Source organism: Paroedura picta, chromosome 2, assembly GCF_049243985.1.
Source record: "Paroedura picta isolate Pp20150507F chromosome 2, Ppicta_v3.0, whole genome shotgun sequence".
Taxonomy (NCBI): Eukaryota; Metazoa; Chordata; class Lepidosauria; order Squamata; family Gekkonidae; genus Paroedura; species Paroedura picta.
The window spans coordinates 24538786-24827143 of record NC_135370.1 but is presented as its reverse complement, the minus strand read 5'-3'; the positions used below and the strand labels follow the sequence as shown (position 1 = coordinate 24827143).

The 288358-nt window shown below is 47.7% G+C and overlaps 5 protein-coding genes across 12 annotated transcripts in view; 3 read left to right on the top strand and 2 right to left on the bottom strand.

Moving 5' to 3' along the window:
- The window catches only part of NABP1 (nucleic acid binding protein 1), a 13321-nt gene extending 11992 nt beyond the window's left edge, over positions 1-1329 (bottom strand). Inside the window, exons 1-2 of one of the 2 annotated variants that reach the window (XM_077319489.1) lie at positions 829-1329; positions 1-4 (exon numbers count right to left, since the gene is read on the bottom strand). The exon at positions 1-4 is cut by the window's left edge and continues 138 nt beyond it. In XM_077319489.1, the coding sequence (XP_077175604.1) occupies positions 1-4; positions 829-855 (31 nt within the window). In that variant the 5' untranslated portion in view covers positions 856-1329. The remainder of the gene's footprint in view (positions 5-828) is intronic. The other variant, XM_077319490.1, reaches the window with a different exon arrangement.
- An 8144-nt stretch (positions 1330-9473) lies between these two features.
- Positions 9474-10670, top strand: LOC143828617 (testis-specific serine/threonine-protein kinase 6-like). The gene has a single exon (XM_077318906.1). It carries the CDS (start codon positions 9592-9594, stop codon positions 10423-10425), a length of 834 nt encoding a protein of 277 aa, XP_077175021.1. The 5' UTR covers positions 9474-9591; the 3' UTR covers positions 10426-10670.
- Positions 10671-46496: 35826 nt separating this feature from the next.
- LOC143829119 (testis-specific serine/threonine-protein kinase 6-like) lies at positions 46497-47995 on the top strand. The gene has a single exon (XM_077319488.1). The coding sequence runs from the start codon at positions 46640-46642 to the stop codon at positions 47498-47500; it is 861 nt and encodes a 286-aa protein (XP_077175603.1). The 5' UTR covers positions 46497-46639; the 3' UTR covers positions 47501-47995.
- A 12335-nt stretch (positions 47996-60330) lies between these two features.
- On the bottom strand, positions 60331-257924 carry MYO1B (myosin IB). Of its 4 annotated transcripts, XM_077319495.1 has the most exons (31): positions 257790-257924; positions 220244-220387; positions 201610-201725; positions 165494-165588; positions 160738-160842; positions 154160-154206; positions 147171-147234; positions 118164-118262; positions 117880-117983; positions 116635-116782; positions 116164-116282; positions 114849-114935; positions 114561-114626; positions 106891-106995; positions 100426-100488; positions 98548-98748; positions 96522-96748; positions 94482-94682; positions 90895-90988; positions 88090-88239; positions 86392-86460; positions 84589-84675; positions 84162-84248; positions 77896-77982; positions 72708-72782; positions 70716-70850; positions 69801-69907; positions 66289-66421; positions 64368-64520; positions 64154-64281; positions 60331-62089 (listed from the first exon to the last, which is right to left on the bottom strand). In XM_077319495.1, the coding sequence occupies exons 2-31, from the start codon at positions 220376-220378 to the stop codon at positions 61966-61968; spliced, it is 3411 nt and encodes a 1136-aa protein (XP_077175610.1). In that variant the 5' UTR covers positions 220379-220387; positions 257790-257924; the 3' UTR covers positions 60331-61965. The 4 variants fall into 4 exon arrangements, with proteins under 4 accessions (XP_077175610.1, XP_077175611.1, XP_077175612.1 ...); XM_077319496.1 differs by lacking the exon at positions 84162-84248; XM_077319497.1 differs by lacking the exons at positions 77896-77982; positions 84162-84248.
- Positions 257925-281214: 23290 nt separating this feature from the next.
- STAT4 (signal transducer and activator of transcription 4) overlaps positions 281215-288358 on the top strand; it is a 54902-nt gene continuing 47758 nt past the window's right edge. For 2 of the 4 annotated variants that reach the window (XM_077319486.1, XM_077319484.1), the window contains exons 1-3: positions 281215-281340; positions 285877-286005; positions 288163-288307. In XM_077319486.1, coding sequence (XP_077175601.1) covers positions 285878-286005; positions 288163-288307 — 273 coding nt within the window. In that variant the 5' untranslated portion in view covers positions 281215-281340; position 285877. Of the gene's footprint in view, positions 281341-285876; positions 286006-288162; positions 288308-288358 lie in introns of those variants that run through there. The other 2 variants (XM_077319485.1, XM_077319487.1) reach the window with 2 other exon arrangements.

The window sequence follows — 288358 nt, the reverse complement described above, 5'->3', positions numbered from 1 at the left end:
GCATCTGTTGTGGGGAGAGGAAGGGAAAGGCATTTGGAAGCCGCTCTGGAATTCCTTTGAGCAGTGAAAAGAGGGGGAATAAAAAAAAAAAAAACAGCTCCTTTCTTCTTTTAATTGAAAATTCTTTTGCCGTTATTTAAGTGGGAACGTTTGCTTAATGCGAGAGCTCAGGTGCAAAACTTTTAGAGAAATAAAGTGAAATGCAAATATAAACACATATATGGATAATGCAATAATGCAAATATATACACAAATAAACACAGATGCATAAAGATACGTAACAAAAATGTGAGTCCAAAGGCACAGTTCTCCAGGGGTAGTCAAACTGCGGCCCTCCAGATATCCATGGACTACAATTCCCATGAGCCCCTGCCAGCAAAGACTGGCTGGGGCTCATGGGAATTGTAGTCCATGGACATCTGGAGGGCCGCAGTTCGACTATCCCTGTTTTATTCCTATGCTGCACACAAAGACTCACACCTTGCATAAATCTTTGGTCTCAGAGGTCCCTTTGGCCTCACATTTTGTTCTGCTGCTTCAGACCCACACGGCTCCCCACCTGAATCGATCCATAGACACCCACATGTACACGTGTGGATGCACCTATGTAGACGTGTACGTATGCAAACGTCTCACTGCTCTCTGCTGCCTCCTGCAGGCCAGGAAAGCAACGCAGCCTAGCAGGAAGGGGGATCTCCTCCCCACCCAACCCACCCAGCCCGGAGACCACGTGTCCCCACCCACCCGCTCCCCCCCCCGCAGCTCCCGAGGAGCCCTGGCCGGGGAGGGGGGGGATGCGCGGCGTCCCTTCCTCCGGGGCTCACTTACCGATCTCCAGCACAATAAAGACGACATTGAGATTTTTCAGTCCGGGCTTTATGTCTTTTATGAAGTGGTACATTTCGCTGGCCATGGCACGGCGGGTTTACTCGCGAGGAGGGACCAAAAAAAAATAATAAAGAGGCAGGGCGGTGGGGTCGAGCTGTGGATCGGGACCGGCCCGGAGTCTCAGCGGGGAGGAGAGGCACGTTAGGCCGGCGGGCTTCTACTCGCGAGTAAGCCGGAGCGGGAGGGTGGGGGCAGCGCTTGGGAAGGGTCAGGGGCTGGTGAGCCGGGGAAGGAACCGGATCCTTCCGAGTCTCCTTTCTCCCCCTTATTCTTTTGACTGCAGGCAGCCCTGGGGAAGCCTTCTCGGCTCGCTTGCAGGGCCCCGCCTGGCTTGAGCGCAGCAGTAGCAGCGCCGCCGCCTTCACACGTGCTCCGGGGCACACACGTGTTAACTACCTTCCGCTCGCCAGGCTCGTCCCCCGTTCTCTGAAGGAAGCATGTGGCGGCGCTCGGCTTTTAAACCAGGCGGCCCGCACCATTTCCGCGGGGGGAGGGGGGAACGGGTGGACACGGGAAAAGGGGGAAATGAACGGCCGAGGAAAGGGCCGGAAAGGACGGTCCGTCCGGCCACGCGGAACGTTGGTCTCCCCCGGATCCGATCCCGGGACTCCTCATTCCCCAAGCGGTGCCCGTTTTAGGGATGGAACGGTCCAGGGCGGCGCGGTCTCCCCCCAGCCGACATGGACGCGCCCTTTTGGAACGCGGAGACACCAGAATGGAACTGAATGTGACAAAGTGCCCCGTGAGAGGCGCTGATTGGCTGGCGGGGCTCCTTTTGTCCCCTGACCTAGAATATTTACACTCCCCCCACCGAGCCCACTCCCGGAGCCAGGCTGGCGGGCAGGGGCGAGGCTGCGGACTCGTCTGGACGCTCCGCGCGAGGGATCCGAGGATTAGTTGCTCCGAATTCCCATCGAGAAAATGCTTTTTGCAGTTCCTCTTGGCCCCCCTCCCCCGGTTTCGCTGCCCTCCGGAATTCAGCCATCCAAGAGGGTCCGCTTTCGCCCACTCCCAATTTCATGGAGATCCTGGATAGCGGCTTCTCCGCACGACATTGCTTTTGTCCAAGCGGGAGATCAAAAAGGAAATGTCCCAAGGGCTGAGCTTTGAAATGAGGGGGGGAAAGCTTGTTTGGGCTGAGATGCTTGGTTGCCATCCTCCAGGCGGCGGCTGGAGATCTCCCGGTGTCCAGATGGGTTAGCTGGGGGAGGGGGATGTACTAAAAGGAACCGTGTTGGTCTGTCTGTAGCAAGAGGGGTTACCTGAAGCTCACGCCCAGCCACACATTTCGATAGTCCTTATGGTTCGGCTGGTTTACTAGGTTTCCAGATGACAGACCGGTTGGCATAGGTTTAGCAGACAGTCTCCCAGTGGTAATGAAGAAAAAATGGCCAAACAGTGCAGGCTGGGCTGATGGGAAACGATTGGCGGCAGGAAAGGGACAAAAGTTATAATGTGCTCTTCAAAACGAGCAATAATTTATCCCACGACAAAGCGTTTTTGTGAAGTTGTCTGTTTTGTACATTCTCAGAAAAATTAAAGTCTCAACGACTGCTGTTAAAGTTGATTTCAATCTAACTGAAGCTGCCTTCAGGACTGAGATCCACATCGCCCCCCCCCCCCCCCCCCGTAGAGAGCATCGCTTAGTGGGAGCTTCCAATCTTGAAATTGACTTTATTGGAGGTTGTTAATTTCCATTTTTGCTAGAATATATACGAAATTGACGGTGTCCAGGTTTTGGCTGGAGATCTGTTATAATAGGCCTCCATACGTCACAGATCAGTTCCCTTGGGGAAAAAATCGCTGCTTTTGAAGGCAGACATTCTAGGAGGGCTGGCCAAGCCATAGCTCTCCTACTGGGGCTCATGGGAACTGTAGTCCATGGATATCTGGAAAGCCACAGTCTGGCCACCGCTGCTGTTTGGCATCACATCCCTGCTGGCCTCCCTCCCCAGAATCTGCTCCCCCAAATCTCCCGGAATTTCCCAATCCATCAGGGGCTTCTTTGAGTATAGAACTGGGTGGGCAGGGTGTCCCCATGGGTTTATTTTTGAACATACCTTAACCCAAACGAACACACTGCATTTTGAATAGACCAAAACAGTTTGCCTAAAGCCATTCAGAAATATTTTGCCCAAATCGCCTCTGGGCTCAAAACTATTTGTTTGTTTGTTTGTTTGTTTGTTTGTTTATTTAGATTTATATACCGTATCCTCCTGGACTGAATCAAGACCTAGGTTTCCCGTAACATTACCAATGGTGATTTCTCCATGCCTCTATCATGCCTAATCCAATTGCCTCCTATTGTCATTTGCCTCCAGATGTTTCAGCATCTGAAATAGCTCAATTTTTAAGAGATAAGGACAGATCAACTCATATTCAAGCTGTATCTGAAGAAGTGAGCAGTGACTCCTGAAAGCTCCCACTCTGCCACAAATTTCTCCCACAAATTTCATTAGACTTTAAGGTATTCCTGATCTCTTGCTCTTTTCTGTCTGATGAAGTGGTTAGTGACTCACCAAAGCTCCTCCCCTCCCACAAATCTTGTTGCCCCTGGACTCTGGCTTTTCTACAGCCTCTGAGCATGTGTAAAGTGCTCAGATGCCAGCTGGGACTGAGTCTGCTTTTTGCAGAGTTTACTGAGAGGAAGCCATTGGGTAGATGTTAGAAGTCCCTTCCCCAACCTGAACAGGAGATGCAGAAAGTAAGACAGAATGTAAATTTATTTGGTCCAAAAACAAACATTTGTCAGGAAGACAGGCCGGGCAGAATGGAAAGAACCATGCGTCATCTGGCTCAGCGTGCTCAGATGTTGACCTCAGCTACACAGCTCTCCTCCATGCATTGTCCCTAAGGAGGTGCCTCCAGATTTTAACTGTTCTAAGTGAAGCCAAGCATCAAAGAATTAAGGCTTTTGAACTCTGGTGCTGGAGAAGACTCTTGCGAGTCCCTTGGACTGCAAGGCGAACAAACCAGTCAGTCCTAGAGGAGATCAGCCCTGACTGCTCCTTAGAAGGCCAGATCCTGAAGATGAAACTCAAACACTTTGGCCACCTCATGAGAAGGAAGGACTCCCTGGAGAAGAGCCTAATGCTGGGAGTGATTGAGGGCAAAAGAAGAAGGGGACGACAGAGAATGAGGTGGCTGGATGGAGTCACTGAAGCAGTAGGTGCAAACTTAAATGGACTCTGCGGAATGGTAGAGGACAGGAAGGCCTGGAGGATCATTGTCCATGGGGTCGCGATGGGTCGGACACGACTTCGCAACTAGCAACAACAAGCGAATCTGAGTTATAGTCTATAGAAGTCTATAGAAGTCAAGGGATCTATAGAAGTCTATAGAAGTCTATAGTCTATAGAAGTCAAGGGATGTAACTCTGCTTCTTACCACAGCTCCAAAAATGGTTGTGAATTGGGATTTCATGCTCAGTCCCGGCCCTTTTTTCTTATTTTGGAACAATTTTGAAGCGAAATACAGCAGAGGCTGTAGGAAAGTGCCAACCTCCAGGGAGCACCTGGAGATCTCTCACTGTTACAGGTGATCTCCAGGCAACCAGGACCAGTTCCCCTGGAGAAAATGTCTCATTGGAGGATGAGGAGCCCAAGTATGTATAAACCACAGACCGGGAGGGTTGCGACGCAGAGGTAGGCGGCAGCGAACCACCTCTGAACGTCTCCTGCTTGGATAGCTCAGGCCAGTCTGATCTCATCGGCTCTAGGAAGCTGAACAGAGATGGCCCTGGTTTGTGCTTGGATGGGAGACCGCCAAGGTAAAGTTCAGGTGGCTACGCAGAGGCAGGAAATGGCAAGTCCCCTGTGAGTTGCTGGACCTGAAAAGCCCTAGAGGTCCTCAGGAATATAGCCTGGTCACATCAGATCTCAGAAGCTACACAGGGTCGATCCTTGGCTGGGAGACCACCGAGGGAGACTCTGCAGAGGGAAGCAAGGGCAAACCACCTCTGCTTCTCACTGGCCTCGAAAGCCCCTGGACGGGGTCACCGCAATTCATCAGTGACTCTCTCAGAGGTCCTCATCATTTGTTCTCCTCGCCACCGACAGGATGAGGAACCTGTGGTGCCCGAGAACTTCCAACAGATGTCATACTGTATGAGTTCTTGGAGTAGTCAAACTGCGGCCCTCCAGATGTCCATGGACTACAATTCCCATGAGCCCCTGCCAGCGAATGCTGGCAGGGGCTCATGGGAATTGTAGTCTATGGACATCTGGAGGGCCGCAGTTTGACTACTCCTTTTTATACTATGAGGCACTGGTTCACGGGGTCCCCAGCATAGTGCCCAAGGGCAACATAGCCCCTCCCAATACCTTTCCTGCCACCCATCATGATTTTTAAAACATGGGTGGGGCCAAATGGGGCTTTTGCCCAGCAGGGCCTTCTCACGGTCCATTGGAGATCGGATGGATGTTCGTCTTTTGTACACTTGTACACTTTTGTTAAAATATTTTGTCTTTATCCCAGCAAATACATTTGATTTGATTAGCAGTGTGGATTTTTAAAAGCATGGCTGCTACGAGAGCAAAAACGTCATCGCCATGTGACTGAAGGTAAGCTGCATGGAAGGAAGAACATGTATTTTAAAATAATACGTTTGTTTTTAAAGGCATTCTGTTAAGCATCGTCTCTGCCTGAAATGATAAACAGTTCCTATTACCAGTAAGCATCTCCCTGACATTTGGGGGTTGGCTCCGCCTCCTGAAGCAGCCATTTTGTGGTTGATCCCGCCTCCTGCAGCAGCCATTTTGTGCTTGGTTCCGCCTCCTGTGGCAACCCTTTGGTGCTTGCACCTTACGTCAGAATTCTGAAGAGTCCACTAGGCAGCCCCACTCTCGTTCAATTATTCTCACACTTTTCAGAGCAGGGTCCATTTCTAAACTCCTTATACGTAGCAGCCCCTGCTTGCAAAGTGTCGTTTGCACTCCTTTGCTCCTCCTGGCATCAAACACAGGACTCATTACATGGCATCCTCCACGCATCACTGAGGAACAGGCTGTACTTCACAGCCATCGCAGAGGTAATCACAAAGTTGCCCTCAAGCTGCCCAAGAGCTCCTCTCCCAAGTCCTCCCTGTTCCTCTTCCTCCCTCCTGGCACTGTGACCCACCTGCGAGAGAGTCACAGCACAGGTTCGAGTCCAACTCCCATGACTCACAGCCTTCTACTGACTCAGACCGCTGGTCTATCAAAGTCATGATTGTCTACTACAGCCTTTTTCAACTTTTTGCCCATGGAACATTTTTCAGGCTTCAAGGAACCCTGGAAGTGCCGCAGGCTGGCCACGCCTCCCAGAAGTGATGTCACCCCAGCATTCCCACTGGCTGTGACCAGGCCACTCCCACTGCCACACCACAGGAAGTGATGTCGCCAGGCCTGAACAGTGCCTCTGCCCAAACATGCCATGGCTGGTGGCTACCTGAACTTCTGGGAAAGGCTTTAGAACCCTTGGGGATCTCTCACGGAACCCCGGGGTTTCCCAGAACCCCTGTTGGGAATCTCCAGTCTACTCAGACTAGAGGCAGGCTTTCACATCACCTCATCTTCCCACTGGATATATTGGGGATTGAACCTGGGACCTTCTGCGTGTCGAGCAGATGCTCTACCTCTGAGCCACAGCCCCTACCCTAATCTTTTTTAATACATAGTTTTATTTATTTTACACATGAGAAACAAAGGTCACAACACAAAAACACAACAAAACCATCTGATAACCTCTTATCCAATACAGATACTACGCCAACTGCATTGTAGTGTTGTTGCAACCAATAAGAAAACACAAGAAAACATGAAAATATGTAAATCAAAAACAAACCAATAAAGGGAAAGAACAGCAAAATGGGGGGGGGGGGAGCAACAACACTAGCTTTTGGGGGGGAAATTCAAACATTTGCTTCAAGCCATAGGGATTAAGGCAAATTGGGGGGGGGGGGGGTGAGAGGGCTAGTTGAGTTCAGAAAGCAGGAGATCCTTGTCCAGACCAGTAAACCCAGCAACTCTATAGAATGCACTTCTTCCCTGCTTGCCTCCGGAACCGACTGCAAGAATGCAGAACAACAGTTAGACAGACTACTAGTTCTCTCTCCTCTCTTTCTTTACAAAGTTGTTTATCTTCCTAATAAAACTTTTAAATTCTTTTAAGCAGCCTAGTGCTGTGCACGCCTGTATATTTGAACTCTGCCGACACCCAAACCTTGATCTCCTCTAGCTCCACCCCAAAAATCCCCAGGTATTTCCGAACACGGAGCTGGCAGCCTTAACTCTGTGTCTGCTAGCACTAGAATTCAGCTCAGAAAGTTGGGCGGGGGAAAAAGATGTTTAATCCCACCACCAAAAGAAAAAAGCATACATCATGAGGTCATGGCATGACCTCGTGACTTCTCAGAATTGAATCCTGTTCTCCACATGAAATACAATTTGAATGAATGAATGAATGAATGAATGAATGAAAAGAAATACAATTAGAATAAAGTTTGTTTCAGAAGGAACATGACTGGAAACATCTTTGGGGAAATATCTACTATTCCTTTTGAAAATACCTAGGTTTTTAAAAAATTAATTTTGAATTGTTATAATTTTAGAGACAAGTCTTTACAGAGCAAAGCTAGGAGCCACTCTGCATCCAAGCTAGCTTTCTTTCACCGTACAGGATTAGACCCATTCGACCCTTTTAAAAGATGAAAGGAGTCGTCTAATTAAGGGATCCTTCAACAGACGACAAAAACTTCCATTTGCAAAATTTCCTCCGGAACTAATTATTTTCTCCTTTTACTTGTGAGACGTTTGACCTTGAAGCTCCACAGAGATGTTTTAGGATTCCCCCCTCCCCATGTTGTCAGAATGATTATTTGGCTGCAATAAAGCCTTTATAAATAGTATGCGTTAGAATAAATTGTGTTGCTTGATATATAACATAAGAGATTTCAAATCCTCCATCTTCCCTTCAAATCAAGGGCCTCATTACATAATCCAGATTCTCTAAACATAGACTGTGACGTTCCTCCTACAATTTTGGATCTGTTGTTGCAAATCTCCAGCCACCACCCTAATTCTTACATTGACAACTAGCAAGAAGACAACTAAAATCCTTGACCCAAATTCCCATATGAACGGAATGTTCTTGTTCGCAAGACAAATGATTTCCAATCTCCAGGTGTGGCTTATCACTGATTTCCAGATGACAGAGGTCAGCTCCCTCGAAGAAAATGGCAGCTCGGGGAGGTGGATATAGTGCCAGGTCTCATGGTCCCATCCCCACATGGAAGCGTAAACCAGCTTGGTGTAGTGGTTAGGAGTACAGACTTCTAATCTGGCAAGCCGGGTTTGATTCCCTGCTCCCCCACATACAGCCAGCTGGGTGGCCTTGGGCTTGTCACAGAACTGAGAAATCTGATCTGACCAAGCAGGAATATCAGGGCTCTCTCAGCCTCACCCACCCCACAGGGTGTCTGTTGTGGGGAGAGGAAAGGGAAGGTGATTGTAAGCCTCTTTGAGACTCCTTTGGGTAGAGAAAAGAGGCATATAAGAACCAACTCTTCTTCTTCTTCTTCAGTAATATCAGGCCTCTCTCAGCCTCATCCACCTCACTGGGTCTCTCTTGTGGGGAGAGGAAAGGGAAGGCAAATGTAAGCCATCAATCAATTTTTAATCAATATTTATTTACGGTCATGCAGACCAAAATTAAAATACAAGTAAAAACAGTAATTGTACTATAAAAATTGTAAAAGATCTGACAACGTAAAAACTTTAAGATGTTACATTCAATATTTAAAACATAGTTTAACTTGCCAGTGAGAAATGGCTCTTTGTAATTTTGAAATTGGATCAGAGAGAAATTTTCTGATCCACATACATAGTATGCAATTTCATGGCGGCAGTGCAAAATTTAGCTGTGCAGAACAAATGTAAGCCACTTTGAGCCTCCTTCAGGTAGAGAAAAGTGGCATATAAGAACCAACTCTTCTTCTTCTTCTTCAATAATATCAGAGCTCTCTCAGCCTCACCCACCTCACAGGTTGTCTGTTGTGGGAAGAGGAAAGGGAAGGTGACTGTAAGCCGCTTTGAGATTCCTTCAGGTAGAGAAAAGTGGCATATAAGAACCAACTCTTCTTCTTCAGTAATATCAGGGCTCTCTCAGCCTCACCTCCCTCACAGGGTGTCTGTTGTGGGGATAGTAAGGGAAGGTGACTGTAAGCCGCTTTGAGACTCCTTCGGGTAGAGAAAAGCAGCATATAAGAACCAGCTCTTCCTCTTCTTCTAATAGAAAACCCTTAAATCAAGATAGGTATAAGAGGATTCAAGATGGGTAGCCATGTCAGTCAGTCTGTAGCAATAGAAAAGAGCCGGAGTCCAGTAGCCTCTCAAAGACTAACAAGATCTGTGGCCAGCTAGGAGCTTTCAGGAGCCACAGCTCACGTCTCCCGATACCCAGGGGGCAGCTCAACCTGAAAGCACTACCTCCTTGCCCAGGGAGGTGAGCTGCCTGACACCCCTAATTATGCGCAGGGACACCTAGCGCGTGACACTCCGAGCACTTCACAATCCCTGTGGGAGTGGCGATGAGGTCGAAGGCAGGCCTTCAGAGGGCGCGTGGGGAGCGGAGGTCTGGAGAGGCCGATCACAATGGGGTGAACCCTGCGTCCCAGGAAGACGGGAAGAAAGAAACTGAAGACCGTTTCAGCCTTTCCGGGTCACCATGTCCAAGGGCTCCAGGGGAGACAAGCTTCTCTGTGACCTGGGTTACAAACTGGGCCAAACCCTCGGGGAAGGCAGCTACTCCAAGGTCAGGGTGGCCACCTCGGCCAAGTACAAGGGCCCTCTCGCCATCAAAATGGTGGACCGCCGCCGAGCGCCTCGGGACTTCGTCGAGAAGTTCCTGCCGCGGGAGCTGTCCATCCTGCGAGGGATCCGGCACCCGCACATCGTGAGGGTCTACGAGTTCATCGAGGTCTGCAACGGGACCCTCTACATCGTCATGGAAGCCGCGTCCACGGACTTGTTGCAGCTGGTACAGCGACAAGGGAAGCTCCCTTGCGCCCCGGAAGCGCGAGACATCTTTGCCCAGGTGGTGGGCGCCGTGCGCTATCTCCACGACAGGCATCTGGTGCACCGCGACCTCAAGTGCGAGAACGTCTTGCTCACGTCCGACGGCCGCCGGGCCAAGCTGACCGATTTTGGCTTCGGCAAGGAGTCGCGGGGGTATCCGGAACTGAGCACCACCTACTGCGGTTCAGCGGCTTACGCCTCCCCCGAGGTGCTCCTGGGCATCCCCTACGATCCCAAAAAGTATGACGTGTGGAGCCTGGGAGTCATGCTCTACGTGATGATTACTGGGTGCATGCCCTTCGACGACACCCATATCCATACCCTGCCCTGCCGCCAGAAGAGAGGGCCCGTGTTCCCCGACGATCTCCCCGACTTATCGGATCCTTGCAAAGGGCTCGTGAATCAGCTGCTCCAGTTCAGTCCCGAATCCCGACCCTGTGCGGGGCAAGTAGCCAAGAACGGCTGGCTCAAGGGAGACACCTAAGCGGGGCGGCCTCCCCTGCCCCTGTGCCGTCGGAACGGCTACAATTCCCACCAGAGGCGGTCCGTCGGACAGGGAACGTGGTAGCAGGACAGTGAACTTGTAGCGTTGCTAGAAAGAGGTTTCTGAGCTGTTGGGCACCGGGAATGAGGAAGTAGGTGAAATGAGGACACTGAAATGAAGGGACTTGCCCCTTAGCAAATGTATTTAAGGTTGGGGTGCCAATGAGATCTTTTTTAAAACCCCTTGTTCTTGTGTTGGCTGTGGTTCTGTTTATTATTTCTCACTTGTTTTGGAAGAGAAGAGAACTTATACCCCACTTCTCACTGCCTGAAAGAGTCCCGAAGCAGCTTACCTCCACCTTTCCCTTCCTCTCCCCACAACAGGCACTCTGTGAGGTAGGTGGGGATAAGTGAGCTCGGAGAGAACTGTGACCGGCCCAAGCTGGCTGCTTGCGGAGGAGTGGGGAATCAAACCCATTTCTCAGAATTATAGTTTGCCGCTCTTAACCAACGTACCACGCTGGAGCAAAAGCCGTATTTCTTTTTAAGGACTGGTATAGTGTGTGGTTGGTTTGTTTGTGAACAGGGGGTTGGATTAGATGGCCTGTGTGGCCCCTTCCCACTCTACGATTCTATGACCAGCAAAAGGAACGCAGTTCAATCGTTAGTATTTCGGCATTCCAGCCTTGCTTATGCCGAGGCACTTATCTTGCAATGCTAGAGTTTCCGGACCCCCAGTGGAGACAGCTGAGGGAGGGGTGGGAGTGAAAGGAGAAAGGACAAGGCCTGGACCTCCTGGCAGAGTTTCTGCTTGGCATGTGGACAGTCCCATGTTTGATCTTCACCCTCTCTAGTTAAAAGGAGACCCTGGATGGCAGCTCAGACCCTGCCTGAGACCCTGGATGGCAGCTGCCAGCCTGAGTAGACAATTCTGACACTGATGAATAGGTAGAGGGCACTTTCATGTATCGCTCGAGTTTCTAGGTCCCTCTTGGCAGCTGGCGGAAAATGAGGAGGGGGCTTTGCAGGCAAAGGGAGTTTCATCGGGCGTTTCAGTGCCGTGCCCACGTGGCTTCCAACATGACCCAGTTTTACCATAGAGTTGCTCAAAAAGTGGAGCATCGACATCCACACACTTCTGGGTCATCTTGAAGTCACAGGGGGCACATTGCTAAAACATTGGGTGTTCCTCCTCCCCCCTATTTTTTGCAATACCCCCCCACACACCACTAGCCTGTGATTGGCGGGAGGAGACCTACACCGGTGTGTGTGTGTGTGTGTGTCTTGCATCTTGATGGCATTTCAAGCTTCAATGGCAGAGTGGGGATTCGAACCCTGGACACCCAAATGACAGTCTGACCCTCTAAACCAGGGGTAGTCAAACTGCGGCCCTCCAGGTGTCCATGGACTACAATTCCCAGGAGCCCGTGCCAGCATTCGCTGGCGAATGCTGGCAAGGGCTCCTGGGAATTGTAGTCCATGGACATCTGGAGGGCCGCAGTTTGACTACCCCTGCTCTAAACATTACACTCCACCCGTTGTGTGATCATGGAAATTATAACAAGTGATCAGAACTTAAGAGAGGAAAATGTGAGAGAGTGGCCACAAATGGCCCACAAAACTCCCACGGATTCTACAGGTCGGACTCCGTTTATATACTGGAACAAACATTGTGGGTGTTATCCCCTGCATTCTGCACAAGCCTGGTCCATTTGCACGTCAAGAGAGTCAGAGCAGTATCTTGAAGACCCGGGTTCAAATCCCCACGTGCCATGAAAGCCCGTCAGGTAACTTTCAGACCGGTCCCGCTCTCTCAGCCTTAACCTACCTCACAGGGTTGTTGTGAGGATAAAAGGAGAGGATGGAAGTCGCTCTGGGGCTCCATTGGGGAGAAAGGCAGAGGAGAAACAAACAAAGTGAATGAATAAATGCAGAGGGAAGCTCCCATTTTGAGCTTCGTGACAGTGCAGCAAGTGAAAGGAAAATAGAAAAGATCTGCATCAGGAAATTGTCCACGGGCCTTAGATGCTCAGATCCAAATGTTCACAAAGCAAACGGGTTTATTTAAAATGCACTTGGTTTCCACACAGCTGTGCTTTCCTGCAGTGTGGCTTCAGGTCAGGCATCCTTAGCGCATAGCTGGCAGACGGCTAAGCCACTAATAATGGGCGTTGGTCAGTCTTCTGAAATGCTTTCGGCTGCCGTCATCGTACCATTTACCCGGAGGAATCCCACTGGCTGCCATGGGATTGTTCCCTTAATGATGAGTTTGAGGACTGTGACCTTTGTTAATACCTGGTGACTTTCAAATGCTGCATGTGCACAAACAGCCAGTGTCCTTCCAAAAAAGGAAGTGGTATAATCTGAAGGTACAGGTAGATCAGGTGGCTAAGTTATATTGGGTGCTGTCCTATATACTCCAGTGTGGGAGTAAGTTTTCATTGAACAAAACAGCGTCTTTCTTTCTTTCTTTCTTTCTTTCTTTCTTTCTTTCTTTCTTTCTTCCTTCCTTCCTTCCTTCCTTCCTTCCTTCCTTCCTTCCTTCCTTCCTTCCTTCCTTCCTTCCTTCCTTCCTTCCTTCCTTCCTCCTCTGACCTATAAGTTTATCAAATGGGGCTATGAAGAAGAGTTCAGACCAGACAGAGCTAGTATATGCTGCTGATAATCGCCTACCCCCCCCTCTCCCCACAACACACACCCTGTAAGGTAGTTGGGGCTGAGAGAGCTCTGAGAGAACTGGGAATAGCCTGAGTTCATACATGTGGAGGAACGGGGGAATCAAACCCGGTTCTCCGGAATAGAGGTTGTGTCTCATAACCGCTGCAGCCGGGAGCAACACCTGAACTTAGTGGCAATGCAACATTTTGGACTCAGGACCTGACAAACCAGTCCAGCTGCTCAGGCCAGAGTGCTGGGCATGTTCTGCCACAACGTGTGTTTCCTGTCCAAAGGCGTTTCTGCTCCTTGCTCTTCATCTCAAAGGAAGATTTCAAAGCTGCCGACCTGTGTAACACAATGAACCGCAACCTGTGGGAAACAAGGCCGAAACGGGCAACAACCAAAACATGGCCGCATTCCTCAAGCTTCAAGGAGAGCATTGTGAAGAGCTGACGAACTTCTAATTGTGGGGAGAGGGTTTGGCAGAGACGGCATAATTCTGTCTCAGGCAAGACTTGACATCCAGTTTTACCAGTTCCACCGGTACCATTACCTGGGCATTTCTGCAGAAAGCAAATCATAGGGTAAGAGAGAAGAAGTGGTTTGCCCGGTTAGACATTTCCAACCGCAGATCGCCTCGATTTAGTCAGACTCCAATCTTGGAGGATATCCTTCTCCCGTCTCTTTTTGACGTGGCAGAGCTCGGTGATTGTCCCTCTAGGGCCTCTTCTGATGGATAAGCTGGTGAAAACTCACTAAATACATTGTTGTTTTTCTGATCTCTGCACAGGAGAGTGAATTTACTCTGCAAAACTTATTTTGCTCTGCATGGTGAACTGCCTCTTCGGTGCTTTAAGCGTCTTTTAAGCATTGTTTCTGAAAGATACTTTTCACCAATTCATTTATCTCCTTCCTGCCTGCCTGGCCATGCAGAGAAGCTCCTTGGTTATGCAGATTAGTGGCTGCATTAGAGAACAAAGCGGAGTTGGCAAAACCACAGGGGGCAGGGCTATGAATTGTTTCATGCAGAGAGCATTGCAACGTAGTTTTGCAACAAGCAATATTCAATGCAGAACGGTTGTAATATAATAAAGCAGTCTAAACTGGTTGTTTTTTAAACTGTTTTATTTGGCTCCATGCAGAATACCTCTAGGAGGTATTTTGCACGGAGCCAAATAAAACAGTTTAAAAAACGAGTTAAGACTGCTTTATTATACTACCATTGTTGTTCTGCATTGAATATAGTCTGTTGAAAAACCACACTGCAATGCTTTCTGCATGGAATTATTCATAGCCCTGCCCCCTGTGGTTTTGCCAACTCCACTTGCTAGACTCTATTAGAAACTCAGTGACATGCTTTGTTCTCTGATGCAGTCCCTAATCTGCATAACCAAGAAGGCTCTGCATGCCTAATAGAGTGCACAAGCAAGAAGGAGAGGCTTTTAGCCTCTTTCAGAAATGATGAAGAAACACTGCAAAAAGACACGGTTGACCATGCAGAGCAAAATCAGTTTTGTGGAGTAGATTCACTCTCCTGTGCAGAGATCAGAAAAACCACAATGTTATAAGTGAGTTTCCATCGTGGCCTAGGTTTCCAGCGTTGTATTACATGTGGACGGGTCTCTGAGACCAGGGATGGCCTACTACTACAAAATGTCTGCCACAGGATACAGGACTCAACCACAACAATATCAGGAGTTGATGTGATGACAGTTTTCCACCTCTGACCACTAACAGTTGGCCCCTATTTGGCCAGGGCCACAGGCAGCCTCCAGATGGGGCCTGGGGATCCCCCAGAATTACAGCTTGTCTCCACACTTCAGAGATCAGTTTTCCTGGAGAAAATGCTGCTTTGGAGGGGGGAGCCTATGGCATTGGACCCCACTGAGGACCCCGTCTTCCCCAGGCTCCATCCACAAACCTTCAGAAGTTTCCCAGCCTGGATCTGGTAACCATAGCCCCCATCTGGCAACATCTACCTGTCTGTCTGTCTGTCGGTCTGTATCTGTCTGTCTTTCTTATTCAAATGGATAGCCCTGTTGGTATGAAGTAGCACAACAAAATTTAAGTCCAATGGCACCTTTAAGACCAACACGAAAACTCACGCCTTGAAGAAATCTTTGTTGGTCTTAAAGCTGCCATGGGACTCAAATATTGTTGTTTTGTTTGTTTGTCTATGACAACCTCCAGGTGGGACTTGTGGATCCCCAAGATCAACAGCTCATCTCCAGACTGCAAAGATCAGTCCTTCTGGAGAAAATTAATGCTTTGGAGGGTGGGCTTTATGGTGTTGGACCCCACTGAAGTCCCTGTTCTCCGCAGGCTCTACCCCCAAACTTTCAGGAGTTTCCAAACCTGGATCTGTCAACCTGACACCCACCTGACAACATCCCTTAACTGGCATCCATCCATCCATCCATCTTAGGGATGCCAGCCTCCAGGTAGGTCCTGGGGGTCCTCAGGAGTACCAGCTCATCACCAGACTGCAGAGATCAGTCCCCCTGGGAGAAAATGGATGCTTTGGAGGGGGGACTGTCTGGCATTGGGTGCCCTTGAGGTTCCTCTCCTCCCCAGTCTCCATCCCTAAACCTTCAGGAGTATCCTAACCTGGATCTGGCAGCCCTAGCCCCCTCTGGCAACATCCTTCCATCCTGCAATCAATCCCTCTATCCATCCATCTATTTGTTTAGGACAGGGGCAGTCAACCTGTGGTCCTCCAGATGTCCATGGACTACAATTCCCATGAGCCCCTGCCAGCATTTGCTGGCAGGGGCTCATGGGTGTTGTAGTCCATGGACATCTGGAGGACCACAGGTTGACTACCCCTGCTCTAGGGCACTGGGCCCGATTGAGGTCTCTCTGCTCCCCGGGCTGCACCCCCAAATCTCCCGGACTTTCCCAACCTGGGTCTTTCTGCCACCCCCCCCCCCAATTAGGGGTACCAGGCCCATCCTGGGCATTGGGTGGGGTACAAATGTTCACATCTACATTATCATATTTAGGCCAAGCAAAAACCCAGGGAGGACATGTTAGTGCATGGCTCAAGGCCCATCCAATAAATCCCTTCCTTCCTCCTCAGCCATGGCGTTCTAAGGTGACTCTTTCCTGCTTCTCGAAACAGGCCGCCTGCTCGTTTCCAGAACTGGCCATTAAATCCGCTTTGGCCAACCGAGGGCTGTTTGCTTTGATAACAGGGAGGCCGGCGAAGGTACCCAGAGCGCCTGAGCAGGCCTGCCTTCTTGCCGGTGATCAACAGAGGTTGCCATGGCAGCGAGAACACTGCCGAACACGGCTCCTAAGAGCTCCCAAGGCGCTCAGAGCAATTTCCCAGCGGAGCCAAATGGCACAGCGAGCAGCCGGAATCGCCACAGCGTCCCTGGCTCCCGGACAAGAAACCAGGGCAGAGTCTGCACTTACTTTGTTTATTCCATTGTCAATCCTGTTGAATTCAGATTGCTTCAGGTCTCCCCCCCCCCTATTGAAACAGGAAAGTCTTCTGCACGTGGTTAGGGTAGTTCAGAAGGTGGGGGGGGGGAGCCAAGCCTCTTTTTTCTTGAAGGGGGGGGGGAGGAGAGGAGCCAAGCAGGGAGCCTCTTTCTTTTCTTGGAGGGGAGGGGGAGAGGATCGAAAAAGGCAGAGGAGGGAGGAAAAATCCAGGACCGACAGAAGTTGAGAGAAATTAGGGGCTTCTCCTTTAAGGCAAGCGTGTCACATGTCCAGGTGTAGCCCATCAGAGGTTCTCTACCACGGAGCTTGCTTTCTCAAGCTGGATATTCAGGATTAAAAGCAGTCTGAGATATCGCACAATACAGGTAGGGTCACTCCGGATCAGTCCTTCTTGCTGCAGAAGGAAAATTTAAATCGCCCCAAATCCAAATGGAAATCGCATTCTGTGTAGAGGGCAGGGACTGAATCGATCTGGGGTTGGAATAAAAGCTCCGTGCAGTTTACACCTAGGACTTCTGCCAAACAATACAGCGATTGCCTCCAGCACGAGATGTCATTTGCTGCAAGCCCACGTACTTTAGAACTGGCTCCTCAGGATGCCAACTTTGAGCACGGAAAGTCCGGGAGATTGGGGGCGGGGGGGTGGCTCCTGAGATGCCTGGGAAGTAGGCATCAGTTGAGTGATTAGCTGTTTTAGCAAAGAATTATCATATGGCATGATTTGGAGACTATGACACAGTTTACTAAGTTGCCACGGGTTGACCTGTTCTATCTATCTGTCCTCTCGTGAACCTTGTTTCATTTTGTCTGAGGATGTCTGCCTGCACATAAAAGCTCACGCCTTGAATCAATCTTTGTTGGGCTTAAAGGTGCTGTTGGACTCATTCTCTGAGTTTGGAAATTCCTGGAGGTTAGGGGATAGAGGTGGGCAGGGCAGGAACCTCTAATTACCCAGAATCCACCCTTCAAAGCATCCCTTTTCTCCAGGGGAACTGATCTCTGCAGTCTGGAGATGAGCTGTCATTCCGGGGGATCCCTGGCATTCTTACAGAAGTGCTTTTGCTTCTTGGCAGCATATTTACCAACAAGTTCTGTGGACAGCCCAGTTTCTGAAATACCAAAGTGCCTGCTTGGCAACATATTTTATATTATTATATGCTTTCTGCGTTCAGCACTGCCGTATGATGAATAAATAATAAACCTGAAAGTCATCATGCATCTTTATTCATTATCAGATTTTTATCATGCAAGAACGTTGAAAGTCAAAACACAAGAAACAGAATTTAATCTTTTTTTTTTTTTAAAGGGGAGATGCTTAAAGCCTACCTTCTCAGCAGTGCGTCTTCATTTGGCCAATTACGCAACCTCACAGTAGGGCAAAAGGCCATGGAATGTGAGAGGGTTGCCAGATCCAGGCTGGCAAATTCCTGGAGATCTGGGGTTTGAGCCTGGTGAGGACAAGGACCTCAGCAAGGTTGAATGCCATAGAGTCTATCATCCAAAGCAGCCTTTTTCTCCAGGGGAAGCGACCCCTGTAACCTGGACTGAATCTGCACTGGGCTTTTTATCCCCATTGACGCTGAATTTTAAAAACTAATCTACACATTATTCCATTTCCCTTCTGATATTTAGTACTTTAAATTTTCCCTTTGCAACATCTATGATTGATCCACAGTGATATCCAGGAGCGGATATAACTCACTACATTTGCAGAATCTGCTCTGAAAGCCCCAGTATTAAGTGTAGATCTCTGCATTTTGCCGGATTAACTTCCTCCCCTGCGCCTCTAATGCTGATGTAGCAAAGCAGTCTGGTCAGGGCATCAGTTCAAAGACTGCCTGGTTGCCAGTGGTCATTCCCTCACAAGACTTATTTTTGCCCTGGTTTCTAAAGTGACTGTGCTCCATTTCTAAGTGCCAAGATTTGCCTTTCGGATTGTCTTTCCCTCTCTCATTCTCCCCCTTGCCCCCATTCACTCAGGAAAAGAAAAATTAACTAACAGCCTTATGCTCCACCCCCCCCAAAAAAAAAACTTGCTTTGGCTGTAGAATGGCAGGAAATAAACCCATCTACAGCCTTGTGCTTCTTAAATGCCAGATGGGGCTTCACGACTACTGATCCCCTCCCCCCTCTGAGCTTCCCCAATCAAGCAGGAAGGAGAGAGCAGCCACACAATTAAGTGTAGAAGGCAATGTCTGTTTCAGTTTGGGGAAAAGGAAGGAGGAAGACCCGGGTTCAAGCCGATCTGAATTTAGCAGGATCAATAATGGGGGGGGGGGGTGGAGTAAGTGCAGAACTAGCCATGGGGACCAATTGTAATTTCAGGAGCTCTCCAGCCACTATCTGGAGGTTGGAAACCCTGGCCTTAACAGGTTCTGTGTTTTTCACATTGGGCATTATAGAGAAATTTACTCATTTGTGTTTCCAAGATGTGGACTGGCAATGCTAGTTATAAACCAAATCCCAAAACAAAGCCCATGTGCCCTTTATTGACCAATGACAGCAAAAAGATGCTGTGTTTTTGTTTTGTTTTTTTACAGTCAGGCAAAGCGCATGACAGGAGATTTAATCCACGTCGAAGAAATTCAAAGGCTGTTTATTTTTAAATAACAGCAACATTTTCAGAGCTGATCTAATACCTTGCAACCCTACCAAAGAAACAGATGGATAAACCAGAAAGCCTAAGACAGGAGTCGCCAACTTTTTTGGATCCTATGGGCACCTTTGGAATTCGGACACAGGGTGATGGGTACAACAAAAAGATGACCTGGAAGTTACATCACCAGGGAGTCTGGCAACCCTAGTGCTGCAGGAGATGGAGCCAACCACAAAATGGCTGCCAGGAGCAGCGAAGCCAACCATAAAATGTCAGGGCTTGAGTCTCTTAGACTGCAAGGCGAACAAATCAGTCAGTCCTAGAGATCAGCCCTGACTGCTCTTTAGAAGGCCGGATCCTGAAGATTAAACTCAAATACTTTGGCCACCTCATGAGAAGGAAGGACTCCCTGGAGAAGAGCCTAATGCTGGGAGTGATCGAGGGCAAAAGAAGAAGGGGATGACAGAGAATGAGGTGGCTGGATGAAGTCACTGAAGCAGTCGGTGCAAACTTAAATGGACTTTGAGAAATGGTAGAGGACAGGAAGGCCTGGAGGATCATTGTCCATGGGGTTGCGATGGGTCAGACTCGACTTCACACATAACAACAACTTTTCTTGCATACACACAGCATCCCTTCAGTTGCATAATGAAGATCCTTGCACTGTGCTGGCAACGTCTGCGGAAACGACTTAAAAAAAATCTGTATAATCAGACCTCCAATGGCCAATCAAAAGCCCTGCTGAACAAAAGCTCCACCCACTATGTAAATACACTTGGTGGGTGCCAGAAAAGGTGCTGGTAGGCGCCATGGCGCCCATGGGCACTTTGTTGGGGACCCCCAGCTTGATATGTTCCACCACTGTGTTTCAGAAGGTGGAGAAGTTCTCCCAGAGTCCGCTTTTTTTCTTCACGTAGGACCCTTCTAAGCCTCCTCCACTCAGCAAGCCTCCCAAAACAGGGGGTGGAAGCAGGACAATTTAGTGGAAGGTGGGCAAAAGAGAGAGATGTACAAATAAACCAACAGGGTTTCAAGTGCTTTTATGGGCTATTCATGGGTTGTGTGCAAAAGAAGCTGCAAAACGGTTTGATCTTTATTGTTTGGGAAGGTAGCGGGGAGGTAGTTGATTGATCTTCATAGGACTATTTTGAAAGAGCCTCTTGTGGTGCAGGGTGGCAAAGCAGCCGACATGCTGTCTGAAGCTCTGCCCATGAGGCTGGGCGTTTGAACCCAGAAGCCGGCTCAAGGTTGACTCAGCCTTCCATCTTTCCGAGGTCGGTAAAATGAGTACCCAGCTTGCTGGGGGTAAACAGTAATGACTGGGGAAGGCCCTGGCAAACCACCCCGTATTGAGTCTGCCAAGGAAATGCTAAAGGGGGGCATCCCAAGGGTCAGAAATGACTCAGTGCTTGCACAGGGGATACCTTTACCTTTACCTTAGGACTATTTATCCCCCAACTGATCATGCCAAGATCTTAACGTGGCTAGAGAAGACCAGCTAATAACCCAACCAACCAACCCAGCCTAACCACAGCACCCAAACGGATAGAACCGAGGCTGTAATCCAGTGTGTACATATCAGAGAAACAAAAAGTACTTATTTCTGAATAAACAGAAGTAGTGTACAAACCAACGGCTGTCTGAGAAGGAAGAGGCAATGAATGTAACCCTTTCGTCACCTTCCCCTTCTGTGCTCTAGACCACTCCCTCCCTCCAGCTATTGTTATTAGTATTATAAACTTAGTATTATTAGCATTTATAGCCTGTCTTTCTCACTGTTACAAAGTATGAAAAGCAATTCAGTTCTATCGGTTGGTGTGCAGATGGTTATAGATGGCTGAAGGGGGTGATTTGGGATCCAGCTGGTTTGCTGAACGTTCTGCTAAGCCGTCAGTCTTGCTTTCCAATACCCGGTGCAATGCTGGGTTTTCTAAGCACTTAGTTTTCTAATCCGGTACAGCTTTTCAGCTCCCAGGGCAGCAGGACACCGATGGGAAAAGGCATCTAGCAACATGCTCCCAGTTGAGTGTAAAGAGAGATACTCACAATTAAAGTCTGTTGCCAAATGACGGGGAGAGCTTAAGAGAGCTGGCCTCCAATCTCCAGATCGCTGTTGATTCCTCCTCCAACACGTGAGGCCTTCTGGGTGACCTTGGGCGTCTCACTTCTCTCAGAGCTCCCTCCGCCCCACCTGCCTCCCAAGGTGCCTGTTGTGGAGAGAGGAAGGGAACATGATTGCCAGACACTTGGAGACACAGGCCTGCAGGGTGACCTTGGCCCGGTCCCCGTTCTCCCAGGGCTCTCCCAGTCCCACCAGCCTCCCAAGGTGCTCCCCCCCCCCACAGTTTAACTTATAATGGGCCAGTGTGGCATAGTCATGAGAATGTCTGACTAGAATCAGGAAGACCCAGGTTTGAATCCTAGCACTGCAAGGGAAACTTGCTGGGTAACCTTGGGTCAATTGGGCTCTCTCAGCCTGACCCACCTCATAGGGCTGCTGGGAGGATAAAATGGAGGAGAAGAAAATATTTTGGAACCCCCTCCCCCACGGGGGAGAGCCACAGGGTACAAAGGGGCACAATGTCGTAAAATAAGTCAAACCACTGATGATTTCTCAGGAAGAGACCTCACGGCCTCGCCTTAATTCCGCAGATTTGTCTGGATGGTTCGGCTGGCTTTTCCAGCCACAACGTGTTCCCTGCTGTTTCCCCATCAGCTGAGTCATATTCTGAGGAAGCTGCTATTGAGGGAGTCCTCTAGGTCTGTTACCCAACAAAACTTCTGATTCCCAAACCATGTGACCCCGCATAACACGCTCCAGAAATCAAACTTGTGCTTGAAAAGTCATAAATCATATAAGACCTCTGGGGTTTATGAGTTTTATATGTATTATCGCTGTATTGTACACTGACCTGGCTGGCCCAGGGTAGCCCAGTCTCATCCGATCTTGGAAGAAGAAGAAGAAGAAGAAGAAGAAGAAGAAGAAGAAGAAGAAGAAGAAGAAGAAGAAGAGTTGGTTCGCATATGCTGCTTTTCTCTACCCAAAGGAGGCTCAAAGCGGCTTACATTTGCCTTCCCTTTCCTGTCCCCACAACAGACAGCCTGTGAGGGTAAGTGAGGCTGAGAGAGCCCAGATATTACTGAAGAAGAAGAGCTGGTTCTTATATGCTCCTTTTCTTTACCCAAAGGAATCTCAAAGTGGCTTAAAATCGCCTTCCTCTCTCCACCGCAGACACCCTGTGAGGGAGGGGAGGCTGAGAGAGCCCTGATATTACTGAAGGAGAAGAGTTGGTTCTTATATGCTGTTTTTCTCTACCTGAAGGAGTCTCAGAGCAGCTTACAATCATCTTCCCTTTCCTCTCCTCACCACAGACACCCTGTGTGGTGGGTGAGGCTGAGAGAGCCCTGATATTCCTGCTTGGTCTGAACAGTTTTATCAGTGCTGTGGGGAGCCCAAGGTCACCCAGCTGGCTGCATGTGGGGGAGTGCAGAATCGAACCGGCTCACCAGATTAGAAGTCTGCGCTCCTAACCACTACACCAAGCTGGCTCTCCAGCTAAGCAGTGTCAGCTGTGGCCAGTACTTGGATAGGAGATCTCCAAGGAAGTCCAGGGTTGCTATGCAGAGGTAGGCCACTGACAACCACTTCTGAATGTTTCTTGCCTTGAAAACCCTATGGAGGTCCCATTAGTTAACTGAGACTCAACAGTGAAAAACCCTCCTCTACTGCAAGCTGATATGAGCTCCGACAGCGAATAAACGCTTTACATGAATGAATTAAATATATGTTAAGTACTCCTGATGCTGCTATAGATGATTGGTCCATGGATTTACTTGAACAGCTTTGGAGCACATGTGCTACACTGGGGTTGGAGCTCTGGGTGACCCTCCTGACTACACTAGAGAGTAGGGTTACCAACTCCAGGATGGAGCGGAACCTGAAAAAGGTGGGGGTTAGGGAGGGGCTTCAAAAAGGGATAATGCCGGAGAATCCATCTTTCAAAATAGCCATTTTTCTCAGGTTAACTGATGTATATAACTTATAACTCCAGTTGGAGATGCCAGCCTTCTGGTTGGACCCAGGGATCCCCCAGCGTTGCAGCTCATCTCCAGACTAAAGAGGTCAGTTCCCTTGGAGAAAATGGATGCTTGGGAGGGTGATTGATGTCCCTCTCCAAGCTCTACCCCTGAACCTCAGGTCAGCAGCTGGTGGGACCTGGCACCCCTCTTTCATTCATTCATTCATTCATTCATTCATTCATTCATTCATTCATTCATTCATTCATTCATTCATTCATATGCCGCCCCTTTTTTCTGTGCGCTTCTGTCTAGCTCTGGTCTTTGAAACACTGGAACTCTTTGTCCATCGCATGCAATCCGGTCCTTCCTTGGCATTACAAACTGAAAAGATGCTTATCACCAATGCAATTAAGTCCTGGCAGGAAACCTCTAATCTAAAGCAGTTCGGGAATTAACGCTGGGCTTTGTTGACGCGGCCCTCGCATTCTACGTACCCGGTAGAAGTTCGCTGTTAGAGCAAAGGCGTGTCAGCTTGCTTGAAGTAAATTCTACTCCCTTGAGCTTTCCATGGGGAACCCCATAACCCCAGGCCTAGAGAAATGACCTAACACCTCTGGTAGAGTTGCCAGTTCTGTATGGGGAAAGACCTGGAGATTTGGGGAGGAGGAACCCAGGAAGGGTGGAGTTGGGGGGAGGGGAAGGGTCTTCAACAGGGTACAGTGCTTTAAAATCTACCCTCCAAAACAGGCATGTTCTCTAGAGGAACTGGTCTTTCTCATCTGGAGATTAATTTTAATAAGGGGAGATCTCCAGACCCTGCCTGGAGGTTGGCAGCTGTAACCTCTGGACTCTCATTCTACCCCTCTACTTGTACCCAGGTTTATGATGTTGGGGGGGGGGGGAGAAGCAGGCAGCTGGCATTTCCCCTTTCACATTTCACAGGGTGTCTGTTGTGGGGAGAGGAAAGGGAAGGCGACTGTAAGACGCTTTGAGACTCCTTCGGGTAGAGAAAAGCAGCATATAAGAACCAACTCCTCCTCCTCCTCCTCCTCCTCCTCCTCCTTCTTCTTCTTCTTCTTCTTCTTCTTCTTCTTCTAAGATCGGATGAGACTGGGCTACCCTGGGCCAGCCAGGTCAATGTACAATACAGCGATAATACATATAAAACTCATAAACCCCAGAGGTCTTATATGATTTATTTCTCTACCTTCGGGTAGAGAAAAGCGGCATATAAGAACCAACTCTTCTTCTTCAGTAATCTCAGGGCTCTCTCAGCCTCACCTCCCTCACAGGGTGTCTGTTGTGGGGAGAGGAAAGGGAAGGCGACTGTAAGCCACTTTGAGACTGCTTCGGGTAGAGAAAAGCAGCATATAAGAACCAACTCCTTCTTCTTCTTCTTCTTCTTCTTCTTCTTCTTCTTCTTCTTCTTCTTCTTCTTCTTCTTCTTCTTCTTCTTCTTCTTCTTCTTATGACCGTTTGTGCTTTCATTTCACAGCCAGCATGATATTAATACTGTGTTCCCCAGAATGGGTATCATCACACCCAGCAGTCTCTTGCTTGGCACAATTGGCTTCTTTCCCAAAGTGAAGAACTGATCCTGGTTTCCTTCTACATCACTGTGCTTCAGAAGAGGACAAAAGGCATCTTTTTTGTGTCTGCAGAAATCAGCTATTTGGAAACATTTTGGGATCAGCCCTCCCTCCCCCAGCCCAGGTGGCAGCCAATTCATGATGGCCCCTGACTCCACATGGTCAACATTTGAAAAGGGTCCACAGGCTCAACAAGTTTGGGGACCCAAGTGTAGTGGTTAAGTGTCCTGGACAAGACCAGGGGTGACCAAACTGTGTCTCTCCAAATGTCAGCTTGTGCTGATGGGAATTTATAGCCCATGGACATCTGGAGAGACACAGTTTGGCCATCCCAGGTCTAGACAGACCGGGATTCAAATCCACATTCAGAGATGAAACAAATTAACCCCCACCCCCCGTGCAAATCTTACTTTCATCATTTATGCTTAATCTGAGATAGATGAAATATCAAAGTGACCACTAGAGGGGGCAAAACACACAGAAAAGGAAAACATGACACAACTACAGCACACAGGCAAGGGAACAACAAGGGTGGGAAAGCCCTGGGAGAACTTGTGCCTAGCCTTACTCACAGGGGTATTGACTTTACTCACTGTACCTAGGCTTATGCTTTTCACATCTCTGATTTCTCCTTTGGCGGCAAGCTGAGGTTACCTGGCATTCACCACCCCAATGATTTATTTTCTCCAGGAAGAAAAGCACTATGCATCTATGATTCTATGCATAGGCGTTTCAACTGAGAAATATGATTTAAAAGAAATTAGCGGCCATTGTGGGACCTTTAAAACATGAAGAAAAGAGATTGGTTGCCTGGATTGATTGACAGGCGGAAGTGAGTCACGCATAAAGCGTGTTGCTCTCTTCCGCCATTTCTAGCAGCAGACGTGGAGGATGAGAAGTGCGAAAAAGCAGCAGACAAGAGCAAGAAGAAGGTGAGGAGGGGCTGGGAGGCGCGATAATGCCACAGTGCTTCACTGGCCGGCCAGCGTCGTATCCACAGCTGCTTTGGCTCTCAATAGCTGCGGGACAGTTCCTCACCCACCAGTACCTGGCTCAAACATGGATCTGAGAGTGACCATGCTTTTCTCCTCCCATCCTCATTCTAGAATGTTTCCGCCCCTGGGTGGGTTGGCCTTTACTGCTATGACAACCTGTCCAGTCTGTGGCTCCCTTTGAATAAAGTAGTGGGGGAAAGAATGCTGACGTCAGCGGTTCCAGCTGTCAAAAACCACTAGCGAGGCGGGTAACATCGAGACACAAAGGGGGAACAATAGGGGGAAACTGATGATGTTGCTGTTCCTGGAAGGAGTGAGGAATTAGGCCAGTGGGACACCCGCTTTCTGTTTCTCTTCCATCAGGGCCTCAGCAGCATGAGGGGAGCCCAAGACTGGGGGAGCTCCGTAAAAAAGCTGTTGCCATGAAGCGTAAAGCTTGTTCAAAGACATGGAGGGTTTTAATATAAATGCATCAGAAGAGCCCTGATGGATCAGAACAGTGGCCTATCTAGTCCAGCATCCCGTCTCACTCAGTGGCCAAACAGTTCCACTGGAGAGCCACCAACAGGGCAGAGAGGCCAAGGCCTTCCCCTGATGTTGCCTCCTGGCTTTGGGATTCAGAGGTTTGTGCCTTTGAATGTGGAGGTTCCCATTAGTCACCATGGCTAGTAGCCACTGACAAACTTATCCAAGAATCAATCTTATCCTCTTTTAAAGCTGTTTATTCCTGTATCCTCTGGCAGTGAATTTGACATTTTAATCACATTTTGTTTGGTGACATGAGCATGGAGACCTGGGACCTCGTAGCCACCCAAGAGAAGTGCCCCAGACCTGCCCCATAATTCAATGCCTTCCCCCAGTCAATCCAGAGGGAAAGCTGTGGGTGGGCCCTCAGGCAGCACGTGGCTGCAGGATAGCACTGCACTCTGCCTCAGCTCCACAGTATTCTGACAGGCCACCTCCACATGCTTCCCTATGCTTCACCCACAGGAACAGGCACCAGGAGTGGAGTCAGTGTGCAAGCATCCTGCTCACTCAGCAGCGCCCCCCCCCCAGTGGCAGCCAGACAATGGATCATCTGGCAATCAGTAGTAATACCAGATCTCCAGGTGCTACCTGGAGGTTGGCAACACTAAAATCTTGTCCCCTTGGCTCAGATGTGGACTGTGGTGATGGTCAGTGAGCCTACTGTCACCCTGGACTGGACCATGCAGCCTGGACAGCCCTGACACAGGGACATTTGCATAATCCGATTGCTCTAGGGCTGCTTTAACATCTCTATCCACCCCTGGAATTCATACATGCTGAATAATGCACTCTCAATTCACTTTAGATGCACTTTGCAACTGAATTATGGGGTTGGGTCCTAGGGAGGGCATGGCTGGAGGAGAGGAGTGATCTCAGGGAGGTACTAGGCCCTAGAGCAGCCATTTTCTATGGGGGGAGATGATCTATGTCGTCTGTGGGTTAGGGGTAGGGGTAGGGGTAGGGAGACTGGCAACCCTAATTAAGGCCCAGCTTCCAAATACTGCCTTGATAAACAGCTATTTCACGCACCAAAAACCCTCTTTTTGGTCACTTCAACAGACACAAAGAGCTCAGATTAGATGAAGATTATGCATCTTGTCTCAAACTGCCTTTAAAATGCAAAGCTGGTCAAACACAGCCTCAGTTTGCCTCGGGGAAGGCAGGAACCTTTCTGCTTCCACTCAGTTTCACTGTTCAAAATGCTGGAATAATGCAAGAACAATGTAGGATGGTCTATATTGCCCAACCAAGAAGAAAAAGAAAGACCTATCCCAATGGCTGTATAGTATACCTGGGACATTTCTGTGAGTATAAATTGAGGTCAGAATTAAGAAGGGTTGGGAATGCGTCATCATAGACCAGTATCATACTATTGTGAGCCTGAGGCCGAAATTATACTATTACCTTTTGGAGGTCGAGTATTATTATGATAAGATTAATATTTTGGCTTTCTGTAATAGAAACCAACTAATGTATCATTTCTATTATATTTACAGGTTTAAGTGATATTTTTAAACATCGATGCAAATGATGAAGCACTAGAGCAGGGGTAGTCGAACTGTAGCCTTCCAGATGTCCATGGACTACAATTCCCAGAAGCCCCTGCCAGCATTTGCTGGCAGGGGCTTCTGGGAATTGTGGTCCATGGACATCTGGAGGGCCGCAGTTTGACTACCCCTGCACTAGCGGTAGGGTGATTTAGCTTGTTTTATTTATTGCAATATGTTTAGCAATATTGTAATAATAATTTTTATCCAGGACTTGTTACTGGGGAAGGAATTTTCACTGAAAATGGATATTACCTAGATGCTGTTTTGGCAGAGGTCCTGCTGAATAAAAGACAAAGAGAAGAACACAGAAAGGACATTCTTTATTTCTGAACAATATTTTATCAAAATGGCAGAACATGCACGATCTGTTGTGTGCTTGATTCAACAACACATGAGAAGAATATTCTGCACGGGTCATCGGGAATGTGTCGTTAGCATATTTAAATGAGGAACTTCTTAGTATTTTTCAAATAATCGCCTTCTGATTGGCTCAGTTGAAGACAAAGAACAGTTAGTTACACTGCTAGAACTCTCTCTCTCTTTTTACAAAGTTGTTTCAATTTTCCATGAAGCTATTTATTATTTAAGCAGTCGACACTCCTTTGTATTTAAAATCTGCCAACACAAAACCAGAATTCCCACTTTGTTATTAGCCTTTTTGGGTAAAGAAAATGCACGTTTTAAAGTAGTTTGTCCTTTTTAATGCTCCCTCCCTCCTTCCCCTGTCTGGCTCCCAGGCAAACTGAGGCCCCAGGGCTCTGCAACCAGCATTTTACGGACAAGAGCCATGATCCTACCTGTTTGAGATCTAAGGTTGCAATGCTACATACATTCAGAGCAGGCTCCATTCAGTGTGTTGCACAACTTAATTACAACATTGTGCTCCAGGAGAAATTGTAACACCATTATTTAAAAAAAGGCCCTGGGGGCTCATGGTAATTGTAGTCCAAGGACATCTGGAGAGCCACAGTCTGGCCACCCTTGCTTTGTAGGTTTTGGCTCCCCGCAGAAGGATGGAATTGCTGAACAGGTGAGCAGCGCCACCTACAGCATACAGTGAGACTACATTTAGCAAACCAGCCAGATTGGCTTGGAGCTTGGCAAGAACCCATTTACACTTATTTGCCTTGTTCCAGGGAACTCTGGGAAATGTAGTTCTGTGAAGGGAGCTGCCTAGGGATTCTCTGCCTGCACTTTCATCTATGGCCAAGTTGCCTGGGAAAAGGCCATTAAATGGATGTACAATCCCGTTTTCATTTTTAAAAAATCATAAAATGGATTTTTTGAAATTTGCAGAAAGAAATAAAAGTATAAATAAAGATATTAAAGGGATACAGAAAACCATTAATGTAATCAATCAGCATTTAATTTGTGCCTTAGGGGAGGGCGATAAGCAAATGTAATAAATAAATAAACAAACAAACCAGAAAAGGGTTTTGTTCTCCCCAACATCCTCTTCCACCTCATGATCTTTACAGCTATTCTTCCTTAAGTTACTATAAGCAACCTACAAACACCCCCACCGGACCCATACCTAACCCTACGTGAGAATTTACACTAATATAAATCCCTATATTTTAAAATATACAATAATGCTTTTAAAAAAAATACTTATACAGCCTGTAGGCTTTCCTAACCATGTCACAAAGCCTTCCCACCCCTAAAACTAGCAGGGTATAAATGAAATTATAACTAAATATTCAGTGTTAGTTCATTGAATGAAAAGGAACAGAAAGGAATGCAGGCAAGGGGGGGGGAGGAAATTTGATACTGAAATTGACAAACCTTTATTTGAAACTGACAAGCCTCTGCAAAGCTCCATTTTCCACATTGTGGAGCGCAAGAAGATTCTCTGCTGTGTCATCAGCCATTGTGGAAAAAGGGGAAATCACATGATCACAGAATATGCTGCATACACGGAATGCCCGCTGGAACCCACGGACACTGGCATGGCCCCCCATGCATTGGTGGTTGCAGCACCACCACAGTTTGAGCAGGGCTGCCGCTTGTATGGGAGAGGAGTCCTCCGGAAGAAACTCTGGATAATTTTTTTCATCTTATGCTGCTAAGCTGAAAAAAAAAGGAGGGGCATTTTTACCGATGCCCTAACGCAGCTGCATAATAACACACATTTCCTGCTCTTGGCCTTGCTTCAGAACTGGATAGGGTTGCCAGCTCTGGGTTGGGGAAAAACTTGGAGTTTGAGGGTGGAGACCGCAGAGGGTGGAGTCTGGGGAGGGGATGGACTTTTGGTGGTGGTTTAACGCCATACATTCTACCTTCCCAGTGGCCATTTTGTCCAGAGAACTGATTTCCATTGCCTGGATATGAGCTGTAATTCCGGGAGATCCCCAGGTCCCATCTGGAAGCTGGCATCCCCAGAACTGCACCTTGTGAGTTTTGACAGGTGATTGGAAGTTGACTTCAGGAAGAACTCAAAGGTTTTTTTTTGCTATTTTGAAAAGTCTTATGCACATCACCGGAAGCCGGTACACTCACAGCAATGTAATCAGTCAGTCTTTTCCTTAATGAATTCTTATGCCACTGGCAGATGCACCTTTCAATTGAGAATAATAATTGAGCACTTAACCTTGAACTGTTGATACTCTATATTATTATGAAAGGCAGCCTTTAACACCCTTTTAGTAAATGAAGTTTGCAGGGGGGGGGGGGAGGGATGCTTGGGAGTTACAAGAAATCTATTTCCAGAACAAGCCATAGGTAGAAAAAGCTGGTTATCTTTTATACAGTCAAGCAGAAAAGAGAATGCAGCGGTGGAAAAAATTCTATTAAAGTTAAATAAGAAGGCAAATATTTGAGGTATCAGTAAATTAAATAGATAAGGGTTGCATAAATAGGGTTCACTAGTCTATTCTTTTTGTGATAGGTTAGGGAAGCAAAGGAGAAAAAAATGCTACCCAGCTATATTTGATGATGCATGAAATAATCCAGATTAAGAACAGAACCGTGGCTCTTTTTTAAAAAGAAAAACTGAGATAAATGAGAAAGGATGGTAGTTCCATTATGAGTTACAAAAAAAAAGAAGAAGAAGAAGAGCGAACTGTTTTGCATATGCACAAAAATATCGTCTCCTTTCTCCTGCAGGCAGTGATTTTCTCGTGGCACGTAAGGTTCCTTGAGAGATAAGAGAACATAAAAGCGGGCCTTGCCAAGAGCCAGGGGGAAAGAAGACAAATCTCTGGGGTGGTTTCCAAGGCATATGGTTGTAAAATGGGAAGACTGCCCCAGAATAAAATTAGAAGTCGCACATGTATCTAAATATTCCTCAGTGGGGACCTACACAGTCCTGCAATATTGTTCCCCATTTGACCCCCATTTGCAAGTGAGTGATTGGCTGACGGTCACCTGGTAAGCCCCCATGACAGGGTGAGGACTCAAACCTGGTGTGGAGTTCCCACATCTGGGATGGGAAATTCCTGGAGATTTTGCGAATGGAGCCTGCTTAAAAGGGCTGTCGTGGACCAACTGCCAGGATTCTTGGAAAAAGCTTCACTCTTAAACTCATCTTAGTCAGGGTTGCTCCAGAGTCTAAATATGCAAACAGAGGTGAGATGCCAAGAGGCTGGAAAGAATAAACCACTTTTAATGAGAAGAGAAACAAACTTGGTATGGAAAGGGAGGAGAGAGAGAGAGAGTCCTAACTGTCTAACTGTTCCATCTTGTGTTCGTTCAGTTTATTCAGGAATCAAGCAGGGAGGAAGTATACACAAACGATAGCCAAATGATAACCAAATTAGGGTTCTTTTGCCCATCCCCAATGAATCACACAGAGAGAAAACCATTTTATATTTTTACTGCAGAAGAAATATACAGAGGAGTTTCTAAATCTGTGTGGAGAACAATACAATTATATGAGATTAAATAATTTCCCATTGGAGGTGGGGAAAGGTGACGCCCTTATGGGTCAAGACAAATAACTTGAGGTCTCCACCCACCTTGGACATCCCACGGGACCACCCTGCAGCCACCAATCCAGCCCCCCGAAAAGTTGCTGACAGGTTCTGAAAAGCTGCTTCCATTATCTCTCCCTCCCGCCCAATGGTTTACACCAACAGTAGTGACACTGTTGTCAAAGAATTGAGGCTTTTGAACTCTGGTGCTGGAGAAGACTCTTCTTGTGGGTCCCTTGGACTGCAAGGTGAACAAATTGGCCAGTCCTAGAGGAGATCAGCCCTGACTGCTCCTTAGAAGGCCAGATCCTGAAGATGAAACTCAAATACTTTGGCCACCTCATGAGAAGGAAGGACTCCCTGGAGAAGAGCCTAATGCTGGGAGTGATCGAGGGCAAAAGAAGAAGGGGACGACAGAGAATGAGGTTGAGTGGAGGGAGGGAGGAACTAGGGATGCCAACCTCTTGATGGGGAACTCCGGATCCCCCAGAATTACAGGTCATCTCCAGGCAATGTAGGGACCAGTTCCCCTGGAGAAAACAGCCACCTAGAAGGGGGTCGGTGTGCCCTGGAAACCTCACTGAAGTCCCGCCCCTCCCCAAATCCTGCCCCTAGATCTGACAACCCTAGCGGGAACAAGAAAAAGGATGGAAATGGCGGAAAGTAAGAAGAGAGCAGAATGAGAGGGAAAGAGTGGGTGGAGATCAGCAGGAGTCTCAAAGCGTCTTATAAACATCTTTCCCTTCCTCTCCCCTCAGCAACACCCTGTGCGGTGAAGGGGGCTGAGAGAGCTCAGGTAGAACCACTCCGTGTGAACAGCTCAGACTGAACTGTGACTGGCTGCATGTGGAACAAAGGGAAATGAAATCTGGTTCTCCAGATTAGAGTTTGCTGCTCTTTGACTACCACACCGTGCTGGTTCTCTTTACTTTAACAGCAGGTTAGGATATTCCTTAATACTGGAGGGGGGGGGGGTGACTGGGAAGGGTGACATTCTGGAGAGGGGGGGAGACCAGAAGCCATTTTCTCCCGGGGAACTGATTTCTGTGGCACAAGCCCAGCATGGGGGAAGAAACCCACAGAAGCCCTGGAGGACTCTATATTCCTTCCAGGTACCGGCCGGGGCCAGGAGGTGCCAGCTAGTGTCGTGTTGTCTCAGGGCAGTGGCGTGCTTTGACAGAGATTGCCGAGACCCAGCGTGGTGGCGTAGTCAAGAGCAGCGGCCTCCAATCTGGAGAAGCGGGTTTGATCCCCTCCGCTCCTCCTCCACATGCAGCCAGCTGGGTGATCTGGGCTAGTCACAGTCCTGATAGTGCAGTTCTCCTAGAGCAATAGCTGCAGATAAACCTCTGGAGACTAATTTGAGTCTCTAAGATTCCAGGTGGGAGGGGGGCCTGAAAGCTCTGCTCCTGAATCGGCCCTTCCCCTCTCTGTGTGTGTCCAGTTGAACTGTCTTCTTCCTCTCTGCCTCCTCCCGGGGTGAGGACTGTTATTGTGGTAAAGTCAAGTTACAGAAATCGACATGAAAATAGTTATTAAACTCAGCTTCAGCTTCCTTAATATAACTATATAACTTCAGACTCTGCTACTTTAAAGGAAGAAGGTGGGATATCCTGCACCTGGTGAGAGCTGGGAAATAGAGGTGGTTTGCCATCGCCTGCCTCTCGTAGCAACCCTGGATTTCCTCAGAGGTCTCCCATCCATGCACTAACCAGGGTTGACCCGCTTTAGCTTCCGGTCCTGGACAGATCTTGACTAGTTCCCCCTCCCCTGCTGAGCTATGAGACCAGTGAGCCATTCTTCCACTGTAGGGTTGTAAAATCATCTTTGCATACTCCCCCCCCCCCGACCATTTGCCCCTTCTGAGCGGCTGTAGGTCAGTGGTTCTCAACCTTCCTAATGCTGCGACCCTTTAATACAGTTTCTCATGTTGTGGTGACCCCCAACCATAAAACTAGGCAAGTGTTCTTTCACAGAAATTAAGCCGAAACTGACCAATGGCGTGAAGATCCATTGTTCATGATTGTATATAAATTGGTTTTTTCCCGGGGTTTCTCAGTTCAGTTCTGCCTCTTGTCCCACCATGCCGATCTTGCTCCTTTCCGTGGCTCCAGACAAACGCTTTATCTCGATCTACCCTGCAAGGCTGTTGTGTGGATGATACACCCCCCGCCGGCCAAGCTGCCTGCCCTGCCACGACCCCTCTGAAAGGGCTGTTCGACCCCCAAAGAGGTCCTGGCCCCCAGGTTGAGAACCTCGTCTGTAGGTCTCAAAGGAGGTCCTCTCCATCTGTACCACATTTATGAAATTGACAGATGTCCCTGCAATTGAGAACCTCTGCAAGTATCTTATGAGTAAAACCAACGAGACCCTCAGTCCATCGACATACGACTTATCGACTGAGACTTGGCAGCAGTTCTCAGGTGGAGAAGAGCTTGGGGGTGCCCCAGAGAATTTGGAACAGGGATCATCTCAGTGGTGATGCAAAAGGTCCTGAGTTCCATCCTTGCCATCTCCAGTCTAAAAGGAACAGGCAGGAGGAGAAGAAACATTTAAGGCCTCCCGCACAGGTTGTTGTCGAGTCGAAAGACTTGAGGCCTACTGCACAGGGTTGTCGTGCCAATGAGACAAAAGCACCTCCGCAACAGCATCCAGTTCCATCTGCACAACAACCTTGCCCGGTAGGCCTCAAATATGCAGAGAGTCGCACAGAAGAAAAAAAAAACATGGCTTGGCTGTTTCTTCCCTCCAGCAGAAGGCCGGCTAGAGCCGTATTTAAAGTGAGAAGGGGCTTTTCTGTCAGCCAACTGTTTGGCAGAAGAGAAAAAAAAGGAAAGCACAAAAAAAAGGAAAGCACAGGTGCCCCCAAGACACCCCCGAGTTGCTCTCAGAAGGAAGCGCCTCCCTCAACTCAATTACTGTTAATTGTTATTCTATTATAATTGTGGTTTTGTAATCTTTTGATGTTTTTTTAAAGTTGTTTTGATGTTATGTCACGTTCCATGTAAGTTATAATGTTCTGTGTAAACCGCCCAGGGCTGCAAAGAAATGGGCGGTATAGAAATCTAAATAAATACATTAAATAAATAATAAAATAAACTCAGTCAGGGGCTGCCAGAGGCTCCCTTCGCAGCAGGCCTGAAGACAGGGGGAAATGGAGCGCCTTCCCCAGCCTCCTACCAGCTCTGTCAGGGGTCTGAGGCAGGGGGAGTCAAACTGCGGCCCTCCAGATGTCCTTGGACTACAATTCCCATGAGCCCCTGCCAGCGAATGCTGGCAGGGGCTCATGGGAGTTGTAGTCCATGGACCTCTGGCAGGGGCTCATGGGAATTGTAGTCCACGGACATCTGGAGGGCCGCAGTTTGACTCCCCCTGGAGGCAAAGGGAAGGAGGTGGTTGGAAGTGGCAGTTGGGCCTTGCAGCCCTTCCTGCCTGGGGAGCTGCTCTTGACACTCTGCAGAGGAGGGAAGTGACAGTTGGAAGTGACAGTTGGGCCAGCCCTGGGGCAAAATGGCCTCCTTTCTCTCCCCCCCCCCCCTCGGCAGCCCTACTGACCTCCTGTCCCTGCGGTGGTTAGGGGCAGACTCTTAGGATATTCCTTAATATATATATAAATATATGGTTTTTGGGGGGTGCTGGGAAGGGTGGCATTTTGGGGTGGAGGTGGGGGGAGACCAGAAGCCATTTTTTCCTGTGAAATTGATTTCTGTGGCCTGGTCATGTGCAATGCTCAGAGGAAGCCAAGCTCCGTCTCTGGGGCTGTCAACGCTGTTGAAGCGTCTCCTGTCCGTTCTGGATCTTTCTCCCGTGAACGCACGAAGCTGCCTTGGGCTGAGTCAGACCCTGAGTCAGACCCTTCCGGTTTGGTTTTCTCTCCTCAGACTGGCTCTCCGGGTTCTCAGACAGCGGCCTTTCCCATCCCTACGGCCAGATCACGCTTCCTGCCCACGCTGTGGGTGTTGTGTCTGTAGGCCTGCCAGGGACCGGACTTGAGGTGCGAGGCAGGATCATATTCCTGCACCCGCCTGCCGGATCCGATCCGTTTGAACTGAAAGTGATCCATGGCACATACTGGCTGGAAGGAGGGGTTGTTGGAGGGATCCTCCCGTTCAGTTTGAGTTCTCTGTAGGATCAGGAGGGGTCCCAATAAAGAGCTGAAGGGAACTCTCAGGGCCTGGTCTTTGAGCCCACAGATTTCACAGCGGGGCTTGCAAGGGGGGAGGGGGAGGTGCCCCTGAGCCACAGCCCCTCCCCTCCCTCCTGACATCACCTCCACCTGATGATGCCCCAAATAATGCTGTCATCCCATGAGGCTTTGCCACAGCCGGTGACAACGGGACTGCATTGGCGAAAGCACTTTTCATGAGCGTGGAAACTCTTGTGAGCCTTAACTGCATCGGAAGACGACTGGGAGGTAAGGCCGCCCCCATGGACAGGAACTGTAGCCCTATGGATTTGCGACATGGACTAGGTCTGCAGAGTGCTTATTGGGTTTGCAATTTGGGCTGCCAACCTCCAGGTGTGGAATCAAAAACGGGATGGTCTTGTGTTAACAACAAAGGAGAAAGAAGAGAGACCTGTTCCAGTAGTGTAAAATGTCGATAAATAGATGAGCAAACAAACAATGTCCTTCCTTTCCTTGTTTTTTATTTGTCTGCCGGAAAGGTTTCCAGATCTCACCCATTTTCAATTGCCAGTGTTTCTTCAGTGGCAAGTCCTGAATTAGGAATAATTAAGATATCACAACTTTAACCTATTGGAAAACGGTCAGCGTATTTAGTACAAAGACCATTAAAGCTTCCATGCCTCTTTTTTTTTCATTAATTTTTGCAGGAATTGCTAAGCAGCTTCAAGCTTTGAAAACCTAAAAGTATAAACTATGAGTTAATCAGCATAGGTTCATACGTTACATTATAATAGAATTAAGCCTACATTCTATTATAAACTAAACCAATATCAAAATACATTACCTCAATCCAAGTCAAAGTATATCATGGCCAGCCGGCTCCTATCTGTATGGGCATCCGACAGAAATGAGGTCCCAATTTTACCCAATACATCCTTAATTTATACAGGCAGTAATACACCAGGTGCATTCAGTTTCTACAATCCCCAAAATCTGCCTTCCCCAGGCTCTACCCTAGAAAACTTTAGGAATTCCCCAAGCCAGAGTTGGCAACCCTATTTTGGGCACATGTTCAGACTTTTACCTGTATGTTGGCTTGTAATCCAGAGATGTACATGTATGAGTTGGCCAGATATGAGGATGTCTGTCTAACCCCCCTTGAGCCCCATCGTGGGAGTGGTAGTATAAAAATCAGATACATTTTTAAACGGGTTTTTCTCCAGTTTCTTTTCCCACCTTTGTGTTTTGGAAAATTTGTGTTTTTTTCCTGTTCTGCAAATCCGTTGCTTCCCCTAGTACAGGGGTAGTCAACCTGTGCTCCTCCAGATGTTCATGGGCTACAATTCCCATGAGCCCTGCTGGCAAGGGCTCATGGGAATTGTAGTCCATGAACATCTGGAGGACCACAGGTTGACTACCCCTGCCCTAGTGGTTGACCTGATATTACATTCCTGTATGTCCAGCATAAAAATCTGAAAGGCAGTATTCTCGTTGTTGTAGTTGTAGTTGTAGTTGTTGTTGTTGTTGTTGTTAAGAGCCAGCTTGGTGTAGTGATTCAGAGCCGTGGCTTCTAATCTGGAGAGCCAGGTTTGATTCTCTGCTCCTCCGCATGTAGCTAGCTGGATGACCTTGAGCTAGTCACAGTCCTGATAGTTCCGTTCTCACAAAGCAGTTCTCAGATCTCTCTCACCCTCAGGAGGGTGTCTGAAAACCAACTCTACTTCTATTATCATCATAATCATCATCAATAATAACAACAACAATAATAACAACAACAACAATAATAATATAATTTATACGCTGGCCCTCCCTACAACTCAGGGTGACTCACAATATGCCAGATGAAAACTGATGTAATATTGAATCAACCACTAGGGGGACCAAATATGCAGAACAGGGAGGAAAACCCAAAAGCAACAGGGCCAAACAAGAGAGGGGAAACGAGAATGGAGTACATTTCCATATCTCCTTGCCTGTGTTTGGTTACTCTCTTAGTTTGGGAATAAGTCCCTAAATTTCTCCATTGTAGGATGAGTTCATTCCTGAGGAGACGTGGTTCAGAGGAGGAAACGGATCAATGGGAAGGCCCCAGCCTTGCCCACCAACCCTCGATTTCTAATGACATGACCGTCCGGAGGACATCCAAGCTCCTGCCCCCTCTGAACAAGACAGTGCCTTCCGCTACCTCATAGGCCCAGATGAAGCCGCTGCCCCCACCCCTTGTTCTGCCTGATTTGGCCCGCACCAGCCCACCAAGGTGAACAAAGCAACAAGCAGGAAAAATAAGAGGAGTCTGCAGCTACCTGAGACAGCAAGGGAGGCGACTACATCGTCCTGGCTTCCCGTTAGGACAATTAAAATTAACACCGCCCCCACAGCAGGAAAGAAACCCCCCAAAAATGTGGGAGACTCTGTACCTCTTCCAGGTACCGGCTGGGGCCAGGAGTTGCCAGCTGTTTTTGTGTTGTCTGAGGACAGTTGTGTGCTTTCACAGAGGTTGCTGAAAGCCAGCATGGTGGTGTGGTCAAGAGCATCAGCCTCTAATCTGGAGAAGTGGGTTTGATTCCCCCGCTCCTCCACATCAGCTGGGTGACCTTGGGCTTGTCACAGTTCTTACAGAGCTCTCTCACAGGGTGTCTGTTGAGGGGAGAGGAAGGAAAGCCGCTTTGAGACTCCTTCAGGTAGTGAAAAGTGGGATACAAAAACCATCTCTTCTTCTTCTGGTACTCAATTAGACCCTTGGCCCTTAGAAGTCAATGTGGTCTACTCCAGGGGTAGTCCACCTGTGGTCCTCCAGATGTCCATGGACTACAATTCCCATGAGCCCCTGCCAGCTCATGGGAATTGTAGTCCATGAACATTTGGAGGACCACAGGTTGACTACCCCTGGTCTACTCCATGGACAGCTGATCTCCAGGGATTTATGTTGTGGTCTTTCCCCTTACCCACTACCTGGTCCTTAACTGGAGATGCTGGGGACTGAACCTGGGACCTTCTGCATGCCAAACAGATGCTCTGCCACTGAGCCACATCCCCTCCCCTTCCATTCACATACCTTGCTTTTGGGGATGTGCTTGAAGCATCAGAGAGAAGCCCCTGAAAAGATGGTGGGTGAATCAGTCATCATTCTGGGCTGGCTGCTGGCCCTGCCTGGTGACTGCAGGACTGCTGAGTCAAATGAAATATCTGACATGAAAAACAGATGGTCCAGCCTCCTCTGAGCTTTGATTCCAGATCTCAACAAGTCAAACAAATACTAAATGAGTTTCCCAAGCCAATTTAGACCCTACAGGTCCGTTGTGTGTGAGGCGTGATGGCTTCCTCCCATGCAAGACCCTTTCCTGATGTAAGGGATCTTCTGTCAGGGAAGGCACTTTACACCTGAGGAAAACAGTGCATCTCCCAGCATGGATCTCGAGGAACCCAACCCATCCCCTCACCCATCCCCTCACCCACCTGTGAATATTTTCTCTCCCCCATCCATTCCTAGAACATGCCGACACAAAACAGAAGGGGATTGTCACAGAGTATCTGCAAACGCTCCTGGATTTTTCAATGCATGATGAAGACGATCAAGTGGTGAGGGAATTCCTGCAGTTTCCACAGAATTCTGAGGAAATCTTCCGCATTGCTGGGCCTGCAGCTTAGTTTGTCCTCTCTAAAACATAAGAAGCTTCCATCATAAGAACATCAGATAGACCCGTGCTGAATGGAGAGACGAGTGGGTATGTATTTTATTGTCCGCCATCTTGATGTTATGTTATGGTTCTAATTTGTTTAATGGGTGATCTTAGGGATTTTTTTACTGGTTTATGGATTTTGTAAACCGCAGCAAGACTTTTGAGAACGGCAGAATAAATAAATAAATAATAAATAAGAGCCCGCTGGATCAATCCTGGTTGCTTAAATTGGTTGACCAGCGGATAGGAGGCCCCTTGAGGGAGATTATCAACCTCTCCTTAACATCAGGAGAGTTCCCTGGGGAGCTTAAAGAGGCAGTGGTATGCCCTTTACTGAAAAAAACATCACTGGACCTGCGGGACCCTGCCGACTACTGCCCAGTTTTGCACCTTGTATTTCTGGGCAAGGTGGTAGAATGGGCCACGGTGGACCAGCTCTTAGCATTCTTGGAGGAAACTTTGGCCCTTGACCCATACCAGTCTGGCTTTCATCCTGGCAATGGGGTGGAGACCACGCTGGTCACCCTGATGGATGATATCTGGCACCAGCTGGACTGAGGCAGCTCTGCCATCCTTGAGCTTTTAGATCTGTTGGCTGCATTTGATGTGGTCGATCACGAGACATTGGTACACCACCTTGCTGGGACCGGAGTTAGGGGGACTGTGCTTCAGTGGCTGGTCTCCTTTCTCCAGAGCGGGACACAGAGGGTTGCAGTGGGGGAGGAACTGTTGGACCCTTGCAAACTCCCTTGTGGAGTGCTGCAGGGGGCGATACTCTCTCCTATGCTTTTTGACAATTACATCTGATTGGCACAGCAAGGTCTGATGCTTTTCTGCTTTCCCTTTCCTCTGCAGTGTCAGTAATGGAAGCTGAATGGCTGGCAGCAGACAAGGCATCAGCGCCCCTTTCCCGGGAAGTCCGTGCCGTGCGTCACCAAGTGGAACGCATGCGGGAGCCAAGAATTGAATATAAACTTGTACACAATTCGATGAAAATCCTTTTTGTAAATACTAGTGTAAATATATGTAACATAGTTTTTCATTCATGTTAAAATAACTGTAACAGTGTGAATTTTAGTTCTTGTTTGTTAATATATTTGTTTTAATGGCTTGACTTTTGGTGTTCTGGTTGTGGTTGGCGTCCGAGTGGCCCCTGGCATTTCCCAGCAGCTGATGGGAGCCCTCCTGAAGGGCATCCTGGGGGCAGAGCTCTCCCTGGATGAGGTCCTGGTGATGGAGGAAGAGAAGCACACCTGGTGGAAAGGTGGAAGGAAGTTTAGGGGTGGTTCGAAAGACAGGGTTCCAGGTGAAGATGTGCATTTGGGGTGCCCAGGGTGGAATTCTTGGGACTCCTGAGAGATGCAGGTGGAATATAACCCACCTTGGACAAGTTGCGAGCCATCCCAGAGGCACCCACACTGTGGTCCAAGCAAGAGCTCCCGGCTTTCCTGGGGCTCCTTAATTTTTACCACTTGTTCCTGCCTCACACGGCAGGGGAGGAAGAGCCCTTGTGCCCATTCTTCGACAAGCATGCATCATGGCCCTGTTGTGTTCAGACAGCGTCTTGACGCATTATCATGAAAGCTTACCCCTGATAATGGCCTGTGATGCGTCCCCACGTGGTGTGGTGGCGGTGTTAAGTCACCAATTGGCAGTCAGCCGTGAGGCCCCCATTGTCAATTACTCACACACGGTATCAGTGGCCGACAGGATCTATGCACAGATAGATAAGGAGGCCCTGGTGATAGTGGCAGGGGTATGCAAATCCGATGATTTTTGTTATGGCTCCCGCTCAACTGAATGCCTCCTGCCTTGGGCCAGGCACAGTACTGTCAGAGCTCTCTCGGCCTCACCTACCTCACATGGTGTCTGTCAGGGGGAGAGGAAGGGGAAGGCTTCTGTAAATTGCTCCGAGACTCCTTCAGATAGTCAAAAGCAGGGTACAAAACCCAGCTCTGCTTCTTCTGAGCCCTTCCCTTGTCTGCTCATGAGCTTCCCCACCACCCGTGATCACAGAGTCCCACAGCCTTTTCTCCAGTGGAGGGTGAACCACTCACAACTGAGTGGGTTGGGTCCTGCCATAATCCCTGAGCCCTGCCATCTGCCCCATGTCAGGTCCCCCAGAACAGGGGTAGTCAACCTGTGGTCCTCCAGATGTTCATGGACTACAATTCCCAGGAGCCACTGCCAGCATTTGCTGGCAGGGGCTCCTGGGAATTGTAGTCCATGAACATCTGGAGGACCACAGATTGACTACCCCTGTCCCAGAAGACATTTCAAACTACAGAATTATCTCGTACTCTAGGATTGTGTTTCCATTACTTTTGGGTAAGCCTCTCTTTAAACAAGTTACACTGTTTGACTCTTGACAGAAATTCTCATGCATGATGTGTTTTCCCCAATGAAATTCTGGTTTTGTAGCTCTTTAAATTTGGCTATGCTACCTCCAAATGTCACATCAGAATGTCATTTGTTTGCCTTTTTTGCTTTGAGATTTTGTATACATTTGGCATATTCTACATGTTATAAATGTAATACAGATATTGGCTGCTGAGGAAGTCCATAGAAAAAAAACAGTTCAACCTGTGTGGTTTGCAACCGTTATTTTGACTTAACAGTTCCATCTTTCACAGCTTATTTAAGGAGCCTCAACTTAGTGTTTTGTTTATTAACCTCCTGGTAGGTGCTGGAGATGAGCCTCTTGTGGCGCAGAGTGGTAAGGCAGCAGACATGCAGTCTGAAAGCTCTGCCCATGAGGCTGGGAGTTCAATCCCAGCAGCCGGCTCAAGGTCGACTCAGCCTTCCATCCTTCCAAGGTCGGTAATGGCAACCACCCCGTATTGAGTCTGCCATGAAAACGCTGGAGGGCGTCACCCCCAGGGTCAGACATGACCCGGTGCTTGCACAGGGGATACCTTTACCTTTACCTTTAGGCACTGGAGACCTCTTGTGATTACACCCTATTATTAGATATATTAAAGCAGGGGTGGGCAAACGGTGGCCCTCCAGATGTCCAAGGACTACAGTTCCCATGAGCCCCTGCCAGCATTTGCTGGCAGGGATTCATGAGAATTGTAGTCCATGGACATCTAGAGGGCCACAGTTTGCCCACCCCTGTATTAAAGCATTAGAAATCAAAATCAGGGTCCATTAGCACCTTTAAGACCAACCAAGATTTATTCGTGAGCTTTCGAGTGCAAGCACTCTTCGTCAGACTATCAACTATCATCATGACAGTGGGAATATAAAGCTAAAGTTAATTCTGTTAAATTAGTAAACTGTGTCACAACATCCAAATTCAGCCGTATGATAAACGGCCATGTTGGAAGGTGGATTCTATGGCATTAGACCCCCTTGAAGTCCCTCCCCTCCCTGCCCACCCCCGCCCTCCTGGCTGCACCAGCCAAACTCCAGATATTTCCCAACCTGAAGCTGGCCCTCCTAAAACTGGGACTAAGGAATGGGTAGGGTTTCCAACCCGGAAATTTGCAGGTGGAGACTTGGAACTTGAGATTTAGGGCGTGGAGGAACATTGGAAGCGTGTAACGCAATAGCAGTCAGTTTCTCCAGGAGAAGTGCAACAAATGCTTTACTTATAAGAGTTGGTTCTTATATGCCACTTTTCTCTACCTGAAGGAGTCTCAAAGCAGCTTACAGTCGCCTTCCCTTTCCTCTCCCCACAAAAGACACCCTGTGAGGTGGGTGAGGCTGAGAGAGCCCTGATATTACTGATGAAGAAGAAGAGTTGGTTCTTCTATGTCACTTTTCTCTACCTGAAGGAGGCTCAAAGCGGCTTACAGTTGCCTTCCCTTTCCTCTCCCCACAACAAACACCCTGTGAGGGAGGTGAGGCTGAGAGAGCCCTATTACTGAAGAAGAAGAGTTGGTTCTTATATGCTGCTTTTCTTTACCCAAAGGAGTTATGGCTGGGGAAGAAACAGTGACATGTTTGGAAAGGGCCATAGGACATGTCAATATTTTTTCAAATTATTTTACTTGTCAAAAGTAGGTAAAGGGATAAGGATTTTCATACGGTTCAGTTCTCTTCTTTTGTTTAGTGTTGCCTTATTGATGGTTCAGGGTGGGTAGTTTTTGGATTTAGTAGAAGCTTTATAGCTGGGGAAGAAACATTTTGGAAAGGGCCACTGGATATGTAAATAGTTTTTCAGAGTGTTTTACTTTTTAAAAGTAGGCAAAGAAATAGGGATTTTCATACGGTTCAGTACTCATCTTAGGGTGTTTCCTTATTGATGGTTCAGGGTGGGTAGTTTTTTGGTTCAGTAGAAGCATTATGAGCCCCTTGTGGCGCAGAGTGGTAAGGCAGCCGTCTGAAAGCTTTGCCCATGAGGCTGGGAGTTCAATCCCAGCAGCCGGCTCAAGGTTGACTCAGCCTTCCATCCTCCGAGGTCGGTAAAATGAGTACCCAGCTTGCTGGGGGGTAAACGGTAATGACTGGGGAAGGCACTGGCAAACCACCCCGTACTGAGTCTGCCATGAAAACGCTGGAGGGCGTCACCCCAAGGGTCAGACATGACTCGGTGCTTGCACAGGGGATACCTTTACCTTTAGAAGCATTAGGGCTGGGAAAGAAACAGTTTCATGTTTGGAAAGGGCCATGGGACATGTCAATATTTTTTTTTGGATTATTTTACTTGTAAAAAGTAGGCAAAGGAATAGGGATTTTTATCTGATTATATTTTCAATACTGGGTTAGTGTTGTCTTAAGTATCGTTCAGGGTTTAGTAGAAGCGTTCACCCTGGGGAAGAAGGAGTCATGCTAGGAAAGGCCAGGCGATGTAGAAATATTTTTAAACATTATTTTACTCAAAAAACTTGTGTAAAGGAATAGGGATTTTTATCCCATTATTTTGTCAATTTAGGGTTAGTGTTGCCTTTTGTATGCTTCCGGGTGGGTATTTTTTTTGGTTTAGTAGAAGTGTTAGGCCTGGGGAAGGACTTACATGTTTGGGAAAGGCCATGGAAGGTATAAATATTTTTTTAACATTATTTTACTTGGTAAAACGTTTGTAAAGGAAGATGGATTTTTATCCTGTTATGTTGTCAATTCAGGGTTAGTGCTGCCTTAAGTATGCTTTAAGGTGGGCAGTTTTTTGGCTTAGTAGAAGCGTTAGGCCTTGGGAAGAAGGAGTGACATGTTTGGGAAAGGCCATGGGATGTATAAATATTTATTAAACATTATTTTCTAAAACGTGTGTAAAGGAATAGGGATTTTTATCTGGTTATGTTGTCAATATAGGGTTAGTGTTTTCTGGATGGGTAGTTTTTGCTTTAGAACTTTGGGAGAGGAAGGGAAGGCCATTGTCACCCACTTTGAGACGCAGAAGGCCTACTGAGTGACCTTGGGCCAGTCCCAATTCTTGCAGAGCTCTCCCAGCCCTACCTGCTTCACAAGGTATCTGTTGTGGGGAGAGGAAGGGAAGGCAACTGTCGGCCGCTTTGAAACACAAAAAGCCTACTGAATGATCTTGGGTCAGTCCTGGTTCTCCCAGAGCTCTCTCAGGCCCACCGGCCTCACAAAGGGCCTGTTACAGGGAGAGGAAGGGAAGGACATTGTTATCCTCTTAGTAACACCTTGGGTCAGTCACAGTTCTCCCAGAACTCACTCAGGCCCACTTGCCTTACAAGGGACCTGTTGTGCGGAAAGGAAGGGAAGACCATTGGTATCTTCTTGAAGACACATAAGGCCTGCTGGGTGACCTTGGGCCAGTTACAGTTCTCCCAGAGCTCTCTCAGGCCCAACTGCCTCATAAGGGGCCTGTTGTGGGGAAAGGAAGGAAAGGCCAATGACAGCCTCTTTGAGACACAGGAGGCCTGCTTGGGCCAGTTACTGTTCTGGCGGGACTTCCCAAATAACAAAACAGACAGAAAACCCCTACCATCTATCCCTTCCCTCTACCTTGTGCCTCAGAGCCACTCCCGGACCTCTGCTCCATCTTGAAGATGTCTGTGTTTGTCGCTGCCTGCATCTTATTACCATCTGGGGCCAGTTCTGATATTCCCCAGAATTCAACCGTCTGCACTTCTCCTATCAGACACTGAGCTTGAGGAGGCAGCATTTGAGAAGAAGAGGGCCTTCTGTGGGGTATAATGCCATGTAGGCCACCCTCTGTAGCAGCCATGTTCTCCAGGGGAACTGTCTCTATCATCTGGAAAACATTGTAACTGTGAGGTTGCACCTGGAGCTGGCAACCCGACCGACTGCATTTCCTCTCAAGGACTGCCTTCAGGGATTTACATTCAGCATGAAGGATATCTACACTGCATAACTTCACTGCCCTTAGCCCCAAGTTTTTAAAAGGTATACCAGTAAATGTCAGGACGTAACCGCTGGGTGTCCCTTGTGACTTGCAGGGAGAGCCAGTTTGGTATAGCGGTTAGGAGTGCAGACTTCTAATCTGGTGAGCCGGGTTTGATTCCTCAGTCCCCCACATGCAGCCAGGTCGGTGACCTTGGGCTCTCCACGGCACTGATAAAGCTGTTCTGGCCCAGCAGGAATATCAGGGCTCTCTCAGCCTCACCCACCTCACAGGGTGTCTGTTGTGGGGAAAGGAAAGGGAAGGCGACTGTAAGCCACTTTGAGACTCCTTCAGGTAGAGAAAAGCAGCATATAAGAACCAGCTCTTCTTCTTCAGTAATATCAGGGCTCTCTCAGCTCCACCTACCTCACAGGGTGTCCGTTGTGGGGAGAGGAAAGGGAAGGTGACTGTAAGCTACTTTGAGCCTCCTTCTGGTAGAGAAAAGTGGCATATAAGCACTAACTCTTCTTCTTCTTCTTCTTCTTCTTCTTCTTCTTCTTCTTCTTCTTCTTCTTCTTCTTCTTCTTCTTCTTCTTCTTCTTCTGCGCCTGTCCTAGTGTCAGGGGAAATGAAGACAGCCAGGCTGTCCTTGGCAACCAAAGGAGGGATTGAGCCGTGACACTCCTTGGACATCACAATACCTGGCTGGCCTGTATGATGCTCCTGCCTCAGCCCAGTAGTGGGGAGAATGGGGGGGTGAAGACCAACACCTACCGTGCACGATGGGTTAAAGCCTTTGAGTCTAGCTCTGAAATCCAGGCCCCTGTCGTTCCGGTCAGAACTCCCCGAGGCACCCTGCATGATGTCGAAGGGTTCTGGTGGGGACAGATGGCTCAGTGAACTCGGCTACAAGCTAGGCCAGACGCTGGGCGAGGGGAGCTATTCCAAGGTGCGGGTGGCCACTTCGGCCAAGTACAAAGGACCCCTGGCCATCAAGGTGGTCGACCGTCGCCGGGCGCCCCCGGACTTCGTGCACAAGTTCCTCCCGCGAGAGCTCTCGATCTTACGGGCCATCCGGCACCCCAACATCGTGCGAGTCTTCGAGTTCATCGAGGTATGCAATGGCAAGCTGTACATCGTGATGGAGGCTGCTTCCACTGACCTGCTCCAGCTGGTGCAACAGCTGGGGAAGCTGCCCTGCACCCCGGAGGCGCGCGACATCTTTTCCCAGGTGGTGGGAGCCGTCCGCTACCTGCACGACCGTAACCTGGTGCACCGCGACCTCAAGTGCGAGAACGTGCTGCTCACCGCGGACACCCGCCGGGCCAAGCTGACCGACTTTGGCTTCGGCAGGGAATCCCGTGGCTATCCGGACCTGAGCACCACCTACTGCGGATCCGCGGCCTACGCCTCCCCCGAGGTGCTGCTCGGCATCCCCTACGACCCCAAGAAGTACGACATCTGGAGCTTGGGCGTGGTGCTGTACGTGATGGTGACGGGCTGCATGCCCTTTGACGACACCCACATCCACAGTATGCCTCGGCGCCAAAAGAAGGGGGTCTTCTACCCGGACGGGGTCCCCGCCTTGCCCGAGCCCTGCAAAGCCTTGATTGCCCAGCTGCTGCAGTTCAGTCCCGCCTCCCGACCCGGAGTGGGGCAAGTGGCCAAGAACACCTGGCTGAAAAGCGGACTCGTCAACAAAGACACCTCGCCCAGGTAGTTCGGGGCGGAGATCGGCTCCCTCAACTCCAGCCTGGGCCTGACAACGCATTTCATGGGAGAGTAAAGGATGTGAAAGTGATTTCGACCAACCGGACTAACGGAGCAGACGGAAGCCACGAGAGGGGAGAGTGGCCATGCTGTGGCGCTCACAGAGGGAGCATTATTTAGGTGTGGTGGGAGAGAGAGAGAGAGCCTCGGGCCGGACTATAGGAGCCGCCTTCCGAGGGTTTCCATGACCTGGTAGATCAGCAGTTGTGCAGGTGAGAGGGGGCCGCTAAAAATTGACCAAAGGATACACAAAGCACTGCACTACCCAGAGCTGAGCACATGCGGACAGCAGCGCAAGCTGTGGCCGCAGAAAAGGACTGTGCCCCTGACCAGAAGACTCGGACTTCATGCTGGATCCCCCACTTGCCGACAGGCAGGCATGCAACGAGACGTCACCACTGCAGAGTGTTCTCTGAAGTCTAATAGAAATAAACCCTGAAGCTCCCGTTTGGTGACCTCTCTGCAGTTCTCGTCCTTTCTGCACCTCGTTCCTTCTGCTTTATCACACCTCGAGTGCAGGTTTGTCACGAGATGCGCACCCAAGGGGGCGTTTATTTGAGAAGGCATCGTCTAGGGTTGATGGGGGGTTCGTTGGGGGGGCCAGGCTGGCCTGCTCCTGTCAGATTTCGGAAGCAAAGCAGGGTCATTCCTGGTTGGTATTGGGATGGGGGACCACCAAGGAAGTCCAGGGTCACTTTGTAGAGACAGGTAGCAGCAAAGGACCTCCCAACATCTCGGTTGTATCCTGGATGGCTCAGTCTAGCCCAGGGGTATTCAAACTGCGGCCCTCCAGATGTCCATGGACTACAATTCCCATGAGCCCCTGCCAGCATTTGCTGGCAGGGGCTCATGGGAATTGTAGTCCATGGACATCTGGAGGGCCGCAGTTTGAATACCCCTGGGCTAGACTGATCTCATCAGGTCCCAGGAAGTAAGCAAGCAGGGTCAGCCTCGGTTAGTCCTCGGATGAGAGACCACCAGGGAAGTTGCTATGCAGAGATAGGCAAGGGCGAACCATTGCTAGACATTTTTTGCTTGAATAGCTCAGGGCATCCTGATTTCATCATATATTGGAAGTGAAGCAGGGTTAGAACTTGGAGGGGAGACCAGGAGGAGGAAGGCAATGGGGAAACACTCCTGTGTGTCTTTTGCCCTTAACTGGATGACCCAGGCTAGCTTGCTCTCATCAGATCTAAACAGCTGAGCAGGGACGGCCCTTGTTTAGGCTGACCCTCTTGAAGGAGACAGTGCCCATTCGCCCACATTTCCCAGCCATCGCCTTGTTTTAATAAAAATTAGTGACAGCCTGACTCTCACAAGAATTGTGGAAAACATACCTGCTCTGGGCTCCTTAGTCCCTCCCCCTCCCCCCTCTCTCTCACACACACTTCTCCCCATTCCACCCTGCTCTCGGCCCCCTTTTAGCTTCTCTGCCCTCCTTCCCCTCTTTCAGACACACACACACAAACACACACAGACAAACTCTTTCCCCCCATTCCCCATGCCCTCACCCCCCCTTACCCTTACTGATTCTCTGACCACCTCCCTGGTCCCTCCCCCCTCTTTCAAAGACACACACAAAAAAATCCTCCCCATTCCCCCCTGCCCTTGTCTCCCTTTACCACTAACTTTTCTGACCACCTCCCTGGTCTCTCCCCCCCCTCTCAGCGACACACACAAACACACACAAACACACACAGACCCAAACTCCTTTACCCTCATTCCCCCCTGCACTCACCCCCTTACCACTCACTTCCCTGACCTACTCCGTGGTCCCTCCCCCTCCCGCAGACCCAGACTCCCTCCACTCCACTCAGCCACTTGTGGGGGCACTGGCCAGGCCTGGTGCCACGCCGTCTCATGAATTCCCCAGCTGCACTGCCCTGGGGAGGCTGCATGGCCACCACCTTGACCCTTGGAGGCTTTGCAGCTGCTGCCTTGGCCACAACCTTGGCCACGGCAACCCCCCCCCCCCCGCCTCTCCTGGCGTGCTCCCTGGGGCAGGATTATAGACGTCACATCCGTAGTTATATCCGTTTCAGGGAGTGTGCTAGAAGATGTGTTCCACATCAAACATGTCCATATGTTTCCCTTTTAAATAAAAGGTATATACTTGCTGTCGCCTTAGTTTTTGTTTGGCCCGTATGCAAGTGTAGCCCATGCCGTTCTCATTTATGCTTGATTTCTATTCAACTGGCCCTAGGGTGCAAAAGGTCACGGAGCATGGCCATTTGGTCAGTTTGCTCCACCCCCTCAGGGGGAAAGATGTCCAGGACTCTTTTAAGCTGTTGCTATATCTGCAGGCGTGTCATGGGCCCAGTAACAAAGGAAGACATTCGATTTTGGAATTTCCTTTCAGGGGCTTCTATAAGAAAGGGTTTTTTTGTAAGTAACAATATGGTTAAAAAGCTCTTTCCCCTCGCTGAGCATTTCTGGCCTGCCTCTACCTAAGTTTTTGTATGGCTTCTGTCACTGAAGAAGAATGGTGAGCTCAACATGTTTAAAAACCATCATCTTGCTTTCATGAATGCAGAATATCCCCCTGTTCCATTTGTGCCATCCCAATGTCCCCTTTTTGCATCACGGGAGTCTGGTCAGCCTGTCCAGGGTTGCCGCACAGAGGTAGGTCATGGCAAGCCACCTCTGCCTTGACAGTTGCACAGCAGGGCCAGAGGGAGGCATTCCACGGACGCCCTCAGCCCCGCCCAACGATGGTGGCCCACAGCACTGAAGCTTCCCTCGTTGCTGTGAAAAATCAGCAAAATTAAGAATAAACTAAGGGACGTAAGGGTTCGAGGCACACCTCAGCTGCTGACTTCAATGCTTGTCCCCCCCCCAGCCAGCTGAGCTTACGTCTGATGGGAACAAAGCTCTCCTGAGAAGGGAACAAATGTGATATCTGACAACACCTTTTTCCAACCAAACCCCTAAACCTCTGCGGAGTAGGAAGCCAGAGAACCCACCCTTCGAAGCCACTGCTTTCTCCAGAAGAAGAAAAGCTGGTTCTTATATGCCACTTTTCTCTACCCGAAGGAGCCTCAAAGCGGCTTACATTTGCCTTCCCTTTCCTCTCCCCACAACAGACACCCTGTGAGGGAGGTGAGGCTGAGAGAGCCCTGATATTCCTGCTCGGTCAGAGCAGTTTTATCAGTGCCATGGCAAGCCCAAGGTCACCCAGCTGGTTGCATATGGGAGAGTGCAGAATTGAACTTGGCTCGCCAGATTAGAAGTCCCCTCTTCTAACCACTACACCAAACTGGCTCACTCCAGGGGAGCTGATCATGGTCATCTGGAGATAAATTCTACTAGCAGGAAATTTCCAGGTGTCACCTGGAGGTTGGCAGCACCATCCATGCCTAAAGTGCTCTCTTTAGCATGTAGGAAATGATTTGCGGGTTGTCGCGGTAGGTAACCTTGCTCAAGCTGCACAAATCAGGGGAGCCTCATTTGCATAGAGCGCAGATTGTTTTCTCCAAATGCCGAGGAGGGCCAGCGTGGGAGATGGGATAAAATGTCTGGTTAGAGGACATGGGAGAAGGAGGCTCGAGTGGGTGCTCCACCAGGGAAGCTAGCTTGAGCGATCTGGGACTGTTCACACACTCCCAGCCTAATCGAGGAGTTGGAGAGGATGTAAAGTTCTTTTAGTCCCCACTGGGGAGAAAAGGGAGGTATAAAAGAAATCAATCTACTGATAAACAGTGCCCTTTCATATCGGAAGAAACCTAGTTTTTATGACATACGCTGGACAGTAATAATTTGGAACTTCACAAAAACGCCATGTGTCCTTTTCACTTAAATGTATTTTCTTTTCTGTGGCCTCTGGGTTTTAGCCACTGTGTTGGACTGGATGGGCCATCGGCTTGATCCAGCATGGCTTCTCTTATGTTCACATATATGAGGCAGTAATTCTCTTCTGTGTTCTTGGTGCTTGGGGGACAAGAGTAAAAGGGTTTCTGTAGTTCTGGCCCTCCTGGTGCATCTCCTGAAGGCCGCTGGGTTTGGGCCACTGTGTGACACAGAGTACAGGACTGGGTGGACCACTGACCTGATCTCTTATGTTCTTAAGTCAGGAGTAGTGAGGCTGTATTCTTCGTGCTCAGGGGGCAACAGTGGGTGGGTGTTGGTGGATGGCACCTGGGTTCGAGCCACTGTGTGTCACAGGGTCCAATACTCTATGTCACATAGTGACCAAGCAGCATGAATACAGAGTCTCACTGCCCCAGACAGAATGTTCATACCTTTTGGCTAATAGCTCTGTATGTTTCTCTAGTCCAGGGGTGGCCAAACTGTGGCTCTCCAGATCTTCATGGACTACAATTCCCATGAGTCCCTGCCAGCACAGGGGCTCATGGGAATTGTAGTCCACGAACGTCTGAAAAACCAAGTTTGGCCACCCCTGCTCTAGTCCCTTCTCAAAGCTTCATGTGCTTGTATCCGTCACTATTTCCTGCAGCAGGGAATTCCACATATTCTTTTGGGGAAGGAGTATCTCCTTTGCTCTGTTCTATAAGCCCACTGCTCCTTAATTTCCCCGCGGGACCACAAGTTATTCTACTGTCTATGCTTGGAAGCTACCCCTCCCTCCAGGGGAACTGGTTATTGTAGTCTGGAGATCAGTTTTTGACCCCCCTCCCCTCTCAAAAAAAAATATTGCCAACCTGCCTGTATTCTTAGAAGTGTTACCATCGGCAGTCTGGACTGGAGGAAACTAAGGCATATCAAGCTTATGATTTATTGACGCAAAGACTGGAAATCCAAGATGGGTAGGTGTGTTCCTCTGTCTGTGGTAGCAGAAAAGCACAAGAGTCCTGGAACACCTTAAAGATGAACACAATTTGTGGCAGGGGAGGAGTGTTTGATTTTGGGCGCTTTACATTTTCCCTCTGCAACATGCATGATTGATTCGTGGTGACCATACCTTTCCCCTGTGATATCCTGTGGTGGATATAAGCCTCGATATTTGAAAAATCGCCATCAGTAAGTGTGTAGCTTCCTAATTTTTGCGAATTGACTCACTTTGCTGTGCCTCTTAGCAGAGCAGTCTTCCCTGATGGGCCAGAGCGTCAGTTCAAAGACTTCCTGGTTCCCGGTTGGAAGGCTTCCCTTAAAGTGACTGTGCTCCAGAAGCCCACACTTCTCTCAGCAGAGATGTCTCTTGTTATTTCCCCTTCCTCTGCTGTCCCCAATCCTCCCCACACCCCCATTCAAGAAAACAAAGAAAGAGACTCCTGCTGCAATTGGCACCCCTCCTCATCTTGCTCTTCCCCAATCAAGTGCAGAACACCTTTCTGTTTCAATTGGGGGCGGGGGGTGGGATAGAGGAAGACCCAAGTTCAAATCGATTTGAAATCAGCAGGATCCGCAATGGAAAAAACAAGGTAAGTGCAGAATCAGCTCTGGACTCCTGTCCTTTGCTACTGAAGAAGAAAGCAGTGACTCATGAAAGCTCCTTTCCTGCCACAAATGTTGTGATTCTTTCAGGTGCTCCTGGAGTCTGGCTCTGTTTTATTGAAGAAGTGAGCAACGGCTCCCGAAAGCTCCTCCCCTGGCACAAATTTTGCTAGTCTTTCAGGTGTCCTGGGTGTAAACTGCACGGAGCTTTTATTCCAACCCCAGATCGATTCAGTCCCTGCCCTCTACACAGAATGCGATTTCCATTTGGATTTGGGGCGATTTAAAATTTCCTTCTGCAGCAAGAAGGATTGATCCGGAGTGACCCTACCTTTATTGTGTGATATCTTAGAGTGCTTTTAAACCTCAATATATTATAAAATCGCATCGTTTTGAATCGGGGCTCCTCCGTGGTAGAGGACCCGTGATTGGCCACAGGTGGTCATGTGACGAATTTGCCTTAAAGGAGAAGCCCCTAATTTCTCTCAACTTCTGTCGGTCCTGGATTTTTCCTCCCTTCTCTGCCTTTTTCGATCCTCTCCCCCTGCCCTCCAAGAAAAGAAAGAGGCTCCCTGCTTGGCTCCTCTCCCCCCCCCCCTTCAAGAAAAGAAAGAAAGAGGCTTGGCTCCCCCCCCCACCTTCTGAGCCTCCCTAACCACGTGCAGAAGACTTTCCTGTTTCAATGGGGAGGGGGGGGGAAGAGGAAGATCCGAGTTCAAAGCAATCTGAATTCAACAGGATTGACAGTGGAATAAACAAAGTAAGTGCAGACTCTGCCCTGGACTCTTTCTTTTTTCTACTGAAGAAGTGAGCAGTGACCCACAAAAGTTCTTCCTCTGCCACAAATTTTGTGAGTCTTTAAGGGGCCATGGGACTCTTGCTGTTTCCTGAGACCGGGCATGAACATCACAATTCCTGAAGCCAAACACAGAGCAAAAGTAAGTTCCCCATCCTTTCTCTGTGATCTCATCATTATTACGACCTACAACGTCCAAGAAAGCTTCTTTGGATTTTACTCATTCCGTTGCCAGATCATTTGTCCCAAGGTTTTTGTTCGTGTTTTTTTCCCCGAACGGAAACACTCTGAGCGCAACGAATCTGCCACCAGCCCCCCCCCCCCCCCAAACCTCGGCAGCTGCATTTGCTGAGCATCCTGGGGAAGACGGGGACAGGCCGCTAATGTTTCAAGAGGACGTTTCCCTCCTTGATGAGCTTGGGAAAGCAGCTGGGGTGAAAAGGACAAGGAGACACATGAAGAGTTAGAGACCCGCAGATGGTAATCACAGGAAAGTCACTTGCTAAGGGAACACACTGGAAAGGTTGGGAAAGGCAAGGAAGAAGGGCGGGGGGGAGGGAGGGGAATCACAATTTTACCACTTGGATTTTTGCAAGAGGCATGCCTGGACCAACTAGAAGGGAAGATATTGCGACTAAAGCTCACTTACTTTGGACACATCATGCGATCAAACTCGCTAGAGAAATCATGAATGCTCGGCATGGTCAGTGGCAAAAGGAAACATGGTTGCCAAAGGATCCACTGGCTCGACACGATCAAAGCCGACACAGGGATGACCATGAACCAACTAAAAGAAGCAGTCAGAGACAGGGGCGCATGGCAAAGTCTTTCCTATAGAATCGCCGAGGGTCGGACATGACTGAACAGATGGCATCATCATCATCATGCTTGGACATCAGAGAGACCCAGCCCACAATGTTCGTTGTCTCCTGAGACGCGCACCCCACATGGACACATTTGTGTCCTTAGCAGAGTAAATTGCTGCCAAGTCACAGCTGAGTTCAGTTTCCAAGACAAAGAGAGGTGGTTTGCTGTGGCCTACCTCCCCGCAGGGACCCTGGACTTCCTTGGTGGTCTCCCTTGTAATGTGCCTGATTCAGCAGTATATGAAGAACATCCTGCAGGGGGCATCAAAGGAGATGTCTAGCCGGCATATTCAGATTAGGAATTTCCTGGTATTTTTCAAATAATCCCCTTCTGATTATTTATTCTGATTAGGATCACTCCGGATTAGTCATGCATGTTGCCGAGGGAAAATTTAAAGCGCCCCAAATCAAAATGGAATTCAAATTCAGTGTAGACGGGAGGGAAGGACTTATTCAAATTGGGAGTGGGTAAAGAGACCCGTGCAGAGTGCACCCTGGATCAGATTACACTATAGAGCAGGGGTAGTCAACCTGTGGTACTCATGATATTCATGGACTACAATTCCCATGAGCCCCTGCCAGCAAACGCTGGCAGGGGCTCATGGGAATTGTAGTCCATGGACATCTGGAGGACCACAGATTGACTGCCCCTACTACAGAACACAGCCTGGCAATCTGACATTCTGCCTCCTTGCAGACCAACATCTTTCCTCCTGGCACAGGGAAATTGTTGCCTTTTTGAAGCAAACAGGACTGCCTCCCCCCCCCCCCCCCGATGAGTTTCAAAACCTAGACGAAGGTGCGGTCCTCTATTGTGCCAAAATGCAAAAACAATTTCAGAACACAAGTCAGGAGAGCTATTATCACTTCCTTGCCCTACACAGACTTCAGAACAATGGTCTCCCCTAACCTTTATTTTAAGTAATATTTTTTTTTATGTTTTTAGAAAAAATGATGCAATACAAAAGATGAACCTTGCACATAACATCAACTGTGAACACTTTCCCTCTCCAAATGATTCAACAAAAGCAATTTTGAGACCAACTTTACCTTTTATACATCATAAAGCTTAATTAATATATATTTTTAAGATTATTAGGGGCATTTTTTAAAACTATGCTAGTATCTAATATTAATTTTCAATATTTTCCTCCAGTGTCAATTTCATATACCCAAACCTTCCTGCTGTCCAAAATCTAGACTCACAGCAATGCCCAAAACACAAATCATATTTTTGCCCATCCAAAAATCTCCCATCATCTCAGACACTTTCCAAGGTTAACGATTTTGACCTATATTTGGTCTTTTTCCGCTTGATTTAAAATATTTACCAATTTCATACACCCGAGCTTTCATTTCTTTCTTAATGGTTAAGGGCAATGCCTTCTAGGCTGGAGAACTGGATTCGAATCCTCCCTTCTCCTCCCCGACATGCAGCCAGCTGGGTGACCTTGAACCAGTCACAGTTCTCTCAAAGCTCTCTCAGCCTTGCCTACCTCCCAAGGTATCTGTTGGGGGGAGAGGAAAAATGATAAGCCATTTTGAGACTCCTTTGGGTAGTGAAAAGCAGAGTATAAAAGCCATTTTTTCTTCTTCTTTAAGTGATTTCTTGATAGCGACCTGGCATGTTTTGACATTTATTTCAAGGTAAAACTGGGTTTTGCTGCTCATCTTTTAAAGTCTGGCATTAAAAAGGTAGAGGTAAAGGTATCCCCTGTGCAAGCACCGAGTCATGTCTGACCCTTGGGGTGACGCCCTCTAGCGTTTTCATGGCAGACTCAATACGGGGTGGTTTGCCAGTGCCTTCCCCAGTCATTACCGTTTACCCCCCAGCAAGCTGGGTACTCATTTTACTGACCTCGGAAGGATGGAAGGCTGAGTCAACCTTGAGCCGGCTGCTGGAATCAAACTCCCAGCTTCATGGACAGAGCTTTCAGACTGCATGTCTGCTGCCTTACCACTCTGCACCACAAGGGTCTAGCATTAGTCAAGCATTTTTTTCCACCAGTGTTCATTTCGTAATGTGTAATTAGGGTAGGGGGTATTTTCCCCTCCCAAGAGCATCCATCGTCCATCTCCATCGTCTCTGGAGGAGCTGAACCTTGGAGAGGACAGAACAAGAACTGCATGTAAACATGGAACTGAAGATCATTGGGGTGGTGGTGGGGGGGAGGTTGCAAGAGCAGAGAACCGGCACATTCAGTCGAAAGGGAGTTCAACAACGTTCCCATCACGCTGAATTGTGGGAACTTTTGCTTTACCAGGGAAGAGCGGTGCTATTTTTAACATTTTTTAAAATTATAGCTTGCCACAAGTTGTCTCGGGAGACTATCAACAATCAAGCTTCAAACAACAACAAAGAAAGTCCAAACCCTAAACATTTCCTCACTAGCGATGTAAAACATCTGGAGAGCAAAACAAGAAGTTGGCCAAAGACCAAGATGGGTCTGTCTGTAGCAGTAGAAAAGAGCCAGATTCAACCAGTACCTTCAAGATGGGCAAAATCTGTGGCAGGGGAGGAGCTTTTGCGAGTCACGGCAAACGTCTTCAGTAGGAAAGAGCCAGCGGCCAGGAGCACCTTCAAGACTAGCAAAACCGATGGTGGGGGAGGAGCTTTCGGGAGCCATGGCTCACTTCTTCAGATACAACTAGAATGTGAGTCCGTCTGTCCCTATGGGCACTTTCACACACGCTAAATAATGTCGTTTGAATCCACTTCAACGACTGTTTGCATGTGGATTGAGCCACTTCAGACAGTAAAGTTCAGGTGCTCCTGGACTCTGACTCTTTTCTAATGAGGAGGTTTGCCGTGACTCACGAAAGCTCCTCCCCTGCAACAGATTTTGCCCGTCTTGAAGGTACAGGTGGAATCTGGCTCTTCTCTACTCCTCCCCTGCCACAAACATTGTTAGTCTTTCAGGTGGTCCTAGACTCTGGCTCTTTTCTCCTGAAGGAGTGAGCTGTGACTCCTGAAAGCTCCTCCCCTGCCACAAATGTTGGACTTAGACCAGAGGTTTCATTTTGGGCTGCAGGCTGGAGTTTTAGTCGTGGCAGGTTGCCCCACTTCGTCCTGCACTCACATGGGGGAGCATTTGGCCCCGTGCACCTCATCTGCCCCCGATTTGTGTTCCTGCATGGTAGCTGGGGCAGTGAAGTTCCAAGTGCATAAACGGTCTTAAAGGTGCTCCTGGATTCTGGCTCTTTTCCACTGAAGAAGTGAGCTCCTCCTGAAGCTCCTCCCCTGCCACAAGCAGTGTTAGTCTTCCAGAGGCTCCCGGACTCTGGCTCTTTCCTACTGGCAAAAGATGTCATCCACAGGATCCCTGCTCTCTCCTTGGTCCAGGCCTCATTTGCACACATCAGAACAGAGCGTTTTTGTAAAGTGGCTAGAATATGCCTTGAATTAGGTACGATGGCTTTTCTCAGGGGAGGGAAAGGCAGCTCGCCCTCTGTCCCTCTCAAGGAGCACACGGGTTTTAGCCCATGCTGGGCCATGCTGAAATGCTGAATTCTGTTCGTTCCTAGCAAATATCCCCAAAGAGAGGCTGTGCAGCATTTGGGTGGGAAAGAGGCCAGGAGGGACCAGCCGTGTCAGAACTTTCACATAATTGCTGGGCCTGGAAAGTGTTCTGGCCTCCCTGCAAGCTGTTCGCTGCCTCTCCTCTACACTGCACGCCCACCAGGAAAAGGCAGATTTCGGAGAGAGATGGAAAAGGAAGAGCCAGCTGCCCAGATAGTGCTCCGGGAGGCTGCCCCTCCCCTCCTGGGCTTGCACGCTGATTTGGGGCAAAGTTTTGGAGATGCTTTGAGTGGAGGGGCAAAGAGCTGACTTCTTCCATGGGACCCACAGAGAGGGTCATCTTTCTTGCGCTGGCGCAAAAACAGCTGTGGGGTGGATTCTACGCCCGCCCTCTACCTCCCCTGAGAAGAGGCTGGAACTTTCTTCAGAATTGGTGCAGGGGTTCAAAGCAGCAGCCTCTAATCTGGAGAGCCCAGTTTGATTCTCCGCTCCTCCAAAGGCAGCCGGCTAGGTCACCTTGGGGCGGTTACAGTTCTCCCCGAGCTCTCTCAGCCCCACTGACCTCATTACAGTTCTCCCTACCCAGCTGCTGGTGCAAAAGGGGGACATAACAGAGTAACTTGATGCCAGACTTAAGATGAGATGGGATATAAATATGAGGGATTAGAGGGGATACTTATTAAGTTGGCAGACGATACTAAATTGGGAGGGGTAGAAAACACAACTGAAGACAGCAACAGAATGCAGGATGATCCTGACAGGCCTGAGAAGTGGGCTAAACTGAATAAAATGAAGTTCAATAGGGACAAATGTAAAGTTCTGCATTTAGGTAGGAAAAACCAAATACACCAAGGGGAGACTTGTCTTGGCAGTAGCATGTGCAAAAAGCATCTAGGAGTCTTTGTGGACCATACATTGAACATGAGTCAGCAGTGTGATTCAGTGGCTAAGAAGGCAAATGGGATTTTGGGCTGTATCAAACCGAGTATCGTGTCCAGATCACGGGCGGTGATGCTACCGCTGTACTCTGCTCTGGTCCGGCCTCACTTGGAGTCTAGTTTTGGGCACCCCGGTTGAAGATGGATGTTGACAAACTGGAACGTGTCCAGAGGAGGGCAACAAAGATGGTGAGGGGTTTGGAGACCAAGACATATGAGGAAAGGTTGGGGGAGCTCGGTCTGTTTAGCCTAGAGAGGAGATGACTGAGAGGGGATCTGATAACCATCTTCAAGTATTTAAAAGGGTGCTATATAGAGGATGGGAGCAGAATTGTTCTCTCTTGCCCCAGAGGGACAGACCAGTATGAATAGGATGAAATTAATTCAAAAGAAATTCCATCTAAACATCCGGAAGAAGTTCCTGACAGTTAGAGTGGTTTCTCAGTGGAACAGGCTTCCTCGGGAGGTGGTGGGTTCTCCATCTTTGGAAATTTTTAAGCAGAGGCTGGATAGCCATCTGATGGAGAGGCTGAGTCTGTGAAGGCAAAAGGGTGGCAGGTTACAGTAGATGAGCAATTGGGATGTGAGTGTCCTGCATAGTGCAGGGGGTTGGACTAGATGACCCATGAGGTACCTTCCAACTCTATGGGCCATTCCGCACCAGGATCAATGTTGCAAATTGGTTTCGGAACGAAAAAATGTCATTTTATATAGTGGAATTCGAGAGTGGAATTCGAGAGCCAGGGGGAGGGACTTTGCTATAACCACAACAATGGGAGCGCGCTGTAGCGCTTTCCAGAGTGTAGCGCTTTCCAGAGGGTGAATCCACTTTTTGGGATTTCCCTGGAAGCACTACAACGAAGCGTTTTTTGCGGATCGGTTTCAGGAGTGTGGCAGATTGTCTACGACGTTGTGCGTAACTGCATTTTAGTGGCGAATACAATTTGCCACACTCCTGCTACAAAGAATCTGTGCGGAATGGCCCTATGATTCTATCATTGTATGATTCTATCTGGAGCAGAGGTCCATCAGTGGCTATTAGCCACAAGGTATAGAGGGAACACCCTGGGGCAGTAGTGCTCTGTGTTCTTTTTGCTTGAGAAGGCAAGAGTGGGAGGGCTTTTGGAGTTCTGGCCCCGCTGATGGACCTCCTGTTGGCACCCGGGTTTCGGCCACTGGGTGACACAGATGGTTAGCTTTTTGATTCTGCAGTGTTTAAAACCAACAACTTGATATCCTTAATAAATAACTTGATGCTAGACAAAACGATTTCAAAGCTTTTCTTTATTTATACTTGGGCTTTTAGCATTGCACTTTTGTGCAGTAATCTCTCCCGGAAGGCAAGTCCATGAGTCAGACTGAGAATACAATAAGGTCTAAAAACCATCCGTACGTCAACAAAACCAAAACAATCACATTCAAACAAACCCCTTTTAACTACCTTCTGCCTAAACACTTGAAAACGACACCCCATAAAAGCAACGCTCTTGGCGAATTCTCTTGCTTCACACAAGGCTTTACGGTCGCAATCTGGATTCAGAGAGTACGGTCTTGACTGTAAAGTGTTTCTGTGCACACAGTACACATCAGGCGCACAAACTTATATAAAACGGTCCGAAATACAAAAATATGGTTATCACAAGAGTACCCGACAGCACGGAATTAGAACAATTATTTACCATTAAGACCCAAATGTATGTACATCGTCTCCAATCGTGATAAAACCGTAGCGTACATCCGGCGATCTGGCCCTTCGGACCCAACGCGGCGCAAACCTAGTTTCGGGCTTCAGAACGACAGATGTGCAGGACGTACTAACCCATGTCCTTTTCCAAGAGAAGTTATTATAAATAAATTTTTGCAAGCGGCAGGAATGCTTTATTGCACATTGCACAGAACGGTATGCCGATGTCTGGGGTTAAAAGCAAAAAAAAAAAAGGAAATGAAATGAAATGAAACTCAAAGATTTGATCCCTTCATTTGACAGGCATCTCAGTTAAAAAAAAATCTCTTGCACTTGGCTCCCCTATGCCAGCGGTTGGACAAGGAACGTTTAAAGGGGGGGGGGGGATTTTAAATGGATGGGGGAACCCTACACAAAACAAAAGACATGCCTTGGGCGAAACACGGCTACGGTAATCCTCTAAAACACATGTCATCTGCCTAATGGACCCCTACGGCTTCCTACATTTGAAAAGGCCTTAAAAGCTGACAATTAAAACGGCGGCTGCAAAACTCCGTCTTCTCCCATGCAAATAAAACCAAAGTCCACGCAAGCCCTTGCCCACATCGTCATGCATTCCTTCTGCTTTGCAGAACCAAAGGTTTCCTGCCCTGGACAAGATTAAAAGATCCCATTACAGAGCGTCTCTGTGCTGTTGGGAATTAACAGGGTAGCAGCTCCTCTTGGAGAATTTGCCTGGAGCCGCTCATCCTGGCCCGCCGTTAACCCTTTGGACTGAGCTTTGCCCCGGGACAGAACGAGGAGGAAATAGAGGTGAGGAAGGCCTTCCTGGCGCAGCCAGCCTAGCTGGAGGGGCAGGATTCCAGCTGAAGAAGTATGAAGAACGGGGCTGTAAGTTTATACGGGCTTGTAAGAAGCAGCAATAAAAAGTGAGGAATAAATAAAAAACGTTACAAGTACGAGAAGACCATTGGCCTGCCTATAATACGCGGTCGGCGGACAAAGTCCGCGCGTGGACCTTAAGAGATTATCATACTAAGACATCTGTGTGTCGATAACTTAGCCGCACCTTTCGGCAAGGGTCTCCCAAAGCGATTGGCAGAATACCTCTCCCAGTCCCACCAAAACTCCCCCCCCCCCACATACACACACATCCGACGGCTAAATTGCACCGTTACAAAGAACAGCTCCGTGTAAAGTAGGAGGAAACACGCGAGAAATTAAGGCACGGCGACTTCAAGAAGTCGGTTGTTTTTTCGCTTGCAAGTCGGAACGTTGCCGTTCTTCTGGTTTCCCCGAACGAACTTCACGCACACTTTGTCCTGCCTGAACTGAACCAGGAACCTGGAAGAGAATGATGAAAACAGGTTGCAGGGCGGGACATACGGTTCAGTTGAACTCATAGAATCATAGAGTTGGAAGGGACCTCATGGGTCATCTAGTCCAACCCCCTGCACTAGGCAGGACACTCACAACCCTCTTGCTCATCCACTGTAACCTGCCACCTTCTTGAGCCTTCACAGAATCAGCCTCTCCGTCAGATGACTATCCAGCCTATGCTTATCAATTTCCAAAGATGGAGAACCCACCACCTCCCGAGGAAGCCTGTTGCACTGAGAATCCGCTCTAACTGTCAGGATCTTCTTCTGGATATTTAGATGGAATTTCTTTTGAATTAATTTCATCCCACTGGATCTAGTCCGTCCCTCCGGGGCAAAAGAGAACAACTCATGGGCCTTTGTCTGGTTTGTCGTTCGTGTGTTCTCTGAAGCAGCATGGGAAAACACAAGCCACTTCCCCTACCCTTCCAATATCATCAACGAAAGCAGAGCAAGTGAATGACCCGGTAGCCTGAATAACCCGTGCTGCCCTAAACTCATCAGATCTCGGAAGCGGATCGGAGTTGGCCCTGCTTAGTACTTGGATGAGAGACCTACAAGGGAGACCAGGGTTGTTATGCAGAGGCAGGCAATAGCCATCCACCTCTGGCTTTGAAGAATCCCAGACGGGGTTGCCATGAACGTGACACCACTTTGTTATTATAAGTGAATCACACTGGTTTAATAGCACTACAAACATAGAGTCCAACGGCATGCCCTCGAAAGCTCACGCCTTGAATAAATCTTGGTTGGTTTTAAAGGTGGACTCTATTTTTTTATATTAAACATATTTATTTTTATAAAAGATAAGAAAGAACAGAAACACAGAAATCCTACAGGACCAGAATTCATAAGTCCCCAACCCTTCTCTATTTAGCAATATCGGACTCTATTTTTGTCATGCTACTTCAGACCGACACGGCTACACACTTGAATCTACTCATTTAATAGTTCTCTCTTCATGGTGTCTGGTGTCCCACATTTGAAAATGTGAGGGATACCTTCAAAATATGCTTGTGTCATGGCTAGTCATCTGGTTATGCCAACTTGAGAGACCCTGCTTCAGGCAGCAGGCTTTCAGCAGAATGCTGTCCTATCCCATACGGGGATTGTCTGCCTTAAGGTATCGAGAGGTCTTATGATTCACCTAGTACAAAGTTCATTCTCTCCTTAGAAAGATCATTAAAGAAGGTTCAAAGGCAACAATTATAGACAGCAAACGTTACGCAAGATGTAAAAGTATCAGCGCCTCCAAAGGGACCTAAACTCAGCTCCACCTTCACAGGACGAGCCGTCACAATTTGGGACCGTCATTGTTGAAAGGGGTCCCTTTAAAATATAAATGCCTTTCACATTTAAATGGCTCCAAGCTGGGAGTTCAACCCAAAGGCATTTAAAGCAACTGAGAGCTCTTTAAAGAGACAGAGCTCTTTAAATGTATTTTAAAATAATTCTACCTGGTTAATCTGAATTGAAAAATATCTTACTGGTGTTTTTTGAGTATTATTTCTGCCAGATAGAGATTTTGATTTTTTTTGGCTACTGGAATGGCCGAGCCTGAAAAATCCCAGTCCAAACTTCTGTATCAGCTGAGCAACAGGGCACATGAAGGTATTGAACAGGATTGGAGAGAGCTCTTTGCAGCATCCCACATGGGAGTTGCCAGCAATGAGATTGGTTCTCTCCAATTGCTACCCTCTGTCCACAACCCCGGAGAAAGGAGATTGATCATTCATTGAAGGGCTATCCCTCGTATCTTAGTGTGGGCAAGGTAGTGAGCGAGTAGCTCGCGCTCTACTGTGTCAAACGCTGCTGAGAGATCAAGTGATAGTAGCAGCGCTGACCTGCCACGGCCGAGGTGGTGACGGAGATCGTCCATCAGGGCAACCAATGTTGTCTCAACCCATGGCCAGGCTGGAAGCCTGACTGGGCTGGGTCTAGGACTGAAGCTTCCTCCAGGAATGCTGTCAGTTGGTCCAAACCGTGGACTACTTTTTAGCCTTAAAAAACCATATGGCACAAAACATACTCATCGGATATTTCAATGCTGAGCTTCTGGTTGGTTTGGCTGAGTGTGGTCCGGTAAAGCTTGGTAGCCATTTCGATAAGATGGTCACTGCGGAAGAGGAAATCCCCCTTTCCAGCTGCTCCCGATCCCTGGAAGAAAAAGGGAACGTGACGTTGAGAAGAACGATTTGTGTGCGCCTAGTTGTGTGTTCATCCTCTGGAGACCGAATACCTACCTCCTTGAGATGTACGGCGAAGAAGCCATCGTTCTGAGAGCTCATGGACACCTTCGTGACGTCCTCCAGGGGGAGCTCCGACTTGATGTGCCCTGATTTCTGATCGGCCAGGAGGACGTGATTCTTTGTGAGCAAGAAGATCCTAGCAGTGCACTGAGAAAGAACGAGAAAAGGACATGGTCCACAACAGCTTTTCAAATCCCAACGTGTGCCAACCTTTTCAATAGCTGGCGTGAACTACGTGGTCCGCAGAATTAAGAGGCTCTCAGGATGAACAACTCATCTACAAATGGCTGGACAACGTTATCAACTCAAATGGCTGTGGGCTCCTGAGTACATGCAGGCCTGATTCACAAAAAAACTTTGTAACGATTATTTGGAGCTACACTACTCCCATTGAGTCATAGACAAACTGCCTTGCTGGGAACTGATATTGCACATTTACTTTTCTGGTGTGTGGTGTTATTATTTAGACTACTGAAGAAGTTTGGTCTAGCGGTTATTGTATGCGTAATTTATATTTGTTGGGATAGGCAATGTTTTAATGGATGTGATACCTGCTACCTCTGTCTTTAGATATTATATATTTTATGTTGTTGTTAGTTGCTAAGTCATGTCCGACCCATCGTGAGCCCATGGACAATGATCCTCCAGGCCTTCCTGTCCTCTACCATTCCCCAGAATCCATTTAAGCTCACACTGACTGCTTCAGTGACTCCATCCAGCCACCTCATTCTCTGTCGTCCCCTTCTTTGTTTGCCCTCAATCACTCCCAGCATTAGGCTCTTCTCCAGGGAGTCCTTCCTTCTCATGAGGTGGCCAAAGTATTTGAGTTTCATCTTCAGGATCTGGCCTTCTAAAGAGCAGTCAGGGCTGATCTCCTCTAGGACTGACCATTTTTTTTGCCTTGCAGTCCAAGGGACTCGCAAGAGTCTTCTCCAGCACCAGAGTTCAAAAGCCTCAATTCTTTGACGCTCGGCCTTCCTTATGGTCCAAATTTCACAGCCATACATTGCAACTGGGAAGATCATAGCCTTGACTAGACGCACTTTAGTTGGCAGGGTGATGTCTCTGCTTTTTAGGGTGCTGTCTATATTTATATTTACATTTATTATATTTATATACTGTCCTCCCCGAAGGCTTAGGGCGGTTCACATAAAACAGAAACAATATAGATAACTTAGATTAACAATAATAGTAATAGCAACAAGCAACACAGAACAGTAGAAAAATACAGAAAACATTAAATGAATGCATATCGATAGCCTAGAGCCTGCCACTCTGCCACCGGCTCACCATTGGTGTTCTCCGGTGGCTGCCATGTCTGGGGTTCCCCCTTGGCGTGACATTGCGCAGCTGCTGCTGGCAGCGCCCCCCATTGGGTGGCGGGAAGTCAGGGGCACCGGCGGGAAAGCAAGTGGAGCAGGGGCTCAGGCAGTGGTGGCGACGTCCCTCGGCAAAAAACTATCCGCCCCCCCGGGCCTCAGTAAAATTGTCAAGCGTTGACCTGTCCCCGGTGATAAAATGGTTGGGGACCACTGCTGTGAGGAGTCCTGAAGAAAGCTTTTGCAAGAAAGGAAAACAATTTTTTTAAAGTCTCATGTTATGAGTTTAAAGGTAAAGGTATCCCCTGTACAAGCACTGGGTCATGTCTGACCCTTGGGGTGATGCCCTCTAGCGTTTTCTTGGCAGACTCAATACAGGGTGGTTTGCCAGTGCCTTCCCCAGTCATTACCTTTTTACCCCCCAGCACGCAAGGAAGGATGGAAGGCTGAGTCAACCTTGAGCCGGCTGCTAGGATCGAACTTCCAGCCTCAGAGCTTCAGACAGCATGTTACCACAAGAGGCTCTTATCATGAATTTAGGACAAATGAATTCCTCTCACCAGGTTCCTTCCTCATCAGGGCTTATGCACTCTTACCTTCCCGTTCGCTCTGTTTATTTTGTTGACCACTTCAGCGATGATGACTTTCTCTTCCATGGCGTCTTTTAGCTTTTTGTACTTGGGGTTCTTGCTGATTTCAAGGTAAGCCCCTTGGAAAGGTTGCCCAACACTTTAGAGAGACAAGGGAAATCAGAGGGAATCAAGGATCAGTAAAAGAAGAAATCGGGCGGCCTCTTGGACATGTCTGACCACTCTTGCAAATACCCACGTGCCCAACTGTCGAGGGCAGAGGAGAACTGCTTACCTGAAATCAAACAGACAAGCAACTCTAAGTGGGAAGAGCACCATGTGTGATTCAGTTCAGTTCAGTACAGGGGTGTGCGTTTAGCTAATCCGAGCCAAAATAAATCTTATTGGTATTTTTCAGATATTAATTCAGCTGGATTAATTAATTAGTTATTTATCCAGCTTCCAAGATTGCCAAGCCTGAAAACATCGAATAAATTCGGGACTACCAGAGAGTGAAGGCATTTAAAGGGACTGAGATCCTTTTAAATGCCTCGGCCTCATTGAGTTGAAAAAATCCGGCATTCCCCAAAATTGACTGAAATTTGAATACCATACCAATATTGGGGCTAGAGAATATTGGGAAATGCCAATGTTTTTCGGGTTCTGTATACCCAAACCCGAAAAATACCGTGTTTCTGGAGGCCTTTTTGCCCTAGTTCAGTATGCAAAAAAAGTTAATACGCACTTTAAAATGAAAGAAAATAAAGGTTAATAACAAATGTGAACTTGTACAAACGGTTGCTTTTAGATGGCCTTGGACTTGTTACGCATCTGTTTTCGAACAATATGTGCACAAAGACCTTTCCTAACGTCAGTTGCAAGAGAGAAGGGGAAATGGGTGCTTTGCAGTTCTTTAGGGCCATTGCCCCAGTCTGCAGTACGCTATGTCACTGGAATGAGTGTTATCTCTGGCTGGTTGAAACTCGGGACTAGTGCGCATGTGCCGGAGCATGAGATGGCTGAACGAAATGCATGACTGCAGGCTGGTTGAGGGATTTCAGACCTGAATGTTCTGTTGCATAAAAGAACAGCCATGCATAGACAAAAGTAACTTCTGCCTCTTCTTTTTTGGGTGTGGGTTTTCTACTTGCGGGGAGTTTTTCACATCGAGGCATGTTACGAACTGTAATTCTCAGGGATCCCACTACCTGCCATCTGGAGCAGTATAGACCTCTTCATTATATTGCCATTCTACCCCGGTGGTCCCCAACATGCTGTGGCACTCGTCAACACCTTTCTTGGCCCCAACTGTGTAGGTGGGGCTGGGTGGGTCTTTTGGCCGGGGAATTTGATGGGTTGGGCAGATTTCTAAAAACGTCACTTTGGCACTTTGAGACCCAGGAGATTCTCAGCAAAAACATCACTCTCGGGCTTCAGGATGAAGCTTTAAGCAAAAGTCTTTATTTGGAGAATCATTACAAAGATCAGCACATCGCATAAGCTCTTGGACAGGAATCTTGACAGAGACACTGGGATGGGGTTTGCATAGGATATATACCTGGGCTTGGGGAGGGGAGCAAGGAATTGGCTTTTGGCGGCAAATTGGATTCACAAAGGAAAGGAGCAATAGTGTCTTTTTGATCTCAAAGGTGTAAAAAAAGCTAAGGGGGCCATCTGTTGTTTAGACTGCACAGCCAGGGAGGCCAGCCTTGAAGTGGAATGAAATGTAAGGAATGGAAGGGAGGGGCACTGCTGAGAGGACCCACGGAGGTGCCACAACCCAGTGGGAGATCCGGGAGCCTAAAGGAACCAAACAGCCCCCCAAAAGACGAAAGCCTCAGGTCAGGAACTAGTGGTTCATGACACCACCGCAACATAAGGAGCTTCACTGTGTGACTGCAGGTCAGCCCTGGCAGCTATTCTGCAGCAGCCGTGCCTCTTGCTGCAGCCATGCCAGAGCTACGCCCAGCATGCTGGGTCAGAATTTCAAAGGGGCCCACAGCCTCAAAGACGGTTCTACCCCTTGACCCTCCCTCACTTGTTCACATGTACAAACTGGGCTCTCTTTTACAGAGCATGACCCCAGAGGCCGCCAACAGGGATGAACGGGGGGGGGGGGGGCTGGCACATCTCCGATGGTCCACCGACGTTTAAAGAGCTCTCTCTGAGACACAAAACATTTCTGCGACCCCAATCAGGTTAATCTCCCAAACAGAAAAAGGTTGAGCTTCTCGCAACAGGAATTCCTCAGCGTTTCAAAACTCTTTATCAAGTGCGATAACGACGTCTGCTTCCAAAGGGGGAGAGAAGAAAGAATGCAGACGGTGTGATTCTCCCTTAAGCTATGTGCATTGGGCAATTCCTCCCAGCCACAGGCAACAAACAGTGCTGGCTGAGACACAGCAGGCTTTTACCTGCCTGGGTTGATAAGAGAAACCTGCAGTTGCAGAGTTAATTCTGTGAAAGAGGCCTGAGCAGTCTGTGCTATTAGAGAGAAGAAGAGATGGTTCTTAGATGCCGCTTTTCTTTACCCGAAGGATTCTCAAAGCGGTTTAAAATGGCCTTCCCTTTCCTCTCCCTGCAACAGGCACCCTATGAGGTGAGTGAGGCTGAGAGAGCCCTGATATTACTGAAGAAGAAGAGCTGGTTCTTATATGCCTCTTTTCTCTACCCAGAGGAGTCTCAAAGTGGCTTACAGTCACCTTCCCTTTCCTCTCCCCACAACAGACTCCCTGTGAGGGAGGTGAGGCTGAGAGAGCCCTAATATTACTGAAGAAGAAGAGCTGGTTCTTATATGCTTTTCTCTACCCAAAGGAGTCTCAAAGCAGCTTACAGTCGCCTTCCCTTTCCTCTCCCCACAACAGACACCCTGTGGGGTGAGTGAGGCTGAGAGAGCCCTGATATTCCTGCTCGGTCAGAACAGCTTTCTCAGCGCCCTGGTGAGCCCAAGGTCACCCAGCTGGCTGCATGTGCAGAATCAAACCCGGCTCGCCGGATTAGAAGTTCGCACTCCTAACCACTACACCAAGCTGGCTCTCTATGCTATGGCAGTCTAATAGCAGTCTGTGCTATTAGAGAGAGAAACAGGACCATCTAGACCAGGGGTCCCCAACCTTTCTGAGCCTGCAGGCACCTTTGGAATTCGGGCACACTGTGGTGGCCACAGCCACAAAATGGCAGACAGGAGGGGCAGAGCCAGTCACAAAATGGCGGCCTCAACTTCCCATCAGTCACACAGTGAAGATCCTTGGGCTGTGGTGGCAACTGCTACCGAGGCAATGATTTTTGAAATCTGCACAGCCAATCAAATCTGCAGTGGCCAATCAAAAGCTTTGCTAGGCAAAAATCCCATCCATCCCCCCCCTTTCATGGTCTCTCTTAATTTCTAAAAATGTTGGGTGGGCACCAGGAAAGGTGTCCATGGTTGCCATGGTGCCCAAGGGCGCCAGGTGGAGGACCACTGTTCTAGCAAAATCTTCTCAAGCGAGAGCAATTTTATCAGGCAGCCTTGAGACAGGCGGAATAATGGTTCTCTTTACCTTGCGGGATACAAAGCTTTCTTGTCCTTGAAAAGCTCACTGGCTTCCAGTTTTTCTTCATAAACGGCTTTCTTCTGATCGGTGAACCCATCTCTGTACTTCTTACACTGCAAGAGATACGAGGAATGAAACCACAAACGTTGGGAGGATGATCCTACCTACCTCGATTCACTTCACTGTCAAGTTAGTTTCTGATGTGTTTAAAAGAAGAGTTGTTTTTTAGGACCCTGTTTTTCATGACCTGAGGGAGTCCCAGAACGGCTTACAAACACCTTTCCCTTCCTCTCCCCACAACAGACACCCTGTGAGGGAGGCAGGGCCGCGAGGGCACTACGAGAACTGCTCTGTGAGAACAGCTCTCAGAGAACTGTCACTGGCCTCCAGCTGGCTGCACGTGGAGGAGCAGGGAATCCAACCTGGGTTCCACTTTAATGTTGGGTCTTTCAAGAGGTTCTTGCCTCCCCCCCTCTTACCTTCCCCCCTCCAATTCTTAAACAAGTGATATGCTAAAATAGGATGCCTAACAGCAAGATATGCTGACTAAAGTGACAAACAGATCAATTTATTAATTTAAAACATGTCTGAGTTGCCTTCCCACCCAAATCAGGGGCCAAAAGGCTTATGGATCCTTCATTCGCCCCATTGGCTGTTTCAGACTTAATCACTAACATGCACCTCAGGGTACGTGAGGTGAGTTAAATGTGCATTAACTGGAAAAGGGTTACAATTAGAGATATCTTCTTTCTTTTTGGCTTTAGTTTTGGCATGCAGAAGGCCCCTGGTTCAATCCCTGATATCTCTGGATAAAAAGGACCAGGCAGGAGATGATGGGAAAGACCTTTCTCTGCCTGAGACCCCAAAGAGCGGCTGCCAGGATCAGGGCTCTGATTCAGTATAAAGCTTATTTAATGTTACCCTCCATAAGTGGAATATCCTCCTCAGTTCCTTGTGTGTTGAATCCAGAAAGAGGTAAGGCCTTGCTGGCCAGTTTTTGTCAATCGGCGATAAAGAAGGCGTCTTATTCTTCATCTCCAAGAAATACTTTTGCATCTACATTAAGAAAAATAAAGGCATTCTGTTTCGTCAATACTTCCTGAAGTATTCAATAAGATGCATGGGATCGCCACAGGAATAAACGGCTTTAAAAGGGGATTAGATAGATTCATGGAGAAGAAGTCTGTCAATGGCTGCTAGTAACTGTGCCTGGAGGGGAATCTCTACATTCAGAGGCAATAAACCCCTGAATTCCAGAGACAGGAGGCAACATCAGATTCAGATTGTTTGATAGATGGCTCCAAGTACAAAGACACTTAAGAATCCAAAACAACACTCTAAATATTTCAGAACGACCATTGGTTACGTACCAAGAAGGGTCCTTCTCCAGTGAGGTCAGGAGGACACACCCACCAGAATGTCCTCCTGACCTCACTGGAGAAGGACCCTTCTTGGTATGTAACCAATGGTCGTTCTGAAATATTTAGAGTGTTGTTTTGGATTCTTAAGTGTCTTTGTACTTGGAGCCATCTATCAAACAATCAGAGAGAGAGGTGGGAAACACCCACCAGGATGTCCTCCTGACCTCTGGGAGAATATTATAATCCAGTAAATTCTTGTAAAAGGGGAACTAAAAATAACATTAGATATCTTAAGAGAAACATTCAATTGCCAAGATTCTTAATGAGTTTCTGGTATTAATGTATGCTTGATGTAACTTCTGAACTACAGTCCAATATTCAGCTACCTGTTTAGAAACATCAGTGTTGTTCTGTGTTTACATCCTAGGAACCAGGACTAAATTTTTTTTTTGTATTATAGTGTTCTCAGTTTTCATTTTTCAGTAGAAAATTGTGAACCAACAGATCTGAGCTCGTTTGTGGGGCTTTAAGAGATATAATTGATTCCATGACTTATTTATGGAGGGTGCTTTATGCGGTAGCTAAAAACAGAGAATACTTTTTAAATAGACAGGAAAATGTGTTTCTCTTGAAGCTCAGGACTGCCGCTTCTACATTCCAATTCCAGATGAAAGAGCATCACGAGTACAGTTTATAATATTCTCAGACACAAATAAAGACCTAACGAAAATGACTGCCAAATTTGCTGGAGTAGCTATAAAACTAAGGCAGAGATGGACCAACCCTTTACCCTAATACTTTTACACTGGATCCATATGCAATTGTTCTTATTTCTTATCCATTCATAACTGATTTTATATCTGTAATTTTATGTTTTCTATTAGTTGGTCTATGACTGTAAATAAAAACTGATTGATTGATTGATTACAGTTTATAGCAGGGGACCCCAACCTTTTTGAGGCTTTGGGCCCCTTTGGATTTCTGACAAAAGGTGGTGGGCACAACCCCAAAACGGTTGCTACAGAAGGCAGATCCATCCATGAAATGGCTGCCACAGGAGGTGGAGCCAACCACAAAATGTCAGGGAGCTTTGTTACCCACAACTCTTTGCATTAACTCTTCAACGATTTCAGTGGCCGCTCAGTTTAACTGGAAACCTTTTAAAACAAACCCACTGAATATGCAGAGATTACCTTGGGTCGCACAAGGAAGTTCCTTGTGGTGTGCTGGCAAGTGCCGCTGAATTGATTTTTTTAACACCTGCCAATCCAATCCAATCAACATTGGCCAATCAGAAACCCTGCTGGACAAACCTCTCCACCTGGCCCCACCCACTTTGCAAATATACCTGGCAGAGGCCAGGAAAGGTGCTGGTGGGTTTATAGCACAGATAATCAAAATAGTTGTGAGTAGGGGATGTGATTTGCTTTGTAACATAATCAACCCTTTCGGTACGTAACAAGAAATATCTTCCGTGTACCATGTAGTTCTTTTCCAGTAAGATAACACTGCTGAATAAACACTAGAACATCATGACTACCAAAATACGTACAATTTTCTGAAGTATGAACTCGTAAATTTTCCTTCCTGCGTTGGCTCGGAAAAATTTCCTGTACTCTCTACGGACCTGACAAATCAAAATAATCTGTGTCAGTATTTTAGAAAGCAAACAAACACAGTTTGTTTTCTAAGAGATTCTGTTAAAAACAAACATATCTGGTGAAATCACCATGTACCCTCAGGTTGAATCATCAATATATATATTAAGATAAAACACAAATATTTATTTTAAAGTGCAAATTAAGCCTCCCACACCCTCCCGGCAGCGAGGAGCGAGGAGAGCATGGCGCATCGATGCAGATTGTGCCCCAGTGGGCTCCGCTGATCTCCCGGCATCCAGGATGGCAGAGAGGCTGGGGCAGCGCAGCGGAGTGTGCCCTAATGGCCTTTGTCAAACTCAAAGCACGCAGGACAGTAGGGTGAACTGGGGGCCACAGGGCCAGCCAGCCTTCACGGGACTCGTGGTAGGCAGAAGGGCAGGGAAAGGCAGGTGCCAAGGGAGAGCACACCCAGATGGGCTTCATTGTTTCTCCTACTGATTGTGGATGGGTTGGGTGGGGAAGAGCCTCTGATTGGCCCTTGGTGAGGGAGGGCCAATTGGTGGGGGACTGCCATGTCACTGAGGGCCAATCAGAGAGGCAGCATGTCATTGGATGGGCCCAATGCTTTTTATTAGGTGTGATATTGTGGGGACCTTAAAGTTTTATGTAAGTAACCACCATTCCTTATTTATATTTTAAGCAATTAAAATTTATATATATATTTATATATACACACATATATAAGCAATTGAAATCAATAGAATAGAAATAGAAATCAAATATATATATATATATATATATATATATATATATATATATATATATATATATATATATATATATATATATATATATATATATATATATATATATATATATATTTCTTTATTTCAGGATTCTTATGCCACCTTCCAGGTCTTCTTATTATAATGCATTATTATGTGTGCACTTGACCCTGTGGGTTGAAGCACATTTGACCCATGGTTCTACCATGTACAACCATTGAGACTGTATGTACAATATAATACCTTTTACTGTTGTTTTTAATCTGGTTAATGTGCACTTAATCATTAATATTTGTATCACAATCAGCCCCATGTTATAAAACAATTGAAAAAGACCATTCTAGAGGATCATATTTAGTAAATATAACAACACGGAATCTTAGAATGGCCCTAACATCCTTGCGGATTGAAATGATGCCATCAGCCATGCTCTCTAGGCAATATCTCCGAATACCCATAGCCCAACGCCTGTGTATATGTGGAAATCCATTTGTGGAGCACCTACCCCACTATGTTTTGGCTTGTCCCCTGTACTCCGAACCCAGGGGCAAATTCCTTGCCAAGTTATTACCAAACTCACACCCTATTTCTGATTTTAACAAAGTCACCTATCTGTTATCAGATGTCAACCTCTATATCTCATATAGGGTGGCACTTTTTGCTCTGGCTGCCAGGAAGATCTGAGCTAATGCATTTTTACAGGAGCCTCCACCTTGATACACCTTTTTATCCCTTTTACTGTAACTTAGTAGTCCATGTTTACAATTTTATGTACACAATATTGGAGAAATACTGTTTTATTTATATTTGTGCCATATTGCTTTAATTGTGTTTTGTAACGCCCTTTGGCTACCATACAATAAATGTTATCATTTCGTATCGTCAATATTTGTATTTCATCTTAATATTTATTTATTTATTTATTTATTTGTTTATTTATTTATTTAGAGGCCACCCCTCCCTGCACAGCAGGCTCGGGGAGGCTTACCTCAGTGGTTTAATAGATATTTAAAAATATAAAAATGCAATTTAAAACAATTCATAAAGAGTAATTCTATTAATAAGATTAGTGCTCCCGTGGATAAATTAGTGGGTTGTTCAATTTTTTTAAATCTAGTATTTCCTCTAGTCGGAAGGGAAAGGAGAGGAGGGGGAGGTGCAGTATGATGTTATGCATGCTCATTTTGGCCTTCATCATATGCCTGGTAGAAGATCGCAGTTTTAAAGGCCCTTCGGGACTTTGGAAGGTCCATGAGGTCCTGGATCTCTACTGGCAACTCATCCCACCAGGCTGGAGCCAGGGCTCTGGTTGAGGCCAAACACGCTTGTTTAGGACCAGGGATCATCAACAGATTGGAATTAGTGGAATGCAATGTTCTTTGTGGGACATAAAGGCGGTCCCTTAGGACCTACTCTGTGTATGGCCTTAAAGCTCAAAAACAGTACCTTGAACTTGACTTGGAACTCAACAGGCAGCCGATGCAGCTGCTGGAGGGCAAGTCGAATAGGGCCCTCCGTGGGGTCCTGGTAAGGACCCAATTGGCCGCATTCTGCACCAGCTGTAATTTCCAGATCAAAATCAAGGGAAGTCCCATGTAGAACGAGTTGCAGTAGTCCAATCTGGAGGTGACCATCACTTAAATCTCTCTCTACACTTTTTTGCTCAACCTTTGGGTTCCTGACTTGCTTTCTCAGGTTGGGATTTTGTTCCCTTTATGTTTTTCAGCATCCACTCACCGCCTGAAAGCTGCCATCACTGCACCAGATGCACCATTACAAGTAGAATGAGGCCTGGCTCAAATGCTGGTTTTAGAAGAGCTGTGCAAAATGCTGGTTTTAGAAGAGCTGTGCAAAAACAGCCTTTCATTCCAGATCTCCCCAAAAAGGAATTTTCATTTCCGTACAATGGAGGAGAGTGTTCTCATCCGACACAGGTCACGTTCATGTCTATTAGTGGAAGTGTGGGGGAGGGGGAAGGAGGATTTAAAGCCCCAAAGGGAGGGCTAAATCCAACCATCACTGCTCTAATTATGTTCTTCTTAAGTGCAATGTGCACAAACAGACTTTGACACCAAAATATACACCTACCCTGGAGGAAACTTTCTGGGGATAGGTTCTGCAATCCTCCTTTATAGGGGTTAGAGCAGACTTTCTGAACTTTTTTTTTACCAATGAGAAACCCTTAAACATTCTTCTGGCTTCAAGAAGCCCCAGAAGTGGCCCAGTCATGCAGAATATGGTTGGGAAGCAGAGCTGGGGCCCCTTCCCCTTCCCACTCCCTCCAGGACCATCACTGGCCATTTTGGGAGGGGGATCCACATAACCATATATGGTCATATAGGCCGATAAATGCTTAACAAATTTAAATCATCTAATAAATTAATTAACTCCCAAATTAATTGACTGTCAAGAAACCCCAGGGTTTCATGAAACCCTGGTTGAGAAATCTTGGGTTACAACAAACCTCATTCGGAGGACAAAGGCCTGCCAGTATTAGGTACCACAACCAGGCTGGTGGCAGGGCAGAGAAGGCCCTGGCCCTGGCTGAGGCCAATTTAACTTCTCTTGGGCTGGGGAGCTTGAGCAGGTGTTGCGTGCCTGGTCGCAGATTTCTCTGCAGGGCATTAAAGATTCTTTCCCTTTTGCACCGTTTGTTTCTTCTTTGGTCTTTGTTTTACCTAAAAGTTGAAACTTAATTTACTGGGGGACAGAACCAGTCAGAGCTGGGTGCTTGAAGGGAATGCAAATCAGAAAGCATGGTGTTTTTTTGGGAGGTGGTCCTCGCTGGTATTGAGGGCCGGAATCATTTGGGCATTTTTCTGGGGGTGGGGAGACGGGACCGGTAGTAGTCAGTGCAAACTCATATATGAGCATTGCTACTTTTGAAATAAACAAAACAGACAAGCAGTGGGCGTCAACCTCCATTTCATAGCAACGTCACAGAGCTGGTCGGGACTGGAGCCCTATTTCAGGCTTGCTGGTTGGCCCACTGGGCTAAGGGCACTGGGGAAGGAACCATTTCTGTCACTTCTGTTTATAAGCTAACACAGCTGCTGCAGTTTGGATGGCTGCCAGTCAAGAAGAGCGTGGAACCTGCAGGGGCTGCTCCCCCAGCCCCTCTATGTGAGAGGCAATTCACACAAACCCAGGGGAGAGTGACCCGGGGACCAATCTTGCCCCAGACATTCCTGAGCCACTTGCATATGGGGAAAATCCTGTAGGTAGTCCACCATGGCCAAACCATGCTGAAGGAGAACTGATTATATTCTACATTTAGAGCCAATTTGGTGTCGTGGTTAGGAGTGCGGAATCAAATCTGGTGAGCCAGGTTTGATTCCCCGCTTCTCCCCCACATGCAACCAGCTGGGTGACCTTGGGCTCCCCACGGCACTGATAAAGTTGTTCTGACTGAGCAATAATATCAGGGCTCTCTCAGCCTCACCTACCCGACAGGGTGTCTATTGTGGGGAAAGGAAAGGGAAGGCGAATGTAAGCCGCTTTGAGACTCCCTTGGGTAGAGAAAAGCAGCATCTAAGAACCAACTCTTCTTCTTCTTCAATAGTATCAGGGCTCTCTCAGCCTCACCCACCCCACAGGGTGTCTGTTGTGCGGAGAGGAATGGGAAGGGGATTGTAAGCCACTTTGAGACTCCTTTGGGTAGAGAAAAGTGGCACATAAGAACCAACTCTTCTAGAAATTCTGGGCAATAACTAGGGTTGCCAGCCCTGGGTTAGGAAATACCTAGAGTGGTGTGGAGCCAGGAATGGGTGGGATTCGGGGAAGGGAGGGACCGCAGTGGGGTATAATGCTATGGAGTCCACCATCCAATGCAGCTGTTTTCTCCAGGGGAACTGATCTCTTAAGTCTGGAGATGATCCATAAATCCGTGGATTCCCAAACACTCACCTGGGGACTGCCATCCTTCGCAATAACATACCCCATGTGGAAATGGAAACTAAAGTCACAGATGGTTTCCTTCTGTATTAAGAGGGAGGTTCAGAAGAGAAGCATCTCATTCTGAACTGTGGCCAACACAAGTCAACATCAATGACTGTAGCTGCATCCCTTAGGGGCATTTTATTGTCCCTCTGATAATGCACCCTCCTGGTAAAATAAGCAGCATCTTCAAACTAAAGACAGCTGCATACAGACATTTAAAAAAAACCAGGAATGCAGGAAGTTTAACGCAATATTAATTTAAAAAAAAGTCCATGGGAAAGAAAACAAAACAAATTTCCTTCCCGATCATGCTTGCTAAGGCGATCCCAGCGCACCAGAAGTTGATTAGAAGTTAGCAGAGGCCACGCTTTATTGAGTTCATTATTGACACAAGGGAGTCGTTTGAGAGAAGTACCTTTAGTCCAAGCCAGTAAGCCCAAATGACCGCAACGGCATGCTTACGCCTAGCTTCCTCCTTCAAGCGTTTCAACTCCCTTCGAGCCTAGAAGGTTTAGATAGTGAATCACAGAGACAGCCTGAGGCAGAGAGCACAAACCACCAGGGAAGAGGACCTGGCCCATCCATAAGAGGAACAGATACAGGGAGATGGAAGAACAGCCAGTGACCTTAAAGACCCAGCAGGACAAAGGAGGGATGGGCTCAAAGGGCAGTCAGCCCCCCCCCCCAAAAGCCAATTCACCAATCAAAAGAGGTGGAAGCCCCATTCTGTGTTGGCACACTAAGCTTATTGCAAAAGCGGAATGATCCCCCAAAACAGGGTTCTGCAACCTTGCACAAGGACAGAGCCAAAGGATGTCAAAGCTCAAGCCAGTCAAAGAAAGCCCATTTGGGTCAAGAAAACTACTATGCAGTCTAATGTTACAGATAACTGGTGTGTTGATTAAGGTTCCCTAAGGCAGTGGTCCCCAACCTGCGGGCCGCGGCCCGGTGGCGGGCCGTGGTTCCCTCTCCCCGCTCCCCCCCCCGCAGTAAAAAACTTCCCAGGCCGCAAGCTTGCGGCCGGGGAAGCTTCTTACTGCGGGAGGGCGGGGAGAGGGAATAGGGGCCCAGCCGAAAAAAGGTTGGGGACCCCTGCCCTAAGCGTTTCTGCAGCCCAAACTCTGGCAGTCACAAGTCCTCTATTGCAAAGTGGCACATGTGCGGTCTCATAGTAAGTCGCAACTGAGACCATGGCCTTAGTCCACCAGCCTAGATATGGTGCACAACGAAAATGGATGGCAGCTGCTCGGCTCGCTCGTTTCCCTTCCCAAGAAGACCTTTAATCCTGCCATTTGTTTTTGTGGTGGGGGTGATAGAAAGTGCCGTCAAGTCCCAGCAGGTTTTCAAAGGAGAGGAGTTCAGAGGTGGTCTCCCACCCAAGCACTAGCCGCGGCTGGTCCTGCTTAGCTTCCGAGCTCTGATAAGGCTGGCCTAAGCTGGGCCATCCAAGTCAGGGGAATTTGGCAGCATCCCACTACACGTATCTCAACAACATTTGGGGAAGTGTGCGTGCACACAAAAGCTTATACCTTGAATAAAACTGTGCTGGACTTACAGGTGCCACGGGGCTCCAACTCTGTACAGCTTGATTTTCTTCCTTAAAAGAGCTCTGTTGGGTTCCCTAGCAGGCCAAACAGCCTATCTTGTCAGATCTCAGAAGCAGGGGCTGTTCTGGTTAGGATCTGGATGGGAGACCAAACAAGGAAGTCCCGGGTTGCTAGGCAGAGGCAGGCCATGGCAAGCCACCTCTGGATGTCTCTTGCCTTGACCTGGTTTGGCCCAGGCTGGCCTGATCTTGTTAGAACTTGAAAGCTCGGCAGCATTAGCCCTGCCTAGCATTTGGATAGGGGTCCCTACGCAGAGGCAGGCAATTATCACCACTATCTGCTCATTGCTTGCCTTGAGCGCCTCCTTGATGGGGTCACCACGATGACTTGATGGAACATTATTCATTTTGTTCATTAGGGTCCTTGGGGAGCCCCCTTTGACTCTACAGGTGTTGGATTGCAGACCCCTGCAGACCTCAGAAGGATATTAATTCAAAGCAGCCACCAGATGGCGGCCAACCCCCCTGGTTGAGCAAAGGCACAAAGGGGACTGAACCCGGGATGGCTTGCAACCCTGGGGGCGAGGCATGTTCCACTCTCTGTGAGAGCAGCCTGCACTTCAGAGCTTTGGTGCCAGCACCTGTTCTTCCAAAATCTTGAAAAATGACTTCTTTATTGCCACAGAGAGATACAACATAAATACATTGCAGATACATGGGCTGAATCTGCACGGAACTTTTATTCCTATCCCAGGTCAATTCAGTCCCTGCCATCTACACTGAATGCGATTTCCATTTTGATTTTGTCCGATTTAAATATTCCCTCTGTAAAGCAGGATTGATCCACAGTGACCCTACCTTCCCCCACAATACCCTAGAGTGGATATAACCTTCAACAGTTGAAAAATTGGCACGAGAAAGCATGCAGCTCTCTGCTTGCTGCTGAGCCTCCAAAAGCCCTGATTGGCCAAGCCTTCGGTTCAAAGGCTTCCTTGTTTCCAGGCTTAAAGGGGAAGCCCTAACTTCTCTCAGCAGAAGCTTCAGAAGCCTCTTGGTAGAGATTTTCCTCTTGGTTTTTTCCTCCCTCCTCTGCTGTCTCCAATCCTCTCCCCCCCCCCCCCATTTCAAGAAAAGAGGGTCCTGCTGTGCTTGGCTCCCCCCACCCCTTCTGAGTTTCCCTAATCCCATGGAGGTAGAGAAAGACCCAAGTTCAAATCGATCTGGATTCAGCAGGATCCACAACAGAATAAACAAAGTAAGTGCAGATTCAGCCATGATTTGGGCTCCTATAAAAACAAGGGGACTGAGGAAACACGTTTTTTTCCTTAAAAGAGCAAAATATAAATAAAACAAAGGAACACGTTCAGCGTGGGGATGAGTTTATGTCATTCCTTAGTTTCTAAGTTTAGTGTTAGCCGAGGGATGGATACCCACCGTGTTTAAACAGTCGGACACAACGTCACAAGTCACACACAGCGTCACAGTGATACACCTGCAGTTTTTGTACCTTGCTCATCTTTACAAAAGATTGATTTTGGGAATGCCGTTGTTTCAAATAGCGCAATGACAAGCCATGGCCTCTTATTTAAAACCTGTATCTTTAAAAAAAAAAAGTTGTACCAGGAGCAGATTTCATTTTTTTTAGCCTGAAATTCTAGTAAGTAGAGAAATGGCAGTGTGTTGATTCTGAAGAAATTATTTTCTGCCTTTCTTGTTTTATCATCGTTCTGCAATAGCTGGTTTAGGAAGACCATTAGGGTCCTTTGTTGTAGGGAGACTTTTATTTCATTTCGCGATCAGCTTATATCAAGAATGGCCAAATGTCGAGTAATCTCTCAAGCATATAATTCAAAAGAATTTTTTAAAAAAGTCACTTTGAAATACTTAAGCAATGTTCAATTTGGCTATTAATAAGGAAACGGCGATTCTACTATTATATCAAGGAAGAAGCAACAGGGAACTTCTTCATCAAAAGGGATGGATCGTTGTACAATCTCAAATACCCAAACTGGAAGCAACCTGTCTCGCAAAAGGATTCTTATTTGTCATCTGAAATGCTAACTACATCTGAAGATAAACACCTTTTTGACCTGATCCAACGCAATGTCACTTCAGTATGACCTTAGACCAGGGGTGGCCAAATTGCGGTTCTCCAGATATTCATGGACCACAATTCCCATGAGCCCCTGACAATTGGCCATGCTGGAGGGAGTTCGTGGAAATTGCAGTCCATGAGTGTCTGGAGAGCCACAGTTTGGCCATCCTTAATACTGCTCTTAAAGCCAAATCTTGTTCTTCCAACTGGACCCCCAATCTATGAATTTTAATACATCACCTCTGAAGTCTGAGATGTTTTTGCTCCATAAAGCCCAGAACTTGTGACGTTGCCTCGCAATGACTGCTCTAGATCTCAGTCAGTGGTCTTTCCTGGGCCTGATGTCACTGCAGATGGCAGGGCCTTCTGAAGGCAAACTAAACACTCTGAATCTGAGTTATAATGCTTCCGTAGTGAGAATCAAAGGGTTCGGCTGCAGGATCAATAAGTTCTGGAGGCCCAGAGAGGCAGGAAGGAAGGAGTGCAGAGTGACTTGATCAGAAAGCAGCAGCCCTTTGTGTCTGCTGGGGGCCACAGTTGATCCTGGAGGCTGCTCCCACCTGCGCCGTTTGGGGGAACTAAGCAGGGCATGGAAAAAGAGACTAGCAGAGGTGAGCAAAGACAGAGGAGGACAAGCAGTTGCTGCTACCGACCCAGCAATGGGTATATACTGGGAGGGGCCCTCAAAGGGAGTGAAATGTTCTTGACTGGAGCCCTCAGGAACAAGGAGATAACAGGATTAGCAAGAGAATTTCAGCGGGACTTCCTTTGTCAAAGGGAAAATGCTGACATGGGAATTCTTGGGATTTTTTTGAGTTTCCAGAGCCCAGGATTTAAACTTGCACGTTAATTGCTTTCTCCTGAAAGAAATCTGAACGTAGTGTCGTTCCAGATTTCTAAAGCTGGTGTTTTCCTTTTAAATGACTTCATAATCAAGGAATGAGTCAAACTGCGTTTCTGAAAATGGGCTATGGAAAGCTAGGAGAATCGAGGTTGGTGTCCCTACAGTGAACTTTGGGCAGCCCAGTACTGGCAAGAACTTGCTCCCACCATTTCTAAGGCATCAAGTTCTACCGTGGGTGTCATCGGGCTAAACTTCTCTACCCAGCATGCACTGGGGACCACGACCTTTAATACTGCCCTGGAAACCCCCATGGGTTAAAATTGTGGGAGCATAGACCAAGGGTTAGCGTTAGCAAACACCCAGATTTTTTATATGATCTACCTGCACCCCCTTCAGCAGGCGCCCTTGCCCAATATGAAGACGGATCTGCAGTTCGCAATCCTTCCCTCCCCATGGGGCATGGCTTGACATCCAAAACACGCACCCCAATTTCTGCTGCCTGTATAAACAATCCTCTCATTGATGCCTCTAGTTTGTGAATGCTTGTGCTGCTCACTCTGAGAGCCAGCTTGGTGTAGTGGTTAGGCGTGCGGACTTCTAATCTGGCATGCCAGGTTTGATTCCACACTCCACCACATGCAACCCGCTGAGTAACCTTGGGCTTGCCACAGCACTAATGAAGCTGTTCTGACTGAGCAGTGATATCAGGGCTCTCTCAGCCTCACCCACCTCACAGGGTGTCTGTTGTGGGGAGAGGAAAGGGAAGGCGAATGGAGCCGCCATTAGTAGGCGGGTCTCTGTTAGGAATCTTGGGCGTTATTTCCTCTTCTGAAAGACAACTCAGGAAACTGTGATTTAAGCGTGATTGCTGGGGAGGACTTTTGTGCATTAGTGCAATATGTGCATTTGCATTTCCCATAGGACTTTGCATTTGTGCAATGTCTCGAGCAGGCCATGAGACTGTAGTGCAAAGGTTTAAATAGTTTAAATGAAACATGCAAATGCAAAGGACCAGGGGAATGTGTGTTCACTCCATCGTCGTCAGGTTTAAATCAAACCTCACTCATGTAGAGTTCTGCACGCCATGACGGGGGCTGTGAGAGTCCGGAGAACAATCTCCACTGTTCTGTTTGCAGCCATACAGGTTATCCTGTTGGCCCCAGGAAAAAACATCTTTAGTGATCTTTTGGAGAGCAAAAAAAGAGGGCCGCGTCCTAAAACGCAAAGCATGAGAATCGCCATGAATTCAATTAGATGACAGCTGAGTTAAAAGCTTTTCTGGGGGACCGTGTTGAAACCTACTACTGCAAGTGCACGCTGACAGTGACCTTTTGCCGTGAAGGTTTTAGTGGGACACATTTTAAGAGACCGATTTGACATTTTCCCAAACTACCGTATATACTCGCATATAAGCCGACCCACATATAAGCCGAGGCACCTAATTACACCACAAAATGCTGGGAAAACTTACTGACCCACATATAAGCCGAGGGTGGAGTTTGGATAGTGGCTTTTTCTCCTTTCCTCCCCTCCCCCCTGTTTTTGGCAGGATTTTTTCCCCTTTTCTTCCCACCCTCCTCCCTCCTCTTTCCCTCTGACTCCTCATGCCTTTATTCCTTCCTCTGCGGGCGTTTCCTCCTTCTGCTCTCTGCTCTCCCTCTGAGACAGAGGCTTCAGAGCTTCCTACAGAGCTTCCTGAAACACGTGCTAGCCTAGTGCTAGTCTCGATAAGGCAGTGAAGGGGAGGAGGCAGAGATTAGTCTTTCCCTCCCAGGCTTGCTGTATCTGTGCTGTTCCTGCCTCTGCTTCTTCAGGCAAGTATACTTGTCTCCTGCCCCCATCCTCCTGTCTTGTGCGGAAGCTGTTTTTTAATACCAGCACATAAGCCGAGGGGGACTTTTTCAGCTTAAAAAAAGGGCTGAAAAACTCGGCATATATGCAAGTATATACAGTAGGTCTCTAAAGGCTTGTTAGTAAGCAAGTCGTGCAACACAGCTAGGCGTGCCAAGAGGGTTTTTAGTACCGGAATCAGACGACGATGTGCAGCAAGGATGGATACGGAAGGTTACCGACGACAACATGCCGACGTTCGTTAGTCTTTTTAAAGGGATTCGTTCTTGCTTTTTGCTGCATGTGAAGATTGGGTGTTGGAGGTTAAGGGAGGGAAAGGGACCACATGACATTTGCGTGGAGTACCTTAAATCCAAGCCAGCAAGCCCAAATAACAGCAATAGCAAGTTTATTCCTAGCCGCCTCCTTCAGGTGCCTCAGCTCCCTTCGCGCCTGTGGTGCATTTGGAAATGAAGGACAGAAAACGTTTGAGACAGAAAAGCTTGCTTCAGTTCCCCAGTGCAGAGACAAAGAGAGATGGAGGACAGGGGAGAGAGAGAGAGAGAGGAGAAAAGAAACCAAGTCATTTCGTACAGCAGGAGCTGGTTCACGCGGGCTGAAACTTGTTAAAGTACAGCCGCAGGAAGCCGGCAAGGTGAGGGGGGAGAGATGGGGGGGGGAATGCAACGTAAACCTAAAGTAACTGAAAATGTTTCTCGTGGATTTCTTCTGTTGAGGACCTTTGCTCTGAGAATGGTCCTAAACCACCAAAGGTCCATTTAGATCTGCTCACCTGAGCTCCGTGCCAATAGGCCGCGATGGTGGTGACAGCTTCTCTGCAGCGTTTCTGGTGCTTTAGTTCTCGAAGGAGCTTTCGGGCCTGTGAAAAGTGCCCATACGAAAAAAAAGTTACCAGGAGTAACAGAGACTTAGGAACAAGCAACATGTGATGCTGGAGCTCCTTCCACATCAGGTAGAATCATAGAATCATGGAATCATGGGAGGGACCTCATAGGTCATCTAGTCCAACTCCCTGCACTATGTAGGACATTCACAACCCTCTCGCTCATCCATTGTCACCTGCCACCCCCTTGAGCCCTCACAGAATCAGCCTCTCCGTCAGAGGGCTATCCAGCCTCTGTTTAAAAATTTCCAAAGATGGAGAACCCACCACCTCCCGAGGAAGCCTGTTCCACTGAGGAACCACTGTAACTGCCAGGAACTTCTTCCGGAGGTTTAGATGGAATTTCTTTTGAATTAATTTCATCCCATTCGTTCTGGTCCGTCCCTCCGGGGCAAAGAACAGTCAAACAGAGCCCAATATGGGTTGGAGCCATTGGCCTAAGAAAAGGGGAGGGTTAACTCCCCCACACACATTAGTTACCAAATGGAAAATGGCCAGGCCGGGCTGCTTAAACTCTGGTAAGAAAAAAGACAGGTATACTTTTTCAGTGCATCTCTCCCATTGTTGTTTTGGCTGTCGACTGCTGGCTAATGGCCACCCCTCACAGGGTCTTCAAGACCAGTGGTATTCAGAGGTGGTTTGCCATAGCCTGATGCGGCATACAGACCTAGGCTTCCTTGGCCGTCTCCCTACTAAGCGTTTGAGATCTGATAAGATTGGGCTAATCAGGGATATCCAGGTCAGGACAAATTATGTCCAAACTTCAAGGGACATTCCTCACCCAGGGGTCACCGACTTCCAGGTGCGGCCAATCAGGTAGCGAGCCATATTGGAAAATATATGATTTACTGATATCGATATTTATTTATTTACTTCATTGGAACCCTGTTCAAGGTGGCCGACACCTTCCTCCCCTCCTCCCTTTTATTGTCACCAGCCTATGGTGAGGTTGATTGTGACTGGCCCAGGGTGCCCCTGTTGAGTTCCCACAGCACATGTGGGGCGTTAAACCTGGGTCTCTTAGATACGAGTCCTACAGTCTTAATCACGACACCACACTGGCTCTCTATATGGAGCCAGGCTTTGTTAGTATTCCTGATCATGGCAGGAGAATCTCTTGCCACAACTATATAGGCTAAGATACTGAGAGAAACTCTGGATTCCAGCTGTGAATAGTTGGACAATAACTATTCTGGGATCAGTTGGTTGTGATGGTCAGAGGGATGGAACAGGACCGGGAAGACACAAGCTGACATCTTCATTCAGCTGTGAAGCTCTCTAGCTGTCCCAGGATTGAGCAGTGGTTGAACCTAGTCTACCTTATGGAATTGTTCTGAAGACAAAATGAAGAATAAGAACAAGAGGAAGAAGACCCAAAGGAGTCCCAATGTGGCTTACAAACATCTTTCTCTTCCTTCCTCTGCAACAGATACCCTGTAAGGTAGGTGAAGCTGAGAGAGCTCTGAGGGAACTGTGACTGGCCAAAGGTCACCCAGCTGCATGGGAAGAGTGGGGAATCAAACCCAGTTTCCCAGATTAGAGGCTGCCACTCTTTATAACTACACCAAGCTGGCTCTCCTTTCCATGAATGCCTCTCCCCTGCTCCTTGGAGGGAGGAAAGGATCAGAATATGAGAGGCTGCAGTTACTGTGGGTAGTAGAATTAAAGGAGATTCAGATTATACAAACTCACCTTCCACCCTCTGATATACGACTGAACCACGATGGCAGAACTCTTGGCCTGCTGGTACCTCTTCTGTTGCTGTAGCAAAGGCAAACATACACGGGCATCAAATGGGTGAATTGGGATTCTAAAACAGATGAGCACTGATCAAATCATTGTTACTTCTACACACTGAAAGAATTGCTGAAGCGAATCCAACCTTGTCAACGTATACCTTGAATAAAACGTTCTTGGTCTTAAAAGGTACATTGAAAAGTTTTAACATCTGATGTTCACTGTTTTGGGAACAACTCCATTTGGGCAACCTACTGACTCATAAGCTGAGTAAGTCTCAAGTACCTACCTCTGTGTGTCTTATGGGGGATGCAGTGCAAAAGCATAACGAATAAGATGACGACAACTTAGTTTTATGTACCATCCTTTTTACTACGCAAAGTAGTCTCAAAGCGGGTTCCAATGGCCTATCTTTCCTTTCGCCACCACAGGTACCCGGTGAGGCAGGTGGTTCTGAGAGTGCGCTGAGAGAATCGGGACTGGCCCAAGGTCACCCAGCAGGTTGCATATGGAAGAGGAGGGGGAATCAAACCCAGCTCTCCAAACTAGAGTCCACCACTCTTAACCACTCCACCAAGCTTGCTCTAACCAGGGTTAGCAGTTGTAACTGTACCAGGCCAACATTGATGCTAGTTTGGCTACAGCCTATCAAGTTTCAGTCCATATTTTTAGCAGCCCCAAGACTGTACCAGAGACTGGTGGCCAATAAATCAAAGGGATTGTCAATAAAATCAGAATCCAGTAACACCTTTAAGACCTTTAACAAAGATTTATTCAAGGCGTGAGCTTTCGAGTGCAAGCACTCTTCCTCAGACTATGAACTTCCATCATGACAGTGGGAATATAAAGCAAAAGTTAATTCTGTTAAATTACAACACCAACAAGCCTTTAATAGCATATAAAAGTACAATATGAGGGGAAGTGCAAAAGGATCCACTGCTATACAGAGAAAACAAAGGCAGAGATCATGCTTTAGAGCAGGGGTAGTCAAACTGCGGCCCTCCAGATGTCCATGGACTACAATTCCCACAAGCCCCTGCCAACATTTGCTTGATTACCCCTGCTTTAGAGTAAGACAAAATACATTCACTGTGTCACAACATCCAAATACAGCCATATGATAGTTCTTTGCCAAAACAGCCCACCAGTCCCCTCGAATTCAGTTGTCGTTCACAAAAACATAGGAGAAATAAAACTGTCTGTTATTGTTTGTCAATGTTATTATTTGTTGAAATGCTGTTCTAGTTGGCATGTTGTATCATGATTGTTATCCATTATATTGATATGGTTCTATGTAAATGTTCTACAATGTTTTATGTAAACCGCCCAGAGCCGTAGGAAAGGGTGGTATAAAAAATCTAAACAAATAATAAATAAATTTTAAAAATGAAATGCTCTTTTGGACTTCCAGGAGGTACAGATGCATTCTCAATGGGCTGCCTTACTGGGATCAAACTCTCTCTAAAGTGGAAGTCTAGACAAAAAGCAGGGATGGCCAGACTGTCTGGATTTTATAGCCATTAATTTTACTTCAATTTGTCTTGTCTTCAGGACTGCACGACACGATGCTTCCATTTTAAAGGACTGTCACCTGCACAGAGCCCTCGAGACAAGCCAGGATCAAGAACCTGCATGAATAAAAGCCGGTCTTACCGCGTATCTCCTGAACCAAGCAGCGATCACCACCTGACTCTTCTTCATTAGGAGGAACTCTGTCCGGCGCTTCCAGCCCCTGTAGATCTTCTGGATTAAGGTGGCCAAATCCTCTAGGCGCTGCTTCCTCAGGTCTTCTAACTTGAAGAGCTGTGCAGGTTGATTGGGGGTGGAAGGGGAAGGACAGAAGCAGAACAAAATAGTTTGAACACACAAGAACATGGAGCAGTTTCTCAGTGGAACAGGCTTCCTCGGGAGGTGATCTTTGGAGATCTTTAAACAGAGGCTGGATAGCCATCTAACGGAGAGGCTGATTCTTTGAATGCTCAAGGGGGTGGCAGGTTACAGTGGATGAGCGATAGGGCTGTGAGTGTCCTGCATAGTGTAGGGGGTTGGACTAGATGACCCAAGAAGTCCCTTCCAACTCTATGATTCTATGATTCTAAATTCTGTCTAGACATCCAGAAAAAGTTCCTGACAGAGCGGTTCCTCAGTGGAACAGGCTTCCTTGGGAGATGGTGGGTTCTCCATCTTTGGAAATTATTAAACAGAGGCTGGATAGCCATCTGATGGAGAGGCTGATTCTGCAAAGGCTCAAGGAGGTGGCAGGTTACAGTGGATTGTGATAGGGTTGTGAATGTCCTACATAGTGCAGGGGGTTGGGCTAGATGACCCAGGATGTCCCTTCCAACTCTATGATTCTATGATTCTAACACAAGGAAACTTCCTTAGCAATGAAGTCTTATTCGACGAATGCACAGAAAAGCTCATACCCAGAATAAAACTTTTTTGCTCTTAAACGGGCCACTGCACGCAAACTTTTTTTTTTGTTGCTTCAGACCAACACCGTGACCCAACTAAATCTGCTTTATAGTTCATTGCTCCATCCAGGTGGACTAACAATCTTTAATTTAAAAATATTGGGCTTGTATTAATCTAATAAATGTAATTAAAGATTGTTATGATGCCAGCTGTGAAAGCCTCAAGTCAATGCTGTCTACTTATCCTGTCAGTGGGTCTTCCACGGTCTCAGGCAGAGGCCTTTCCCATTACCTACTGCCTGGTCCTTTTAACTGGAGCTGCTGGGGATTGAATCTGGGACCTTTTGCGTGTCAAGTGGGTGCTGAACCACTGAGCAACAGCCCCTCCCCTTACCAGAATGGGGTCCCCCACTCTCCAAAGAGAGCAAGTGCAGTACAATGATGGGAAATCTGGTCTTGGGTACAGGGGAACCTGCTGAGATAGGTAAGAATGGAGTCCAGCCATACCAACCAGATTTCCAGAGTGGAAGTTTTTGAGAGTCAAAGCTCCCTTCATCAGATCAGAACAAAGTTTGAGTTCAGGGGCCCTTTTAAGATCAACCAAGTTTAATTCTGGGTAAAAGCTTTCATGGGCATGCACACCCCTTCAGATACATCAATCAGATTTCTTGGGGTCCAAAGTGTATGCAATACCGGCAAATCTTTGTCTTCAGACTTTGTATTTGAAGAAGTGGGCCTGCACACGAAAGCTTATACCCAGAATTAAACTTTGTTGGTCTTCATAGTTCCCTTGGACTCCAGCTTTGTTCTTCTGTTTGAGACCAACCCGGCTGCCCACTTGAATCTGTCTTCACCAGTGCTGGTTCTGTACTTACTTCCCCCCCCCCCCACTGTCAATTTTGCTGAATTCAGATTGATTTAAACCTGGGTATTCCTCCTTCCTTTTTCCCAAATTGAAACAGACTGCATTCTACACTTAACTGTGTGGCTGCGCTCTCCTTCCCACTTGATTGGGGAAGCTCAGAGGGGGGAGGGGAGCAGTGGTGGCGAAGCTCCAGCCAACATTGAAGGAGCACAAGGCTGGAGAGGGGTTTATTTCCTGTCGTTCTACAGCCAAAGCAAACGGGGGGGGGGGGGGAATGGAGCACAAGGCTGCTTGTTTATTTTTCCTTTCCTGAACGAGCAAGGGGGAAGGGGGACACCAAAGGAGGGAAAGACAATCCAAAAGGCAAATCTCGGTACTTAAAATGGCAACTGGGAACCAGCTAGCCTTTCAACTGATGCCCTGACCAATCAGAGACAGACTGCTTCGCTATGTCACCATTAGAGGTGTGGAGGAAGGGGGAGGAAGTTAATCCAGCAAAACGCAGAGATCTACAATTAATACTGGGGCTTTCGGAGAGGTTTTCTCAAATGTAGCGACTTATATCCACTCCTGGATATCATGGGGGAAAGGTAGTGTCACTGCAGATCAATCATAGAGGTTGCAGAGGGAAAATTTAAAGTGCTAAATATCAGAATGGAAAACAAATAATGTGTAGATGACTTTTTAAATTCGGGGTCACCGGGGATAAAAAGCCAAGTGCAGATTCAGCCCAGGTTTTGAAAGCTTAAGCCCTGGACATCTAGTAGGTCTCTAAGGTGCTATGGAATTTTAATCTTGACTCTTCTACTGCAGATCAGTATGGCTACCCACTTGAAATTAGACCCACGCAGGATGCTTCTGGAATGACTTTGGGCAAGTGACTCCCTCGGTTTCACCTACATGCTCAGGCTGTTAGTACAGAATGCAGCTCTGCTCGAACAAGCAAAACACCAATGCAAAAAATCCTGCATTCCAGGAAGTACATGCTATTTGCATTTCAAAGTGGGGCTAAGGTCAGCAGATGTCAGGCCACTGTCATATAAAAATAACAGGATGACCACACTCTCTAGGGGCATCTGGTCCCTCCAAAAAGCCTTCTAAACCATTAACCCTTCCTGGCCCAGCAAGACAGACAAATGTTCTTTCCAGCTGCTTCTGAGAAAGAGTCTATATACGTACTGTTCTGGGGTTGCGGATGAATATTTTTGATCTGCCGAAGGAATACTCTTCTTCAGGGATCTCTAGGTCATTAAATAACACCTCCACTCCAGCTCTGTTACAAAATAAGGAACACACCTGTTTCTACAAGCTGTTATAGCTGCCGCAAAACACAGAAACCCGCTACATTTAGCATCAGCAGACTCTAAGATGGGGAGCTTGGGGCAAAAGACCACAGTTCTCCCAACTCCCATCCCAGTCGGTGGCTGAGAAAGAGAACTTGGTCACTAGCACTGAAAAATGTTGCATAATCTAGGGAAACAAGGTCATTCTCACTCTCTGACTGTTTACACACTGGAGGTTTCATGCTGGGCTGCAGGGTGGAGTTTTAGTTGTGGCAGGTTGCCCCACCTCTTCCTGCACCCACATGGGGGTGTATTTGGCCTGGTGTGCCTCATCCGACCCTGATTTGTGCTCCTGCACAGGAGCTGGGGCAGTGAAATTCCCAGTGCATAAACGGTCTCTGTTATCTCATACCAGAGGTAAAAAGACCAAGGCAGCTTCAGTCTTCAAACTGAGATGGAAGTCAGAGTAGAAATGGGTCTAAATCACCTATATCACTGTTAGTCAACCTGTGGTCCTCCAGATGTCCATGGACTACAATTCCCATGAGCCCTTGCCTGTGTTTTCTGGCAGAGGCTCATGGGAATTGTAGTCCATGGACATCTGGAGGACCACAGGTTGACTACCCCTGATCTATATCATCCAAGAATGCCTGTCGTTAAAATTGAGTAGGAATGGGACCTTTGTAAATGTGGGGGAAATGCTTTAAAAAAAGATCTTATTCTTATTCTGCTGAGCAAATCTGGCTGTGAAGACGCTGATAGCTAGATTGAGTGGAAGCCGGGAATCTTTGATCAGAATCCCAAACTCATATGACGCTGTGTTGTTTGTTCTGCACATAAAAATCGCCAATAACTTTTGTATCATGCTGTTTACAAAAACCTCAGCGCTCCACGTAGGTAAAAATACAATGCACACAGACAGGTCTTCTGCTCGAACAAAGGATTACAGTATTTGCTGGCGTATAAGACTACATGCCTTCAAGTGGGGGGGGGGGGTCGTCCTATACGCCAGGTGCACTTCAGTTGGGATATACATAGCTTCCCATAGTGGCCCATAGTACTGTAATGTAATGTAACAAACTCAATATTTTGAGTGGAAATGTTGGGGAGTCGTCTTATACGCCCAAGTCGTCTTATACGCCGGCGAATACGGTAGGTGGCTGTGCTGAGTTTTCCAGGCCGCGTGGCCATCTTCCAATCATTTTAGACCTTGGCATTTCGCCAGTAACTCTGGCGGGCACCTTCAGAGGTAGGACATGGCAAGACGGGAATCTCTCTGTGATAAAGTGTGGGGAGTGTGAACAGTTGCTGGGCATTTCATCATCATCATCATTACCATTAAAATTGATTGTCCACCACTCTCAGCAAAGCCGGCTTGTGGCGGGTTACAAGATAAAATAAGTAAAATACAATCCCCTAACCCCCCGCCCCTAAAACACAGCTGTTAATAGAATACAATCCAGCAAGAACACGGCAGCAGGCCAACCCCCCCCCCCCCACCTACCCCGGCTGGGGACAGCTGGCCCCCATTGATAGAACATGGTGGAATACCTTCCCTCCTTACTCCTCCTTTTATTGACTTCTCAGGGGGGAGGGGGGGAAGAGCGACTGGAGAAATATCAGGGACCAAAGCTATCAGACTGCAGCCACGCAGCCTGGAAAATCCACAACAGCCAGTTGACTCCGGCCGCAAAAGCCCTCGACGGCTCAAAAGATTAGCCGTTGCCTCAAAACCAGCGTGTGAAATTGCCAAAGCGTCGAAGGTACGTCCTTCTGGCTTTGAATGTTTTATTAGACATTTAGGGACTAGAGGGCAAAGCGTTGCTATTTAAGAATGGCGAAGGCTGGCCGAGAGCCTGGAAAGGCTTCTTCCCACAACTGAAAACCTACAGAGGCAATCCAGAAATAGCCGACCCAGCCGCGATTAAGCAGCCCCTCGATCCTTTTATGTCTTTTGCGACTGTTTCTAGGGAAATGCCCGGCAACGCTGGTGTCAGGATCTATTTCGAACTAGGTATGCGCGTTAGTGGGATTGCACTAGAGTTACTGACAGAATAAATGGGCTGTTTTGAAGAGCACCAAGCTAAGAACTTAGGCCCTGCTGCATCATGCTGATGGTCCATCCAGTCCAGCATCCTGCCTCACAAAGAGGCCAGCCAGTTCCTCTGGAGGGCCGGGCAGAGAGTTTGTGACCTTCCCCTGATGTTGCCTCCTGGCTCTGGGATTCAGAGATTTCATGCCTCCGAATGTGGAAGTTTCTCTCAGTCACCATGGCTAGACTTATCCTTTGCTCTTCACCCTTCCTCCTTTGACCACTGGTCTTTATACCCTGCTTTTCGCTACCTGAAGTGGCTTACAATCACCTGTTCTTCCTCTCCCCACATCAGGCACTGTGAGGTTGGTGGGGCTGAGAAAGCTCTGGCAGAACAGCTTTGTGAGAAGAACTCTTCTAAGAGAACTGTGATAAGCCTAAGGTCACTCACACGGCTGCCTGTGGAGGAGTGGGGAATCAAGCCTGGCTCTTGAGATTAGAGGCCACTGCTCTTAACCACTGCAACAAGCTGGCTCTCCCATGTGCGTTTGTGCTTTGAAATGAGAAACTAGGATGATGCTGGTGTAAATTTTTCAATTGCTAAAGGACTCCGGATAGATGGGCGGGATCATGCACTGTTCCTCTCTGCTGGAAAGATCCCATCTTCCTAGATCTACCCACAGTTACGGAGTATTCTATTCTATCAGCTGCAATGGGAGTGATTAGATTTTGAAGCTGGAAACAATGATGTTTTCTGTTTGCCCCAATTCCCATCCTGGTGCCTGTTGGTGCCAGAGCACCTACTGATACCTTTCTCAGGAAGGGGTAGTGCCAGGCGAGGCTTTTAGTCAGCAGGCCTTCTGACTGACCATTGAACATTCACTAATCCACTGAATCCCAGTGCCAGGAGGCAACACTGGGGGACGACCTCGACCTCTCTGCCCTGTTGTTGGCCCTCAACGTAACAGGCTGGTCCCTGTATGAGACGGGATGTGGGACTAGCTGGACCACTGGCCTGATCCAGCAGAGCTCTTCTTCTGTTCTTACGATAACTTAGAAGAAGGTTCTTGTATGCAGCTTTTCTCTACCTGAAGGAGTCTCAAAGTGGCTTACAACCCCCTTCCCTTTCCTCTCCCCACAACACACACTCTGTGAGGCGGGTGAGGCTGAGAGAGCCCTGATATACCTGCTCAGTCAGAGCAGCTTTATCAGTGCTGTGGCAAGCCCAAGGTCACCCTGTTGGTTGCATCTTGGGGAGGAGCAGGGAATCAAACCCAGCTCCTACCCACTAAACCAAGCCGGCTCTCTTACTGATGGATTTTTAAAGCTTTTCTTGGGCGGTAACTGCTACCACAGCACAAGGATCTTTCCCGTTTGACTGAAGGTCAATTTTGTAGCTGCATTTACCACACATTGTCAGAATTGATGTCCAGACTTGTAAAAATCCTTACCTGGCAGGGCCTCTCCAGTGGGGCCAGGTTTGCTTGCAAAGCATCTTATACCTTTCCAAACAGGGCTCATACGGCTGCCTGAACGCGTACCCTGCCCTCCTGACGCGGACATTCTCCAGCAGCCCTAAGTAGCGCACCTGGTGGCAGACCAGCGCCTCGGTGAAGACGTGTGCTGCTTTTTTGTCATTAGGCTTGATGCACCTGCAAGGAAAAACAGCCACTCTCTTGAAAATACTGTACGACTGGCTCATTGGACCCCTCTCCACACTTTCTTTTACACTTTCTTTTACAGTTTTAAGTATTACCAATTCAATTTGAGGCTAAACTGCGAAACAGATTTATTTAAATTATTTTTTTATTTTCAGATTTATATACCGCTGCTCTCCCAGTACCCCTAAAAAGCCCCTTCAAACAATAACATTAAACATTAACATTAAAACCTTGAAGATGGAGTTGCAGATAGTTCTAAATTCCCACCCACCCCCTGTCCAACTTGTGGTCCAAAGCTCTCATTGGGAGCTGGGGTCCTGATCTAACCAGCATTAAGGGACCCCCGGTGTTATGTTAGTTTGTCTGTAGCAGGAGAAAAGAGCCAGAGTCCACGAGCACCTCAAAGACTAATAAAATCTGTGGCAGGGGAGGAGCTTTTGGGGGTCACTGCTCATTTCTTCAGTAAAAAAAAGCCAGAGTCCAGGAGCACCTTCCAGACTAGCAAAATTTGTTGAAGGGTAGGAGCTCCCATGAGTCACTGCTCACTTCTTTAGATCACTTTTAACCCCCTCCTCCCCACCAAAATCATGGCCGATTAGGTTCCACCAGGTGCATTTCCATTTGCACATGCTTATTCCAAACTGAACCAAGCCTCCAAACCACAGGCAACCTGCCAAGATCACTGCTAGGATACAGGTGCCTTCTAAGCTCCGGGCGTTGTTGGAATTGGCCCGAGTCAGCAAGTGTGCGGAAATTGACCAGCTGCCATTCCATTATTGGCTATTGACTAATGGTGGGGGAGGGTGCGACAGGGCAGTTTCGTGACCAGGGGCTCTCGACCCCGCCCACTGCCGGGAAGCAGCTTAGGAGGCACCTGAAAACCATCCAGGGATTTCACGATCCCTGGACCTAATAAAGATTTTATTAACTTGGGTGTGAAACGCTAAAACAAATAAGAGATTCCCCACCTGCGGCAAGGAGAGTATAGAATGCACAGAGCTTCAACGCCTGAAGAAGGGCTCTGCTTAGCCTGAAAGCTTCCTTCTAGCATACTGAACTCAGCTGGCGTGAAGAACACGGCACAGCCTTTTCCCGCAGTCAAATTGCTTGGGAGCCAAGCATTAACGGGCCCCTCCTTGCTCAGCCAATTTTCCTTCATCAAACTTTCTAAAGCAGGGGTCTCCCAACGTGGTGCCCACTATCACCCTTTCTTTTCTTTTTTGCTTTTTAAATTTATTTATTAAATGACAGAGAATCAAGAAAAACGGCCCACCAAAAACAAAATTCACCCCAACACAACTCTGTAGCTTCATAAAACGGTTGAATCCTGTAAACAATGTCCATTTCATTTATTACATTTCAACTGTTCCTCATAATTCCAAGGCTCACATTACAACACTAGTTCACATATTTTACAGTCCGAAAATTTCCTTAAGTAATTTGCCAAATCAAGCCAAATTGTGTTGAAATCTTTCTGGTGCCCACCAAATATTTTTAGAAAAGGGGCGCAGATCGAGCTTTTGTCTAGTAAGGCTTCTGATCGAGGACTGGGGATGTGATTGGCTCTGCATATTTGTAAAAATTATGCTCTAGCAGCAGCTTCCCCCACAGTACAAGGATCTTCACAGTATGACTGAAGGCAAACTGCAGCTACCATTTTGTGACTGGCTCCGCCTCCAGCAGCTGCCATTTTGTGGCTGGCTCCACCTGCTACAGCTGCCATTTTGTGGCTATGCCCACCACACTGCATCCGAATTCCAAAGGTGCTCACAGACGTTAAAAGGTTGGGGACCCCAGTTCTAACATTTTGTTTCATCCCACGGAAGTTACCTGATGTAGTTGGGATTTTTGGTTTGCAAGTTCCTCATCAAGGTCGCCACGGAAGACTTGAACTGTGAACCAGCTGTCAGCGGTCTCTTTAAGTTAATCTTGGCAGGGTTTCCCTCTGGGAACAGCGATTTAATGAGAGGGTGGCTGGCTTTCCACATGGCTTGGGACAGATCACGGTACAACAGGTCGTTATTCTTGTCAACAAATCCTTCTACTTGGTACATCACCTAAAAGGAGAAGACCAGGAATCTCAATAAGTGAAAGAAAATTTCATGAGTTAGAGTGGAGAATCAACTGAAGGAAGCTGGATAATTAACTGCTCATACCCCCAAAATATTCTTCCTGCATATTCACCAGTAAACGGGTTGCCTTCATTTTGAATGGGCCACAAAAAGCAAGCTAGCATATGGCTTGTCTCTTCAGCACTGGCTTGCCTCTTCAACACTGTGTCTTGACTCTTCAGCACTGGAATGACTTTGTTGAAACCAGGAAGGACAGCTGAGCTTTCACGTAATTCTTTTCTATAATTTTGAGGTGCATGGCCATGACTCTTTTCTATAATTCTGAGGTGCATGGCCATGTCAGTCTGCAGAGCAAGACTAGCACCCGGGGAGCACCTTAAAGACCGACAAGATTTCCAGGATAGGAGCTTTTGAAAGCTCCTTTTGTCAACATGAAGGTTCAACCCTGGAAGTCTTGTTGGTCTTTAAGGTGCTCCTGTCCCTTCCATATCTGTGTATGTATATGCACGTCTCCACGTTTGCAAGCAGGGGTATCTCTTTTCTTGTTGAGCGCATACGAAGCTGCCTTACGCCAAATCACGCCTTTGGTCCATCACAGTTGGTATTGCCTGCTTGGCCTGGCAGCTGCTCTCTGGAGCCTCAGGCTCTCGCATCACCTACCGTCTGATCCTTTCAACTGGAGCCTTGATTTACAGTCGCTTCTGGAGTGTCAAAAGCAGCCGTGTTTTCAAGCATCTTCAACAGCGAGAAAAACTGCAAGGGTACGGTTGCTCCCCTTTCGCCTGGTTAACAGCTAGGCTTTCAGAAAGCCAAAGGGATACTTAAGTAATGGATTTGAGACCTCAGCATCCCACTGTAATATATCTGAATAAAAGCCTTTTCTGGCCAACAGACTATCTAGCAGCATTAGAAGCCCCTCCATATCAAAGAATGTCCACTCTGGCATGCTACAGTGTCCGGCTCTCAGCCTTTTTTGAAAGCAGATACCTTCCAAAAGCGAGGACTGTAGAGCAGTGGTAGTCAACCTGTGGTCCTCCAGATGTTCATGGACTACAATTCCCATGAGCCCCTGCCAGCGTTTGCTAATTCCCTAAACAAGACCAAATGATCATGGCACTGTAAAATTTATTTGCTCTTCTTAGTACTGCATGTGGAAAGTGACAAACTGGAACGTGTCCAGAGGAGGGCAACAAAGATGGTGAGGGGCTTGGAGACCAAGACATATGAAGAAAGGTTGGGGGAGATTGGTCTGTTTAGCCTGGAGGGGAGGCGACTGAGAGGGGATCTGATAACCATCTTCAAGTATTTAAAGGTTGGCCATATAGACTCTACGGCCCACAGGTTGGGGATCGCTAATATAGAGGATGGAGCTGAGTTGTTCTCTCTTGCCCCAGAGGGATGGACCAGAACCAGTGGGATGAAATTAATTTAAAAGAAATTCCATCTAAACATCCGGAAGAAGTTCCTGACAGTTAGAGCGGTTTCTCAGTGGAACAGGCTTCCTCGGGAGGTGGTGGGTTCTCCATCTTTGGAAATTTTTAAACAGAGGCTGGACAGTCATCTGACGGAGAGGCTGATTCTGTGAAGGCTCAAGGGGGTGGCAGGTCACAGTGGATGAGTGTCCCGTATAGTGCAAGGGGTAGGACTAGATGACCCATGAGGTCCCTTCAAACTCTATGATTCTATGATTCTAAGTGCTTTTTTTTTTGTTAAAGCTGAGGACACCAAGTGTTCCCAATGTGTGGAAGGACGGGCAAAGCCATCCCAGCGGCCTGTCGGATTACCTTGCCAGCGTAGTGCTGAATGCGGAAGCAACTGTGGGGCAGGGAAGTGTCATTCAAGAAGCGCGAACACTTGCTCATCCGACTTTCAAAGTGCTGGTGAGTGGCGCAGACCTGGTTCAGCTTCTCCAAGAAGGTGTCGTCGGTGACCACTCCGGGCCGCAGGCACTCCTCATCCAGCATTGCCAGAATCCCATTCTGATTCTGCCGTTGAACAATAAGGTCAGACCGGTGCCGAGTTCGAGCGTTGCGTATAACAATGAAAATTCCCAATGCAACAACGAGAAACCGCAAGAGACGGGAGGCAAACCAAATCTTCCGTTTCAAAACAAGAAACATGGATCCCGCATAAAGCTGCCTTAAAATGAGCTAGAGAGAGCATCTTGAGAACCTTTTACCCCATTTAACTAGGGTTACCAGGGCCATAGGAACGTCCTCGTTCCAACATCCATTCGTTAACGAAATAGGCTTGAGCTGTTTCTTAATCATTTGCTTTTTCTCGCCCAACTTTTGGGTACCTAATTGTCAAACATAAATCCCAGCTTCTGACCCCAAACGGGGCAATTACGTGACAGGTAACGTCAAGCATGGGCATCTGTGGCCGATGGAAGGCATCGCTCTCGCTTTCAAGGTTGTCAAGGAATGAATGGACTGCAGAAGAAAAGTCTATGCAGTCAATAAAGAATGGCCCTCATGAGCCTCATACTTATGAGCACACACTGGAACTAAGGCTGCCAGCTCTGGGATGGGAAATACCTGGAGATTTTGGAGGTGGAGCCGGAAGTGGGCAGAATTTGGGGCAGGGAGGGACCTCAGTGGAGTGAAATGCAATGGAGTCCCCCCTGCAAAGCAGCCATTTCCCCCCAGGGGAATTGATCTCTCGTGCCTGGAGATGAGCTGTCAGACTGGGGGATTCCCAGGTCCCACCTGGGGACTGACATCCCTAACTGGAATCGAAGCATACTTTGACAAACTGCCAAACACTCTGCTTGGCAATACACACACAAACACACACACCAATATGTCATTATTTGGGGAGCAGAACTGCTCGTGACTACTTTTAAAAGCACATTTTCACCTTGCTGGAAGATTCTATGGATTTACCCTACCCCCAAAACGTTTTACCAAAACAGGGAAACAAGCATATGCTGCAGAGCATCTGATTTTTTAGAACATCTGATGTTACCTGTCACGTAATTGCTTCATTTGGGTGTCAGAAGCTGAGATTTATGTTTGACAATTAGGTACCCACTAGGGGTCACCAATGCGATACCTTTACTGATGCCTGACAAATATTTTTTTGCCTTCTACTTTTTATGACCTGAAGGAGCCTCAAAGCAGCTTACAATCACCATCCCTACCTCTCCCCACAATAAACATGCTGTGAAGCAGGTGGAGCTGAGTAAGCCCTCAGAGAACTGCTCTGCAAGAACAGCTCTAAGAGATCTGTGACTAGGCCAAGATCACCCAACCAGCTGCATGTGCAGGAGTGGGGAATCAAACCCGGTTCTCCAGATTAGAAGCTGCCCTTCTTAACCACTACACCTAGCCCCATTGAAAGTCAGTGGGGCTAGGGGGGACTTTTTGCCCACCGGGGTTTCTGACATTCAATTGGCTATGCAGGTTTTAAAATCCTGCTGTGCCAGCAGTTGACAAAACCATGGAAGGATCTTCACAGGGTGCCTGAAGGGAAGCTATGGAGGCCATTTTGTGGCTGCGCCCACCACACTGTGGTCAGAATTCCAAATGGAACCCAAGGGTGGGGGACCATGGGTATCAACCTATCCAACATCAAATCTCAGTGAATGACAGTACCAGTATAAGGACATTCCTGAAAAGGACGTCACCGGCTTCACATTCAGGACCGGAAGTAGGACTTACATTTTCAATCAGGTCACAAATGATAGCGTTGTTGAAGTACTCGATGTGGGTCCATTCAATGTCCTGTTGAGAGCAAACAGAGGAACAAAACAGTGGCAGGAAACACTTTTGAAGAACGGGGAAGTAGTCGTGTGGGTTTTTATACCCTGCTTTTCGGTGTCCAACGGAGTCTCAAAGCAGCTTACAACCACCTTCCCTTCTTCTTCCCACAACAGACACCCAGTGAGGGAGGTGGGGCTGAGAGAGCGCTGAGAGAGAGGTCAGTGAGAACAGCTTCTATCTGGGCTGTGATGAGCCCAAGGTCACCTAGCTGGCTGCATGTGGAGGAGGAGTGGGAAATTAAATCTGGCTCACCAGATTAGAAGTTACTGCTCTTGAGCCAGCCTGGAACAGTGGTGGCTGGTAATCTGGCAAGCCAGGTTGTATTGCCTGCTCCTCCTTCACATGCAGCCAGCTGGGTGACCTTGGGTCTAGTCACAGAGCTGATGAAGCTGTTCTGACCGAGCAGGAATATCAGGGCTCTCTCAGCCTCACCCACCTCACAGGGTGTCTGTTGTGGGGAGAGGAAAGGGAAGGCGAATGTAAGCCGCTTTGGGACTCCTTCGGGCAGAGAAAAGCGGCATATAAGAACCAACTCATATTAAAAAAACAACTCTTAACCATTACATCACGCTGGCCAGATGCTCCTAAGCATGCTTATGCAGAAGCCAGATCCCAGTGAGTTAATGTGTCACTCCCATACATGAAGGGAGTTTCGATGGGCATTATTACAATTCAAAAGGGGGGCGGGATAATCGTTGAGGTCCACTCCATCTCACAAACAATGCAACAGGCGGAGTTGGCAGCAGGCCTGGAGAAAAATATCCTCTCCCTTTCATAGTAGCTAAAGGCATGGAAAAGGGCCAAAGCTTTTTGTGGCAGGGAGGGAAAGGGCATCCCATGAGCCACTCTTAAAGAGACAGGGCATCTTCCCCACCAGACAGCTGGCCACCCTAACAGTGGGGCAATGTCACCATGTCTGCATCTTGTTTCTTCCCACTTCCTAGATGTTGTGGTTTCCCGTTTAACGTCTAACCCAAGGGGGAATTCTGATTCATGCATTACTTTGTGGCACTTTAACTGGCCTCATCAAGATCCTGCTACTCTATTCCAAAGAAGCGTTCCAGGCTTTGTTTCCTCGCTTGTATTATTAAACGCTTTGGGTGCTCCCATCTCTTACGCAGGCAGAAGTTGAAACGAGTAATTTGTCTGCAGCAGCGGAGAGGGTAGTGTGGTTGGGTATGTGTACGTGTGCATGATGCCCTGTCAATGGCCTCCAAAATATCCTAAATATCCTTTTTTTAAAAATTTGTAAAGTATTTATTTGTATGAATTGTGAAAACAAGTCCAAACCAATATTCATAACGGTCCTCCTCATGTATTACATTCAACATAAAATTACTTATCTCTATTTTCAATATAAATTGCTTACTATTTCACCTGAATCTAAATAAGCTACAATAAAAATTCTTGTTTACAACCACTCTTCCTTCTAACCCTGACTCTGATCAAAGTAACTAAGTTTTACAAAATATATTATAGATTGACTTACACAAACATGCTTAATGTGTATATCTCTGATTGTCAAAGTCTTATATCTTAATTGTCATTCTTTGTACATTATTACTTGGCTTGGTAATCTAGGAACATCTTCCATTGTTCAAACTAAATACCCTATTTTTAACAGCCTTTCTTGGGTCACAGCATGGTTAAGGCCTGTGAATACATATGGGTGTCAATGTGTGACACACACAAACACAGATACACACACAATTGTGTACCCCATGTTTTCACTGTAGCATATGGTGACCAGATTTTAGCATTGGTAAAGCGGGACACCATTGACCGGGGGGGGGGTTCTTGATTAAAAATTTGGTCTATATGGAGCAACAAATATTGTCATAAAACGCATAGAATGCAAAAATAGCATTGTAGTATATATTTTTAATTTCAACATAAGTACAATTTTCCAGGTGCCCCCAGATGTCTCTCTAAAAGTGGGACAATCTGGTCACCTTACTGTAGCAAGATGTGTATGGCTGATACATTTTTGGAGGCTATTGGGGAACGGCTTGGATTCTGTTTCCAATGAAACCTTTCTGGGTGAAATCTTTTGTCTTCCTTTCTATATATAAGGCAAACATCAACAACCGGCACCTGGGACATGTCCCTTGGAAGATTCTGGGTAAAAAAGTTACATTTTTATGTCTCAACTGCAGCACGTTTCAGCAAGCCAAACATTTACTTGCCTCTGACCCCTACTGAAAACTACCCTAAAAGCTTAAGAAAAAATCTGTTCTGGGTGTTCGGATGACTTTTCTCCTAGGAGCATCAGCCAGCTCAGAGGCTAACTATGGAACTGAAGATTCGAAGCCACGAAGGACTGCAGAGGAAGGGAAGAAACGTGGTCAGGAAGCCAGGAACCATGTAAAGAATTTACAGAAAGTCTGAGTCCAGTGGCATTTTCGGACCAACGAAGTTTAATTCCGGGTATAAGCTTTCATCAGCAGCGAAAAGGTGCCACTGGACTCAAACTTTGTTCTATTATTTCAGAGCAACACTTCTCTCTACCTATATGTAAGGCTTGAGGAAACCGATTTCAAAGTGTCTGATGGAGGGTGCAGGCACACGAAAGCTCTGACCAAGAATTAAACTGTGTTGGTCTTAAACGTGCCCATGGACTCAGACTGGGTTCTGCTGTTTCAGATGGACACGGCGACCCACCTGAGTTTAAATCAAGTTTGTTTTCATAGCCACGTGTTATTACAAAGGGAGGCGGAAGCCGTGGAGATATTTCTGTGTAGTGTGTGTAGACTGTGTCTTGTGCAGACCGGAGGTCTCTTTCATTGAGAAGGGGAGGGAGGTTTTTTGTTAAACTATCACCATCCCAGAGAAGCACGTCAGACCTCAACAAGGGCCAGAGCCTTCTCTGTCCTGACCCCCACCTGGTGGAACGAGCTCCCTGAAGAGATCAGGGCCCTGCCCAAACTCCTACAATTTCACAGGGCCAGCAAAAGGGCACTCCTCCACCAGGCATTCGACTGAGGTTAATCCAACCTAGAAACATACGCCGGTCCCCCTCATTTCACACCCTCCATAATCTGAACATTTCTGACCTCCCCAGGAGCTTTGTTAAAGTTGACCTATTGAAACTGTTCAATGAGTTATAACCTGTTAAAACTGACATTTATTGTTGGAATTGTTATTGATATCGTTGTTACTGTTATTAAGGTATAACCCCACCATGTTTCCACGTAAACCGCCCTGGGCCATATGGAAGGGCGGCATAAAAATCTAAAATAAATAAATAAATATAAATCAATCCCTGCCCGCCCCCGCAATTAACTTTGTGTACTGTAGCCTTCTGTCCAAATTTGCAGCACCCACTTGACATCGCTGGAGCTAAAGGAGTGTCCCGAAACAGCTGCCAGATTACTTCCCATTCCGTTCTCCTCCTGTGTCACTTTCCCATGCACTCCTTGAAACCGAGCCAAATCCTTTTAGCGCAGAGACGAGAGTCAATCATGTTTCTGCGCAACCCTGCAGCGTTCGTAAGGGAAGCAGCATCGTTTCTGTGCGGGAAACCCTCTGACTCTTGGGTCTGATTTTCATCTGGGCATGTGTGTGTGTGTGTGTGTGTGTGTGTGTGTGGGAAACCTGGGTGAAAACTGAACGGAGCTTTTATTCCAACCCCAGATCGATTCAGTCCCTGCCCTCTACACAGAATTCGATTTCCGTTTGGATTTTGGGCAATTTCCTTCTGCAGCAAGAAGGATTGGTCTGGTGTGACCCTACCTTTATTGTGCAATAACTCAGAGTGCTGAAAATCCTCAACATCCATTTGGGAAAGAAAGCTCCATGGTAGAGAACCTCTGATAGGCTACACCTGGTCATGTGACACGCTTGCCTTAAAGGAGAAGCCCCTAATTTCTCTCAACTTCTGTCGGTCCTGGATTTTTCCTCCCTCCTCTGCCTTTTTCGATCCTCTCCCCCTCCCCTCCAAGAAATGAAAGAGGCTCCCTGCTTGGCTCCTCTCCCCCCACCCTTCAAGAAAAGAAAGAAAGAGGCTTGGCTCCCCCCCACCTTCTGAGCCTCCCTAACCACGTGCAGAAGACTTACCTGTTTCAATGGGGAGGGGGGGAAGAGGAAGACCTGAGTTCAAAGCGATCTGAATTCAACAGGATCGACAATGGAATAAAGAAAGTAAGTGCAGACTCTGCCCTGGGGATGTTGGGAGGAGGGAGGGGGGACTGAACAGAACTTGCAGTCCCAGGCAAAACAACCCTAGGCCTTCCTCTCAAGGGTTAATATGCACCACGGTTCCATCTTGCAGGTGTTCCTAGTTGGGCCTAGCAGGACATGGGTCTCTTATCATCTTCGAGGTCCAGGTATGGAACAAGATCATTGGCTTGACATGAGAACCAGAGAGTTGCAGAATGTGGGGGACGCGGGAGGGAGGGGGCTGTTAGAGCAGTGAGGTCATTTCCCAGAGGGTTCTAAACAGAGTGCTTTCCGATTGGCTCATGGTCATCACCTGACTCAGGAAGGCCAAAATCTGTACCTGGCCTGAGTAGTCGAGAGTAGATTGGCTAGCTGGGATTTTGGGTTACAGAAGACCAGCGCCTCTGAACTGCTGTCGGCCTCCTCGAAAGCCTGCTTGAGCTGAGGCCTGAAATAGCAAGAAAGGAAGGCTGTGCTGCCTAGTATAACCTTCCGAGTGTTAAGCAGTAAGCTAGCTGTTGTTATTTTCTGAGTTCCTGGTGTTAGAGATCTGTGCTGTGACCAATATATATTAATGAACTGCTTTTTCTAAATGTCCTTAAATCAGTAACCTAAACTAGAGTTTGTTGATTTGCACACACTTGCTCTGGGACCCCGTGGCGTTCAGGCCTCAACGCCTGGAGTTCCCATCTTGATTCGTACTGGAAGGACATGATGCATTTCCACTTTGTCTGGCAGGTCCCGGCATCCATGGATTTGCTTTCAGGGCTTCTTGACTTTCATTCGTCATTAATGCTGCATTAGACCAACTAGGCCATCCCAACCAGCGCCATTAAAAGCTTTTAAGGCAGCTTGTTAATGGCAAAGAGGATGACGGACTGCACAGAAGGCGCGACCCAATAAAGAAAGGCCAGGTTTCAGCTTGAAAGACTTGAGCAACGCTGTTAACGTACGGTGCCAATAAAGGTCTTCTGCATTTGTTAATGGCAGGACATGTTGGAGGTCATTTGTCCCTAGGGCTGCCAGGAGTGACTTGATGGCACATTGCCCACACCACCCCTCCCCAGTTGTAGACCTCCCCACACATGCATGCATCCCACAGACCCCAAGTGGCACCACCTCTAAGGCATTCCAGATCAAATGAAAGACTCTGGGTGCTTTCACCAGGCACTAACTAAAGCACTCTCAATCCACTTTCACTGCACTTTGCGACTGGATTTCACGGTGCGAAGGCACCCAGTTTGTTTTTATTTATTTCTATTCGTTTATAATTGGACTTGCACGACCGCCGCTCCCAAGGCAGGCTCGTGGCGGTTTACAATTTCGAAATACAATCCATAAAATAGCAATTAAAAAACTCATTAAAACCCTGTTAAAAAGCATTCTAAGACTCCATCCGATCTCTGGCAGTATACAATTTGAATCCCACACGAGCCTGTGGGTGGACCAAAGACAGCCAATAGAAATGGGGATGCTGTCACTGGAGACCTATTGAGTCAGGCCAGTCACTGGCCCTGACCATAAGGGGAGAGGGGAGCCTGATCTCAATCTCCAGGACCACCTCCCAGCCTCAGACAAATGCCTGGCGGAAGAGCTCCAACAGGGCCTGCAGCTCTTCAGGGAGCTCATTCCACCAGGTAGGGGCCAGGACCAAAAAGGCCCTGGCCGTTGTCGAGGCCAGGCGTGCTTCCCGGGGTCCTGGGATCATCAGCAGATTCATACCCGCAGAGGGAAGAGCTCTGCAGGGGGGCATAAGGAGGTAAGCGGTCCTTCAAGTATGCAGGGCCCAAGCCGTGTATAGCCTTAAAGATTAAGACCAAAACCTTGAACTTGATTTGGAAACAAATCGGTAGCCAGTGCAGCTGCTTCAACATAGGCTGAACATGGTCCCACAGAGAGGATCTAGTGAGGACCCACGCAGCTGCGTTCTGAACCACCTGTAACTTCTGGATCAGAGACAAGGGTAAGCCCGCAGAGAGCAAGTTACAGAAGCCTAACCTAGAAGTGACCGTTGCATGGGTCACAGTGGCCAGATGTTCCGAGGATTCTGGACAGATCTTTAAGGGTGATCTTATCTTCACGGTTCTGTGCCTTTTTTCCTTAGCCACCCTGGGGACTCACGGGGCGGAAAGGCGGCTGTGCACGTTGCAACTACACAGACGGCCATCAATGCAAGGAAGACCACACAAAGCAAAGGAGCCTTACCTCTCGGATGTATTCTTCTTGCTCCTCCTTCAGCGTAAGCTCAATGAAGATCTGCTGCAGCTTCTCATTGCAGTAGTTGATGATGAACTGCTCAAAACTGTTATCCTGCAGCAGGAAAGGAAGGGCAGAGGGACAGCGGTCACAAACAGGACTCAATAGAAAGGAAGGTATCTAAGTAAAATATCAACAGTTGGTGCTCTTAGCACTGGCAGCAGGGGGCTCTAAAGCTAGCTAAGAGATTGTGATATTTTCCTGTCACTTGGAAATAGAATTCATGCGTCTGGTCCAGTGTAACTGAAGCCAATCAAGTTCCAGAGGTACTAACTGGCCACTGTGTGAACCAGGATGCTGGACCACATGGTCTGATCCAGCTGGGCTCTTCTGATGTTCTTAGGAAGGCCTCGGCCTCTCTGCCCTGTTGTTGGCTATCCAGTGGAACTGCTTGGCCACTGAGATAGGACGCTAGATGAGATGGATTACTAGTCTGATCCAGCAGGGCCTTTATTGTGCTCACTTGAAGACCTTGGCCTCTATACCCTGTTCCTGGTCCTCCATATGAACTGATTGTCTGCTGTGTGAGACAGGATGCTGGATTAGATGGGCCACTGGTCTGATCCAGCAGGGCTCTTCTGATGTTCTCAGGAAGGCCTCGGCCTCTCTGCCCTGTTGTTGGCCCTCTAGAGGAACTGGCTGGCCACTGTGTGAGACAGGAGACTGGATTGGATGGACCACTGATCTGATCCAGCAGGGTTCTTCTGATGTTCCTAGGAAGGCTGCCTGATCGCCCCCACCCCCAGTCCGCAGCCTATAAAAGGTAGCAGACCACTGCTATATAGTGACTGTACTGACTCACTCTGTGTAATCCACCTTGAGAAAGATGTTTTTATGATCAAATTTGGAGCTTAGTTCAAAGGCAGCAGAGTTGGATCTTTTGACCCACTTTAAGGAAGCACTTTATGAGCCTCATGTGGCCCAGAGTGGTAAGGCAGCAGACATGCAGCCTGAAAGCTCTGCCCATGAGGCTGGGAGTTTAATCTCAGCAGCCGGCTCAAGGTTGACTCAGCCTTCCATCCTTCCAAGGTCGGCAAAATGAGTACCCAGCTTGCTGGGGGGTAAACGGTAATGACTGGGGAAGGCACTGGCAAACCACCCCGTATTGAGTCTGCCATGAAAATGCTAGAGGGCGTCACCCCAAGGGTCAGACATGACCTGGTGCTTGCACACCTTTACCTTTAAGGAAGCAGACACCCCCCTTTAGCTCTGCCTAGAACAAGTAACCCTACAGACCAAAAGCATAACAAGGTTTGCAGCACGAGCCACAAAGCCAACAGTTGTCACAGATTACTTGCAGCTGTACTTTTCCAATTAGGAGCACAACAGAAAGGGACATCCCACAACTGCACAAGGGGATCAAGTAAAGTTTCAACCATCATAAGGGACTTTCCTGCAGTGTTGATTTTTAAGTAGTGGTTGAGCAAAATCCATATCTCGAAGCCTCTTCAAAACTAACAGAATTGTCCGGGGTTTTTGTGAGTGTTAAAGAAGGTGGACAAGCTGGAGTCAGGACATAGTGGAACAATGAAAAAAAAGTAATCAGTCTGACTGAAGTAAGGAAATATGCACAGAGGGGGGAAATGTAGAAAATCAGCACCCCGTGGTGAGATAAGGAGCCTGTGTCCCTAGGTGAAAATGATGATGCATTTAGTTATTCTTTGGGAGTTTAAATGTGAACCTTGACCCTTGAAAATTAAATGTTATTATTATTTCACAACCAAAATGTATGGAGACCAAGGAAAACTTGGGGGAGCTTGGGTTGTTTAGCTTGGAGAGGAAACGACTAAGAGGGGATTTGATAACCACCTTCAAGTATTTAAAAGGTTGCCATATGGAGGATGGAGCAGAGTTGTTCTCTCTTGCCCCAGAGGGATGGACCAGAACGAATGGGATGAAATGCATGCAAAAGAAATTTCGTCTAAACATCCAGAAGAAGTTCCTGACAGTCAGAGCGGTTTCTCAGTGGAACAGGCTTCCTCGGGAGGTGGTGGGTTCTCCATCTTTGGAAATTTTTAAAGAGAGGCTGGATAGCCATCTGACGGAGAGGCTGATTCTGTGAAGGCTCAAGGGGGTGGCAGGTTACAGTAGATGAACGATAGGGTTGTGAGTATTCTACACAGTGCAGGGGGTTAGACTAGATGACCCAGGAGATCCCTTCCAACTCTATTTTACTATGATTCTATAATTTAAAAGTTACTATAGCACTGGAAAAGAGCCACTAAGATGATGAAGGGGATGGAACACCGTCCTTATGAAGCAAGGTTAAAAAGGTCAGGGCTCTTTGGCTTGGAGAAGTGACAACTAAGAGATGACATGACATGACGTGACATGAGGGGCGACATCATATGACGGATCCTAGACAGAGCTAAGTATTCCTAGTGCAGTGGCCCCGGGGAGAAGCAAATTAACCTGACATTTCTCCTTGATCAAGGATGCGCGTTGCCTTCTCAAACGAGGGAAGACGATTGCTTCTAAACAGAGGGCTCTTCAGAGGGCATTTGAATAAAAAGTAATGCAAAAGGGGAAATGCATGCATTAGCAAGACCAATATAGCCCTCGCAATCAGAAGAGCAAATGTCAGCATTTGATGAGCTATATGGGAATACGTTAATGCTGGCACGATATGCGAAATGCTAAGAACGGAGTCCGTTTTCTTCTCAACGCGCTTCAAACGCCTAGGTCTGGAAATACAGTGCACGCAGAGAGGCACTGAGTTTGCCCACCGCCTCTCTTGCACCGGCGATGTTCCGACACAGGGAGGCGTGGGCACAAAATGGCTGTCACAGAGGGGTGGAGTTAACCACAAAATGGCTACCACAGAGGGCGGAGCCAACCACGTCCAGAGACCCAAGTCCAGAGAGTGCGGTTATGAATGACCCTTATAAGTGACTCTTCAGCATTCTTAGCACAAACTCCTTTGGACAAGACATCTTTTAAAATGGACATACTGTTTAAAAATATTTTCTTGAATACGCACCGCTGCCCTTCACGGGGCGGATCCTTGAGCTGTGGTGGAAGCTGCTTCCGCAGCAATGTTTTAAAAAACCTGCACAGCCAATCAGATCTCCAACGGCTAGTAAGAAGCCCTGCTGGGCAAAAGCCCTCCCCACTTCTTCAAAACATTCCGCAGCATGCACCCCAAAATTTATTGGCGGCCACTGTGGCCTCATCAGCACCAGGTTGGTGACCGAGAATATTCATCACCACCAGACTACAATCCTATTCCATAAGTGCAGCTTTCTTGGGCTCTTTCATTCTGTGAATCCCTTCACAAACATTTCCTAAGCATCTCTGGTGCAAATCAGTCAATAGATCGATAGATCAAAGTTTCACACATCCAAGCTTGGGCTGCTGGAGCAGCAACAAGGGACAACCGTTTCACCATTAGCCTGGGTGTAAACTGCACGGAGCTTTTATTCCAGCCCCAGATCGATTCAGTCCCTGCCCTCTACACAGAATGCGATTTCCGTTTGGATTTTGGCCGATTTTAATTTTCCTTCTGCAGCAAGAAGGATCGATTCGGAGTGACTCTACCTTTAGTCTGCCATATCTCAGAGTGCTGAAAATCCTCAATATTCATTTGGGAAAGAAAGCTCCGTGGTAGAGAACCTCTGATAGGCCACACCTGGTCATGTGACACGCTTGCCTTAAAGGAGAAGCCCCTAATTTCTCTCAACTTCTGTTGGTCCTGGATTTTTCCTCCCTCCTCTGCCTTTTTCGATCCTCTCCCCCTCCCCTCCAAGAAAAGAAAGAGGCTCCCTGCCTGGCTCCTCTCCCCCCCTTCAAGAAATGAAAGAAAGAGGCTTGCCTCCCCCCCCCCTTCTGAGCCTCCCTAACCACGTGCAGAAGACTTTCCTGTTTCAATGGGGGGGGGGGAGAGGAAGATCCGAGTTCAAAGCGATCTGAATTCAACAGGATTGACAATGGAATAAACAAAGTAAGTGCAGACTCTGCCCTGGACAGGGCTGGCTCAGGGGCAGATTTTGCAGGGGGGGGGGGGGGTGCGGCAATCTTCACACCTGCCTGCTGGCCCTGCCACTGGAGCCGATAATCCACCTGGACACGATCCCTGGGCCTTTTTAAAAAGCATCACATCAAGCCACACATGCTGATCGCCAAACTCTCACGAGATCCCCTCTTCTTGCTTCTGGAAGCAAAACGCTGTCCGGAGTCTTGTGAAATAAGATCATTTCACAAGTGTTCTGGGAATGTGCAGCTTCCTTTGATGTACCAAAGGCAACAAGTAGCTTGGATCTCCAAGAGGGAATGTAACCGTTAAAGCTACAAACAGTTAAGCCGACCTTGTGTGGCTGCAAAACCAGGCGGTAGGTAGACTCCGTTTCTTTTGACATCCCAGAACCCTGATATCATTGAACCAGTTGCAAAGTTTTTATATCTTGCCATGAGAAATCGTGAATGTTTCATGTCCTACCCTAAAGCATGATCTTTGCCTTTGCTCTCACTAGCATCCTTTTGCACTTTCCCTTCTTATATTGTACTTTTATATGCTATTTAAGGCTTGTTGTTGTTATTGTAAATAAGATGTACCAAATGAAAAAAGCAGGGGCAGCAAAGGAGTCGGCAGCGGGTGTGTCTTGCTGACTCCTGTTCAAGGATGGTGAGTGACGAGGGCAGCAGCTTTGGCTGGGAGGACCCAGGACGCTTTGAGCCAACACTGGGGAAGGCGTTTAAAACTTGCCAGCACGGTTGAGCGTCAAACGCCAGTTCACACTGAGCAGATCCAAGATTCACAGAGAAGTGGTCTCACAGTGGCTACTAGTCAAGGCCATTGAAGGAAACCTCCATACACCGAGGTGGCAAACTTCTGGAACGCAGGGGATTGCCTTGAGCCCTGAGCGCTGTTCGTCTGGCCGTCCAGGGCAACTGGTTGGCCTCTTTGGGAAACAGGGTGCTGGACTAGTTGGACCACCAGTCTGATCCAGCAGGGCCCTTCTTCTATGCCCTTGACCAAAGAACGGTCTGGGACGGTTGTCCTCTTCCACCGAGCGTGCAGCTTTTGAAGGGATGCACACAGAGCGGAGAGGGAGGAAGGGGACCCCCACCTAGCCAGCCAGATCAGCCAAATCGACCCTGGCGATCAGTGGGGTGACAGATGTTGCAGCCAGATCGCTCTCACCCATGTCATATGTTACAACGATATAGGCTAGATATCAGGAAAAAAAATTTCACAGTCAGAGTAGTTCAGCAGTGGAATAGGCTGCCTAAGGAGGTGGTGAGCTCCCCCTCACTGGCAGTCTTCAAGCAAAGGTTGGATACACACTTTTCTTGGATGCTTTAGGATGCTTAGGGCTGATCCTGTGTTGAGCAGGGGGTTGGACCAGATGGCCTGTGTGGCCCCTTCCAACTCTATGATTCTATGATTCTTCGCCCACAAAACAGCAGCGTGCAACTGAAGTGGCCAACAGGGTTTTCTCTTGCTTCAGCAGTGCTTGGTGGAGAAGGGCAGATGAGAAGCTTTAAAAAGATACAGGGCTCTTTCGGTCCTGGCCCCCACCTGGTGGAAGGAGCTCCCAGAAGAGATCAGGGCCCCGCCCGAACTACAACAATCTCGCAGGGCCTGTAAAATGGAGCTATTTGGTTGAGGCCAATGAAACACCCACTAGCTAGAGCCCAGGGGCCCCTGCCACCAACCACTGCGCCTGCTCCTAGAAGAAGCAGATCTACCGCTGTACAGTTTTCTTTTTAAAAAATTACTCAGCTGCAGAGTTGGAAAGTTTCTAGGGACTACCGTTAAGCATGCTATAAGTTCCAAGTTCCACTGTTTGTAATGTTATAAGGTTCATGATGCTTTCTTTGCACGGAACAACAAATGTTTCACCGTAAGCTGCCCTGAGCCACAAGGTAGGGCGGTATATAAATGTACTGAGATGTAAGGAAATGAATAAATACACTCTTTTGAAAAGCTGTTAAGGTGGAAATGTAGTTGACCCCTGTGGCATCCGGCTGCATCCAGACAGCTCTGGGTTGGGGAATTGCTGGAGATTTTCGGGGAGGAGCCTGGGGAGGGGTGGGACTTCTGTGAAGTATAATGCCACAGGGTTCACCTTCTTAAGCAGCCATTTTCTCCAGGGGAACTCATCCGTCACTTGGAGATCAACTGTAATCTCCTGCTGCCGCCACCTAACTGCACATCAAGCCTACATTGCCTGTGGGTTCATATTCTACACCTTTTCAGTCCTTATAGGAGGCCCAAATGAGTGCTGGACAAAAATCATTTCAGGAAGAGCATGGAGAGAGCTTGCGAGCATTTCCTTGGCATTTTAAAATCATACAAGCTGACTCGTTCTACACAAAGGTCACAGCAAGCATCACATTGTTGGAGATACCTGAGAAACTATTTAAAGTGACACACACACACATTCCACAAGTATGCTTATACTCATCGAGGAGTTATGATGGAAAAGCCAGATAAAAATCCATCAGATAGAAGGGCTGCCATTCCCAGTTTAGTGCTGAACCAGGAGAATTTGCCTTTGGGCAACAGGCAAAATGGCCCTGAGCACATACAAGCAAATATGAACATGTCAACGTTTTGTTCAGGGTGTGCGCACACAGTCGTTGGCCCACAAAAGTCCTGCGACTTTGTTTGTCCCAAGTTTATTTTGCGGGGACCTTTAAGCAAACACCAGTGTACGCTGCACACATCCACAAATCTCCTTGATGCGCTCTTGAAAAGGAGGGTTGGCATTCCGGCTTCTAAGGGAACTTTCTCACCGATCTTTCTTAACTTACTGGCATCTGCCTAAATCCCATCTGTCTTGATAAGGATCGCTGAGCTTTCCAGCGTCTCACAGGCAAGCTTGTATTTTGGGGGCAAGAGTTACCAAGGTCAGCAGTGACAGAGAGAGAATGGGAACAACTGTACAGCTCTGAAATTGGAGGCATGTTATTTCTTGCAGCCTGTACTACAATGCAATCAGGATTGTAAGCTACCTTAAACTGTGGCTGGCCCAAGGTCATAGAATCATAGAGTTGGAAGGGGCCATACACACCATTTAGTCAAACCCCCTGCTCAACGCAGGATCAGCCCTAACCATCCTAAAGCATCCAAGAAAAGTGTGTATCCAACCTTTGCTTGAAGACTGTCAGTGAGGAGGAGCTCAGCAGGTCATCCAACAGGCCTGTGTCTCAAAGTAGCTCTCCCCACAACAGGCTCCTTGTGTGGCAGGTGGGGATAGGAGAATCCTGAGGGAACCAGGACTGGCCCAAAGTCTCCCAGCAGGCCTCCTGTGTCTCAAAGCAGCTGACAATGCCCTTCCCTTCCTCTCCCCACAACAGGACCCTTGTGAGGCAGGTGGGGATAGGAGAGTCCTGAGGGAACTGGGACTGGCCCAGGGTCCCCCAGCAGGACTCCTGGGTCTCAAAGTGGCTGACAACCCCCTTTTCTTCCTCTCCCCACAGCAGGCACCTTGTGAGGTAGGTTGGGGCTGAGAGAGCTCTGAGACAACTGGGACTAGCCCAAGGACACCCAGCCGACTGCATGGGAATAGAACCCAGTTCTCCAAATTAGAGGCCGCCCCTCTCAGCTACCCCACCAAGCAGGCTCTCAATAAGGAAAAGAACCTCAAAAAGAAAGAAATAATAAAGATAATTACCTCAAAAATTTCAAAGCCATAGATGTCCAAAACTCCCATGACTTTCTTCCTCACTTTTGTTTGCGCCTGGAAGAAACTCAGTATTACTTTCATGCCCGTAACTGAGATTACATTAAGACTGTCCAATCATCGTGATAGAATAAAAATCATTGCACAGGGAAAAGACAGATGAGTGCAGCGATTCTTAGCCCCCTGGCACTGCTTCAGTGCTACGCTGCAAACAGAGGAGCACCCGATGCTACTCTCCAGTTCATTCGTTCTAATGACATTGATTTCAGATAACATTACCTTAATGCTCTCATTGATCCTGGTCACAAGCCAAGAAAAGAGTCTACTGTAAAGATTCTTCGCCAGCGCATCCCGAGCATAGTAAGCCTAAATTAAGATAAAAGTGCAAACATTAGAAGTATTGAGGGTTGTCCGAGGTTCCACCTGCCTGAGGCATGATTTAAGATGGAGGCAGCTGATGGCTTTGATTGTCCTGCATTGCTCTGGAGAAATAATAAAATGTGAGGGAATTTCTGGTGGATTTACTTAAAAACAGATATGTCTTGTCGCTTCGGGTGAAACTAGCAACTATTAATAAGAGAAGCTATGTTGGATCGGGCCAATGGCCATCCAATCTAACAGTCTGTGTCACACAGTGGTGAAAACCCAGGTGCCATCAGGAAGTTCACTGGTGGTTCCAGAAGCCCTCCCACTGTTGCTCCCCAAGCACCAAGAATACAGACCATCAATGCCCCAGACATAAGACTAGAAGAGAAGCCATGTTGGATTAGGCCAACGGCCCACACAGCCCAACACTCTGTGTGACACAGTGGCCAAAACTCAGGTGCCATCAGAAGGTCCACCGGTGGGTCCAGAACTCCAGAAGCCCTTCCACTGTTGCCCCCCAAGCACCAAGAATACAGAGCATCAATACTCCAGACATAAGAATAGAAGAGAAGCCATGTTGGAGCAGGCTAACGGCCCATACAGCCCAACACTCTGTGTGACACAGTGGCCAAAACCCAGTGGCCATCAGGAAGGCCACCAGTTGGGTCAGATTTCAAAACTCAACCATAGAATTCAATGCTGCATGAGCGTTGAATGCAAAAAAAGATCCATGTGTTTGTATCTTGAAAAACTACATGGTATCCTTCACGCAAGCAGCAAGCAGTGTGGGAACTAATTCAGCAGAGGACAATCCCCTTGATGTAGGTGTTTGTGCATGCAGGTACAAACACAGGCACATGAGCAGAGTTGATATGCAAGCCAGCGCCCCACTGGGCAAGTATGACGGTTTTCTCCTTTTATGGCACATGAGAGAAAATGGCGACAGCATATTGTGGAGCTGATGAAATTTGGTTACCAGAATAAAAAATGTTGTTATCTGTTGTAGGTGACTGCTATTAAAGAGTCCCGCCATGGGTTCAGTTCTGGAAAACTCACCCAGAAACCACCCAAGACTGATAATTATTTGTGTTTCCACAACCGTCAAGGGAATTTTTTTTCCTCCTCAAAGAGTACCAATTAAAGGCTTCACCTAAGACCACACGCAAGCTGTTACGACAAAGAGCAAATCCTTCCTACGTCTCTTACACATGCAAATATCGGTGGATACCTGAGCCACATTTAGGGTTGTGGAGACCTTCTCCTGTTTTGCTTCAACGGTGCGGAAGCTGAAGGCTCTTTCCAGCACCGACTGATCGATGCCCGTCAGCTCACATATTTCTTTGAGTTCTAAGGAAGCAAAGGACATCCACTTAAACTCATTTCGGCCTTTTGTCTGATTTTACAAACATTAACAACACTAAAAGGAGTTATGTACTGGTGGATTCATACATCGATGGGCTTAAAAACACATAGGGAAGTATCTTAGAGTTAAGATCATCCGAGCCAAATCAAGGTGTAACAATCAGTGCAAAACTTACAATTCTTTCAATTCTACCTTGACAAAAGACTAGCTCCAAACTTATTAACACTTCCTTATTCTTTATTATTATTAGTCAACAAGTATGTTCAGTGCGAAAAGAAATCTAAATCAAAGTGCAGGTCAGTTTCAGTAGACTCAAGGCGATAAACTTGAAATTACCATTTTTATCTTTGATTTTACTTTCATCTAAGCCGTTCACGCGCGATTCGGGCTTGAATTCGATATTCCCCAGTTTTAAGACGGCAGCAACCACTTCAAAAACGGACTGCGTTTCGTGGTCCATGAATCCCACAATCTGCATGGCGTTCTGGAAAAGGGAAATAGAGAGTGGCATGACTTCCAAAAAAAAAAAAATAGATTTCACCCTTCTTGTAGGCAGCTCCACTCAGTGCGTACAACGAAGCTCACTCCCACATCTGATCCTCTAGACAAGTGATCTCCAACTGGGCCGTGGCGAAGGCCCTGGCACTGTGCCGCGGCTCCCTGCCTTCACAGGGCCACACCAGGCCATGCATGCACATTTGCACCATGCGTGGCTGCAAACGCGCATTCTCGGCACTCCCGTGCATGCGTGGCCTGGTCGTGCATGTGCGTTTGCGCCATGTGAGGCTGCAAATGCGCATGTGCGACCTGCCTGTGCGTGCGCTCATGCGTGGCAGGCACGGCTGGGCGATCGCCCTCCCCGCCACCGCCGGTCCGCAGCCTGGAAAAGGTTGCGGACCACTGGACCAGGGATTTCCAATGAGGGGTCCATGGACCCCCGGGGGTCTACAAGAGCTCTGAAGGCGGTCCCTGGGAGTTCTGAAGTGGCGTGGTATGGGGGGGGGGGTTTCAGGCTGAAGTGGAGTGGGGGGGGGAGTATCCAGGCTGTCTTCTCAACTCCTCCTCTTCTTTCTGGCCTACATGAGGCAAAGCCCCCATAGCAGTAGTAAAGGTGGGTGGAGGGAACAAAAGGAGGGTTAGGGGGTGCGGGTAGTTATGCAACTTCTGGAGTCATGGCAGGGGGTGTGGCCAGCTGACATCACTTCGGGGGTTCCTCAAAGGAGGGGCTCCTCCACTGTCAAAAGCTTTTAAAAGCCTGTTCTAGATACCCTGTGAGACAGAAAGAGAAGGAGTGGCTGACCCAAAAGTCAACCCAGCAGCTTCCTGGCTCATCCTGGATGAAGGCCAGCCCTCCTTGATTAAGGCCTGGCTCATCCTGGATGAAGGCCAGTTGCTGGCAGGGGCTCATAGGAATTGTAGTCCATGGACATCTGGAGAGCCACATTCTGGCCACCCCTGCTCTAGTTCAACTGGCTAGAAACCTCAGCTGTTTAAAAACACTGTAACAGGACAAGCTGCCAGGACGATGTTTCAAGCTTGCGCTGACACACTTCTGGAACTCAGAACCACGCTGATTCTTACCCTAACAGTTCGGAAGTTGGCAGCATCGTCCACTCCGTTCACTTTTGCCGAGTCCAGGCTCAGGTAGTTGTACCGACTGAAGTCTCGCTCCAGCTTCAGTTGTTCTGACAAAAGGAAAAGAAAAAAATACCCAGAGTTTTTTGCTTGATAATACTCGGGACGCTCATTAACAATATGTGAGGGGAACAGCTTCATGTAAAACAATGAAATAAACTGGGGACATACTTATACAGTTATATATATATTTTAATATATATTTTAAAAAGACAGCCCTGTATACTTACGAAGCATCTCTTCAGATCCTCCAGACAGTATCTGATAGAAAATGTGAAAATTCCTTTCACCTCTCGGTTGCTTAACAACACGGGATTTCTCCAAGAGATCTAAAGACGAAAAGGTAAATTCAGGTGGGTAGCCGTGTATTCCGGAATTAATCTTAAATGTGCCACTGGATTCACAGAATCATAAGAAAGGTTAAAAAGGTAATTATTTTCCATTGTTCAAGCATGCCTCGTCTTCACCACACATCTGTATTGGAACCACCGGAGAGCGAAGCAAAATTTGGCAGACAGAGGTCAAAGCACACAAGTTTCCCAACCACAGTCAGATGACTGGAATATTCCTTCCATTTACAAAGGATACCCCCCAATAAAATTCTTTCAAACATTATCATGCTTTTTTTTTGTTTTGTTTTTTTTACTAACTCAGAGTCTCTACTGCCCTCCATGATCTCTATCCTACAGGTTCAGGGGTACAGGTAGGCCCACGTAGTCACTGTTTCCTAACCATGATGCCTCTTTTAAATCATACAGAGCTACATGACTGTGTCTTATCCCAGGTCCTATCTCTTCCCCACAGAAATACAACCAGACATAATAGCCCAGTTTTTCTGATCTTTCAAAGGGGATGAATTCATGGAGGATCAGTCTATCAATGGCTACTAGCCATGGTGATTAGGGGGGAAACTCCACAGTCAGAGGCACTAATGCTCTGAATCCCAGAGCCAGGAGGCAACATCAGGGGAAGGTCTCAACCATTATGTCCTCTCTTGTAAGCCCTCTGGTGGAGCTGGTTGGCCCCTGTGTGAGACAGGATGCTGGACTAGATGGACCACTGGTCTGATCCAGCAAGGGTCTTCTGATGTTCTTATGAAGGACTCAGCCTGTACTCCCTGTTTTTGGCTGTTCAGAGGAACTGGTTGGCCCCTGTGAGAGACAGGTTGCTGGACTAGATGGACTGTTGGTCTGATTCAGCAGGGCTCTTCTGATGTTCTTAGGAAGGCCTCAGCCTCTCTGCCCTGTTGTTGGCCCTCCAGAGGAACTTGTTGGCCACTATGTGAGATGGTACGCTGGACTAGATGGGCCACTGATCTGATCCAGAAAGGGTCTTCTTATATTCTTATGAAGGACGCAGCCTGTACTCCCTGTTTTTGGCTCTCCAGAGGTGCTGGTTGGCCCCTGTGTGAGACAGGAGGCTGGACTAGATGGACCACTGGTCTGATCCAGCAGGGCTCTTCTGATGTCCTCGTCCCTCCTCACTCAGACATTACGGAGAGCTGTTGGGGCTGGGGACCCCAAACACTGCTTCATTCAAACACTGCCACCCTGTATTCATCTCCTAATATATATTTACATATAGACTGTTGAAACTCTTTCCCTTTCCCCTTTTCCCGGTCAGTCTTCAGCTGCTCTCCTCCACCAGCCGTGCTCAGCCGGTCTCTATCCCAACTGAATTAATGTCTGTTTCCAACTGTCCCTCTCACCAACCTTCCGTCTGCTCCCATTGGCAGCTCTTAGAAAGGGGAGGAGCCTAGCCTGCCTATCATCAGGAAAAAATCTGGAGCATGGCAGACCAAGAAGTGCGCTTACCCACCCTGGCAGGGATGCAACTTAAGACCGCACCCCAGGCCAGGGATCTGGGAGTGATCATTGATGCCTGGAGGCACAGGTCAGACGAGTAGCTAGCCAGGCGTTTTTCCATCTTTGCCAGGCTCAGCTACTAGCACCCTACCTGTCCTCTGAACACCTGGCCACAGTGATCCATGCGACAGTCACCTCCAGAATAGATTTCTGTAACTCACTCTACGCTGGCCTGCCTTTGGGCTTGATCCGGAAATTACAACTGGTCCAAAGCCCAGCTGCTAGGGTCCTCACAGGAACATCATGGAGGGCCCATATCCAGCCGGTGCTGAGGCAGCTGCACTGGTTGCCAGTAGCTGTCCAGATCCGGTTCAAGGTTTTGGTTTGACCTTTAAGGCCATACGCGGTCTGGGACCCGCATATCTGAGGGACTGCCCCAGGGAAGCACGCCTGGCCTCGACCAGGGCCAAGGCCTTTTAGGCCCTGGCCCCGACCTGCTGGAGTGAGCTCCCGGAGGAGCTGCAGACCCTGCGGGAGCTTTCAGTGTTCCGCAGGGCCTGCAAAACGGAGCTCTTCCGCCAGGTCTATGGCTGAGGCTGGGCAGAAAGGACGATCATGGGCACCCTATAGGAGAGGCGGCTTGCAAGTTCCATCTGTCCCTTCCTGACCCTCCTCCCCGCCCCCGAGAGGTATTGCTAGAGATGTTAGAGATGGGATGATGTTTCTGCCGTATTTTTATTTTATACTGTTGATATTGTTGTATTTTATGGTTTTGATGTCAGGGGATTTCATGGGATTTTTTAGATTATATCTGACATTTGTAACCCGCCACGAAGAGCCTCTTGTGGCACAGAGTGGTAAGGCAGCCATCTGAAAGCTTTGCCCATGAGGCTGGGAGTTCAATGCCAGCAGCCGGCTCATGGTTGACTCAGCCTTCCATCCTTCCAAGGTTGGTAAAATGAGTACCCAGCTTGCTGGGAGGTAAACGGTAATGACTGGGGAAGGCACTGGCAAACCACCCCGTATTGAGTCTGCCATGAAAACGCTGGAGGGCGTCACCCCAAGGGTCAGACATGACTCCGTGCTTGCACAGGGGATACTTTTACCTTTAACCCGCCATGAGCCTTCGGGGAATGGCGGGAAATAAATAAATAAATTCTTTGCAGAGTTAGCTTAATGTTATTAACAACCAATTCATAGGGCATGACTCAAAATGTTATGCTTTGGGGGCACAGAGTATGTTTTTTGGGGGGTACAATCAGAGACTCATTGGGTAGGACACGGGGATTTCACATTGGATAGCAGTATTGAACGACAGCCCTTTCACATGCTGCTAGCTCAGGGGTCTCCAACCTTTTTGAGCCTGCCGGGCACATTTGTAATTCCGACACGGGACAGTGGGCACTGTGCTCAAACAGCTGGCACAGGAGGCAGAGTCAGCCACAACATTGCTACCGTTTAACTAGCCGAGGTGGCAGCTACAGCCAAAGTAATATTTTTAAAAATCATAGAATCATAGAATAATAGCATTGGAAGGGATCTCATGGGTTATCTAGTCCAACCCCCTGCAATATGCAGGACACTCACAAATCTGCACAGCCCAACAAATCTCCGGTAGTCAGCCAGAAACCTTGTTGGAAAAAAGCCCTCCCTGGCCCACCCACTTTGTGTGCCAGCAAAGTTACCTGCTATTTCATAACAATTATGTGGCTTAAGGAAACTGACTGTTCATCACATGCCACGCTATCAAAAATGGAAATCGTGTGCTGCCTGGAGAAGGTAGATGCGCTGTTTTTTGCCAGATTACTTGACGCCCCTTTCCCAATTATATGTGCAGCATTAACTGCAAGCTCTGAGGGTTCTAATCTATTGTTCTTAGGAAAGTCTCGGTCTTTCAGCAGGAATACACAGAAGCCTTACATACAAGAAGCCACAGAGCAGGGGTCCCTAAACTTTCCAAGCCTGTGAGAATCCTAACACAGTTGGTGGGTGTAACCACAAAATGCCAACCACAAACTCTCGAGGGAACGAGAGAATGCGCAACTCTAATAGTAACTCTTCAACTGGTCCGGGGATTTGGGCTCGGGTGTCAACAATATGCCGATGGCACCCAGCCCTATCTCCTGATGGATGGCCATCCAGACACTCCCCCAGAAACATTCACCTGGAATCAGAGACAGTTGGGTTAAGCAGAGCCGCCTGCAACTCAACCCCTCCAAGACGGAGATCCCGTGGCTGGGGAGGAAAGGACCAGGAGGGGAAGCACGTTTGCCCTGCCTAGACGGTATCTTCGATGCCACCCTACCTTTGGAGGCTCCGATCACCAGAGTAGTTCAGCTGGCTTTTCCCTTCTGTTCTTATCTAACCTTATCTGATCTCAGGAGCATAGTAGAGAGACTACCAAGGAAGACTGTTGCAGAGGAAGGCAATGGCCATCCGCCTCTACTCGCCTTGAAGCCTCTCAGTCAGTTGTGACTTGATTCGTTACTTAGGTATATACGAACTCTGACAAAAATGAAAGGCAGCTGAGAATAGTCTAATAGTGCTGAGACCCCAGAGCAGACTTTCTCAGCAAGGCTTGTGGGAATTGTAGTCCATGGACATCTGGAGAGCCACAGATGGGCCATTCCTGGTCTACGCTTTCAGCCTCCCACTACGCTCCTTAAGGGCGTATTTACAAGTACACCTGGCCCTCCCCTCTACAAGCCGCATGGCACGAGGAAGACAAGTTGTCCCCATAGTTCTGCTGCTTTGTTTAATGTTTTGTCAGCGTCCAGAACAAGATGCGGGACAATACAGCTTATTAATATTTCAGAAAGCTTCCGGCGGGATTTTGTCTCTGTGTCGCCTCCTCCAACAAACAGGGTATGTGCAGGCCCTTTCGACAAAGGAGGTGATGAATGAAAGCTCTGTTAATGCTGCGTAACAGGAGACGGGACTCAATTAAAAAGGGCAGCCCTGGCAGGTTACGGAGAAAGGAAAGCTTCTGCAGATGGGTGTACCTCTGGAGACAGATGTGTATATATGTGTGTAAAATCTACAACGGCTGGTTCTCCTACAAAAAAAAATCAATAAAATTCTCTAACGACATTCACATCTCAGAAACGAAGCAAGGATGGGACGGGAGACCACCAAGGACGTCCACAGTTGCTACGTAGAGGTAGACATAATAGCAAACCACTTCTGTATATCTTTTGGCTTCACCTAGATGGCCCGGGCTAGCTCAATATTGTCAGATCTGGGAAGCTAAGAAGGGTTGGCCCTGGTCTGATGGGAGACCACGGAGGAAGTCCAGGGTTGCTAGGCAGAGAGAGGCAATGGTAAAACCATTTTGGCTCATCTGCTGCCTTGAAAACCCCATGAGGGATCACCAAAAGTCATATGTGACTCGAAGAAGAAGTTGTTTGTGACTTGATGAAGAAGAGTTGGTTCTTATATGCTGCCCAGGGTTCCCTCAATACTTTGTGGTTGACAAAAAGAAGAAGTAGTTTGTGATTTGATGATGAAGAAGAAGAGTTGGTTCTTATATGCCGCCCAGTGTTCCCTCAATACTTTGTGGTTGACAAAAAGAAGAAGTAGTTTGTGATTTGATGATGAAGAAGAAGAGTTGGTTCTTATATGCCGTCCAGAGTTCCCTCAATACTTTGTGATTGACAGCCATTGATGGAGCTCTACTCCAAACGTTTCTCTAATCCCCTCTTGCAGCTGTCTATTCTTGTAGCTGCTACTACTTCCTGCAGCACTGAATTCCATGTGCTAATAACTCTTTGGATGAAGGACTTCCTTTTATCTGTCCTAAGTCCCCAAGCTTTCCAAAGAGATTTGACTCTCCTTAACTTCCCCTTCCACTCCCTCATTTGAGAGAGATTACCCCTTCTAAAGTTAAAGGTGGTTATTTGTTAATAATATTGGTTCTCACTGTGATGAAGGCTCAGGTACTGGCTTGGATCTCATGGACAATTCCCATTAACATAGTGGTTCTCAACCTTCCTAATGCTATGACCCTTTAATACAGTTCCTCAAGTTGTGGTGACCCCCCAACCATAAAACTATACAAGTGTTCTTTCACAGAAATTAAACCAAAACTGACCAATAGCATGAAGATCCATTGTTCATTATTGTCTATAAATTGGCTTTCCCCCCAAGGTTTCTCCGTTCAGCTCTGCCTCTTGTCCCACTATGCCGATCTTGCTCTTTTCCGCTGCTCCAGACAGATGAACGCTTGATCTACCCCGCAAGGCTGTTGTGTGGATAGCGCCCCCCCCCCGGCCAAGCAACTTGCCCTTCCGCGACTCCTGTGAAAGTGTCCGACCCCCAAAGGGGTCCTGACCCTAAGGTTGAGAGCCACGGCATTAACAGAAGGAATGGGATTCCCAGTCGTTCCTCCCTCTTCCTGTGGTCCTCTGAATTCTCTCACCCTTCAGGACGCCAGCCTCTTGGAGAAGCATTTTGCGGATCATTCAGGGCTACTGTGGAAAGGGAGGACAAGGTCGTTCCGTTCCACGGAAGAAAACTCCTGGTGCCAGTGGATATTTCTTATGGGATCCCAGACATGGTAGCATCTGCCACCCCCCCCACCCCCAATGAAAACATCCTGGAAAGTGAAGACTCAGCTTTAAAGGCAGAGACGTGACATGGATGGAAACGAAGCTTTCCATCCGCATGTGTAATACGGCATAATTTGGGATTGCAGAAGTGTTTTCTGCTTCCCTATAAAACCATGCCTGAAGGTGCTTAGAATAGAATCAATTAAAGGAGGGAGGGGGGCACTAAAGTAAATGGCAGTAATAAAACAGTGGGATAAGACAGATGGGGAAACGCAACTTCAGCAAACTTGGCCAAACACTATTCACGATAAATGTGTTATTTTTTTTAAAGACAGATATATTTTTTTAATTTATATCTAATACACTACATATTACAGAACTGCTATTGACTGCACCATCTGAGGGCGATGTACAAAAGTAGAATTCAACTGGTAGTTTATAATGCCAAACAAAGGGGGGGAGGAACCAAATCTTTTTCTAGCAGGCAGCTTTTATGAAAAAAGGAGAAGGAAGAGAAGATCCATAATATTACAATTCACATTTTATAGCTCATCTCGTTGTACTGAGCAATATCGTCTAAGGCAGTGGTCCCCAACCTGCGGGCCGCGGCCCGGTGCCGGGCCACGAAGGCCATGGCGCCGGGCCGCGGCTCCCTCTCCCCGCCCCCCCTGCAGTAAAAAACTTCCCAGGCCACAAGCTTGCGGCCCGGGAAGCTTCTTACTGCGGGAGGGCCGGCTGCGCCCATGCGGTCGCGGCCCGACGCGCGGGCGTGGCCCGCGGGTGCGGCCCGACGCGCGGGCGCGGCCTGCGAGTGCAGCACGATGCGTGGGCACGGCCTGCGGGCGCAGGCAATGCGTGGGCATGGCCCGCGCAGGCCGCGGGCCGCGCCCCGATGCCCTGCCGGTCCCCAACCTCAGAAAGGTTGGGGACTACTGGTCTAAGGACACCATTTTCTTCTGAAGTCTGATGGAAGAAGAAGAAGAAGAAGGTTTATACCCAGTTTCTCCACTACTGAAGGAGTCTCAGAGCGGCTTGCAATCACCTTCCCCTCCTCTCCCCACAACAGGCCCCTTGTGAGTTGGGCTGAGAGAGCTCTGAGAGAACTGCTCTGTGAGAACAGCTCTATAAGGACTATGAGGAGTCCAAGATCACCCAGCTGGCTGCATGTGGAGGACTGAGGAATCGCAAAAAGAGGTTCGTCTCTGTTGTGCGACTGGACTTGAATTGGGGGCGGGGGGGTTCTATGGCAGTCCAACTTGGCTACCCTGTGAAACGACGGACACATCTAGCTTCTCTTCCTCCTGCAAGCAAGGATTCCTTGACAGATCCCATGGCCCATCATTTCCTACTCTGCTTTGGAGGGCTTCCTATTCTGCAGTAACTACAGCAACGGCAAGAGAAAGAAAAAGGAAAGGGGAAAAAAATGCAGCCATATTGGTGTCAGGGCTGTGACATTCAAAGGGGACGCAATTCAGAGAGCTGCCAACAGACCATATGGGTATGGCTGATAATTTCCCTTTCCAGCAAAACCAGCCCTGGATTCACTCTTCTGTTCAAAGCCATAACGTATGATAAATACATTCTGTGATTTATGCACTCCATAGTGTAATAGAGTCTTGATATTTTCCCATATGCTTACGTTGCTCGTGATAATGAAGAGCAGAAAAGCAAGTGAAGAATTGCTGTAGACTGTTGAATCCACAGCTTAGCCAGTTTGGTGTAGTGGTTAGGAGTGCGGACTTCTAATCTGGCATGCCGGGTTCGATTCTGCGCTCCCCCACATGCAACCAGCTGGGTGACCTTGGGCTCGCCACGGCACTGATAAAACTGTTCTGCAAGAACAGTTCTGAGAGAGCCTTGATTAATCCAAGGTCACCCAGGTGGCTGCATGTGGAGGAGTGGGGAATCAAACCTGGTTCTCCTGATTAGAGTTCACAGCTCTTTAATCACTACACCACCCTGGCAAAAAAGCAAAGTATTTATTGACAGTTGCCTCCACTGTATCAGTGCCGTTCTTTACTGACTTTCCCCAAGAAGGCTGGATACTCCAACTTGGATGGCCCTGACTCTCCCAGGCTCATCGGATCTTGGAAGCCTAGCAGGGTTAGTACAAGTTAGTACTTGGATGGGAGACCTCCAAGGAAGCTCAGGGTCACTATTCCAAAGCAGGCAATAGCAAACTGTGTCAGTTCGTCTCTTGCCCTGGGTATAGTCTGCATGGGGCCTTTTACCCACTCCCAGTCCTAATAAATTCCCGCCGTCTACACTGAATTAGATTTCCACTTTGATTTGAGCTGCTTTAAATTTTCCCTCTGCAACATGCATGATTGATCCATAGTGACTCTACCTTTTCCCCGCGATATCCAGGAGTGGATATAACCCTCGATATTTTAAAAATCGTCATCAGTAAGCGTGCAGATTTCTGCTTTTTGCGAGTTAACTCCATTCTCTGTGCCTTGTAGCAAAGCAATCTTCCCTGATTGGCCAGGACGTCAGTTCAAAGACTTCCTGGTTCCTGGTTGCAAGGCTTGTCTTAAAGTGACTGCGCTCCAAAAGCCCTCTCTCAGCAGAGATTTGCCTTATTTCCCCACTTCCTCTGCTGTCTCCAATCCCCCCACCTTCAAGAAAAGAAAGAAAGAGACTTCTACTGCGCTTGGCTCCCCTCCCCGCTGAGCTTCCCCAATCATGTGCAGAACACTTTCTGCTTCAATTGGAACAGTAATATAACTAGGCGGGCTTCCGCTAACTTTAGTTTCGGCAAGGAGTGTCATGTATTTGTTTTGTTAACCCTTCAATAAAGAGATTTTGTCAACCAAGAGTCTGCTTACTGGGGGAAATTGACTTGAACCTGACACCCTGGTTAATGCTTGGATGGGAGCCCACCGAGGAAGTCTAGGGTCAGTAGGAAGAAACAGGCAATGGCAAACTAGGTCTGTTCATCTCTTGCTTTACTGTGGGTGGCCCAGGCTTCCTTAATTTCATCAGATCTCAGCAGGGTAAGTCCTAGTTAATACTTCCCAGGAGACCACTGAGGAAATCCAAGTCACTAAGCTGTAGAAGGCAATGGCAAAACACTTCTGTTTGACTCTTGCTTGTCTTTTCTGTTTGAAAACCCTACAGGGTTGAAATAAACCAGTTGCAACCTGATGGCACCTTACCTACACAAGAATGATAACCTTCCTTTTATAGGGAAGGAGTGCATTTACGGACAAAAGCCACGTAACGCCAAAGCCATACCTTGGTGAGCTCAGTGCCGACACTATTCATTTTATTTATTTTATTTCTATACCGCCCTCCCCGAAGGCTCAGAGCGGTTTACAGGAAACAACAAAATGGTACAGGTAACATCATTCAAGTAACAGTAAGGTGGTAATAGCAATAACATTTACATAATAACAATAACGTAATAACAATAGCCACAGTGACCAAAGGAAGCCTCCATAAACCACCAAACACCAGTGCTGGAAGAGCCCTGGACTCCAAGGCCTGTTTGTTTGGCTGCCTAGGGCAACTGGTTGGCTGCTCCGTGAAGAACTAGCGTTTTTATACCTCACTTTTGTCTACCCGAAGGTAGTGAATGCAAATACCTTTCCCTTCTTCTCCCCACAACAGATACCCTCTGAGGCAGGTAGGGATGAGAGAGTTCTAAGAGAACTGCTCTGTGAGAACTCTGAGAGAACTGTGGAAAGCCCAAGGTCACCCAGCTGGATTTTATGTGGAGTGGGGAATCAAACCCTGTTTTCCAGATTAGAATCCATGGCTCTTTAACCACTCCACCATACTGGCTCTCAAAGAAGAGTTGGTTTTTATATCCCACTGTTCACTAGTCAAAGTAGTTCCAAAGTAGCGTACAAAGACCTTCCCCTTCCTCTTCCAGGCTGGCTCTCAGGAGGCTGGTCTAACCCAGCAGGCTTTGCTTACGTTCTTACATTCACACTTAAAACACACACAATATCAAATAGAATGGGATCATAGTACTGCAAGTCATGAAAACGCCCACCTCTTCTGGGAGGCCATCTTATAAACCAGGATCCAAAACTGGAAAAGGAGGGAGTCTTAACTATTGCTGAGGAGACTATCTGGGTGCAATGGATGATCTAAGCTGGGTCACTGGTTTATGTGGGGAGAGAGAGTCCTTTAGGTATGGTGGATGCAAGTTCTGGAGAACTTTACAGGTGAGAGCCAGCAATTTGAAGGAACCCCTCCCTATCCATCCATCCATCCATCCATCCATCCACCCATCCATCCACCCACCCACCCACCCACCCATCCATCCATCCATCCATCCATCCATCCATCCATCCATCCATCCATCCATCCAAGGGTTGTCTGACAACTAGGCAAGGGATGTTTGGAGGTGGTTTGCCATATCCTGCCTCCATGTCATGACCCCTAGTGTTCTTTGGAAGAACTATCACCCAAATCCTTAGAGGTCTTCTATCCAAATACTAGCCAGCTTAGCTCCTGAGATTTGAAGGGATCGAACTAGCCTGGGTGATCCAGGTCAGGCGCTCTATACAGATTTAGGAAAAATACATTGAACTTGAGTAGATGTTAATTAAAACAACCCTGGGCACATACCTTCTTGCCCTGACATGCCTGAAGAATTATACTGTCCAGGGCTTAAGAGGATTTATGGCCACTGCTATTGTTCGGAACTCTTGTGCAATCCACCCAAGGACTCTAAAATGGCTACAACTCAAGAAAGGACACGGAGGTTGATGAACCACTGGCCTGATCTCATGAAGCTCATATTATGCATTTATTCTTCCCTGTTTAAAGCTTGCACCCCCTTAACAATGTGCTCCTTAGCTGGATTCAGATATCACATTGAGCCAACGGACGCCAGTCCACAGGTCCCGGTCTTTCTGAGCCTGCAGGCAATTGCTGAATTCTGACAAGAGGCAGTGGGGGCAGTGACAAAATGGACGCTGCAGGAGGTGGAGCCAACCACCAGATGTCAGGAAGTGAGGTTAGGGCTAATTCGAATAGCAACTCTGCAATGGTTCAGGCCCAACCTTTAATAGGATGCCTTTTAATCTGTACAGCCAACCAGAAGCCCTGCTGGGGAAACACCCAACATGGCCCACAGGCACTCTTTATAAGCACTTGGTGAGGGCCAGGAAAGCATTGGTGGGCACCACGTTGGGGACTCCTGACCCTCACCATTTGACAATTACATTGCAACAGTCCTGGAAACAAAAGTATGTTGGCAATCCCTTGGTGCCTTCCTTCACATACACACTTCTGTACTTTGTAGGGAGAGCCGGCTTGGTGTAGTGGTTAGGAGCACTGACTGTTAATCTGGAGAGCCGGGTTTGATTCCACACTCTTCCCCCACATGCAGCCAGCTGGGTGACCTTGGGCTTGCCACAGCACTGATAGAGCTGTTCTGGCCGAGCAGGAATATCAGGGGTTTCTCAGCCTCACCCACCTCACAGGGTGTCTGTGGTGGGGAGAGGAAAGGGAAGGCGACTGTAAGCTGCTTTGAGACTCCTTCAGATAGAGAAAAGCGGCATATAAGAACCGACTATACTTCTTCTTCTACCTCCTAGGGAGTCTGTTGTGGGGAGAGGAAAGGGAAGGAGAATGTAAGCTGCTTTGAGACTCCTTCGGGTAGAGAAAAGCAGCATATAAGAACCAATTCTTCTTCTACTACCTCACAGGGAGTTTGTTGTGGGGAGAAGAATGGGAAGGTGATTGGAAGCTGCTCTGAGACTCCTTCGGGTAGAGAAAAACGGCCTGTAAGAACAAACTCTTCTTCTTCTACTACAATCTTCATCCCTTTGTGTAGACAGACTTGACATAAGCATGTTACGCAGTACGTAGTAATCTACTAAAGAGCCTTGCTTTTCGGCCTTTCCGCACGCTGTTCATTCATTCATTCAGTCCTCTCCTGTCTCCCTTTCGAAATGATTACATGGGAAAGGAATTCTGCAGCATATATATGGTTTTGTCAGACACTTATGGCAGACCGACACAAACACAGGCGTACTTCATCGCACTGGCAACATGCTGGACACCAGCCGGGCTGTAACTACTCGCACGCCTCCTGAGGTTTTAATATAAACAGTTTCCTGAGCGCATTTCATTTAGCTCTTTCAGATGTGCCCAGCCTCTCCCAGCTTGGCTCTGGAGCAGAGTTCCTTTAAAGGAGGGAAGTTAAAGTAATTAGCAATTTCCAAAAGCAAACATTCTCCGTTCAGCCCTTACAGAAATGTTCCAGAAAGTAGTTACAGGTAGGAAACCAGATATTTGCTGTAGTGCAAAACAACCTTGCCTAATCTTGTGTAAACTGAAGCTTGGCTAACAAGAAACAGAGGGCACAATTCTCTGTCTTTACTGCAGCTCTTTGTGTTCTGGGGTGTCTCCTTCAGGAGGGCCTCGGAGGGCAGGGCGGGGTGAGGGGGCTTCTGTAGATCCATCTTTGAGAGCTCATTATGCTTTTATTGCAGAGGATCCAACCCAATGTGTTCAAAATGGCTGTGGGTCAGCCATCTGTGTCAAGGACTGCCATGGGTTAGCTTGGGAAAAGGAATTCCTCAGAGAAGGACCACCTGCCTCCCCAGCCCTGCCCAGGCAGACCGTCCCAGAGAGATGGACTCTCCAACATCTCTCTCCAAAGGGACCTTAAGACAGCAGGGTCCTCAGGCCTGGAGGCCCATGATCAGACCCACCACGGTCTCTCGAAGCCCCCAGGAACAGAGGAGGCAAAGGCAGACGCATGGGCCAGGCACAGGCCTGCATGCCTAGTGGCCGGAGGGCTCTCCTCTGCTACAGAAAAGCGACAAGAGACCATGTCACCAAGGTATCTGGGCCCAAGTACCGTTCTAGAGTAGGGGAGCTGATACAGCTTGTGCAGAGAAGCCTACCATGGGACTCCTGTAGGGAAACTCCCTATATAAGGATGTTGCCAGTGTGGAACTAACGTGGCCACCACTGCTGAAAAGAGCAAGAGTCCAGGAGCACCTTAAAAGCTAACAAAATTTATGGCAGGGGAGGAGCTTTTGTGAGTTACTGACTGAGTATGCACTGTGTGGGTTATCTGGGATGGTAGCAGCAGGGCAATCCTGACTGCACACAACACTGCCACCGACCCAGCACAGTTCCCTGGAAGGGCCGTGGTACGGGAATGCGTAATCTTCCGCGCTCCCTGGGATGCCACAGGCACCCAGGGGGGCTAGGTTGGGCCGGCGCCGTGCATAATGGGCAGAGCCGGGTCTTAACGATGGTTTGAAGCTCAAAGGCCTGGCTCCTCCACTGACCTGTGGTGTCCCTGCAGGGACACTGCATGCCCCTGTCAGCTCCGCGGGGCCACAGAGCTGGCCAGGGAGTCCTCCCACCCCCACAGTGGTGGGAGAGCAGCATGCCGCTCTCCTGCCATCGTGTGGTGGGGTCCCCATGCCCCCCCCCCCGCTGCTGCTGCCACCAGGCAGCACACCGGGCTTCTCAGCCCCACTGTTGTGTACGCACATATGCTACGCCAGGGCGATCCACATACGCTGGGCGATTCCCTCCACATGCATATGCAGGAAGCACCCCGATGCAATGCCCGGCAGCAGCCCAGCATGGCTACTGCCATCCATAATGGGTCACTATGACTCAAGAGAGCTCCTCTCTTGCCATAAATTTTATTCGTCTTTCAGGTGCTCCTGGCCTCCTTCTCTTTTCTGCTGCTACAAACAGACTGACATGGCTACCCATCTTGATCTATCGTTGCTGAAAGTTGTACCAGTTTCCTGCATTGTATGAGAACGTAAGAGAAAGCTACGTTGGATCAGGCCACAGGCTCATCCTCTCCAGCATGCTGTTTCACATTATATATATATAAAAAACAGGCGCCATCAGGAGATCCACCAGCAAGTCCAGAATTTGAGAAGCCTTCCTGTTGTTGACCCCCAGCCACCAAGAATACAAAGGGGCTTTTTGCACGGCTTCAAAATCGCACAATGGTTGCCAATTGGAAACGCTATTGATTTGCCATAACGCACGACGTCGTAGACAATCTGCAACACTCCTGAAACCGATCAGCAAAAAGCGCTTTGTTGTAGCGCTTTCAGGGGAATCCCAAAAAGTGGATTCACCCTCCGGAAAGCGCTACACTCTTGCAAACAATCTGCAACACTAGCGATAAAGACCTGTGCATTAACATTGTTGCGGTTTCTTCAAAGTCCCTCCTCCTGAGCCTGTCCTCCAAACTTCCGGCGAAGCGATCTCCATTTTTTTTTCTCCGAGCAAGCGGGGATAAACGCACCAGCGAGCCTCTTTCTGTTTAAAGGCTTCCCTGGCTTCAGTCCTTCACCTTTAGTCACTAAGCACAAACCACATAAAAGCCCGTTTGCTGAAATAAAGTCCCTTTATTTTTTACACATTAATTCAGCCGAAAATCGGGCCCGTGAGAGGGGGGGGGGATTTTTTTTTTATCACTCGAGGCAGCGTGGCAACGATCATACGATCAAACGACAGCTCACATTAGGCAGCTGGATGGGTCTCTCCGTTGCAACGAATCTACACAGATTCGTTACAATGGGTCTGTTTTTTTTTAAAAAACCTTTCTTAAAGGGAAAGGGGCTGTTTGGGAGCATGCTAACGGCTGCCCATTGGCTGCTTGACGGCTAGGGGCGGGACGAGCTTGGCAATAGCGCTTCCTTTTCTGCCGAGACCGGAAGCTGCGGGAAACGCTACAAAACGCAACCGGATTCCACTACAAAGGCAGGTATGCATAACGACGAATTCCACTATTTTAAATGGCGATTTTTCGTTCAGTGACCAATTTGCAACAAAGATCCCGGTGCGAAAAGCCCCAAAGTATTACTGCCCCAGACGTAAGAGAAGCCATGCTGGATCCAGTCCAACATTCTGTGCCACACGATGGTCAAAGTCACGATGGTCACGATGGTGCCATCAGCCTACCAGCAGGGCCAGAATTTCAGAAGCCCTCCCACCGTGGATTTCCAAACACCAAGAAGACTGAGCATCCCTGCCCCAGACATAAGAACGTAAGAGAAGCCATGTTGGATCAGGACTATGGTCCATCCAGTCCAACACTCCGTGTCAGACAGTGGACAAAACCCAGGGGCCATCGGGAGACTGACAGTGAGGCCAGAACTCCAGAAGCCCTCCCACTTGTCCCCTCCCCAAACACCAAAAATACAGAGCATCACTGCCCCAGACATAAGAACATAAGTGAACCCATGTTGGATCAGGCCAATGGCCCATCCAGTCCACAGTGGTGCCATCAGGAGGTCCACCAACAGGACCTGAACTCCAGATGCCCTCCCGCAGTTGACCCCCGAGCACCAAGAAGACCGAGTATCACTGTCCCAGACACAGTGCTCCACTTGTACCTTCTGGCTAATAGCCACTCATGGACCTCTACTCCAGATGTTTCTCCATATGTTTAAGGTCTGAGAATTTTGTGGCCTGACCTTGGCCTACTTGTGGATCATGATTCTGGACTGGGTCAAGGACTTTGGCATTTGACAGGGATCCTAGAGCCCTTCAGGAGAGACTAGGACTCTACCCTGGTGAGCAGGACATTCTGTACATAAAAGATACACAGCAGCAGAAGGAGCATTTTGCTTGAAAACATCCACATTTGCTGCTTGCCACTCACCAATAGTGATTTAACTGAAGCAGTGTTTGCGAGACTTCAATAACAACAATTATCTAGTGACGCACAAAGACATACACAAGCAATAAGCTGTCAACAGATTGTGTGCGCCAGTAAACTCTGCACATTTACTGAAAGAAAGCTAAGGATCTTCTGCGTAGTAGTTCCATGATGAACCTTTCAGAAAGAAGAAGAGCTGCTTTTTTATTGTCTACAATTGTCTTCCCTTCCTTTCCCCAGAACAGACTCCCAATAAGGTAGGTGAGGCTAAGAGAGCTCTGAGAGAAACTGCTCTGGGAGAAAAGCACTATCAGGGCTGTGACTAGCCCAAGGTCACCCAGCTGGCTGCGTGTGAGGGAGCAGGGAATCAAACCCAGCTCTCCAGATTAGAAGTCCGCACTCCTAACCAGTGCATCAAGCAGGCTCTCAAAGTTTGAGTCCCTTGGCATCTTTACAACAAATGAAGTTTTAGTCAAAGATTAAGCTGTCGTGTACATGCACACTTTTTAAGATATAATAAAATTTCCTCAACCATTACATATAGGGACAGGAGAGAGGATTAACAGCCAGGAAGGGCTAGTTTGATGTGTGCCTGCACACGAAAGCAGATAGCTTGAATAAAACTTTGTGGGTCTTAAAGGTACCCCTGGACTCTCAATTTGTTCTGCTGCTTCAGACCAACATGGCGACCCACCTGAATCTACCTTCAGAAAACGGAGTGCTAATAACTGCTTATGGTTTCAAGTCGGACAACACATTGCCATTGAATCCCACCCGTTCAGTCAGAATCTGCACTGAGCGGGTGATGACCCTGGAGCAGTGGTGACCCCAGGCAACTCTATGAATCTATGATTCTATTCTATTATTCTGTGACCCAGGCTCCAACCTGGTGGAATGAGCTTCCGGGAGAGCTAAGGGCCCTGCCGGAGTTGTCAGCATTCCGCAGGGCCTGCAAGACAGACCTCTTCCGCCAGGTCTTTGGTTGAGGCCAGAGCTGGGAAGATCAGGGACCCCTCCTCAGGTTGTGCTAGAACATCAGGCGAACCCCATACTCCAAGGCGGAGGGCAATCCGGACAGGCTGGGTAGGGCAAGGGGGGAATATTACTGCCGATCCTCTGTTTAGTGTTGTGTGGGTTTTTAATGGGGGGGGGGAGGGATAATTTGGGCTTTATGTAACTGTTACCCATCCTGAGTCATTTCCAAGAATGGTGTGGTGGGATAAAAATTCAATAATAGATAATAATTAAAAAAAAAAAAGGATCTTGTCAGATCTCGAAAGCTAAGCCAGTTCCACCCAGGTTAGTCTTTGCACTGGGAGACCACTGCAGAAGTTCAGGGTCACTACACTGAGGTAAGCGACAGCAAACCACGTCTTTCCTTGAAACCCCTATGGAGCATCCATGAATCGGCAGCAAGTCGATGGCAGATTTTTTTTTAAATCAATTTACCAGAAAACTCCCACTGGAAACTGCAGCTTACTACAAGGCATATTGTTCATTATTTCTGATTCCTGGCTAGTTCCACTTTGGCAATAATTACGGCCTTCTGATGTGCCAACGGGGTAATTGAAATGCGCGTTTATTACTCCTGCGGGGTTGGCTGGAGCACGCATATGCGCCGGCTGTGTTCTCCTTATGACTTGGCCAGACAAGAGACAGATGACTAAGCCACCCCCAGGGAGAAAGAAAGAAAGAACTCTGAGGTTACTGGGTAGCCCGAATGCAGGTCACAGACAGCTGTAATCATGCCCTTGCATCAGTGCTAGGTCCGTATTTCTGCCCTGACCTGGAAGGCCCAGGCTAGCCAGATCTGGTCAGATCTCAGAAGGTAAGCAAGGTCATACCTCGGTCTCTCCAGGCAGTGACAAACCATTTTGCTTGGTCCCCCTCCCCCCCCAAAAAAACATACCCTAGATCAAGGGTAGTCAAACTGTGGCCCTCCAGATGTCCATGGACTACAATTCCCATGAGCCCAAGGACACATTCATATAAGGTCACCCCCTAATAGTTCACTTTCCCCACCTTTACTGTGCTATTTCCAAGGCCTGGTTTGATTGACCGTTTGGAAAGATTGTGGTCCAAGGGCTTTGCATGTTGTGTGGATGGAAAACTGCCTATTTTTGAGAGGTCCCTTGCGTATCAGCCCTGTTTTCCTTAACTTGGACTGACCAGTGCCAGCTAATCCCCCTGTATCACTGGACAGCTTTTGGAGGGGCTGAAGACTCTATAGCAGGGGTAGTCAAACTGCGGCCCTCCAGATGTCCATGGACTACAATTCCCAGGAGCCCCTGCCAGCATTCGCTGGCAGGGGCTCCTGGGAATTGTAGTCCATGGACATCTGGAGGGCCACAATTTGACAAGCCCTGCCCAAGATAGTCAGAGGTTACATGAAGCTGGCTGTATCACCCCAAATCCATGTCCTGCCGTTTTGACCCTAGGCAGTTCGAATTTTCCATCCCTTCAAGTCGCCTCACAAACTGAATTCACATTTGGCAGGGGGTGGGGGTGGGGGAATGGAAACACATCAGGAGCAAGAAATAAATGTCACCAGGATAGTAGACTCGAATTGCTCCAGGAACAGCTCTTTTTAGCCACTTCCCCTTCTTCCCTGCCATCATCCTGGCAGACTTTTAAGGGGTTTTTTTTGTGGCAAGCAGCTAAGTTAAATATAAACACACAGCCCGACAAACCACATGTTTCCTTCCAAGACCTGTGTGTCATCCCAACGGGCAAGGGAAAGGGGGAAGGGGGGGGGGGGTTCGCATCGACAAATGCTGCCTAACCGCTTGAGGAGTGGAAGCAAATTAGGAATTCCACAGGGCCCCAAAACCGCCTCAGAATTATTTACAGTGACCCCGTGGAATCACGATAAATTTTATGTGGCCAGCTTTTGAACCCATGTTAGAAAAGGACATGTCCTGTACTAGGAAGGTGTAAGTGGGTAACCCTCGACTGGATAACCCAGGCTAACCTGGGATGAATCTGCACTTACTTGGTTTATTCCGTTGTGGATCCTGCTGAATCCAGATCGATTTAAACTTGGGTCTTACTCTCCCCACCCCCCCACTGAAACAGAAAAGTGTTCTGCATGTGGTTAGGGAAGCTCAGAAGGGGAGGGGGGGAGCCAAGTGCAACAGGAGCCTCTTTCTTTATTTTCTTGAAGGGGGGGTGGAGGAAAGAGGATTGGAGACAGCAAAGGATGGAGAAAAATAAAACCAAGAGGTGAATCTCTACCGAAAGAAGTTAGGGCTTCTGGAGCCTCTGCTGAGAGAAGTTAGGGCTTCTCCTTTAAGACAAGCTTGCAGCCTGGTAACGAGGAACTGAAGCTTGGCCAATCAGGGCTTCTCTACCACGGAGCTCAGCAGCAAATTCAGAACAGGCAGAGCTCTGCATGCTTTCTCATGCTTTCTCATGCTGATTTTTCAAATATTGAGGGTTATATCCACTCTAGGATAGTGCAGGGAAAAGGTAGGGTCACTCCGGATCAATCATGTTTGTTGCAGAGAGAAAATTTAAATTGGACAAAATCAAAATGGAAATCGCATTCAGTGGAGATGGCAGGGACTGAATCGGCCTGGGATTGGAATAAAGGCTCTCTGCAGATTCAGCCCTGATCTCATCAGATCTCAGAAGCTAAGCAGGGCTGGCCCTGGTTAGTATTTTGATTGGAGATCTACCAAGGTTGTGATGCGGAGGCAGACCGCCTCCAAGGGTCTCTTGCCTTGAAAACTGTACAAGGGTGGGGGGATCAGCATATGTTACCCGTGACTTGATGGCAGTTCCCACCATCATAAATGAACAGGAATTCTTTATGAAAATGAGAGAGGACATGGGGTAAACACAGTGAGCATAGAGGAGCAGGAAGATAAGCCTACATGAAGCAGTGATGGAGAACTTCCTGCAAAGGAAACTTCTCCCGATGCAATGACCAGCTACCTCGTATTTAGGGATGTGCACCAACAGGAAAATCCGGACCACTTCAGGTTCGGAAGAACCCGGCTTGGACCGGTGTAGGCTCGGCCGAAACTCCTGCTTTGTCCGAGTCTTCAGCCGGAGTACACTGGCCGTCTCCATTAAAATCTCCATGCTCCCCTGGGCAGGCTGAAGTTGCACTGCCATGGTAAGAATGGGGCTTGTTTTGGGAGGCTAGAAAAGGAAGGGCCTGTCTCCCCCTCCTTGAAGCCCGCCCTCTCTGATGCCTGGCAGGACGCTTCCCTCCCCCCATGGCACACTTACCTTGTGGTGCTCGGGGGAGGTGACGGCCACGGAGCGCTTCCCTCCGGACGGGACGGGAGTTGGGGGACCAGCTGCAGGGGAGTGAATGGCGGCGGTGGCCCGGACAGGGAGCAGGCAAGGGTGGGGCTCTCGCTGTCCTCCTCTCTTCAGGGCAGGCGAGAGACCCAGGGCATTGCTCCAGGGCGGGCGGGCACCGAGGCAAGCCGAAGTGCGCCGAAGTGTGCCGAAGCATGCTTTGGACATGCGCTTTGCCCATGTCTCCTTGTAGGATTTTATGCCTCAGACTGCCCCAATCAAAAAATCTCCGAAGCCTCTGGTTTGGAGATTTTTCAATCAAAGCAGTACGAAGCACACAACCCTACTCATATCCTTCTGAGCCTGGGAGATCTCTGGGCTTCGTGCGCCCTCCTCCTCCCCAACTCAATAATTAAAGCTTTCTTCTCCTTTCCCAACAAACCAGCATTAGGCGGTATGACTGAACCATAAACTGTGATCTGCTCTCTTCCCTCCAAGCCAAGATTGCTGCCACCCAGGGATGAATGCCCGTGGAGTTCCCAACATTGCTGTGAATGGAGAGCATCCACATAACAACACGGAGATCTCCCTAAGGGTCACATGGCCTTTCCCAGAAGTCAGGATGGCCACTGACATCGCTTGACGCCACTGGAGCCAACTTTCCCTCTGGCTCTACAGGCGAAGACTCTTTTTCCACAAGGGAAATGGTAAATGATTGATCTATCGACTGACTGGCTGGCTCCTACATCTTCCTTCCACGCCCACTTTTCCAAAGAGGCATGCAACCCCATCCAGTGGTCCTCAAAACCTGGAAGATATTTCAGGGAATCCTCTACAGTCAAAGGTTGAATAAGACTGGTTTACTGTCCTGGCTTCAACCCTCTGCGGCTACTTTTCCCTCCCACCATTTTGGGCACTTTAAAAATATCAGTGATTGCTAGATTGCTACAGCATTAACAGCAGGGGTAGTCAAACTGCGGCCCTCCAGATGTCTATGGACTACAATTCCCAGGAGCCCCCTGCCAGCGTTCGCGTTCGCTGGCAGGGGGCTCCTGGGAATTGTAGTCCATGGACATCTGGAGGGCCGCAGTTTGACTACCCCTGATTAACAGCATTGAAGAGTCAGGATATCAGCCTTAATACAAAGTGCTGGCTAGTCAACACCATTGTCTCCCCCATAACAAGCTATGGATGTGAAAGCTGGACCCCAAAGAAGGAAGACAGGAGGAGAATAGATGCTTTCAAATTATGGTGTTAGAGACGAATGCTGCGAATACCATGGACAGCCAAAGTTGACAACAAGACAGTTTTAGAGAGGAGCAAACCATTAGAAGGCAAGATATTATGGCTAAAGCTCACTTGCTTTGGACACATCATGCGAACAAACTCGCAAGAAAAATAATTAATGCTCTGCATGGTCAGTGGCAAGAAGAAACGTGGTCGCCAAAGGATCCATTGGCTCGACATGATCAAAGCCGATACAGGGATGACCATGAACCCACTAAAAGAAGCAATCAGAGACAGGGGTGCATGGCGAAGACTTTCCTATAGAATCACTAAACGGATAACATCATCAGCAATCTGTTATCACTATCTACTCAGCCTCTGAATTCCTATTTTTTGTTTTTGTTTAAATCTCTGGCCTTTTTATTACAGAGATATTGAGGGGCAACCCTTTCCTATTGTCTTTGAGAAGAAAAGAAGATGTGGATTTAGAATGCAGTTGTTGATCATGAGAACAGCTTGTTATAATGCTATAGAGCAGGGGTAGTCATACTGCGGCCCTCCAGATGTCCATGGACTACAATTCCCAGGAGCCCCTGCCAGCATTCGCTGGCAGGGGCTCCTGGGAATTGTAGTCCATGGACATCTGGAGGGCCGCAGTTTGACTACCCCTGCTATAGAGACTTCAGCCCCTCCAAAAGCTGTCCAGTGATACAGGGGGATTAGCTGGCACTGGTCAGTCCAAGGTAAGGGAAACAGGTCTGATACGCAAGGGACCTCTCAAAAATGGGCAGTTTTCCATCCACACAACATGCAAAGCCCTTGGACCACAATCTTTCCAAACGGTCAATCAAACCAGGCCTTGGAAATATCACAGTAAAGGTGGGGAAAGTGAACTATTAGGGGGTGACCTTATATGAATGTGTCCTTGGCCCACGTCACTAGCTTTGACGTTGAAACAGAACAAAAACTCCACAGGGAAATTATAAGAAGAGCTAGTATTTATACTCAGCTTTTCTCTATCCAAAGGAGTCTCAAGGGGCCTTACAATTGCCTTCCCTTCCTCTCCCCACAACAGACACCCTGTGAGGTAGGTAAGGTTGAGAGAGCGAAATAATTCCAGCTTCCCTCCTCAACCAACTCTTCAGGAGAAATGAAGCCCCCCTCCCCTCCTTCATAAGACCCTAACAGAGGTGGTCTAATATGTCAATATAATCAATATAATTTAATCAATATAATTTCATTTGGAAAGTTAAATTATCAGCTATTATTAATGTAACTTCATTGCATGCCCATGCCTATTGTTACCCGCTCTGAGCCAATCGGGAAGGGCAGGTTATAAAAATAAAATTATTATCATTATCATTATTAGCTGAAGTCCATTATTAGTGAATTCCAAAGGAGGGAGTGGGAGCGGGAGGGAGTAACTGAACCCACAGGAACACCCCCCACCCCACCCCATGATCTTTCTAATTTCTGGGCCTGTCTGTGGATGAGATCTGATGAGATCTGAGAAGCTAACCAAGATCTGAGAAGCTAACCCTGTTTAGAATTTGGATGGGAGACCACCAAGGAAGTCCAGGGTTCCTATGCAGGGGTAGGCCATAACAAACCACCTCTTCTCACCTCTTGACTTGGAAACCCCACAAAGGGCCACCCGGAGCCACCCACCAACAACAGCCCAATAATATGAAGACTGTTTCATAGACTTGTGTTTTGCTATAATCCTTCGTGTTTATTTATGAAAGCAGTAAGACAGGAGGGGCAAACGGGAGTGAAGGTTTTGCTTACCAGAGACTCTTGCCCTGTTGCAGAACAACGATAAAAACTCGCGTGGCTGGTCTAGCCAGATCACCGCACTGACGCGGAAGGCTTGTTTATTAATTTCTTTGTGCTTCTGGAGGAGGTACAGACTTAGCACTTAATTGCAGCCGTACACTGTCATTTTGGATTGCAAGCAGACCCTTATTGATTCAAAAGCTGCTCTTCTCAAGCGTTGTTACCCTACATCGTTCCATTGTTGTTTTCTAGCCCAGGGGTAGTCAAACTGCGGCCCTCCAGATGTCCATGGACTACTATTCCCAGGAGCCCCTGCCAGCAAATGCTGGCAGGGGCTTCTGGGAATTGTAGTCCATGGACATCTGGAGGGCCGCAGTTTGACTACCCCTGTTCTAGCCTATCATTATGGCACTGAAAGGTAAGGTGCAATTCCTGGATCCTGCCGAGAGGAAAAGGACGACGAGCAGGTCATTAGGAAAAAAACGAGGTGTCACGTCACAAGGTTGGTCTCGCATCTGGGAGGATGAGGCCACAGGGCTGTAGCCGCCTGAAGACTTAATTTCACAATGGCATGTGTAATGAGAGAGGTCTGAATTTTAAAGCCCCCACCCCACCCAAATAAAACCCTCAAGAAAGTCATGCCAGCAATGTGGAAGGCTGAAGGCAAAGAGGATGACCCGACAGGACAATAACGATATTGGAGGTTTCCACGCAAATTATTTTCATCAATTCTCCGGTGTCCCCCAGAGTGTGCCTTATTCTGCTATTTGTGCAGAACTGGGGCAAGGTTTTTTGGAAGCTAAGTCCTGGCTTAAGATATACTTTGGAGCTGAGACGGGTGGTTTACTTTTTCATTTGAAAAATGACTCTCGTTGTAGCCCTGGGGTCTTCTGCGACTGAACTAAAAACCTCTCAAACTGGACTATCGGTAGATTCTTTTCTACTTCCTTAGGAATCACCCATCTTTCATGTCATAAAACAGAGACTATCGGGCCTTGAATTCCCTCCTTTTCCCTTTATTACATCCCAAAGGTCTACTAAAGAAGGAAACTGCATTCCAATAACTATTAAACAATTACTCCTCTGATCTAATTTTTTAGATTGAAGTACTTACAGCCTGAAGTACTTACAGCCTCTTTTAGTGTATTACTGGACTTTTGTTTTACTGTTGTCTATTTATATTTTCTCTTGCTCTGACCTTCTGCCATAGTTTTGAGGATATGAGGGGGGGGGTTGTATTTTATGATGTTTTATGATTATACTAGCTTCAAAGCTCGTTCCTAAGAATGGGCCTTGAATGGGTTGCCTCCCCTGGCCCATGGCCCCTGGCCAGGCAGCTTAAGGTGGCTTTGGGCTGCACCTTGCAGCCAGATCAAGTGGGGCGGGCGGACATTGGCCAGCTCGCTAGCAGGCCTGGGACTGAGCTCCTTAGCAGGCAGTCAGCAGGCGGGAGGCCCTTGTTAGGAGGTCCAGCCTAGCAGGTGAAGAGGCCCTTGTTAGCAGGCCCTGCTTAGCAGGAGGACCTCGTTAGCAGGGCCAGCCTAGCAGGCCAAGAGGCCCTCGTTAACAGGGCCAACCTAGCAGGCTGGGAGGCCCTGGTTAGCAAGCCCTCCACCACGTCCCTTTGCCCATGACCCTCTCCCCTTACCTACTGCTGGCTCCAGGCATTGAGGTGTGTCTGAAAGCAAAGAGGCTAGAGTCCAGGGACGGAGGCGGGAGCTGTAGGGGCGGGAGCTGCAGGGGCAGCGCCAATCAGGGTGCAGCCAGCAAAGCTTTGCTGGCTGCTCCCTGATTGACCCAATTCCAACTTGGACAGCCAACTTGGACGGTCCACCCCCCAGACTGTTTCACAAATATATAGAGGAACCATGGATAAGGATTGTGTTTTTATGCAATATTTTATTGTGAACCACTGTGAGCCAACTTGCTGTGAGCAGCAGTATATATATTTAATACACACACTTTGTAATATTCCAGAATGCTAATACATGAACAGACAAACAAACAAACAAACGAAGGACTCAACTGAGGAAGCTGCAGCCCTTGGTTTGCAAGACCTGAGCAACACTGTTCATGGCAGGACACTTTGGAGATTATTCATTCGTAGGATCACCATGAACGCACAGACAGACAAGTCTGCCTTCTACTGTTGTAATCAACTTTGACTCAGGTGCTGAAGAGTGGCCTTGAACAGTAGACATTTGTAGTCAACATGAGAGGGGAAATTGCTGCAGAGTATAAAATACTTTTCTGTTTTTATTTCCCCCCTGTCTACACCTTGATTAAGCTGGCTACAACAGAGCTGTCAGCGATCCAAAGAATCTCAGTCGCCAACACAATTGTAACTGCATAACTCAGGTGACCCCAATGCAGTGGCCTTGGGCACCCACCAACCCTTTCCCTAGTGCCCACCAAGGGCTTTTTAAAAAGTGCATGGGGCTAGGTGGAACTTTTCCCCAGCTGGCCTTCTGAATGGCTGTGCAGAATAAAAGGTATTCTGTTAAATAAAGATTCTGCCTGAAATGCTGGATACTTATTATTAGAGTTAGACAGAAATGTTGTGGCTGGCTCCGCCTCCTGTGGCACCCATTTTGATTGGCTCCGCCTCCTGCGGCTGCCATTTTGTGATTGTCAGAATTCCAAAGATGCAATCTGGCATAAAAAGACAGAGGAAATGTACCCATTCTGTTTCCGCACCCTCCTTCACTGTCCATCTACCACAGGCATCCATTCCTCTATCAGAGGGGAGAAATGCTTCTTCTAAGAGGACACCTTTTCAGATGTCGTTTGCTTTTAATAATGCTTTCTAAAATAAAAATCTGCTTGTTCGATAGGCTGAACCTTTTAAAGCCTCAATTTTATCGACTAAATGTTTGCAAACCCCTGTTCTTCAAACACAATGCTTTTCATCTGGAGCACACATTAAAAAGGCCCTTTCCAGCTCTTTGATGTGGAATTGGATGCATTGAAGGACAGCCTCCGATGAACATGACATTTTTAGATCAAAAGGGTCCAACGCTAGCAATTTGCACTAGGAGGAAAGGAGAGGAAATAGCAAGCTTTTAAATAGAATGCAGAGGGAATGAAGACGACAATAGCTGATGTGTTTTGTACCCTGCTTTTTACAACCCAAAGGAGTCTCAAAGCGGCTGGCAACCACCTTTCTCTCCCCCACAGCAGGCGCCCCACGAGATAGGTGGGGCTGAGAGAGCTCTGAGAGAACTGGGGATGGCCCAAGTTCACCGAACTGGCAGCACGTAGAGAAGGAGTGCGGGGAAAAGGCTGCCACATAGAGGATGGAGCAGAGTTGTTCTTTCTTGCCCCAGAGGGACGGACCAAATCCAATGGGATGAAATTAATTTTTTTTAAATCCATCTAAACATCCGGAAGAAGTTCCTGACAGTTAGAACGGTTTCTCAGTGGAACAGGCTTCCTCAGCAGGTGGTGGGGACGTCATGCTTTGTCACAAAAATTCAGGTCTAGATGGAGCGCCATTAAAGTTCAGACCCTTCCCAAATGGAACTAGTTCAGCAGGTTTTGATAGGTGTTTTTAGGAGGCTATAAAAAGGTAAAGGTATCCCCTGTGCAAGCACTGGGTCATGTCTGACCCTTGGGGTGACGTCCTCTAGTGTTTTCATGGCAGACTCAATACAGGGTGGTTTGCCAGTGCCTTCCCCAGTCATTACCATTTTACCCCCCAGCAAGCTGGGTACTCATTTTACCGACCTCGGAAGGATGGAAGGCTGAGTCAACCTTGAGCCAGCTGCTGGGATCAAACTCCCAGCTTCATGGTCAGAGCTTCAGACCTTCATGTCAGCTGCTTTACCACTCTGCGCCACAAGAGGCTCTTAGGAGGCTATAATCTGATATAAAAACCAGGCATCATGCTTTGGAGCTTGCGCTATTACTCTTCTATCAAAACTCGCCACAACAAACTACGAACGCTCAATCTGGCCGAGTTAGTCGCCATCCCTGTAACCGGCTCTTAAGGAAAAAATGGCGAGCCACTGGAATTCTGTTAGAACGGGGGAAGACCGGCAATAACACATCAAACAGTAGCAGTCTCGCTGAGGTTTGAGATCAGCAAGGAATATTAAGAACCTGTTCAATTGCATCGGGAGTCCGCAGGGTTTTGCCTGTGGCTACCATGGTGCCTGCTCACACCTTCCCTGACACGCACTGAGGAGTTCTATAGAAAACAGACATGGCCCCACAGGGCTTTTGACTGGTTGTGCAGACGAAAAGACATCTTGTTAAAATGAGCTTCAGCCTGAAATGCTGAAAGGTTACTATTTGAATGATAGATCGCATCACTCCCTGCCATTTTGGGGCTGGTCCCCTCTCCTGTGGCAGCCATTTTGTGGTTGTGTCACAATTCTAAAAGTGTCCATTAGTTCAAGAAGATGAGCGATCCCAGGATTATTTTCAATTGTAAATACGTTTCATCCTGGGATGGCTGCCCATGTTTTCCATGGGTAACATCTGTGGTTGGCTTCAGATCCTCATATTTCCAAGTCTTACAAAGTAGTAAGAAAGCGGAGAACCAGCATGACACAATAAGTGTCACAGTTAGATTAAGGAGATCTGGTTTTGAATGTGAGTTTGACCCCTGAGACGCATCAGATGTTTTGGGCTACTCTCTCTCGAGCCTCACCTACATCAGAGAACAATTTGTGCACTGCATCACAGGATGCACACTCTTGCACTGCATTATGGGGGTTATAGTGTTTTAAGGGGCACTCCCCCCCAGGCAACTGTGCAACTCCTGTCCTGCATTCCAAAAAGGAGCTGTTCTAATTGGCTGTATTATGAATTATGAATTTCAAGTATTCAGCAAGTCAGGACTTGCCCAAGACCCTGCAGCTTATGGAGTTGTTATGGAGATTCAGTAGAGCAGGGAGACAATTATATTGCCCTGATCTCTTCAGAGGACAGGCCTGGTAGCACAGGCTTTGACAAATCCCAGGTGCCAGGTTGCCCTAGCACCTAAAAATTTCTTGTGGGCCCAAACATTTTCAGCAATTATTTTTATTACAAGGTTCTTATGGTGACAGCTAGGGAAACCCCCCTATTTATTTATGCACTACAATGCTTTTGTCATATCTTAGCTTGTATAGAATTACAGGGAAACTGCGTATAGTTCAGAAAAAGATGTTGAGGTAGCAATAATTAGAAAAGGGAGTCACTCAAATACAAAACTCTAAAGGCTCCAAAATGGTGTCTAAATTTGGCTCTGTCAAGGTGTATGCTAATAGCATCGGTATATAAAAACAGCGGCAGAGGTGGGGAGGTTCTGAGCAGACAAATGATGGGCCAGGTGTCTCTCAGGTGACCTGCAGCCAGCTGGGTCAGGTTCTAGAGTCATTGGCCCCATTCCCCCCAAACACACGCAGGACTTCTCCCATTGGTCCAGCCAGACATTTAGCCATCCCTTCAGGCACAGAGCCAAGGAAACCACGGGCAATGCTCCTCCTTTCCCCTAGCCACTCCCTCCGCCACCCTTGCTTCAACAAGCCCCCCAGCTGGGCTGCCTCACCTATTCCCAGCTGCTGCTAAGGGCTGCTGGCTCAGCCTCTCCCCTGGGGCTGTCCTTGCTTTTTCCAGAGCCAGCTGCTTAGAGCTGTGAACATGCCTTTCTCCTTCCAGCCTTCCTCCGGGCTTTCCTCACAAGGAGCATCCCCTGGCCTGCAGTAAATGGACTCCCCCTTGAGCCTGTCCAGTCACACGAGGCATCTCTTTCCCGCTGATCCATCCCTTTTTTTAAATTTCAGGTTTTTAAAATCTCGAAGCCGCTCACGCTGTTTGAGGGAAACCAAAGGCTTCAAGGAAAAGGCGCCTGGAACCTGGATCATGTAAACACCCCGCCAGTTTAATGAATTTTCCATGCCTTTTGCAAACAGCCCCATCTGAAGGATCCTTGCCGCCAACCCCGCCCCCCCCCCACAAATAAACTGCACTTCCCTTTCAGAGGCATAACTGAATTCACCCAGCATCCGAAAAAGCTACGCCAATACTCACAGTTGCTTATTACTCCTCCGAGAGGGTCGCCTTTGAAATCGAACTCGATGTCCATGTACTTTCCCTGTGAAGAGAACGCAGGTGAAGAATGTCAAGAGGGCAGAGGAGAGGATGACGGGGGTGGGAGGGATGGCTGAAGCATCTGGGACTTTTCCATTAACAAAAGAGACAATTAAGAGGGGAGGGGGAGATTATAAAATCACACATGGTGTGGATTAGAGCTGACAAGGAGAACTTTTTCTCCCTCTCCCAAAATCCTGGAAGACGAGGGCATCCAATGAAGCTGATGGGCAGTAGGATCACGACAGACAAAAAAGAAATATTATTTTACACAGAAAGTGATTCAAATGTGGTATTTGCTGCCGGAGGATGTAGGAATGGTTTACATGAATAAACAGCTCTCAAAGGGAATGGGATAAGATTCACTGTGCTTCTGAATCCCAGAGCCAGGAGGAACCCAAAGAAGCCAGGGAGACAGGATGCTGGACTAGATGGGCCACTGGTCTGCTCTAGCAAGGCTCTTCTGTTGTTCTTAGGAAGGCCTCAGCCGCTGTGCCCTGTTGTTGGCCCTCCAGGGGAACTGGTCAGCCTAAGTGAGATGGGATGCTGGACAAGATGGGCCATTGGTTTGATCCAGCAGGGCTCTTCTGATGTTCCTAGGAAGGCCTCAGACTCTCTGCCCTGTTGCTGGCCCTCCAGAGGAACTGGTTGGCCCCTGTGTGAGACAGGATACTGGACTGGATGGACCACTGGTCTGACCCAGCAGGGCTCTCTGATGTTCCTAGGAAGGCCTCAGACTCTCTGCCCTGTTGCTGGCCCTCCAGAGGAGCTGGTTGGCCTCTGTGTGAGGCAGGATGCTGGACTAGATGGGCCACTGATCTGATCCAGCAGGGCTCTTCTGATGTTCCTAGGAAGGCCTCAGACTCTCTGCCCTGTTGCTGGCCCTCCAGAGGAGCTGGTTGGCCTCTGTGTGAGGCAGGATGCTGGACTAGATGGGCCACTGATCTGATCCAGCAGGGCTCTTCTGATGTTCCTAGGAAGGCCTCAGACTCTCTGCCCTGTTGCTGGCCCTCCAGAGGAACTGGTTGGCCCCTGTGTGAGACAGGATACTGGACTGGATGGACCACTGGTCTGATCCAGCAAGGGTCTTCTGGTGGTGGACAAACATAATGAAGTGGGTATCTCAAAAGGGGCTCTTTGGATTTGGAGGCTGAGTACTTCCACTGCCTTGATTCCTGCAATCTGATAAAGCATTTCTAAAGAGACTGAGGGGTAACTGTTGCAGCAAGGTGAAGAGGTTAATTTTTCTTTAGCTATGCCGAGGAAAGACCTGGCAGCTTGCAAAAGCCAAGCCATTAAATTGGGTCATCAATTCACAGGGTTCCCATTAAGTTGGAAGTGACTTGACAGCACTTAACCGTACAAAAGAACCTAATCACCACTAAAGAATCCAGGCAGGTACGAGACTTTGGACTGCAGCAAACTTTATAGGAATGTCAGCGATTCTTGGATGTTCACTGACAGATTTCAAGACAAATTTGACACCTACTGGCAGAAATCCATTTTCCTCCCTTAAAAAACCAAGCTTTCAAGTTTCCAGAGAACTTCCTGGAAAGTTGTGTTATTTGGACTGTGGATATCCGAAATTTTAAGCTATTGTTTCATTTTTATTTCATATTTATTTAGGAATTCAGGGCTGCATAATACACTTCTGCTCTCATTTTATCCTTAACAACCCCTCATGGCAGGATGGTGTTAAGATGAAAGAGAATGGGGCTAGCAAAGGAAGAAGCAGGCAGTCTAAAGCAGGGGTAGTCAATCTGTGGTCCTCCAGATGTCCATGGACTACAATTCCCATGAGCCCCTGCATTTGCTGGCAGGCGCTCATGGGAATTGTAGTCCATGGACATCTGGAGGACCACAGGTTGACTACCTCTGGTCTAAAGCACTGACCTGCTTCCGTGATGACGGCAAGGCCAGCTGAGCTAGTAGGTAGCTCAAACTCATGCAGCAAAATGATTAACCCTGCAGTTGTTTGAACCTGGATTACACCTTGATTTAAGGCCTGATTTCAGTGAGATGCCAGTGAGGCAAAGGAACTCTCCAGGTTGACTGTGCGTTTGCACAACCTTCAAATGAATCTGGGCTGCTACACCTGGAAAGTGCCAAGGCAAGTTCAAGCAATGGTCCCACTCTCGTACTACGGACTGTCAATGTGCTGGCCCAGCCCGTGCGTCGCTGCTTTGGATGAGTAGCAGACAAAAGCAAAGGAGTGCCGTGGCACAAATGCAAATTGTAACAAATAAGCAGTGATAGATCAAGATGGGCAGCCAGGTTATTCTGTCTCTAGCAGGGAAAAAGAGCCAGAGTCCAGCAACACCTTAAATCAGCGGTTCTCAATCTGTGGGTCGCGACCCCTCTCATGACCTTTTCACTGGGGTCGCCTAACACCACCAGAAAACACATATTTCCAATGGTCTTGGGAACTGAGACACCGCTGGTCTATGGAAGCGAGCAGCGCCCCCTCTCTAGATGGCCTGCATGGCCCCTTCCAACTCTATGATTCTATGATTCTCTCTATGGTTGCCCTGTGTGGGGGAAGCGTTGGCGTCAGGGAAGCCATTCAGCCCCAATGCAGAAGTAACCGCCCTGGAAAGCACCTGCCTCTCTGACTTCCCACTGACGGTGGTGTGGTGCATCCTGCGCAGGCGCGTTGCCGGTTGGACGGAGGAAGGAGGTCAGCCATAGCCGCCTCCATGGTCGGCGGCCAGGCAGTGCTGACAGCTGCCAAGTGGCTTAGACGGCAGCAGAGGCCGCCACGGGGTCCTGGGCACCGCCGCCAAGGTGAGGATGGGGTGGCTGTGCCCCCCTCACTGTGGGAGCTGCCCTGGGGGTCTCCTCGCCCAGCCTCCCCAGGGCTGGAGCTGCACATGCGTGCTGGGGAAGGTTGGCTGTGGGTCCCAGACCCCCTCCTTCCCCACAGGAGCCCCCCTACGTCCCTTATGCTTCATACCCTTGTGCTTTGCCAGGCAGTGCCTGTGCCTGCTAAGTCTCCACTGCCCTGCCTCCCCCTCTCTTCGCTTCTTGGGAAGATCCTATTCTTAGAACAGGGAGTGGAGAGTAGCAAGGGCTTGGGCTTGGGCTTGGGCTTGGGCTTGCGCTTGGGCTTGGGCTTGGGCTTGGGCAGGAGGTGGGGAAGAGTCCATTGTGAAGGCCCTCCAAGCCGCAGGGGAGACCAGAAACACCTTGGAGGCCAGCAGGGTTTTGCAGAGTATTTATTGGTAATTATGATTTATTAATAACACCGATGACATTAGCTCCAAGTCGCTGGGCTTCGCCGTGGAGAGGGTGAAGATCTAAATGTTCCTCAAGCAAGGCAGTCTTTAGGAGAACAAAAACAAAACCTCCTGCGCTATATAGCAATAAAACACAACTATATAGCAATAAAGAATTCAGAAGTGCTTTAAAAGTTGACTTCTTTCATTCCAAGTGGCATGTGTTATTCTGGATTGATATGCCGCAAGGTTCTGGGATTAAATACCTTGTTTCACCTCAGTTTTGTCACAGTATATTATTTAAGCAGAGACAAAGGTAAAGTTCCCAAGCGGTGTAAGAACCTGCTTAACAAGGATCCAATCTTTATCTTTATCGTTATATAATTTTGTTTGTCAACTATGCCATGGTGTTTTCTCTTATATTGTTGAATCCATTTCCTGTGGCTTCCTAAATTTGATTGCTTATATTTATTGTTTATATACCTTTCTGGCAATGGGCTCAGGGCGGTTCACAAAAGCGCCCATTAAAACCTATGCAGAGAGAAGAAGACAAGCTGTTTTTTTATACCCCACTTTTTCCAATCACATGAGTCCCAAAGCGGCTTATGAACTCCTTTCCCTTCCTCTCCCTGCAACAGACACCTACCCTATGAGTTAGGTGTGGCTGAGAGAGCTCAGAGAAAACTGTTCTGTGAGAACAGCCCTAAGAGAATTTTGGCTACGATTCATAACAGTAGCAAAATTACAGTTATGAAGAAGCAACAAAAATAATTTTATGGTTGGGGGTCATGAGGAACTGCATTAAAGGGTCGCGGCATTAGGAAGGTTGAGAACCCAGAGCAAGAATGTTCATGAAACTCTGCTTACTTCTTTAGACAGAAAAGATCCGGAATCCAGGAGCACCTTAAAGATTAACAAAATCTGGGACAGGGGAGGAGCTTTAAGGAGTCACTGCTCACTTCTTCAGTAGAAAAGAGCCAGAGTCCAGGAGCACCTTAAAGATTAACAAAATTAGGGGCAGGGGAGGAGTTTTTGGGAGTCACTGCTCACTTCTTCAGTAGAAAAGAGCCAGGGTCCAGGAGCACTTTAAAGATTAACAAAATTAGGGGCAGGGGAGGAGCTTTTGGGAGTCACTGCTTACTTCTTCAGTAGAAAAGAGCCAGGGTCCAGGAGCACGTTAAAGATTAACAAAATTAGAGGCAGGGGAGGAGCTTTTGGGAGTCACTGCTCACTTCTTCAGTGGAAAAGAGCCAGAGTCCAGGAGCAATTTAAAGACTAAAAGCATCCAAAAAGCTTTGTCAATACTCTTGTATCAAATAGCCCTTCTCGGTCCCAGATTTGCTCTGGAAACTTGGAACTGGGAGGGCTTTTTTGAACAGGTCCCAGCGTGGAACAGGGAAATGTTGCCAGACAGGAAAATGAAACCAGCCCCAATGATACCTGCCCATGGAAAAACTGGATCCCAGACCCAGTCCTCTGGGGAAAGGAATATGGCGATGCCAGTTTCGATAAGAGGCCATCATCAAATGTAATCTTGACAAATCATTTCTGGACAAAAGATGCCACCAATTAAAAAAAAAAACTGAATTAGAGATGCCACATACAAATCCAGGCAGGAAGCTACCGTCATGAAGATACAAAAAGAGACGTCCTATTTCTGCCGCTCGGTTTTAGGCAGCCAACCAAGCCAAGGAGAGCATTAAAAAAAGCAAAGAAACTAATTATGGATAATTGCGGGTTTGTGCCACTAGACAGCCCTGAATTTAGCCTCCAAGTCCCTATTTTAGCACCTTCGCTCCATACTCGTCTGGCAAACAAGGCCAAACAAATATGTAGACGACATAACTTGACTGTTCGCTCAATGGAGCAAGTATCCCCCTGTAGATCTGTATTCGTTTCAGCGGGACAAACAGACCTGCAACATTCTTGGTTCAGTCTTGTATTTCTAAAGACATAAAAATGCAGGCTCCTGGGGCAGGAGGGGGCAGGTGGAGGTCAAACAACAGCTGCCTCTTCTGTCCACCCACCAGAGTACAGAAAAATACACATGTGCCCTGAGGAGTGTTTTTCACCGGTGACTTCTGACCCTTAAGCTGTTTTTATTATCATTTTATTGATCAGTTTATATACCACTCCTCTCAGCACAACAATTAGATTATCTATTCCACTGTCCCGCCCCTGAGTGCCTCCTCCTCCAACCAGCTTGCCTGTCTGCCCAGCGGCCAGCCAATCGCCTTCTGTCCCCCACCGCTGACCACCCTCTCCTCCTTCCACTTCCCTCTGAGGCTCGGAGGCTGCAGATCCCTGCCGCATGAGAGCAACCCCTGCCGGTGAGTTCCCTAACAGCTGCCTGCAGCTTTTCCAGGTCCTGGGGTGAGGGGGAGGCCATCCACAGAGTTCTTCCATTCCACCCCCCCCCCAATCTAGCACCCATTGTATTCCTGAATGCAATGGACTTGGCCACTAGTAACATAATAAAACAATGAGTTCAGTTAACAATAAAAATCCAAGCGATACTTTAAAATCACTATTAAAAACTGTTGTCAGCACCAGTAATCGTTACTAAGATTTGTGTTAAGTCAACCATCGGGGATGTTCACTGAGAGGTTAGGAGGGGGGAGGGTGGCCCAGTATTTAGATGGTAGAGATGGTAGATGACTTTGGCAGTGACAATCGCTAAATTCCCAAGCTAGAGAATGTTTCTGCTTCCAATGTTGGCTTTCGACAGTCATCTCATTTACTTGGTGCCCTGGAAGTTCATTTGTTCCATTTAATTTTTTTAACTCCAGCTTCAATTTTCACCTTGTTAAGTCACATTAGAATTCTAATAATGAGGTTATTTCATTCCGCCTCAGGAATTATGACTAACTACATCCTTTTCTCCAGCATTTGCACTTCCCGGCACTAGTGTGTTTCTACAATCTATATGAGAATTTTTACATTACCTATTGAATTCTATGGAATATACCCTGACTTAAAGAGACGGTTCCCTAGCAGGAGTCTGACTCGTCAACTGCGAATTCATCCTCTGACGATTAGAATTTCAAGTGAGAAGCGGGCAGGGGAGTAGACAGAACTTGTCAGATTCCCTCTTAAAGTTAGTTCTACCTTTTTTTCCCAACCTTTAAGTGGTTGTCGTGAAGCGCAAACGGAGCCTCGCAGATATTTGCATGATGTGAAATGAGTCGCACCGGAGAATTGGCAGAGTGTTAAAATTAACATCTGGCTTATAAAAGCACAGCCCACTAATGAAAGTTCTAAGGGGTGGGAAGACACAAGTTCTAATCCGCAGTTGGCTCAATGGGTGACCCTGGGCCAGACACACTTCCCCAAGGGACAGAACGGGAAAGCCCACATGTCAAATGGACCCCCAGGAGAAAAGGGATATAAACGGGGGGGGGGGGAGCCCTCTCTAAAGCATTTCCTCAAATCCTAAGAGTATGTGCAGTGTTTTTTTGGATTGTATGGCTTTCAGAAGCAGTACAGTCTAGAACAGGGGTAGTCAAACTGCAGCTCTCCAGATGTCCATGGACTACAATTCCCATGATCCTCTGCCAGCAACATGACTCATCTTGCAATGGCTATACATTGTATATACAAAGACAAAAATGAGGGTGGGGGGTGAAGCTACAAAGATCAGAAAATATCAATTCCACTGTGATTTCTATTGGGGACGCAACTGTAATCAGCTCCATGTTTTATATGGATACTTACAAATCGAGAGGAGTTATCATTCCTCACGGTTTTGGCATTTCCAAAAGCTGGAAGAAAAATGGGAGAGAAAAGTTAAATATAGATGAATATAGGTAAATATGGACGTCAAACAGGAACAATAATATAGATTTTATTTATTATTTATTTAAGACATTGTTATGTCGCCTTTCCGGTCACTCACAGTCCACATCCAAACACTTGAGTAATTAAAAATACATTTAGAATTATAAAACCATTCTACTAAAACACACTTTGGGTACAAACTGTTGGTTTTTTGTGTGTGTGCTAGTCAGGATGGATAGCTGTCACAATTCAAAGATAAATGTGTCTGTAAAAGGATGCAAAACATGGAGGGGGCCATCTAAGAGCCATCATTTTGTACATGAACCACTGGATGGAGATAAATTATATGCAAAATACACCTGTACTGTTCATTGACTTAAGCATCACAAGTTGAAGACTATGACTTCCTCACTAAATGTGCTTACGTCAGAGGTCCCTCTGAGCCTCACGTGTACATTATAATTTCAGTTAGTGACAGAAGGATATTACTTCTGGAAAAAAACCAAGTCAGTAACTATTCCTAAAGCTTTAAGATGAAGAAAAACGAGCGCTATCTGCATTTTTTGGTGTTTATACAGCCTTTCTGAATTACTTTTGGTGGCTTACTATACACCAGGGGTAGTCAAACTGCGGCCCTCCAGATGTCCATGGACTACAATTCCCAGGAGCCCCTGCCAGCATTCGCTGGCAGAGGCTCCTGAGAATTGTAGTCCATGGACATCTGGAGGGCCGCAGTTTGACTACCCCGCTATACACAATAGGCAGTTCCTTCCTAGACAAGAGGACTTGGGGAATCTATCCATCTGTATAAAAACTTGCGGATGTCTTGGAAGTAACCAATCACTAGTCTGACATTACCAAATGTGCGAGATTTCTAGATGGTTGAGAATTGGGGGGGGGGGGGAATGAACTGACTATCTGTGGTTTTGAAGGGGGGAGAGATTATTTTCCCTTAGTTTGGATTTGATAATAGATTTTTAGAGATTAAACAAGAAAGAATACGTAATCTCGTTATATGTTTAGGTCAACCGGCAAATGTATATGTTTTTGTTGCTGAGAAACTCGGAGGTTTGACTGCTATCTCTTCCCTAAGGGTCATCTAGACCAGTGGTTCTCAACCTTCCCGCTGCCACGACCTCTGCTGTGGGCCCCGAGGCGACAGCGACCCGAAGGGGGTCGTAGGCTTGCGTGCTCCGGTGCACTGGTGATTATGGAAGGACAAGGTGGCCAGCGCTGTGGTGTGGAGAGGAGGCACACAGGCGCCATGCTGGCCGCCCCTCTGCCCAGGTTCTTCCCCTCCAGTGCCGCACTGCCCCTGCCCAGCAAGGTTCCTTTCCACTCTAATTACAGCACCACTCTAATTGCAGCCGTGGCTTTGCCCCACTCCCTCCTGCCGCAGCCCCAAAGTGGCGGCAGGCGCCATGGGGTGGAGCCGTACGCTGCTATTGGGCTCCACGTGACACTGCGGCCGGAGTTGGGAGATGCCCAGTTGACGTGGGCAGAGGCCACTTGCTCTCCCAGGGTGCGCCAGGCCTGCCTGCCACCTCTTTGCATGGCTCCGGGCAGCCAGCCCCCTTTCCAACAGCGGACGTCCGGACAGCAGCAGTGGCAGCACTGGGGCAGGCAACCCTACAACCCCCTTTGGGTCACCGCCGCAGGTAAAGCAGCAGTTCTCAAATTTCCCCTTTGGGTCGCCGAGGCCACTTGGCGATTTGCAATTATCAGAGTAAGAACAGGAACTTTTCCTCAGTCATCTCCTCCAGTGTACTTTGGAGACATCCTGCTTCTTTGATCACCCTTCCTCCTTCCAAGTGCAGGCACACAATTTGGAGGCAGTGTGGAGGTGGCCATTGGCATGGCTCCACCGCCTCTGGCCACCGCCACCACCCACCTCTGCTGGCTGCCGCCTGCTACTACCGCGGGCCACTTCCGCCGCTGCAGCAGCGGCCACCAACCTGACTACCCCACAGAAGGGGCCAGGTGACCCCAAATGGGCTTGTGACTCCAAGGTTGAAAACCACCGATCTAGACCAGCCCTCTCCAAAATGCAGGACATTTACAGCTACTTTCTCCTCCACTCCCCCAGAGATCCCTGCTCTATGGTTAGAAGGCAGCAAAAATATCAGGGGACTGATTCATTTCCGCCTAGCCAGCTCCCCCTAGCTTCCCCAGCCCATTCCCTCACGGCTGCTTTAAAAGGGAGGAAAAGGGCGAGAGGGAGTCCATTCTGGCTCTTTGCTAGGATGACCTAACTGTATCCTGCCCTTCCCGACTCATGGCACAAAGAACCCATGGCTGTGGGCAGAAGTGGGGCATCTGTCTGCTTGCGCCTTAAATATACAATCAACATTTCAAGTCACGGAGATTTTAGCGGGTGGGAAAATGTTTTTTCAGCTTTAACAAATTTGCATTTCAAGACTTCCCCGGATCAAAGCCCTGAAAACCAACAGGCCGAATACATTGCCGGATAAGTTTTGGGATAAATGAAAGAATTGTTTTTTGGGGGAGAAAATCTTATACTGTGTGCCGTTTGCAAGCCATAAATCATCTTCCAGTAACCAGGCCTCGGGGCTGCATATTGTTACACCCTTGCGAAACACTGGAGCCCTTTATAAATGATGCAAATCAAATACAAATGGCCCATTATAAAGTTCTGAGACGCATTCTTCAGTTTGACCATAAACTCATTGTTTCCCTACTTCCCTCCACAGTAGCTGCACCAGTTGGAATGCAGAGCTCTCCTACAGGAAACGGGACAGACAAAATTCTTACTGAAAATTTCAATAATGACCTGATGTAGAACGTGCTTTATATCTCAATAAAAAACCATACGACTGTATTAAAAAGGCACAAGTGAATCCTGTTTCTTAATTTGCAAGAAACCTGCATCACGGTTGATGCTCTGGACTATTGCAGGGAAGACCTGGGTTCAAATCCCAAACGTTTAAGGCTCACCCCCTTGACCCACTTGTTCTCAGTGGTCTTCACAGGTTTATTAGGAAAATAAAATAAGCACAGAGGAACCATGGATATCATCCTGAATTTCCCGGAGGAAGGATAATCCCCAAAAATTGAGAGCAAGATGAATACTTGATCATCTGAGTGCTCCAAATTTACTAGCGGTGTACATAAAGCCCATTTCTAAAAAACAGAACCCTGATGATGGGAAAGGGAAGAACAAAAGTCATTTCTTTTCCACGTTCCCCACCTAACAGCTGACTGGCGAAATTTTCACTTTCAATAACGGATTTCGAACAGCTCCGCTGGATTAGGGCGTCTACCGTTAGGAGCACTGGCTCTCTTCTTGTCATTCTTTGCCCTCATAAGGCTCACAAGGGCCAGGTCTCTACGTCATGAATTCTTCCATGAGCCACGCTGAACTTATTACCCATGAGCCTGCAGAACAGACCTGAACATAAGGCAGGCTGCGTTCATGCATTACTTATTTTATTTTATTTGTATTTATTTATACTTAGATTTCTATACCGCTGTTCCCAATTGGGCTCACGGCGGTTTACAATAATAAAAAGATAAAACACACTAAAAACCCCACAAGTCCCTTAATTATATACTATTACAGCTAAAAGAAGAGCCTCTTGTGGCGCAGAGTGGTAAGGCAGCAGACACGCAGTCTGAAGCTCTGCCCAGGAGGCTGGGAGTTCAATCCCAGCAGCCGGCTCAAGGCTGACTCAGCCTTCCATCCTTCCGAGGTCGGTATAATGAGTACCCAGCTTGCTGGGGGGTAAACGGTAATGGCTGGGGAAGGCACTGGCAAACCACCCCGTATTGAGTCTGCCATGAAAATGCTAGAGGGCATCACCCCAAGGGTCAGACATGACCCGGTGCTTGCACAGGGTAGCGATCCCCAACCTGTGGGCCGCAGACCACATGTGTTCCTTCGACTAATTGGAGGTGGGCCCCCAAGGACTCCTTCTCCCCCCCCCAGCCCTTTACTTCATCCCCCCCCAGCCCTTTACAATACACTTCATTGTTGTGGCGTGTCTGTATCTTATTTTGAAGGAATGTTAATCATTACCATAGCGATCAGAGAGCGTCAGGGCAGTGGTTGAGAGTAGAGGAGTAAACTACCTCCCCCAACGGGCCTCAGTAAAAGGCATTGAGTGGTCCCCGGTGATAAAAAGGTTGGGGACCACTGGCACAGGGGATACCTTTACCTTTTTTGCTGCTAAAAGGCGGCAGGCGAAAAACCACTAGCTGCTCAACTCCTCATCCAGTCAGAGGGCCAATTTCCTTGTGACTTACTAGACTTACTAGAGGGAGTGAGGAGCCAGATCAATCAGTAAACAATAACAAAAAGACAAGATGCTTGGGGGGGATCCCAGCTCGAATCGAATATCGGGACCCTGCCCTGGCCTCAACCATACGCCTGGCGGAAGAGCTCCGTCTTGCAGGCCCTGCGGAAAGTTGATAACTCCGGCAGGGCCCTTGGCTCTTCCAGGTGCTCATTCTACCAGGTTGGGGCCAGGACTACGGACACGATGCACCAAAACAGAACCAGTGAGTTGGGTTGCTTTTAAACATGCTAGGGAATACACTAGCAGCCCCAACAACCCAGGCTAAACTCATCTTGTGAGAGCTTAAAAACAAAGGAAACTTTCACAATTCCGCAAGGCCTGCAAAAGGGAGCTCCTCCACCAGGTATTTGCTTGAGGCTGAGTGACCCAAAAACATCCGCTGGTCCACCCTCCTTCCAGGACTGAACAATCTGGCCTACTCAAGAATTTTGTCAATGTTTCCGTTCCTGTTAAAATATCGTTCTGGTTGACATGTTGCGTTATGATAGTTATATTGTTATATTTGTTATGTTCTATGTAATTATCCTATCGTGTTCTATGTAAACCACCCTGAGCCATATAGAAGGGTGGTGTAGGTTGGTTGGTTGGTCGGTCGGTAGATGGGTGGGTGGGTGGATAATGGTGGGTTGATACTTGGTTGGGAGACCAAGAGCGAAGACCCAGGTTGCTATGTGCAGGAAATTAACTGTTGCCCCCAAGACCCTGAACCCTCTGAGGACATCTATTTTTTGGCATGCCTTGTCCCCGATTTAGTACAGTGGTTCTCAACCTGTGGGTCGGGACCCCAAGTGGAGTCCCCAGGACGCTTCTGTGGGGTCGTAAGCTTGGAAAGTGCCGCGTGGAAGCCCACCGACGGGCAGGCAGTGAGGAGGAGCCCAAATTGCCTGGCTGTGCAGCCAAGAAGAGCTGGCGAGGCGGCTTGCGATGGCTGTCCCCCACCTGCCCGCTGGTGCAGGCCTCACCCTCCCCTACAGCTGGGAGGTCTGCGGGCAGCAGAAGGGGCAAGAGAGGCCATACAGCCCATGCGGGCCACCTCAGCATCTCTTTTCCTTGCCACTCCCCTCTGGGGAAACTGCCTGGCTCACATTGAAGTTGCCCCTTCCGGCGGGCAGAGGTGGCGGCCAGTGGCCGCCTCCACTGCTGTGCAACTGCATGTGTGCACACACCTGTACACCCGCGTACACTGCCCACGCACATGCATGCCACCACCAAAGTTGGGGTCGCAGCCCCCAAAAGGTTGAGAACCGCTTATTTAGTACATGTGCACACTTCAGCGTGGGCCCACAATGCACAATAGGAACTTTCAACTATTATCAAATGATGGGAAGTCATGCCAAGAATGAATGCAGGGCAGCAAATGCCCACCCTTAGAAGGATTCAGTCAAGAGCCATTTCCCCCAACGACCTTGGAGTCTCCTCCCAGATAATTTGATCTGCCAGCATTTTAAACCAAACAGCGTGGTGAGTCTGCCCATAGGCTGCACGCCATTTAACTCGTCCATTTTGCCCCACCCACCCTGCTACTAAGCAGGGGGAAACTAAATGGAACGACAGGCAACCAATTCAGCCTAACAGGTGACAGGTGCACCCACCCATGTGTTAGAGTGAAATGGCTGCTGGTTGCTTAAATTTAAAGGTGTGGCAGGACCACCCAATCAACTGTTAGGTTTAAATGGCTGTAAGCCATTTAACCAGTCTGTCCTGCTTCCACATGTTCATTTCACAAGCTGCAGCCAGGAGAAACAGGGATCTGAGCTGGCTGGTTCAGTTCAGGGAAATTCCAGCTCGGTTCAGGGTTCAGTTTAGGGGCAACATCTTCAAGTGTTTGCCTTGGAGATACATCAAGATGGGTAGCTGTGTTAGTCTGTCTGTAGCTGTAGAAAAGAGCAAGAGCTCCTGGACTCTTGCTTTTTTCTACTGGAAGTGTTCCCCTGTAAGGGCATATGCATATAACAGATGCTAGGACAGAATAACAAAATATACAAATGTGTACCTGAATCGTGAATTCCGGGGTGAGGGGAGAAGTGGCAGCAACACTCCAAGATCTCTCAACCACTCATTTGTGGGAGCTGGAGAAGATCACATGAACATTTCACCAGCTGAATCCTTTGCTTCCCATTGCTGCAGTGAAGCCTTCTCACCGCACAGTAAGTAAACTTACAATATAGTGAGATGAGACATTGGTTGCTGGATTCTTACCTTCAAGCACGGGATTAGACTGCAGAAGTTGTTCTTTCACCTGATTCACTTCCGCTCCCTTGCCGCAAACGGCAGCTACATAAGACATGACAAGTTTGCTGGCCTCTATAAATTTTTAAAAAGAGAGGGTTAAAATTAGAACTGTTCTATCCAAGATAGTGCTTCAACCCCTGAATGAACCCAGAAAGATTCCTCCGGCTTTACATTGATTCTTTGCAATATGGCCACAAGAAGGCAAGAACTGAACTTTTATTATTTATTTATTGTATGGCTGATTTTTCTAGCTAAATGCCCTAAAGCAGGAGTAGTCAACCTGTAGTCCTCCAGATGTTCATGGACTACAATTCCAATGAGCCCCTGCCCCTGGACAAAAAAAGAAATTTAAGCCAAGTTCTTTGCCACCCGTGCCTTCTTCTGCTGTTTCACTGAGGACCGTCTCTATCCATCTCTGGGAGGCTAACTGATGGGAAATGAAAATGCACCCAGGATGCCCCTGCTAAAAGCCTATATGGCAACGTTGGAGATATAAATGCCCTTCTCTCATAGATCCCAGGACTGAGATCCTTACAACTCTATTCACAAATGAATGCATGGCATACAGACGACGATTTCATATGGGCTGAGTTTCAGATATTTGAAAACCATTGATAGAAACGTAAGTGCAGATGTGCCACCGCTGGTCCATTATATGGGAAGCAGTTTAACACAGGGGTAGTCAACTTGTAGTCCTCCAGATGTTCATGGACTACAATTCCCATGAGCCCCTGCCAGCATTGCTGGCAGGGGCTCATGGGAATTGTAGTCCATGGACATCTGGAGGACCACAGGTTGACTACCCCTGCCCTAAAGTTCTGGGCTCGTCTCCACTCTAGAGCATACCCCAATAGCCTACTATCCCACATGCTAGCAGGCAGCTTCATCTTTACTTGGTGCGGAAAAGCTGTCAACTACCTAAATTCAATTGGACTGACCATTGAAGAATTCCAAGATGTAGATGAGAGGTCAGTGTTCTGCCAAATTAATCTTCAAGTCCTAGACATCGATTAAGACCCCTTAGGGCTGGGGCTAGTATTAGACTGGCCTGACTCAACAGGTCCCCAGTGTCATCATCCCAATTTCCACCGGCTGTTTTTGGTCCACCCACCGGGCTTGTGTGGGATATAAATTTAAATCGTGTATCGCCATAGATTTGTTTTGAGTTTTAGAATGCTTCTTAATGGGATTTTAATGGGGGTTTTATTGTTATTGTAGGGATTGGATATCGAAATTGTAAACCACCGCGAGCCAGCCTTGGGAGCAGCAGTCGATAGATAGATAGATAGATAGATAGATAGATAGATAGATAGATAGATAGATAGATAGATAGATAGATAGATAGATAGATAGATAGATAGATAGATAGATAGATAGATAGATAGATAGATAGATAGATAGATAGATAGATAGATAGATAGATAGACAGATAGACAGATAGACAGATAGACAGATAGACAGATAGACAGATAGATAGAGACAGAGAGAGACAGAGAGAGAGACAGAGAGAGAGACAGAGAGACAGAGAGACAGAGACAGAGAGAGAGACAGAGAGAGACAGAGACAGAGACAGAGAGAGACAGAGAGACACAGAGAGACAGAGAGACAGATCAAAATGGGTAGCCATGTGAGTCTGCCTGTAGCAGCAGAAAAGAGCCAGAGTCCAAGAGCACCTGAAATACTAAAAAAATTGTGGCAGGGGAGCTTTCCTGAGCCACTGCTCATATCACCCGATAGCTGCTGCCCTGCCACAAATTTTGTTAGTCTTTAAAGTGCTCCTGGACTCTTGTTCTTTACTAGGCCTAGTCAGAAATTGCCTCCTAGCAATGGAAAAATCTAACCACACCAAAGCAATCGAGCCTGACAGATCCCCTTGAAAAATGCACACTATTTCCTTACCTTCCGACAGGAATTATGTCAGACCTGCATTAAGGAAGCACTGAAGCAGCAAAACGAGGGGGACTCAAATCTGAGACCTCTAATATTTCAAAATCAGGCCCTGGTTAAGGCCAGCATTTTCAAGGGCCACTAAGGGTCTTGTAACCAGGAGCCAAGCTTCATCCGGAGACTGCTGTACTCTTGTAGAGGCCTCAGATTGGGGAGGGCGAGGCCTGTGCCAGAGGGCAGGGGACAGCCAAAACACATATTTCATTCAGGTTTTTAATAAGGAGTGTTAGCTTATCAACTTTTTTTTTTTTAATGTTCTGCTTCTGGCCTGAGGTCTGTTTTAAGGGTAGGTTTTATGCTGCTTCTGTCGAATGGGTTGTTTTTACTTAGTAGCTTTTGTTTTAAAAATGTTCTATTATTTTAATTGTAAGATGCCTCGAGCAGAAATATTTGAGACGAAACAAACAAACGTGACTGGGAAAGCAAGGATAGAAAGCACTGAACTTTAAAGTGTCGCATGGCCTGAGGCCAGCGGACCTTAAACACTGTCTGCTCCCGTAAGAACCTACCCATTCACTCGGGAGCTACTTCAATTGCCCACACTATGACCGTTTCCGCACTGGGAACTTCACCGCCCCAGCTCCCATGCAGGAGCAAAAATCGGGGGCAGATGAGGAGCACCGGGCCAAATGCTCCCCCGTGTGGGTGCAGGAAGAGGTGGGGCAACCTGCCACGACTAAAACTCCAGCCTGCAGCCCGGCATGAAACCTCCAGTGCGGAAACGGTCTATGTGAAGCCACAAGGGTCGCTACCCAAGAACAGGCCTTCTCCATCATGGCACCGAAACTTTGGCCCTCCATCCCCAGGAAAATCCATCCTTGTCTCTCTATCAGCGTTTTTTTCACCAGCAGGTGAAGACATTTTTATTTTGTCTGGCATAGCCAAGAAAGGCCACTGATCCTCCTCATAATTACACTTTGTTTTTAATTGAACAGTGTAATTCTAATATCAACTGTTTTAGCAAAGAATTATCATATGGCTGAATTTGGACGTCTTGACACAGTTTACTAATTTACCATAATTAGCTTCTGCCTTATATCTCCGTTGTTACGATGGTTGTTCATTAGTCCGAGGAAGAGGGCCTGCACTCGAAAGCTCACACCTTGAATAAATCCTTGTTGGTCTTAAGGGTGCTATTGGACTCTATTTTTGTTGTTCTAATTTTAACTGTAATTTTAACCATTTAAAAGTTTTCCTGTTTGCTGCCTCCTGGGCCTGGACTGGGTGGAAAGGCAGCGTAAAATGCTTAAAATAAAACAAATAAATAAGTAAATAAGCACATATTTGGGAGGAGGCGATGCTAGAACCTTTCTCTTGGGCATCTTGTTTTCCACCAGATGAACTATGCTCTGCAGATTGAATTGGTACGGCACTAAGGTTAACCCCAGGGAATGAAAAAGAGGCCCACGTGTGTTGTGACTACTGTCTTGGACAGCTCAGGGTTAGTCCGACCTCGTCTGCTCTCAGAAGCTAAGCAGGATCAGTCCTGGTTAATATTTAGATGAGAGACCATGAAGATTACTATGCAGAGGCAGGCCATGGCAAACTCGCTCTGCTCGTTTCTTGCCTTGGAAACTCTACTAGGTCGCCATACGTTGCCTGTGACTGGACACCACTTCCCATCCTCGCCATCACAGAGAGGGCAACGGACTCCTGATATCTGCAAGATGGACTTGAAAGGCCATACGCGGTCTGGGCCCGGCATATCTGAGGGGCCACCTGTCGCCCTATGCCCCCCCCCGCAGGGCTTTACGTTCTACGGGTACCAAACTATTGGTCGTCCCCGGCCCCAGGGAAGCACTCCAGGCCTTGACCAGGGCCAGGGCCTTTTTGGGCCTTGACCAGGCCTTGACCAGGGCCAGGGCCTTTTCAGTCCTGGCCCCTACCTGGTGGAATGAGCTCCCGGAGTAGCGGTGGGCCCTGCGGAATATTTTGGCATTCCACAGGGCCTGCAAAATGGAGCTCTTCCGCCAGGTCTACGGTTGAGGCCGGGCGGCAAGGAAGACCGGGGGGGCCCCTATAGGAGTGGCGGTAGCGATTTACACCAGCGCCCTCGGTTCACCCTGTCCCTGTTAGTATGTTTTACAGGATTGTTAGACCTGGTATGAGCTTTTTGCCGCAGCATCTTATCTGTTTTTTTTTCACGGGCTTTTATATTGTATTTAATATGGTTTGATTTTTATGCCTATTTTAAGGGGTTTTATGGGGGTTTTAGTCAGATATTGTAACCTGCCTTGAGCCCTCAGGGAGAGGCAGGCAATAAATTTTAATAGTAATAAGGTAAAGGTAAAGGTAACCCCTGTGTAAGCACCGAGTAATATCTGACCCTTGGGGTGACGCCCTCCAGCGTTTTCATGGCAGACTCAATACGGGGTGGTTTGCCAGTGCCTTCCCCAGTCATTACCGTTTACCCCCCAGCAAGCAAGCTGGGTACTCATTTTACCAACCTCGGAAGGATGGAAGGCTGAGTCAACCTTCAGCCGGCTGCTGGGATTGCACTTCCAGCCTCATGGGCAGAGCTTTCAGACAACATTTCTGCTGCCTTACCACTCTGCGCCACAAGAGGCTCATTAATAGTAATAGTAATAGTAATAGTAATAGTAATAGTAATAGTAATAGTAATAGTAATAGTAATAGTAATAGTAATAGTAATAGTAATAGTAATAGTAATAAAGCAGTGTCAACATCAGATGAGACAACACAAAGGCATCAAGCCCTGAAATCCCACAAATGGTTCCAAAAGGAGCACTTTTGTAGGGAAAAAATGGGCAGTTACCGGTTTTTCCAGCTCCGCTCTCTCCGGTGATGAGTATACACTGATCCTTATCCTGGTCTCGCAGAGATCGATATGCCTCATCCGACAGGGCAAAACTATAGAGGAGATTAATTGAAGAAGACAGGTAAGACACCGTGCATGATGCATACAATGTATTCTCCTGACGCTGCAGTCAAGAGGAAAACATGACTATATAGGTCATTCCTATCAGTATTAAGCAAGGAAAAAAGTGGGTCTCCCCCTTCCAAACTCAGACACAAGGATTTCTCCACAGTGGCCTGATAAAAGTGGGACGTAACCTAAGAGAGCTGTGCAATGGCACATAACCTTTGGCATTACACATTAAAGAGACTGGCAGCCAGTTGCATATTTGGGCCATCAAATATCAGCTTTCATAGATGCACATAGAGCCGGTTTGGTGTAGTGGTTAGGAGTGTGGACTTCTAATCTGGCTAGCCGGGTTTGATTCTGCACTCCCCCACATGCAGCCAGCTGGGTGACCTTGGGCTTGCCATGGCACTGATAAAACTGCTCTGACTGAGCAGGAATATCAGGGCTCTCCCAGCCTCACCCACCTCACAGGGTGTCTGTTGTGGGGAGAGGAAAAGGAAGGGGATTGTAAGACACTTTGACCCTCCTCCGGGTCGAGAAAAGCGGCATATAAGAACCAACTCTTCTTCTTCATCAGTAATATCCGGGCTCTCTCAGCCTCACCCACCCCACAGGGGGTCTGTGGTGGGGAGAGGAAGGGAAGGCAATTGCAAGCCGCTTTGAGACTCCTTTGGGTAGAGAAAAGCAGCATAAAAGAACAAACTCTTCTTCTTCTTCCAACATCTACAGCAGGGGTAGTCAAACTGCGGCCCTCCAGATTTCCATGGACTACAATTCCAGAATTCAGCCTTCTATTTGTTTGTTTGTTTATTCATCTTTATATTTACAGTATTTGCTGGCGTATAAGACTACTTTCCCCCCCTGAAAAACATGCTTCCAAGTGGGGGGGTCGTCTTATACGCCGGGTGCACTTCAGTTGGGATAGACATAGCTGCCCATAGTGGCCCATAGTACTGTATTTTGAGTGGAAATGTTAGGGGGGTCGTCTTATATGCCCAGTCGTCTTATACGCCGGCAAATACGGTATATATTGCCACTCTCAGCGATGCTGGTTCATGGTGGTTTACATATAATGAATAAAAACCCCATACATCCTAAAAGAGCATAAAACATTCTAAACAACAGAGCCTAAGTAATCAATAATAACCCTAAGTAATCAATAATAAAATTCCAATCACTGAAAGATAGCAGCATAAAACATTACCCCATAACAATTCACTGAGCTGGCTACGTATTGACTGAAGATTTTGCAACATGGGGAAGTTTTTTGAAGGGGAAGCAATGAAACATGCCCCTTTCACATTGTTTCACAGAGTTTCCATACCACACTGATTCATTACATTGTTAGGTTCTGCGTGTTATTGTGACTGAACACATACATTAACATGTACAAAAGCTCAAAATTCATCTCAGAGGAACTCATTTTCAAAAGGCACACTTAAGTGAAATTAAAAATAATTTGATTTAAATTAGATGTGATTAAGTTATTAAGATTTACCAGGGGGAGGGAGGAGTAATCCCTCTTTAATCCACCATGATTATTGCAGGAATTTTCCCACAATAATTGCTTGAACAATCATTACAATTACTGGCAAGAGAGATTGTCCAATCTTTTCCGGGGCATAAGGACTTTTATTTACACAGACATTTTATGAGACAAAAGAGAGATGGGTAGCCTTATCACAAATTACAGGGGAAAGTGCATGTATGGTAGAGGGAGAAAATTCTGAAATGAACCAAAGGAAAACAAGAAGTAACTTAGAACTGCTTAGAGGAAATAAATATGTTTGAATTTGCTCCTCGCATCCAAGTTAGTGATCCACCTGTCCCTTTAATTATTCCAGTTTTGTCAAAACCCTAGATCAGGGATCACCAGTGCTGTCCCACCAATAACTTTCCTGGTGCTCAACTGGTGGCTTCGGAAAGTGGGTGGGGCTTGGTGGATGCTATCCGGTAGTGCTTCTGATTGCTCATTTGAAATCTGATTGGCTGTAAATCAGATTGGCTGCCACTACAGTATTTTCTCCCTTTCACCCTTCTTTCCCAATACATTAAAAAAAATGTACCCCTCTTACCCCCTGCACTTCAGTTTGTGCCCATTGTGGTTGTGCCCATCGCGCTGTGTCACAATTCAAAATGTGCAAAGACTGGGGACCCCCACCCCAGATTCAGACATACACGTTCTTTAAATGCAAGAAACGCAAGTTAACGGAAACTTTTAATTAGCCTTCTTATGATTTTAACCCTCCTAGGGTACCTACAAAACGACTGCATTCATTGTGCACAGTTAAGGGTCATTGCAATCTATCACAAAATACATAAAACGTAAATAAGGCCATTGAAAGAACGAGACCGGAAAGTGCTTATTGTGTTAAAACCTTTCACCCTTCAGACACAACTTGGGGGGGGGGGGGGAAATGTCCCTTGGATTGTTTTAGCTGAGGGTATGCCTACATTTTCTTGGCTTTAAGCAACCAATGATACTCCTGAGGAAACGAGAAAACGACATGAGATCTCTCGATGACTCATAACCCTATAGGACAGTGGTTCTCAACCTTCCTAATGCTGTGACCCTTTAATACAGTTCCTCGTGTTGTGGTGACCCCCAACCGTAAATTTCTGCAAGTGTTCTTTCACAGAAATTAAACCAAAACTGACCAATGGCGTGAAGATCCCTTGTTCATGATTGTCTATAAATTGGTTTTCTCCCAGGGTTTCTCAGCTCAGTTCTGCCTCTTGTCCCACCATGCTGATCTCGCTCTTTTCCACTGCTCCAGACAGACGAATGCTCTATCTCGACCTACCCCGCAAGGCTGTTGTGTGGATGGCACCCCCCCCCGGCCAAGCTGTGTGCCCTGCCACGACCCCTGTGAAAGGGTCGTTTGACCCCCAAAGAGGTCCCAAACCCCAGCTTGAAGACCACTGCTATAGGAAAAAGCTCACAAGAAGCGCAATAAGCAGTGGACTGAGCAAAAAAGGGCCATAGTCCATGCTCTGAATCTCAAATGGAGACTGTCTCTTGCGCAGACACAGCTGGAAACATCCTCCAAGTCAACAGGATGCCTTCAAACCACTCCAGCTGGGATTGTCACATCACCTTGGTGTTCAACACAGCGACAGTCCCACACCACCCAAGTCATAGCAAATGCTGGCATGCTCTCAGCTAAAACAACCCAAGGGGCATTGTTCCCCCACTGTCCTAAGGTGACCATCACGGCACATGGTTCTAGCACATAACTTCCAGGTCAACGCCTGCCACCTCTGATGTGGGAGCTCTCAGCACCAGGTACTAAAACAGGGGTGGGTAAACTGTGGCCCTCCAGATGTCCATGGACTGCAATTCCCATGAGCCCCTGTCCGCGAATGCTGGCAGGGGCTCATGGGAATTGCAGTCCATGGACATCTGGAGGGCTACAGTTTGCCCTCCCCTATACTAAAACAATGAGCTGGCCATATATTTATTGATTTGATTAATTTTTTTTTTAGTCACTGCTCGCCCAAAGGGTCTTGTGCCTTCTTATTAAAACCAGTGAGGTAGAAACAACATAAAAACAAATGACGTAACATATTAACATTAAAATATGTAGCTGTCACCATAGCACCGTTCAAACACCACCTTGGTAGAGTGGTGGATACTGGTGGCTTTTGATCTGGCAAGCCAGGTTTGATTCCCTGTTCCTCCACATGCAGCCTGCTGGGTGACCTTGGACTTGTCACAGTCCTGATAGAGCTGCTCCCACAGAGCAGTTCTCTCAGAGCTCTCTCAGCCCCACCCACCACACAGGGTGCCTGTGGTGGGGAGAGGAAGGTGATTGTAAGCCTTGATTGAGATTCTTTTTGGCATTGGAAAGATGAGTGTAAAAATTATTCCTTCTTACCCTCCAAAGACTAACTTAAACAATTCAGCCTTCTATGACCTGTGGAAGTAAAACAAGTCCTGCAGGACACAGGCATCATCCAAAAGTATATCCCAAAGGCCACAACTATAATATCAAGGCTGTACCATCAAGGCCAGTGCAGTGCTGTGGTGAAGTATGTTGTACTACTACCCAGAAGACACAGGTTCGAATCCACATTTGTGTCATGGACACCCACTGGGTGACCTTCGACCAGTCATGCTCTCTTAGCCTAACCTTCCTCACAGGGTTCTGATACCTAAACTCAATTATCTGGGCCCTAACAGGCCTCGTCAATACACAACATTGTGGAGGTTGAGAGGGGACATGATAGCCCTCTTTAAGCATCTGAAAGGTTGTCATTTGGAGGAGGGCAGGATGCTGTTTCTGTTGGCTGCAGAGGAGAGGACACGTAGTAATGGGTTTAAACTTCAAGTACAACGACATAGGCTAGATATCAGGAAAAAGGTTTTCACAGTCAGAGTAGTTCAGCAGTGGAATAGGCTGTCTAAGGAGGTGGTGAGCTCCCTCTCACTGGCAGTCTTCAAGCAAAGGCTGGATACACACTTTTCTTGGGTGCTTTAGGATGCTTAGGGCTGATCCTGCGTTGAGCCGGGGGTTGCACTAGATGGTCTGTGTGGCCCCTTCCAACTCTATGATTCTATGAACATGTTTTTCAAACATGTGCGCATCATAGATGCTCTGATGCGCAGGCAACAATCACTGCCTCTTAAAACAAATATTTACTCAAACCCTACTGAATATTTTTATCATGTCCGGAAAACACAAAATCAAAATGAATATATGCCTATTTTGAAATTAGTTTTTTCCAGCATCCAACTTTTAAACAAAGCACACAGAGAAACTTAACTGCCGTTCTCCGGAACTGCATTCAAAAGGACGGCCAACATTTGGAATAAAATTTTAAGAAATTCCATCTTTCTTCCACTGTCAGCTCTCTTTCACGGCGACCGGAAAACCACTGGCAGGGCTTGCTAAACCCCTGCGGTGCTTTCGAATGGCCTCTCCTCTTTGGGAAAACTCCTTGGATACCAATGTTGACTGGTTTACTCCAAGAGCAGCCATTTTTAGACTGGCCACAAATGGCAACCCATGAGCGTTTGCTCCAAACTTGCTGATTCCACATTTTCAGCCTCGACTCAGCCCAGCTGCATGCGACCGAGGGCAGCCGTTTCTGCTGAATTTTACACAAGGCTTTAATTACTTTCCGCCAGAACATCCAGCTCTTCGGCATTAGCTGCACTTATGAGCCCGATTTCCAAGAGGAAGTTTATCAAAACATCATTTTAAACAGGGTTACCAGATGTCCTCTTTTGGGGCAGTCCATCCTCTCATGGGCTCTCGGAAAAAAAACTGATGAAAATGTACTCTTTGGAAGAAGAAGAAGAAGAAGAAGAAGAAGAAGAAGAAGAAGAAGAAGAAGAAGAAGAAGAAGAAGAAGAAGAAGAAGAAGAAGAAGAAGAAGAAGAAGAAGAAGAAGAAGAAGAAGAAGAAGAGTTGGTTCTTATATGTCGCTTTTCCCTACCCGAAGGAGGCTCAAAGCGGCTTACAGTCTCCTTCCCTTTCCTCTCCCCACAACAGACACCCTGTGAGGTGGGTGAGGCTGAGAGAGCCCTGATATCCCTGCTTGGTCAGAACAGTTTTATCAGTGCCGTGGCGAGCCCAAGGTCACCCAGCTGGCTGCATGTGGGCGAGTGCAGAATCGAACCCGGCATGCCTGATTAGAAGTCCGCACTCCTAACCACTACACCAAATTGGCAGGTCTTTTGGGTCACTTTGCCACTGCAGCCCCATGTGCGTATATATGCACGCACATAGACACATGACACACCCTTAAACCGAATCAGAACTTTAATCTGTGCAGGTCAGTGTTGTCTACTTAAGACTGGCAGCAGTTCTCCAGGGTCTCAGGCTGAGAAATGTCTTTCACATCATCTGCTCTGTGGTCCTTCTGGTCCTGGAATGGTGGGAATTGGATTGGGCACATTGTGTGTACCAAAAAGGTACATTAAAAATTCACACCAAACCCCCCTCTCCTGAATCTCAACATAGCACCTGATGCTGTGCAGCTGAACACACCCAAAAAGGAAAAGTGTACAGAGAAAAACACGGGGGGCTTTGTACCAAGATTTCCGATACTGACATTCATTCATTCATTCATTCATTCATTCATTCATTCATTCATTCATTCATTCATTCATTCATTCATTCATTTTATATACTGCCTTCCCCAAAGGCTCAGGGCGGTTTACATCAAACAGGGACAAGGCAAATAATTCAGTTTGTAATAATATAATAATAACAATAAACAACATAACGGAATGATAACACTGGGGAGGACAATAAGACAATATTTAGCATTTAACAAAATGCAACAAGCAGCTCAAAATATCCGAGGAGCTGCTTAGGAGGGAAGCAGCAGAATGCAAGGAATTTTCTGATCCCGTCAGAATTACATGCGGCAAGGTGGATTCAGCATATTCACACAGGTAAACATGTTGCTCTGTGGTAGCAGAACAAAGCTCAGTTTTCTAAGATACAGATAAGAATGGAGAGTAGCAGTTCCTTTGCCTGCAAAGAAGCTTCAAAGGGAGATTACCAGAAGGAGCAGTGGAACAAGAATGCATTAAGAAATTCAGGACAATGGTTTCACTAGGGTGGGAAAGAGCCATTGGATTCTTATCCCAGTTCCAAGGTACAAATGCTAATTTCCCGCATTCCCACCTTTATGCGTATTGCCTAGCTCTAATCAAGCTGATAATGTTTTGCATTGTCCCTCTGCATCTTAGCTCCAGCTGGCCCTTCTTGATAACACACCTCCAACCTTCTGACCAGGATAGAAGCATATATGACTCTTCGATCTCATTTGTATCTGATGAAGTGAGTGTTGACTCATGAAAGCTGATAGCCTGGGGGGGGGGTGGGGAATTACTGGTCTTTAAAGTCCTACTGGACTCAGATTTCAATCTACACAATACCCAGAAGCACATAAGAGAAGGCACGAACGAATCGTCAAAAATCAGTATAGAAAGGGGAAACCAGGCAACCATAATCAATGACCTTTAGAGAGCTTCCTTCCAAACCACACTTCACAGAGAATTTGAAACTGGAGAGGATAATAAATGCATCGCTTCTTCTTATTGTGGGTGCTCCTGGAAAGGCCCGTGACATTTAAAGTAATGCAGGGGTAGTCAACCTGTGGTCCTCCAGATATCCACAGACTACAATTCCCATGAGCCCCTGCCAGCAAACGCTGCCAGGGGCTCATGGGAATTGAAGTCCATGAACATCTGGAGGATCACAGGTTGACTATCCCTAATGTACAAATGCATTCAAGGAAAAGAGACAGTAAAGACAGGCAACTAGCAATGTCTATCTGCTGGCTCGCATTCCCTTCATGTTGTCTGCCTGGACTTCAGAAGCAGTTAAACACTCACTGTTATTTTCTTGCTCAAGTTTAATTAAACCCATCATCTATTTTAGCACGCTTTGCCGAAAGAAACAGCCCTGACCTGGCTGGCCCAGGCTAACTCGATCTCAGAACCTGGAAGGTAAGCAGGGTCAGGAGACCAGGCCACGATTATCCTTGGCCAGCACTTGGATGGGAGACCACACAGAGGCAGGCCATGGCAAACCACCACTGAATATCTCTTGCCTTGCAAACCTGACAGTGCCTCCGTGAAGTCAGCTACGACTTGACACCACTTCACATACGCATGCACACAATGGAAGAAATATGAAGACGGGCCCGTCTAGCATACTGGTTAGAGTGTTGTGTGACATTCTGAGATACCTGGGCTGATTCTGCACTTACTTTGTTCATTGCATTGTGGATCCTATTGAATTCAGATCCATTTGAACTCAGGTCTTCCTCTATTCCCCCCCCCCCCATTGAAAGATAAAAGTTTTCTGCACTCGATTGGGGAAGCTCAGAAGGGGGGGCAACCAAGCACAGCAGGAGCCTCTTTCTTTTCTTGAACGGGGGGGGGGGAGGATTGGAGACAGCAGAGCAAGGGGGGGGGGGAAACCAAGAGGCAAATCTCTGCTGAGAGAAGTTAGGAATCTGGAGCACAGTCACTTTAAGACAAGCCTTGCAACCGGGAACCAGGAAGACATCGAACCGACACCCTGGCCAATCAGTGAAGACTTCTTTGCTACAGCCTCGTGGCAGCAAGTTAATTCGCAAAGAGTCGAGAGCTGCATATTTACTCATGGCGTTTTTTTTTGAAATATTGAAGTTTATATCCACTCCAGGATATCACGGGGGAAAGGGAATCATTCATGCTTGTTGCAAAGGGAAAATTTTAAGCGCCCAAAACCAAAATGCAGTATAGACAGGAGGGATTCATTCGAACTGGGACTGGGTAAAAAAAACCATGTGCAGACTATGCCCAGGGTGCAAATATGTCATCTGCCATGAAGCTAACTGGGGGACACTCTCTGTCTCTCTGTCTCTGTCTCTGTCTCTCTCTCTCTCTCTCTCTCTCTCACCTACATCATGGAGGGGAGGGAAGACCAGAGGGAGAGCCGTGGCAATCTGCATTTGTCAGAGGTGGGTTAGGATAAAAACATACTAGATAAATCCCATGTTTCACTCCTCCCAACCATAACCATCTGTAGATGATGAGCAAACCTATCACTCTTCGACAGCATATGGCAACATACCAATAGATTTCCCTTCGTACCGTTAACATCTCTAGCGATGAGCCTCAATTGCCCACCAGTCTTCAGAGCATCCATGTAATTACGGAGTCAAATGCAGTTCTTCTCATTTGAGACTTCCAAGCCATATGTTTTGAATTACTTTGCCAAGATGTCAGCAAGGCTGCGTTTGAAAATGAAAGGAGAGCTTGTTGCAAACCGTTCCCCGTCAAAGGCAGCCATATTAGTCGACCGCAGCATGAAACCGGCCCCTGACCACGTTTCTTCTGGATGTCATTTCAGTATTGGAATAATTGACTCCTTGAAAACTACCCACTGAGCCAGCTCCACGTCAGCCCCCTGAAGTTTCTAAAGTTACATATCAGAGATGCAAGCGCTCGATCTTCCCCAGTGTTCATTTGCCACTCTATTATGTGCAGATCATGAACAAGTGTGGGTGGTTTTAAGAGAAATGTGTGTGCCCTGATATCGGATTGTTTTGATGCGCAGCCTGTAACCCAGGCAGGAAGCTACTGTTAAGACAGAATGTGGAGAAATGGAATGAAGCCGAATTGGCAAAAGCCTCGGACAAGGTTATACTTAATTTCCGTATCTATTCAATCTACATGCAAAATGTACATCAAAAACATTGGGTTAGATTTACATCAGTGGTTCTCAGCCTGGGGGTTGGGACGCCTTTGGGGGTCAAATGACCCTTTCGCAGGGGTCGTGGCAGGACAAGCAGCCGGGGGGGGGGGGGCGAACATCTACACAACAGCCTTGTGGGGTAGATCGAGATAGAGCATTTGTCTTTCTAGAGCAGCGGAAAAGAGCAAGATGGGCATGGTGGAGCAAGAGGCAGAACTGAACTGAGAAACCGCGGGGAAAAAACAATTTATATACAATCATGAACAATGAATCTTCACGCCATTGGCCAGTTTTGGTTTAATTTTTGTGAAAGAACACTTGCATAATTTTATGGTTGGGGGTCACCACAACACGAGGAACATTAGGAAGGTTGAGAACCACTGATTTAGACAAAGGTGGAGACAAAACTAGTGGAAGGAACATTAACCGTTTGAGGTATGCGGATGTCACCAGATTGCTGGCAGAAAATAGTAGAGACTTCAAGAGACAACTGCTGGAGGGGAAAGCAGGAAGGGATAGTGCAGGATTACAGCAGAACGCCTGGATGACTAAACTATAACTTTAAAGGCTGACTGAAGAAACTGAAATTGTTCACAATTTTCTGTTCCTTCGCTTATTCATCCACAGATAGGTTGACTGCAACAAAGGAGATTGCAAATTTTAATTTAGTTGTGCTGTCATCACACAGGGGCATTTTTTTTTGTAGACTTCAACTTTGGCAATCCTCGACTGAAAGGGAGCTCCGTCTTCATGAAACAATGGCCAACACACACACACACACACACACACACACACACACGTTCTTCATGGCAGGACTGATGTTGACACCCTCTGTCATGTCTAATTACTATGAGACATGAGCAACAAGTTGTCTGTTCAACCAAAGTCTCTTGTGATTTGTTAAGCAAATTCTGAGAGTGGCGGGATATAAAGGGAAACATAAATAAAATAAACAAACAAATAAATACACACCCATAAAGCCAAGCATCCCAATGAGTCAACGGGGAAAGAACAAGACAACAAAGCAATCACAGTGTTCAACCAGGAATCATTTACTGAAATGCGGCATAATTGTGAATGCTGTTGTTATTATCCGATGTTAGCCTTGAACTAGTGTCCCTGTCTTATGACTTCCATGATCTCTGTAAGCTGCCCTGAGCTGCAAGGGGAGAACAGTATACAAATATAAGTAAGGAATGAATGAATGAATGAATGAATGAATGAATGAATGAGGAGTTCATACTCTGATGAAGAGTGCTTGCACTCGAAAGCTCACGCCCTGAATAAATCTTTGTTGGTCTTAAAGGTGCTACTGGACTCTGGTTTTATTGTGCTACTTCAGACCAACACGGCTTCCCATTTGAATCATTTCCCCAGGATCTGTGCCGTTCCTTATGACAACACGGTTATTCTCTTTCCTGAGATCTGTCCCTTCAGTTGCCCTAGGGCCTAAGAGATTTCTGTGCTTCAGTTTGAAGACGAAATTGTCTTCCCATCATCACTGCTGCCTCTGAGATGCACCAACCCTCTTCCCACATTTTTTCTTCTGCCGCACGTTCTCCTCTGCGATCCAGCCCGGTTTTTGGGCCCTCCTGCCTGTTCACGGCAGGTGGCGAATCCTTCTTCTACAATGCTCCCACCATCTGGAATGCCCTCAAATTGATTTCTAGCTCTTTTCGAACCCTACCTTAAGGCACGGGGCTGCCGTTCCCCTGCACGAGTTCAGCCAATGCAAATGGTGCCCCATTATCGGGGCCAGCGGATGCCTCTCATTGGCATATGCGCAGCTTGAATTAGTTTCTTTTATGCTCCTGTAGAAATTGATTGCCTGAGCCACAATGCTAATTATTCCTAGTGAATTCTCGCTGAAAGGACAACTGAACACTGACCTGGCCCAGCAGTTTAAATGGGAAAGAAAGAAAGAAAGAAAGAAAGAAAGAAAGAAAGAAAGAAAGAAAGAAAGAAAGAAAGAAAGAAAGAAAGAAAGAAAGAAAGAAAGAAAGAAAGAAAGAAAGAAAGAAAGAAAGAAAGAAAGAAAGAAAACTACCTTCCAAATGTTCCACTTTTTTTAGATGGCAGGAAGCATAAAAGAGAAAGGGAATGGGACTCAGGGCTATACATGTGTCTTCACATTTGCAAATGTTAACATAAACAGCTGCAAGGGCTGCTTTTAACATAAACGCTAGGATTCTAAATCTGGATTAAGCCCTACCAAGAACTTGGGCTTTCCTTAGTCAATATGTAGCTCCATAGACCAGGGGTAGTCAAACTGCGGCCCTCCAGATGTCCATGGACTACAATTCCCAGGAGCCCCTGCCAGCGAATGCTGGCAGGGGCTCCTGGGAGTTGTAGTCCATGGACATCTGGAGGGCCGCAGTTTGACTACCCCTGCCATAGACTGTTCTGGCCTTCCTACTTCCCAGGAGGCAGAGTTGATCTATTCCACCTCCTATAGCAGCCATTTTGGGTTTGGCTCCCCCTCCTGGGGCAGCCATTTTGGAGTGGCGCTCACACACACATCCCTCTCGACATTCCAAATGTGACCATAGGCTCAACAAGGTTAGGGACACCTGAACTCAGCATATGAGAACAGCAAACAGTCTAAATTTTAACTAAGCTGGCAGTGACGGTAGAAAAGAGCAAGAATTCGCTCAACAGACAGCCAATGGAAAGCTAACGAAAAACCTCATTGGTCTTTAAATTGCTATTGGGCTAAAGTCGTATGCTTCCCATCCAGACGGACATGTCTACCGACCTGAAACAGGCTTAACTATCCTTACAAATAACCAGAGGGTCCCTCTTAATCGTAGGTGAGGCAGCACGATATTTGTGCAAAGGTTGGAGCTTTTAATGGTTCCAGTGCTCAATTCCATCTCACATCATCCCCAACAAAGGATCTGAGTTTCCCACAATAAGCCTGCAATTTAACGGAGAATTCCTTCCTAAAAATCACAAGGTCTTTATTTCAGCCTTTAGAATTATTAGTCACATATAAAAATCCAGATGGCACATGAGGTGGACTTAGTTATTTATTAAAGATCAGGGATGGGGGGGGGGGAGTCCAGCTATCAGCTTGACAAAAGAATAGACTGCTACCAAGGATTTCTTGCAAGCCCCCCTTTGTTACGACTTTAAAGGATGGCCTTGGGGCAGCAGATGGATGCTATTCATACGCTGTTGAAATTGGAAGGGAGGGGGGAAATTAAGGCCTTAAATATAATGGGACATTTTCTAATGAAAGGGACTGGCAGCTGTTCTTAATTGCCGCTAATACGGCCATTAGTGGTTGAGAACTCCAACGGCAATTAAATATAAGTGGACAAAAGTCAGTGCTGCTCTAGCCAAGACTTAATATCTGGCCAATCCACACAGAGTTGCACACAGGCAGTTTCTATTCCCCCAAACTTGTAGCTCAATTCCTAAATATATATATATATCCTCTGTATTGTTAAGAAGAAGAAGAAGAAGAAGAAGAAGAAGAAGAAGAAGAAGAAGAAGAAGAAGAAGAAGAAGAGTTGGTTCTTATATGCCGCTTTTCTCTACCCGAAGGAGTCTCAAAGCGGTTCTTTTCTCTACCCGAAGGAGTCTCAAAGCGGCTTACAGTCACCTTTCCTTTCCTCTCCCCACAACAGACACCCTGTGAGGTGGGTGAGCCTGAGAGAGCCCTGAGATTACTGAAGAAGAAGAAGAAGAGTTGGTTCTTATATGCCGCTTTTCTCTACCCGAAGGAGTCTCAAAGTGGCTTACAATCACCTTTCCTTTCCTCTCCCCACAACAGACACCCTGTGAGGTGGGTGAGCCTGAGAGAGCCCTGAGATTACTGAAGAAGAAGAAGAAGAGTTGGTTCTTATATGCCGCTTTTCTCTACCCGAAGGAGTCTCAAAGTGGCTTACAATCACCTTTCCTTTCCTCTCCCCACAACAGACACCCTGTGAGGTGGGTGAGCCTGAGAGAGCCCTGAGATTACTGAAGAAGAAGAAGAAGAGTTGGTTCTTATATGCCGCTTTTCTCTACCCGAAGGAGTCTCAAAGCGGCTTACAGTCACCTTTCCTTTCCTCTCCCCACAACAGACACCCTGTGAGGTGGGTGAGCCTGAGAGAGCCCTGAGATTACTGAAAAAGAAGAACTGGTTCTTATATGCCACTTTTCTCTACCCCAAGGAGTCTCAAAGCGGCTTACGTTCACCTTCCCTTTCCTCTCCCCACAACAGACACCCTGTGAGGGAGGTGAGGCTGAGAGAGTCCTGACTTGCTCCCGACCTGGTGGAATGAGCTCCCGGGTGAACTGCGGGCCCTGCAGGAACTTTCGGCGTTCCACAGGGCCTGCAAAACGGAGCTCTTCCACCAGGTCTATGGTTGAGGCTGGCGGCAGTGAGGAAGATTGATGCCGTGTTAGCTGCAGCTGGTGTTATCTTGACCCTCCTTCCTTCCCTTCTATAGTTAGGGATGGGGGGGGGGCATATTTTGCCATGTTGCCTGTTCTTGTATGTTTTGTGTCCATTATTACAGGGGTTTTAACAGGATTTTTACTGGATGTTTGTAACCTACCATGAGCCTGTCTACGGGAGCAGCAGGGAATAAATTAAATAATAAATAAAAATAAATAAATATCCCACAATTGTGTTTGTAAAAGGCTACCAATTATGTCAGATCAAATGAACATGACTTTGATGCTGCTCTGTATACAAGAACTACTTTTTTAGTCACTATTTCTGGTGGGAAAGACACATCTTAGATGCGGTCCTACTTTCTCTCAAGGACGTTGGAAGGTCTCTTAGACTTTTGTTCCTGAAATCCCAGGTACCCACAAAGACCTGGAGTACAAGATCAGCCAATTTCACTGCTATATCTGCCCAAATACAGAGCTTATCACTGCTTCCCTTGCTTTAAACAGTCTTTAGATTAGAGCACTGTAATATGCTCTGTGCGGAGACTGCCCTTGAAGACTATTTTGAAACTTCAAATGAAGCTCTGACTTTTGTATAGGTCAGGCTTTCTCAACCACCGTTTCGTGAAACCCCAGGGTTTTGTGACAGCCCTCGAAGGGTTTCCCAAATGGGTGGGAGTTAACTAATTGTTATATATTTTATGAGCCTCTTGTGGCGCAGAGTGGTAAGGCAGCAGAAATGTTGTCTGAAAGCTCTGCCCATGAGGTTGGGAGTTCAATCCCAGCAGCCGGCTCAAGGTTGATTCAGCCTTCCATCCTTCCAAGGTCGGTAAAATGAGTACCCAGCTTGCTGGGGGGTAAACGGTAATGACTGGGGAAGGCACTGGCAAACCACCCCGTATTGAGTCTGCCATGAAAACGCTGGAGGGCGTCACCCCAAGGGTCAGACATGACTAGATGCTTGCACAGGGGATACCTTTACCTTTACCTTTATATATTTTATAAATTTGTTGAACATTTATTGGGTGACATGAACATATATGGACACGTTGACCTCCTCTCCCTCCTAAAATGGCCAATAATGGAGATAGGGAGGGTGGGAAGGGAAGAGGCCCCGGGAGGGCATGACCACAGCACTGCTGCCCATTTATATTCTGCACAATTACACCACTTCTGGGGCTTCTCAAAGCCTAAAGAACGGTTCAGGGGGTTCTCAATGGTTAAACAGTTGAGAAAGGTTGGTATAGATAGTCAGCCAACACCACCTCACACCTCAGCTGCAAAAACTGACCTTGGTGATTGCTATTTTGTTTCTGAGCCAAGGAAGGTACTGGCTAAGGCCTAGACTGAATAGATCCTGGAACAGAGAAGAGCTGGTTCTTTATACCTCACCATTCACTACCTGAAGGAGTCCCAAAGTGGCTTACAAACAGATTTGCCTTCCTCTCCCCGCAACAAACACCCTATGAGATAGGTGGGGCTGAGAGCTCTGAGAGAGCTGCTCTACAAGGACAGCCCTAAGAGAACTGTGATTGGCCCAAGGTCATCCAGTTGGCTGCTTGCAGAAAGAGCAGGGAATCAAATCCATTAGTCCAGCCGCTCTTAACCACCTCAAGGGGCAGCTACTTCTTCTATGTGAACCTTCCCGAGATGGAAGATCAGCTGGAAGGTTATAGTTCGAATTCTAACATATAGGGAAGTGATGCAGAGCAAGGCTTTTCCAGTGGTTGCCTCAGAGCTGTGGAATTCCCTCCTGTGAATGCTCCATCACAGATATCCCCTGAAGAATTTCACCAGGGCTGAAAACCTAATCGATCAATTGCCTAAAGGTGATTTTCCTGGATCCCCCACCCCCAGCCACCTTGCCCTGTTCTTTTTGCAGCTGCAGTTTATTGAAGTTTTATTGTAAAATGTGGCTCTTTCATTTCTCTTGCACACACATCTGAAATGGTGAAAAACAAGCTATAATTTATGCAAATGAATAAACAGAGGAAGTTGGCTGACTTTAATTTTAAAAAAACATAAACACAGGCCAATAGACACCACATGTTATCTAAGCAAACGGGTCGAGTCAACAGGGAAGATTAGTTTCACAAAACTAACCCTCAAAGCGCTAGCCTGGTTATATTTCTTACTAGGCTCAGAGCTTAGTGGGCCAACAAAGGGTCAAGGGGCTTTTCCTCCTCAACAGTTGTGTTTTTTTTTAATGGTGAACTTAATTTTTGTGCTGGATTCGGCTTCCAGACCAGGCCTGGATTATCGATGAAGCAAAACAGGCATCTCCCTACGGCATCAGTGGGGGCACCACAGCAGGGGTTTTTTGCTTTTATTGCTTAATGAGGTTTAGTGTTAAATCAATTTTTAAATATTAAAAAGTATTTATCAGATTTATTTGCATACAGCTCCAAGCAGGCTACAAAACCTGCACAACTTTTAAAACTGTAGGGTAATAAAATGCTTAACAGCAAACTATCTATCTATCCATCCATCCATCCATCCATCCATCCATCCATCCATCCATCCATCCATCCATCCATCCATCCATCCATCCATCCATCCATCCATCCATCCATCCATCCATCCATCCATCCATCCATCCATCTATCTATTTAGATTTCTATACTGCCCATTTCTTTGCAGCTCTGGGCGGTTTACATTGAACATTATATAACTTACGTGGAACGATATAGACTGTAACATCAACAAAATGGAACTTTATAAATGGAACTTTTTTAAAAGCATATATTTAATATAGTTTTAGTGTAAGGTGACCAGATTTTCAAACTGAGACACGGGGTGGGGGGAGCCGCGGGGGGGGAGGTACGGGTGGGCGGGCTTTGCTGGCGGGTGGTCCTCTGCCGCCTTTCCCTGCTGCCTTACCTGGGCGCTATCACCTGGCTCCAGAGAGCAGCTCCACTTCCTGCCAGGCGCCACCGCAAAGGAGGAGAGCAGCTTCCCTTCCCTGGCGGCGGGACACAGCGCTGCAGCCCGGGAGGAAAAGGAGGAAGAGGGGGTGGGTCCTCTGGCGCCGCTTGCCCCCTTTGCAGCCAGACCCGCTCCTGCCCCCTAAGTAGCCCATCCGGACCCGCTCCTGCTCCCTCACAAATCCGAAACTCCCGCCAAACAAGTGCGCATGCGTGTGGGAAGAGTCCGAGGGTTCACTCTGAGCATGCGTGGCGCTGTGGGGAACCATGCCGAGGAGGAAGCGGGCGTGTTCAGGTGAGTGTGGGAAGTGGCTGCCAACGTGGCCATTTCTGCCCGTTGCAGCCAGCGCCGCGTCGCTGGCAGGGGGGCGGGAGGTGCAGCCGGCGGCAGGAATGGCCACAGTGGCGACCACTTCACAAAAGTGGGACTTCTGAAGGACACCCCGAGACACGGGACAAATCCTGAAATGTTGGGATTGTCTTGCGGGACCCGGGACAATATTTTAGCATCAGGCCTGGAAGATGGCTTGGAAGACAACTGAATCTTTTCTCTCTTCTTTCACCTTCAGGAATTAGGAAGCCTTAATGTCCTGCAAATTAAGCAATGGAAAAGCCAAAGGGCGCCATAGTTGAGCTGTGCTTGGGGGGTTCCATTGGATCTAGTTCCAGACTGCTCCATAACCAAAGGACTCTACTGATAGAGTCCTAACCACTACACTCTAGATCAGGGGTAGTCAAACTGCGGCCCTCCAGATGTCCATGGACTACAATTCCCAGGAGCCCCTGCCAGCATTCGCTGGCAGGGGCTCCTGGGAATTGTAGTCCATGGACATCTGGAGGGCCGCAGTTTGACTACCCCTGCTCTAGATAGTAAAATCTGTAGATGTAGTTTTTGTCCAATTCTAGCATGAGCTAGCAGTCTAGCAATATTTTATGGGCTGGTAATTGGAGCTTTAAAAAAAAAGAAGAAGAAGATGTCTGTCACAGAAATGCCTGTTTGTATCTTCAAATCTATATGCAGCCAGTGTAGATTACAACATGCATTTATACAATTGTATTGTTTTCTCAGCACCTCACAAAATCCTTTCAAGGGGAAGGAGAGACCCATAAGTAGTAAATCAGATAAGGACATTCTGCAAAAGCAAGCGATACTTCATAAATAAAATCCCGTTGACCACCGTCTGGTTCATAAGCCGAAAAGCCTTGTCATAACGTGCATATATATGTGAACCAGCAAAGAACGGCACAACTTCCCCAAAAGAGTCAGCATCATTAAATGTTCCAGTCACCGTGGCATTTCGGTTCTTTCTTGCACATGTTAGTTGAACTACTGGAACTAAAAAAGATATCTTCAAATGCACTTAAGTATTATCCAGGAATCCTGGAACGTTACAAAAGAATTCTGTCCTCAAAACTAGGAACGCCAAGTAGTAAAAGAGCTTGCAACAGGAAATGCAGAGATTATTACAGCCAAAGTATTTTAACTATTTCTGATTCATAACCCTGATATACAAGTACAAGAACATTATGCGCTTCAGACAGAAGCAGTCAGAAATATCTTCCAAGAGTAGCAGCAAACTGGAATTCACTCTAGGAATATATGCCAAGAATTTGCTTTCACACACATGAGATAATGCACTTTAGCAACTGTTTACAAGGGTACAAAAAAATCCAGGTGTACACAGCTACCAAAGTGCATTATCCAATGAGTGTGAAACAGCCTGGTTTTGCAAGCAGAAGAACAAGAAGAGTTGCTTCTTATATGCCACCTTTCTCTGTCAGGAGTCTCAAAGCAGCTTACAATTGCCTTCCCTTTCCTCTCCCCACAACAGACACCCTGTGAGGTGGGTGAGGCTGAGAGAGCCCTGATATTACTGCTTGGTAAGAACAGAGCCCAAGGTCACTCAGCTGGTCGTTTGTGGGGAAGTGCAGAATCAAACCTTGCTCACCAGATTAGATGTCCGCACTCCTAACCACTACACAAAGCTGGCTCCGTAACACAAATGTAACTACAGATGAGTTAATCATTTCAAAATCTTATATAAGATACCTGGGACCTAACTCCTAGAAGAAGAAGAAGAAGAAGAAGAAGAAGAAGAAGAAGAAGAAGAAGAAGAAGAAGAAGAAGTTGGTTCTTATATGCCTCTTTTCTCTACCTGAAGGAGTCTCAAAGAGGCTTACAATCACCTTCCCTTTCCTCTCCCCACAACAGACACCCTGTGAGAGAGGTGAGGCTGAGAGAGCCCTGATATCACTGCTCAGTCAGAACAGCTTCATCAGTGCCCTGGCGAGCCCAAGGCCACCCAGCTGGCTGCATTTAGAGGAGGTGTGGGGAATCAAACCCGGCTTGCCAGATTAGAAGTCCACACTCCTAACCACTACACCAAGCTGGCTCCGTAACACGAATGTAACGACAGATGAGCTTATCATTTCAAAATCTTATAAAAGATACGTGGGACCTAACTCCTTTAGGCACATGTGGAGCACTATATGTACCTTGACTGGACCTCTGCGTAGTCCATACAAATAAACTGGTGTAGGAGGAAAATGCCATTATGTTGCAGCCAATTTATGGTGACCCTGTAGGGTTTTCAAGGCAAAAGACATTCAGAGGTGGTTTGCCTGCTTCTGAGTAGCAACCCTGGATTTCTCCTGTCGTCTCCCATCCAAGTATGAATCATGACCTCCCATGCTTAGCTTCTGAGATCTGACAAGAGCAGAATTACACCCTTCTGAGTCCCTATAAAGCCTTTCCTTGAATGGAATCAGAAGGGCATAACTATTTAGGATTGTTTGCTAAAGCTCTTTAAAGGTAAAGGTATCCCCTGTGCAAGCACAGGGTCATGTCTGACCTTTGGGGTGACGCCCTCCAGCGTTTTCATGGCAGACTCAATGCGGGGTGGTTTGCCAGTGCCTTCCCCAGTCATCACCATTTACCCCCCAGCAAGCTGGGTACTCATTTTACCGACCTCGGAAGGATGGAAGGCCGAGTCAACCTTGAGCCGGCTGCTGGGATCGAACTCCCGGCCTCATGGGCAGAGCTTTCAGACTGCATGTCTGCTGCCTTACCGCTCTGCGCCAAAAGAGGCTCTTTATCAGTAATCTATTCCCCAGAAAGTGAACCATACAGCTGTTGGTTGTTGCTGTTGTTCTTTAAAATTTGCTTTAAAATCAGATTTTATCTTATCAAAATGCCATTTTGCCTGAAATTTAACTTCTTACAGTGTCTTCCTTAAGTCACTGGAAACAAACGATAAAGAACCTGATTTGTAGATGGTCGGAAGTCTTTTCTAAATGTATTTTTTTCATTGTATGTTTTTGTTTATTGGGGGAGCTTATTGTGGGGGTGGGGGTGGGGGTAGTGTTTCATAGGTTTTGTGTCTTTTTCGTTGCCGTCGTTGTTGTGTAATATTGTCAATAATAATAAAAACGCATTTTTAAAAAGAAACAAACAATAATGGTAGGAAAAGGAGAGGACAGCAGGAAAAGGGGAAGAGTCTATGGGAAATAGACACATTCAATGAGGGAAGCCTTAGTCACCATAAGTCAAAAGAGACTTGCAAGCTCTTAGCCATACACATCTTCCGTCAGAACAGTCCTCCTGATGGAAGGCAAAAAGTTCCTCTCCCAGCTGATTTTTACATCACTGTGGCTACAATCTGTACTCATGAACATCCTTAGTTTGAGTCTCTATTAACCAATATCAAAAACAAAAGCTTAAGCACTCAGATAAGAAGGATGTCTCAGATCAACAATTGTAAGAAGACAGTGAAGAAGAAGGGGGATGCTTTTCCTCGCCTTATAATAAAGTCACACCAGGGCCTCCGAAGAAAAGAATTCCACAAAGCCAGGGACAATTCAAAACATGTGCATTGCTGCACAAAGACCCGTGGCCTGAGGGTGTGTCACGCACACTGCTGCCACAATGCAAAAAGGCAATGTCCCAAAAAGATGTTTCCAGAGTTCGTTTTGGACCCCCTCAGATGACTCAGTTACACAAGGATCTATGTGGAAAAACCACCACAAATATTTAGGGAGTCTCACTGTGGGTCTATAAAGAGACACACCAACGTTTGCCCACTTAAATTTAATCATGTTGCTTCAATTTCCTCTTCCATTCCAGGACAAAACCCAAGCAGTGATGGACAGTTTGAATGTTGTCAGCAGTTCTCCGTACGGCAAACGTTATGACTTCTCTTCTTTCCCAAACTGGCTACTTTACAATGATTCTCTCCACACTGTGGCTCTCTTGCGCAAACCACAGGAGCCACAAAGAATGCTTTGCCATGTTAGTCTATAAAGCATGGCTCAAGGACTCCTTTAAAAAAGAAACAGTAATACTACCAATACTGGTAAGACTTGATCAAATTAAGCTGCAAGTATAGTTAATAATAAAGAGCCTCTTGTGGCGCAGAGTGGTAAGGCAGCAGACATGCAGTCTGAAGCTCTGCCCATGAGGCTGGGAGTTCAATCCCAGCAGCCAGCTCAAGGTTGACTCGGCCTTCCATCCTACCGAGGTCGGTAAAATCAGACATGACCCGGTGCTTGCACAGGGGATACCTTTACCTTTACCTTTACAGTTAATAAGACCTCGATCTCCTAAGAGCTGTACAGGATCCTGCCATACACACTGAATATTAGTAGTAGTAGTAGTAGTAGTAGTAGTAGTAGTATCTATCTAATCTATCTATCTAATCTATCTTTCTATCTATCTATATCGCCCTTCCATATGGCTCAGGGCGGTTTACATACAACATGGGGGGGATACATGGAACGAATTAATCTAACATAAACAAATGCAACAACAACAATAATCTAAGTAACACAGTTACAGTGACCTTAAACAATATAACAGGAACGGAACTGAGGGGGGGACCTGTTGTCGGTCTCAGGCAAATGCCTGGTGGAGAAGCTCCCTTTTGCGGGCCCTGCGGAATTGTGGAAGTTCGGACTTTCTTTTTTTGCCATCAAGTTGACTCAAGGCGACCTGGGGGTCAGGACCCTTTTGGGGGGTCAAACAACCCTTTCACAGAGGTTGCGGCAGGGTGAGCAGCTTGGCCGGGGGGGGGGGCATCCACACAACAGCCTTATGAGGTAGATCAAGATAGTGCATTCGTCAGTCTGGGGCAGCGGAAAAGAGCGAGATCGGTATGGTGGGACAAGAGGCAGAACTGAACTGAGAAACCCCGGGGGGGAGGGGAAACAATGTATATACAACTGTGAACAATGGATCTTCTCGCCATTGGTCAGTTTTGGTTTAATTTCTGTGAAGGAACACTTGCATAATTTTATGGTTGGGGGTCACCACAACATGAGGAACTGTATTCAAGGGTCATCCTCCTCAGAGGACTCAGAGTCATAGTGGTCAGACTCCATATCATCCTGGTGCAGGTTTCTAGGAGGGAACCGTCCACTCCGGGAGTGCGCCCTGTGATGGCTCCTGGCAGCATCAAGGGTCCTAGCCCTCCGAACTTTAAATTGTTTCCACTGGAGGAATTCAAGGAACATGTGTTCCTCCTCATACTCCTCCTCAACATGCTCACTATCCCTTCTAGACTGTATGAGGGCCCATCTCCTCACCTCTCTGTCACGAGAGAGACCTGTGGAGTCTCCTGGGCTGGTGCAGGGTTTGGATCCCACCCAGCCATGCTCACTGCCAGATCCGGAATCTGGTAAGCTGGGGGAGGGGGGTGTCATGTTGGAGGGCCTTGTGGGGGCACCATCTTGGGAGCATGGGAGGTAGCCTTGCAGGAATTTCACGTTCAGTTTGCAGGGACTTGTACCCGGAGTTCTACGATACCCATGCCGCCATCTCCAGACGGGGACCATGAACGGGAACGTGAGGTCAACTTTCTTTGTTCACATGTGGGGCTGGTTGGCCCTGTCTGACTCCCACAGTGCTTCTCCAGACTGCTGTGAAGATCCGGTAGGTTGGCCACATCCTCAGAAAGCCCATGTCCCGGAGCTCTGGAACGCTTCACGCTACGGTCTGGATTGTGTCTGACAGGCTACTGCTTCCGCTTCTTGGCCGGTTGCTTGCCCTTTGGGGCTGCTGGCTCCTTTTTCCTGGCAGGCACCCTCTTTTCCTTGGCACTAAGCTTTCTGGGGAAGGCGGGGGGGGGAGGTCTGCCATTACGTTTCTTGGTCCACCTGCAGGAGGAGGAGAAGTTTCTTGGAGGAGCAGGAGTCTGGAGATCTGAGCCACTCCTCGGAGGCCCTGACAGCCTCCTCGATGCTAGGCTTTGCCTGTTGCTCTGGAGCCGGGTGACCAGAAGAAGAAGAGTTGGTTCTTATATGCCCCTTTTCCCTACCCAAAGGAGGCTCAAAGCAGCTTGCATTCGCCTTCTCTTTCCTCTCCCCACAACAGACGCCCTGTGAGGTGGGTCAGGCTGAGAGAGCCCTGAGATTCCTGCTCGGTCAGAACAGTTTTATCTGTGCCATGGCAAGCCCAAGGTCACCCATCTGGCTGCATGTGGGGGAGTCCGAAATCGAACCCGGCTCACCAGATTAGAAGTCCGCACTCCTAACCACTACACCAAACTAGCCACGGCTCCGCTGAATGTTAGACTCGTTGTAGTCATGGCAGCTGCACTGATCAAACTCTGCTTTCAGGCAGGTGAAGATAAGCAAGAAGCCTTTCAGATGTCTGTCTCTTTTTCTTCTCCTTGGTTCCTTTTTTGTTTTTGTTTACAGTTCAAAATCTAGTAGATAAAGAGCAGGAATCAGGAACTCCTGCCTGAGCAGTAGGGCAATCCAGACTGGAAGGTCAGGCAGGCTCTTGGGCTGAATCTGCACTTACTTCGTTTATTCCGTTGTGGATCCTGCTGAATCCAGATCGATTTGAACTCGGGTCTTCCCCCCCCCTCATTGAAACACAAAAGTATTCTGAATGTGCTTAGGGAGGCTCAGAAGGGGAGGGGGGAGCCAAGCGTAGCAGGAGCCTCTTTCTTTTCTTTTCTTGAACGGGGGGGGGGGAGATTGGAGACAGAAGGGGGGGAACCACGAGGCAAATCTCTACTGACAAAAGTTAGGGCTTCTGCAGCTTCTGCTGTGAGAAAATTAGGACTTCCCCTTTAAGAAAAGCTTACAGCCTTGGCCAATCAGGGCTTCTCTACCATGGACAATTCGAAGCAGCCGGAGTTCCTTATGCTTTCTCAATCCGATTCTTCAAATATTGAGGGTTAAAAGCACTCTAAGATATAGCAGGATAAAGGTAGGGTCACTCCAGATAAATCATGCTTGTTGCAGGGGGAAAATATAAATCAGACAAAATCAAAATGGAAATCACATTCAGTGGAGATGGCAGGGACTGAATCAACCTGGGATTGGAATGCAGACTCCATGCAAACTCCACCCTGGTATTTTCTAATACATTCCATAATGTATTTTATAATCTAAATCATTTATAAGTAAATTAATATTTAGATTTTGTTGTAAATTTTATGAAATATTGGAATGTATTTTTATACTTGCTGTAACCCACTATTAGCCCTGGCGTAAAAGTCTGCAGAAGAGAAGGGAAGGGAAGGGAAGGGAAGGGAAGGGAAGGGAAGGGGAGGGGAGGGGAGGGGAGGGGAGGGGAGGGGAGGGAGGGAGGGAGGGAGGAAGGAAGGAAGGAAGGAAGGAAGGAAGGAAGGAAGGAAGGAAGGAAGGAAGGAAGGAAGGAAGGAAGGAAGGAAGGAAGGAAGGAAGGAAGGAAGGAAGGGGTCCTTATCTGCAAAAGGCTTGCTCAGGTGTACTTTAGAGGGATGCATTTCCCCCACGCTACCACAAGTATCCGTTTCAATGCATGCGTGCACAAACACGAAGGGTACTAAGCGATAAGCTAAAGGCAGAGCAGAGGAAGACTTCTCAGGTTGTACAAAATAAAGCATTGTTCGCCTCAAGTTCTCACTTTCCTAACGTCTGCCCGGGAGTTGCTTCCCACAGATATAAATGCACATCCCACAAAGAAAGAACGAAAAGATTCCTTTGCCAAGTCTGCCTTTTGCCCTGAGATCTCCTCGGCACGTCTATTCTTCTGGGTAACAGAGAGATAGCGGATGTGAATCAGACCCATCACACACACCCCAAGGTATGCAGCAGGGCTTTTGTGCACCTCTTAACAATATGGGGCAACGACAAACAGTAGTATGATTCAACTGGGTCACCGTGTTGGTCTCAAGCAGCAGAACAAAGTTTGAGTCCAGGAGCACCTCTGTGACCAAGAAAAGGTATCCCCTGTGCAAGCACCGAGTCATGTCTGATCGGCGCTTGCACAGGTATCGATCCAAAAAAGGACTCTTCCAGGTCTTGAAACGCACACTGCCTATACAGAGTCCTAAAATGCTTTTCTTTCATTTCCAACTCATGTACGTTCAGCATTCGGCATTCAGAGTTCAATGGTTGATGAGACAACGGCAGGTGGAAAAGTTCTTCTTACCAGGCAGCGCGAGGAGCACCTCTGACTGTCATCACCCATGTAAGTCCCTACAGCCGGAATCATCTGCTTGTGATAAGGTATTGCCAAGGGACCACAAGTATCAGAAAGAGTCTGGGAGGCTCTACACCCAACTATGAGGCTGATTCTGTGAAGGCTCAAGGGGGTGGCAGGTTACAATAGATGAGTGATTGGGATGTGAGTGTCCTGCATAGTGCAGGGGGTTGGACTAGATCAGTGGTCCCCAACCTTTTTATCACCGGGGACCACTCAACGCCTTTTACTGAGGCCCGGTGGGGGGGGGGGGTAGTTTACTCCTCTACTCTCAACCACTGCCCTAACGCTCTCTGATCGCTATGGTAATGTTTAAACATCCCTTCAAAATAAGATACAGACACGCCACAACAATGAACATAAGGAACATTTTCTTTTCATGGAAATTTTAACTCATGACAATGACAAATCAATGGGAACCCTGAGCTTGTTTCTCTGCAACGAGATAGTCCCATCTGGGAGTGATGGGAGACAATGACACCCGAAGTATGTTGTAAAGGGCCGGGGGGGATGAAGTAAAGGGGGGGGAGAAGGCGTCCTTCGGGCCCCACCTCTAATTAGTCAACGGACCACATGTGGTCCGCGGCCCACAGGTTGGGGATCACTATACTAAAAGACCCAGGAGGTCCCTTCCAACTCTATGATTCTATGATTCTAACCCCCTGGCATTTCCTACTTGGGCAGGTGAACAGTCAGAGAGAATGTCACTTCATGGCTCTATGCATCCCAACCAGGCTCACACAAACTACAGGGCAGCTAACTTCCTCACCATCTCTCAGGTAGTAAGACCAGCAGTGTGGCATGTTTTAATTTCACATGCACTCGCTCTCTTATACACCCCCCTCCCCAACTTCCATGTTCCTCAGTGGCTGTCCCAGAACTCTGGAACCAACTTCTTCAAGAGGCTCACGGGCCAAGAACTTTGATCTGGAGGAACCAGTCTAGTCTGATCTGGTTAAATCTTGGAAGCAAAACAGCATCAGGGCTGGTCATTATTTGGACAAGAGACCACCAAGGAATACCAGGGTTGCTACAGAGAGGCAGGCCTCTGAACACCACCTCTGAACGTCACTTGCTTTGAAAACCCTACAGCTGTGACTTGACAGCAAAAAAAAAAAAAACCCAAACCTGTTGCTTTCCTTTGGAAGTACAAGTCATACTTGTGGGGACCAAGATACTCAAAGTCTCTAGGATTCGACAGATGGATGGCCCAATCATTAATATATGAACTAGATAGGGGCGGGAGGGGTTTCCCTCAGTTTGGAGTGCCTTCCCCTGGTTCAGGGCTATCAGGAATTAGCCCCCCACCCCCCCAAAAAAGGCAGAAAGCAAGAAATAAACACAATACTCCAGAATTGACACACATACGTGAAGGATGTCGAGGGGATGGCCGCTCTGGTTTTGGGGCAAAACTCTATGGTAGAAGGCTAATTCTACCATAGAGGTTTTGCCCACAAACCAGAGAGTCACTCCAGATATCCCCAACACACCTATGTCACTTCCGGGTGACGTAGGCACGTTGTATTTATTTCCAACTTTTTCATGTCCTTTTCCCGTTAAGTCCTCCTATCCTCCACCAGCTGGTCCAGTGGACCTGACGCCCCTAATGTGAACCATTCCCCACCCCCTTACACCAGCCTAGTCTAGAAGTGTTTAAGATGAGCACACATACACAAACACATGAGCGTTCCTTATCAGGAATCAGACCACTGGTCTACCAAGGTCGGTTGCCTGCTCAGACCAGCAGTCGCTCTCCAGCTCTTTCACATTGCACCCTACCAGGTCTTTGCTGGGGACTGGACTCGGGACCTTCTGTCGGCAAAACGTTGCTCCACCCCTGTGCTATGCAAACCTGGGTTTAAAAAAAATGCTGGACGCAACCCAGCCAGAGTTTCATCCCGCTGATTTTCACAGGGAACATTTCAGCGCACGGTTAACTCTCTCACTGAAATCAATAGAACATAGCAGTGCTTAGTTCTGGCTGGATCATGGCCAAAGTTGATTCTATGCTTCTGATTAGCAAAAAGGGAAAAAACAAACACGCACTGCACAAAAGCAGTAAATCCAACTTAATCAGCCTCCCACATGGGAAACTATTTGCTGATTTCTCGCTGTCCCGCCAACTGCATTGTCATGAAAGTAGACTCAGCATATCGTATCAAACAAGCACAAGAAAGGCATTTGGGCAACGGGAAGGAATTCTGTTTTGGAATCTGAAAAGCAGGACAATTCAAACGAGGCACAAGTAGAAACGCCACAGCGAATAATTATTTTGTCTGCAGTAATGATGTCAAGCCAGCCTTAGGTTCTCACTTACCAGTCTGCCATAACTAAAAATTCAAAGCTTTCTAGCTGATAGATATTTATCTAGAAATGATATATATCAGGGGTGGCCAAACTATGCCTCTCCTGATGTCCATGGACTACAATTCCCAGGCGCCCCTGCCAGCATGTGTATGTTCTAGCAGGGGCTCATGGAAATTGTAGTCCATGGGGTTCTGGCGAGCCACAGTTTGACCACCCCTGATATACAGGCTCTATACTATATTTAGTAATGTTTAAAAGCTGACTGGACTCCCAAGTTCAAGGGTCCACAATGTGGTACCTGTGATTGCCATGACACCAGCACTTTTCCTCACATCAAGCATTTTTAGAACTTGGGTGGGTCCAGATAGGGCATTTGTTCAGCAAGTCTTCCAAGAGGACGAGAATCTTTGCTGTGTGACTGAGGCAGCAGCCATTTTGTGGCTGGCTCCATGTGTGGCAGCCATTTTGACGCTGTACCTCCCACACTGTGTCAAAAGGATTGGGGAATCCCAACCTAGTTGGCGGGTAATAGTGATTACATTATGTAATTATGTAAAAACCCTTCCAAATTACTTTAATTCTCAAGAATCAACAACACTAGGCCATGCATGGAAGGAATTCAGTGCACCAAAGTGTGACACATTTTAACCCCCAGAAATGTCCCTTCCCATTTAAAATGCCGCCCCCTCAAATGCTGTCCCTCGGGGGGTATTGGAGGGCTGGTGTGGGCTGAGGATGTCAACGAAACCCAATCCCCTTGTGTGTGAAAGTCATCCCAGTAGTAAGGTGACCACATTGGTAAAGCGGGACACCATTGACCGAGGGGGGGGGGGTTATTGATTAAAAATTTGGTCTATATGGAGCAACAAAAAGTTTTATAGAATGCATAGAACGCAAAAATAGTATTGTAATATATATATTTTAATTTCAACATAAGTACAATTTGCCAGGTACCCCCAGATGTCCCTCCAAAAGTGGGACAATCTGGTCACCTTACCCAATAGGATCCCAAAAGTTATTTCCCTGCTCCATAAAACAAATCAAAAGTTTGGGAAGGGGGAATCCATTAAACACAAAATTCCAAGTTTTAAATGTTTCAGTTCTAATAAGTTATTATTTTAAAAATGAAATTTAAATTTGATGTGAACAGAGAATCTTTTAAAACAAAAATCTTTTAAAAAACTGCCTTTCTAAAGGAAGAAGCACCTAGAAAGTATTTTGGTCAATTGCCAGCTTGGACATTACATTTTGCACTAATATTATGGCTTTGTCTCAGCACCTGCCAGGCATGTGGAAGGTACCAAGGTCAATCCCAGACTCTCCAGGTAAAAGATCTGGCCGCAGGTGATGGGAGAGCCACTGCCAGTCTGAGAAGACAATAATAGTTTTGATGGACTAAGGGCCCAATTCAGAATAAGGCACCTTATTCTGGGAGCCCCTCAATTAAAATATTTATTCTTCAAAATGCCACCCTTGTAGAGAGGCCCTCTCTCTGTCTTAGTGTATTCTCATGTGTCTCATAGAATATATTCAAGGGATATATTCATGTAGGAGCCTCTCCATTCATATTGTTTACCACCTTACCACATGAGTGCATTTAAATATTAAACCACTGAAGAAGACCCCAAGAGGGGTGGAAACGGGTTTGGTTATTTAGTAATTTATCCATGTGTCAAAACTTTTGGGATTTGTGCAACAGAGCGTGATATATGTTGATATTTTAAAGCTTTATACGTGCACAGGCATTGTAATAAAGATTTGCATTTTAATTTTTTATACTTATGCTTATTCTGCTGCTGCTATACCTCCCAAAGAAACAACACAACCTTCCACCTTACTGTGAACACTGATCTAATGAATGATCCACTTCACTTCTGGTTGAAATCATTTTAATACGGAATGTGGTAGGGTGGTGTATGAGGATGGTGACGGGGCAGATTAAAGCCAGAAAGAATCATTGGGAACAACAAACACATTCTAGTGTCAATTCAAACCAAAGCCCATCGATTAAAATAACTGTCATGGCTGCAGGTCAGATCCTGTTTGAGGTCACAAGGACTACAATGCAAAAATCAACTTGGTATTGCGTCTCATCATCATTTTCATATTAAAATATTGAACTTGCTACTTGAAGTTTAAGGGATGGGAATATGAAGGCGACTGTTAGCCGCTTTGAGCCTCCTTCGGGTAGGGAAAAGCGGCATATAAGAACCATCTCTTCTTCTTCTTCTTCTTCTTCTTCTTCTTCTTCTTCTTCTTCTTCTTCTTTGTGTGTAACATTTTAAATCACTATGATTCACAGCTTTGACCATCAGGTAATAGATACTTTTATTTAGGAATCATCTATAGAATATTAAAACAAAATCTTGATTTAAATCAGCGACTTAAAATGGACTTTCCCCTCTCTGTCATTTAAATATATCCACCTGGGGAACGTAGCTGCAAACTGTACAGTGTGAGCAACATTAATAATTTGACACCACCCTGAGACCCTGCAGTGGGGGGCAATATATCAATTAAATGAATAAATAAAATGACTACATAATACCCTTCACAACTAAAGGTATTCAATTCATGGTTTCTTCCATAGCTTTTAGCTCCCTTATTCGTGACAACCCCGGGCAGAGCTGATTCCAAAATTGTCCAGGCTCTGTAGTTTTAAAAACCTTCCCAATGGGTTTGCCTAATCAGGATTGAGTGCTGTTTCAATAGCCGTGAGATTAAATATGCCACAAAACTGGGACATGGGCTAATAAACCCCTCTTTCATTTAATCAGGCAGAACTCCAATTCCAAAAACGATACTCTGTCAGATGTATTTGGGTAGAGTACAAATTAGATGTTACTCCGCATTCTCCAAATGTTGGGCAGGTTTATTAGTTTATGAAATCCCTTTGACGTACATCACAGTTCTCTGACCAGAATATTACACTGAGCTCAGTTAAACTGATTGGCTTTGTGGAGGTTAAAAGACACAATTGTTAAGAGAACTGCATTTATAATTGCGAATGGAAAACTGCCTAGAGTGACAGGTCCTCACAGATGTTCGGCGGGGGGCTTAGAGAAGGATTTTGTCACGCCCATCCAAGCAGTTCTTTTACCAGGCATTCCTAAAACCTAGGATATATCCACTGACTACCCAAATACCTCAGGCCAGCTACAATTGTTTCAGCAAGTGTCTAAGCGAACTAGGATTGGCCCAAGGTTACCCAGCAGGGTTCATGTGTCTTAACATGGCTGACAATTGCCCTCCCTTCCTCTCCCCACCTTGTGAGTCTGGGGACGGTGGGGCTGGGAGAGTCCTAAGGGAACTGCAGCTGGGCGAAGGTCACCCAGCAGGCCTTACATGTCTCAAAGCAGCTGACAATCGCCTTCCCTTCCTCTCCCCACAACCGATGCCCTGTGAGAAAGATAAGGCTGAGAGAGCTCTGAGAGAACTGGGACTGGCCCAAGGTCACCTATCTGGCTGCATGTGAAGGAGTGGGAAATCAAACCCAGTTCTCCAGATTACAGCACCTCACTGGCTCTCACCATTTGGCTTTGAGTGTTCCTTGAAAAGCATGATCTTGCCATGGGGGCCACAATCTGATCACGCCCAGGTTAAATGACTAAAATGTACTCTACATGGTGCTACATTTGAAAGTTCAGCTGGTCTGAACTGCGACAATCAGGCTCCTGTGGAAGGTGAGAAGACTTGGGTTTTATACTCTTCTTTTCAATGACTGAAGGAGTCTCAAAGCTGGCAATCGCCTTCCCTTCCTCTTCCCCACGACAGACACCCTGTGAGGGAGGTGAGGCTAAGAGAGCTCTGACAGGACTGCTCGGTCAGAACATCACTATCAGGGCTGTGATGAGCCCAACGTCACCCAGCTGGCTACATGTGGAGGAGGAGCAGGGAATCAAACCCGGCTCATCAGGTTAGAAGCCACCGGCATGAACAACTACACCACACTGGCAGATCTACAATTAATTTCAACTAGAATAATACGGTCTTATATTTCAACTGGAGGTCACCATTAAGCTGAACAAGAAGAAAACCATCAAAAACAACCAATAGTACCCTAGGCATAAACCAGTATAAACCAGTGTTTGTTGGCCTTCCTCAGTTGTTATGATAACTGCATTCGACCAAAATAAATCTAGGCAGGGCTCAAAAGCCCCCTGAGTAACAGAAAAGTGGCTTTTTCCTCTTGTTTGCGCATATCCTCCCATGGGTATTTCTAATCTTGCTCTCTTGGCAGATCTACAATGGCTGCTCATCGACTCCTGACCAATATACAAAGGGCTGAATCTTACCATTATCTTTTGTACACTGTTCTTAATCAGCTGCAAGTAGCCTGAGGACTAGTTTTATAAACACCATGTGAGACCGTTAAATGTTTTATGCTGTCGTTATCATGCTCCGGCTGGGTTTTTAATGGTTATTGCGACACCAGCCCTGCCCTGAGGGTGCCACTCCCTTGAACTCAGCCTCGCCTGAATCGCTCATCCCTCTGAGGAAGAGCAGGATAAAAAGTGACTGACAAGGGAGGCTAGAAGAAAAGAGAGAGGTGAATTCTAGAAGGCAAGATCGATAACTGTCCTTAAGGTTTAGAGACAGGTTCTCCCCCCTCCCCCCCAAAGTTGCAGCCAACTTATAGCAACCAGGCATGGTTTTCAGGGCCAGAGATGTCCAGAGGTGGTTGGCCACTGTCTGTCTCTTCCGTGGTGGTCTCCCATCCAAGTATTAATCAGGAACAGCCCTGCTTAGCTTCCAAATCTGATGAGGTCAGACTAGCCTGGACCATCTAGGTCAGTGCAGCGAATCTATGAATATCTGATCCTAAGTACTGATATTTCAGTAGGATAGCCATGCTGGTCTGCAAGAGAAGAGCTAGATTCCAGTCCAGGAGCACAGAGATCTGCAGGGACTTGAATCATTACTGGTCTCTGACAAAGGGAACTTTTGTCATCAATCTAGGTGGGGGGGGGGAGAGAGAACGTTTCCTGAAGGTCTTTACCGTGGATTACGCAGAAGCATCTGGGCTAATCGCTTGGCAGCAAGCCTGGGTCACACAGACCCTCTATCTGATCCAGAAGAGATCTCCTTTATGTTTTTGTTTCCTCCTTATGGTGACCCTGTGGGGTTTTTAGGGTAAGAGCCATGGTCTGGCCTGGCTCGACAACCCTGGTACTCCTTGAAGGTCTGTCATCCAAGAACTAGCCAGAGCCAACCCCACTTAGCTTCCAAGATCTGACGGGGTTGGGCTAGCCTGGGCTGTCCAGGTCAGGATCTTTCTATGGTACAAGACCATAAAGACATATTTATTTATTTTTCTCTTTGTGCCCCACCCTCTCCCAGCATACCGGCTACAGTTGATCGACTCCTGGAAGGACGGACAATTAGAATCTTAGAGTTGGATGGGACCTCATGGGTCATCTAGTCCAACCCCCTGCACTATGCAGGACACTCACATTCCAATCGCTCTTCCACTGTAACCTGCCACCTCCTTGAACCTTCACAGAATCAGCCTCTCCATCAGATGGCTATCCAGCCTCTGTTTAAAAATCTCCAAAGATGGAGAACCCACCACCTCCTGAGGAAGCCTGTTCCACTGAGAAACCGCTCTAACTGTAAGGAATGTCTTCCGGATGTTTAGATGGAATTTCTTTTGCATTAACTTCATCCCATTGGTTCTGGTCCAGCCCTCCAGGGCAAGAGAGAACAACACTGGTGAGGCTCACTTCAGAATGGAATCAAACATCCTTTCATCGCCACAGACTCATTCAGGACAAATTCAACTGGGTAGCCGTGTTGGTCTGAAGTAGCACAACAAAAACAGAGTCCAGTAGGACCTTTAAGAAAAGAGAGAGGTGAATTTATTCAAATATTTATTCAAGGCATGAGCTTTCGAGTGCATGCCTTGAATAAACCTTTGTCGGTCTGAAAGATCCTACTGGACTCTATTTTTGTCATTCAGGACAAGGCAATGTCTTCAATGCCCAAAACACTTTGGCGTTATCTTTTTCTCTGAGAACAGAACGGATATATTTCTCAGATTATACCTCCGTGGAACCAGGAAATTCAATAGTCTCACACACTCTTTCATTGTCAACTGGCCTTCCCAAAGTATAAGCCTATGGCATATAAACAGCTGACCCAGACGAAGTCCAAAGAGTGACGGGAGACGAGGCAGAGTCAGTGAAGAGTTTCTACACTGCTAAGGAAACAGAACCCTTTAAGTGCAAAATATCCCACGGGCTCCAGTGAGTTTCAAGTACACAAATCTCTCTGGCTTGGGGCCACGGCTGCCTACCCTAGAGGCACTGTTGACATTCCACAAAGATACTTTGAGTGCCCAAGCCAGGAGTAGTCAAACTGCGGCCCTCCAGATGTCCATGGACTACAGTTCCCAGGAGCCCCTGCCAGCATTTGCTGGCAGGGGATCCTGGGAATTGTAGTCCACGGACATCTGGAGGGCCGCAGTTTGACTACTTCTGGCCCAAGCCCAACACCGAGATTGGGGCTATTTCAGGGGACAATTTCTTTGCAGTTGTCTTAGACGAGCATCTTAATGCTCCATATCAAATCAGAATGTGAAGTGGCTCTTACTGAAGCACTCTAGCTTTTAAGCCAAGGCAATGCCGACCATCTAAGCTTAGAATTATGCACCCCATGCAATTTTCAGAGGTTATTCCTAGGGGAACGGTTAGGCTGTTCAGACAATCCTGGCACGGAATCACGTGATCAAGGAGATGGAGAGAGAGAAGATGATCGCCAACAGAAGGAAGGACAAAATGAATCGACAGTAAAGAGGAGGGCCCGGAGAGCAGTAGGAGAGCCCACATCCCTGTCTACAGGCAGAAATTTATTTATTTGTTTGTTTGTTTGGATTTTTATACCGCCCATTCTTTACAGCTCTGGGCGGTATAAAAATCCGAAGGAAGGAAGGAAGGAAGGAAGGAAGGAAGGAAGGAAGGAAGGAAGGAAGGAAGGAAGGAAGGAAGGAAGGAAGGAAGGAAGGAAGGAAGGAAGGAAGGAAGGAAGGAAGCAAGCTCTGGGCAGTATAAAAATCCGAAGGAAGGAAGGGAGGGAGGGAGGGAGGGAGGGAGGGAGGGAGGGAGGGAGGGAGAGAGAGAGAGAGAGAGAGAGAGAGAGAGAGAGAGAGAAAGAAAGAAAGAAAGAAAGAAAGAAAGAAAGAAAGAAAGAAAGAGCATGCCCCCCACACCAAATTCCATTGTATTTGTTTTTATAAAGGTAAAGGTATCCCCTGTGCAAGCACCAGGTCATGTCTGACCCTTGGGGTGACGCCCTCCAGCGTTTTCATGGCAGACTCAATACGGGGTGGTTTGCCAGTGCCTTCCCCAGTCATTACCGTTTACCCCCCAGCAAGCTGGGTACTCATTTTACCGACCTCGGAAGGATGGAAGGCTGAGTCAACCTTGAGCCGGCTGCTGGGATCGAACTCCCAACCTCATGGACAGACAGCTTCAGACAGCATTTCTACTGCCTTACCACCCTGCGGCACAAGAGGCTCTTACATTTGTTTTTATATGCCTATTCACTTCTTCTCCGAAACAGCGTTGTTTGAAGAGGTTGATATAAAATCCATTTTGCTGACTTTACTGATGTCTAAGTATGCCGACAAACCAGATCTGTGAAACGATCGAGAAACACTTCCGATACCTGCAGTTCACTGTGTTCTGCTCGCAAAGCTCTAGATCCAGTGCTCGGAAACTCATTTTCTCTCTAGGCTCACAGGCATAAATCATGGTTTAGATTTAAAAGAACCATCTCATCTCTCCTTCTTCCACAGACAGGAAAGCCCTTCAAACTGTTTGATTCTCACAGGGATTGCAAATAAATTATAAGTAGGAGGTGGGTTTTTTAAATTAATGTTAAACAGGTTTTCTTGTGAATTGTTTTTAAGATGCTGTTAACTACTCTGAGCCAGTCGGGATAGGGCAGTATATAGATAAAAATCTTTATTTATCTGTTCCGCTTTAATACTTCTGGAAAAGGGATGTAGGAGGAGGTGGTCTCATAGCTTAAGTGCCACTCAGTGCTTAACATCCACTCAGGGGGGCTGTCCCGCCCCTGAGTGCCTCCTCCTCCAATCGGCTTGCCTGTCAGTCCAGCGGCAGCCAATTGCCTTCCGTCCCCCACCTCTGACCACCCACTCCTCCTTCCACTTCCCTCCAAGGCTCAGAAGCTGCAGATCCCTGCCGCATGAAAGCTGTCCCTGACAGTGAGTTCCCTGCAGCCAGCAGCCTTTCCAGGTCCTGGGGGAAGGAAGAGGCCGTCTGCAGGGTTCTTCCACCCCACCCCACAATAATCTATTCCTGAATGCAACGGGCTTTGCCCCTAGTTTATACATAATGCTGTGCCACACCAGTCGATTCTCCTATGCCTCCTGATACCATTTCTTCCTCTTTCCAATATTAGGGATCCTCTGTTGTAAGGTGACTCTTTTCAGTCAGTTTTAAGCAGCTCTTCTCCGCAGTTTCACTCAACTCCCTAATTGACCTCCTCCGCTCCCTTAACTGCTGTGTTTAATTCCTTTAGCTGTCATTTTCCGCTGTCCTTCTCACTTACACTTCATCAGCTCCCACTGGTCACCGTTCAGAAGAGGAGGCCCCTAACCTGTCTCTCACAGCATGCATTTTTACCCATCACTGAATTGCCTCGAAGAATAAAGAGGCCTTTCACCTTTTTTGGCACCAGACTTACATGTGAGGTCTGAGTTCATAGAAGTTTCTGTTCCGGTATTCCTCCACTTTCTCCGGCGAATAAATAGGCAGCGGTCGGTACGGATTGACGGATATCACCACGCTGCCGATGTAAGTCTGCAGAAGAACGAAAAAGGACAATGTGTTTTTAGTAGCAGATACTTTAATCAATGGCCCTCCCAGCATCCCTTGCCTGGCTGCCAGACAACCCTCCTGACTATACTACACATAGCAGCTTGGTGTAGTGGTTAGGAGCATGCAGTTCTAATCCAGCGAACCGGGTTTGATTCCTGCTCCACATGCAGCCAGCTGTGTGACCTTAGGTCTAGTCACAGTCCTGATAAAGCTGTTCTGACCGAGCGGGAATATCAGGGCTCTCTCAGCCTCACGTGCCTCACAGGGTGTCTGTTGTGGGGAGAGGAAAGGGAAGGCGATTGGAAGCCACTTTGAGACTCCTTCAGGTAGAGAAAAGTGGCATATAAGAACCAACTCTTCTTCCTCTTCTTCATATGATGAATAAATTTTCAAATACTGTAATTAATATACAAGGTGTTTTGAGGGATATCTGATACTGCTATAGTATCTGTCCTGAAAAAAGGGGTCATTATGATCATCCTGTTGTCAGAACGAAGTGTTGAGTGTATGCATTGCAAATCTACAAACTCTCGCTGGGTTTTCTAATCAATTTTCATGTTGGCACACAGCCAAAAAACCCCCACATATGATCTCAAGAAGATGGGGAAATCCACAGACAATTACATGCAGAATTTCATGCGCTGTCCCATTCACACCCATTTTAACTCTCATTTCTTTAGGATGGAAAGTGAACAACAGGTTCAATATGAAAACGGTACTGGAAATGGAAAGAAATTGTATGTTCCTAGATTTTTAAAATGCAGCTGTTTTAAATGTAAAATGTTTTAACCTCATTTTATTATGAACTGTTGTGAGCTCCCCTGAGCCCTTGGGGAGGATGGCATATAAATTAGATTAGGAAGGAAGGAAGGAAGGAAGGAAGGAAGGAAGGAAGGAAGGAAGGAAGGAAGGAAGGAAGGAAGGAAGGAAGGAAGGAAGGAAGGAAGGAAGGAAGGAAGGAAGGAAGGAAGGAAGGAAGGAAGGAAGGAAGGAAGGAAGGAAGGAAGGAAGGAAGGAAGGAAGGAAGGAAGGAAGTTTTTTTGAAGGCCAAGCTAGTCAGGCTAAAAGGCAAGGACTACCTAAATCAGGGTTAGTCAAACTGCGGCCCTCCAGATGTCCGTGGACTACAATTCCCAGGAGCCCCTGCCAGCAAATGGGAATTGTCGTCCATGGACATCTGGAGGGCCGCAGTTTGACTACCCCTGACCTAAATTCTTATTGTCTGCAGCCTTCTTCTCTCTTCCTAATAGCATCTATCAATAAGGTCATTCAAAAGGCCACCAATTTGGAAAGGCCTACAGCTACTTTCATAAATCTAAGCCGCAGCTTCCAAAGACCTATCGCAACATTTTAAGCAGAGTTCAGTTGTGGGCTGCGATGCAGTTATTAAGAGTATCAGCTAGGATCAGAGAGACCCAGGTTCAAATCCCCATTCATGTCACGAATGCTCATTGGGTAAGCTTGGGCCACTCACACGCTGTCAGCCTACTCTACTTCTGGTGTGGGGATAAAATGGAGGAGAGTAGGAGGATGGAAGCTTCTTTGGGTCGGCCACCTCCAATTAGCTAGCGATCCCTGGCCCCAAGGAAGTCGGCTTGACCTCAGCCAGGGCCAGAGCCTTTTCTGTCCTCCTCCCAGAGGATATCGGGGCCCTAATAGAACTAAAACAGTTCTGCAGGACCTGCAAAAGGGAGCTCCTCCACCACGCATTCGGTTGACGTCGACCAAAACACCTACTGGGCCCCAACCCTCCCTCCCTTGAACCCATGCGACAGTTCTGACGAGCGATGGGCCTGTTAGATCGTTCACTGTTAGAACTTTATTCTCTGTTTATTGTTATTATTACAGTTACCTTTTATTCATTACTAGGGCCATTCAGGAATACAGTGGCCGCTAGATTCGGTGTGTATGTGTGGAAGAACTCTGTGGGCAGCCTCCCCCTTCCCCCAGGACCTGGAAAGGCTTCAAGGAGCTGTTAGGGAACTCACCAGCAGGGGCAGCTCTCACATGACAGGGATCTGCAGCCTCCGAGCCTCAGAGGGAAGTGGAAGGAGGAGGGGGTGGTCAGGGGTAGGGAACGGAAGGCGATTGGCTGGCCGCTGGACAGACAGGCAAGCCAGGTGGAGGAGGACGCACTCAGGGGTGGGACAGCCGGCCTGAGTGGGTGTTAAGCACTGAGCGGCACTTAAGCCATGAGACATACTCTTCCTCCGAGCCCTTACCAGAAATATATTATGTGGAACAAATAATCAGTCAGTTTAATGTATTGTTTTGTTACGTCCTTTGTGAACCACCCTGAGCCTTGGGGGGGGGGGCGGTATACAAATGTAATAAAATAAATAAATGGGGGGAAAGGCAGGGTATAAATGAATTAAATAAATTTAAATAAATTTAGTAAATCGTATCTTTGTATTTTACAAATGTTCATCTATTTTATTGAAGCATTTTGGGATGCTTTTCTCCCTCCAGGGATAACGTGATCTCTCATTACTCAATAATGGGGTGGGAGGGAATTGACAGCTGGCAATGAAAACAGATTAACTGCTATATGGCATTATAAAACCATTCAAGGTCTCGAGGAGTGATACTCAAGCGACTGTACCACAAAATCCTTCGATATTTTAGATGGCAAAATTGTTGAGGATAATTAAAAAAAAACCTGTCAACATCCTGAAGGGAATATCAGCCAAGACTTATAAATAAAATAAAATAAAATAAAAATAAATATTTTTTTAAGAAAACTGATAAGGTGATGTCCAAAGACCATGGTTTGGAAGGAAGGGGTGGGGCTGTAATCAAAGCCACATGGAGCACAAGAAACCAGCTGTTTGCTGATGTACTCTGTACTCAGTATAGCCACAGCTTAAAAAAACAAATATTTAGGAAGGTCAAAGGACTGTGCACAAAGGCACCCACATAGGTGCCTTTCAACACAGGTTATGTCTTTGGTTCAGGCACACTGTCCAGGAATCCCCACGAATAAGGAGGTCCAGCCACCATAATTTCCCCATAAGGTAAAGGTATCCCCTGTGCAAGCACCGAGTCATGTCTGACCCTTGGGGTGACGCCCTCCAGCGTTTTCATGGCAGACTCAATACAAGGTGGTTTGCCAGGGCCTTCCCCAGTCATTACCGTTTACCCCCCAGCAAGTTGGGTCCTCATTTTACCGACCTCGGAAGGACGGAAGGCTGAGTCAACCTTGAGCCGGCTGCTGGGATCGAACTCCCAGCCTCATGGGCAGAGCTTCAGACAGCATTTCGGCTGCCTTACCACCCTGCGCCACAAGAGGCTCATAAATTGCCCCATAATTCCTTTCACTCTAAGGTTTGTGGCAGTAGTGCCTATGACAATCCATAGAAAAGGCATTCTTTTTTTTTCCCAGGGAAAACAGAACTTTCCCAGGCAACATCCTCCTTCCCAGCAGGACTCCAAGATAAACAAAGCAGAGATATAAATGACTTAATTCCTCCGGCCAGGGACGAGTGCAGCTACATTCCAGCGAGGAAAGCACAATTCCTGGAGTCGTGGGGGGAAATGCCACGGCATCCGAGGGACTCAAACATCCTTTGCTTGCTGTGCCTTCTTATAGGCAGCTACTATTTTAAAAACGGCAGCCTCCAAGGACTGGTCCTGTGACCAGATTGCAGGGCGGGGAGGAGCGGCAGAAGAGGCAGATTCCATTCCTTGCTTCACCTAGATAGCTCAAACACGGTCCTTTGGGCACCAATCACCCCTGCGGTTAAAATGCAGACTTTACTCCCCCCCCCCCCATTTTGGCTGCTACCGCATGACACAGGCCAGATCTTAGAAGCTATGCAGGGTCAGCCCTGGGAGAGGAAACTACTAAGGGAGCCTGGGCTTGCAATCACAGAGGCAGGCAATGGCAAAACACCTCTGGGGTCACCGTAAGTGGGCTGTGGCTTGGTGGCCCTTAATTATTGTCCTGCTTTGGATGATCCAGACTAGCCCGATCTCATCAAATCTGGGAAGCTAAGCAGGGTTGTCTCTGGCTATTATTTGGATGGGAGGCCACGAAAGAAGTCCGAGGTCACTAGGCAGAGGCAAACAATGGCCAACCACCTCTGTCCGTCTCTTGCACTGAAAACCCTATGGCAGGGGTAGCGTTCGCTGGCAGGGGCTCATGGGAATTGTAGTCCACGGACATCTGGAGGGCCACAGTTTGACTACCCCTGCTCTATGGGGTCACTATAAGTTAGCTATGACCAGATGGCACAGGTCAACTCTCAGAAGCTAAACCCAGCCAGTAATTAGTCATTGGGTGGAAAGGTCAGGGCAGAGGTCAGCAATAGCCCATCACCGGTCTGGCCTTACCTGGAAAACCCTACTTTAAATCAGCTGGGACTTAATGGAACTTTCCCCCACCCAGGAAATCTGATGTTTCATATATAATCTAAACTTTATAGATTTCAGCTTTGAGAGACTACAGATATAAACCAATGGGTGTTGGTTGGAACCAATGGGTATTCTACCGGGGAGGAGGGTGTTTCCGCCCCTTTCGCTCTCTCTCTCATCAGCTCCAAAAAGAGAGATTCAAATGAGTAGCCCTGTCGGTCTGAAGTAGCACAATAAAACCAGAGTCCAGTAGCACCTTTAAGACCAACAAAGGTTTATTCCAGGCGTGAGTTTTCGAGAGCAAGCACTCTTCCTCAGACTAAGAACTGTCATGTAGGGAGATCGTAGTCTGAGGAAGAGTGCTTGCACTCAAAAGCTCACGCCTTGAGTAAATCTTTGTTGGTCTTAAGGGTGCTACTGGACTCTGGTTTTATTCAGCTCCCAAAAGATACTGCCAGAGATTTGGGGATTCTCTGAGGCCAACGGTCCGGAATGGACAAACAGCATATCGGTATGTATCTCACATAGTGTTTGCAAAGTTCTGAACACTTTCCGCATAATGCAGTGCAAAGTTAGAAATGCATGTTGACGGGTTTAGAGCACCTAACTCTATTTTCGATTGCCACTCTTCAGGCTGCCTGATCTTGCCAAGAGCCTTGAAATAGGGTCACGCGAACCAACCATGCGGGCGCCAAGATGGGGGAATAACTGGATTACGCTCCAACTCTTATCTACGGACCCACCACCCCTAAGGGCATTTACAAAACCACGAGCACAGTTGACTTATGCCAACCCGCCTAGGCAAGAGACGTTCAGACTTAGAGGTCTCTCATCCAAATACTAGCCAAGGCTGACCCTGCTCAGCTTCTGAGATCTGACAAGAGTGAGCTAGCCTGGGCATCCAGGTCAAGGCAAATTGGAAAAGTTCTGTCAAGTCACAGGCAACTTAAACTAGTTCAAGAGAAGAGGAGTTAGTTTTTGGTTTTCCACTTTTTATTATTATTATTATTTGATTATTTGATTAATTACCCGCCACTCCCGAGAGGCTCGTGGCGGGTCACAAAAGTCCAGTTAAAACCCCATTAAAACCCACTGAAATGGACAATCACAACACAATAACAGCATAACAGCAACAACATGGTGGAACCCCCCAACGACCCTCCCATCCTATGTCAAGAGGGAGGAGGGAGGAGAGACAAGAACACAGATGGCATCTAATCAGGGGGACCCCAATTGATCTTCCTTCACTGCCCCAACCTCAACCATAGACCTGGCGGAAGAGCCCTGTTTTACAGGCCCTGCAGAATGCTGGAAGGTCCCGCAGAGCCCGAAGCTCACCTGGGAGCTCATTCCACCAGGTCAGGGCCAGGACCAAAAAGGCCCTGGCCCTGGTTGAGGCTAGGTGTGTTTCTTTGGGGCCGGGAACTATACCTGTAGGAGTCTCAAAGCAGCTTACAATCACCTTCCCTTCCTGTTTCTCTCCTCTACCCTGTGAAGTGGAGGCCGAGAGAGCTCTGAGAGAACTGTAGCCCAAAGTCACCCGGCTGGCTGTTGGTGGAGAAGGAGTGAGGAATCTAACCCGGTTCTCCAGATTAGACTCCACTACTCTTAACCACTACACCATGCTGGTTCTCAAAGACAAGAGAGGTTCAGAGGTGGTTTGCCCTAGCCTGCCTCCGTGTCACCACCCTGCCATTATTCGGTGGTCTCCCATCCATCCAGGTTCTAACCAGGGCTGACCCTGCTTAGCTTCTAAGATCTGACAAGATCAGGATAGCCTGAGTGTCTGAATGTATAGGATAGCAATTAAATCTCATTGGAATGTAAGCAAAGCCTAACACAGTGGTTCTCAGCCCGGGGGCTGGGACCCCTTTGGGGGTCGTAGGACCCTTTCACAGGGGTCGCGGCAGGGCAAGCAGCTTGGCCGGGGAGGGGGGCACCATCCACACAACAGCCTTGCAGGGTAGATCGAGACAGGGAGTTCATCTGTCTGGAGCAGCAGAAAAGAGCGAGATCGGCATGGTGGGACAAGAGGCAGAACTGAACTGAGAAACCCCAGGGGAAAAAACAATTTATATGCAATCATGAACAATGGATCTTCACGCCATTGGTCCATTTCGGTTTAATTTCTGTGAAAGAACCCTTGCATAATTTTATGGTTGTGGGTCACCACAACCTGAGGAACTGTATTAAAGGGTCACGGCATTAGGAAGGTTGAGAACCACTGGCCTAACACCTTCTTCACAGCCACAAACCAAGACCCTACCATCATGGGGATAACTAAGACCAAAAGAACCTGGGTTCAATCTCCTGTCCAGCAATCCGGTTTGACTCCTAGTATCTCTCCTCTGAGAAGAGCCTCTTGTGGCGCAGAGTGGTAAGGCAGCTGTCTAAAAGCTTTGCCCATGAGGCTGGGAGTTCAATCCCAGCAGCCGGCTCGAGGTTGACTCAGCCTTCCCTCCTTCTGAGGTCGGTAAAATGGGTACCCAGCTTGCTGGGGGGTAAACGGTAATGACTGGGGAAGGCACTGGCAACCCACCCCGTATTGAGTCTGCCAAGAAAACGCTGGAGGGCGTCACCCCAAGGGTCAGACATGACTCGGTGCTTGCACAGGGGATACCTTTTACCTTTTTTATCTCTCCTCTACGCCTGCCCAAGTGGCAACGGGCTCCTATGTGTATCACAGCCACTGACTCGTGAATTTCCAAGATTGGCTCCAAGGCAATGGGTCTGCTGACCCTGCACCCTCTCCGTCTGCAGGACCTGCAAGAGGGAAAGCTTTGCCGTGTTCTGAACCTGAGTTCAGGGAACACTCCAGCTCTCCCAGGTCCTGACAGCTCCACACTATGTTGGCATCAAATTAAGGACAGTTACTCCAGCAGAGGATTAGAAGCACAGGGAGAGGCCCTCCGGACTGCCCGCCAATCAAAGGTGACCGGAGTGCACAAGGGCCCTTGTGCCTTTGTCAGAGGCAGCCTCGTGGTTATGGAACGAGCTCTCCAGAGAACTGCACCTCCCCCACCTTCACTTTCAGGGACAGTTTTATTTAGGGTTGAATTGATTAGAGTGGTTTTTTTTATTGCCTGGCAATCCAAGCTGAGGTTTAAATCATAGCCTATATGCCTGCGATGCTCCCTTCTGCCACCTCAAGGTCATCCTTCCTCCTTTCTGCCCTCCCACCCTCTGGGTGGGAGCTCCTTAGCCCTTGGAGCTGAGGAAGGCCGGACACCAGCTGAGTACTAGAGGCTCCCCCCTCTTCTCCCCTGGAACGGTGCTCTGCCTCCTTCCTCCCTGACCTGCCTGTGAAAACTGCCTTTAATTTCCCCATCTGGTCTTCCTCCTACCTCCGCTGTCCTTGTGGAGCAAAGCGGCCACCCCTCCCCATTTCCCCCATAGCCCCTAGATGTGGGTGTAGTCCAGCCTCGCCTACTTCCCCAGTCCACAAGGAGCCTGTTCCCTGGGGCCTTTCCTCCCCCCCCCCCTGCCCAGATGGCCATGGACCACGTATCTTGGCTCCGGAGCCTTGGGGTAGGGGGCTGAGTCTGGCCATGGGCTCACATCTGGATGGTAACTTTTGTTTTACTTACGCTACAAGCCACCTTGAGATCTGCAAGGTAGAAAGGCATCGAAGAAACGTTTTAAAGCAGGGGTGGCCAACCTGTGATTCTCCAGATATCCACAGGCGAAAAATCCCACGAGCCCCTGCCAGCATGTTCTGGTAGGGGCTCATGGGAATTGTAGTCCATGAATATCTGGAGATCCACGGTTTGGACACCCCTGCTTTAAAGAAACAAGCAAAATAAAAATGCACGCATTCATGGGTTACTGGGTGCACAGCCAGCTCGGTGTAGTGGTTAAGAGCAGCAGTTTCTAGTCTGGTGAGCCAGTTTGATTCCCCGCTCCTCCTCCACATGCAGCCAGCTGGGTGACCTTGGGCTCGCCTTGGCACTGATAAAACTGTTCTGACTGAGCAGGAATATCAGGGCTCTCTCAGCCTCACCCACCTCACAGGGTGTCTGTTGTGGGGAGAGGAAAGGGAAGGTGACTGGAAGCCGCTTTGAGACTCCTGCGGGTAGAGAAAAGCGGCATATAAGAACCAATTCTTCTTCTTCAGTAATATCAGGGCTCTCTCAGCCTCTCCCACCTCACAGGGTGTCTGTTGTGGGGAGAGGAAAGGGAAGGCAGCTATAAGCCGCTTTGAGACTCCTGCGGGTAGAGAAAAGCGGCATATAAGAACCAATTCTTCTTCTTCAGTAATATCAGGGCTCTCTCAGCCTCACCCACCTCACAGGGTGTCTGTTGTGGGGAGAGGAAAGGGAAGGTGACTGGAAGCCGCTTTGAGACTCCTGCGGGTAGAGAAAAGCGACATATAAGAACCAATTCTTCTTCTTCAGTAATATCAGGGCTCTCTCAGCCTCACCCACCTCACAGGGTGTCTGTTGTGGGGAGAGGAAAGGGAAGGTGACTGGAAGCCGCTTTGAGACTCCTGCGGGTAGAGAAAAGCAGCATATAAGAACCAATTCTTCTTCTTCAGTAATATCAGGGCTCTCTCAGCCTCACCCACCTCACAGGGTGTCTGTTGTGGGGAGAGGAAAGGGAAGGCGATTGTAAGCTGCTTGGAGACTCCTTCGGGTAGAGAAAAGCAGCATATAAGTACCAACTTTTCTTATTCAGTAATATCAGGGCTCTCTCAGCCTCACCTTCCTCACAGGGTGTCTGTTGTGGGGAGAGGAAAGGGAAGGTGATTGTAAGCTGCTTGGAGACTCCTTCGGGTAGAGAAAAGCGGCCTATAAGAACCAACTCTTCTTCTTCTTCTTGAATGGGATATTCCCACTTTCCAGAGACTCCCCCCCCCCGACTATTGGGGAGAGTGTAGCACACAAACTGGGGGTGGAAGTAGGACTGTGTGGGAATTGCCGTTCCTCCTTTCCTTTGGCAAAAGGAAATATCATTCCATCAAGGGAACTCCATGTCTGGATATGTGCAATTTTCTATATTCCCTTTTTTCTCTCTCCCAAGACCAGTACCTTTTTCTCTCCCAAGACCGGGGGCGGGGAGAGAGATTAAAGAAGAACTGGATTTTTGTACCCCGCTTTTCTCTACCCGAAGGATTCTCAGAGCAGCTGACAATCATCTTCCTTTCCTTTCCCCACCACAGACGCCCTGTGAGGGAGGTGGGGCTGAGAGTGCTCTGAGAACTGGGGCTGGGCCAAAATCACCCAACTTGCTCCATGTGGAGGAGGAGCAGGGAATCAAGCATGAGTACCAGCCCCTGCTCTGAACCACGAGACCAAGCTGGCTCTCCCATTAAAGTACAGGAAGATGCTGCTTGCCTACCACTGTGTGCCACAGAGACGATCCCGTGTTTGGCATTAGGCTGTGGACAGGAAACGGTGACAGATCCGGACAGATGACTGCCAGTGGGAGAGCAGTGCTTTAACCGCAGAGAGCAGAAGGGGTGAAACGCTATAGCTCACCAGGGGAAAGGATGCCGGAGATCCTTGGGAACTGTAAACCCAGCGGGGCTGACTGGAGTCTCTCTCCAGATGGAGCTTGCTGGAACAGCTCTGGGAAACAGAGAGGGGAGTGAGTGCCTCACTAGCACTCAGGCGAACCACGGAGCTGGGGTGAACAGAAGGAAAGGGGACAGAAGGTCAAGGAGGTCAAGGGTCCTGCCCTGGAAATAGGCATCAGGCTTGCTCATGCGTCCTCAAGGGTCCCCGCTGAAAGCTCTCTCAGATTTGCAGGGCTTGGGGAGGAGGTACTCTGTGCAGATTCCATTCAAACAGTCCAGGCTTTTGTCAAGAGCAGGGGTAGTCAAACTGCGGCCCTCCAGATGTCTGTGGACTACAATTCCCATGAGCCCCTGCCAGAGAACGCTGGCAGGGGCTCATGGGAATTGTAGTCCATGGACATCTGGAGGGCCGCAGTTTGACTACCCCTGGTCAAGAGGTTTGCAAGGCGGGGAAGTTTCTGTGCTGCCAGATGGGAGCCAGTAGCACCTCTGAGACCCACAAGGCTGTTGACTCTCTCGGAAATGCTGTTCTCTAAGGTGCCCCTGGGCTCCATCCTGACTGCTCTACTGCGGGCTGATCTGGCTACCCACTGAAAGTGTACTGCCACAGCTTCCACGCCATCAAAGGAAACACAGAAGTCCCTCTGGGAGGTTTAAAAGCCAAGACTTTATAACAATCTCCCTTGGGGGGGGGGGAGCATTCCTCATTATTCCTCTGAAGTCAGTACAAAGAATGTGTCCACGCCCACCCAAAAAAATTAAAAAAAAAACATTGGGAAGCGAGTCCCTTGGAAACCAATCAATGGTTCTAGAATTTTTCAAGAAGAAGAAGAAGAGCTAGTTCTTATAAAGGGGCTTACAATCACCTTCCCTTTCCTCTCCCCACAACAGACACCCTGTGAGGTGGGTGAGGCTGAGAGGGCCCTGATATTACTGAAGAAGAAGAAGAAGAAGAAGAAGAAGAAGGAGAAGGAGAAGGAGAAGGAGAAGGAGAAGGAGAAGGAGAAGGAGAAGAAGAAGAAGAAGAAGAAGAAGAAGAAGAAGAAGAGTTGGTTCTTATATGCCGCTTTTTCAGTCAATGAATTGGTTTCTGATTTGAACAACCAGAACAGAGATAGAGGAAGAGAATGAGAGAATACACCGATGTAAATTTAGTCCTAGTTTGCTTGTTCTTGCAAGCTCCAGTGCTACTCAACACTGGTGATGGGAAGATCTGACATTCCTCAGTAGGCCAAATTGCTTGTTTTGCCTAAGCACATTATCTGAGAGAGCATTTGATAACCATCTTCAAGTACTTAAAAGGCTGCCATATAGAAGCAGAGTTGCTCACTCTTGCCCCAGGGGGACAGACCAGAACCAATGGGATGAAATGAATTCAAAAGAAATTCCATCTAAACATCCGGAAGAAGTTCCTGACAGTTAGAGCAGTTTCTCAGTGGAACGGGCTTCCTCGGGAGGTGGTGGGTTCTCCATCTTTGAAAATTTTTAAACAGAGGCTAGATAGCCATCTGACAGAAAGGCTGGTTCTGTGAAGGCTTAAGTGGTGTCAGGCTACAGTAGATGAGCGATAGGGATGTGAGTGTCCTGCACAGTGCAGGGGGTTGGACTAGATGACCCATGAGGTCCCTTCTAACTCTATTATTCTATGATTCTATGATTCTACACACAACTGCTTTGGTTCCTCCTACAAGAGGGAGCTTCACCATGCAGCTAGTCAGTCACATTAAGTGGTCATGAATGCAACAGACTCTTGGCCTTTTTACAGAGATCCAGGTATTCCAAGATAAAGGTTGTTATCTTGATTCTATCTCGCTCCGTCATGCAGCCAGACACCCAAAGCCTGCAAATTTGCTATGAAAACTACATGAAAAAATGTAACTAATTTCAAAAACCGGTTCCATAACTGTTGAGGGGCAGTTCTTGCCTTTGCCCAAGGAACACATGGTTTTAAAAAGTGTGCACTTGTCCCTTTTCCTAATGTGCACCTGGACAGCTATGCTTAGAGACTGTGCAGCCCTGCAATAGCACACTGTAAAATCTTTCCAACTAGAAAGAAAAGGGCGTTTTTTAAAAAGCTGCTTCCCTGCCCTGGAATATTCCTAACACTGTTATGTAATTATGCCTCCAAAAAGACACCGAAAGGAGAAACCTGCAATTCGTACTCCGTGCTCTGAAAGCAAGTGGGACTTTGATCCAATTCTAGTTGCATGTAATTGGCAGTCGGGCTACGGGGGTGAGAGTCTCCACCCTGATTTTAAAAGACCAGTGGAAAAGGAGCCTTAGGAAGCTGCTATTTTGAGAAGAACAGCTGGGAAGCCAGGGGAATGAGCAGGGGGCTGCCAGCCTCCAGGTGGGACGCAATACAGAGGGAACTCTCCGGAGAGAAAACAGCAACACAGAAACTGTGCTGAGAGGACAGATTCAGGCATGGTCATCAGAGGCACCGTATATTATCGGAAACGTGGACTCCACAATCCTTATCCATTTGTGAAACAGCCTGCCTGCTGAGGAGCTCTGTCCCGGCCTTGCTAACAAGATGGCCAGCCCCTGCTGTGAGCTGCAGCCCAAAGCCACCTTAAGCTGCCTGGCCAGTGGCCGGGGGAAGAGACCCTTTCTTAGGAATGGGCTTTGAAGCTAGTAAACAATAATGCAGAAATGACGTCCCGTGAAAAGCAAAGACTGAAGTCCACAACTGCAATGAAGCACTTTGAAAATATGATGCTGTTTAGATATCAATTCATGTTTGGCTCTGCATACTTTAAAGCAGGGGTAGTCAACCTGTGGTCCTCCAGATGTCCATGGACTACAATTCCCATGAGCCCCTGCCAGCATTTGCTGGCAGGGGCTCATGGGAATTGTTGTCCATGGACATCTGGAGGACCACAGGTTGACTACCCCTGCTTTAAAGCACAGCACTGAAGTGCTACCTTCATAGAATCACAGAGTGGAAAGGAAACTCCAGGGTCATCTAGTCCAACCCCCTGCACAATGCAGGACACTCACAACTACCTGCCCACCCACAGCAATCCCAATTTCATGGCCAAGTGATCCCCACCCCCCAAAAGCTCCAGAATCCAGCCTAGCTTTGAGGAAATTCACCTTCCATCCCACAGTGGCGATCAGCAATTCTCTGGGTATTCAATCCACGGTTGTCTCTGTGGATAGACAGACATCCCGGGTAATTCAGCCTGTTTCAAATTTCTTTTTCAATGAGTCAGGTAGACATCGTGCTGCTTCTGATGATTCAAGCCTTGCCCAAGAGTTAAATGACCAAATGCTTACAATTTATTTGGCTCTCCTTCGTCTAACTGAATAACAGATTAGAAAGAGACAGTGCATTTGTGTACTTCAGCCTTCTCTTTTCATGAGACTTCAGTTTTGTATAACTGATTATTGTGGAGTTAGTGTTTCTGATAATACAGAGTACCTGAGAGCCAGTTTGGTGTAGTGGTTAGGAGTGTAGACTTCTAATCTGGCATGCCGAGTTCGATTCTTCACTCCGCCACATGCAGCCAGCTGGGTGACCTTGGGCTCGCCACAGCACTGATAAAGCTGTTCTGACCGAGCAGTGATATCAGCGCTCTCTCAGCCTCACCCACCCCACACGGTGTCTGTTGTGGGGAGAGGAATGGGAAGGCGACTGTAAGCTGCTTTGAGCCTCCTTCAGGTAGGGAAAAGCGGCATATAAGAACCAACTCTTCTTCTTCTTCTTCTTCTTCTTCTTCTTCTTCTTTAACTTTCAGGTAGGGCCTGGCAATATCCCAGACTTACAGCTGATCAAGTCCAAACCCCGAACCCTCCCTAGAAGCTGAAGTGACCAAGCTGTGGCTATTGTACGTCATGAGAATCCAAGAGTCACTGGAAAAGACAGCAGGAAGAGAGGAAGAGCCAACATCAGATGGAAGCAACCACCCTCAGTGTGCAAGACCCAAGCAAACGGATTAATACTAGGACTTCTGAAGGACATTCATTTGGAAGGTTGCCATAAGTTGGAAGCAGTTTGACTGCACTTAACACACACGTACACAACATGAATCTGCCTGTAGTGCTTTTGTAAAAATGGCTAGTTTCCAGAGTGCCACAAACAAATTTCTCTCTTGCATAGCCAAGAATTGCCTGGAAGCAACTTGATGACACTCAACACAAGGAAATGCTAAAGAACTGGCAAGAAAATGTTTCCTACGATCCAAATCATGTAGAAGAGGAGGCCTTGGGGGGAGGGGGTTGCATTAAAAACATTTAAGAGCTGGAAACATATTCTTAGAATTGGAAGGGGCCATACAGGCCATCTAGTCCAACCACCCCCTGCTCAATGCAGGATCAGCCTAAAGCATCCGGGATAAGTATCCATCCAACTGCTGCTTGAAGACCACCAGTGAGGGGGAGCTCCCCACCTCCTTAGGCAGCCCATTCCATTGCTGAACTCCTCTGTCAACATTCTTTTCCTGTTATCTAGCTGATATTATTCTCCACGTAGTTTAAACCCATTACTACGGGTCTCATCCTCTGCTGCCAACAGGAACTGCTCCCTGCCCAACTTCAATCAGCAACTTCTCACATACCTCAAGAGGTCCATCATGCCCGCTCTCAACCTTCTCTTCTCCAGGCTGATCACTCCCAAGTCCCTCAGCCTTTCCTCACAGGGCTTGGTCCCCAGGCCCTGGATCATCCTTGTCACTCTCCTCTGAACCCTCTCCGTTTTGTCCACATCCGTTTTGAAGTGAGGCCTCCAGAACTGCACAAAGGACCAGATCACGTCTGACCAATGCGGTATACAGTGGGACTTTTTCTGAACTTAACAGGCCTGCTGCAGAGATCTATAGCCAGCTTACCAGTTGTCTCTCCCTGAGAGAACATGCCTGTCTTGTAATCCCTTTTTCCCCAAAAAGAAGCGTATTGCAGTGTCTCCCTTTTTTACAGAGCAAAGATTCAAATTTGGGAGTAGGGCGGTATAAGAGATCCAGTCATGTGATAAAATTTTGACAGAATTCTAATAAAGTATATAATGTCCAGAGGGGGAGGGGGGCTACAACATCACTGAGGGGCCATGACAGAAGCCATGGCCGCAAAATCTACGTAGCAGGTATAACACCAGTCATTTTGGGGCAGAAACAACATTCCTAGCATTGCTCAGAAAAGAAAGTTATGAAGCAGTACGAATTAGGCCACAGGTAAATGACCGGTCAGTCTCACTGGGGGGAAAAAGTTGCTTGTTTATATTGGCATTTGACCATTTTTCCTAACTACCAACTGCTTTGATTTCATCTCACAGGTCATGTCCTGAAGAGCATACATGACTCAACTCTGCTTTCAAGGGCAAAGGTGTCTATTAGGTTAGGGGCAGGAAAAGGTTCCACCCTGTTTTCTCCCCTGTGCTGAAGTATGTGTATGTGGGGGGGGGGTCGGGGGGGGGTAACCTGAAAGGAATTTAACTGTCAACTGCCAACAGACAACTAAGGGAGCTGAATTTTGGTGGGAGATCCCTTCTGGGCTTGGTAGGGATTCCAGAAAGGGTGGTAGTGATTAAATGCTGTTCCTCAATAAAACAAGGTAAATTGTAAAACAAGAACATATGAGAAGCCATGTTGGATCACTCTAATGGATCATCCAATCCAACATTCAGAGTCACACATTGGCCAAAACCCAGGTGCCACCAGGAGGTCCACCAACAGGGGCAAAACTCCAGAAGGCCTCCCACTGTTGCCTCCCAAGCACCAAGAATACAAAACATCACTGCCCCAGATATAAGACAAAAAGAGAAGCCATGTTGGATCAGGCCAGTGGCCCATCCAGTCCAACACTCTGTGTCACTCGGTGGCCACAACCTAGGTGCCATCAAAAGGTCTACCAGTGGAACCAGAATTCCAGAAGTCCTCTCACTTTTGCCCGCCAAGCACCAGGAATACCGAGCATCCCTGCCCCAGACATAAGAACATAAGAGAAGCCATGTTGGATCAAGCCAATGGGCCACCCCGTTCAACACTCTGCATCACACAGTGGCCACAACCCAGGCCCCATCAAGAGATCCATCAGTGGGACCAGAATTCTAGGAGCTCTCTCTGACTGTTGCCCCCTCCCACACCCAATAACCAAGAATACAAAGCATCACTGCCCCAGACATAAGAGAAACCATGTTGGATAGGCAATGTCTCATCCAGCCCCAACCCTCTGTATCACAGAGTTTAAACCCCATTACTACGGAAAGGATCCCTACAGATTAAAGGCCTGTGTCAGGGGTGGCCAAACTGGGGCTCTCCAAACGTCCATGGACTACAATTACCATGACCCCCTCCCAGCTGGCAGGGGCTTATGGTAATTGTAGTGTACAGACTCTGGAGAGGCACAGTTTGACCACCCCCGGGCTGTGTTATATGGTGCAGAGAGGCAGGCGCCGGGAAGCCAAAAAAAAAGATATGTCCAGAAACATTTGCCAGCAAGCGTTTCCCAAAGCTTTGGTCTTCTTCCGTTCTGTAAACCAGTTTAGAACAAACAAACAATAGCCAAACAGTCTCATTTTCAAGGGATTACTCAACAGCAGGTTGACCTTACAAAGTGCTTGCGTGGGGTTTTTTTTTGTTTGTTTGTTTGGCAGTTCCAGTTTTCTCTTGGAATTACTGCATGCATTAAAACTACCTAGTAACTTCATGCCAAAAAAAGAGGAGGTGGGGAAGATGGGGGCATATGACAATTCGTTAAAAAGGAGACAAGTGCTGGCTTGGTTTGAACAGAGTAACCAAGAAGAGGATAAAAGGACGCCAGGACGCAAAGCCTTAATATGCAGAATTGTTCCTGTCATATACTCCCGAACGCCAGCCGTGCATGAGGGCCTGCTTTCTTGTATTTTTGCGAGCAGTACCCAAGAACCTGAAAGCACACTGGTTCCCTTTGTTTTTAAATTAACGGCAATGACTTGCACGTGGCCCCCCTGGACAGCCCCCTTAAAAGAAAATGAACTATGTGGAAAATTCGCCCTGAAAGTATTCTCGTTTCCTTAACTCCTGCCAGTACCGGCCCACCCACAATTCAAGAGGATGTCGATAAACGCGAGGGAAATTAATGGGGAATGAAGCCCGTAATCCTGCAGGCCCAGCAACCAAATCTTTACGTCCCCCGGACTGGAAATCTGCATTGTGCACATCAGTCTTGAGGGTATCTGGACAATTCTTCAGCAGGGGTGTGTGCCGGAGGTTGGGTGGTGAATGCTGCAACCACTTGGCCTCTCCTTATCTGTGGGAGGGGGTGTTTTGAAGACAGCTGCCTTGGCCTTTGGAGGCTTAGCAACAGCCATTACGGTTCCCAGGACCTTCCTTGAGACTGGGGAATAAGGCTGCCAACTCAGGTTGGAAACTCATGGAGATTTGGGGATATAGCCTGGGGAGGACAGGGATCTTGGTGGGGTGCAAGGCCATACAGCCCATCCTCCAAAGCAGCCATTTTCTCAGGGGGAAATGATCTCTCAAGTCTGGAGACGAGCTGCAATTCCAAGGGATCCCTGGGTCTCACCTGGAGGCTACATCAATAGGTGGTGAGGTGGAGGGATGGAGGGAGGGATGGAGGGATGGATGGAGGGATGGAGGGAGGGATGGAGGGCTGGAGGGAGGGAGGGGATGGGGGTGGATGGAGTGGATGGAGGGATGGAGGGAGGGAGGGATGAATGGAGGAGGGAGGGAGGGATGGAGGATGGGAGGGGGGAGGGAGGGGAGGGGGAGGGAGGGAGGGGAGGGGATGGGAGGAGGGAGGGGAGGGGGGATGGATGGATGGAGGATGGATGGAGGGAGGGGAGGGAGGGAGGGAGGGAGAGGAGGGAGGGATGGAGGGAGGGAGGGATGGCGGGAGGGATGCGGAGGGAGGGAGGAGGGAGGAAGGAAGGAGGAAGGAAGGAAGGAAGGGAGGGATGGATGGATGGATGGATGGATGGATGGAGGGAGGGAGGGAGGGAGGGAGGGATGGATGGATGGATGGATGGATGGAGGGAGGGAGGGAGGGAGGGAGGGAGGGAGGGATGGAGGGAGGGATGGAGGGAGGGAGGGATGGAGGGAGGGATGGAGGGATGGATGGAGGGGAGAGAGAGAGAGAGAGAGAGAGAGAGAGAGAGAGATGAGAGAGAGAGAGAGAGAGAGGCAGGTGGGGGTAGGGTTTGCCAGATCCAGGCTGAGAAACCCCTGGAGATTTGGAGATGTAGCCTGGGGAAGGCAGGGACCTCATCAGGGCATAATGCTATGGAGCCCTCCCTCCAAAGCTTCCGCTTTCTCCAGGGGGACTGATCTCTGGAGTCTGGAGATGAGCTGTCATTCCAGAGGATCCCCAGGGTCTCACCTGGAGGCTGGCATCCCTAGTTGGGAAACTCCTGGAGATTTGGAGATGGAGCCTGTGGTGTACAGGGACCCAGTGGGGTATAATGCCAGACGGTCCATCCTCCAAAGCATCCGTTTTCTCCAGGGGAACTGATCTGTGTAGTCTGGAAGTGAGCTGCAATTCAAAAAGATCCCCAGATCCAACCCTAAAAGCCACCGATATCAAGATTAAATCCAAGAAAGAGATTCAAAAAGATCCCGACACCGCTACACCCACCACCCCCACGGCCACCTTCCGCCTGAGCTCCCGCCTACGGATCTTTTGGCGGCTTACTCACGTAGATCTCGCCGTGATCGAAACGCTTTTGGAGATTATTGATAAAGGACTCCTCCGCGAGGGGCTCCAGAAGCACCATGTCTCCAACGCCGATCATGTTGTCCAGCAGAGACGTCTTCACCTCCATTTTCGCCATCTCCCTCTCCTGCAGAAAGCAGGAAAGGAAGATTAACTTTTTAACGCACGCTCGGGTTGCCTAGACACAAGAACGAAGTGCTTCAGATGACATTTCTAACACACACCACAGCCAGGAGGAAGGGCGGGGGGGGGAGAAACGTTTAGGGAAAAGATTATTCACAGCAGGCAGCGTAATCAAAGATACGGGCACAGAAGCACCGAAAGCACTCCGGAGTCAAGAGCCTTCAAGGTCAGAAAACACCAGATTCCGCTGTCTGCTCTGACTCTAGGGCAGCTATGAATAAGAAATAATACAGCTCAGGAAAGGGGCAGGCGCCCGACGGAGAAGAAGAACGCAGGTTTCCTACATCTGTAAATGGTTTTGTCCCCTCGCACGGCTGGGCCGTCACAAACAAAGCGGGTAGCTGGCATAAGCGATTCCTGCAAGGTGGGCAAGGCTGTATTTTTTAAGAGCTCCGAAGCAAAGCGATGCTTCCCTTGAGGAACGCTGGAAGACATTACGGCTTCTCTTATCTTTGATTAAACCGGCAGGCGATTGACCGACCCTCCGCAGCTCCTCTGGCCTCAAAAGCCGGCTCTGCTGGAATTGACACACACTTCGGTATTATTATTACTACTACTACTATGCATTTGACCGGTTGTCAGTTTCTGGCATTTCAAGATGTAGCCAAATTGCGGGGAATTACTGATGTATCTTTGCAGGGTTATGATTATTAGTTGTATTAGCCATTAAATCACAGCCGACGTCTGGCAACCCTGTAGGGTTTTCAAGGCCTCAGAGAATCACAGAATCACAGAGTTGGAAGGGGCCATACAGGCCATCTAGTCCAACCCCCTGCTCAACGCAGGATCAGCCCTAAGCATCCTAAAGCATCCAAGAAAAGTGTGTATCCAGCCTTTGCTTGAAGACTGCCAGTGAGGGGGAGCTCACCACCTCCTTAGGCAGCCTATTCCACTGCTGAACTACTCTGACTGTGAAACATTTTTTCCTGATATCTAGCCTATATCGTTGTACTTGTAGTTTAAACCCATTACTGCATGTCCTTTCCTCTGCAGCCAATGGGAACAGAGGTTCAGAGGTGGCTTGTCATTGCCTGCCTCGGCCCGGGGCTTCCCTGGTGGCATCCCTTCCTCATCCTGACTAGGGCTCAGCCCCTTTAGCTTCCGAGCTCAGTCTCCGGGCTCCCCTAACCCTCCACCTACCCGAGTAATCAGAAGCACAGGAGACCTAAAGAGGAAAAGCTGGCCTGCCTGACATACGCAAAGCAGGACAATGGCCGTATTCCACATCTCAGGGGTGTCTAGACAGAAGCATTCCTTTCCAGTCAGATTATTTGCACAGAGGTGCAATTAGCATGACAAGGTGCACCAGCGGAATGAAATTGCTTCACACTAAGTCAATATGCCCCCGGGGGTTCTACTCTGAAGGAGCTATAAGGGAGCCCGGAGGAAAATAGATAGGCACAGATATTCGGAGCCCAGACAGCCAAAAATGTGTGCATGATGTCAGATGCCAGGTCTGCAGGCATGATTCCAAAGCTCCCCTGCCCCCGAATAAAGTTCTGCCAGAACAGACTGTCTGCACAGGGGGCTGGATTGCTAGATTCTGACCACGTGGTCCTGGAAGAAGAAGAGATGGGCTTTTATACCCCACTGTTCACTACCCAAGGTGGCTCACAAACACCCTTCCCTTCCTCTCCCCACAACAGATGCCAAGGTCACCCAGCTGGCTGCATGTACAGGAGGAAACTATAAAGCTGGAAGGGTGATCTGGCCCAATCCCGTGCAGAATGCAGGAGATTCACCACTACCTGCCCCTCCACAGTGACCCCAAATCCATGCCCAGACAATGCCCATTAAACCAGGTTCTAATCTGGTTCTCCAGATTAGAGGCCACTGCTCCTCACCATCCCACCCACCCACCCTGCTTAGCCTCTCAGATTTGATGGGACTGCCCTTCACTACAGGAAAGCCAAATCATTGCAAGAGATGGGCTGCCTTCTTTCAAAGCTCTTAGCTAAAGGCATTCTTTGATGCATTCTTTGAGCAGTTGGGATGCAAGAGGCCCTTTTCAATATGCATGTTACGCAATTGGCCTGTTGAATCCCAGATCAGGTTTAAGGTGTTGGTTTTAGCTTTTAAGGCCTTATGAGGCCTGGGACCTGCATGCCTGAGGGATCTTTCCCCCCTCCCCCCCCCCCCCCACCCCCCCCCGCATTGAAGAGCTCTTCACTCTGCAAATTCCAACATGTTAGTTGTCCCCAGCCCCAGATAAGTGTGCCTGGCCTTAACTGGAGCCAGGGCTTTTTCAGCTCTGGCTCCAGCCTGGTGGGATAAGATGGCAACTAGGCTTGTGCACCAGGAGCCGATCCGGCCCGATCCGGCTTCCATGCCCATTAAAGTCAATGGTACCATTGAATTTAATGGGAATTCCGTCATTTCCACCTTTTCCCGGGGCTTTGGGTTTCAGTTACAGCCTCCAAACTTTCAGGGTAACTCCGGGAGGCTCTCCTCTGACCCCCCTCTGAATTCACAACAATTGGACCATGGGGTCCACTTCCAGGGATCCGAAAGAGGGTGCCCCCATCCGCTCCACTCTTATCCAATTCTTTTATTCTGATTATTTCACACAAAGTCCCGACGCGTTTCACCTTACGGCTTTTTTCAAGGGACAATGGTTTTTATATTTAAGGACCAACTTCTTCATTAAGGAATCTCTTGATAGAGTATAAGGTCATGCTCACAATAGCTAAACTTAGCTTGTGGCGCTTCATAAGAGGTCTGCCATGAGACCTTGCATTAATTACAAATGCAGCCATTTCATCTCAGAATTAGAGACACGGCCACGTCTTGCTTGGAGGGAGCTGAACATGAAACGTGTTACTAATTCTTGCAATTACAGCTCCATCATGCTCAGAAGAATCATAGAATCATTGAATCATAGAGTTGGAAGGAGCCATACAGGCCATCTAGTCCAACCCCCTGCTCAACGCAGGATCAGACCTAAGCATCCTAAAGGTAATGGGTAAGGTGAAAGGGGGGGAAGGGCTATCACTGGCCACAGAGCATGCCGTCTTATGGTGTCCCTGCAGGACTCTCTAGACAAGAGAGGTTCAGAGGTGGTTTTCCATGGCCTGCCACTGTGGAGTGACCCTGGACTTCCTCGGCAGTCTCCCCTCCAAGCACTAACGAGGACCAACCCTGCATAGCCCCTGAGATCAAACTAACCTGGGCCACCCCAGTCAGGGCACTTAGTGGTACAAAGAGTTGAAATAAATAGGAGAAGAATGGGGAGAGACAAGGAGAATGGCGAAGGGAAGGTTTAAACCACCCCCCAGTTTCAAGGAGACCCACACCGGTCTCCGAGCACCTGCCGCATCCAGAGCAGCTTTGCAAACCAGATAAAAATCCACTACCGTCTGCAGGTTTATCAGCTCCACGGAACGGATTTCAACTATCAGCTTCTCCAATCCGGAACAGACTTGCAGTGGCAAGGCTGGCCAAAATTTATTTCAGCTGGATAAATATTAGTCAGCTTAGGCAACTAGAACCTGAAAGAGTTCTTGGCATCCTTCCCAACAATGGGAATCTAAATTTCTCCAAGAGTATCTTACTTCAACGACACTGTTTTTTTAAAAGCATGCATGGGAGGAGTATGGGCAGCCATTGTGTGATGGTGTCCACAACCTTTTCAAAATTCCAGATGTGCCTGCAGGCTCAACAAGGTGAGGGATCCAGTCTCGGAACAAGGCACTTAAAAACAGGCATGGGTTCTGCAGGAGGAAGGCTCGCCAACATTTCAGAATGATCCAAGACATCAACAAGTGTACAGACAGAGCCCATCTGTGGCAGCCGTGACACAGTGTCTCTTCAAGAAGCTGTTCTCACTTTGCGAGAACAAAAGAAGGCTAGAGAACATTTTGGACCCACAAACCTTCTGTTGCCATTCTTGATTTCCACAGCTACTTCTAAGGGGAAATCCCGATCAAGGATAACGCGCAGTCGCCAAATCCTTTTCCTGAATATATATTGAAAGAATCGGCACATCACATTTAGGGGAGAAAAACACTATCCCCTTTTTTTTTTGTCCTCATTTTCTTTTCTTTTTTTTTTGGGGGGGGGGGGGGCTACAGTGGTATTTAGGACCTGTTGACTCTCAAATCCTTAAGCACAACCAACTTAACCCCTAGGAACCAGTCAACCAGTATTTTCTAGAAAAAAGCATGCAGATTAACATTTGCTGCCAGAAAAGGAATTCAGTCTCAGTTGGGCAAATCTTGACGGTTAGGTATGAAAGGAGTGGACATTCAGGCCATGCCTTGTTGACCATGCTCTGATTTGGATAGCCTAGTTAGGGCTGATCCTTGGAATCTAGGCAGAGCTGATCCCAGCTACTATTTGGATGGGATATCCTCCAAGGAACGCTAGGGGTCATGACATGGAGGCAAGCAAACCACCTCCAAACATCCCTTGACAACGTACCATGCAACCTCAGATCTTCTGGATACACTACACACACCACATACATACACTATACACACCTGAGCCTTTGGGGAGGGCGGTATATAAATCTAAATAAATAAAATAAAATAAATAAAAGATAAATAAACAGTTGACCGTCAAGGGCAGGGGTAGTCAAACTGAGGCCCTCCAGATGTCCATGGACTACAATGCCATGTAGTGGAATTCCATGTAGTGTGGACTACAATTCCATTGTAGTCCATGGACATTTGGAGGGCCGCAGTTTGACTAAGACGCTAAAGGCCACAGTCTTCCCCTCAAGGAAGTGTCTCTTTGTTAAGCGCCATCAAGTTGCTTCCAACTTACGGTGACCGAATGTCCTCCAAAAAGCCCAAACGGGTCTTGCAAACTGAAGGCCGTATCCTCCTTGACTGAGTCAATCCATCCCATGTATGGAGGAGTATACACACCCCACACACACACAAAACTATGTCCAATCCTTCGCTTTCTGCCTGCGGTTCCTATGCAAATTGTAAAAAGCGAAGCTAGCTGTGTTGTTTGTTATAGTTTTTACCTGCACAGGTCTTAACACTGTCTTGGTCATACAACAACAGGCTGGTCAAATGCAACAACAGGCTGTCAATGAGTATGAATTAATCAAGGAAAAATGGATTTCTGGTCTGCGCAAGGCCACGGGGGTTACGCTTTTGATTAGAACTACATGTGTGCAAAACATTGCTTGCTACAGCCCCACCACCTCAGATGTTCTGGAAACTTACAATGACCTTATCACAAACTGATGTATAGCACAGCTATTGTCTCACAAGTCACAAGTCCTCCAAGTCCATATTTCCCTGCTCACCTGCCCACCTGAGTGCCATCCTCTTTGCCCGGGGTGGCAGCCATTTCCCGCTCCTGCCAACAGAGGGCTTGCTTGTTTAAACAACAACTGACATATTGTTATGGCGTTATAACATAATAGTAGTCTAGCAGGTTCTCTGAATCCCCAGCTTTCTTGGTATGGGTTTTGTTATTAAGTTAAGACTCCAACCCTGCCCATTATGGGATATGCATTCAGCTCAATAAAAGGTGCCAGGGACATCAACAATAACAACAACAAACAAAGCATGAAAGTTGTGAATTCAGTGTAGTTGAAAAAAATTATAACGCTATAATGCTATGTCAATCGCTCTTTTTATAAAAAAAAAACGAACACAAAAAGCCCTCCTGATGACATAGGATGACTACTGCACAGCCAGGGGCATGGATAATTAGGGGGAAAGTGTCATGTGGAAGCTTCATTGCCACAGGGAAATCCCACAAGCCCGGCCCCATGAAGAAAGCACCCTTGAAAGATTGTCGCAGGTTTCTGGTCTGTTCCTAGTGTTGGATATTGTAACTCTGCATGCAAAAGAATCTGGGAGGGAAAAGATTAAGAGAATTCTCTCTCTCTCTCTCTCTCTCTCTCTCTCTCTCTCTCTCTCTCTCTCTCTCTCTCTCTCTCTCTCTCAGGTATATTTAGTAGTTTCTCCCAATTCTCAGATGGTGAGCCTCTTTGGCTTGCCTTCTGTTTCATCTAATATAGGACCCGCTCCTCTCTCTTATGTAAGCTTGGAACTGTAGCAAGTTAACCTTATTGAAGTCACTCTGTTCATAATAAGTTAAAATGTTCCTACATGAATATGTTGTATAAGATGTGCTTTTATTTTTGTAAGAAAAATTTCTTTCTCTGGTTATCACTGGAGTCAGGTCATCTTTGTAATTTGTTTGAACACCATTTTCTTTTAATTGTGAAATGTGGAAGATTGAGGATACTTTGTAAAACATCTTAAACCCAATACCTAGATCCAGTAGCATTACAAGACCAACCGTTTGCATGTCGTCACAAAAGTTACTAGCTCACAAAACTGTAGAAGTCCCCGAAGAATGATTGTGTGTAAAGAGTAAGGCTTAAAAACAAAGAGCATCTTCACCTAGCTGATACAGAGAGGGCTGCTTCATCACATTCCCCCCCCCCCCTTTCCCTGTTCATTTCCCACAGCCAGAAAACACAAACAGGACTGTGTTTTGCACGTCCAATCCCAAAAAGACCACGGACACTTAAGGGGACATTTTATTTTAAACTTAGGCAAAGTTGCTTTGTGGTCCTGGAGCAATGCAGACCGTGTCATTTTAAAAAAAATTTGGAACAGAAAATGGAGAGGGGGAGAGCAGGTACAAGGGCAGGCATAACGTTACAGGGGCTGTTACACATTTCTCCCTCCACACAGGCTTGCCCCTGGTTGCTCCCTGATGTGAAGCGTCAGGATACTAGGTGGCAAATCCAGTTCTGGCAATTTCCCTCATCTTGAGGCAAATCTAGTCAAAACTCAAGCCAGCCCCTGGCCACCCTCGGGTTGCTGACGACGTGATGTGGAAGCAGCATTAAAACCCACCAGCAACCAGAGGCTGTCCAGGGGAAGATTCCTTGTGCGGAATCAGTCCCCAGAATTAAGCCTTGTTGGTCTTAAAGGTGTCACTGAACTCAAACTTTATTCAAATGCCGTCATGAGTTTTTGATTTAAAATTTCTGTAGCACACACACTCTTTTTCATACATTCTAAATGCTTTTTTAAAAAGTTCAGCATCTCGGCGGAAATTCATTAGCGTGCGGCCTGGACTTTTAAAAGGCATTCAAAGTCATCAAAAATCCTAAGGGCATTTGTGGGTTTTTTTAGGTCTGGAGCCATGCATTTCAGTTTTTACTGTTCTACAATTACAAGCTACCTCCCATATAAATGCATCACGGCTATGGAATTTCACATGTGGAAGTAGCCAAACCATTAAACTTTTTATCCCAGCTCTGCTACATAAAGAGGTGGCTCTACTAACAAATGCAAACTGCAAAGGCTGTTGCAACTTGGAAACCACATATCTAAAGGACCTTCGCCTTGCGTTTGTCCCTGTGTGAAAACTACGGTCATCAGGCATCCGTCTATTTGAGATCCCACTACTGGGGATACCCTGGAATTAGAACTCATCTTCAGATTCAAGAGATCAGTTCCTTAAAGCAGGGGTAGTCAAACTGCGGCCCTCCAGATGTCCATGGACTACAATTCCCAGGAGCCCTTGCCAGCATTCGCTGGCAGGGGCTCCTGGGAATTGTAGTCCATGGGACATCTGGAGGGCCGCAGTTTGACTACCCCTGCCCTAAAGAAAATGGCTGCTTTGGAGGGTGGTCTCTATAAACATTATACTCCATTGAGGTCCCAAATCCCACCCACTCCCAGCTTCACCCCCAAAGTCTTCAGGTATTTCCCAACCCAGAACTGTTTAGGGTGGCCCATTTGGCCCTTCTGCCAGATGGAGTATAAACTGGGGAGTAAAAGGAAAGAGATTTGGGGTTTGCTATCATATCGTTTTAAATTGAAAATGTTTTTGGCTATTTTGGTAAGCTATCTTGAACCCGAAGGAAAAGAGCAATATAATAAATGTAGTTTGATATAGTGGTTAGGAGCGCAGACTTCTAATCTGGCGAGCCAGGTTTGATTCCCCGCTCCCCCACATGCAGCCAGCTGGGTGACCTTGGGCTCGCCACAGCACTGATAGAGCTGTTCTGACCGAGCAGGAATATCAGGGCTCCCTCAGCCTCACCCACCTCACAGGGTGTTTGTTGTGGGGAGAGGGAAAGGGAAGGCAACTGTAAGCCGCTTTGAGACTCCTTTGGGTAGAGAAAGGCAGCATATAAGAACCAACTCTTCTTCTTCTGTAATCTCAGGGCTCTCTCAGCCTCACCTCCCTCACAGGGTATCTGTTGTGGGGAGAGGAAAGGGAAGGCGACTGTAAGCCGCTTTGAGACTCCTTCGGGTAGAGAAAGGCAGCATATAAGAACCAACTCTTCTTCTTCAGTAATATCAGGACTCTCTCAGCCTCACCTCCCCTCACAGGGTATCTGTTGTGGGGAGAGGAAAGGGAAGGCGACTGTAAGCCGCTTTGAGACTCCTTCGGGTAGAGAAAGGCAGCATATAAGAACCAACTCTTCTTCTTCAGTAATATCAGGACTCTCTCAGCCTCACCTCCCTCACAGGGTATCTGTTGTGGGGAGAGGAAAGGGAAGGCGACTGTAAGCCGCTTTGAGACTCCTTCGGGTAGAGAAAGGCAGCATATAAGAACCAACTCTTCTTCTTCAGTAATATCAGGACTCTCTCAGCCTCACCTCCCTCACAGGGTATCTGTTGTGGGGAGAGGAAAGGGAAGGCGACTGTAAGCCGCTTTGAGACTCCTTCGGGTAGAGAAAGGCAGCATATAAGAACCAACTCTTCTTCTTTAATAAATACACTTATCAGATGGGATGCCACACAGTATTCTTTATGGGCCCAGTTGCATGCAGTCCGGACTGAAGTCACGGACACCTTTAGACACGACACCTCTCTGGCTTTGCTTTCTCCCTTACCTGATGTAAAATGCATAAAAGATCAAGCACCCTGAGAGGCGGAAAAGAAAAGCAAGCGAACACGAGTGAAAAAGAGGGCAGAGATGCAGAATATCCCCCTGCGGGCAAACTATTTGCTATGACATCTCCAAACAAAACTCGGCTTTTTAAAAATAAACCAGCTGAAATATTACATAGGCTTACTTTGAAACAGTGCCAGAATATACTGCACAAGGTGTTCCACCTGACTAACAGGTTTCGGAAGGAAAACTCTAGTTTTAAAAAAAGCTTTTGTTTTGGGACATTTTGGGGACAGCCGTTCCCAACCTTTCTGAGCCTGTTCGCAACTTTGGCATTCTGACACCAGGTAGTGGGAGGGGCCACAAAATGGTTGCTGCAGGAGGCGGAGCCAGCCAATCACAAAATGGCTTGTCTTCAGTAACGCAGCAGTGACCCTTGGCAAATGCCACCAAAGCAACATCCTAAAAAAACCTGCAAACCCAATCTAATCTTCAATAGCCAATGAGAAGCCCTGCTGGGCAAGAAGCCCACTTGATCCTTTGTACCAGGGGTAGTCAAACTGCGGGCCCTCCAGATGTCCATGGACTACAATTCCAGGAGCCCCCCTGCCAGCGAATGCTGGCAGGGGGCTCCTGGGAATTGTAGTCCATGGACATCTGGAGGGCCGCAGTTTGACTACCCCTGCTTTGTACCTTCTAAAACATTGGTGGGTGTCAGAAAAGATCTCAAGGCAGGCACAATGACACCTACAGACACCATGCTGGGGGCCCCTCTCTTCGGCCTTGCCCCGAAGAAATTAAGACCTGCATGTTAATTGGACATGTATGCCAACTAGAGAAGGAACAATTTTGTGCAGCATAGCTATGCAAGTGGAGGGTTTCTCAAGGAAGTGGAGGCAAACCTAATAATGCGTGAAATGAGAAGTAGAGATAACAGAAGGACCCATGAGCTCTGCTAAATAATTTTGCTTGTAATTCCAGAGGGTGTCATGCGGAAGAAGCTCACGGCACGCTGCACACTGCAACAGTAATGAAAACGTTTAGTAAAATGGCAAAATTAGCGTTATTTCTGCAAAACAGTGATCAATTCTGGTTTTTAGAGGAAAGAGGAAGAAATTATTATGACAGCAGGGGACAAATTTAGAATGAGAAGCCATTTAAAATAGCTCATAAGCACATAGCAAATGTTTTAAAATGCAAAATCAGAAGAACAAAACTTGAAAATCAATGTATTTTGGAATTTGAATGCCATTAAAAAAAAATTAATTCTCTTTTTTATTGAGAAATATATAACAATACTACTTGTATTGTGAGATGCATAAAAGATTTCTTTTTAGAATCTGATATATTAAAAATTACAAGGCCATAGTTAATATGTAGAAGTGATGAAATATGTAGTAGAATATATGTAGCTATGATGAAAATGAACAATATAGTGGGGAACTAAAGTTATAATGTTTAGAAGTTAAAATGTCTGAAGTAAAGGCTGTTGTAAAGATTATGCCGAGGAAGCTATAGAGGGGAGAGGGAGAGATGGTAGGTAGGTGGGTGGGTGGGTAGGTAGGTAGGTAGATGATTGAGGGTGGGCAAGGGAGGGAGGGGGGACAGACAGAGTGTGACCAGTCCTTCTACATACTCTGCAATGCATAATAACTTTTGAGGAATATTTGTTATATAAATCCCCTTTTCTTTCTGTATCCCTTTCATATTTCTCTGTTTTCTTTTAAAAAAATTAATTTAGAATGTTGATAAAAACTTTGGGGGGCGCTGAGGAAGTTCTCAGAGGTCAGGAACAGTCTCCATAGCTTCTGCTTTTCTCATTTTCAAAAGCCTTATCCTTCAGTGGCAGCAAAACCTTTGCTCCGATACTTATCTGTGGAACATTTGTAATAGCTGTTTCCATGAGATGTTACACATATGCCTATGGGAAAACATTAGCTATGCAAATGTTGCTCTGGTTTCCAAAGAGGTGTTCTTATGGGAGCGCCCATTAAGCAGTACAGGGGATATTATGCACGAAGATTTGGGCTTGTCTTGCTTAAAGGTATGCAGTAAAGTTTTTATTTATTTATGCATATATTCATAGCCTCTTGTGGCGCAGAGTGGTAAGGCAGCCGCCTGAAAGCTTTGCTCATGAGGTTGGGAGTTCAATCCCAGCAGCCGGCTCAAGGTTGACTCAGCCTTTCATCCTTCCGAGGGTCGGTAAAATGAGTACCCAGCTTGCTGGGGGGGTAAACGGTAATGACTGGGGAAGGCACTGGCAAACCACCCCGTATTGAGTCTGCCAAGAAAACGCTAGAGGGCGTCACCCCAAGGGTCAGGACATGACTCGGTGCTCGCACAGGGGATACCTTTACCTTTTTATATTCATAGCTCAGCCCCTCTTGAGCCCGTCATCTGGGGTGGCTTACGATTAAACTCAAGAAAAATTTCAGTAGCAGACATTTCTAGAAAAGTACTTCTTTAGAGCAAGTGGGGAGTCCATTGTGTTGTTATTACAATCAGATCTCTGGACCAGCCTTTTTCAACCTTTTGGCAGTGAAGGAGCCCCTGAAATAAATTTTCGAGCTTTGAGGACCTCCGGAAGTGATGTCACTGGAAGTGACATCGCTACCCACACCCTTTGCCCTCCTTTCTCTCCCCCTGACCTTTACTACTACTACTACTACGAGAGCTCTGCCTCACGTTGGCTTGAAATAATGGCAGGAGCTAGGGAGACAGTCTAGTACCCCAACACAACCAACTTTCCCCACTTTGATATTTTACTCCCACGGCCTAACCACTGAGCCCTCTGGGTGGAGGCAACCAGTTCCCTAGCTTTTGGCCAAGTCCATTAAGGTAGAAGAAGAAGAAGAAGAGTTAGTTCTTGTATGCTGCTTTTTCTCTACCCGAAGGAGGCTCAAAGCGGCTTACAGTCGCCTTCCCATTCCTCTCCCCACAACAGACACTCTGTGAGGTGGGTGAGGCTGAGAGAGCCCTGATATTCCTGCTTGGTCAGAACAGTTTTATCAGTGCCGTAGTGAGCCCAAGGTCACCCAGCTGGTTGCATGTGGGGGAGCGCAGAATCGAACCTGGCATGCCAGATTACAAGTCCGCACTCCTAACCACTACACCAAACTGGCTCTGGTAGGAGGGGAAAGGCCATGGATCCCGCTCTAGAGCTCCCAGGAACCCCTGCTTGGAAATCCCTGTCTAGACATTCTCCAAACCTTTGCTGCAACCTTTCCTGGCATCTACCCGGTATTTCAGAACAGGGCTGGGGCCATTTAATTTTTTTTTTAACACAGATGTATCTTTAAATGGTCTTAAAACTGAAATGTTCTCTTTGGACCTTCGTTTACAAGAGGGAGGGGGAATTTTCATAAGTCTCTCCAAACAGATTCAAGCGGGTTGCCCCGTTAGTCTGAGAACAGAATGTATTCCTAAGGTGTTAATTTTACTTATAGTGTCAATACACTCAGCTATACATTGTGCAAGATGCACCGGTGTACACGAGGAGTCAAGAACTCTGCGGACGGCCTCCCCCTCCACCCAGGACCTGGAAAGGCTGCAGGCAGCTGTTAGGGAACTCACCAGCCAGGGCAGCTCTCACACAGCAGGGATCTGCAGCCTCCGAGCCTCAGAGGGAAGTGGAAGGAGGAGGGAGTGGTCAGGGGTGGAGGGGTATTAAGCACTGAGTGGCACTTAACGCATGAGATATGCTCCTCCTCCAAGGCCTTACCAGAAATATATAGTGGAAGACATAAGTCCCAGCTGTTGTTCACCACCCCGAGAGGATAGATAAGTAGATAGGTAGAATCATAGAATCATAGAAGGAGTTGGAAGGGACCTCCTGGGTCATCTAGTCCCAACCCCCTACACTATGCAGGACACTCACCACCCTATCGCTCATCTACTATAACCTGCCACCCCCTTGAGCCTTCACAGAATCAGCCTCTCCGTCAGATGGCTATCTGGCCTCTGCTTAAATATTTCCAAAGATGGGAGAACCCACCACCTCCTGAGGAAGCCTGTTCCACTGAGAAACTGCTCTAACTGTCAGGTAAACAGACAGGCAGACAGACAGAGGCAGAGAGAGAAGCAGGCAGGCAGGCAGTTAATTCTCACATGGCTCTCCAAGAGTCCCTGAACTCTATCCTCTGCCATCTGCCTGACCCTCCTGTTCTCAAAGTGACACATGCTCTGCCTTGTTACTATTGGCAAGCAATTCCGAGGCCCTGACTGTTCCGAACCCTTTGAGCTGTTCCCCATTACACTTGCTCCTGGACAAAAAAAGACATTTAAGCCAAGTTCTTTGCCCCCCGTGCCTTCTTCTGCTGTTGCACTGAGGGACCGTCTCTACCCATCTCTGGGAGGCTAACTGATGGCGAACGAAAATGCACCCATGATGCCCTTGCTAAAAGCCTATATGGCAACGTTGGAGATATAAATGCCCTTCTCTCATAGATCCCAGGACTGAGACCCTGACAACTCTATCCATAAATGAATGCATGGCATACAGATGCCGATTTCATATGGGCTGAGTTTCAGATATTTGAAAACCATTGATAGAAACGTAAGTGCAGATGTGCCACAACTGGTCCATTATATGGGAAGCAGTGTAACACAGGGGTAGAAGAAGAAGAAGAGTTGGTTCTTATATGCCGCTTTTCCCTACCCGAAGGAGGCTCAAAGCGGCTTACAGTCGCCTTCCCATTCCTCTCCCCACAACAGACGCCCTGTGGGGTGGGTGAGGCTGAGAGAGTCCTGATATTCCTGCTCAGTCCAGAACAGCTTTATCAGTGCCGTGGCGAGGCCCAAGGTCACCCAGCTGGCTGCATGTGGGGGGAGTGCAGAATCGAACTCAGCATGCCAGATTAGAAGTCCGCACTCCTAACCACTACACCAAACTGGCATCAACCGCTGGCAGGGGCTCAAGGGGATTGTAGTCCATGGACATCTGGAGGACCACAGGTTGACTACCCCTGGTTTAACAGACCGATTTGCTCGGAAATAAATATAATAACAAGGGTACGGAAGGAAGCCCAGACCTGTAAGACTCAGGCTAGCCCCAATCTCGCAATGGAGGGCCAGCCCTGGTTAGTACTTGGATGGAAAACTAACAAGGAATGACCCATGCAGAGGGAGCAAAGGTGAACCACGTCTGTTAGTCTGCGGCCTTGAAAACCCTACAGCAGGGGTGTCCAAACTGTGGCTCTCAAGAAACCCATGGACTGCAATTCCCATGAGCCTCTGGTAATTGTAGTTCATGGACATCTGGAGAATCACCGTTTGGCCACCCTTGCCTTACAAGGTTGCCATTATGTGGGCTACAGCTTAAAGGCACTTTACCTACATGCATGGAGAGAGAGACTCATGCGGAGGGAAAACTAGAGACAGGGTGAATGGGAGCTTGAGTAAGGACTGCTGGCTACATTTCCATTTCCCTTCCACTCAGGATTCTTGACTCCGTAGACCAGCAGCCTCCGTCGTCCCAGAAGTCTGATTGGCCAAATCCAGACAAGCATCCTCACCAGGCTCGATTCGTGCAACATCACAGTTTTATATTCTGATCAACAGCAAGCCAATTTTTTCTACTTTGGTCCAGATGTCACAACAAAACGCAACTCAGTTTGCAAAAGATAAGTTTTGTGTGTGACACCTGGCTTTAATTTGAAAGATGTAAGCTGCTCAAGATGTCCATGGAAGGTTGAGGCATGTATTTTTAGAATGAATGAATGAATGAATGAATCCAGGGAGGCCTGCCCACCAAAATCAACAGGCTGTCTCCTGGAGAAATGACAAGTGTGAATCCTTGACTCCAAACTGCTGACTTGGAGTGGAAATTATAAAACAGAAGACGGCACACTCCAGGAACGACAGGGTGAAATAATTCTCTTCCACAGACAGCTCTTGCCGGCAAAAGCCTGCCCCGTTGCAGAAATCAACAGTGGACAGGATGACCAGTGGGGTTGACGTCCGCAGGCCCCATTCCCTCATGCGAATTGTAGTCCATGGACATCTGGAGCGCCACCGTTTGGCCACTCCTGAGCTAGCCCCAGAGGTCCCCAATCCTTTCCTGGCACCTGCCAATGCTTTTGTAAAGCGGGAAGGGCTAGGTATAGCTTTCCCCCCCAGAAAGTCTTCTAATGCAGGGGTCGTCAACCTGTGGTCCTCCAGATGTCCATGGACTACAATTCCCGTGAGCATTTGCTGGCAGGGGCTCATGGGAATTGCAGTCCATGGACATCTGGAGGACCACAGGCTGACTATGCCTGTTCTAATGGATGGTACAGATTAAAAAGCATCCTGTTCCGTGGAGTTTATGCCCGAAATGTTACAGAGCTACTGTTTGAGTTCCATGTCATTTTGATCCTTGACATTTTGTTTTTGGCGGTGCCTGCCGTGACAGCCATTTCTGGGTCAGGATTCCAAAGGGAGCGGCAAGCTCAAAAAGGTTTGCAACCCCTGGCCCAGCTGGCTCATTAGCATTCGAAGCGTGCGAACAAGTGTGAAACCATGCATGTGGAAGTATGTGAGCCGATGGGGACAAAGGTACTGCTTCCTGAATTACCCATCTAGCCTTCCCGTGAGGTTCTTCTCAGAAGCAACTAAAAAACTGCAGACTTGAGATGGTTTCTCTGGGGACACAAGCTGCAAAAACAGCCACACTGCTCCTTCCACGAAGCCTGAGGCAGCCCCCATCCTCCATGCCCCACAAGTATAACTCAGGACAGGTGCCTGCAGATGTGGACCATCCCATCATACACAGAGGGGGCAGGGGGAAGAGTATGGTTTCCACCACCCCCCCCCCCAGCTGGTAGAAGCAGAGACGACCCGTCAGCTGAAGATGAGTAGGCAAGAAAGAAATTTTCAAGCCATCGCCAGCTTGAAAATTTCTTTCTTGTCGACTACACCCTAGCTGGTAGCCAGATATCTCCTGGACAGAATAGCTACTTTGGAACGTGGTCTCTAGGGCATTCTGTCCCACTGAAGATCTTCCACTTCCCAAATCCTGCCCCCCACTCCCAAAATCTCCAGGTGTTTCCCAATCCAGAGTTGGCAACCTGCAACAACAGGCTGGACGAAGACCCCACAGACAACTGGACGTTTCAGGCTGCCTCCTTCCACTTCACATCCTGGACACTTTATAACTCTTGACTTTGGTTTTATTTATACAATCCTGCAGACCCGAAAAAGTCTGTCTGGAAGACACCTCCGCAGACACGCTCTAAATGTACAACATTCATCATCACCGTTTCTCTACAGCTCTGCAAACAGTGAATCTTTAAAAAAAGCCACCCTGAAGTCTAAACAAAATGTGGCAATTACATTTTTCTAAAAGCCACATTAAAATAGACCCAGAATTCACAAAACACAAACAAAAAAAAGGTAGCTCTCAGAAACAGCCACATAACACTGCAGCTATCTTTGCTAGACAGCAATGCAAAGAAAAACAGGAAGACGCTTTTTTTATGTCCCTTTTCCAAGACGGACAGGGATTTTAAGAACTCAAGTCAAGCATTTTAGCGATCAGGGTTTTTATGCGAACTTTGCAAGATGAGGATTTTAATCCAGGGCTGAATCTGCACAGAGCTTTTATTCCAATCCCAGGTCAATTCAGTCCCTGCCGTCTCCACTGAATGCAATTTCCATTTTGATTTTGGCCGATTTAAATTTTCCCTCTTCCACTCGCATGATTGATCCAGAGTGACCCTATCTTTCCCCTGTGATATCCTGGAGTGGATATAAGCCTCTAAATTTGAAAAATCGACATGAGAAAGCGTGCAGCTCTCTGCTTTTCCCTAACTTGCAGCCGAGCCTCTGACGCTGTAGTAAAGCCTGATTTGCCAGGGCATCAGTTCAAAGGCTTCCTCGTTCCCAGGTTGCAAGGCTTCCCTTAAAGGAGTAGCCCTAACTTCTCTCAGCAGAGGCTCCAGAAGCCCTAACTTCTCTTGGCAGAGATTTACCTCTTGGAATAAACAATGGAATAAACAAAGTAAGTGCAGAATCAGCCCTGGTCCAGCAGTGTATAATTTAGTCTCAAAAAGCAGGGGGGAGAGGGGGGCACTATAGATTAGGGTACCAGAGAAAACTGCCAGCTTTGCATTCTCCTAGAATTACAACTTAAACTTAAAAGGACTCCGGGGAATGGTAGAGGACAGGAAGGCCTGGAGGATCATTGTCCATGGGGGTCGCGATGGGTCGGACACGACTTCGCACATAACAACAGAATTACAACTGACCACCAGGCAACCAAGATCAATTCTCCCCTGGAGAAAAAGGCTGTGTTGGAGGGTAGACTTGATGGCATTAAAGCCAGCTGAGCCCCCTTCCCCTTAAACCCCACCCTCCCTAGCCTTCACTCCCAAATTTCTAGGAGTTTCTTTAGCTGGGGTGGCAACACTAGCGCTGGAAAGGGGGCGGGGAGTTAAATGACACTCAGTCAAGCATTCCGATCAATTCTGGTGGGTAGCCCTGTTCATCTGACGCGACAGAACAAAATTTCAGTCCAGTGGCCCCTTTAAGGGCCAAAAAACCGCACCACGCTGGCTCCCATTGCAAGGACACTCCCGTTATTGCAATAGCAAAGGAATAATGCAGACGGGTTGTTTTCCTTTCATAGGCTGCCCCCCCCCCCATCATTTTACCCCACACAGCAAAATAAAACTAGGCAAAAATCACAGCCCAGCTATTAATGTCTAAATAGTTCTTCTTCAAATGTTCACATAGCGCTCTTTGACAAGAAAATTCGGAAAGAGCGGCATGTAAGCCTCAGCAGTTCTGCAAACGAAGCTTTGGCAAAATCCAGACTTCTCTCAAAAGCAAATGAAGCAGCACAAACCCAGGAAGAGGCGATCGCAGGGCCAGACGGACATGGCGGTCCTGCCAGTTTTCACCAGCACTGAACTGAAGGCCCGCAGAAGCCATTCAAATGTACGGTTATGAAATCCGTACGAGCGCCCTTGTGAGACAGCCAGCATAATCCATCGTTCCCCGGAAAGACTCACCTGAACATGCCTCAAAATTTTGCTCGATTCTTATCCCGACCGCTCTCTAAAAAGCATGAGAAATCTAATGCTAGCCAGACTCCTGCAAGTGCCTGAACAAGGAGGAGCTCTGTGAAAAATATACGCTCTTCCTAAACAAGGAGAAAACAAGGTCACACTTGAAACAAGTAGTCTCACTCGCTACTTCGCTCAGGACGTTAGACTGCTGCAGACGTTGACAAAAAGAGTTATTTTAAAAGATCCATCGAGCTAAAGAAGAGAAGGCATCTTTTTCCCCCTGACCTGGATGTTGCAAAGCAGAGAAACAACAATGTGCTGCTGCGCATGGGATATGGTCTTATTTTCCCCACAAGGGAAAGGGACACAGCTCAGCAGTAGAGCCCCTGCTTGGCATGCAAAGGGTCCCAGCTTCATTCCCCAGCAACTCCAGTTAAAGCAGGGGTAGTCAACCTGTGGTCCTCCAGATGTCCATGGACTACAATTCCCCATGAGCCCCCTGCCAGCACGCTGGCAGGGGCTCATGGGAATTGGAGTCCATGGACATCTGGAGGACCGCAGGTTGACTACCCCTGAGTTAAAGGATCTGGCATGAGGCGATGGGAAAGATCTCTGCCTGAGACTCTGAAGAGCAGCTTCCAGTCTGAGCAGACAAGCACAATCTTGCTAGATCAAAGGTCTGACTCAGTATAAGGCAGCTTCGTGTGTTCATGGGCGCTCAAATGAGTTGAGGAGGGACTGAGGCTTAGTGGTGGAACAACTGACCGGTTTGCAGAAGGTCCCAGGTTCAATCCCTGGCCTCTCCAGGTAAGAGGATCAGGTAGTAGGTAATGTTGACAGACCTCTGAGACCCTGGAGAGCAGCTACCAGCCTGAGTCGACAATACCAGCCTTGATGGAATGATGGACTGATTCGGTGTAAGGCAGGTTTCATATACTGAAGTTGAAGAAAAAGAATCCAAAGGCTGAATAATGTAAGTGTATTTGCCCGTATTTGCCGGCGTATAAGACGACTGGGCATATAAGATGACCCCCCCCAACATTTCCACTCAAAATATAGAGTTTGTTACATTACATTACAGTACTATGGGCCACTATGGGCAGCTATGTCTATCCCAAGTGAAGTGCACCCGGCGTATAGGATGACCCCCCCCCCCACTTGGAGGCATGTTTTTCAGGGGGGGAAAGTAATCTTATATGCCAGCAAATACTGTATATCTTTGTATTTGTTTCATACACTGGAGTAACCAAAACGAGATCCTAGGTAAATTGCCCATTTTGAAATCCAAAATGTTCTTCAGTGGCTACATCCTCAATAATAGTATTAACTCAAATTATTTATATACTACTTAATGTCATTCTGACCGATTCCAATGGTTCGTTGTGTAGAAAGGAGTTTTTATTATGTACTGCCATTTTATCAGTTGTTGGGGCTTTTATTAATGCGGTTGTCTAATTTTATATTGTATATTGTTTTTATGATATTGTTGTGAACCCACGCAAGCCAGCTTGCTGGGAGTGGTGGTATAAAAATCCTACGAAGGAAGGAAGGGAGGGAGGGAGGGAGGGAGGGAGGGAGGGAGGGAGGGAAGGAAGGAAGGAAGGAAGGAAGGAAGGAAGGAAGGAAGGAAGGAAGGAAGGAAGGAAGGAAGGAAGGAAGGAAGGAAGGAAGGAAGGAAGGAAGGAAGGACGGGGGACGGGAAGGAAGGGAGGGAGGGAGGGAGGGAGGGAGGGAAGGAAGGAAGGAAGGAAGGACGGGGGACGGGAAGGAAGGGAGGGAGGGAGGGAGGGAGGGAGGGAGGGAAGGAAGGAAGGAAGGAAGGAAGGACGGGGGACGGGAAGGAAGGGAGGGAGGGAGGGAGGGAGGGAGGGAGGGAGGGAGGGAAGGAAGGAAGGAAGGAAGGAAGGACGGGGGGACGGGAAGGAAGGAAGGAAGGAAGGAAGGAAGGAAGGAAGGAAGGAAGGAAGGAAGGAAGGAAGGAAGGAAGGAAGGAAGGAAGGAAGGACGGGGGACGGGAAGGAAGGGAGGGAGGGAGGGAGGGAGGGAGGGAAGGAAGGAAGGAAGGAAGGAAGGAAGGAAGGAAGGAAGGAAGAAGGAAGGAAGGAAGGCACAATCTCAAAGGTAATCTTAAAATATCACATAGGCATTAGCTCATAAAGTATGGGGTCCGTCCGCAAGGAACGAATCCAGACCCCATAATACAGCAAGAATAGTAAAGTAAGTAAGACACAACTTCATGCAAGACACACTTGTTACAGCTCCTGTCAACTACACAGCCAAGAATCAAAACAAGTTTGCTGCCCTTCTACAGCTGCTGTTGCAAACGTCGGCATCAGTTACGGTCACACAACAAACAATAAATTGTTGATTGGAAACCACTCAGCTACCAGTTTCACAGGATACAATTTTCAAAACATAAACCAACCCTGGGTGGAAAGGCCCTTTGGCATGCTGAGGTGATTCACGCAACGCGGAATTAGAATGGTTTCCATGAACGCTCGGCCCTTCGCTCGAGGGAGGTGAGCCAGGGAGCATCAGCAGTCCTGCCAGCGGAATACGAGAAAGTTCACACTAAAACAGTTTCTTGCTAACTTAATTGCTTCAGTTCTTTCTTTTATTTAAAAAAAATCCCCCTTAAACTCTTCACCGTTTCCCAACCCACGACACTTCCTTCTTCTGACTCATCCCCAAGTCATGAGGGTGGGTACACTGGAAGCTAACAGTACAGGCTGGGAGAGCCAGTGCAAAGGTGGGAAGGAAGGAAGAAGAAGAGTTGGTTCTTGTATGCCACTTTTCTCTCCCTGAAGGAGTCTCAAAGCGGCTTACAGTCGCCTTCCCTTTCCTCTCCCCACAACAGACACCCTGTGAGAGAGGTGGGGCTGAGAGAGCCTTGATATTACTGAAGAAGAAGAAGAGTTGGTTCTTATATGCCGCTTTTCTCTCCCTGAAGGAGTCTCAAAGGCCTTCCTAAGAACATCAGAAGAGCCCTGCTGGATCAGATCAGTGGCCCATCTAGTCTAGCATCTTGTCTCACATGCTGGTCAACCAGTTGCCCTGAGGGGGGTAATAAACAGCACAGAGGGGCTGAGGCCTTCTCATGATGTTGCCTTCTGGCTCTAGGTTTCAGAGGCTTCGTGCCTCTGAATGTAGAGGTTCCCCTGAGTCAGCATGGCTAGTTGCCATCGATAGACTTATCCTCCATGAATCTACCAAATCCCCTTTTAATGCTGCTTATTCCTGTAACCATCCAACATCCTCTGGCAGCAAATTCCATATTTTCATCACTCCCTGTGTCAAGTAATATTTCCTTTGTCCTCTCCCGAACCTGCTCATAAGCTTCATTGGACGCCCCTGTGTTCTAGTCTTTGGGGAGAAGGGGGGGAAATTCGCTCTGTCAACTCTCTCTGGCCCATGCACAGTTTCATAAGCCTCTAAATAACATATCCCTGCCTTAATCATCTCTTTTCTAAACAGAAAAATCCCAGATGTTTGGCCTTTCCTCCTAGGGAGGTAGAGGAAGAGGAAGAGCCCTGGTATTACTGAAGAAGTAGAGTTGGTTCTTATATGCCGCTTTTCTCTCCCCGAACTGACTTACAAAGTGGCTTACAATTGCCTTCCCTTTCCTCTCCCCACCACAGACATCTTGTGAGGGAGGGAAGGCTGAGAGGGCCCTGATATTACTGAAGAAGAAGAAGAGCTGGTTCTTATATGCTGCTTTTCTCTACACGAAGGAGTCTCAAAAGCAGTTTACATTCGCCTTCCCTTTCCTCTCCCCACAACAGACACCCTGTGGGGTGGGTGAGGCTGAGAGAGCCCTGATATCACTGCTTGGTCAGAACAGCTTTATCAGTGCTGTGGAAAGCCCAAGGTCACCCAGCTAGCTGCATGTGGGGGAGAAGTTGGGAATCAAACTCAGAAGTCCACACTCCTAGCCACTACACCAAACTCTACACCAAAGGACTCCAATTCCCAATTAATCTTGGTTGCCCTCCTCCATATTCTTCCAGCTCTGCGATGCTCTTTTCAAGATTGTTCACTTCAGCATCACGTTCCTCACAGTTGCGTTTGTGGCACCCAAAGACAGCCAAGACGAGGCCAAAAGTGGGACCCCCCCCCCCCAGTGTGGTGGTGCAGAAAGGAAGGTGTCCGGCTTTTAACAGCCACAGGCCCTCGTTCCAAAGCTAAGGTGCCTTGCAACCCCTAACAGGTACTTCAGGTGGCTCATAAACCTGCAATTACAACACACCAAGGAGCTGCAATCTGAACAGGCAAGTGATGCAACCAAAAACATTTGTCTCTCACTGTCTCTTCGGTCACCGACTTCTCCCCATGATGAAATGGCTGAGTGACTTAACCCACCGCTGAAGTATAAACAGAAGCAAGATTACGTCGCCTGTCAAAAGGGCTATGGGTTCAGGTACAGCCTAGGGCACTGAGCTTCCTTTCCTTCAAAGGGAAAACAAATTCAAAAAACCCGAACGGAACTATACTGACAGAAGCGCTAGGGGAAAACTTCCATTATGGGCTGCCTGCAACTCGTGCAACTCATCATCATCATTCATAATAACAAAAAAGAAGGATGGATTTAAACATGGTCCGCCCAAATGAAACCCCCCCGTTTAACAAATCGTCGGGCAGATTAAATCCCAGTTTACTTTGTTTCCCCATTGGTCGTTCTCATTTCCAAAGCAAAGCTCTGCAACTGGAACTGCTGCTGAAGAAAGACGAGATCCAAAAGGGGTACGAAGCATCTTCAGTTCCCGCGACGATTAGAAACCTGATGATCTCAGAGGACGTCGTGAAGATAGATCCCCCGCCCCCAATACTTCTGCCGCCTTGCTCAAATCTCCAGTGGAAAACTTAATGGCCCGATCGTGTTTCAAATTCCCATTTCTCAGTTCCCTTTTCCCGGCTGAGGGTTATGCCTATCGCTGAATAAACGTGACCCCTAAGATTCAGTTCCACGTTCTCCCGTAGCAGGATTTGAGCAGCTCAGATTATGTATGCAGGATAGGTATTCAAAAGCTTGGAAGTCAAGCTCTGGACACGCTCTTACAGCATGCGGAACCTGAATTTCCCTTTCTCGTTTTGGCTTCTACTTTTGTCTGGCCATTAGGTCCGGTCACTCCAACTGGCGTGTTTTCAAAGCAGTAGCTGGCCAGGCTCGATCTTAACAGAAGCATTTGCATAGGGGAAGGGCCGAGGCTCGGTGACAGAGCCTCTACTTGGCAAGCAGGAGGTCCCAGGTTCAATCCCCGGCATCTGCAGTAGGAAGGACCAGGCAGGAGGAGACACAAAATACCCTGGAGAGTTGCTGCCAGTCTGAATTAGCCAGTACTAACTTTGATGGACCCATTCAAATGTGTTGGTCTGAAGTAGCACAATAAAATCAGTCCAGTAGCACCTTTAAGACCAATAAAGCTTTAAAGGTGTTAGTCTTAAAGGTGCTACTGGACTCTTCTTCTTCTTCTTCTTCTTCTTCTTCTTCTTCTTCTAATACATGAATAAAATGACCCCCTTCATCCTACCACACACATGCCTTTTGCTTTTAAAATAATTTTTATACAAAGAAAGGGTGGGTGCTTATTTAGGAAGTGTACATAATCATTTTAAAAATATGTGTTCACTTGAGGAGGGGGGAAAGTTCCACATCCTGCTGTTAGCAAGAGATTTTGTCCTCAGGGTCATTGGCTGGCCGGCCAAGGAGCTTTTCCACCCCACCACGTTTTCCTTTGGGAGTTCCCTCTTAGCCCCGGCTGCCAATGCAGGCAGAGAGAACTGATGTTCAAGGAAGAAGGTTACCCGCATTTTGTCTCCTCCCTAGACCCTTGTGGCAGTCATCCTCCACCCCCAGCATGTTCAAGGTTTGTTTTTAAAAAGAACACAGGTAATTAACTTAGTGATTCACCATTATATTAGTCGATCAATACATCAACTTTTGATTTTTAAAAACCTCATTCCGAGTTTTATGAGAGCTGCAATGGCCACCTGGGGACTGTGGTAGGGAAGACGTAAGAACATCAGAAGAGCCCTGCTGGATCAGACCATTGGGCCATCCCATACAGCATCCTCTTTCACACAGGGGCCAACCAGTTCTTCTGGAGGGCCAACAACAAGGCAGAGAGGCTGAGGCCTTCCTCAGAACAGCAGAAGAGCCCTGCTGGATCAGACCAGTAGTCCACCTAGTCTAGCATCCTGCCACACACAGTGGCCAACCAGTTCTTCTAGAAAGCCAACTACAGGGCAGAGAGACCGAGGCCTTCCCAAGAACATCAGAAGAGCCCTGCTAGAACAGACCAGTGGTCCCTTCAGATTCAGAGATTCAGAGTGGTCCATTCAGTCCAGTATTCTGTTTCACACAGTGGCCAACCAGTTCTGATGCTGAGCTAGATGGACTATTGGTGTCATCTAGCAGGACTCTCCTTATGTTCTTAGGAAGGCCTATTCCCCATTACTGGCCCTCCAAGGCAACTGGTTGGACACTGAGTAAGACATTTTGCTGGAGTAGCTGGACCACTGGATCTAAGTTTCCCAGTTTTCCCCCCCAAGAAAAACTGCAATTGAGCTGAATGCTGAGAAGCGGGAGGGAAGAACCTAACAGCAAATGTAAGCAATTCTCAACAATAATCTACGCAGGAAAGATTTTATGCTGAATAAAAGTCCCCTCCCACGCAGAATGTCACCCTTCAGCTTCACTTCATCTGCAAGGAAACCCTTAATTTTTTTGCATTTTGCAAAACGACGGAAGCACAGGAGCCGTCCTAACAGCCTCTGGCAGATCCTTCCACAGTAGAGAGGCCACCAAAGAAAACACACGTGGACAGGCTGGGTCCAATTTCAGCTCTCGGCAGGATGCCTAAAGGCCTTGGCACAGATCGGGAGCCTGCAACGGCCCTCTGGGTACGTGCCATGAAAGAAGGGCAGTTGCAGAGTTGCACAGCAAGTATTAAAACAGTGGCCAGTAAAAAAAACAAAAAACAAAAAACAGCAGGGCCAGTTGACTAATATTTGAAGCACAAGATGGAAGCATTTATTTCTTTCCAAGCACTACTTTGGCTCCGCTCAGCCATTAATGTCAGGCGCACAGGAAATTCATGACAAATTCCAAATCACTAGATGAGCACTGCTATCCATAATGCCAAATGTTTAAACACATGAGTCAGATCCAAGTCAATGACATTGAAGTGTCAACCCGTTACAAGGACTCCAAGGAGACATCTGAGAGGGCACTGAGAAGAAACTAGGGTCATTTCAATGAGGGGGAGCGAAGGAAAGATTATTTGGTGTGCCAATTTCACCACTGCATTTCAAACAAATCCCCAGCAAAAGTCAACTTAGGAAATGAAGAACAACATTTGAGTCTAGGAGCACCTTAAAGGTTTCCAGGATATATGTTTTCAGGATACGTTTATATCTGGAAAAGGACGCTTTGACTCTCAAAAGCTCCCTGGATCGTATAGGTCTTGTTGTTTTTTTAAGGGGCAGTTGGGCTAAAATGTCACTCTTCTACAGCAAACCAACATGGCTACCCACTTGAACCTAAACAGGGAACTGTCACTTGCCTACGGTTACTCAAAGCTGCGGAGATTTGGACCTGGATCCCTAATATCAAAGCATAATATCTGAGCTATGATGGGGCTGTCACAAATAGTGACGAAGGCTGACCATTTTTCACTTCCAGCATCTGACCAGATCAAGTTAGCCTGGCCTATGCAGGTTGCTACACTTTATACTTTACCATCATAACACCTGTCAAATATCACAACGTTGCCTATAATTCATTCATTCATTCATTCATTCATTCATTCATTCATTCATTCATTCATTCATTCATTCATGTAACCAGAGTACAAGAGCTTAAAATAAAAGTAAAAATGATAATAAAACTTGATAAAATGTGTGCACCAGACTCTAAAATTTAGAATTATTTCAAATCCGTTGGATGTATTTAAATCACATAAATGCAGAATTCTGTAATCTGTAGAGAGACAGGATGCTTTTCATCTGATAGAAGTTCTTTAATCTGATCTACATTTGTTTGGCATGGCATCGGAGCCAATAATGGGCAAGGGAACTTTATTTGAGCCTATCATACAATGGACAACAGAAGAGGATATGCTCCATCCACCTCTTTTAATATGCAGATACATAGACTCTCTGAAATAGGAACTCTTCTATATCTGTCCTCCAGAACGGCCGTAGGCACAGCTGAACACCTGGCGAAAGGTAAAAGCTCTTCTATATTTGTAGATGTCAACTCACAAGAGGTAGATAGCTGGTATGAGACAGTATCTTGTAGCTGATGGGGGCAAAAGGCAGAATTTGCAATGTCAATCTGTCTTTCTGTGTCTTCTATTTTTTGTTTAAAAATCTGCTTTGCTGGGCTTTGCCCAGCCTAAATAGCTCATTTTGGGAGAAGCCCAAGATTGGCAGTTTAGTCTCAAGAAATTTTAACTGACTAGATTGAAAAGGGTATTGGAGTGTCAGAGGGAGAAGTCCTTGGGGATTAAGTCTTGCTTTTAGCCATAAATAAAAAGACATAAGACATACCCCTGCCTCAACTCTACGCATACCCACCTCAAACTGAATCAAGGTATTTGCCTACAGTCCAAATAGGTTCTTAAGGCTATAAATAGGAAAGGAATAAGAATGGAAGAGATTTTCCCCCTACTCAGAAAAGAATATACTACAGAAGGAAGCAACAAACCTTTACCTATGTAATCAAAATGCTCAAGAGTCTCATCTGCACTGTGCACAGAGAAAAAACCATTAAGATAAATATCCACCTTCATTATTCACGCCCCAGGAAACCTATTCCAATTCTAATAAGAAACATCAGAATTAATGAGACAATCTAATTTGGCAAAGGGGGATTAATAAATTACCAAAGAGGTCATCAAGTGTTGTCCACTAACACAGCGGTTGCCTCTTCTGCCAAAGATGAAAGAAAGAGTACAAAAAGCAGGCCAACAGAGGGAAGAAGTCAGGGTTGAACCTCTGAAAACCGACACAGGTGTGCCAAGCAAGGCCTCTTCACCTTGAAGCGTCTCTTACGGGCTGGACAAAGCAACAATTCATGCAGGGAAAGGCAGGCCACCGATTGCCAGATCTGAATGGACAATGAGACAACAGGATAGACCTGCAGATCAAATTCGGATAACGAAACCGTAGAACCAATCGATTCAGCTCTTTTATGGGCACTACTCCAACCACTCCAACGACCCCAGAGTGGAGAAGCCTGGAAAGAGCTGTAAAGTTGTGTTCTAAAGTGGTAGGATTACAAGTCCCTCAAGGACTCATCTGTACAAAGCCAGATATGACAAAGAAGTAAGGATGTCCGTAATAGACATCTGACCTTTTAATCAACACTTTATTTTATTTGTCCGTCCGTCTGTCCCTCAGTCCCTCCATCCTTCCATCCACCCACCCACCCACCAATCCATCCATCCATCCATCCATCCATCCATCCATCCATCCATCCATCCATCCATCCATCCATCTATCTATCTATCATTGCCTTTCTATTCCACCACTCCCAGAAACTGGCTCCCGGCGGTTCACAAACAAAACAGTGTCAATTAAAAATACTCTCAGTAGAACAGTAAAACAGTGTAAAATATAAATACAGATACAAGATGGCGGTATGCTAATAACTCTAAAAACAGCCCCCTATATTCCAGGCATCGGTCTTAAGATATATATATATGTATATGTACCAGCTGGGAGATGGAAACAGGCCCCCAACACAGTCCACCATCACAGTAATAGCTGGGGATCTAATACCCCAGGGTTCCCACTTAACACCAAACACTCTAAGGCAGCTGTCCCCAACCCCCAGTCCAGGGACCGGGACCGGGCCATGGTTCCTCCTCGTCCTCCTCCCCAGCTGCTGCCTCGGGGGCTGCCCTACCACTCTGCCACTGGCTCACCTTTGGTGCTCTCCGGCAGCTGCCATGGCTGGGGCTTCCCCTCAGCGTGGCACTGCGCAGCTGCTGCTGGCGGCGCTCCCCATTGGGCGGCGGGAAGTCAGGGGCGCCAGCGGGAAAGCAAGTGGAGCAGGGGCTCAGGCAGCGGCAACGTCCCCCGGCAAAAGACTACCCCCCCTTGGGCCTCAGTAAAATTGTCAAGCGTTGACCGGTCCCCAGTGATTAAAAGGTTGGGGACCACTGTTCTAAGGAACTGTGACGGGTGGGAGCTGAATCAATGGGAGACGTGTAATGGCTTTCCATATTACAAAGTTTCTGATTGGACAAGAACTGGCAATACACAAATTGTGGGTATAACTATGGGGCAGAGAGGATGGTCAGACACAGCCTATCAACTGATGGGAGAGCAAGGCGGTTTGGGCCTGGGGGGGGGGAGGCGAGCCCTCACTTCTGTGTTTTCTCCCCAAGAGTCATCGCACCATCTCTAAGAACCACTGGAAATTCTATGGCAAAACTACAGAGTTCCTGAATTTTCCTTGAGAGAATCGGTATCATTTCCCCAAACATGACATCACACCATCAACCTGATGAGCTTTCTTTGGGGGGAGGGAGGGTATTTTCCTTCCATCACTGCTTTGAGCAGGAGGAGAAAAATGGGAGCTAGGGGGGAGGGGTCCACAGGGGGGGGGAGGGATTTGAAAGTCCTAGGCAGAGAAGATGCAAGTAACTTTGATTTCAACCTACTGAGAGAAGGGGTTGCAGTCTGGAAACAGAAAGAAAATCTGGCGTAAAGGAACATTAAGCGAGTCATACTGTACACTCTGATTCTGCTTTCAAACAACCCAACAATTACAACATCTAGTTGGGTCTTAAAGACCAGCCAAATTTCCCGGGGTTTAAGGTTTCATGGAAGCTGATGGTGGTGGTGAAAGTGCCGCCAAACTGCGGCCGATTCATGGCAACGCCTTTTGGGGTTTTCTAGGCAAGAGCCAAACAGAGATGGTTTCCCTTCGTTGGCCTCTGCACGGCAACTTCCTTGGCGGACTCCCATCCAAGTTTGAACCAGGGCCGACCCTGCTGAGCTTCCCAGATCTGACCCAACCGGGCTAGCCAAGGACACCCAGGCACAATTATTACAGGATATCTATTGATTCATGCTTCCCTTGTCAAAGTCCTTAGAAATGCTTATGGAGAGAGCTGCAGTCAACATTCACCCCTCGATTTATGGGTGGAACTATCTCTAGGAGGTTCGTTCTTTCATATTAGAAACTGTGATTTCACAGGGTATGGGTGCAGTCAGCAACCAAAGCCGAGCCAGTCCATGGGATCCAGCACCAAATTACACCTGACAGAGAGGCTCATTCTGTGAAGGTTCAAGGGGGTGGCAGGTTACAGTGGATGAGCAATAGGGATGTGAGTGTCCTGCAAAATGCTCAGGGGTAGTCAACCTGTGGTCCTCCAGATGCCCATGGATTACAATTCCCATGAGCCCCTGCCAGCATTTGCTGGTAGGGGCTCATGGGAATTGTAGCCCATGAACATCTGGAGGACCACAGGTTGACTACTCCTGGACTAGATGACCCAGAAGGTACCTTCCAACTCTGTTATTCTATGATTCTATGACCTCTGGGAGCTTCATGGAACAATTTATTTCAGGCACACAAAGGAAACATGGCGTCCAATGAGTCATCCTTGACACTGTTTTAACCCAAGTACTGCCTGCTTAACTGCAACCTTATCCTCCAAGCCGGGGGCCGGATCCATCAAAGATTTCCAGTCCTGCAGACGGAGGGTGGTTACAAATGGCTTCCTACAGCAGCAGACATCTGACTTTCCAAAATACTATTTCTGGAAACAGAACTGGGAAGGAGGAGGGGATTTTAGGCTGCAGCAGGATAGGAGAAGTTGTGCTTTTGTAGACAGAAATCACAACATCCACAGATATTTTAGATGAGATCCAAACCTTATTGTTTTATCAGCATAGCACTGGCGATGTTCATGGTGCTTTGAAAAATACAAGAAAACAGATCCCTGCTGTTAAAAGTCTGCCCTGACCTGGACAGCCCAGCAAGTCCAATCTCATAAAATCTCGGAAGTTAAGCAGGGCTGGTCATGGTTAGAATTGGGGAGGGCATGTGCCGTAGTGGAAGGGCTGCTGCTTGGAGTGCAGAAGGTCCCAGGTTCGATCCCCAGCATCTCCAGTTAAAAGTAGCTTGTAAAAGGTGATTGTAAGCCACTTTGAGACTCCTTATGGTAGAGGAAAGCAGCATATAAGGACCAACACTTCTTCTTCGTGATTGATTAATGGCCAGATTCTGTAAAAGGCAGCTTCCTATATTTAAAAAAGGGTTTGGATGAGAGACCTTCGAGGCACGCCATGATCATGACAAAGAGACAGGCCATGGCAAACCACCTCTGAATGCTTCTCACCTTGAAAACCTCACAGAGTCACCATAAGTCAGCCTTGACTTGAGAGCACACACACAAAAACTGAAGAGGTTCCAATCCAAAATCTGACACAAGGGAAATAAGAAGGCTAGGAAGGGACGAGCATATGGGAAATCAGGACTCTGGCAGATATAACTCTGCTTTGGATGTGCAGTGTGAAAAGGCATCCTTAACACTCACCGTGGGTTTCCAAGGACAACATGACCCCATCTTGAGCCAGAGTAGATCATCACACATTGTGTGTCTGGCTCGTTAGGGCATAATTTCAGGACAAAGCGATTAAGTAGCAAGAACTACTGCAATGATTTCTAGTATGAAATGCTGTTGTTCTACATGATTTTGAATTTGACCTGTTTTTATTTACTGTTGTAAGCCAGGGGTAGTCAACCTGTGGTCCTCCAGATGTCCATGGACTACAATTCCCATGGGCCCCCTGCCAGCAAACGCTGGCAGGGACTGATGGAAATTGTAGTTCACGAACATCTGGAGGACCACAGGTTGACTACCCCGGTTGTAAGCCATACTGAGACCACACTGGAGAGGAGAGGCCTAAAAATCACATCACGTAAGTAAAACAAATTGAGAGTCCAGGGGCACCTTTAAAACCCACAACGTTTTATTCAAGGTGTGAGATTTCATGTGCAGGCTCACTTCCTCAGAGACAATGTCCTGTACAGCGAAAGCTCATACCTTGAATAAAACTTTGTGGGTCTTAAAGGTGCCCCTGGATTCTCCATTTGTTCTGCTGCTTCAGACCCAACATGGCGACCCACCTGAATCCCATAAATAAATTCCACACAAAGAGCAGTAGCCATTTTTCTTTTCTTCAACAAAACGGTCCCAAGCGAGATGAAAAGACATTAACGCGTTAACAAATTAATAAAACTGCATTTTAGCTGTTTCTCCTCTAGAGCACGCATGCATTAACAGTTCCCCCCAATCCCACCCCCGAGGAACAAGTTCTAGTTATTTTTAAAAATTGGTATGCAACGGCAGAAATCACGGAATGGATCCAAAGAGCCACTAGAACAGCGAATGGAGTGATTCTTTCCCTAGTTCTTATTCCCCTTCCCCAATCTTCTCTAACTTCCCCAAAAGGCAATCCTGTGGATTGAGGAGATTTGGAGGATGGGGGGGGGGCACAGGGCACTATGGGGACGGCATAAGAAGGGGAGGGGTGTCCTGTAGATCAAGTGGGAAATCTGAAGCAATCAAGCCCTCTCCCATGACCTCTCGCTAGGTACAAACCTTCAATTCATACGACACCTCTTGATCCAACACAACACCTTTAAACACGAGACATGAAAATAAACTGGTACGGGTATCGTTCAAAACTCATACCGCTGAGCAGCCGATGAAGATAAGACACCCCTGGCAATCATGCCTCCTCTCCGGAAAGCCAATTCCATTCCCAGCAGGTAGCAGGAAGTCAGGGGCTCCGGTGGGAAAGCAAGCGGAGCAGGGGCTCAGGCGGCGGTGACGTCCCTCGGCAAAAGGCTACCTCCGCCCCCCAGGCCTCAGTAAAATTGTCAAGCGTTGACCAGTCCCCGGTGATAAAAAAGTTGGGGACCATTGCCCTACAGGCCTTCTTTATAAAGGCAATGATTATTTGCATTTTAATAATCAAATGAGGCTTCCCTTTATGACTGACTAGCAACAACACCCACAGTATCTAACATACAATGGAGCTAGGACCCCCCCTCCCCCGCCCCAGGCAGGCCAGCCGGGGCCTCCCCCACCCCCACAACGCCCAAAAGGCCTGGGCCTTTTCAGGGTGGGAGGGGGTGCTGGAGGGGACACTGCTCCTGCCCCCTGCCGCCCCCAAAAGGACCACAGAGTCCTCCGCAGGCCTCAGTGGGCCTTTTCAGAATGGGGGGGGGAAGTGCTGGCACAGATTCCGTTCCTCCCTGCGCTGCCCTGGGCAGCCCTGCCAATGCCTGGCAAGGCCATGGCCGCAACTGTTTGGAGCAGTGGAAGCACTGGCGGGGGCCCCCTCCCTCCACCCCCACTGTCTCCGGCTGCATTTTCTAACCCTCCGCCCTCCTTCCCAGCTCCAGCTGCCTGCCTACCTTCCTAGGAGCTGACACATCTTTCGTATGGAAAAAGTTGGAGAGGGACACGGCAAGGGGCAGGGCATCACTCCTGGTTGGCTGTTCATTGGACGGACTGCCAATCAGGGATGGGACAGCCAGGACAGCCTCCCTGATTGGTGGTTAGGCGAGGAGTTCCAGCTCCTCCCAGCACCCTCTTACCATTTTATTAAGACGAACAGATTCTGTAGGCAATTACAGCATGGATCCCCTTTTTTTGGACCATCTCTTAAAGATCTGTTTTTTGGCTTGAGCCTTAAAAGTTTTAAATTGGAACCACACGGATGGTTATGACCAATTAACAGCGACTACCAAAAGAGTTTCAAAATCCTCAAAACTCTCTAGTTCTAGGGAACCAAGGACACCCTTCTGATATATGCTCAGTTGTACACAAGAACCTAAGAACAGCCTTGCTAAAGCAGGCCAATAGTCCATTCCAGGAGTTTCACAATGGCCCCAGAAAAGTTTACTAATGGCGCAGGAGTGAATTATTTTTAATTGATTAAGTCTGCTCCAGCCATTTCTGGTGTTGGGGAGGAGATGCAAGAGACAGGGTGGCTTAGGCCTCCCCAGCCCTATTTCTTCAGGCCCCCTTTGGTGAAGCAAACTGGTAGACAATCCAGAGTGCAGGTATGGTTCTGTTCATAAATTCTCTGAAAGTATTTCTGTGCTGTAGGAGTGGCCTGGTGATGCCACATCCGGTGGGAGTGTCTGGGCGATGTCACTTCTGGCGGCATGTGACTTCCAAGGGGCGTGGCAGGAAGGTGAGGCCTGCTGACATAACTTCCAGGGTTTCTTGAAGCCTGAGGAATGTTTCAGGGGTTTCTCAATGGAAAAAAAAGTTGAGAAAGGTTGATCTAATCCAACATTCTGCCTACCAACATCCAACATTGTGCCAAACAGTTCCTCTAGAGCAGGGGTAGTCAACCTGTGGTCTTCCAGATGTCCATGGACTACAAGTCCCATGAGCCCCTGCCAGCATTTGCTCATGGTAATTGTAGTCCATGGACATCTGGAGGACCACAGGTTGACTACCCCTGCTCTGGAGGACCAACAATAGGGCAGAAAAGCTGAGGGTTTCATAAGAATATAAGGTCTTCTTCTGCTGGATCAGACTAGTGTTCCATCTAGTCTAGGCTGTTTTGGGTCCTCATAAGTGCCCTTACTGAAAATATGCCCCTCTGAACTGATCTGAAAACTCACCTGCCCAATCCAGTTTCAATAGTCCCAGCCCCAGTTCAATCCAGTCCCAACCAGTGGGACTGACCTCCAGGGAGAATAGTCACAACGCAATAGCGGCTTTAAGATCTTAAGAGCCGTTCTGTGCAATCATTCATATGTGCAATCATTCATATTCATTTCAACTTCCCTCTTACCTTTTCTCTGTCATCTCCCCCACTATCTAAATTCAGATCACAAGCTCCCGGGAGCAAAAGCTTACGAGTTTTTCGGCTGATTTTTATACTGCAAATGCATTACACGGGCACTACGGTTGAAATGACAATCTCTTTCCTCTACCTGTGAGATGGTATTTTTTTTCTTTAAGCCAGGAAGGCAGGCACAAAACTATGGAATCTGAAAAGATTTTTGTTGTTTTGTTATGGAAAAGTCATTTCTTTGACTGGGGAAGGATGGTAGAGGATCCTTACAGGGCCTTGCTGGAGTCACTCTGAATCCACTAAAGTTGACCGGCTTAGATTGGAGAAACTCTGCCTAGGATTGCAGTGCAAAGAGACATTCCCACCCCCACACCACCGCAAAAAAGAGCCTCATTTTGGTTTGTCAAGCTTGTGGCTCCAAGACAGAATGTTGGCCCATTTCTGCACCTAACACACTCCGACGGGTGGGCAGTCAGGAGAGTAATTAAGTCAGGCTTGCAAACAGAGTCGACAAATAACTATTTCGGATCTAAAGGAAGAAGGGAATTCCAGGGCAATGTTAAAGCAACCGACTCAATAAAGATATCTCCCCCATTCTACCACCCAGGTCCTCCTCTGCAAGACTGGTCCACCTTATCTCAGGTAATGGTCCCATCTACCTCTGTGCAGCCCCTTATCTCTGGCAGTCTTCAAGCAGCAGCTGGGAGGATATTTTATCAAGGATGCTTTAGGCCAGTGGTTTTCAACCTGGGGGTCAGGCCCCCTTTGGGGGTCAAACAACCCTTTCACAGGGGTCGCAGCAGGGCAAGCAGCTTGGCTGGGGGGGCACCATCCACACAACAGCCTTGCGGGGTAGATTGAGATAGAGCGTTCGTCTGTCTGGGGCAGAGGAAAAGAGCGAGATCGGCATGGTGGGAGAAGAGGCAGAACTGAACTGAGAAACCTCGGGGCGGAAACCAATTTATATACAATCATGAACAATGGATCTTCACGGCATCGGTCAGTTTTGGTTTAATTTCTGTGAAAGAACCCTTGCATGATTTTATGGTTGGGGGTCACCACAACATGAGGAACTGTATTAAAGGGTCGCGGCATTAGGAAGGTTGAGAGCCACTGGTTTAAGAGTTTTAGGCCTTGTAGAATTGGGATAGTTGGCCTTGTAGATCCCCTTCCAACTCTGGGATTCCAGATCTGCTCTGAAGGGCCAGGAGGCTGTTTACGCAAACTCAGCTCTCTCTCGGTCTGCTGGCTTGCTTAATGACAGACCGTCTGTGCCTTGAACAGCTTGGGAGAGGAGGGAGGGAAAGAACTGGTTAAGTTTCTGCCGGCCCTGTATCTCCACGCGGAGGGAAGCGCCGACCTTGATTTCTTTTGCTTCTCAGGCAGCCGCTTAAGGCGCACAAAGAGTAATCCCAAACAGGTCTACTCCAGTCTATTCGATGGCGTTTCCTCCCAGAGGGAGGAAAAAAAAAACATTCTTGGAATAGCACCGGGAGCCTCCGATAAGACCACGATCTTCGATAAGACAGCAGAGAGAAACCTGCATCTCAGCAGTCACTGTTTGACTAGTGCTAAGTCTCTCTGACAGGGAGAACTTGTTGAAATTCCACATGGCCGAACAAAGGAAACAAGCGCCAAGCGAGGCACAGATGTTCAGGTTTGGGACAAAAGGTCTCGGATGAAACAAGAGCTCCATGCACACCCTAGCGGCTCGCAGGCTCAACCGATCCCAGTCCCCAAATCTGGTTTCAATCCCTTCGCCAGGCGCCACCCACAGAAAACCAAAATTCCAGGGTGCACAGTCCCTGAGGCTGAACAAAGGCCAGGCAGGAGGGACGGATTTTGGGGAGGGGGGACCCCACACACACCCTCCCCCCAAAACTGGGGGAAATCGCAGCCAGTTTCCCCTACCTTACCACCCTCCCAAAAAGTGCTTTGTCCAAGCAACCTGTTGCTGAACTCCCAAACTAAACGTGGAAGCGGGTGGATCAAACTGAGCCCCCTTGCAGCCCACTGTGTTTTTTATATACCAGCTCCTCGTTCCCAAATAACAGCCCCCACTCCCACTGGCATGTCCACTAATCTATGCGCATTTCCCACAGTTTCTTAATCTCACTAGCCCACGGATGGTCTTTTGGCCAGCCACTCCTTGTCCAATTGTCTAGGCCAGGGGTAGTCAAACTGCGGCCCTCCAGATGTCCATGGACTACAATTCCCAGGAGCCCCTGCCAGCATTTGCTGGCAGGGGCTTCTGGGAATTGTAGTCCATGGACATCTGGAGGGCCACAGTTTGACTACGCCTGGCCTAGACATCCCCCACACACCCTTGTTTGTTTGTTCTGTCCCCACGCCCCGAAACAGAGCACCCACAAGCCAGCTTCCCTCTGCCCACACGAACCAGAAGAACCGGTTGGCCACAGTGCGAGGCAGGATGCCGGACTGGGTGGACCACTGGTCCAATCCAGCAGGGCTCTTCTGAGGTTCTCACAGCAGCCTCTCCAAACCATCATCCTCTTTCAACATCCCACAAGCCTGTCCCTTGGTCTCCTTCCACCTTCTCCTCCTCCGGTCCCCAGCCACCCCACAAAAACACCCTCAGCGCTGTTCCCATCCCAAACATTTCCCCTCCACCCCCTTCACATCCTTTTGACTATTTCCACACAACGGAGGGCAAACAGTGGCTCTTCAGTGGATAATGGGATTTGGACCTTGAGCTCTAGGGTTCAAATAAGGTCGCCAGATGTCCTGCTCTTTTCAAGGCCTGCTCTCCGTTTAGCCATAAAACCGGTGGAAGAGCGGGAGGCGGGGTCCCAGCGGGGGCGACCCATTGCTACCTGCACTTGGCTACCCCGGTTCACAAGTCATGGTCCATGCAGGACCAAGCTAGCCAAAGTTGGGGGGATAAGACCTAAGAAAGGCTTGGGAAACTTCCAATCCCCGAAAGAACCAGCCTGAGGGTTGATGTGCCTTTTTCCTCCCCCTATTTCAATTACAGCAACGGGCCGCCCCCATGGGCCATGCAAATCCCGTGCAAAACCGGGACTCTGTCAGCATCCACTATGCAAACCTCGAGCCCATTTGAAAGAAATCAAGAAATCGCGTTGCCAGGGCCAACCGGGCTCCCGTCCAAGCAGGGGAGCCTGTAGCCCCGGTCCACAGGGGGGCTCTTTGGGGCCACATCATGTGCCCCCTCCCCCCCAAAAAAACCCACACACACAAACAGCTCTTCTGTAGCAGGCAGCTTGTGGGCACCGAGGGATCCCGCGCTGCATGAGCGCATCCTTGCACCCGAGGAGGAGAGCTCCGGCCAAGCCGGGCTCTTTCACCGTCCAGCAACCCGGATCCCTCTTACTAGCCAAGGCGCCCACCCATCCACCCTGGCCCGAAGCACAGCTCTCTGCCTGCGCAGCCCCTTCCCTCGCCCGCAAGGCGCGCCATCCCGAGCCCGGCGCGCGGAAGCCGGCAGCAGCAGCGGCATCCAAATCGGGGCTGCCCAGGATCCGACCCTGCCAGGAAAAGAGACCCTCCCCGCGCCAACCCCTGCAGAAGCCCCTCGCACGCAGGCAGTTCCGCGGGGATCACTCCCGGAAAGGGGCGCTGAACAACCTCCCGGATCCCCCCCGCCCCAAAGACGCCCCCTCCTCGCCCGAGCGGGAAGGAGCCCCCCCCCACCCCCAAGGGACCGACCTGCCCTCCGGGACGCCGCTCCTGCCACCGCCGCCGACAATCCCTGCCTGCTCCGACCGAGGAGGCGGCGGCTCGCCCAGCCCAGCCCAGCCCAGCCCCGCCCGACGGGGAGGGGCCGCCCGGCCTCCAGGAGGGGTCGCGGAGGCGCCGCCAGCCCCGCAGCGCCCCTCAGCGGCCCCGCAGGAGACGCGCCTCAGCGCCCGGCCACGGACCCTCCAGGAGGAGGCGCAGGGGGAAGGGGGGCACTCTGCCCTGCCCTGCCCTGCCCTGCCCTCCCCACGCCCCGTCCGCATTCCTCGCCTGGCAAACACAGCGCATCTTTCAAATATTGGGGGGCAGACGCTGTGGCACTGCCCCCCATTGGGGTCCCCAGGCGCCGCCCCCCCCCCAATCTGCAGGCAATTCCCAGCCTGGTTCTGCTAGCCCTTATCCATCCATCCATCCATCTACCTATCTACCTACCTACCTATCATATTTGCCTGCCTGCCTGCCTGCCGCTCTGTCTGTCGGTCCACCTACCTACCTACCTACCTACGTACCTGTCTACCTACCTACCTCTCTATGTAGGGATGCCAGTCTCCAGGGGGGGGGGACCTGGGGATCCTCCAGAATGGCAGCTCATCTCCAGACTGCAGAGATCAGTTGCCCTGGAGAAAAACAGATGCTTTGAAGGAGGGCAGACCCTGTGGCTTTATATCCCGCCGAGGTCCCAACCCCAAATCTCCAAGAGTTTCCAGCAACCCCTATCTATCCATCTACCTATCTTAGATTGGGTTGCCAACCTCCAGCTTGGGACTGGGGGATCCCCAGGCATTTCAGCTCATGCCCAGACTACAGAGACTGGTTCCCCCGGAGAAAAGGGCTGCATGGGAGGGTGGATTCTGTGGTCCTGTGCCCCACAGAGGTCCCTGCTTTCCTTAGTGAGGAGCTATTGCAGGTGAAGAAATGAACTCCAGTCTACCAAAGCTTGTGCTGGAATAAAATTTGGTATTTTTTTCCCCCTCAAGAGAAAACAACTACACAGTAGAGAGGCGCTCACAGCAACTAAAGAAGTCAGCTGCACTCTGCAGGAGCTTCTGCACTCAGGTGAAAGGCCCAGGCCTAATATGATCTACGAGGGTTGCCAACCTGATAGCTCCTGGCAGTACCACTGATCTCCAGAAATCTCCTGGGCATACAACTGATCTCTTGGTGCCAGAGATCATCTCACCTGGAGAAAAAGGCCTAATTGGAAGGTGGACTCTGTCATTACACCCCATTGAAGTGCTGGGCAAGGCAAGATCTACAGGGTGCCTAACTGAGCAGAATATAGAGGGTGTCTTGCAGGGGGCAACAAAGGAAATGTATATTTAGCATAGAGAACATAGGATCTTCCTCAAGATTTTCAAAGTATCTCCTGGTTGGCTGCACAGGAGACTTCATGCCTCCCTGCTTGCCCCCAGAACAGCTGTTAAACAGAAGAATGACTGCAGCTCGAATGGTTAGTTAGGTCTCTCTGACCTATTCCGCACCAGAGTCACCACACTGCTGCTGGGTATCCGAACCAGAGCAGATTACCCCGATCCTTCCAGGTTCCAGACAGGGGAGCATTTTCCCGACTGCACCCAGTCCGCCCCGGATTTGTGCCCCCGGACGAGGCAGCGGGGCAGGCAGCAAGGTTCTGCTGTGTAGGAGAGCCACTGGGGGCATTCCTTTGTATTTGTAAGAACATGGGATTGTGTTACAACACAATCCTATCTTTCTTACAAAGAAAAAGACGTGCTCCCAGTGGCTCCGCTATGCTGTGCAGCATAGCAGAGCTGCCTGGGGCATTTTTTGTCCCTTCCAGGATGCCATAGTTTCAGCTGCAGGTGGGACTCTTTCCTTCCCCACAACCCAGGCCTGGCATAGGCTACGTTGGCACCCAGGGCAAAAAGGGAACATGGAATCCATGTTCCCTTGCTGCAGAGCAAATGAGGGCCTGAGTCGGACAAGGCCTGGCGACAACATCATGTGGAATGGGGAATTTGCCCTGCCACCGGACGAGCGGTGAAGCGAGGCAAATTCCCTGTGCGGAAAAGGTCTCTCTCACTCTCTGTCTATACTATTCTATTCTTTAAGCAGCCTAGTGCTTCACACTCTTTGCCAATGTGGATTCCCTCCGCACCCCCAAACCATACCCTCCTCCTCCCCCAACATCTCCACGTATTTCCCCAACTGGAGCTTGCAACTCTCATCTGATCTCAGAAGCCAGGCACTGTTGTTGTTGTTGTTTACAATGTTTGGCTAAAAAGCCCATGAGGTAAAGGTAAAGGTATCCCCTGTGCAAGCACCGAGTCATGTCTGACCCATGGCAGACTCAATACGGGGTGGTTTGCCAGTGCCTTCCCCAGTCATTACCGTTTACCCCCCAGCAAGCTGGGTACTCATTTTACCCACCTCAGAAGGATGGAAGGCTGAGTCAACCTTGAGCCGGCTGCTGGGATCAAACTCCCAGCCTCATGGGCAGACAGCTTCAGCTAGCATTTCTGCTGCCTTACCACCCTGCGCCACAATAGGCTCATAAAAAACCCCATAAAACCCCTTAAAACAGGCACAAAAATCCATTAAATACAATACAAAAGCCCATAAAAGAACCAGATAAGATGCTGCAGCAAAAAGCACATACCCGGTCTAAGAATCCCGTAAAAACACACACTAGCGGGGAAATGGGTGAACCGAGGGTGCTGATGTAAAGTTGGGTAGAACTGGGAATTATTTGGTTTTCTTGCCACATATTATTTCCTTCTATTTGTTGTATTTTTTATATCTGAGGTTTTAAGGGAAATTTTATTGGGGGTTTTATGCAGACGTTTGTAACCCACCACGAGCCATTGGGGGAGTGGCGGGTAAGAAATCTAAATAATAATAATAATAAAAAATAATAATAATAAATACCACTACTCATATAGGGGGGCCCTGATCTTCCTTGCCGTCTGGCCACAACCGTAGACCTGGTGGAAGGAATCAGCCAAGGGGGCCCAAGAAGGCCTCTGTTCTTCTCCTGCCGTGAACACCCTTCCAGCGTCACCAGAAGTCATCTGCGACTTGACAGCACTATCCACCACCACAGGTGAGCCGGCACACCTGGATAGGAATCAACCTGCCATTGTGGGCATCTTTTATTGCCTTCCATTGTGTGCTGTTTGGTTTTACTATGCTGAGAGGGGAAGAGGTTTTGGGCTTTTACAGCAGTCCTAATTATGCATCGTAAGCCACCTTGAGCCGTGGGGGAAGGCGAGAGGCACAGGCTTTCGTATAAGGAGGCAAAACTTGGTGTCTCTTGATTGTTGTTTTAATTTATGTTCTGCTAATCTGAGCATCTAGGAATCTCGCTCCGGGAAGGGAAACTGGGGTGGAGCTGTGGCTTAGAGAAAGAGCATCTCCTTGGCATGTAGAAGGTCCAGGCGCAATCTCTGGAATCTCTGGCTAAAAAGGATCAGCTAGCAAATGTTGGGAAAGGCATCTCCTTGACACCCTGGAGGTGGATCTCCGCCAGAGATGGCTGCGATGTCAGACCAAACAACATGCATCACGGACAGAAACATGGGAGGGGAAATCTAGACTCTAGTGACAGTGGCTCAAGCCACCTGCAGCTCCTTGACACGCCCCTGTGGCTCTTCAGAGCACTGTTCCCCAATATGACAGGTGCCTGGGGTTCCAACTGCCAAGTGGGACCTGGAGATCTCCAGAAATTACGGCTCATTTCCAGATTACTGGTCTGATCCAGCAGCGCTCTTGCTATGTTGTTATAGATTCATGAAGGATAGATCTATCCGTGGCTACTACCCGCAGTGACTGAGGGGAATCTTCACTTTCAGAGGCATTAATCCTCTGAATCCCAGAGCCAGGAGGCAGCATCAGGGGAAGGCCTTGACCTCTAGGCCCTGCTTGGGTCCTCCAGAGGGACTAGTTGGCCCCTGTGTGAGATAGGATGCTGGACTAGATGGACCACCAGTCTGATCTAGCAGGGCTCTTATGATGTTCCTAGGAAGGCCTCAGCCTCTCTGCCCTGTTGTTGGCCCTCCAGAGGAACTGGTTGGCCCCTGGGTGAGACAAGATAATGGACTAGATTGACCTCGAGCCTAATCCAGCAAGGTTCTTCTGATGTTCTGATTCTTTCAGTCTCCAGGTGGGCCACAAAATGAATAATCCCAACTGGAAATCTCTGATTTGTAAGAATATCCGGTGGATGAATCAGCGAGAACCAAAGGACTCCTCACAGGTGCTGAAATTCTGGGAAAGGAAGAGAACAAAAGATGACCACCTTATATAGACCTGCCAAGAGTAGGGCGGATTGGGCAAGTGGGTAGCAAACCCATCAAATGTTTCCTGTTTCCTCAGTTGAAGATGATTAATTGAAACAATTCGTTTAAAAAGAACCCAAACCCTTCAGCGTGTTCCAAACAACGGCGGTGGCTAACAAGAAAACCGTGTTCGGCTCTATTCTTGTGGCCATTGAGAAAAAGATTGGGGGCTCTTCAGTGGAAGAGAAGTAAAAATAACGCACCAAGCTGGGCTGTGTGATAACTAATCCGATGTTGGGTCATACAAAATATCCAGGAATGCTTTTAGGTGACGTTTTGAGATTGCCTTACCCTGCATTCGGTTCCACGCCAGTGTGGCTCATGTTGATTGTATACCCAATTATATTGATGGGTGGGATTCACACGTCCTCAAAGATCGCTCCAGCATAATAAAGTCGCCTTCTAACACTCTGGTCCCTTCCATTCTCGAGGTATTTCCCAACCTGGAACTGGCAATCCCCCCAAAGAGCTCTACACTCTGCCACCACCAACCGGCTAATGATCCTTGGCCCTAAAGAAGCCCACTTGGCCTCAACCAGGGCCAGAGCGTTCTCTGTCCTGGCCCCCACCTGGTGGAATGAGCTCCCGGAGGAGATCAGGGCCCTGACAGCGCTAAAACAGTTCCACAGGGCCTGCCAAAGGGAGCTCTTCCGCCAGGCATTTGGTTGAGACCAGGGCCTAGTCTGCACACAAAGGATAATGCACTTTCAATGTGCTTTGGCAGCTGGATTTTCCAGTGCAGAACAGGAAAATCTACTTCTAAAGTGCATTGAAAGTGCATTATCTATTGTGTGCAGAATAGGTGACCAGGTGACCAGCAACAATTATCAGTAGTATTAATGTTATGGTTGTTTATCTGTAATGGATTGTTTCTTGTATCGCTTTTAAATTTTATGTAAACCGCCCTGAGCCTCCGGGGAGGGCGGCATATAAATATAATAAATAAATAAATAAATCCTAAATCAAGGAGGAAGGGGAGGGATGAGATCAACCAAAAGAATCTTGGTGAAGTTTAAATATGCAAAGCAGCAGGCTGCTTAAAAGAATAAAATAGTTCTATGCAGAAGAGAAACAATTCTGTGTCAAAAAGGAGAGGAGAGATTCCGGTCTGTCTAATTGCCCTGTTCTTTCATTCAATCTCTTGTGTCAGCCTCTAATCCGGAGATCCGGGTTTGATTCTCTACTCCTCCACAGGCAACCAGATGGGTGACCTCAGGCCAGTCCAAGGGCTTTCTCAGCCTCACCCACCTCACAGGGTGTCTGTTGTGGGGAGAGGAAGGGAAGGCAATTGTCACCCGCTTTGAGATGCCTTCAGGTAATAAAAAGCGGGGTACCAAATGTTAGCTCTTCTTCTAAACCAGTGGCTCTCAACCTGGGGGACTCTGGACCCCTTTGGGGGTCGAATGACCCTTTCAGGGCAAGCAGCTTGGCTGGGGGGGCACCATTGACACAACAGCCTTGCGGGGTAGATCGAGATACATTGTTCATCTGTCTGGAGCAGTAGAAAAGAGTGAGATCAGCATGGTGGGACAAGAGGCAGAACTGAACTGAGAAACCCCGGGGAAAACCCAGTTTATATACCATCATGAACAATGGATCTTCACGCCATTGAACAGTTTTGGTTTAATTTCTGTGAAAGAACCCTTGCCTAATTTTATGGTTGGGGGGGTAACCTCAACTTGAGGAACTGTATTCAAGGGTTGTGGCATTAGTAAGGTTGAGAACCACTGTTCTAAACTAACTATACTACATACGCAACGCCTCTGATGCCCCCTGCAGGACATTTTTCATATGTTTCTGAATCATGCACATTACAGATTTTGCACATCCCAAGAAAGAAGAGTTGTGGGACATGGGTTGTTTCTCCCATAATTGCTTTGGCTGGCCAAGGTACTCTAGCAACAATGCATTGTGGGAGTCTTGTTTTCATTCAGTCGCGAGCAGCAAGAAACGAGAATTCCGAGCTGGCCACCATGGCAAGTTTTTACTACCTGACAATATGCATTTGATTTCAAACGGGTGAAGTGCTAGGCTGTTGTAGGGGGGCGCCTGAAAGGTTTGGCCGAGCATGAAATTCATTAGCCAGTTGGCAAAGTAATTAACACATCAAAGATGCACAGCCTGATTAAGGAGCAGATAAAAGCGATCGAGGGCAAAAGAAGAAGGGGACGACAGAGAATGAGGTGGCTGGATGGAGTCACTGAAGCAGTATGTGCAAACTTAAATGGACTCCGGGGAATGGTAGAGGACAGGAAGGCCTGGAGGATCATTGTTCATGGGGTCGCGATGGGTCGGACATGACTTCGCACCTGACAACAACAAAAAGTTTATTTCGGCATCGGTATACTTGATAGGAAAGAGGAGAGGCAGAGAGGGGTTTCCTAACTACATCTCTAGCAGAGAGAGAGGGTAAAACTGATTGTGGCACTTCCGAAAAGACGGGGGAAATTGTCGAACAAAGTTTGAGTCCAGTGGCACCTTTAAGACCAAGTTCTATTCAGGAGATAAGCTTTCGTGTGCATGGCATACTGCAATCAGACACAATGACATGGAAATTACAAAAACACACATATAAGTAGATTAGTCCACAGCGTAATGAAGAGGTTTACCAGAAACATGGGCCTTACAGAAATAATAAGCTAAGTTTATCAGGTACTGGCTGGCACCGTGTCTCCCACAGGCTCCCCCCTGATCTAGGGGACCAGACCCTTGATGTGGAAAAGACGAGTGGGACGAGCAGGTGATCCTACAGGGCTGGATCCAGTGGAAGGGATTTCCCCTGAGGAGAACGGGACTTTCTGACATCCTCCATCTTGCTGTCACCAAAATGCTTCTCTTGGGGGACAGGGGACTCAGAGGAAGCGCATGAGGGGTGAGATTCTGCAGTGGAAAGAAGCATTCATCAAAAATGTACCTGTAGGAATCTACTGCTGGATCTAACCCATTCCGCATGCTTCTAAGCCAGGAATAGGCAAACTGCGGCCCTCCAGAGGTGCATGGACTACAATTCCCATGAGCCCCTGCCAGCAATTGCAGTCCATGGACCTCTGGACGGCCGCAGTTTGACTACCCCTGGCCTGCACGAGGTCCGAGAACTACTTTCTGTGTGACTTATTTAACGAAACAGAACGTGGCACCGCACGGCCATATGTTTTCACTTTGTGACCAGCTCTTTTGTCATTATGCTTCAGAGGGAAACGGCAGCCTTTCCAGAAGCCATGGCCAATTTGGCCTGCTTGTTCAGAGACAATGGTTAGGCAGCCGTTCAGAGTGGCAAAATGAAGACGTGAGCTGTGGTTTGGGGGCTGGGGAGCCTTTGGCAAGGCGAATGGCTTGCAGATTCCAAAAGGCGATAAAATTTCCTTAAAACTGCATGGAAATAGGATAGAATGGAAGAAGCCATGTCAGCCTCCTCCATGAGTTTGTAGACATTCTCCTGGATTGTCGTTTCGATGCAAAATCAGACGGATCAATACCTGGAGCAACTTAGAGCTGTTTTTAAGGTCTTCTTCTGTTTCCACATTTGCATTAAGCCAGTCTGGGGATAGACGCTTTGGAGTGTGAAATTTTCGTGGGCCTGGTCTGCACACATAGGATAATGCACTTTCAACGTGCTTTGGCCACTGGAAGTCTGATAGGCTGTGCAGATTAAAATCATATTTCAGTGGCAGCAAACAGCATGACGTTGGTTTTATTCTAAGAACATCAGAAGAGCCCTGCTGGATCAGGCCAGTGGTCCATCTAGTCCAGTATCCTGTCTCACACAGGGGCCAACCAGTTCCTCTGCAAGGCCAACAACAGGACATAGAGGCCCAAGGCCTTTGTAAGAACATCAGAAGAACCCTGTTGGATCAGACCAGTGGTCCTTCTAGTCCAGCCTCCTGTCTCACACAGCAGCCAACCAATTCTTCTGGAGGGCCAACAACAGGGCAGAGAGGCCTTCCTAAGAACATCAGAAGAGCCCTGCTGGATCAGGCCAGTGGTCCATCTAGTCCAGCCTCCTGTCTCACACAGCAGCCAACCAATTCTTCTGGAGGGCCAACAACAGGGCAGAGAGGCCTTCCTAAGAACATCAGAAGAGCCCTGCTGGATCAGGCCAGTGGTCCATCTAGTCCAGCATCCTGTCTCACACAGGGGCCAACCAGTTCCTCTGCAAGGCCAACAACAGGACATAGAGGCCGAGGCCTTTGTAAGAACATCAGAAGAACCCTGTTGGATCAGACCAGAGGTCCATCTAGTCCAGCATCCTGTCTCACACAGTGACCTCGTAATCCTACACACATGTTTGCCAGACAAACTGGCCATTTGTAATAGGGAAGGTACATGCTTCTCTTCTGACTGCAACCAGAATGCGAACTGGATCTACGTGAATAAATGAATAATCTACTTCATGGGAGATTTATTAACTGCATTCAGGATTATGCTTCTGTGACTGAGCAAAACTCTTCTATATTAACCAAATATAGCATAGTAGCTTTGAATCCCCATTTGTGCCATGGAAGCTTGCTGGGTGACACATTGTCTCTCAGCCTAACATACCTCATCTAAAGCGTTATGCAAGATGTTTTCGGTCCCTGTTAAGGAGAAAGGTGGAGTGTATAACTGAAGCTGAATACGATCAGGTCGAGTGGAAATTAAGACAGCCATCCTAAGCAGAGCCACAGAATCCAACGAAATCTGTTCTGTAGGCTTTACTCCCAGGAAAATGGTCTCAGGAGGGACCTATAAATGATCTAAGCAGACAAGATTCTCTGCCACATTACAGGTGTGTTTTTTTTTAACCCTCCTGTTTTAATGTTCTTTACAGAGTGTAGCAGAGGGGCTTCTTGAAGCACAAAAGAGAGCATTCTGGCTCTTCACTGGGGTGTCAGAATCTGTTTTTATTATACTGTTTTTACAGGATATCCCAGCAGAGTGAGAGGCCTTGTTTATAATGGGGGCCTTGTCCAAGGAGAGCTTAACTCCGTGTCACCATACACCCTGCAGGACAAAGCTTTAACAGTGAGGGCAGCAAGCCAGCCGTAAATCACGTCCTAGCTTCACGTTACACCTGATTAAGTCACTGGCCCCTCACGTCAGAACATCCTGCTTTGCTGGAGCCAAGGGTGACGGCGAGACAGATCTTGTCTGGCTGTCAGCTGTGGAAGACAGCAGCTCTGGGCTTCCCCAACGTCCCCAATGTCCGTGGAGATCACACATTACGCCCACCTTATCCTTCAGATGGATCTGTGAGCCCTGGAGATAGATTGGATTCCTTTGCAATGATTCTTTCACCGGATTGAGTTCAAGGCCTTTTCTTCCCCTCTCCTCTCAGCATCACTTAAGACTATTTCTTTTTAAATTGGAAGAGGTTGCTCAGTAGAGCTCCTGGGACAGTGATGGTCTGTATTCTTGGTGCTTGGGGGAGCAACCGTGGGAGGTCTTCCTGAGTTCTAGCCCTGCTGGGGGACCTCCTGATGGCCCCTGGGTTTGGCCACTGTGGACTGGATGGTCCATTGGCCTGATCCAACATGGCTTCTCTTATGTTTGTATATCTGAGGCAGTGCTCTGAATTCTTGGTGTTTGGGGGCAACCATGGAAAGGCTTCTGTAGTTATGGCCCAGCTGGTGGATCTTGTGATGGCCCCTAGATTTTGGCCACTGTGTCACACAGAGCATTGTACTGTGTGGGTTATTGGCCTGATCCAACATGGCTTCTCTTCTATTCTTATGTCTGGGACAGGGCAGCTTTGTATTCTTGGTGCTTGGGAGGTAACAGTGGGAGGTCTTCCAGAGTTCTGGCCCTGCTGGTGGACCTCCAAATGGACCCTGAGTGCTGAACAGGGTGGACCATTGGCCTGATCCAACATAGTGCTTGTTGTATATGCAGCCCCGTTGAGGATCGAGCTTGAGATCTGGAAGACTAACAACATTTGTGGTAGGAGAGGAGCTTTTGTGAGTCCCAGTTCACTTCTTCAGTAGAAAAAAGCCAAAGACCGTGAGCACCTGAAAGACTTACAAGATTTGGGGAAGGGGAGGAGCTTTTGTGACTCCCTGCTCACTTCTTCATGGGAAAAGAGTAAGTGTCCCGGAGTACCTTCAAGTCTAGGTTCCGATTTCTTAATGTTCTTCAGGCAGACTTTGGTTCATTTCTGATCATGCTAAGTAGATAACTGTAGTTCATATCTATGCCTCTGACTAGAATGCCCCATTGTTGCTTTTTCATTTTAGAAAAATAGACAAATAGAAAAGAAAAAAAAGGTTATACATATCCTATCAAGGACTGTTATATATTGGATAATATAATAAAAAGGATAGATGGATAAACAACCAAATTCTCCCCTTCTCCTCATTAAAATCTTAATGGTAATTAATATTTAACAAAAGGTGTGCTTCTATAGTGCCACTATATTAATACTTTCATTATTATACATTATTAGAGCCTCTTGTGGTGCGGAGTAGTAAGGCAGCAGTCTGAAAGCTTTGCCCATGAGGCTGGGAGTTCGATCCCAGCAGGGGGCTCAAGGTTGACTCAGCCTTCCATCCTTCCGAGGTCGGTCAAATGAGCTTGCTGGGGGGGTAAACGGTAATGACTGGGGAAGGCACTGGCAAACCACCCCGTATTGAGTCTGCCATGAAAACGCTAGAGGGCATCACCCCAAGGGTCAGACATGACTCGGTGCTTGCACAGGGGATACCTTTACCTTATTATACTTTACTCCATTATGCATCTTCTTATCTCTAAATATCCACATTAACATCTGAATTATAATTTAAAAATATTATACCATGATTCAAAACAAAAACTGCAGCATACATCACATGTTAAGAAAGAAACAATACAAAAATATATAAATTCTTATTATACAACTTTAAACAAATATTTTTGAATGTATACCCTGCCCTTCCCTGAAGATTCAGGGCAGCTTATAGAGAGAACTAATGAAATGAAATCCCAATTTAGGTTCGAAAATTCTAAAATCAACAATTAAAATTAAATAGTTAACCCAATTAATTCAAACCTACCTCCGCCTCCTCTCTATGGGGAAACTTTAGATGGTCACTGAGCTGGTGTTCTAATGTCTAATTCTTTTTTAAATTACGTATTTTTAAGAACGTTTCGCATCTCAAATGTAACTTCTTCTTTGGCTACAACAGGGGTAGTCAACCTGTGGTCCTCCAGATGTTCATGGACTACAATTACCATGAGCCCCCTGCCAGCAAATGCTGGCAGGGGGCTGATGGGAACTGTAGTCCATGAACATCTGGAGGACCACAGGTTGACTACCCCTGAGCTACAGCATCTGTAGCCTTCAAGAGTGAGGAAGAGGTGTCTGGTCACAATTATGGGGAAGAAGTTACTGATGAGATTTCAGAAGAATGGCATCGAGGGCCCTCTGGTGGCACTGAATGGTCATTGCATGCCCACTTGGCATTTTTTTAATGGGGTAGCCAGCTCTGGGTTCGGAAATTCCTGGAGGTTTCAGGGTTCAGCCTGGGAAGAGCTGGGTTTCGGAAGAGGTGGGATCTCAACAATGTCCTATAGCAGCGGTGACCAAACGGTGGCTCTTTAGATATTCATGGACTACAGTTCCCATGAGCACCAGTCAATTGACCATGCTGACAGGAGCTCATGGGAACAGTAGTCCACGGACCTCTAAAGAGTCCCAGTTTAGCCGCCCCTGCCCTAGAGTCTACCCTCCAAAGCAGCCATTTTCTCTAGGGGAATTTGCCCCATGAACACATAAAGCCTTACACTGAACCGGACCCTGGATATAACTTAAAATGTGGAATTCGCTGCCAGAGGATGTGCGGATGGCCATGGGAATACACAGCTTTTAAGAAGGGAATCAGATTCATGGGGGACAAGTCTATCAAAGGCTATTAGTCATAGTGGCTGAGGGGAATCTCTATATTCAGAGCTCCTGAATCCTAGAGCTAGGAAACAACACCAGGGAAAGGTAAGGGGACCAGATTTTAAGATTGGTAAAGAAGGACACCGTTGACCAAGGGGTTGCTAACTTCACCTCGCCTCGCACCACAGCCCCACACCGCCTTACCCCGCGCCACCTCGCGCCGCGTTGCCCCGCCCCACCTTGCCTCGTGCTGCACCACTTTGCGCCGCCTCGCCTCGCGACGGGGCCAAGAGCCGTTGCGGGACTTTTGCAGAAGGTGGCGGGACACGGGGCAATTTGTCTGGAGGCGGGGCGGTTCTGCGAGAAGTGGGATGAATGGGCAGCTTAGGGAAAGGCCTCAGCCTCCCTACCCTGTTGCTGGAACCCCAGAGGAACTGGCTGGCCACTGTGTGAGACAGGAGGCTGGTCTTCATGAGCCTCTGGTCTAATCCAGCAGGGCTCTTCTGATGTTCTTAGGAAGGCCTCGGCCTCTCTTTCCTGCTGCTGGCCCTCCAGAGGAGCTGGTTGGCCACTGTGGGAGACAGGCTGTCGGACTAGATGTTGGAAGGTTCTCAACCTTCCTAATGCCGCAACCAGTTCCTCTGGTTCCTCATGTTGTGGTGACCCCGAACCATAAAATTATGCAAGTGTCCTTTCACAGAAATTAAACCGAAACTGACCAATGGTGTGAAGATCCCTTGTTCATGACTGTATATAAATTGGGTTTTCCCCCTGTATAAAAATTGGGTTACCCCCCTCAGTTCAGCTCTGACTCTTGTCCCACCATGACGATCACTCTCTTTTCCGCTGCTCCAGACAGACAAATGCTCTATCTTGATCTACTCCGCAAGGCTGTTGTGTGGATGGTGCCCCCCCGGCCAAACTGCTTGCCCTGTCGCAACCCCTGGGAAAGGGTCATTTGACTCCCAAAGGGGTCCCAACCCCCAGGTTGAGAATCACTGGACTAGATGAACCACTGATCCGATCCAGTTGGGCTCTTATGTTCTTCGGACTAGATAGACCACTGGTCTGATCCAGCAAGGCTCATCTGGTGTGCCTTATTCCATCCAAGCAGAGTGTATTTTTTACTGTAACAGAAGTAAATCCCAGCAAAAATAGCTGAGGGGACCCACCCAAGGCACTATGGTGTTAGATTTTACCATAGTAAACCAGGGGCAGTCAACCTGTGGTCCTCCAGTTGTTCATGGGCTACAATTCCCATGAGCCCCTACCAGTGTTTGTTGGCAGGGGCTCATGGGAATTGTAGTCCATGAACATCTGGAGGAACACATATTGACTTCCCCTGTAGTAGACATCTTCTGAAGTATGCACAGATTACCTTTTGGTTATACAACCTTTACATGTGGGTCTTCGTGTAGGATGCACAATTCTATAACTATTGTGAGAATTATTGGCCATCATGCAAGGTTGTCCTGCCTATTACTGCACAATGCCTTAATCACATCTCTCCTGTACAGCTTCATCAGCTATGTTTTGGTACACCTTCGCTTGCATGCTTGCTAAATTCACTTAAACCGTGTATTGCTATTTAAGATGGCTACAGTTTTGCCTATCTGTAGCCAGTTTGGTGTGGTGGTTAGGAGTGTGGACTTCTAATCTGGCATGCCGGGTTCAGTTCTGTGCTCCCCCACATGCAGCCAGCTGGGTGACCTTGGGCTCGCCACGGCACTGATAAAACTGTTCTGACCAAGCAGTAATCTCAGGGCTCTCTCAGCCTCACCTCCCTCACAGGGTGTCTATTGTGGGGAGAGGAAAGGGAAGGTGACTGTAAGCCGCTTTGAGCCTCCTTCAGGTAGAGAAAAGCAGCATATAAGAACCAACTCTTCTTCTTCATCAGTAATATCAGGGCTCTCTCAGCCTCACCCACCTCAGAAGAGTGTCTGTTGTCGGGAAAGGAAAGGGAAGGTGATTGTAAGCCGCTTTGAGCCTCTTTCGGGTAGAGAAAAGCGGCATATAAGAACCAACTCTTCTTCTTCATCAGTAATATCAGGGCTCTCTCAGCCTCACCCACCTCACAGGGTGTCTGTCTGTTGTGGGGAGAGGAACGGGAAGGCAACTATAAGCTGCTTTGAGGCTCCTTCGGGTAGAGAAAAGCAGCATATAAGAACCAACTCTTCTTCTTCAGTAATATCAGGGCTCTCTCAGCCTCACCTCCCTCACAAGATTTCTGTGGTGGGGAGAGAAAAGGGAAGGAGACTGTAAGCCACTTTGCAAGTCACTTCGGGGAGCGAAAAGTAGCATATAAGAACCAACACTTTCTCTTCCTCTACCTCCCTAGGAGGAAAGGCCAAACATCTGGGATTTTTCTGTTTATAAATGAGATGATTAAGGCAGGGATATGTTATTTAGAGGCTTATGAAACTGTGCATGGGGTGGAGAGAGTTGACAGAGCGAATTCCCCCCCCTTCTCCCCAAAGACTAGAACACGGGGGCGTCCAATGAAGCTTATGAGCAGGTTCGGGAGAGGACAAAGGAAATATTACTTGACACAGGGAGTGATGAAAATATGGAATTCGCTGCCAGAGGATGTTGGATGGTTACAGGAATAAGCAGCATTAAAAGGGGATTTGGTAGATTCATGGAGGATAAGTCTATCGATGGCAGCTAGCCATGGTGACTCAGGGGAAAAGCAACATATAAGAACCAACTCTATTTCTTCTTCTATCTAGCAGATGCTATTGTGGACTTGAGCATATGTTGCCTAACAGAACAATGTTTTAGTCTTCAGCATCTCACCTGAGATGTACTGCTCGGCATATTTGCTGAGTTTAGCTTTCTTAGGTCCTTGCAACCATCTAAACTGGCTCTAAACCCAAGTGGATCTAAGATGGTTGCCCTCTGGCTCATCAGTCTAATCGCATTTGCTAATTGCATAACAAGGATCCTAAATCAGATATCTATCCAACCACCCATGAATCATCAGACAATACTTGTATGGCTTTAAAAATTTTTTTGAGGGTTCTCTGGTTATATTACCTTCTTGGTTGGCATAGAAACAATATTTATCTCCTAACAGAGCACCTGTTCCAAGTCAAGCGCTCTCTGATTGTGCAGAACCAGAGATGTTCCTTTTGTCCATCTTGTATTGCATCTATTGGCACATGAAAACCAATCTCCTACTCTTCAGAGAGATTTACGACTGCCTTTTCTAAATCAATAATCCCTAATCCCATAAAGACTGCTTTACAAAATAACAGTACCCTGTTCGTTTGTTTTTTTGTTTTGGGAGCCTTGCTAATGGATTGCTTTTAGCTTGCTGAAGCCTATGCACAAACCCACTAAATTCAAAACTCTTGGAAGAATTCATTTGATTATATTTTTCTATTTAAGTCACAGGTGTGCACAAGAATATATACCATCCCATCCCATCCCATCTATCCCAAAAGGATAGATTCAAATGAGTAGCTGTGTTGTTCTGAAGTAGCACAATAAAATCAGAGTCCAGGAGCACCTTTAAGACCAACAAAGGATAAATCTGGAATAAATCTTTGTTGGTGTTAAAGGTGCTACTAGATTCTGATTTTAACATCTCATCCCAGTGGTAATTCCTTTAAGGAATTTTCTCCATATGACCAATAAAGTCCCAGGATAGTGCTAAAGATAAATTTACTCGTATTTTACTCTTGTTTGTATACAGCACAGTTCAGTTCAAACTTTATTACAGTCATTCAGCACATATTCACAATATTTTGATGGTATCATTCCTAAACCCTACATCCTTCAGTTGTGTTCAGGCACACTGGGAAGATGCCTTTGTTCCTTATTTGATGAGAAGGGCATCCTGATTTAAAATTTAAAATACTTATTTGATGAGAAGGGCATCCTGATTTAAAAGACAAGTATTCTGTTGTCCAGATGTCTCCATAAATGGATGTAAGATTTCCTGGAATTAATAATCTCAAATCCTTATTTTTTCATAGAGACAAAACCAACAATTACCGAAGTTACCCACATGAGCTATTCACTGGGCCATTCCGCATGACTTCAATGTTGCCAAAGGCTTGCAAATTGAAATCGCTACTAAAATGCAGTTATGCACAACGTCGTACACAATCTGCCACACTCCTGAAACAGTCCCGCTAGAAGCGCTTCGTTGTAGCGCTTCCAGGGAAATCCTAAAAGATAGATTCACCCTCTGGGAAGCGCTATACTCTTGCAAGCAATCTGCAACACTAGCAAAAAGTTCTGTGCGTTCCCATTGTTGCAGTTTCAGCAAAGTCCCTCCTCCTGGCTCTCTCCTCTGATCTTCTGGCGAAGCGATTGCCATTTTTTTTTTCTCAGAGCAAGCGGAGAGCAACGAACCAGCGAGCCTTCATTCACCCAGCGAGGCTTCTCCGGCTGCAGTCCCTCCACAGAGCTGCTTTAAAGCTCGCCTCCAGTCACCAAGCACAACACAGCCCCCTTTTCAAGTTCCCTTCATTTTCGGCCGAAAATCGCGCCCGTGCACGGGGAGGGGAGATTTTTTTTTCACCTGGGGGATCATGGCAATGATGAATCGCCAGCTCAGACACCACCTGCCAGCTAGACGGGTCTCTCCGTTGCAACGAATCAACGCAGATTCGTTGCATCGTGTGTGTGTTTTTAAACCTGTTCTTAAAGACAAAGGGGCTTTTTCGGAGCATGGTGACAACCACCCATTGGCTGCTCGTTTGATTGACTGCCAGGGGCGGGACAAAGCATGGGAAATCTCGCTTCCTTTCTAGTGATTTTTGCCGAGACCGGAAACCTGTGGGAAACGATTGAAACGCAACTGGATTCCACTACAAAGGCAGGTATGCATAACGCCGAATTCCACTATTTAAAATGGCGTTTTTTCTTTCAGTAGTCAATTTGCCACATTGATCCTGGTGCGGAATGGGCCATTGTCTGAAATGTCTCCTGACAGGAGTGTTTGGTTTTCCCCACCTCTGCATTCCCCGCAACTGTATTATCAAGGAAAAGAAGAAGAGTTGGCACTTATATGCCACTTTTCTCTACCCGAAGGAGTCTCAGAGTGGCTTACAATCGCCTTCCCTTTCCTCTCCCCCCCCCAACAGACACCCTGTCAGGTAGAAGAAGAAGAGTTGGTTCTTATATGCCACTTTTCTCTACCCGAAGGAGTCTCAGAGTGGCTTACAATCGCCTTCCCTTTCCTCTCCCCCCCCCCAACAGACACCCTGTCAGGTAGAAGAAGAAGAGTTGGTTCTTACATGCAGCTTTTCTCTACCCAAAGGAGTCTCAAAGAGGCTTAAAATCACCTTCCCTTTCCTCTCCCCACAACAGACACCCTGTGAGGGAGGTTGGGCTGAGAGAGCCCTGATATTACTGAAGAAGAAGAAGAGTTAAAAACAGAATTATCACTAAAGAAATGGGGATTTTCAAAGACACTATATTTAATCTATTTTGGGTTCCTTTCTGGTTTTGCTCATGTTGATCTTGCTGGGGAAAATATTATATCCTCTCAGTTCTGTGATTTAATACGGTCCCTTGATTGGTTCTCTAAATCTTAAAAGATGATCCAGACTAGTTCAGATCTTTACAAATGTTTATGATTTTGTGCTGCTGAGCATAGCGTATTTCTTTAGCTTGTTAAAAAGTAATCAAAAAATAAAAGAATATTGTACAATATGAAGTCTCGCTCTTTGTCGACCCATGTAATCTAATAAAGATAGTGTTTCAACTGTTGTGCCCATGAGGCTAGACAACTGTAGAGTGTGCTGTGGGGGGGCTGCCCTTGAAGACAGCTCAGAAACTTCAGTTAATAAAGTGTGGCTGCCCAGTGGCTGAAGGAAGCTAGTAAATTCTTCCCTACTGAGAACATGAAACAGCCACAGCGGCTGCCAATTTCAAGGTGCTGGTTTGCACCTTTGGCTTGCTGGACTATGTCTCCTAGTATGAGTCCTCAAGTGCTACAGGATGGTTTCTTTCCAGACTTCCTTGGGCTTTTTCAGTACGGGCCCTGTCCTTGGGTTGCCAAGAGAAATGTGGAAGCTGAACTATTTAAAACTGGTTCTCAGCGTGGGTGACTGACCATTCTTGTCTGCATAAGCATTGAACCTGCTTGGCTACATATATTAGTACTAGTGGCGAAGCCTGTTTAAAAAATGGGTGTAAAGCAGTGTGGGGCAGCGAGGATGATGCATTCTGCAGGAGCCCCGGTGGCCACCCAAAGTGGTAGGTGGGACCGTGGAGGGTGAAGGGAGGAGAGCTCCTGGGGCCAGGTCAGTGCACTCTACAAGATCCCTCCCGGCGCTTCCCTCACTGGCTGTGGCTGCACCGTTCCATCGTTATATTATTTTATTATATTGTTATACTGTTACATTATTCTGTTATATGGCTACAACCACTGTTATTAATTACTGTATGTTTTAACGAAGACTGTTTCATGTATCGTTGACTAGTTTTAATGTAAACCGCCCTGAGCCTTCGGGGAGGGCGGTATATAAATCTAAATAAATAAATAAAAATAAATAAATAAAATTATATGCTGCTTTTCTCTACCCGCAGTAGTCTCAAAGAGGCTTACAGTCGCCTTCCCTTTCCTCTCCCCACAACAGACACCCCATGAGGGAGGTGAGGCTGAGAGAGCCCTGATATTACTGCTTTGTCAGAATAGTTTTATCAGCACTGTGGCAAACCCAAAGTCCCCCAGCTGGCTGCATGTGGAGGAAGAGCAGGAATCAAACCCGATCCGCCAGATTAGAAGTCCGTGCTCCTAACCACTACACCGAGCTGTGTTCCAAGGGGACATCAACTCCACATGGCTGCCTACCCTACCACCACAAATTCCGATACACTTTTTAACAGCACCACCAAAGAAAGTATGATATTACTTTTATGCCAAGAATTGCTGCCATTTCCTAAATTTCCATCAAACCAATCACAGGGTCAATACAATATTTTCATGTGTGCTTTATTGTAACTTATTTTTAATAAGAATGTCTTAACAAACTAAACACTCGTAGATGGACCACACTTTGGGCAAGGATTTCCTTGCATTTGGTCCCTTCTAACTTCTGGCTCTAAGCAGATGATTATTGTGTTTTTCCAGATTCCATGTAATTGAGGGTAGACATACAATACCAGATTTTGTATATCTCAGCCTTTCTGGGCCTTCCCCTCCCTTTTCCACTTTAATCCATCCAAGTGTGGCTATTTTCCCTTTTTTATAATCTCTAGAATAGATTTTCGATGTGGGCACCAATGACGGGGACACTAAATGTCTGTTTATCAAAGTTTCCCCAAAGCCTCTAAAAATAATAGCAAAAATCATCCCAATTTTGGTCAGTTTTGAAAGTCCATAAGCCATGACCAATGGTTAATGTGCAAATAGCATATTCAACCCATCCAGTGGCTTGACTTTCCTCTGTGTTTCTGATTTTTCTTTCTTGCCTCCCTCCTGTTGCTACAGTTTTGGCTACCCGAATGTCAGCTTCTATCTGTCATGCTCAGTTGACAGGGACTGTCTTCGCTTGGGTACGGTGTAGCCGAGGATCACTTCCTTCCATCTCCACTGAAATAGAATCTGTGATCAGCCTATCTCATCCAGTTAGAAAGAATCTTGCTTCCATGTCTTTACACAGACCCAATGTCCAGCTGTAGAAAGAGGATATATTCTAATTACTCTCAGATTCCACAGCTGGGAATGCATCTGTCCGTAAATCTTTAATCTTGACATTTTTACTTCCTTTACTATGTTTTCTGCTCAGCAGCAGCCTCACAGAGGAAAATAAATCCAAGAGGCAAATCTCTGCTGAGAGGAGGGTGGGCTTCTATCCATTCTATAAGAGTCCATGTACAACTCTGAATGCAAAGTTGGAATCTGTGAAACTATTGACAGCCTTTAGGCAGTTTAAAGGCCATAATCAACGCTGCTTGTACCGACACCGCTGGACAGTTTTTTGGAAATGTAGGCTATGGGTGGGGGTGGGGGTCTGAGGGTCTCAATTTCAGAGTCCTCTCTTTCTTCATGGAAAGGACAATTCAAAAGGTCTTTGATGGAGCGGGTGCTTTCACTGGGAGTCTCTTCTTGATGTCCCACCCCTGAGAAGAGCTTTTCTCCTGGCACAAATGAATGCTTTCCCCTCAAAGGTCTTAGAGGGAAGATTCCACCATATCCCATACGAGGCAAGACTCTGTCCATGTGGTTCTGGCTGCCCTGACTCTGTCTCACACATTTTGTTAGATTGCCCCTTATATGAGCAGTGTCGGGATGACAGCTTTGTTGCTTTGCTGGGAAACAAGCCTTCTGTAAGTAAATCGATGACCTTGCAATTTCTGCTCTCTGACAAAGACCCAGAAGTAACCATTTCAGTTGCCAGAGTTTTAACTAAGATGCTTTTATAATATGCTGCCTGCCTTGTGTTTTATCTTTGTTTATTTAATCATTTTAAGTGTTTTAAGTGTGTTTTATCTTGTGTTTCTTTAATCATTTTAAGATCTGTTTGGTTATGTAGCCCCATGGCCTATTTTATTATTTTGTTGAAATTTTAAACTCTATTTTTATATGTCTTATACATATTTTATGCCAATAAAAGGTTACTGACTGACTGTCACTGGGAGCCTGCTAATCCACCTTTGCCCACAAGATGGCACCTGAGTTCCAAAAATGCTCTTGTCAATGGGCATCTTTCTGCTCTGGCAAAAAAACTGGTCAGGAACTTTGTAACTTGGTCAGATCCAGCAGGGCTCTTTTGATGTTCCTAGGAAGGCCTCGGCCTCTCTGGCCTGTTATTGGACCTCCAGAGGAACTTGGTGGCCCCTGTGAGGGACAGGATGCTGACTAGGTGGACTGTGGGTTTGACCCAGCAGGGCTCTTCTGATGTTCTGAGGAAGACCTGGGTGTGTCTATGGAATATTTTGCCGGATCTATTTTGATATCAGCTTGGCGATTTTCCTTGCAGAAGTCAGGTGGACAGTTGCACTAATGAGCAAGAAAGTCTTACTAGAGGAACCTGCCATTTCAAAATAAACCTCCAGGTACCCTATTTTCCCAGAAGGTGTTCCCAGAGGCAGCACACTTTGGGCCATTCCGCACAGCGCTAATGTTGCTGATGTTTTACCATTGTGTAACGCTATTTATTTTGCGTTATTCACAACGTCGTACACAATCTGCAACACTCCTGCAACACTCCCGCAAAAATCACTTCGTTGTAGCGATTTTCAGGGAATCCATAAAAGTGGATTGCCCCTTAAAAAAACCGCTTGACTCTTGAGAACAACCTGCAACACATCCGAAAAAGACATGTGCATTCTCAAAACAGTGGTAGCAAGCATGTCCCTCCCTAATCTCTCACACCCGAGCTTCCAGTGTCCCGATCGTCATTTCCCCCCCCCCCCTTAAACTGGCTAAAGCAACCAATCAGCGATACTTCTATGGCTGAAATCCCTCTACAAGCAATTGTCCATAAAGTTTCCGAGCACAATACAGCCCCCTGTTCGACACTGCACTAATTTCGGCCAGAAATATCACTGGGGGGGGGGGGTTTAAATTTCAGAACGTGTAAACGAATAAGCACCAGCTCCTAAACCAGCAAAAAATGTTCTTTCTGATGCATCGAATGAACGAATATGCGTTGCTACTGGTTTTTTTGTGTTTTAAAAAAAACGTTTTTAAAGGGAAACACTAACACAACAGTTAATTGGCTGCTCTCTTTGATTGACGGCCAGGGGAGGGAGGAAGCGCGTAAAAATATCGCCTTCTTTGTTGCAATTTCAGCGAGACCGGAAACTTGTGCGTTACAATAGCTGCGCTAGTGGGAGAGCCTTTTTTTCGATTGAACTGGCTGTGTGTGTTACCGAGGCCCGCCGCTTTTGCTTCCAGCACTTTTCAATAGTGCTCAGACATAGCGAAATGGCCTGTTGTGCGGAATTGCCCTTTGTCTTGGCAGACTCCAGTTTTCATTACCTCAGTGCTGGCTCTGATTGTCAGGCTTCAGTTTGAGATTTTACAGTGGCAAAAGCCACTGTGGAAAGGAGGGGCAAGAAAATTCATTGTCCTCCGCTCTTTCCCAGTAGCTGCTAGAGTGCTGTCTGACCTGGGAGTTCCACCTTCCAGCTGGATACAAAAAACATATATATTCTTACATGGAAGAGGGCACCAGAGACAGCTTGCAACAGAGTGAGAAAGTTCTCTGTTTGTGCGCCCTATTTTAGGTTAAAGAGATCCTCCAAGAGAGGATCTCTTGGAGGCTTCCAAAATCCTGAAGGTGACTCTGCCAGCCCCACTCAAAACAGGTTGCTTGAAATTGTACCCCTTGCAGCTGACTGGCCACTGAGAGGATACGTTTATTTGGTCCTTGTGAAGTTGCCAGAGGTTTGTCCACACTCATTAGGAAAAGAGAGAACAGAGAAGCCTCTGAGGGTCTAGCAATAACCCAATCATAGAATAATAGAGTTGGATGGGACCTCATGGGTCATCTAGTCCACCCCCCTGCACTATGCAGGACACTCACATCCCAATCGCTCATCTACTGTCACCTGCCACCCCCTTGAGCCTTCACAGAATCAGCTTCTCCGTCAGATGGCGATCCAGCCTCTGCTTATAAATTTCCAAAGATGGAGAACCCACCACCTCCCGAGGAAGCCTGTTTCAATGAGGAACCGCTCTAACTGTCAGGAACTTCTTCCAGATGTTTAGACGGAATTTCTTTTGAATTAATTTTAATCCCATTGGTTCTAGTCCATCCCTCTGAAGCAAGAGAGAACAACTCTATAGCCTGCTCTTAGCCACTTAAGTTTCGTTGACATTTTGCTTCAATGGGCTTCCTACTGGTTTCGCTGGCCCTCCTGGGGAATTGGCTGGCCCGGCAGGAGACAGCAGGCTGGAGTGGATGGGCGGGCGGGTGGATGGGTGGATAGATGGATGGGCAGGCGGGAGGAGAGATGGGTGGGTGGATGGGTGGGCGGATGAATGGGTGGTGGGTGGGTGGATGGATGGATGGATGGATGGATGGATGGATGGATGGATGGATGGATGGATGGGTGGATGGATGGATGGATGGATGGATGGATGGATGGATGGATGGATGGGTGGGTGGATGGATGGATGGATGGATGGATGGATGGATGGGCGGGCAGGTGGACGGACCGTCCCCTGGTCCCCAGGCTTCATCCCCAAATGGTGTGGGGTTTCCCCGCAGGAGAAGCCTGGCAGGGAATCCCCCTCCCCCTGGCACCCACGCTTCCTTCCCCAGAGCCGGCTCCGAGTCGAGCAGCCGCCCAGGAAAGGGGACCTGCCCGGGACCGCCCCCCTCCCTCCCGCGCACGCCTGCGGCGCTTCCTTTACTGCTGTTGTTGCGCCTCGGCCGGCCGCTGCTCGGGGGCGCTGGGCTCAGGTGGGGCTTCTCGCCAGGTAAGCGGGCGGCGGGAAGGGAGGCGCCGGAGGGGGAGCCTGCTTCGTCCATCGCCTCCTGCCTCCTCTCCGGGGCTCAAGGGCCGGGCGAGGCTCAGGCAGGGACGCCTTGCGCAGGGTTGCCAGCTCCCGCATGGGAGCGCCCTGGAGATTTGGGAGAGAGAGGCTGGGCTTGGTCGGAGGGGGGAGGGGAGAAGGTGTCGGAGGCCAGGGAGCCCACCACCTCCGCCAGCGCCGCCGCTTCCCCCGGGGGAACTGATGGCCAGCTGGAATGCTCTCCAGGCCTTACCTGGAGGTTGGCAGCCCCAGCAGAGTCCCCGAGCCGGCGTGTTCAGTCTCACTCCCAGGTTTGTCCCTCTGGGAAAGGCACCAGGGGAGGGGGGAAACCAAAGGTCCCCCCAGAAGGCAAGGACAGACAGAAATGCTGTGACGACCCGAGATGCCAACTCTAGGTCGGGAGAAGCCTGGCGATTGGGGGGGGGGCGGGGCAGGGTTTCATGCCACAGACTCTGCCCTCCAGAGCAGCCCATTTCTCTAGGGAGACAGATCTCTGTCTTCCGGAGGGCAGTTGTCATTCCTGGACACCTCCAGGCCTCCACCTCCACCTGGAGGTGAGAAGGAAAAGCTCTGTGCGACTCAGGACTGTGGCTTGGAAGATCCCTGGACATTTTCAGGCCATATCTGTGGTGGCACTCCCCCCCCCCTCCATATATCATAGAGTCTGCTCTCTGAGCTGGCTGTTTTCTCTGGAGGAACCAATCTTTGTAGTCTCGGGATAAGTTGTAATTCCGGGAGAGCTCTGCCCCATTGTCCAGCTTTCCAAGAGTGGCTACCCTCCTCCTTTGACTGCTTCTCCAGCACCTGAGTCTGTTACCCTTTGGCAAGGGTGGCAAATGGCCCCTTCTCAAATCTATCTCAGCCAGTGGCAGGCAGTTCCACAGGTTAACGGCCTGGTTGTGGGAAGTTACACTTCCTTTCCCCCTCATTCCGTCTCTGGAACCTCTTGCCTGCCAGTTCAGCAGAGAGACTTTCCAGATTTCTGAACCTTTTTTTCCATCCGCTCTTTCTATGCCGTGCACAATTTTGTAGCTTTCTGTTGTGTCACCACTCGTTTGCGGTTTTTTATACCTCAGCTAAAAGGCTTCTGCATTTCCCCTATCTTTTTTGTGATATCACAACTGTCCGCATTACTGCAAAATATGTCCACCTCAGGGACTTTGAGTTGATATTTTCACTCAACTGTCTTCTCCAAGCCCAAAATCCTTTTCTTGGTTTGTCATCGCCTGCTCAGACCAAGTGGAACTGTGGCATTTTTCTCTGTTTGGTACCTGCCAAAGGAATGGAGCCTCCACCTCTTTAATTCAAAAAGAATGTTTGTATCCTGCTTTTTACTAACCAGTCTCAAAGCGGCTGACAATCACCTCTCCCACAACAGTCACCCGGTAAGGCAGATGGGGATGAGGGAGCTCTGAGAGAACTGTGACTGGCCCAAGGTCACCCAGCTGGCTGCATGTGGAGGAGGAGTGGGAAATCCAGATTAGAAATCATAACAATGAAACCACACTGGTTGGAGAGAGAATAAAGTCAACATTGTGATGGCAGGCTCCACAGAAATAATGTAATTTTTATTTGCCCAACCAGTGAGAACTCCAGGGGCCAGCAGCTCCATCTGGCCCCATTTGCCTTTCTAAAAACAGGCATCTTGAGAGTGTCTAGGAGGAGCTGTGGGCGCCATGTTGGGGGACCCCTGTTTATACAAATAGCTCAAGGATTGTAAGAGGCTGGTAAATTGCTTTGTCTGAATGGTAGTCCACAGCTGTGTTGCACAGTTCTGCCTAACAGAGCCAGCTTGGTGTAGTGGTTAGGAGTGCTGATTTCTAATCTAGTGAGCTGGTTTTGATTCCCCGCTCCCCCACACGTAGCCAGCTGGGTGACCTTGGGCTCACCACAGCACTGATAGAGCTGTTCTGACCGAGCAGTAATATCTGGGCTCTCTCAGCTTCACCTCCCTCACAGGGTGTCTGTTGTAGGGAGAGGAAAGGGAAGGTGATTGTAAGCCGCTTTGAGACTCCTTCAGGTAGAGAAAAGAGGCATATAAGAACCAACTCTTCTTCTTCAGTAATATCAGGGCTCTCTCAGCCTCACCCACCTCACAGGGTGTCTGTTGTGGGGAGAGGAAAGGGAAGGCGACTGTAAGCTGCTTTGAGACTCCTTTGGGGAGAGAAGAGTGGCATATAAGAACCAACTCTTCTTCTTCTTTTCTTCTTCTTTTCTTCTTCTTCTTCTCCTTCTCCTTCTCCTTCTTCTAATATCATTGCCTTTTCCTTCTGGCTGTAAACATGGCTTTCTGGTTTTCTAGTTTAGCAGTTCTCTGGTGTATGTATTGCTTCTGGCAGCTTATGTGGAAACTTGTTATTCAGGCAAAGAAGAACCTGCTACCCAAAGGAGAGCATGCTACATCAACGGCATAAAAGGTTCTAAGAATATGTAAAAAGACAGATACGCACAATGACGCATGCTTGGGTTGGAAGGAGAAACCACACGAATGGTCACTTGACCAAAAGATAACAGAAATGTCAAATTTATATTTATTTTCTGGCATTTTTCTGGCTTTGTTAATTTGCTTCTTGACTTCTTCAGGTGGGTACTTGTTCCAAAAAGGTTTGCTAAGTTTGTTAAATTTTGGACTGTAAGTACCCACCAGAAGAAGTCAAGAAGCAAATGAACAAAACCAGACGGATACCCAGAGAAAACCTCTTACAACACAGCTACCTGCTTGAATCTATTGAATTCTGATTAACCTTGCTCCACCTCCTGTGGCAGCCACTTTGTGACTGTGCCCACTGCCCTATGTCAGAATTCCCGAGGTGCCTGGAGGCTCAAGAAGTTTGGGGACCCCTGACTTAGACGTGAATTGTCTTGCACAGTACAGGGGGTTGGACTAGATGACCCATGAGGTCCCTTCCAACTCTATTATTCAATGATTCTATGATTCTATGAATTGAGGGTGCTGCTGAAAACAAAAGCCGGTGGCTTAGATTCCCAGTTTGAAATCCCCAGTGCAAATGGATGAGAAAAGAAGAAAGCCAATTTGTGTCCCAGCTGGGAAGAAATCCAGGAAGCAAACAGATAAACAATTTTTGCCATGTGTTCTAACATGAATGGGATGCATGTTTCTCTGCCCTCATCCAAAACAGCCTGCGATGCATATTTGGGCGTGGGGGAATTATTCTCCAGATTGCAGAGGGGAAGAAGCACAAAACTCATCAAAGATGGAAGGGCCCTCAGAACTGGTGGGCAGATATGTCTGTTTCCTTTCCCTTAGTCCTTCCTTCTTCAAGGTGTTTTGCCATCGGGTAAGAGTACCACCCCCTCCTTGTTCTAAAGCAGGGTGCTTTGGGGACTAATGGCTAGAAAAAAGTCATGGAACTTTGTTTTTTATATATGACATCAGCACCAAGACTATTATATACGGGAAAATGGGAAGATACATCCAAGTGGCATAGCTGGTGGGGATGATGAGATGTAGAGATGGCCAAGCTTAATTCCTTGATCAGAGAAAAAACAGTGTCTGTATTTATGGCTGACTAGACCCGTAATCAAATTACAAAATAGATAAAAGAAACATTGATAATTAAAATAGAATAGAATTTCGTCATGAAGTGTGGATTTGTGGATTTGGATGATTAAAAGGAGAAAAAATATTAGAAATAAAAGGGAGAAGTTTTTTTCATGTTTGTAATTTTTGAGTAAATGTCAAGTTTGGAATTGTTCATACATTTGCGGTGGAGGAAACCTGAAGCTGCTTCTTTATTTTTCTTTTCTACTTTTCTTCTTTCTCCATCTTTGGAAATTTTAACCAGAGGCTGGATAGCCATCTGACGGAGAGGCTGATTCTGTGAAGGCTCAAGGGGGTGGCAGGTGACAGTGGATGAACGATAAGGTTGTGAGTGTCCTGCATAGTGCAGCGGGTTGGACTAGATGACCCAGGAGGTCCCTTCCAACTCTATTACTCTATGATTCTATGATTCTTTTTTTTCCCTATCTTTAGTTTTTAGCACTCTATGTTCAATTTTATCTTGGCATTTACTTTTTAAAAGCTTTAATTAAAAGTTATTTTTTAAAATGCAATAGGGAGCTCACTTCTCTGTAGTGATTTGGGCAGTTTCTTCGGTCTTCCAATTGCCCTCATTGCGTTCTGGAAGGAAGGACCCATCGCCTTGAGGTGGGCCTATCCAAAGCTGTAGTTCTGCCTCGAGTTGTGGTGCAACCACAGTAATACGCTGAACGTTTTTGTGACCTGTGCTCTTGAGGAGATACGTCAGAGTCAGAACAGTAGGCTTTCAGCACGCAAGAAAGTTATACTGAAAGATATACTGAAAGCTCACAGGTTAGGTTCCAGATCTTTGCTGTTGTTATGCAAAAGCTGATTTCCCCTCATCCAACGAGCACTGTCAAAGGCGGAAAACGAAAGTGTTGTTAATTCTATGCGGCAATCTTTTTGATCCCATCAAAATTAGCTTTTTGTGTTTTCAGGATGTCTCAGTGGAATCAAGTCCAAGGGTTGGAAGCCAGATTTTTGGAGCAGATCGACCAGATTTACGATGACAAATTTCCCATGGAGATCCGACATCTGTTAGCACAGTGGATTGAAAACCAGGATTGGTAAGATCCAATGTCTTTCTTTTTCCCACAGCTAGAATCTTAGGGATTGAGATTCAGGGAGGCATTCGATCTATGATGTTTACTTCTCTGTTGTTGTTGTCATGTATGACTCTTGGTGATCCCATGACACAGCTGCCACCATGATCCATGATCCTGCACACACACACACACACACCCCGCTCAGCCATGCAACACTCTGGCTGGTGTCTATTCCAATCGTGTCCAACCACCACACCCTTTGTGTGCCTGATTTCTTTTTTCCACTGACCAATCCTAGCATAATCGCTTTCTCCATTGAGTTGGATCACATGATATGGCCAAAGCAAGTCAGCCGGAGTTTCCTGATTTTGCCCACCAATGATATATCAAACTTTATGCACTGTGGTATTTCATGATTTTTGCTGTCCATGGAACCTGCAGAAGCCTTCTCCAGCACCAGAGTTCAAATGAATCGATCCTTCTCTTGTCCGATTTTTTCATCATCCAACTTTCACAGCCATTAGTGGCTACTGGAAATATGATAGATCTAACTACTCTACATTTGGTAGCCAGGCTTATGTCCTGGCTTTTCCATATTTGGTCCAAGCTCATCATCGCTGAGTGACCCAGAGCAATTCAATGTTTTATTTCGATACTGCAATCACCGCTCGCATCAATTTGTGATGCAAGGAAAATGAATTCTTGAACGCATTCGATCTCTTCACCATCAAGGGTGATTGTAACATGTTGTTTTTTTGCAGTGGTCATTACTTTTGTCTTAATTCCTTCATTGACCTTTGTAATCAGCTGTTCTGGGCCTTCCTTAGTTTCTGACAGGTGGGTAGTATGGTCAGCATATTGGAGATTATTTATATTCCTTCCTCCAATCTTAATTCCAGTGTTTGATTCTGGTTTAGAATGGCAATGTGAAAATCTTCCCAGTAACAAATGCATCCTTAAAAAGAGGTCTGTTCTTGTTAAATTTTGATGGGGGTAGCCATTGTAGAATGCTTTGGAGGTGCATGGTTTGTGTCTTTGAGTGTTTTAGAATGTTTTAGATATACATATTTTTGTTATCTAGATTAGCGGTCCCCAACCTTTTTCCGGTTGAGGACTGCCTCTGGGGTTGAGGGAAAGCTGCTGGCCTGGCCGTGCGCATGCACATTTTCACCAGCAGGGGGAGCTAACGCGCATGCGCAGAATAGCCGCGCATGTGCGTTTTTGCCAGCAGGGGGCGCTAATGCGCATGCCTGGCGAGCTTCTCGCAGCGTGGGTGGGGGAGGGAAGAGGCAGGTACGGTTGCTGGCGGCCCGGCACCGAGGCCTTCATGGCCCGGTACCGGGGTGCGGACCAGGGGTTGGCGACCCCTGATCTAGATGTCTTGATCTACTTTCTCCTTTTTTTCCTGGTTTTGTGATGGCCTATAGCCACATACAATCAAATGTATTTATTTCCAGAGCACTTTTGGTTCCGGAAGCGATAATGTGGTTGCACCATGACTCGAGACAGGAGTTCTGAGGAAAACGGAGACAGCTCCATCGAGGCCGATATCAAGAGGATGGTCTCTTCCTTCTAGCTGCCAACAGAGGCAACCAGAAGAAAGAACAATCATATACTGACTACTTCATAGGAATAAATAAAATGGGCTAGCTTATAAGAAGCATGGTACATTATCCGTATATGTTACAATCCGGGTCTTCATTATGTATATTTTCAAAATTCTGTTTCAGGGGATTTTTGTGCATTTTGTACATATGGAACTTTCCATATCTTTTATGCGTCTTGTGTGGTGTGGTTGTGACAGTGTCAAAGTAGTATCTAGAAGCTCTGGTTCAACCCTCCAGTTCTTCCACCCCCCACCCCCAATCTAGCACCTGTTGTATTCCTGAATGCAACGGGCTTGGCCCCTAATTGTATATATTTTGCATTTGTGTACACCACCCTGAGCCAGCTCGCTGGGAGGGCAGTCTAAAAATCTAATAAAGGTAGCTGTGCCTGAAGAAATGATTGCAGTGAATTAGAAAAGTTCCTCCCCTGCCACAAATTCTAGTATACTCTTGTGTGCTCTTTAGGGTGCTGTTTTCTGCTGCAACAGACAGACCCATCTTTACTGGATCATGCATTCATTCTTTCCCCCTTTCCTGTTCATGTTTTGTTCACTGTTCTGGTCTTGCACAGGGAGTCCGCATATAACAACGAACCCACAGCAGCGATCCTCTTGCAGAACTTGTTCATCAAGCTGGATGAACATTTAGACCGTGTTTCCCAAGAGAAGAACCTCCTCTTGATACACAACTTGAAGAGAATCAGGAAACTTCTACAGGTGAGATGATTCCCTGAACCCCTTGTCAGGAGCTCGCAGAGGAAGGCCAAA

Bases quoted from the DNA above. Each gene is read 5' to 3' on its own strand.
- LOC143828617 (XM_077318906.1), top strand. From the start codon at position 9,592: ATGTCCAAGGGCTCCAGGGGAGACAAGCTTCTCTGTGACCTGGGTTAC.
- LOC143829119 (XM_077319488.1), top strand. From the start codon at position 46,640: ATGATGTCGAAGGGTTCTGGTGGGGACAGATGGCTCAGTGAACTCGGC.
- MYO1B (XM_077319495.1), bottom strand. From the start codon at position 220,378: ATGGCGAAAATGGAGGTGAAGACGTCTCTGCTGGACAACATGATCGGC. The intron at 98,749-100,425 runs GTAAGTCCTACT...GTTCAACGGCAG, and splicing joins TTTGTGACCTGATTGAAAAT to AATCAGAATGGGATTCTGGC. The intron at 66,422-69,800 runs GTAAAGAGAACC...GTCTCTCTAAAG, and splicing joins AAAGCTTTGTATCCCGCAAG to TGTTGGGCAACCTTTCCAAG.